General features: G+C 45.3%; 9 protein-coding genes and 7 long non-coding RNA genes across 35 annotated transcripts in view; 7 read left to right on the top strand and 9 right to left on the bottom strand.

Moving 5' to 3' along the window:
- The first annotated feature begins 2,123 nt into the window (after window positions 1–2,123).
- LOC147219648 (uncharacterized) lies at window positions 2,124–3,353 on the top strand. The gene is made up of 3 exons (XR_015108016.1): window positions 2,124–2,236; window positions 2,394–2,521; window positions 3,178–3,353. It is a non-coding gene; the product is annotated as an uncharacterized LOC147219648 (long non-coding RNA).
- Window positions 3,354–38,715: 35,362 nt separating this feature from the next.
- On the top strand, window positions 38,716–40,163 carry LOC147219647 (uncharacterized). Its single transcript, XR_015108047.1, has 3 exons — window positions 38,716–39,094; window positions 39,240–39,367; window positions 39,976–40,163. It is a non-coding gene; the product is annotated as an uncharacterized LOC147219647 (long non-coding RNA).
- Window positions 40,164–44,942: 4,779 nt separating this feature from the next.
- LOC147219646 (uncharacterized) lies at window positions 44,943–46,390 on the top strand. The gene is made up of 3 exons (XR_015108046.1): window positions 44,943–45,321; window positions 45,467–45,594; window positions 46,203–46,390. It is a non-coding gene; the product is annotated as an uncharacterized LOC147219646 (long non-coding RNA).
- Window positions 46,391–69,689: 23,299 nt separating this feature from the next.
- On the top strand, window positions 69,690–71,137 carry LOC147219645 (uncharacterized). Its single transcript, XR_015108048.1, has 3 exons — window positions 69,690–70,068; window positions 70,214–70,341; window positions 70,950–71,137. It is a non-coding gene; the product is annotated as an uncharacterized LOC147219645 (long non-coding RNA).
- A 10,978-nt stretch (window positions 71,138–82,115) lies between these two features.
- Window positions 82,116–83,546, top strand: LOC147219644 (uncharacterized). 2 transcript variants are annotated; one of them, XR_015108052.1, is made up of 3 exons: window positions 82,116–82,463; window positions 82,607–82,734; window positions 83,343–83,546. It is a non-coding gene; the product is annotated as an uncharacterized LOC147219644 (long non-coding RNA). The 2 variants fall into 2 exon arrangements; XR_015108053.1 differs by having other exon boundaries at window positions 82,604–82,734.
- A 5,908-nt stretch (window positions 83,547–89,454) lies between these two features.
- Window positions 89,455–127,978, bottom strand: col11a2 (collagen, type XI, alpha 2). Of its 5 annotated transcripts, XM_086171676.1 has the most exons (65): window positions 127,480–127,978; window positions 116,904–117,065; window positions 116,272–116,482; window positions 115,946–116,108; window positions 115,705–115,827; window positions 111,351–112,550; window positions 110,023–110,142; window positions 107,851–108,066; window positions 106,895–106,948; window positions 106,511–106,552; window positions 106,216–106,278; window positions 106,058–106,132; window positions 105,510–105,596; window positions 105,256–105,312; window positions 105,103–105,156; window positions 104,933–104,986; window positions 104,777–104,830; window positions 104,493–104,546; window positions 104,323–104,376; window positions 104,195–104,239; window positions 104,041–104,094; window positions 103,552–103,596; window positions 103,260–103,313; window positions 103,130–103,174; window positions 102,887–102,940; window positions 102,759–102,803; window positions 102,588–102,641; window positions 102,081–102,125; window positions 101,948–102,001; window positions 101,742–101,849; window positions 101,448–101,501; window positions 101,292–101,345; window positions 101,171–101,215; window positions 100,900–100,953; window positions 100,667–100,711; window positions 100,531–100,584; window positions 100,337–100,390; window positions 99,701–99,754; window positions 99,433–99,630; window positions 99,240–99,293; window positions 98,972–99,079; window positions 98,778–98,885; window positions 98,645–98,698; window positions 98,503–98,556; window positions 98,317–98,424; window positions 98,185–98,238; window positions 97,425–97,478; window positions 97,280–97,333; window positions 97,139–97,192; window positions 96,949–97,056; window positions 96,812–96,865; window positions 96,651–96,704; window positions 96,502–96,555; window positions 96,362–96,415; window positions 95,190–95,297; window positions 95,057–95,110; window positions 94,798–94,959; window positions 94,652–94,705; window positions 94,533–94,568; window positions 94,392–94,445; window positions 93,922–94,207; window positions 92,801–92,913; window positions 92,593–92,661; window positions 92,284–92,520; window positions 89,455–91,421 (listed from the first exon to the last, which is right to left on the bottom strand). In XM_086171676.1, exons 1-65 carry the CDS (start codon window positions 127,595–127,597, stop codon window positions 91,275–91,277), a joined length of 6,522 nt encoding a protein of 2,173 aa, XP_086027802.1. In that variant the 5' UTR covers window positions 127,598–127,978; the 3' UTR covers window positions 89,455–91,274. The 5 variants fall into 5 exon arrangements, with proteins under 5 accessions (XP_086027802.1, XP_086027804.1, XP_086027803.1 ...); XM_086171678.1 differs by lacking the exon at window positions 111,351–112,550; XM_086171677.1 differs by lacking the exons at window positions 107,851–108,066; window positions 110,023–110,142.
- Window positions 127,979–140,027: 12,049 nt separating this feature from the next.
- rxrba (retinoid x receptor, beta a) lies at window positions 140,028–164,679 on the bottom strand. 5 transcript variants are annotated; one of them, XM_086171686.1, is made up of 13 exons: window positions 164,586–164,679; window positions 163,647–163,795; window positions 161,050–161,285; window positions 160,584–160,737; window positions 160,290–160,469; window positions 156,804–156,824; window positions 154,494–154,654; window positions 154,018–154,147; window positions 153,583–153,715; window positions 149,123–149,158; window positions 147,198–147,289; window positions 146,999–147,104; window positions 140,028–146,704 (listed from the first exon to the last, which is right to left on the bottom strand). In XM_086171686.1, the coding sequence occupies exons 2-13, from the start codon at window positions 163,660–163,662 to the stop codon at window positions 146,557–146,559; spliced, it is 1,413 nt and encodes a 470-aa protein (XP_086027812.1). In that variant the 5' UTR covers window positions 163,663–163,795; window positions 164,586–164,679; the 3' UTR covers window positions 140,028–146,556. The 5 variants fall into 5 exon arrangements, with proteins under 5 accessions (XP_086027812.1, XP_086027813.1, XP_086027815.1 ...); XM_086171687.1 differs by lacking the exon at window positions 164,586–164,679 and adding an exon at window positions 164,247–164,548; XM_086171689.1 differs by lacking the exon at window positions 149,123–149,158.
- Window positions 164,680–176,614: 11,935 nt separating this feature from the next.
- Window positions 176,615–181,145, bottom strand: LOC147219641 (H-2 class I histocompatibility antigen, K-K alpha chain-like). 5 transcript variants are annotated; one of them, XM_086171691.1, is made up of 7 exons: window positions 180,951–181,107; window positions 179,962–180,228; window positions 179,489–179,767; window positions 178,767–179,057; window positions 178,393–178,494; window positions 177,967–178,049; window positions 176,615–177,868 (listed from the first exon to the last, which is right to left on the bottom strand). In XM_086171691.1, the coding sequence occupies exons 1-6, from the start codon at window positions 181,003–181,005 to the stop codon at window positions 177,991–177,993; spliced, it is 1,053 nt and encodes a 350-aa protein (XP_086027817.1). In that variant the 5' UTR covers window positions 181,006–181,107; the 3' UTR covers window positions 176,615–177,868; window positions 177,967–177,990. The 5 variants fall into 5 exon arrangements, 4 of the variants coding, with proteins under 4 accessions (XP_086027817.1, XP_086027819.1, XP_086027818.1 ...); XM_086171693.1 differs by lacking the exon at window positions 178,393–178,494; XR_015108055.1 differs by lacking the exon at window positions 176,615–177,868 and having other exon boundaries at window positions 178,027–178,049; window positions 178,230–178,494.
- Window positions 181,146–181,924: 779 nt separating this feature from the next.
- Window positions 181,925–245,769, bottom strand: LOC147219636 (major histocompatibility complex class I-related protein 1-like). 4 transcript variants are annotated; one of them, XM_086171681.1, is made up of 9 exons: window positions 245,639–245,769; window positions 244,855–245,115; window positions 244,380–244,676; window positions 243,665–243,955; window positions 243,293–243,394; window positions 243,129–243,146; window positions 184,100–184,187; window positions 183,829–184,001; window positions 181,925–182,898 (listed from the first exon to the last, which is right to left on the bottom strand). In XM_086171681.1, exons 1-9 carry the CDS (start codon window positions 245,706–245,708, stop codon window positions 182,780–182,782), a joined length of 1,419 nt encoding a protein of 472 aa, XP_086027807.1. In that variant the 5' UTR covers window positions 245,709–245,769; the 3' UTR covers window positions 181,925–182,779. The 4 variants fall into 4 exon arrangements, with proteins under 4 accessions (XP_086027807.1, XP_086027810.1, XP_086027809.1 ...); XM_086171684.1 differs by having other exon boundaries at window positions 244,380–244,658; XM_086171683.1 differs by lacking the exons at window positions 243,129–243,146; window positions 243,293–243,394; window positions 243,665–243,955; ... (1 more) ...; window positions 244,855–245,115; window positions 245,639–245,769 and adding exons at window positions 184,368–184,385; window positions 184,532–184,633; window positions 185,040–185,330; ... (1 more) ...; window positions 186,198–186,464; window positions 187,210–187,360.
- On the bottom strand, window positions 188,605–191,704 carry LOC147219640 (uncharacterized). The gene is made up of 5 exons (XM_086171652.1): window positions 191,690–191,704; window positions 191,085–191,547; window positions 190,691–190,792; window positions 190,266–190,347; window positions 188,605–190,167 (listed from the first exon to the last, which is right to left on the bottom strand). Exons 1-5 carry the CDS (start codon window positions 191,702–191,704, stop codon window positions 190,068–190,070), a joined length of 762 nt encoding a protein of 253 aa, XP_086027778.1. The 3' UTR covers window positions 188,605–190,067.
- Window positions 191,786–193,292, bottom strand: LOC147219639 (H-2 class I histocompatibility antigen, K-K alpha chain-like). Its single transcript, XM_086171695.1, has 3 exons — window positions 193,162–193,292; window positions 192,260–192,526; window positions 191,786–192,093 (listed from the first exon to the last, which is right to left on the bottom strand). Exons 1-3 carry the CDS (start codon window positions 193,229–193,231, stop codon window positions 191,801–191,803), a joined length of 630 nt encoding a protein of 209 aa, XP_086027821.1. The 5' UTR covers window positions 193,232–193,292; the 3' UTR covers window positions 191,786–191,800.
- Window positions 197,572–200,288, top strand: LOC147219638 (uncharacterized). 2 transcript variants are annotated; one of them, XR_015108033.1, is made up of 3 exons: window positions 197,572–198,276; window positions 198,352–199,432; window positions 200,070–200,288. It is a non-coding gene; the product is annotated as an uncharacterized LOC147219638 (long non-coding RNA). The 2 variants fall into 2 exon arrangements; XR_015108032.1 differs by lacking the exon at window positions 197,572–198,276 and having other exon boundaries at window positions 198,296–198,565; window positions 198,675–199,432.
- Window positions 232,903–237,722, bottom strand: LOC147219637 (uncharacterized). Of its 3 annotated transcripts, XR_015108057.1 has the most exons (4): window positions 237,658–237,722; window positions 233,400–236,684; window positions 233,228–233,304; window positions 232,903–233,068 (listed from the first exon to the last, which is right to left on the bottom strand). It is a non-coding gene; the product is annotated as an uncharacterized LOC147219637 (long non-coding RNA). The 3 variants fall into 3 exon arrangements; XR_015108056.1 differs by having other exon boundaries at window positions 233,228–236,684; XR_015108058.1 differs by having other exon boundaries at window positions 232,903–236,204; window positions 236,443–236,684.
- A 4,042-nt stretch (window positions 245,770–249,811) lies between the features above and the next one.
- slc39a7 (solute carrier family 39 member 7) lies at window positions 249,812–255,317 on the top strand. Its single transcript, XM_086171346.1, has 8 exons — window positions 249,812–249,965; window positions 251,486–251,916; window positions 252,360–252,528; window positions 252,800–252,880; window positions 252,955–253,089; window positions 253,401–253,511; window positions 253,711–253,907; window positions 254,230–255,317. The coding sequence occupies exons 2-8, from the start codon at window positions 251,494–251,496 to the stop codon at window positions 254,482–254,484; spliced, it is 1,371 nt and encodes a 456-aa protein (XP_086027472.1). The 5' UTR covers window positions 249,812–249,965; window positions 251,486–251,493; the 3' UTR covers window positions 254,485–255,317.
- A 4,970-nt stretch (window positions 255,318–260,287) lies between these two features.
- On the bottom strand, window positions 260,288–278,055 carry dbpa (D site albumin promoter binding protein a). The gene is made up of 5 exons (XM_086171675.1): window positions 277,191–278,055; window positions 272,033–272,286; window positions 271,225–271,420; window positions 263,018–263,271; window positions 260,288–262,167 (listed from the first exon to the last, which is right to left on the bottom strand). The coding sequence occupies exons 1-5, from the start codon at window positions 277,384–277,386 to the stop codon at window positions 261,952–261,954; spliced, it is 1,116 nt and encodes a 371-aa protein (XP_086027801.1). The 5' UTR covers window positions 277,387–278,055; the 3' UTR covers window positions 260,288–261,951.
- A 4,275-nt stretch (window positions 278,056–282,330) lies between these two features.
- LOC147219633 (uncharacterized) overlaps window positions 282,331–284,678 on the bottom strand; it is a 10,233-nt gene continuing 7,885 nt past the window's right edge. The window contains exon 3 of the mRNA XM_086171674.1: window positions 282,331–284,678. This exon is cut by the window's right edge and continues 3,296 nt beyond it. Within this exon, the coding sequence (XP_086027800.1) occupies window positions 283,468–284,678 (1,211 nt within the window). The 3' untranslated portion in view covers window positions 282,331–283,467.

The following is a 284,678-nucleotide window of genomic DNA, read 5'->3' as shown; positions in this document are numbered from 1 at the left end:
ACATCTACATTTTAAATTTAGTTTCCCTGAACTAGCACACAAAGCTTCCACTGCTAACTTCCGGTTCAGCCCTCAGCCGGTGGTTTCAGGTAAGCGTGTTCTGAGGAGTAACTCTATTATGCCGACGGGTCAGATAATCGAGCAAAAATGGCTTTTTCTCAGGAAAAAAAATGGCGCTTCAGCTGAAATCCAGAGAAATAATTCAGCTTTGCCAGAATAGTTTGCAGACAATGTGTCACGACATGGCCAGGCTGAGAGCCTCACTGGGACAAAGATCGTTGCAGTGATGAAACAGCAGGTCAAAGTCAAACATCTGTGGAGGTCACTCGCCAGACTCCTCCATAGAGGACGTATCCGACGGCAACCAGAGCAACAGCCATCATGGCTTCCAATTCGTCCATATTTTCCACCGGAAAAGTCGCTTCCTACTTTGCTTCATGTTCCGCAGAGCAGACGTTCAAGAACTGCATTGCTTTTACTTTGAGGGGACGCCATGATGAGGCGTTAGCATGTTGCAAATTAACTCTGCCACACTTTTACTGTTCTATAGCGTGTACGGGCAGAGCAAGTACTGTCAATGCTGTGATTCGATCCGTAATTGCATCGTATGATTGGCTGGACGCCGGGCAGAGTTTCACAGAAAAATGATACAGGAAAAAGGCTACATATCTAATTCATTTGCGGTGCACTGAGTGCGCAGCTTAAAAACATGCAGACACATCATGGTCATTTCTGACCAGTGAATGATTGAATTATTCCTTAGTTTGAATTAATCATAAACAGTCCAAAATGCAGACAAAAATACTGCAAGTCAATCTCAAAGTGAAGGATTTCCAAGTGCAATATTTAGAAGAAACACTGAAGATTATCTTTGCACTAAAGAGTCGCTGCGTCAGACTGAGCCAAACGTAGAAAAATGTTTAACAGGAAAAGGATAAACTAAAAAAGATTTAAAAAAATAAAGTGACACTGATATCAGGGTGTACAAGTACACTTTATTTTCACAGCAGGAAAACTACAAGCATGTAAAATTACAACAGCAACAGGTAAAGACATTGCTAACTTTACACAAACGTAAACATATCACACACACACACTACCTTGCTTGTGTCGGACAGGCTTCTTCTGGGGCTCAGGATCCTTGTCAGGACGCCTACAAGACCAAACACAACATTTATGGACGTCATCTGAAAGAACACTTTAGAAATAAATGCATTGATTTAACCACGGCCGTAACCTGACATGTAACTCCTGCAGCTCTGAGGCAGAGCCACTAACACTGAGCATCACATCTGCAGTTTCTACTTTCACCTCCAGAACATTACCTTAAGTCCTCCTTCAGGGGAACCCCAGTTCTCTTCACATGAAGAACCGGTCCCAAACAGTATTCAGGACTGCAAACAGATGAGCACAGGTACAAAGATCACTGGGGAGGAGAATCTGAAACTTATTGAAGCACTGAAGTCTGCAGCAACACTTGCATTGAAGACAAACAAGGACAATAACTCACCAGAGCTCTCAGGACACAAGCACTCCAAACAAATGCATCGGATCTGAAAGACAAAACAAAAAGTAGTTTTTCGTCACCAAAAATAATAAATAAATAAATTAAAAAAAAAATAAAAAAAAAAGGAGGAGGAGGAGGAGGAGGAGGAGGGGGAGGGGGAGGGGGAGGGGGAGGGGGGGGGGGGGGGGGGGGGGGGGGGGGGGGGGGGGGGGGGGGGGGGGGGGGGGGGCAATTTCCCAGTGAACCTCAACCTCTCAGCTGGCTCTCCACAGAGATCTGGCGTCGCCTGTAAATGACGCCAGTATAAAAAGCCCAGCGTCCTGGCAGGGACCAATAGGAGGCCGCATTTACTAAACGCTTTCACCTGCTGCACATGACCTGCAACATGGAGTAAGATCTGATCCACTGTATTCATCTCTAGAGGGGAAATTCCTTTTTTCACACCAGTGTAAAAGTTATAAAGGAATAAAGGAATAAAGTTGATCCGATCTTATGTGTTGTAGGAAATTCGCAGCAGGTGAAAGCGTTTAGTAAATGCTAATTGGTCGCGGCCTCCTATTGGTCCGTGCCAGGATGGCAGCCTTCTTATACCGGCTGCGACGTCATTCCCAGAAGATGCCGAGGCTCTGAGGAGAACCTGCTGAGTGCTGGATGGTCGCTTTTCGCTGTGGAATTGCAAGAGGTGTCTTGCACGCATTGAGTTGCTGCGCTTCATCTTACAGTCGAAAGGTAAGAAGGAACCAGAGATTGTGCTTGACTTTTATTTACTGCTTGGTTTTTGCTGCCTTTTTCCTCCCCTTTTTTGGATATTTGGAGGAACAAAGACTGTTTTGCTCTGCTGTTTTTTTTATTTTTTATTTTTTTTTACTTATTTCTGTCCAAGTAGGTGTTGCTGATTCGTCTCCTCTGATGGGCGATCGTGACCCCGTGCCTTCACAAGAGACTCCTCAGGCTCGTCCGTCCAGAACTCAATGCTTGGCTTTCGTTTGGATCACCACCTCTGGATGTCAGTCGGTATGTTTGCATGATTCTCCTTTCAATGTACGTGAGGTGGAGAAACAGTTTATTTTGAGAGGTTAGAGCGACACGAGTGGCCTTTAGACATTTGGACATTGCTATTGCAAACTGTCCTGAGTGACAAGATGCAGTCTTAGTGTTCTGCATGAACTGCAACAGGGCTCAGAATCAGGCTGTGGGAAAACAGGCAATACTGCCTAGGAGTTGGTACCAGAGGTGTAGACATATTCTGATGTGTTTGTAAAAGTGACAGGATAACATTTGTAGTGTTTGCAAGAGAATGCATTTGAGAGTTGGTGCACTTAGAACCTGCTAACACAAGAGCTGATGTTGCTTGAAGAACTTTAAAAAAACAAACAAAATGGTGTTTGACCTTTTTATTGGTCATTTCTTGCCCCATGTCTGGCAATAAATGGGAGCAGCTCCCAAAAAGCTCTGGTTTTGTTTGATCTGCTCAGCTTTTCTGGTAGCTACTGTGGAACGGCTGTATTAGCATGAGATTTGAAATACAACTTCCTTTGCACAGCGCTTGTCTGCTTGTTAAAGTGGTGTCTGTTAATCTATGGAAGTGCTTTAGTGTTGTAACTCTTTGCAGTGTATGTCGGTTTCACTGTCTGTTCATCTGTGGCTCTGTTTCCCTCTGTATGTTGCAGGTAGTTCTGAGCAGCTGAGAGCATTTAGTAAATGGTAACCAGTTGCCGTCCCCTATTGGTCCTGAGCGACGCCAGATACCCTCTGGGAGCTGCACCGTCTCTGAACTGGGAATTGCTTTTGGAGGAGGCAGCGGTTGTCAAGCCACAAACTGCTTAGGAGCCGAGGACTTTCTGCTTTTTACCATTGTTTTTGCAAATTTTGAATAAATACTCTTTCCTATAACTTGTGTCTGGATACTTCCGTTCCTCTTGTTTGGTCTCCCTGGCCTAGACGGACCTGATAAATGCCATTAATGAATGCACAAGTTGCATCAGACATAACTTGTGCCATGAAAGGAAAGTCTGATGCAGAGAAGGAAGGTGGATGAGCAGGTGCAAAGCTAAAGACTTGGCAGAGTCAGTTGTACTGACAGGAAGTGACTTGGCGTTGCCTTGAGGAATGTTTTGGAGGTGAAAGTCAGGATTAATTCTGTAATGGAAGATGTGGTGGGTAGGTTTGGTGTCCAGCATAAGCTGTAGTGAATAAATTTTATAAGGTGACTTAAGAGCGGAGGTAGACATCTTGTCTAAGAGTTCATCTGAGGTTCAGTGAGTAACTGTTTTGCAGATTGAAATGTTCTGACATGCATGTGGTTTCTTGGAATGTCGTCTACTAGCTGGTCTTTGTGAATCTAGTCACTATATAGCTGTTGGACACAGGATGTAAAATCTGTCTCAAAGCAGGTTCTGTTCCTGCATAGATCTATATATATATATATATATATATATACTTCAAATCAGCTTGGTGTGAAGGATCCCAGTCCATTTGCTTCATATTGCAAATACTTATGTAGATTTATGTTTACCAGATCAGGCATCAGCAGGCTAATCTTCTGAAACAGAAGGACACTGGTTCAAGTCCATGTATATAGTATATATCTTTGTAGTCTCTGTAAATAGAGAAGTAATTGTGTCTTATCTGTAAAACAGCTCAATGGATTGCATGTATTCCTCAGGACGCTCCTGTTTGACTGAAGGGCAAACTAAAAATTGGCCTAATATACCAAAAGTAGACTCAATGTGGACATTCACAAATAGTCAAATATGTAAATTGTCACTAAAGATGTCTGGCCACTGAGGTGACTGTTGGGTTTCAATGCAGACTGTGAATTAGCATCCATAAACAAGGTTGAAGGTAAAAGAAGGCTTGATGGAACGTCATTGTATTGTTTGCTTTGCAAAGTGTGACGAGAATGTGTGTTTTTCAGATTGTCCTGAGAGTGGAGAAATGTACATCCCAAGTGTTTGTAAATATAATGGTAAGTGATGTCTTGAATTGTTGTTGTTAATTTTGTATAATGTTATTTAGTGTTAAGCACAATGTTAATTGGTTACTGATATTTAAGATGGATTGTTGTGTAGTTGAGGAGGTTTTCTTTGTATGCGTTGAAATGAAAGTATTGTTTGAGAGTGCATCTCTAATTGTTGTTTGTGCTTGTTGCAGGTGTGGTGAGGCCAGAAGTTGTGCATGTAAGAGTGTGCACCCTGGCTAGCTTTGCAAAAATGAATAAAGTATGTATCCCCTCCAAATGTGTGTGGGGCCCCTATTTTCCAAAAAGTAAAATTTAGAAATTTCTCTAGCAGGGCTGTTTCTACGGTGCTCGTCTGCCTGCCCCCCTCTTTCTACCCCCAAAGTCCCCCCGGGGGGCCCTGGTTAGTGGGGCCCCCCCTCCTCCCTATCTCGGCCTGTCTGCCTCCTGCCCTCCTCCTTGCTTCGCCTGACTCCCCCACGTCGGCCTTGTATCGGGGTTGGGACCCGACCTGGCTGTTGTCGGCCTTCCACCGGGCGGGTACCCGATGTGGCTGTGTGACTGGTACTGGACTTGAACCAGCGGTATCACATACAGCGTCAGTGGCTTATGGCACTGCGCTAACCAGTCACAGAGGGAAATCCGGGTTTCTCCTATATAACGTCACACTTAGAGGAAAAAAGCACTTAGGGGAAAAAAAAAAAAAAATTGTACTTAGATACATTTGGCAAAGGGAGACTTGATGTAGGCAATATTGACCAGTGCTGGACTCGAACCAGCAGTTTCCAAATGCAGCGTCGGCAGCTTATGGCACTGAGCTAACCGGTTGGTTTCCCAATTTTGGGTTTCACGTATACAACCCTACTCTTAGAGAAAAGCACTTAGAGGGAAAAAAAAATCTTAGGCAAGATGCAGAGCATGCTGTGTCAGGTAGAAAGTAAATAGGCAAAAGGACTTAGGATTTGATTCAGAAAACACTTGGAAAGAAAAAATGACCAAATGTCGATGAGACACTGAGCTTTCCGGTCAGGTGCAGAAATCCAGTTTGCATGTGTCTAACTTTACACTTAGAGAAAAATACTTAGGAAAAAAAATGGATGGAGCACTTAGGTTTTGAACCACATATTTGCCCTGATTTTGCACATGGATACTTTATTTTACTTTAGCATAAAAAAAACATTTTGCTAACTTTACACAAAACACTTAGGAGGGGGAAAAAAAGAATCACCAAATGTCATTTCTCCACACACACGTGTGCACGTATAAAAACATACCTGCAACCGTATTTTGTCGATCTGGGAACGGAACCTTCTCCACAATGTGGATACTGACTTGTATATCCAGAAATCTCTGAATTCATTAAAAGATCAACTTGACAGAACCAGTCCTGAAGAGTTGTGTGTCAATAAATTGTCCGACTGGTGATTGATGCTCATGCGTGTTCTGGGTTTATTTGACCAAATCGGACATTTTACAAATGATGGCACTTACATCTATGTGGACCTTCAGCCTGTGATACAGTAAAGTTTATTTACATTTTGGTCCAAAAAATTGGGGTGTGTTTCCCCTTCACACCCAGGTAGGGTCAAGTTGTCTTCCCGCTCCTGCAGATATAATATCATACAACAGCACCGCGACCCAGTCAGAGATCAGCATCTGCAGGTCTCGCCCTCATGTGGCGGTCGAGGTCTTCCTTCGGACGTGAGCGCCGACCACTGAGTTTCTCTCCCTGCAGCTTCCTTGCGAATCCATAAAGTTTCATGACGAAGGCGCCGCGCTTGTGAGCCCAGAACTTACCTGTAGGTAATAAACTATACAGACTCATGGAGTTCTTTAGCATCCATACACACATTTTAAATTTGGTTTTCTTGAACTAATTTCGGCTAAGTTTAGCCCTCAGCTGGCGGTTTCAGAAGTTCAGGTGAGCGTGTTCCCGAGGAGCAACTCCATTCAAAATAGGCTCTTTCACGACGGAGGAGCTTCAGCTGAAAGAAACAATTCAGCTTTGCCAGAATAGTCTGCAGACAATGAGTCCACGACACGGCGAGGCTGAGAGCCTCACTGGGACAAAGATATTTGCAGTGAAGAAACAGTCAAAGTCAAACATCGCGATGGAGGTCACCCTGACTCCTCCATAGAGGACGTATCCGACGGCAACCAGAACAGCCATCATGGCTTCCATTTCGTCCATATTTTCCACTGGAAAAGTCACTTCCTACTTTGGCTTCGCTGCATGTTTTGCAGAGCAGACGTTCAAGAACCACATTGCTTTTACTTTGGTGAGGAGATGCCATGATAAGGCGTCAGCATGTTAGCATCAAATTAACACTACCACAGTTTTACTGTTAGAGCGTGTACGGGCAGAGCATGATGCAGAAAAAAGGTTAAATATCTAATTTGCGGTGTGCAGCTTAAAAACATGCAGACACATCCTGGTCATTTCTGACCAGTCAATGAACAATTGAACTTTGAATCAAACAGGCCAAAATGCAGACGGAAATCTTTCACTGAGATTGACTTGCAGTATTTCTAAGTGCAATATTTAGAAGAAACACTGTAGATTATCTTTGCACTAAAGAGTCACTGCGTCAGACTCTGAGTCAAACGTAGAAAAATGTTTAACAGGAAAAGGATAAACTAAAAAGGATTTTAAAAAATAAAGTGACACTGATATCAGGGTGTACAAGTACACTTTATTTTCACAGCAGGAAAACTACAATCATGTAAAATTACAAACAGCAACAGGTAAAGACATTGCTAACTTTACACAAAAGTAAACATGTCACACACACACACACACTACCTTGCTTGTGTCGGACAGGCTTCTTCTGGGGCTCAGGATCCTTGTCAGGAGGCCTACAAGACAAAACATTTATGGACGGCGTCTGAAAGAACACTTTAGAATTAAATGCATTGATTTAACCACGGCCGTAACCTGACATGTAACTCCTGCAGCTCTGAGGCAGAGCCACTAACACTGAGCATCACATCTGCAGTTTCTACTTTCACCTCCAGAACATTACCTTAAGTCCTCCTTCAGGGGAACTCCAGTTCTCCTCACATGAAGAACCGGTCGCAAACAGTCTTCAGGACTGCAAACAGATGAGCACAGGTACAAAGATCACTGGGGAGGAGAATCTGAAACTTATTGAAGCACTGAAGTCTGCAGCACACTTGCATTGAAGACAAACAAGGACAATAACTCACCAGAGCTCTCAGGACACAAACACTCCAAACAAATGCATCAGATCTGAAAGACAAAACAAAAAGTAGTTTTTCATCACCAAAAAAAATAAACAAATTAAAAAAAAAAAAAGGCAGTAATTTCCCAGTGAACCTCAACCTCTCAGCTGGCTCTCCACAGAGATCAGGCGTCGCCCAGAAATGACGCCAGTATAAAAAGCCCAGCGTCCTGGCAGGGACCAATAGGAGGACGCATTTACTAAACGCTTTCACCTGCTGCACATGACCTGCAACATGGAGTAAGATCTGATCCACTGTATTCATCTCCAGAGGGGAAATTCCTTTTTTCACACCAGTGTAAAAGTTATAAAGGAATAAAGGAATAAAGTTGATCCGATCTTATGTGTTGTAGGAAATTCGCAGCAGGTGAAAGCGTTTAGTAAATGCTAATTGGTCGCGGCCTCCTATTGGTCCGTGCCAGGATGGCGGCCTTTTTATACCGGCCGTGATGTCATTTCCTGGCGATGCCGAGGCTCTGAGGAGAACCTGCTGAGTGCTGGATGGTCGCGTTTGGCTGTGGAATTGCAAGAGGTGTCTTGCACACATTGAGTTGCTGCGCTTCATCTTAGTGTAGGAAGGTAAGAAGGAACCAGAGGTTGTGCTTCAATTTAACTTCTATTTACTGCATGGGTTTTGCTGCCTTTTTCCTCCCCACTTTTTGGATCTTTGGAGGAACAAAGACTGTTTTGCTCTGCTGTTTTTTTTTTCCCTTATTTCTGTCCAAGTAGGTGTTGCTGATTCGTCTCCTCTGATGGGCGATCGTGACCCCGTGCCTTCACAAGAGACTCCTCAGGCTCGTCCGTCCAGAACTCAATGCTTGGCTTTCGTTTGGATCACCACCTCTGGATGTCAGTCGGTATGTTTGCATGATTCTCCTTTCAATGTATGTGAGGTGGAGAAACAGTTTATTTTGAGAGGTTAGAGCGACACGAGTGGCCTTTAGACATTTGGACATTGCTATTGCAAACTGTCCTGAGTGACAAGATGCAGTCTTAGTGTTCTGCATGAACTGCAACAGGGCTCAGAATCAGGCAATACTGCCTGGGAGGTGGTACCAGAGGTGTAGACAAAGTCTGATTTGTTTGTAAAAGTGACAGGATAACATTTGTAGCGTTTAAGAGTTGGTGCATTTAGAACCTGCCGATGTTGCTAGAAAAGCTTAGAAAACCAAAATCATGTTTGGCTGTTTCTTGCCCCATGTCTGGCAATAAATGGGAGCAGCTCCCAAAAAGCTCTGGTTTTGTGCAATCTGCTCAGCTTCATTTTCAGCTTGTCTGGTAGCTACTGTGGAACGGCTGTATTAGCATGAGATTTGAAATACAACTTCCTTTGCACAGCGCTTGTCTGCTTGTTAAAGTGGTGTCTGTTAATCTATGGAAGTGCTTTAGTGTTGTAACTCTTTGCAGTGTATGTCGGTTTCACTGTCTGTTCATCTGTGGCTCTGTTTCCCTCTGTATGTTGCAGGTAGTTCTGAGCAGCTGAGAGCATTTAGTAAATGGTAACCAGTTGCCGTCCCCTATTGGTCCTGGGCGACGCCAGATACCCTCTGGGAGCTGCACGGTCTCTGAACTGGGAATTGCTTTTGGAGGAGGCAGCGGTTGTCAAGCCACAAACTGCATAGGAGCCGAGGACTTTCTGCTTTTACCATTGTTTTTGCAAATTTTGAATAAATACCCTTTCCTATAACTTGTGTCTGGATACTTCCGTTCCTCTTGTTTGGTCTCCCTGGCCTAGACGGACCTGATAAATGCACAAGTTGCATCAGTATTAACCTTGGACCAGTTAGTGCCGATAGCATACAGGGTGCCAAAGGAAATTGGACTGCTGTGGGTTCAAGGAGTGTGGAAGGAAAGGAAAGTCGCTGTCAGGAAGGGAGTCGGAGTTACCTTTACGGAGGACTTTGAGGAATGTTCTGGAGGTGACCTAGCAGACTTGAGTCTGAAATTGAAGATGTAATGGAGTTAGCTGAAGCGGTGGGTAGGTTTGGTATCCAGCATAGACTTTAGTAAATCCATTTTATTAAGAAGACTCATGAGCAGAGGTAGACGACCTCTTGTATATGTGAATGAAATGTTGTCGACATGCTTGCAGTTTCTTGGAACGTCGTCTACTAGCCGGTCTTTATGTGAATCTAGTCACTATATAGCTGTTGGACACAGGATGTAAAATCTGTCTCAAAGCAGGTTCTGTTCCTGCATAGATCTATATATATATATATACTTCAAATCAGCTTGGCAGGAAGGATCCCAGTGCATTTGCTTCATATTGCAAATGCTTATGTAGATTTATGTTTACCAGATCAGGCATCAGCAGGCTGATCTTCTGAAACAGAAGGGCACTGGTTCAAGTCCATGTATATAGTATATATCTTTGTAGTCTCTGTAAATAGAGAAGTAATTGTGTCTTATCTGTAAAACAGCTCAATGGATTGCATGTATTCCTCAGGATGCTCCTGTTTGAAGGGCAAACTAAAAATTGTCTTGATATACCAAAAGTAGACTCAATGTGGACATTCACAAATAGTCAAATATGTAAATTGTCACTAAAGATGTCTGGCCACTGAGGTGACTGTTGGGTTTCAATGCAGACTGTGAATTAGCATCCATAAACAAAGTTGAAGGTAAAAGAAGGCTTGATGGAACGTCATTGTATTGTTTGCTTTGCAAAGTGTGACGAGAATGTGTGTTTTTCAGATTGTCCTGAGAGTGGAGAAATGTACATCCCGAGTGTTTGTAAATATAATGGTAAGTGATGTCTTGAATTGTTGTTGTTAATTTTGTATAATGTTATTTAGTGTTAAGCACAATGTTAATTGCTGATATTTAAGATGGATTGTTGTGTAGTTGAGGAGGTTTTCTTTGTATGTGTTGAAATGAAAGTATTGTTTGACAGTGCATCTCTAATTGTTGTTTGTGCTTGTTGCAGGTGTGGTGAGGCCAGAAGTTGTGCATGTAAGAGTGATGTGCACTGTGGCTAGCTTTGCAAAAATGAATAAAGTATGTATCCCCTCCAAATATGTGTGTGGGGCCCCTATGTGTAATATTCCAAAAAGTAAAATTTAGAAATTTCTCTAGCAGGGCTGTTTCTACGGTGCTCGTCTGCCTGCCCCCCTCTCTCTACCCCCAAAGTCCCCCCGGGGGGCCCTGGTTAGTGGGGCCCCCCCTCCTCCCTATCTCGGCCTGTCTGCCTCCCGCCCTCCTCCTTGCTTCGCCTGACTCCCCCACGTCGGCCTTGTATCGGGGTTGGGACCCGACCTGGCTGTTGTCGGCCTTCCACCGGGCGGGTACCCGATGTGGCTGTGTGACTGGTACTGGACTTGAACCAGCGGTATCACATACAGCGTCAGTGGCTTATGGCACTGCGCTAACCAGTCACAGAGGGAAATCCGGGTTTCTCCTATATAACGTCACACTTAGAGGAAAAAAAAAAAAAAATTGTACTTAGATACATTTGGCAAAGGGAGACTTGATGTAGGCAATATTGACCAGTGCTGGACTCGAACCAGCAGTTTCCAAATGCAGTGTCGGCAGCTTATGGCACTGAGCTAACCGGTTGGTTTCCCAATTTTGGGTTTCACGTATACAACCCTACTCTTAGAGAAAAGCACTTAGAGGGAAAAAAAAATCTTAGGCAAGATGCAGAGCATGCTGTGTCAGGTAGAAAGTAAATAGGCAAAAGGACTTAGAAAAAAAAAATCACCAAATGTCGATGAGAAACTGAGCTTTCCGGTCAGGTGCAGAAATTCAGGTTGAATGTGTCTAACTTTACACTTAGAGAAAAATAGTTAGGAAAAAAAATGGATGAAGCACTTAGGTTTTGAACCACATAGGACCCCCGGGGCACTGATTTTGCACATGTATACTTTATTTTACTTTAGCATAAAAAAACATTTTTCTAACTTTACACAAAACACTTAAGGGGGGGGGATCACCAAATGTCATTTCTCCACACACAAATGTGTGCACGTATAAAAACACACCTGCAACCGTATTTTGTCGGTCTGGGAACGGAACCTTCTCCACAATGTGGATACTGACTTGTATATCCAGAAATCTCTGAATTCATGGAAAGGAAAAGATCAACTTGACAGAACCAGTCCTGAAGAGTTGTGTGTCAATAAATTGTCCGACTGGTGATTGATGCTCATGTGTGTTCTGGGTTTATTTGACCAAATCAGACGTTTTACAAATGATGGCACTTACATCTATGTGGACCTTCAGGCTGTGATACAGTAAAGTTTATTTACATTTTGGTCCAAAAAATTGGAGTCGTGTTTCCCCTTCACACCCAGGTAGGGTCAAGTTCTGTCTTCCCACTCCTGCAGACTCTGGAGGGCCTGTGGATACAATTCCATACAACGGGACAGCGACCCAGTCAGCGATCAGGAGCAGCAGGTCTCGCCCTCATGTGGCGGTCGAGGTCTTCCTTCGGACGAGAGCGCCGACCACTGTGTTTCTCTCCCAGCAGCTTCCTTGCGAATCCAAGAAGGTTCACGACGAAGGCACTGCACTTGCAAGCCGTCTCCTTGCCCAGTACTTACCTCTAGGTTATAAACGCCTTTAAGTTTCTTTTCATGTCATTAAACACTGAAAGGATGAACTATATTGACTCATTGTGTTCTTTGGCATCACATCTACACATTTTGAATTTAGTTTCCTTGAACTAGCACTCGACGCTTCCACCGCTAACTTCCTGTTCAGCCCTCGGCTGGTGGTTTCAGGTGAGCGTGTTCTGAGGAGCAACTCTATTCTGCCAACGACTCATAATTGAGCTAAAATGTTTTTTCTTACAAGAAAAAAAAAAAAAAAAAGTGGAGCTTCAGCTGAAATCCAGGGAAACAATTCAGCTTTGCCAGAATAGTTTGCAGACAATGTGTCACGACATGGCGAGGCAACAGCAACCAGAGCAACAGCCATCACGGCTTCCATTTCATCCATATTTTCCACTGAAAAGTCACTTCCTACTTCGGCTTTGCTGCATGTTTTGCAGAGCAGACGTTCAAGAACCGCATTGCTTTTACTTTGCGGGGACGCCATGATAAGGCGTTGCATCCAATTAACTCTGCCACACTTTTACTGTTCTATAGCGTGTACGGGCAGAGCAAGTACTGTCAATGCTGTGATTCGATCCGTAATTGCATCGTATGATTGGCTGGACGCCGGGCAGAGTTTCACAGAAAAAAGGCTCCATAACTTATTCATTTGCGGTGCACTGAGTGTGCAGCTTAAAAACATGCAATAGACACATCCTGGTCATTTCTGACCAGTCAATGAATGTCTGAACTAAACAGTCCAAAATGCAGACAGAAATACTGCAAGTCAATCTCAAAGTGAAGGATTTCCAAGTGCAATATTTAGAAGAAATACTAAAGATTATCTTTGCACTAAAGAGTCGCTGCATCAGACTCGGAGTCAAACGTAGAAAAATGTTTAACAGGAAAAGGATAAACTAAAAAGGATTTTAAAAAATAAAGTGACACTGATATTAGGGTGTACAAGTACACTTTATTTTCACAGCAGGAAAACTACAAGCATTTAAAATTGCAACAGGTAAAGACACCGCAAACATTTTGCTAACTTTACACTAAAGTAATCACACACACACACACACACACACTACCTTGCTTGTGTTGGACAGGCTTCTTCTGGGGCTCAGGATCCTTGTCAGGACGCCTACAAGACCAAACAAAACATTTACGGACGGCGTCTGAAAGAACCTTGGAATTAAATACATTGATTTAACCACGGCCGTAACCTGACATGTAACTCCTGCAGCTCTGAGGCAGAGCCACTAACACTGAGCATCACATCTGCAGTTTCTACTTTCACCTCCAGAACATTTCCTTAAGTCCTCCTTCAGGGGAACCCCAGTTCTCTCCTCATGAAGAAAGAATCAGTCCCAAACAGTCTTCAGGACTGCAAACAGATGAGCACAGGTACAAAGATCACTGGGGAGGAGAATCTGAAACTTATTGAAGCACTGAAGTCTGCAGCACACTTGCATTGAAGACAAACAAGGACAATAACTCACCAGAGCTCTCAGGACACAAACACTCCAAACAAATGCATCAGATCTGAAAGACAAAACAAAAAGTAGTTTTTCATCACCAAAAAAAAAAAAAAAAAATTAAAAAAAAAAAAAAAAAAAAAAAAAAAAAAAAAGGCAGTAATTTCCCAGTGAACCTCAACCTCTCAGCTGGCTCTCCACAGAGATCAGGCGTCGCCCAGAAATGACGCCAGTATAAAAAGCCCAGCGTCCTGGCAGGGACCAATAGGAGGACGCATTTACTAAACGCTTTCACCTGCTGCACATGACCTGCAACATGGAGTAAGATCTGATCCACTGTATTCATCTCTAGAGGGGAAATTCCTTTTTTCACACCAGTGTAAAAGTTATAAAGGAATAAAGGGATAAAGTTGATCCGATCTTATGCGTTGTAGGAAATTCGCAGCAGGTGAAAGCGTTTAGTAAATGCTAATTGGTCGCGGCCTCCTATTGGTCCGTGCCAGGATGGCAGCCTTTTTATACCGGCTGCGACGTCATTCCCGGGAGATGCCGAGGCTCCGAGGAGAACCTGCTGAGTGCTGGATGGTCGCTTTCGGCTGTGGAATCGCAAGAGGTGTCTTGCACACATTGAGTTACTGCGCTTCATCTTAGTCGGAAGGTAAGAAGGAACCAGAGGTTGTGCTTGACTTTTATTTACTGCATGGTTTTTGCTGCCTTTTTCCTCCCTGTTTTTTGGATCTTTGGAGGAACAAAGACTGTTTTGCTCTGCTGTTTTTTTTTTCTTCTTATTTCTGTCCAAGTAGGTGTTGCTGATTCGTCTCCTCTGATGGGCGATCGTGACCCCGTGCCTTCACAAGAGACTCCTCAGGCTCGTCCGTCCAGAACTCAATGCTTGGCTTTCGTTTGGATCACCACCTCTGGATGTCAGTCGGTATGTTTGCATGATTCTCCTTTCAATGTATGTGAGGTGGAGAAACAGTTTATTTTGAGAGGTTAGAGCGACACGAGTGGCCTTTAGACATTTGGACATTGCTATTGCAAACTGTCCTGAGTGACAAGATGCAGTCTTAGTATTCTGCATGAACTGCAACAGGGCTCAGAATCAGGCTGTGGGAAAACAGGCAATACTGCCTAGGAGTTGGTACCAGAGGTGTAGACATATTCTGATGTGTTTGTAAAAGTGACAGGATAACATTTGTAGTGTTTGCAAGAGAATGCATTTGAGAGTTAGTGCACTTAGAACCTGCTAACACAAGAGCTGATGTTGCTTGAAGAACTTTAAAAAAAACAAACAAAATGGTGTTTGACTTTTTATTGGTCATTTCTTGCCCCATGTCTGGCAATAAATGGGAGCAGCTCCCAAAAAGCTCTGGTTTTGTGCAATCTGCTCAGCTTTTCTGGTAGCTACTGTGGAACGGCTGTATTAGCATGAGATTTGAGATACAACTTCCTTTGCACAGCGCTTGTCTGCTTGTTAAAGTGGCGTCTGTTAATCTATGGAAGTGCTTTAGTGTTGTAACTCTTTGCAGTGTATGTCGGTTTCACTGTCTGTTCATCTGTGGCTCTGTTTCCCTCTGTATGTTGCAGGTAGTTCTGAGCAGCTGAGAGCATTTAGTAAATGGTAACCAGTTGCCGTCCCCTATTGGTCCTGGGCGACGCCAGATACCCTCTGGGAGCTGCACCGTCTCTGAACTGGGAATTGCTTTTGGAGGAGGCAGCGGTTGTCAAGCCACAAACTGCTTAGGAGCCGAGGACTTTCTGCTTTTTACCATTGTTTTTGCAAATTTTGAATAAATACTCTTTCCTATAACTTGTGTCTGGATACTTCCGTTCCTCTTGTTTGGTCTCCCTGGCCTAGACGGACCTGATAAATGCCATTAATGAATGCACAAGTTGCATCAGACATAACTTGTGCCATGAAAGGAAAGTCTGCTGCAGAGAAGGAAGGTGGATGAGCAGGTGCAAAGCTAAAGACTTGGCAGAGTCAGTTGTACTGACAGGAAGTGACTTGGCGTTGCCTTGAGGAATGTTTTGGAGGTGAAAGTCAGGATTAATTCTGTAATGGAAGATGTGGTGGGTAGGTTTGGTGTCCAGCATAAGCTGTAGTGAATAAATTTTATAAGGTGACTTAAGAGCGGAGGTAGACATCTTGTCTAAGAGTTCATCTGAGGTTCAGTGAGTAACTGTTTTGCAGATTGAAATGTTCTGACATGCATGTGGTTTCTTGGAATGTCGTCTACTAGCTGGTCTTTGTGAATCTAGTCACTATATAGCTGTTGGACACAGGATGTAAAATCTGTCTCAAAGCAGGTTCTGTTCCTGCATAGATCTATATATATATATATATATATATATACTTCAAATCAGCTTGGTGTGAAGGATCCCAGTCCATTTGCTTCATATTGCAAATACTTATGTAGATTTATGTTTACCAGATCAGGCATCAGCAGGCTAATCTTCTGAAACAGAAGGACACTGGTTCAAGTCCATGTATATAGTATATATCTTTGTAGTCTCTGTAAATAGAGAAGTAATTGTGTCTTATCTGTAAAACAGCTCAATGGATTGCATGTATTCCTCAGGACGCTCCTGTTTGACTGAAGGGCAAACTAAAAATTGGCCTAATATACCAAAAGTAGACTCAATGTGGACATTCACAAATAGTCAAATATGTAAATTGTCACTAAAGATGTCTGGCCACTGAGGTGACTGTTGGGTTTCAATGCAGACTGTGAATTAGCATCCATAAACAAGGTTGAAGGTAAAAGAAGGCTTGATGGAACGTCATTGTATTGTTTGCTTTGCAAAGTGTGACGAGAATGTGTGTTTTTCAGATTGTCCTGAGAGTGGAGAAATGTACATCCCAAGTGTTTGTAAATATAATGGTAAGTGATGTCTTGAATTGTTGTTGTTAATTTTGTATAATGTTATTTAGTGTTAAGCACAATGTTAATTGGTTACTGATATTTAAGATGGATTGTTGTGTAGTTGAGGAGGTTTTCTTTGTATGCGTTGAAATGAAAGTATTGTTTGAGAGTGCATCTCTAATTGTTGTTTGTGCTTGTTGCAGGTGTGGTGAGGCCAGAAGTTGTGCATGTAAGAGTGTGCACCCTGGCTAGCTTTGCAAAAATGAATAAAGTATGTATCCCCTCCAAATGTGTGTGGGGCCCCTATTTTCCAAAAAGTAAAATTTAGAAATTTCTCTAGCAGGGCTGTTTCTACGGTGCTCGTCTGCCTGCCCCCCTCTTTCTACCCCCAAAGTCCCCCCGGGGGGCCCTGGTTAGTGGGGCCCCCCCTCCTCCCTATCTCGGCCTGTCTGCCTCCTGCCCTCCTCCTTGCTTCGCCTGACTCCCCCACGTCGGCCTTGTATCGGGGTTGGGACCCGACCTGGCTGTTGTCGGCCTTCCACCGGGCGGGTACCCGATGTGGCTGTGTGACTGGTACTGGACTTGAACCAGCGGTATCACATACAGCGTCAGTGGCTTATGGCACTGCGCTAACCAGTCACAGAGGGAAATCCGGGTTTCTCCTATATAACGTCACACTTAGAGGAAAAAAGCACTTAGGGGAAAAAAAAAAAAAAATTGTACTTAGATACATTTGGCAAAGGGAGACTTGATGTAGGCAATATTGACCAGTGCTGGACTCGAACCAGCAGTTTCCAAATGCAGCGTCGGCAGCTTATGGCACTGAGCTAACCGGTTGGTTTCCCAATTTTGGGTTTCACGTATACAACCCTACTCTTAGAGAAAAGCACTTAGAGGGAAAAAAAAATCTTAGGCAAGATGCAGAGCATGCTGTGTCAGGTAGAAAGTAAATAGGCAAAAGGACTTAGGATTTGATTCAGAAAACACTTGGAAAGAAAAAATGACCAAATGTCGATGAGACACTGAGCTTTCCGGTCAGGTGCAGAAATCCAGTTTGCATGTGTCTAACTTTACACTTAGAGAAAAATACTTAGGAAAAAAAATGGATGGAGCACTTAGGTTTTGAACCACATATTTGCCCTGATTTTGCACATGGATACTTTATTTTACTTTAGCATAAAAAAAACATTTTGCTAACTTTACACAAAACACTTAGGAGGGGGAAAAAAAGAATCACCAAATGTCATTTCTCCACACACACGTGTGCACGTATAAAAACATACCTGCAACCGTATTTTGTCGATCTGGGAACGGAACCTTCTCCACAATGTGGATACTGACTTGTATATCCAGAAATCTCTGAATTCATTAAAAGATCAACTTGACAGAACCAGTCCTGAAGAGTTGTGTGTCAATAAATTGTCCGACTGGTGATTGATGCTCATGCGTGTTCTGGGTTTATTTGACCAAATCGGACATTTTACAAATGATGGCACTTACATCTATGTGGACCTTCAGCCTGTGATACAGTAAAGTTTATTTACATTTTGGTCCAAAAAATTGGGGTGTGTTTCCCCTTCACACCCAGGTAGGGTCAAGTTGTCTTCCCGCTCCTGCAGATATAATATCATACAACAGCACCGCGACCCAGTCAGAGATCAGCATCTGCAGGTCTCGCCCTCATGTGGCGGTCGAGGTCTTCCTTCGGACGTGAGCGCCGACCACTGAGTTTCTCTCCCGGCAGCTTCCTTGCGAATCCAAGAAGGTTCACGACGAAGGCACCGCGCTTGCAAGCCGTCTCCTTGTCCCGTACTTACCTGTAGGTTCTGAACACCTTTAAGGATGAGCTATACCGACTCACATGTTCTTTGGCATCACATCTACACGTTTCCTTGAACTAGCACACAAACCTTCCACTGCTAACTTCTGGTTCAGCCCTTGGTTGGTGGTTTCAGGTGAGTGTGTTCTGAGGAGCAAGCTCAGAATTGAACTAAAATGGTTTTTTTCTTACAAGAAAAAAAAGTGGAGCTTCAGCTGAAATTCAGAGAAACAACTCAGCTTTGCCAGAATAGTTTGCAGACAATGTGTCACGACATGGCCAGGCTGAGAGCCTCACTGGGACAAAGATCGTTGCAGTGATGAAACAGCGGGTCAAACATCTGTGGAGGTCACTCACCAGACTCCTCCATAGAGGACGTATCTGACGGCAACCAGAGCAACAGCCATCATGGCTTCCATTTCATCCATATTTTCCTCTGGAAAAGTCACTTCCTACTTTGGCTTCGCTGCATGTTTTGCAGAGCAGACGTTCAAGAACCGCATTGCTTTTACTTTGCGGGGACGCCATGATAAGGCGTTGCATCCAATTAACTCTGCCACACTTTTACTGTTCTATAGCGTGTACGGGCAGAGCAAGTACTGTCAATGCCGTGATTCGATGCGTAGCGTAATTGCATCGTATGATTGGCTGGACGCCGGGCAGAGTTTCACAGAAAAATGATACATAACTTACTCATTTGCGGTGCACTGAGTGTGCAGCGTAAAAACATGCAACACATCCTGGTCATCTCTGACCAGTGAATGATTGAACTATTCTTTAGTTTGAATTAATCATAAACAGTCCAAAATGCCAACAGAAATACTGCAAGTCAATCTCAAAGTGAAGGATTTCCAAGTGCAATATTTAGAAGAAATACTGAAGATTATCTTTGCACTAAAGAGTCACTGCATCAGACTGAGTCAAACGTAGAAAAACGTTTAACAGGAAAAGGATAAACTAAAAAGGATTTTAAAAAATAAAGTGACACTGATATCAGGGTGTATAAGTACACTTTATTGTCACAGCAGGAAAACTACAAGCATTTAAAATTGCAACAGGTAAAGACACCTCAAACATTTTGCTAACTTTACACAAAAGTAAACTTATTGCGCGCACACACACACTACCTTGCTTGTGTTGGACAGGCTTCTTCTGGGGCTCAGGATCCTTGTCAGGACGCCTACAAGACCAAACACAACATTTATGGACGTCATCTGAAAGAACACTTTAGAAATGAATGCATTGATTTAACCACGGCCGTAACCTGACATGTAACTCCTGCAGCTCTGAGGCAGAGCCACTAACACTGAGCATCACATCTGCAGTTTCTACTTTCACCTCCAGAACATTACCTTAAGTCCTCCTTCAGGGGAACCCCAGTTCTCTCCTCATGAAGAAAGAATCAGTCCCAAACAGTCTTCAGGACTGCAAACAGATGAGCACAGGTACAAAGATCACTGGGGAGGAGAATCTGAAACTTATTGAAGCACTGAAGTCTGCAGCACACTTGCATTGAAGACAAACAAGGACAATAACTCACCAGAGCTCTCAGGACACAAACACTCCAAACAAATGCATCAGATCTGAAAGACAAAACAAAAAGTAGTTTTTCATCACCAAAAAAAAAAAAAAAAAATTAAAAAAAAAAAAAAAAAAAAAAAAAAAAAAGGCAGTAATTTCCCAGTGAACCTCAACCTCTCAGCTGGCTCTCCACAGAGATCAGGCGTCGCCCAGAAATGACGCCAGTATAAAAAGCCCAGCGTCCTGGCAGGGACCAATAGGAGGACGCATTTACTAAACGCTTTCACCTGCTGCACATGACCTGCAACATGGAGTAAGATCTGATCCACTGTATTCATCTCTAGAGGGGAAATTCCTTTTTTCACACCAGTGTAAAAGTTATAAAGGAATAAAGGGATAAAGTTGATCCGATCTTATGCGTTGTAGGAAATTCGCAGCAGGTGAAAGCGTTTAGTAAATGCTAATTGGTCGCGGCCTCCTATTGGTCCGTGCCAGGATGGCAGCCTTTTTATACCGGCTGCGACGTCATTCCCGGGAGATGCCGAGGCTCCGAGGAGAACCTGCTGAGTGCTGGATGGTCGCTTTCGGCTGTGGAATCGCAAGAGGTGTCTTGCACACATTGAGTTGCTGCGCTTCATCTTAGTGTAGGAAGGTAAGAAGGAACCAGAGGTTGTGCTTCAATTTAACTTCTATTTACTGCATGGGTTTTGCTGCCTTTTTCCTCCCCACTTTTTGGATCTTTGGAGGAACAAAGACTGTTTTGCTCTGCTGTTTTTTTTTTCCCTTATTTCTGTCCAAGTAGGTGTTGCTGATTCGTCTCCTCTGATGGGCGATCGTGACCCCGTGCCTTCACAAGAGACTCCTCAGGCTCGTCCGTCCAGAACTCAATGCTTGGCTTTCGTTTGGATCACCACCTCTGGATGTCAGTCGGTATGTTTGCATGATTCTCCTTTCAATGTATGTGAGGTGGAGAAACAGTTTATTTTGAGAGGTTAGAGCGACACGAGTGGCCTTTAGACATTTGGACATTGCTATTGCAAACTGTCCTGAGTGACAAGATGCAGTCTTAGTGTTCTGCATGAACTGCAACAGGGCTCACAGTATCTGGCAATACTGCCTAGGAGTTGGTACCAGAGGTGTAGACAAAGTCTGATTTGTTTGTAAAAGTGACAGGATAACATTTGTAGCGTTTAAGAGTTGGTGCATTTAGAACCTGCCGATGTTGCTAGAAAAGCTTAGAAAACCAAAATCATGTTTGGCTGTTTCTTGCCCCATGTCTGGCAATAAATGGGAGCAGCTCCCAAAAAGCTCTGGTTTTGTGCAATCTGCTCAGCTTCATTTTCAGCTTGTCTGGTAGCTACTGTGGAACGGCTGTATTAGCATGAGATTTGAAATACAACTTCCTTTGCACAGCGCTTGTCTGCTTGTTAAAGTGGTGTCTGTTAATCTATGGAAGTGCTTTAGTGTTGTAACTCTTTGCAGTGTATGTCGGTTTCACTGTCTGTTCATCTGTGGCTCTGTTTCCCTCTGTATGTTGCAGGTAGTTCTGAGCAGCTGAGAGCATTTAGTAAATGGTAACCAGTTGCCGTCCCCTATTGGTCCTGGGCGACGCCAGATACCCTCTGGGAGCTGCACGGTCTCTGAACTGGGAATTGCTTTTGGAGGAGGCAGCGGTTGTCAAGCCACAAACTGCATAGGAGCCGAGGACTTTCTGCTTTTACCATTGTTTTTGCAAATTTTGAATAAATACCCTTTCCTATAACTTGTGTCTGGATACTTTGGTTCCTCTTGTTTGGTCTCCCTGGCCTAGACGGACCTGATAAATGCACAAGTTGCATCAGTATTAACCTTGGACCAGTTAGTGCCGATAGCATACAGGGTGCCAAAGGAAATTGGACTGCTGTGGGTTCAAGGAGTGTGGAAGGAAAGGAAAGTCGCTGTCAGGAAGGGAGTCGGAGTTACCTTTACGGAGGACTTTGAGGAATGTTCTGGAGGTGACCTAGCAGACTTGAGTATGAAATTGAAGATGTAATGGAGTTAGCTGAAGCGGTGGGTAGGTTTGGTATCCAGCATAGACTTTAGTAAATCCATTTTATTAAGAAGACTCATGAGCAGAGGTAGACGACCTCTTGTATATGTGAATGAAATGTTGTCGACATGCTTGCAGTTTCTTGGAACGTCTTCTACTAGCCGGTCTTTATGTGAATCTAGTCACTATATAGCTGTTGGACACAGGATGTAAAATCTGTCTCAAAGCAGGTTCTGTTCCTGCATAGATCTATATATATATATATATATATATATATACTTCAAATCAGCTTGGCAGGAAGGATCCCAGTGCATTTGCTTCATATTGCAAATGCTTATGTAGATTTATGTTTACCAGATCAGGCATCAGCAGGCTGATCTTCTGAAACAGAAGGGCACTGGTTCAAGTCCATGTATATAGTATATATCTTTGTAGTCTGTAAATAGAGAAGTAGTTCTGTCTTTAAAACAGCTTGCTGGATTGCACGTATTCCTCGGGATGCTCCTGTTTGAAGGGCAAACTAAAAATTGGCCTAATATACCAAAAGTAGACTCAATGTGGACATTCAGAAATATTAAATAGTCAAATGTGCAAATTGTCACTAAAGATGTCTGGCCACTGAGGTGACCGTTGGGTTTCAATGCAGACTGTGAATTAGCATCCATAAACAAGGTTGAAGGTAAAAGAAGGCTTGATGGAACGTCATTGTATTGTTTGCTTTGCAAAGTGTGACGAGAATGTGTGTTTTTCAGATTGTCCTGAGAGTGGAGAAATGTACATCCCAAGTGTTTGTAAATATAATGGTAAGTGATGTCTTGAATTGTTGTTAATTTTGTATAATGTTATTTAGTGTTAAGCACAATGTTAATTGGTTACTGATATTTAAGATGGATTGTTGTGTAGTTGAGGAGGTTTTCTTTGTATGCGTTGAAATGAAAGTATTGTTTGAGAGTGCATCTCTAATTGTTGTTTGTGCTTGTTGCAGGTGTGGTGAGGCCAGAAGTTGTGCATGTAAGAGTGTGCACCCTGGCTAGCTTTGCAAAAATGAATAAAGTATGTATCCCCTCCAAATGTGTGTGGGGCCCCTATTTTCCAAAAAGTAAAATTTAGAAATTTCTCTAGCAGGGCTGTTTCTACGGTGCTCGTCTGCCTGCCCCCCTCTTTCTACCCCCAAAGTCCCCCCGGGGGGCCCTGGTTAGTGGGGCCCCCCCTCCTCCCTATCTCGGCCTGTCTGCCTCCCGCCCTCCTCCTTGCTTCGCCTGACTCCCCCACGTCGGCCTTGTATCGGGGTTGGGACCCGACCTGGCTGTTGTCGGCCTTCCACCGGGCGGGTACCCGATGTGGCTGTGTGACTGGTACTGGACTTGAACCAGCGGTATCACATACAGCGTCAGTGGCTTATGGCACTGCGCTAACCAGTCACAGAGGGAAATCCGGGTTTCTCCTATATAACGTCACACTTAGAGGAAAAAAAAAAAAAAATTGTACTTAGATACATTTGGCAAAGGGAGACTTGATGTAGGCAATATTGACCAGTGCTGGACTCGAACCAGCAGTTTCCAAATGCAGTGTCGGCAGCTTATGGCACTGAGCTAACCGGTTGGTTTCCCAATTTTGGGTTTCACGTATACAACCCTACTCTTAGAGAAAAGCACTTAGAGGGAAAAAAAAATCTTAGGCAAGATGCAGAGCATGCTGTGTCAGGTAGAAAGTAAATAGGCAAAAGGACTTAGAAAAAAAAAATCACCAAATGTCGATGAGAAACTGAGCTTTCCGGTCAGGTGCAGAAATTCAGGTTGAATGTGTCTAACTTTACACTTAGAGAAAAATAGTTAGGAAAAAAAATGGATGAAGCACTTAGGTTTTGAACCACATAGGACCCCCGGGGCACTGATTTTGCACATGTATACTTTATTTTACTTTAGCATAAAAAAACATTTTTCTAACTTTACACAAAACACTTAAGGGGGGGGGATCACCAAATGTCATTTCTCCACACACAAATGTGTGCACGTATAAAAACACACCTGCAACCGTATTTTGTCGGTCTGGGAACGGAACCTTCTCCACAATGTGGATACTGACTTGTATATCCAGAAATCTCTGAATTCATGGAAAGGAAAAGATCAACTTGACAGAACCAGTCCTGAAGAGTTGTGTGTCAATAAATTGTCCGACTGGTGATTGATGCTCATGTGTGTTCTGGGTTTATTTGACCAAATCAGACGTTTTACAAATGATGGCACTTACATCTATGTGGACCTTCAGGCTGTGATACAGTAAAGTTTATTTACATTTTGGTCCAAAAAATTGGAGTCGTGTTTCCCCTTCACACCCAGGTAGGGTCAAGTTCTGTCTTCCCACTCCTGCAGACTCTGGAGGGCCTGTGGATACAATTCCATACAACGGGACAGCGACCCAGTCAGCGATCAGGAGCAGCAGGTCTCGCCCTCATGTGGCGGTCGAGGTCTTCCTTCGGACGAGAGCGCCGACCACTGTGTTTCTCTCCCAGCAGCTTCCTTGCGAATCCAAGAAGGTTCACGACGAAGGCACTGCACTTGCAAGCCGTCTCCTTGCCCAGTACTTACCTCTAGGTTATAAACGCCTTTAAGTTTCTTTTCATGTCATTAAACACTGAAAGGATGAACTATATTGACTCATTGTGTTCTTTGGCATCACATCTACACATTTTGAATTTAGTTTCCTTGAACTAGCACTCGACGCTTCCACCGCTAACTTCCTGTTCAGCCCTCGGCTGGTGGTTTCAGGTGAGCGTGTTCTGAGGAGCAACTCTATTCTGCCAACGACTCATAATTGAGCTAAAATGTTTTTTCTTACAAGAAAAAAAAAAAAAAAAAGTGGAGCTTCAGCTGAAATCCAGGGAAACAATTCAGCTTTGCCAGAATAGTTTGCAGACAATGTGTCACGACATGGCGAGGCAACAGCAACCAGAGCAACAGCCATCACGGCTTCCATTTCATCCATATTTTCCACTGAAAAGTCACTTCCTACTTCGGCTTTGCTGCATGTTTTGCAGAGCAGACGTTCAAGAACCGCATTGCTTTTACTTTGCGGGGACGCCATGATAAGGCGTTGCATCCAATTAACTCTGCCACACTTTTACTGTTCTATAGCGTGTACGGGCAGAGCAAGTACTGTCAATGCTGTGATTCGATCCGTAATTGCATCGTATGATTGGCTGGACGCCGGGCAGAGTTTCACAGAAAAAAGGCTCCATAACTTATTCATTTGCGGTGCACTGAGTGTGCAGCTTAAAAACATGCAATAGACACATCCTGGTCATTTCTGACCAGTCAATGAATGTCTGAACTAAACAGTCCAAAATGCAGACAGAAATACTGCAAGTCAATCTCAAAGTGAAGGATTTCCAAGTGCAATATTTAGAAGAAATACTAAAGATTATCTTTGCACTAAAGAGTCGCTGCATCAGACTCGGAGTCAAACGTAGAAAAATGTTTAACAGGAAAAGGATAAACTAAAAAGGATTTTAAAAAATAAAGTGACACTGATATTAGGGTGTACAAGTACACTTTATTTTCACAGCAGGAAAACTACAAGCATTTAAAATTGCAACAGGTAAAGACACCGCAAACATTTTGCTAACTTTACACTAAAGTAATCACACACACACACACACACACACTACCTTGCTTGTGTTGGACAGGCTTCTTCTGGGGCTCAGGATCCTTGTCAGGACGCCTACAAGACCAAACAAAACATTTACGGACGGCGTCTGAAAGAACCTTGGAATTAAATACATTGATTTAACCACGGCCGTAACCTGACATGTAACTCCTGCAGCTCTGAGGCAGAGCCACTAACACTGAGCATCACATCTGCAGTTTCTACTTTCACCTCCAGAACATTTCCTTAAGTCCTCCTTCAGGGGAACCCCAGTTCTCTCCTCATGAAGAAAGAATCAGTCCCAAACAGTCTTCAGGACTGCAAACAGATGAGCACAGGTACAAAGATCACTGGGGAGGAGAATCTGAAACTTATTGAAGCACTGAAGTCTGCAGCACACTTGCATTGAAGACAAACAAGGACAATAACTCACCAGAGCTCTCAGGACACAAACACTCCAAACAAATGCATCAGATCTGAAAGACAAAACAAAAAGTAGTTTTTCATCACCAAAAAAAAAAAAAAAAAATTAAAAAAAAAAAAAAAAAAAAAAAAAAAAAAAAAGGCAGTAATTTCCCAGTGAACCTCAACCTCTCAGCTGGCTCTCCACAGAGATCAGGCGTCGCCCAGAAATGACGCCAGTATAAAAAGCCCAGCGTCCTGGCAGGGACCAATAGGAGGACGCATTTACTAAACGCTTTCACCTGCTGCACATGACCTGCAACATGGAGTAAGATCTGATCCACTGTATTCATCTCTAGAGGGGAAATTCCTTTTTTCACACCAGTGTAAAAGTTATAAAGGAATAAAGGGATAAAGTTGATCCGATCTTATGCGTTGTAGGAAATTCGCAGCAGGTGAAAGCGTTTAGTAAATGCTAATTGGTCGCGGCCTCCTATTGGTCCGTGCCAGGATGGCAGCCTTTTTATACCGGCTGCGACGTCATTCCCGGGAGATGCCGAGGCTCCGAGGAGAACCTGCTGAGTGCTGGATGGTCGCTTTCGGCTGTGGAATCGCAAGAGGTGTCTTGCACACATTGAGTTACTGCGCTTCATCTTAGTCGGAAGGTAAGAAGGAACCAGAGGTTGTGCTTGACTTTTATTTACTGCATGGTTTTTGCTGCCTTTTTCCTCCCTGTTTTTTGGATCTTTGGAGGAACAAAGACTGTTTTGCTCTGCTGTTTTTTTTTTCTTCTTATTTCTGTCCAAGTAGGTGTTGCTGATTCGTCTCCTCTGATGGGCGATCGTGACCCCGTGCCTTCACAAGAGACTCCTCAGGCTCGTCCGTCCAGAACTCAATGCTTGGCTTTCGTTTGGATCACCACCTCTGGATGTCAGTCGGTATGTTTGCATGATTCTCCTTTCAATGTATGTGAGGTGGAGAAACAGTTTATTTTGAGAGGTTAGAGCGACACGAGTGGCCTTTAGACATTTGGACATTGCTATTGCAAACTGTCCTGAGTGACAAGATGCAGTCTTAGTATTCTGCATGAACTGCAACAGGGCTCAGAATCAGGCTGTGGGAAAACAGGCAATACTGCCTAGGAGTTGGTACCAGAGGTGTAGACATATTCTGATGTGTTTGTAAAAGTGACAGGATAACATTTGTAGTGTTTGCAAGAGAATGCATTTGAGAGTTAGTGCACTTAGAACCTGCTAACACAAGAGCTGATGTTGCTTGAAGAACTTTAAAAAAAACAAACAAAATGGTGTTTGACTTTTTATTGGTCATTTCTTGCCCCATGTCTGGCAATAAATGGGAGCAGCTCCCAAAAAGCTCTGGTTTTGTGCAATCTGCTCAGCTTTTCTGGTAGCTACTGTGGAACGGCTGTATTAGCATGAGATTTGAGATACAACTTCCTTTGCACAGCGCTTGTCTGCTTGTTAAAGTGGCGTCTGTTAATCTATGGAAGTGCTTTAGTGTTGTAACTCTTTGCAGTGTATGTCGGTTTCACTGTCTGTTCATCTGTGGCTCTGTTTCCCTCTGTATGTTGCAGGTAGTTCTGAGCAGCTGAGAGCATTTAGTAAATGGTAACCAGTTGCCGTCCCCTATTGGTCCTGGGCGACGCCAGATACCCTCTGGGAGCTGCACCGTCTCTGAACTGGGAATTGCTTTTGGAGGAGGCAGCGGTTGTCAAGCCACAAACTGCTTAGGAGCCGAGGACTTTCTGCTTTTTACCATTGTTTTTGCAAATTTTGAATAAATACTCTTTCCTATAACTTGTGTCTGGATACTTCCGTTCCTCTTGTTTGGTCTCCCTGGCCTAGACGGACCTGATAAATGCCATTAATGAATGCACAAGTTGCATCAGACATAACTTGTGCCATGAAAGGAAAGTCTGCTGCAGAGAAGGAAGGTGGATGAGCAGGTGCAAAGCTAAAGACTTGGCAGAGTCAGTTGTACTGACAGGAAGTGACTTGGCGTTGCCTTGAGGAATGTTTTGGAGGTGAAAGTCAGGATTAATTCTGTAATGGAAGATGTGGTGGGTAGGTTTGGTGTCCAGCATAAGCTGTAGTGAATAAATTTTATAAGGTGACTTAAGAGCGGAGGTAGACATCTTGTCTAAGAGTTCATCTGAGGTTCAGTGAGTAACTGTTTTGCAGATTGAAATGTTCTGACATGCATGTGGTTTCTTGGAATGTCGTCTACTAGCTGGTCTTTGTGAATCTAGTCACTATATAGCTGTTGGACACAGGATGTAAAATCTGTCTCAAAGCAGGTTCTGTTCCTGCATAGATCTATATATATATATATATATATATATACTTCAAATCAGCTTGGTGTGAAGGATCCCAGTCCATTTGCTTCATATTGCAAATACTTATGTAGATTTATGTTTACCAGATCAGGCATCAGCAGGCTAATCTTCTGAAACAGAAGGACACTGGTTCAAGTCCATGTATATAGTATATATCTTTGTAGTCTCTGTAAATAGAGAAGTAATTGTGTCTTATCTGTAAAACAGCTCAATGGATTGCATGTATTCCTCAGGACGCTCCTGTTTGACTGAAGGGCAAACTAAAAATTGGCCTAATATACCAAAAGTAGACTCAATGTGGACATTCACAAATAGTCAAATATGTAAATTGTCACTAAAGATGTCTGGCCACTGAGGTGACTGTTGGGTTTCAATGCAGACTGTGAATTAGCATCCATAAACAAGGTTGAAGGTAAAAGAAGGCTTGATGGAACGTCATTGTATTGTTTGCTTTGCAAAGTGTGACGAGAATGTGTGTTTTTCAGATTGTCCTGAGAGTGGAGAAATGTACATCCCAAGTGTTTGTAAATATAATGGTAAGTGATGTCTTGAATTGTTGTTGTTAATTTTGTATAATGTTATTTAGTGTTAAGCACAATGTTAATTGGTTACTGATATTTAAGATGGATTGTTGTGTAGTTGAGGAGGTTTTCTTTGTATGCGTTGAAATGAAAGTATTGTTTGAGAGTGCATCTCTAATTGTTGTTTGTGCTTGTTGCAGGTGTGGTGAGGCCAGAAGTTGTGCATGTAAGAGTGTGCACCCTGGCTAGCTTTGCAAAAATGAATAAAGTATGTATCCCCTCCAAATGTGTGTGGGGCCCCTATTTTCCAAAAAGTAAAATTTAGAAATTTCTCTAGCAGGGCTGTTTCTACGGTGCTCGTCTGCCTGCCCCCCTCTTTCTACCCCCAAAGTCCCCCCGGGGGGCCCTGGTTAGTGGGGCCCCCCCTCCTCCCTATCTCGGCCTGTCTGCCTCCTGCCCTCCTCCTTGCTTCGCCTGACTCCCCCACGTCGGCCTTGTATCGGGGTTGGGACCCGACCTGGCTGTTGTCGGCCTTCCACCGGGCGGGTACCCGATGTGGCTGTGTGACTGGTACTGGACTTGAACCAGCGGTATCACATACAGCGTCAGTGGCTTATGGCACTGCGCTAACCAGTCACAGAGGGAAATCCGGGTTTCTCCTATATAACGTCACACTTAGAGGAAAAAAGCACTTAGGGGAAAAAAAAAAAAAAATTGTACTTAGATACATTTGGCAAAGGGAGACTTGATGTAGGCAATATTGACCAGTGCTGGACTCGAACCAGCAGTTTCCAAATGCAGCGTCGGCAGCTTATGGCACTGAGCTAACCGGTTGGTTTCCCAATTTTGGGTTTCACGTATACAACCCTACTCTTAGAGAAAAGCACTTAGAGGGAAAAAAAAATCTTAGGCAAGATGCAGAGCATGCTGTGTCAGGTAGAAAGTAAATAGGCAAAAGGACTTAGGATTTGATTCAGAAAACACTTGGAAAGAAAAAATGACCAAATGTCGATGAGACACTGAGCTTTCCGGTCAGGTGCAGAAATCCAGTTTGCATGTGTCTAACTTTACACTTAGAGAAAAATACTTAGGAAAAAAAATGGATGGAGCACTTAGGTTTTGAACCACATATTTGCCCTGATTTTGCACATGGATACTTTATTTTACTTTAGCATAAAAAAAACATTTTGCTAACTTTACACAAAACACTTAGGAGGGGGAAAAAAAGAATCACCAAATGTCATTTCTCCACACACACGTGTGCACGTATAAAAACATACCTGCAACCGTATTTTGTCGATCTGGGAACGGAACCTTCTCCACAATGTGGATACTGACTTGTATATCCAGAAATCTCTGAATTCATTAAAAGATCAACTTGACAGAACCAGTCCTGAAGAGTTGTGTGTCAATAAATTGTCCGACTGGTGATTGATGCTCATGCGTGTTCTGGGTTTATTTGACCAAATCGGACATTTTACAAATGATGGCACTTACATCTATGTGGACCTTCAGCCTGTGATACAGTAAAGTTTATTTACATTTTGGTCCAAAAAATTGGGGTGTGTTTCCCCTTCACACCCAGGTAGGGTCAAGTTGTCTTCCCGCTCCTGCAGATATAATATCATACAACAGCACCGCGACCCAGTCAGAGATCAGCATCTGCAGGTCTCGCCCTCATGTGGCGGTCGAGGTCTTCCTTCGGACGTGAGCGCCGACCACTGAGTTTCTCTCCCGGCAGCTTCCTTGCGAATCCAAGAAGGTTCACGACGAAGGCACCGCGCTTGCAAGCCGTCTCCTTGTCCCGTACTTACCTGTAGGTTCTGAACACCTTTAAGGATGAGCTATACCGACTCACATGTTCTTTGGCATCACATCTACACGTTTCCTTGAACTAGCACACAAACCTTCCACTGCTAACTTCTGGTTCAGCCCTTGGTTGGTGGTTTCAGGTGAGTGTGTTCTGAGGAGCAAGCTCAGAATTGAACTAAAATGGTTTTTTTCTTACAAGAAAAAAAAGTGGAGCTTCAGCTGAAATTCAGAGAAACAACTCAGCTTTGCCAGAATAGTTTGCAGACAATGTGTCACGACATGGCCAGGCTGAGAGCCTCACTGGGACAAAGATCGTTGCAGTGATGAAACAGCGGGTCAAACATCTGTGGAGGTCACTCACCAGACTCCTCCATAGAGGACGTATCTGACGGCAACCAGAGCAACAGCCATCATGGCTTCCATTTCATCCATATTTTCCTCTGGAAAAGTCACTTCCTACTTTGGCTTCGCTGCATGTTTTGCAGAGCAGACGTTCAAGAACCGCATTGCTTTTACTTTGCGGGGACGCCATGATAAGGCGTTGCATCCAATTAACTCTGCCACACTTTTACTGTTCTATAGCGTGTACGGGCAGAGCAAGTACTGTCAATGCCGTGATTCGATGCGTAGCGTAATTGCATCGTATGATTGGCTGGACGCCGGGCAGAGTTTCACAGAAAAATGATACATAACTTACTCATTTGCGGTGCACTGAGTGTGCAGCGTAAAAACATGCAACACATCCTGGTCATCTCTGACCAGTGAATGATTGAACTATTCTTTAGTTTGAATTAATCATAAACAGTCCAAAATGCCAACAGAAATACTGCAAGTCAATCTCAAAGTGAAGGATTTCCAAGTGCAATATTTAGAAGAAATACTGAAGATTATCTTTGCACTAAAGAGTCACTGCATCAGACTGAGTCAAACGTAGAAAAACGTTTAACAGGAAAAGGATAAACTAAAAAGGATTTTAAAAAATAAAGTGACACTGATATCAGGGTGTATAAGTACACTTTATTGTCACAGCAGGAAAACTACAAGCATTTAAAATTGCAACAGGTAAAGACACCTCAAACATTTTGCTAACTTTACACAAAAGTAAACTTATTGCGCGCACACACACACTACCTTGCTTGTGTTGGACAGGCTTCTTCTGGGGCTCAGGATCCTTGTCAGGACGCCTACAAGACCAAACACAACATTTATGGACGTCATCTGAAAGAACACTTTAGAAATGAATGCATTGATTTAACCACGGCCGTAACCTGACATGTAACTCCTGCAGCTCTGAGGCAGAGCCACTAACACTGAGCATCACATCTGCAGTTTCTACTTTCACCTCCAGAACATTACCTTAAGTCCTCCTTCAGGGGAACCCCAGTTCTCTCCTCATGAAGAAAGAATCAGTCCCAAACAGTCTTCAGGACTGCAAACAGATGAGCACAGGTACAAAGATCACTGGGGAGGAGAATCTGAAACTTATTGAAGCACTGAAGTCTGCAGCACACTTGCATTGAAGACAAACAAGGACAATAACTCACCAGAGCTCTCAGGACACAAACACTCCAAACAAATGCATCAGATCTGAAAGACAAAACAAAAAGTAGTTTTTCATCACCAAAAAAAAAAAAAAAAAATTAAAAAAAAAAAAAAAAAAAAAAAAAAAAAAAAAAAGGCAGTAATTTCCCAGTGAACCTCAACCTCTCAGCTGGCTCTCCACAGAGATCAGGCGTCGCCCAGAAATGACGCCAGTATAAAAAGCCCAGCGTCCTGGCAGGGACCAATAGGAGGACGCATTTACTAAACGCTTTCACCTGCTGCACATGACCTGCAACATGGAGTAAGATCTGATCCACTGTATTCATCTCTAGAGGGGAAATTCCTTTTTTCACACCAGTGTAAAAGTTATAAAGGAATAAAGGGATAAAGTTGATCCGATCTTATGCGTTGTAGGAAATTCGCAGCAGGTGAAAGCGTTTAGTAAATGCTAATTGGTCGCGGCCTCCTATTGGTCCGTGCCAGGATGGCAGCCTTTTTATACCGGCTGCGACGTCATTCCCGGGAGATGCCGAGGCTCCGAGGAGAACCTGCTGAGTGCTGGATGGTCGCTTTCGGCTGTGGAATCGCAAGAGGTGTCTTGCACACATTGAGTTGCTGCGCTTCATCTTAGTGTAGGAAGGTAAGAAGGAACCAGAGGTTGTGCTTCAATTTAACTTCTATTTACTGCATGGGTTTTGCTGCCTTTTTCCTCCCCACTTTTTGGATCTTTGGAGGAACAAAGACTGTTTTGCTCTGCTGTTTTTTTTTTCCCTTATTTCTGTCCAAGTAGGTGTTGCTGATTCGTCTCCTCTGATGGGCGATCGTGACCCCGTGCCTTCACAAGAGACTCCTCAGGCTCGTCCGTCCAGAACTCAATGCTTGGCTTTCGTTTGGATCACCACCTCTGGATGTCAGTCGGTATGTTTGCATGATTCTCCTTTCAATGTATGTGAGGTGGAGAAACAGTTTATTTTGAGAGGTTAGAGCGACACGAGTGGCCTTTAGACATTTGGACATTGCTATTGCAAACTGTCCTGAGTGACAAGATGCAGTCTTAGTGTTCTGCATGAACTGCAACAGGGCTCACAGTATCTGGCAATACTGCCTAGGAGTTGGTACCAGAGGTGTAGACAAAGTCTGATTTGTTTGTAAAAGTGACAGGATAACATTTGTAGCGTTTAAGAGTTGGTGCATTTAGAACCTGCCGATGTTGCTAGAAAAGCTTAGAAAACCAAAATCATGTTTGGCTGTTTCTTGCCCCATGTCTGGCAATAAATGGGAGCAGCTCCCAAAAAGCTCTGGTTTTGTGCAATCTGCTCAGCTTCATTTTCAGCTTGTCTGGTAGCTACTGTGGAACGGCTGTATTAGCATGAGATTTGAAATACAACTTCCTTTGCACAGCGCTTGTCTGCTTGTTAAAGTGGTGTCTGTTAATCTATGGAAGTGCTTTAGTGTTGTAACTCTTTGCAGTGTATGTCGGTTTCACTGTCTGTTCATCTGTGGCTCTGTTTCCCTCTGTATGTTGCAGGTAGTTCTGAGCAGCTGAGAGCATTTAGTAAATGGTAACCAGTTGCCGTCCCCTATTGGTCCTGGGCGACGCCAGATACCCTCTGGGAGCTGCACGGTCTCTGAACTGGGAATTGCTTTTGGAGGAGGCAGCGGTTGTCAAGCCACAAACTGCATAGGAGCCGAGGACTTTCTGCTTTTACCATTGTTTTTGCAAATTTTGAATAAATACCCTTTCCTATAACTTGTGTCTGGATACTTTGGTTCCTCTTGTTTGGTCTCCCTGGCCTAGACGGACCTGATAAATGCACAAGTTGCATCAGTATTAACCTTGGACCAGTTAGTGCCGATAGCATACAGGGTGCCAAAGGAAATTGGACTGCTGTGGGTTCAAGGAGTGTGGAAGGAAAGGAAAGTCGCTGTCAGGAAGGGAGTCGGAGTTACCTTTACGGAGGACTTTGAGGAATGTTCTGGAGGTGACCTAGCAGACTTGAGTATGAAATTGAAGATGTAATGGAGTTAGCTGAAGCGGTGGGTAGGTTTGGTATCCAGCATAGACTTTAGTAAATCCATTTTATTAAGAAGACTCATGAGCAGAGGTAGACGACCTCTTGTATATGTGAATGAAATGTTGTCGACATGCTTGCAGTTTCTTGGAACGTCTTCTACTAGCCGGTCTTTATGTGAATCTAGTCACTATATAGCTGTTGGACACAGGATGTAAAATCTGTCTCAAAGCAGGTTCTGTTCCTGCATAGATCTATATATATATATATATATATATATATACTTCAAATCAGCTTGGCAGGAAGGATCCCAGTGCATTTGCTTCATATTGCAAATGCTTATGTAGATTTATGTTTACCAGATCAGGCATCAGCAGGCTGATCTTCTGAAACAGAAGGGCACTGGTTCAAGTCCATGTATATAGTATATATCTTTGTAGTCTGTAAATAGAGAAGTAGTTCTGTCTTTAAAACAGCTTGCTGGATTGCACGTATTCCTCGGGACGCTCCTGTTTGAAGGGCAAACTAAAAATTGGCCTAATATACCAAAAGTAGACTCAATGTGGACATTCAGAAATATTAAATAGTCAAATGTGCAAATTGTCACTAAAGATGTCTGGCCACTGAGGTGACCGTTGGGTTTCAATGCAGACTGTGAATTAGCATCCATAAACAAGGTTGAAGGTAAAAGAAGGCTTGATGGAACGTCATTGTATTGTTTGCTTTGCAAAGTGTGACGAGAATGTGTGTTTTTCAGATTGTCCTGAGAGTGGAGAAATGTACATCCCAAGTGTTTGTAAATATAATGGTAAGTGATGTCTTGAATTGTTGTTAATTTTGTATAATGTTATTTAGTGTTAAGCACAATGTTAATTGGTTACTGATATTTAAGATGGATTGTTGTGTAGTTGAGGAGGTTTTCTTTGTATGCGTTGAAATGAAAGTATTGTTTGAGAGTGCATCTCTAATTGTTGTTTGTGCTTGTTGCAGGTGTGGTGAGGCCAGAAGTTGTGCATGTAAGAGTGTGCACCCTGGCTAGCTTTGCAAAAATGAATAAAGTATGTATCCCCTCCAAATGTGTGTGGGGCCCCTATTTTCCAAAAAGTAAAATTTAGAAATTTCTCTAGCAGGGCTGTTTCTACGGTGCTCGTCTGCCTGCCCCCCTCTTTCTACCCCCAAAGTCCCCCCGGGGGGCCCTGGTTAGTGGGGCCCCCCCTCCTCCCTATCTCGGCCTGTCTGCCTCCCGCCCTCCTCCTTGCTTCGCCTGACTCCCCCACGTCGGCCTTGTATCGGGGTTGGGACCCGACCTGGCTGTTGTCGGCCTTCCACCGGGCGGGTACCCGATGTGGCTGTGTGACTGGTACTGGACTTGAACCAGCGGTATCACATACAGCGTCAGTGGCTTATGGCACTGCGCTAACCAGTCACAGAGGGAAATCCGGGTTTCTCCTATATAACGTCACACTTAGAGGAAAAAAAAAAAAAAATTGTACTTAGATACATTTGGCAAAGGGAGACTTGATGTAGGCAATATTGACCAGTGCTGGACTCGAACCAGCAGTTTCCAAATGCAGTGTCGGCAGCTTATGGCACTGAGCTAACCGGTTGGTTTCCCAATTTTGGGTTTCACGTATACAACCCTACTCTTAGAGAAAAGCACTTAGAGGGAAAAAAAAATCTTAGGCAAGATGCAGAGCATGCTGTGTCAGGTAGAAAGTAAATAGGCAAAAGGACTTAGAAAAAAAAAATCACCAAATGTCGATGAGAAACTGAGCTTTCCGGTCAGGTGCAGAAATTCAGGTTGAATGTGTCTAACTTTACACTTAGAGAAAAATAGTTAGGAAAAAAAATGGATGAAGCACTTAGGTTTTGAACCACATAGGACCCCCGGGGCACTGATTTTGCACATGTATACTTTATTTTACTTTAGCATAAAAAAACATTTTTCTAACTTTACACAAAACACTTAAGGGGGGGGGATCACCAAATGTCATTTCTCCACACACAAATGTGTGCACGTATAAAAACACACCTGCAACCGTATTTTGTCGGTCTGGGAACGGAACCTTCTCCACAATGTGGATACTGACTTGTATATCCAGAAATCTCTGAATTCATGGAAAGGAAAAGATCAACTTGACAGAACCAGTCCTGAAGAGTTGTGTGTCAATAAATTGTCCGACTGGTGATTGATGCTCATGTGTGTTCTGGGTTTATTTGACCAAATCAGACGTTTTACAAATGATGGCACTTACATCTATGTGGACCTTCAGGCTGTGATACAGTAAAGTTTATTTACATTTTGGTCCAAAAAATTGGAGTCGTGTTTCCCCTTCACACCCAGGTAGGGTCAAGTTCTGTCTTCCCACTCCTGCAGACTCTGGAGGGCCTGTGGATACAATTCCATACAACGGGACAGCGACCCAGTCAGCGATCAGGAGCAGCAGGTCTCGCCCTCATGTGGCGGTCGAGGTCTTCCTTCGGACGAGAGCGCCGACCACTGTGTTTCTCTCCCAGCAGCTTCCTTGCGAATCCAAGAAGGTTCACGACGAAGGCACTGCACTTGCAAGCCGTCTCCTTGCCCAGTACTTACCTCTAGGTTATAAACGCCTTTAAGTTTCTTTTCATGTCATTAAACACTGAAAGGATGAACTATATTGACTCATTGTGTTCTTTGGCATCACATCTACACATTTTGAATTTAGTTTCCTTGAACTAGCACTCGACGCTTCCACCGCTAACTTCCTGTTCAGCCCTCGGCTGGTGGTTTCAGGTGAGCGTGTTCTGAGGAGCAACTCTATTCTGCCAACGACTCATAATTGAGCTAAAATGTTTTTTCTTACAAGAAAAAAAAAAAAAAAAAGTGGAGCTTCAGCTGAAATCCAGGGAAACAATTCAGCTTTGCCAGAATAGTTTGCAGACAATGTGTCACGACATGGCGAGGCAACAGCAACCAGAGCAACAGCCATCACGGCTTCCATTTCATCCATATTTTCCACTGAAAAGTCACTTCCTACTTCGGCTTTGCTGCATGTTTTGCAGAGCAGACGTTCAAGAACCGCATTGCTTTTACTTTGCGGGGACGCCATGATAAGGCGTTGCATCCAATTAACTCTGCCACACTTTTACTGTTCTATAGCGTGTACGGGCAGAGCAAGTACTGTCAATGCTGTGATTCGATCCGTAATTGCATCGTATGATTGGCTGGACGCCGGGCAGAGTTTCACAGAAAAAAGGCTCCATAACTTATTCATTTGCGGTGCACTGAGTGTGCAGCTTAAAAACATGCAATAGACACATCCTGGTCATTTCTGACCAGTCAATGAATGTCTGAACTAAACAGTCCAAAATGCAGACAGAAATACTGCAAGTCAATCTCAAAGTGAAGGATTTCCAAGTGCAATATTTAGAAGAAATACTAAAGATTATCTTTGCACTAAAGAGTCGCTGCATCAGACTCGGAGTCAAACGTAGAAAAATGTTTAACAGGAAAAGGATAAACTAAAAAGGATTTTAAAAAATAAAGTGACACTGATATTAGGGTGTACAAGTACACTTTATTTTCACAGCAGGAAAACTACAAGCATTTAAAATTGCAACAGGTAAAGACACCGCAAACATTTTGCTAACTTTACACTAAAGTAATCACACACACACACACACACACACTACCTTGCTTGTGTTGGACAGGCTTCTTCTGGGGCTCAGGATCCTTGTCAGGACGCCTACAAGACCAAACAAAACATTTACGGACGGCGTCTGAAAGAACCTTGGAATTAAATACATTGATTTAACCACGGCCGTAACCTGACATGTAACTCCTGCAGCTCTGAGGCAGAGCCACTAACACTGAGCATCACATCTGCAGTTTCTACTTTCACCTCCAGAACATTTCCTTAAGTCCTCCTTCAGGGGAACTCCAGTTCTCTTCCAGTGAAGAGAAAAGAATCAGTCACTTAAACAGTCTTCATGAGCCTAAACAGATGAGCACAGGTGCAAAGATCACCAGAGGTCAGAAACATATACAAGCACATTTTCATTTAACAAAAAAAAAAAAAAAAAGTGTAAGTGCCAACTTACCCAAGGAGGAAGCAAACACAGCAACCACACACTCTGGTCTCTTCTTACCTTCGGACACAAAAATAAACCACAAATATGTTCTGAATCTTCTCCCTGGCTTTGCTTCAATCAGCCCAATTCCAAATAAAAAATAAGGAACAAACACTCACCAGAGACCACAGGACACAAAACCACTCCAAACAAATGCATCAGATCTAAAAGACAAGACAAACATCTGCATATTTCTTTTTTTTTTTTCTTTTTTTTTTTTTTTTTTTTTTCAACACAAATCCCCAGCAATTTCCTGATGAACCTCAACCTCTCAGCTGGCTCTCCACAGAGATCAGGCGTCGCCCAAAATGACGCCAGTATAAAAAGCCCAGCGTCCTGGCAGGGACCAATAGGAGGCCGCATTTACTAAACGCTTTCACCTGCTGCACATCACCTGCAACATGGAGTAAGATCTGATCCACTGTATTCATCTCTAGAGGGGAAATTCCTTTTTTCACACCAGTGTAAAAGTTATAAAGGAATAAAGGGATAAAGTTGATCCGATCTTATGTGTTGTAGGAAATTCGCAGCAGGTGAAAGCGTTTAGTAAATGCTAATTGGTCGCGGCCTCCTATTGGTCCGTGCCAGGATGGCAGCCTTTTTATACCGGCTGCGACGTCATTCCCGGGAGATGCCGAGGCTCCGAGGAGAACCTGCTGAGTGCTGGATGGTCGCTTTCGGCTGTGGAATCGCAAGAGGTGTCTTGCACACATTGAGTTGCTGCGCTTCATCTTAGTCGGAAGGTAAGAAGGAACCAGAGGTTGTGCTTGACTTTTATTTACTGCATGGTTTTTGCTGCCTTTTTCCTCCCTGTTTTTTGGATCTTTGGAGGAACAAAGACTGTTTTGCTCTGCTGTTTTTTTTTTCTTCTTATTTCTGTCCAAGTAGGTGTTGCTGATTCGTCTCCTCTGATGGGCGATCGTGACCCCGTGCCTTCACAAGAGGCTCTTCAGGCTCGTCCGTCCGGAACGCAACGCTTGGCTTTCGTTTGGATCACCACCTCTGGATGTCAGTCGGTATGTTTGCATGATTCTCCTTTCAATGTACGTGAGGTGGAGAAACCGTTCATTTTGGGAGGGTAGAGTGATACGAGTGGCCCTGAGACATTTGGACATTGCTATTGCAAACTGTCCTGAGTGACAAGATGCAGTCTTAGTATTCCGCATGAACTGCAACAGGGCTCAGAATCAGGCAATACTGCCTAGGAGGTGGTACCAGAGGTGTAGACAAAGTCTGATGTGTTTGTAAAAGTGACAGGATAACATTTGTAGCGTTTAAGAGTTGGTGCATTTAGAACCTGCCGATGTTGCTAGAAAAGCTTAGAAAACCAAAATCATGTTTGGCTGTTTCTTGCCCCATGTCTGGCAATAAATGGGAGCAGCTCCCAAAAAGCTCTGGTTTTGTGCAATCTGCTCAGCTTCATTTTCAGCTTGTCTGGTAGCTACTGTGGAACGGCTGTATTAGCATGAGATTTGAGATACAACTTCCTTTGCACAGCGCTTGTCTGCTTGTTAAAGTGGTGTCTGTTAATCTATGGAAGTGCTTTAGTGTTGTAACTCTTTGCAGTGTATGTTGGTTTCACTGTCTGTTCATCTGTGGCTCTGTTTCCCTCTGTATGTTGCAGGTAGTTCTGAGCAGCTGAGAGCATTTAGTAAATGGTAACCAGTTGCCGTCCCCTATTGGTCCTGGGCGACGCCAGATACCCTCTGGGAGCTGCACCGTCTCTGAACTGGGAATTGCTTTTGGAGGAGGCAGCGGTTGTCAAGCCACAAACTGCTTAGGAGCCGAGGACTTTCTGCTTTTTACCATTGTTTTTGCAAATTTTGAATAAATACTCTTTCCTATAACTTGTGTCTGGATACTTCCGTTCCTCTTGTTTGGTCTCCCTGGCCTAGACGGACCTGATAAATGCCATTAATGAATGCACAAGTTGCATCAGACATAACTTGTGCCATGAAAGGAAAGTCTGATGCAGAGAAGGAAGGTGGATGAGCAGGTGCAAAGCTAAAGACTTGGCAGAGTCAGTTGTACTGACAGGAAGTGACTTGGCGTTGCCTTGAGGAATGTTTTGGAGGTGAAAGTCAGGATTAATTCTGTAATGGAAGATGTGGTGGGTAGGTTTGGTGTCCAGCATAAGCTGTAGTGAATAAATTTTATAAGGTGACTTAAGAGCGGAGGTAGACATCTTGTCTAAGAGTTCATCTGAGGTTCAGTGAGTAACTGTTTTGCAGATTGAAATGTTCTGACATGCATGTGGTTTCTTGGAATGTCGTCTACTAGCTGGTCTTTGTGAATCTAGTCACTATATAGCTGTTGGACACAGGATGTAAAATCTGTCTCAAAGCAGGTTCTGTTCCTGCATAGATCTATATATATATATATATATATATATACTTCAAATCAGCTTGGTGTGAAGGATCCCAGTCCATTTGCTTCATATTGCAAATACTTATGTAGATTTATGTTTACCAGATCAGGCATCAGCAGGCTAATCTTCTGAAACAGAAGGACACTGGTTCAAGTCCATGTATATAGTATATATCTTTGTAGTCTCTGTAAATAGAGAAGTAATTGTGTCTTATCTGTAAAACAGCTCAATGGATTGCATGTATTCCTCAGGACGCTCCTGTTTGACTGAAGGGCAAACTAAAAATTGGCCTAATATACCAAAAGTAGACTCAATGTGGACATTCACAAATAGTCAAATATGTAAATTGTCACTAAAGATGTCTGGCCACTGAGGTGACTGTTGGGTTTCAATGCAGACTGTGAATTAGCATCCATAAACAAGGTTGAAGGTAAAAGAAGGCTTGATGGAACGTCATTGTATTGTTTGCTTTGCAAAGTGTGACGAGAATGTGTGTTTTTCAGATTGTCCTGAGAGTGGAGAAATGTACATCCCAAGTGTTTGTAAATATAATGGTAAGTGATGTCTTGAATTGTTGTTGTTAATTTTGTATAATGTTATTTAGTGTTAAGCACAATGTTAATTGGTTACTGATATTTAAGATGGATTGTTGTGTAGTTGAGGAGGTTTTCTTTGTATGCGTTGAAATGAAAGTATTGTTTGAGAGTGCATCTCTAATTGTTGTTTGTGCTTGTTGCAGGTGTGGTGAGGCCAGAAGTTGTGCATGTAAGAGTGTGCACCCTGGCTAGCTTTGCAAAAATGAATAAAGTATGTATCCCCTCCAAATGTGTGTGGGGCCCCTATTTTCCAAAAAGTAAAATTTAGAAATTTCTCTAGCAGGGCTGTTTCTACGGTGCTCGTCTGCCTGCCCCCCTCTTTCTACCCCCAAAGTCCCCCCGGGGGGCCCTGGTTAGTGGGGCCCCCCCTCCTCCCTATCTCGGCCTGTCTGCCTCCTGCCCTCCTCCTTGCTTCGCCTGACTCCCCCACGTCGGCCTTGTATCGGGGTTGGGACCCGACCTGGCTGTTGTCGGCCTTCCACCGGGCGGGTACCCGATGTGGCTGTGTGACTGGTACTGGACTTGAACCAGCGGTATCACATACAGCGTCAGTGGCTTATGGCACTGCGCTAACCAGTCACAGAGGGAAATCCGGGTTTCTCCTATATAACGTCACACTTAGAGGAAAAAAAAAAAAAAATTGTACTTAGATACATTTGGCAAAGGGAGACTTGATGTAGGCAATATTGACCAGTGCTGGACTCGAACCAGCAGTTTCCAAATGCAGTGTCGGCAGCTTATGGCACTGAGCTAACCGGTTGGTTTCCCAATTTTGGGTTTCACGTATACAACCCTACTCTTAGAGAAAAGCACTTAGAGGGAAAAAAAAATCTTAGGCAAGATGCAGAGCATGCTGTGTCAGGTAGAAAGTAAATAGGCAAAAGGACTTAGAAAAAAAAAATCACCAAATGTCGATGAGAAACTGAGCTTTCCGGTCAGGTGCAGAAATTCAGGTTGAATGTGTCTAACTTTACACTTAGAGAAAAATAGTTAGGAAAAAAAATGGATGAAGCACTTAGGTTTTGAACCACATAGGACCCCCGGGGCACTGATTTTGCACATGTATACTTTATTTTACTTTAGCATAAAAAAACATTTTTCTAACTTTACACAAAACACTTAAGGGGGGGGGATCACCAAATGTCATTTCTCCACACACAAATGTGTGCACGTATAAAAACACACCTGCAACCGTATTTTGTCGGTCTGGGAACGGAACCTTCTCCACAATGTGGATACTGACTTGTATATCCAGAAATCTCTGAATTCATGGAAAGGAAAAGATCAACTTGACAGAACCAGTCCTGAAGAGTTGTGTGTCAATAAATTGTCCGACTGGTGATTGATGCTCATGTGTGTTCTGGGTTTATTTGACCAAATCAGACGTTTTACAAATGATGGCACTTACATCTATGTGGACCTTCAGGCTGTGATACAGTAAAGTTTATTTACATTTTGGTCCAAAAAATTGGAGTCGTGTTTCCCCTTCACACCCAGGTAGGGTCAAGTTCTGTCTTCCCACTCCTGCAGACTCTGGAGGGCCTGTGGATACAATTCCATACAACGGGACAGCGACCCAGTCAGCGATCAGGAGCAGCAGGTCTCGCCCTCATGTGGCGGTCGAGGTCTTCCTTCGGACGAGAGCGCCGACCACTGTGTTTCTCTCCCAGCAGCTTCCTTGCGAATCCAAGAAGGTTCACGACGAAGGCACTGCACTTGCAAGCCGTCTCCTTGCCCAGTACTTACCTCTAGGTTATAAACGCCTTTAAGTTTCTTTTCATGTCATTAAACACTGAAAGGATGAACTATATTGACTCATTGTGTTCTTTGGCATCACATCTACACATTTTGAATTTAGTTTCCTTGAACTAGCACTCGACGCTTCCACCGCTAACTTCCTGTTCAGCCCTCGGCTGGTGGTTTCAGGTGAGCGTGTTCTGAGGAGCAACTCTATTCTGCCAACGACTCATAATTGAGCTAAAATGTTTTTTCTTACAAGAAAAAAAAAAAAAAAAAGTGGAGCTTCAGCTGAAATCCAGGGAAACAATTCAGCTTTGCCAGAATAGTTTGCAGACAATGTGTCACGACATGGCGAGGCAACAGCAACCAGAGCAACAGCCATCACGGCTTCCATTTCATCCATATTTTCCACTGAAAAGTCACTTCCTACTTCGGCTTTGCTGCATGTTTTGCAGAGCAGACGTTCAAGAACCGCATTGCTTTTACTTTGCGGGGACGCCATGATAAGGCGTTGCATCCAATTAACTCTGCCACACTTTTACTGTTCTATAGCGTGTACGGGCAGAGCAAGTACTGTCAATGCTGTGATTCGATCCGTAATTGCATCGTATGATTGGCTGGACGCCGGGCAGAGTTTCACAGAAAAAAGGCTCCATAACTTATTCATTTGCGGTGCACTGAGTGTGCAGCTTAAAAACATGCAATAGACACATCCTGGTCATTTCTGACCAGTCAATGAATGTCTGAACTAAACAGTCCAAAATGCAGACAGAAATACTGCAAGTCAATCTCAAAGTGAAGGATTTCCAAGTGCAATATTTAGAAGAAATACTAAAGATTATCTTTGCACTAAAGAGTCGCTGCATCAGACTCGGAGTCAAACGTAGAAAAATGTTTAACAGGAAAAGGATAAACTAAAAAGGATTTTAAAAAATAAAGTGACACTGATATTAGGGTGTACAAGTACACTTTATTTTCACAGCAGGAAAACTACAAGCATTTAAAATTGCAACAGGTAAAGACACCGCAAACATTTTGCTAACTTTACACTAAAGTAATCACACACACACACACACACACACTACCTTGCTTGTGTTGGACAGGCTTCTTCTGGGGCTCAGGATCCTTGTCAGGACGCCTACAAGACCAAACAAAACATTTACGGACGGCGTCTGAAAGAACCTTGGAATTAAATACATTGATTTAACCACGGCCGTAACCTGACATGTAACTCCTGCAGCTCTGAGGCAGAGCCACTAACACTGAGCATCACATCTGCAGTTTCTACTTTCACCTCCAGAACATTTCCTTAAGTCCTCCTTCAGGGGAACTCCAGTTCTCTTCCAGTGAAGAGAAAAGAATCAGTCACTTAAACAGTCTTCATGAGCCTAAACAGATGAGCACAGGTGCAAAGATCACCAGAGGTCAGAAACATATACAAGCACATTTTCATTTAACAAAAAAAAAAAAAAAAAGTGTAAGTGCCAACTTACCCAAGGAGGAAGCAAACACAGCAACCACACACTCTGGTCTCTTCTTACCTTCGGACACAAAAATAAACCACAAATATGTTCTGAATCTTCTCCCTGGCTTTGCTTCAATCAGCCCAATTCCAAATAAAAAATAAGGAACAAACACTCACCAGAGACCACAGGACACAAAACCACTCCAAACAAATGCATCAGATCTAAAAGACAAGACAAACATCTGCATATTTCTTTTTTTTTTTTCTTTTTTTTTTTTTTTTTTTTTTCAACACAAATCCCCAGCAATTTCCTGATGAACCTCAACCTCTCAGCTGGCTCTCCACAGAGATCAGGCGTCGCCCAAAATGACGCCAGTATAAAAAGCCCAGCGTCCTGGCAGGGACCAATAGGAGGCCGCATTTACTAAACGCTTTCACCTGCTGCACATCACCTGCAACATGGAGTAAGATCTGATCCACTGTATTCATCTCTAGAGGGGAAATTCCTTTTTTCACACCAGTGTAAAAGTTATAAAGGAATAAAGGGATAAAGTTGATCCGATCTTATGTGTTGTAGGAAATTCGCAGCAGGTGAAAGCGTTTAGTAAATGCTAATTGGTCGCGGCCTCCTATTGGTCCGTGCCAGGATGGCAGCCTTTTTATACCGGCTGCGACGTCATTCCCGGGAGATGCCGAGGCTCCGAGGAGAACCTGCTGAGTGCTGGATGGTCGCTTTCGGCTGTGGAATCGCAAGAGGTGTCTTGCACACATTGAGTTGCTGCGCTTCATCTTAGTCGGAAGGTAAGAAGGAACCAGAGGTTGTGCTTGACTTTTATTTACTGCATGGTTTTTGCTGCCTTTTTCCTCCCTGTTTTTTGGATCTTTGGAGGAACAAAGACTGTTTTGCTCTGCTGTTTTTTTTTTCTTCTTATTTCTGTCCAAGTAGGTGTTGCTGATTCGTCTCCTCTGATGGGCGATCGTGACCCCGTGCCTTCACAAGAGGCTCTTCAGGCTCGTCCGTCCGGAACGCAACGCTTGGCTTTCGTTTGGATCACCACCTCTGGATGTCAGTCGGTATGTTTGCATGATTCTCCTTTCAATGTACGTGAGGTGGAGAAACCGTTCATTTTGGGAGGGTAGAGTGATACGAGTGGCCCTGAGACATTTGGACATTGCTATTGCAAACTGTCCTGAGTGACAAGATGCAGTCTTAGTATTCCGCATGAACTGCAACAGGGCTCAGAATCAGGCAATACTGCCTAGGAGGTGGTACCAGAGGTGTAGACAAAGTCTGATGTGTTTGTAAAAGTGACAGGATAACATTTGTAGCGTTTAAGAGTTGGTGCATTTAGAACCTGCCGATGTTGCTAGAAAAGCTTAGAAAACCAAAATCATGTTTGGCTGTTTCTTGCCCCATGTCTGGCAATAAATGGGAGCAGCTCCCAAAAAGCTCTGGTTTTGTGCAATCTGCTCAGCTTCATTTTCAGCTTGTCTGGTAGCTACTGTGGAACGGCTGTATTAGCATGAGATTTGAGATACAACTTCCTTTGCACAGCGCTTGTCTGCTTGTTAAAGTGGTGTCTGTTAATCTATGGAAGTGCTTTAGTGTTGTAACTCTTTGCAGTGTATGTTGGTTTCACTGTCTGTTCATCTGTGGCTCTGTTTCCCTCTGTATGTTGCAGGTAGTTCTGAGCAGCTGAGAGCATTTAGTAAATGGTAACCAGTTGCCGTCCCCTATTGGTCCTGGGCGACGCCAGATACCCTCTGGGAGCTGCACCGTCTCTGAACTGGGAATTGCTTTTGGAGGAGGCAGCGGTTGTCAAGCCACAAACTGCTTAGGAGCCGAGGACTTTCTGCTTTTTACCATTGTTTTTGCAAATTTTGAATAAATACTCTTTCCTATAACTTGTGTCTGGATACTTCCGTTCCTCTTGTTTGGTCTCCCTGGCCTAGACGGACCTGATAAATGCCATTAATGAATGCACAAGTTGCATCAGACATAACTTGTGCCATGAAAGGAAAGTCTGATGCAGAGAAGGAAGGTGGATGAGCAGGTGCAAAGCTAAAGACTTGGCAGAGTCAGTTGTACTGACAGGAAGTGACTTGGCGTTGCCTTGAGGAATGTTTTGGAGGTGAAAGTCAGGATTAATTCTGTAATGGAAGATGTGGTGGGTAGGTTTGGTGTCCAGCATAAGCTGTAGTGAATAAATTTTATAAGGTGACTTAAGAGCGGAGGTAGACATCTTGTCTAAGAGTTCATCTGAGGTTCAGTGAGTAACTGTTTTGCAGATTGAAATGTTCTGACATGCATGTGGTTTCTTGGAATGTCGTCTACTAGCTGGTCTTTGTGAATCTAGTCACTATATAGCTGTTGGACACAGGATGTAAAATCTGTCTCAAAGCAGGTTCTGTTCCTGCATAGATCTATATATATATATATATATATATATACTTCAAATCAGCTTGGTGTGAAGGATCCCAGTCCATTTGCTTCATATTGCAAATACTTATGTAGATTTATGTTTACCAGATCAGGCATCAGCAGGCTAATCTTCTGAAACAGAAGGACACTGGTTCAAGTCCATGTATATAGTATATATCTTTGTAGTCTCTGTAAATAGAGAAGTAATTGTGTCTTATCTGTAAAACAGCTCAATGGATTGCATGTATTCCTCAGGACGCTCCTGTTTGACTGAAGGGCAAACTAAAAATTGGCCTAATATACCAAAAGTAGACTCAATGTGGACATTCACAAATAGTCAAATATGTAAATTGTCACTAAAGATGTCTGGCCACTGAGGTGACTGTTGGGTTTCAATGCAGACTGTGAATTAGCATCCATAAACAAGGTTGAAGGTAAAAGAAGGCTTGATGGAACGTCATTGTATTGTTTGCTTTGCAAAGTGTGACGAGAATGTGTGTTTTTCAGATTGTCCTGAGAGTGGAGAAATGTACATCCCAAGTGTTTGTAAATATAATGGTAAGTGATGTCTTGAATTGTTGTTGTTAATTTTGTATAATGTTATTTAGTGTTAAGCACAATGTTAATTGGTTACTGATATTTAAGATGGATTGTTGTGTAGTTGAGGAGGTTTTCTTTGTATGCGTTGAAATGAAAGTATTGTTTGAGAGTGCATCTCTAATTGTTGTTTGTGCTTGTTGCAGGTGTGGTGAGGCCAGAAGTTGTGCATGTAAGAGTGTGCACCCTGGCTAGCTTTGCAAAAATGAATAAAGTATGTATCCCCTCCAAATGTGTGTGGGGCCCCTATTTTCCAAAAAGTAAAATTTAGAAATTTCTCTAGCAGGGCTGTTTCTACGGTGCTCGTCTGCCTGCCCCCCTCTTTCTACCCCCAAAGTCCCCCCGGGGGGCCCTGGTTAGTGGGGCCCCCCCTCCTCCCTATCTCGGCCTGTCTGCCTCCTGCCCTCCTCCTTGCTTCGCCTGACTCCCCCACGTCGGCCTTGTATCGGGGTTGGGACCCGACCTGGCTGTTGTCGGCCTTCCACCGGGCGGGTACCCGATGTGGCTGTGTGACTGGTACTGGACTTGAACCAGCGGTATCACATACAGCGTCAGTGGCTTATGGCACTGCGCTAACCAGTCACAGAGGGAAATCCGGGTTTCTCCTATATAACGTCACACTTAGAGGAAAAAAGCACTTAGGGGAAAAAAAAAAAAAAATTGTACTTAGATACATTTGGCAAAGGGAGACTTGATGTAGGCAATATTGACCAGTGCTGGACTCGAACCAGCAGTTTCCAAATGCAGCGTCGGCAGCTTATGGCACTGAGCTAACCGGTTGGTTTCCCAATTTTGGGTTTCACGTATACAACCCTACTCTTAGAGAAAAGCACTTAGAGGGAAAAAAAAATCTTAGGCAAGATGCAGAGCATGCTGTGTCAGGTAGAAAGTAAATAGGCAAAAGGACTTAGGATTTGATTCAGAAAACACTTGGAAAGAAAAAATGACCAAATGTCGATGAGACACTGAGCTTTCCGGTCAGGTGCAGAAATCCAGTTTGCATGTGTCTAACTTTACACTTAGAGAAAAATACTTAGGAAAAAAAATGGATGGAGCACTTAGGTTTTGAACCACATATTTGCCCTGATTTTGCACATGGATACTTTATTTTACTTTAGCATAAAAAAAACATTTTGCTAACTTTACACAAAACACTTAGGAGGGGGAAAAAAAGAATCACCAAATGTCATTTCTCCACACACACGTGTGCACGTATAAAAACATACCTGCAACCGTATTTTGTCGATCTGGGAACGGAACCTTCTCCACAATGTGGATACTGACTTGTATATCCAGAAATCTCTGAATTCATTAAAAGATCAACTTGACAGAACCAGTCCTGAAGAGTTGTGTGTCAATAAATTGTCCGACTGGTGATTGATGCTCATGCGTGTTCTGGGTTTATTTGACCAAATCGGACATTTTACAAATGATGGCACTTACATCTATGTGGACCTTCAGCCTGTGATACAGTAAAGTTTATTTACATTTTGGTCCAAAAAATTGGGGTGTGTTTCCCCTTCACACCCAGGTAGGGTCAAGTTGTCTTCCCGCTCCTGCAGATATAATATCATACAACAGCACCGCGACCCAGTCAGAGATCAGCATCTGCAGGTCTCGCCCTCATGTGGCGGTCGAGGTCTTCCTTCGGACGTGAGCGCCGACCACTGAGTTTCTCTCCCGGCAGCTTCCTTGCGAATCCAAGAAGGTTCACGACGAAGGCACCGCGCTTGCAAGCCGTCTCCTTGTCCCGTACTTACCTGTAGGTTCTGAACACCTTTAAGGATGAGCTATACCGACTCACATGTTCTTTGGCATCACATCTACACGTTTCCTTGAACTAGCACACAAACCTTCCACTGCTAACTTCTGGTTCAGCCCTTGGTTGGTGGTTTCAGGTGAGTGTGTTCTGAGGAGCAAGCTCAGAATTGAACTAAAATGGTTTTTTTCTTACAAGAAAAAAAAGTGGAGCTTCAGCTGAAATTCAGAGAAACAACTCAGCTTTGCCAGAATAGTTTGCAGACAATGTGTCACGACATGGCCAGGCTGAGAGCCTCACTGGGACAAAGATCGTTGCAGTGATGAAACAGCGGGTCAAACATCTGTGGAGGTCACTCACCAGACTCCTCCATAGAGGACGTATCTGACGGCAACCAGAGCAACAGCCATCATGGCTTCCATTTCATCCATATTTTCCTCTGGAAAAGTCACTTCCTACTTTGGCTTCGCTGCATGTTTTGCAGAGCAGACGTTCAAGAACCGCATTGCTTTTACTTTGCGGGGACGCCATGATAAGGCGTTGCATCCAATTAACTCTGCCACACTTTTACTGTTCTATAGCGTGTACGGGCAGAGCAAGTACTGTCAATGCCGTGATTCGATGCGTAGCGTAATTGCATCGTATGATTGGCTGGACGCCGGGCAGAGTTTCACAGAAAAATGATACATAACTTACTCATTTGCGGTGCACTGAGTGTGCAGCGTAAAAACATGCAACACATCCTGGTCATCTCTGACCAGTGAATGATTGAACTATTCTTTAGTTTGAATTAATCATAAACAGTCCAAAATGCCAACAGAAATACTGCAAGTCAATCTCAAAGTGAAGGATTTCCAAGTGCAATATTTAGAAGAAATACTGAAGATTATCTTTGCACTAAAGAGTCACTGCATCAGACTGAGTCAAACGTAGAAAAACGTTTAACAGGAAAAGGATAAACTAAAAAGGATTTTAAAAAATAAAGTGACACTGATATCAGGGTGTATAAGTACACTTTATTGTCACAGCAGGAAAACTACAAGCATTTAAAATTGCAACAGGTAAAGACACCTCAAACATTTTGCTAACTTTACACAAAAGTAAACTTATTGCGCGCACACACACACTACCTTGCTTGTGTTGGACAGGCTTCTTCTGGGGCTCAGGATCCTTGTCAGGACGCCTACAAGACCAAACACAACATTTATGGACGTCATCTGAAAGAACACTTTAGAAATGAATGCATTGATTTAACCACGGCCGTAACCTGACATGTAACTCCTGCAGCTCTGAGGCAGAGCCACTAACACTGAGCATCACATCTGCAGTTTCTACTTTCACCTCCAGAACATTACCTTAAGTCCTCCTTCAGGGGAACCCCAGTTCTCTCCTCATGAAGAAAGAATCAGTCCCAAACAGTCTTCAGGACTGCAAACAGATGAGCACAGGTACAAAGATCACTGGGGAGGAGAATCTGAAACTTATTGAAGCACTGAAGTCTGCAGCACACTTGCATTGAAGACAAACAAGGACAATAACTCACCAGAGCTCTCAGGACACAAACACTCCAAACAAATGCATCAGATCTGAAAGACAAAACAAAAAGTAGTTTTTCATCACCAAAAAAAAAAAAAAAAAATTAAAAAAAAAAAAAAAAAAAAAAAAAAAAAAGGCAGTAATTTCCCAGTGAACCTCAACCTCTCAGCTGGCTCTCCACAGAGATCAGGCGTCGCCCAGAAATGACGCCAGTATAAAAAGCCCAGCGTCCTGGCAGGGACCAATAGGAGGACGCATTTACTAAACGCTTTCACCTGCTGCACATGACCTGCAACATGGAGTAAGATCTGATCCACTGTATTCATCTCTAGAGGGGAAATTCCTTTTTTCACACCAGTGTAAAAGTTATAAAGGAATAAAGGGATAAAGTTGATCCGATCTTATGCGTTGTAGGAAATTCGCAGCAGGTGAAAGCGTTTAGTAAATGCTAATTGGTCGCGGCCTCCTATTGGTCCGTGCCAGGATGGCAGCCTTTTTATACCGGCTGCGACGTCATTCCCGGGAGATGCCGAGGCTCCGAGGAGAACCTGCTGAGTGCTGGATGGTCGCTTTCGGCTGTGGAATCGCAAGAGGTGTCTTGCACACATTGAGTTGCTGCGCTTCATCTTAGTGTAGGAAGGTAAGAAGGAACCAGAGGTTGTGCTTCAATTTAACTTCTATTTACTGCATGGGTTTTGCTGCCTTTTTCCTCCCCACTTTTTGGATCTTTGGAGGAACAAAGACTGTTTTGCTCTGCTGTTTTTTTTTTCCCTTATTTCTGTCCAAGTAGGTGTTGCTGATTCGTCTCCTCTGATGGGCGATCGTGACCCCGTGCCTTCACAAGAGACTCCTCAGGCTCGTCCGTCCAGAACTCAATGCTTGGCTTTCGTTTGGATCACCACCTCTGGATGTCAGTCGGTATGTTTGCATGATTCTCCTTTCAATGTATGTGAGGTGGAGAAACAGTTTATTTTGAGAGGTTAGAGCGACACGAGTGGCCTTTAGACATTTGGACATTGCTATTGCAAACTGTCCTGAGTGACAAGATGCAGTCTTAGTGTTCTGCATGAACTGCAACAGGGCTCACAGTATCTGGCAATACTGCCTAGGAGTTGGTACCAGAGGTGTAGACAAAGTCTGATTTGTTTGTAAAAGTGACAGGATAACATTTGTAGCGTTTAAGAGTTGGTGCATTTAGAACCTGCCGATGTTGCTAGAAAAGCTTAGAAAACCAAAATCATGTTTGGCTGTTTCTTGCCCCATGTCTGGCAATAAATGGGAGCAGCTCCCAAAAAGCTCTGGTTTTGTGCAATCTGCTCAGCTTCATTTTCAGCTTGTCTGGTAGCTACTGTGGAACGGCTGTATTAGCATGAGATTTGAAATACAACTTCCTTTGCACAGCGCTTGTCTGCTTGTTAAAGTGGTGTCTGTTAATCTATGGAAGTGCTTTAGTGTTGTAACTCTTTGCAGTGTATGTCGGTTTCACTGTCTGTTCATCTGTGGCTCTGTTTCCCTCTGTATGTTGCAGGTAGTTCTGAGCAGCTGAGAGCATTTAGTAAATGGTAACCAGTTGCCGTCCCCTATTGGTCCTGGGCGACGCCAGATACCCTCTGGGAGCTGCACGGTCTCTGAACTGGGAATTGCTTTTGGAGGAGGCAGCGGTTGTCAAGCCACAAACTGCATAGGAGCCGAGGACTTTCTGCTTTTACCATTGTTTTTGCAAATTTTGAATAAATACCCTTTCCTATAACTTGTGTCTGGATACTTTGGTTCCTCTTGTTTGGTCTCCCTGGCCTAGACGGACCTGATAAATGCACAAGTTGCATCAGTATTAACCTTGGACCAGTTAGTGCCGATAGCATACAGGGTGCCAAAGGAAATTGGACTGCTGTGGGTTCAAGGAGTGTGGAAGGAAAGGAAAGTCGCTGTCAGGAAGGGAGTCGGAGTTACCTTTACGGAGGACTTTGAGGAATGTTCTGGAGGTGACCTAGCAGACTTGAGTATGAAATTGAAGATGTAATGGAGTTAGCTGAAGCGGTGGGTAGGTTTGGTATCCAGCATAGACTTTAGTAAATCCATTTTATTAAGAAGACTCATGAGCAGAGGTAGACGACCTCTTGTATATGTGAATGAAATGTTGTCGACATGCTTGCAGTTTCTTGGAACGTCTTCTACTAGCCGGTCTTTATGTGAATCTAGTCACTATATAGCTGTTGGACACAGGATGTAAAATCTGTCTCAAAGCAGGTTCTGTTCCTGCATAGATCTATATATATATATATATATATATATACTTCAAATCAGCTTGGCAGGAAGGATCCCAGTGCATTTGCTTCATATTGCAAATGCTTATGTAGATTTATGTTTACCAGATCAGGCATCAGCAGGCTGATCTTCTGAAACAGAAGGGCACTGGTTCAAGTCCATGTATATAGTATATATCTTTGTAGTCTGTAAATAGAGAAGTAGTTCTGTCTTTAAAACAGCTTGCTGGATTGCACGTATTCCTCGGGATGCTCCTGTTTGAAGGGCAAACTAAAAATTGGCCTAATATACCAAAAGTAGACTCAATGTGGACATTCAGAAATATTAAATAGTCAAATGTGCAAATTGTCACTAAAGATGTCTGGCCACTGAGGTGACCGTTGGGTTTCAATGCAGACTGTGAATTAGCATCCATAAACAAGGTTGAAGGTAAAAGAAGGCTTGATGGAACGTCATTGTATTGTTTGCTTTGCAAAGTGTGACGAGAATGTGTGTTTTTCAGATTGTCCTGAGAGTGGAGAAATGTACATCCCAAGTGTTTGTAAATATAATGGTAAGTGATGTCTTGAATTGTTGTTGTTAATTTTGTATAATGTTATTTAGTGTTAAGCACAATGTTAATTGGTTACTGATATTTAAGATGGATTGTTGTGTAGTTGAGGAGGTTTTCTTTGTATGCGTTGAAATGAAAGTATTGTTTGAGAGTGCATCTCTAATTGTTGTTTGTGCTTGTTGCAGGTGTGGTGAGGCCAGAAGTTGTGCATGTAAGAGTGTGCACCCTGGCTAGCTTTACAAAAATGAATAAAGTATGTATCCCCTCCAAGAGTGTGTGTGGGCCCCCTATGTGTAATTTTCCAAAAAAGTAAAATTTAGAAATTTCTCTAGCAGGGCTGTTTCTACGGTGCTCGTCTGCCTGCCCCCCTCTTTCTACCCCCAAAGTCCCCCCGGGGGGCCCTGGTTAGTGGGGCCCCCCCTCCTCCCTATCTCGGCCTGTCTGCCTCCTGCCCTCCTCCTTGCTTCGCCTGACTCCCCCACGTCGGCCTTGTATCGGGGTTGGGACCCGACCTGGCTGTTGTCGGCCTTCCACCGGGCGGGTACCCGATGTGGCTGTGTGACTGGTACTGGACTTGAACCAGCGGTATCACATACAGCGTCAGTGGCTTATGGCACTGCGCTAACCAGTCACAGAGGGAAATCCGGGTTTCTCCTATATAACGTCACACTTAGAGGAAAAAAAAAAAAAAAATTGTACTTAGATACATTTGGCAAAGGGAGACTTGATGTAGGCAATATTGACCAGTGCTGGACTCGAACCAGCAGTTTCCAAATGCAGCGTCGGCAGCTTATGGCACTGAGCTAACCGGTTGGTTTCCCAATTTTGGGTTTCACGTATACAACCCTACTCTTAGAGAAAAGCACTTAGAGGGAAAAAAAAATCTTAGGCAAGATGCAGAGCATGCTGTGTCAGGTAGAAAGTAAATAGGCAAAAGGACTTAGAAAAAAAAAATCACCAAATGTCGATGAGAAACTGAGCTTTCCGGTCAGGTGCAGAAATTCAGGTTGAATGTGTCTAACTTTACACTTAGAGAAAAATAGTTAGGAAAAAAAATGGATGAAGCACTTAGGTTTTGAACCACATAGGACCCCCGGGGCACTGATTTTGCACATGTATACTTTATTTTACTTTAGCATAAAAAAACATTTTTCTAACTTTACACAAAACACTTAAGGGGGGGGGATCACCAAATGTCATTTCTCCACACACAAATGTGTGCACGTATAAAAACACACCTGCAACCGTATTTTGTCGGTCTGGGAACGGAACCTTCTCCACAATGTGGATACTGACTTGTATATCCAGAAATCTCTGAATTCATGGAAAGGAAAAGATCAACTTGACAGAACCAGTCCTGAAGAGTTGTGTGTCAATAAATTGTCCGACTGGTGATTGATGCTCATGTGTGTTCTGGGTTTATTTGACCAAATCAGACGTTTTACAAATGATGGCACTTACATCTATGTGGACCTTCAGGCTGTGATACAGTAAAGTTTATTTACATTTTGGTCCAAAAAATTGGAGTCGTGTTTCCCCTTCACACCCAGGTAGGGTCAAGTTCTGTCTTCCCACTCCTGCAGACTCTGGAGGGCCTGTGGATACAATTCCATACAACGGGACAGCGACCCAGTCAGCGATCAGGAGCAGCAGGTCTCGCCCTCATGTGGCGGTCGAGGTCTTCCTTCGGACGAGAGCGCCGACCACTGTGTTTCTCTCCCAGCAGCTTCCTTGCGAATCCAAGAAGGTTCGCGACGAAGGCACTGCACTTGCAAGCCGTCTCCTTGCCCAGTACTTACCTCTAGGTTATAAACGCCTTTAAGTTTCTTTTCATGTCATTAAACACTGAAAGGATGAACTATATTGACTCATTGTGTTCTTTGGCATCACATCTACACATTTTGAATTTAGTTTCCTTGAACTAGCACTCGACGCTTCCACCGCTAACTTCCGGTTCAGCCCTCGGCTGGTGGTTTCAGGTGAGCGTGTTCTGAGGAGCAACTCTATTCTGCCAACGACTCATAATTGAGCTAAAATGTTTTTTTCTTACAAGAAAAAAAAAAGTGGAGCTTCAGCTGAAATCCAGGGAAACAATTCAGCTTTGCCAGAATAGTTTGCAGACAATGTGTCACGACATGGCGAGGCAACAGCAACCAGAGCAACAGCCATCACGGCTTCCATTTCATCCATATTTTCCACTGAAAAGTCACTTCCTACTTCGGCTTTGCTGCATGTTTTGCAGAGCAGACGTTCAAGAACCGCATTGCTTTTACGTTGAGGGGACGCCATGATAAGGCGTTAGCATCAAATTAACTCCGCCACACTTTTACTGTTCTATAGCGTGTACGGGCAGAGCAAGTACTGTCAATGCTGTGATTCGATCCGTAATTGCATCGTATGATTGGCTGGACGCCGGGCAGAGTTTCACAGAAAAATGATACATAACTTATTCATTTGCGGTGCACTGAGTGTGCAGCTTAAAAACATGCAATAGACACATCCTGGTCATTTCTGACCAGTCAATGAATGTCTGAACTAAACAGTCCAAAATGCAGACAGAAATACTGCAAGTCAATCTCAAAGTGAAGGATTTCCAAGTGCAATATTTAGAAGAAATACTAAAGATTATCTTTGCACTAAAGAGTCGCTGCATCAGACTCGGAGTCAAACGTAGAAAAATGTTTAACAGGAAAAGGATAAACTAAAAAGGATTTTAAAAAATAAAGTGACACTGATATCAGGGTGTACAAGTACACTTTATTTTCACAGCAGGAAAACTACAAGCATTTAAAATTGCAACAGGTAAAGACACCGCAAACATTTTGCTAACTTTACACTAAAGTAATCACACACACACACACACACACACTACCTTGCTTGTGTTGGACAGGCTTCTTCTGGGGCTCAGGATCCTTGTCAGGACGCCTACAAGACCAAACAAAACATTTACGGACGGCGTCTGAAAGAACCTTGGAATTAAATACATTGATTTAACCACGGCCGTAGCCTGACATGTAACTCCTGCAGCTCTGAGGCAGAGCCACTAACACTGAGCATCACATCTGCAGTTTCTACTTTCACCTCCAGAACATTACCTTAAGTCCTCCTTCAGGGGAACCCCAGTTCTCTTCCAGTGAAGAGAAAAGAATCAGTCACTTAAACAGTCTTCATGAGCCTAAACAGATGAGCACAGGTGCAAAGATCACCAGAGGTCAGAAACATATACAAGCACATTTTCATTTAACAAAAAAAAAAAAAAAAAAAAGTGTAAGTGCCAACTTACCCAAGGAGGAAGCAAACACAGCAACCACACACTCTGGTCTCTTCTTACCTTCGGACACAAAAATAAACCACAAATATGTTCTGAATCTTCTCCCTGGCTTTGCTTCAATCAGCCCAATTCCAAATAAAAAAATAAGGAACAAACACTCACCAGAGACCACAGGACACAAAACCACACCAAACAAATGCATCAGATCTAAAAGACAAGACAAACATCTGCATATTTATTTATTTTTTTTTTCAACACAAATCCCCAGCAATTTCCTGATGAACCTCAACCTCTCAGCTGGCTCTCCACAGAGATCAGGCGTCGCCCAGAAATGACGCCAGTATAAAAAGCCCAGCGTCCTGGCAGGGACCAATAGGAGGCCGCATTTACTAAACGCTTTCACCTGCTGCACATGACCTGCAACATGGAGTAAGAGCTGATCCACTGTATTCATCTCTAGAGGGGAAATTCCTTTTTTCACACCAGTGTAAAAGTTATAAAGGAATAAAGGGATAAAGTTGATCCGATCTTATGCGTTGTAGGAAATTCGCAGCAGGTGAAAGCGTTTAGTAAATGCTAATTGGTCGCGGCCTCCTATTGGTCCGTGCCAGGATGGCAGCCTTTTTATACCGGCTGCGACGTCATTCCCAGGAGATGCCGAGGCTCCGAGGAGAACCTGCTGAGTGCTGGATGGTCGCTTTCGGCTGTGGAATCGCAAGAGGTGTCTTGCACACATTGAGTTGCTGCGCTTCATCTTAGTCGGAAGGTAAGAAGGAACCAGAGGTTGTGCTTGACTTTTATTTACTGCATGGTTTTTGCTGCCTTTTTCCTCCCTGTTTTTTGGATCTTTGGAGGAACAAAGACTGTTTTGCTCTGCTGTTTTTTTTTTCTTCTTATTTCTGTCCAAGTAGGTGTTGCTGATTCGTCTCCTCTGATGGGCGATCGTGACCCCGTGCCTTCACAAGCGACTCCTCAGGCTCGTCCGTCCGGAACTCAACGCTTGGCTTTCGTTTGGATCACCACCTCTGGATGTCAGTCGGTATGTTTGCATGATTCTCCTTTCAATGTATGTGAGGTGGAGAAACCGTTCATTTTGGGAGGGTAGAGTGATACGAGTGGCCCTGAGACATTTGGACATTGCTATTGCAAACTGTCCTGAGTGACAAGATGCAGTCTTAGTATTCTGCATGAACTGCAACAGGGCTCAGAATCAGGCTGTGGGAAAACAGGCAATACTGCCTAGGAGTTGGTACCAGAGGTGTAGACATATTCTGATGTGTTTGTAAAAGTGACAGGATAACATTTGTAGTGTTTGCAAGAGAATGCATTTGAGAGTTAGTGCACTTAGAACCTGCTAACACAAGAGCTGATGTTGCTTGAAGAACTTTAAAAAAAACAAACAAAATGGTGTTTGACTTTTTATTGGTCATTTCTTGCCCCATGTCTGGCAATAAATGGGAGCAGCTCCCAAAAAGCTCTGGTTTTGTGCAATCTGCTCAGCTTTTCTGGTAGCTACTGTGGAACGGCTGTATTAGCATGAGATTTGAGATACAACTTCCTTTGCACAGCGCTTGTCTGCTTGTTAAAGTGGCGTCTGTTAATCTATGGAAGTGCTTTAGTGTTGTAACTCTTTGCAGTGTATGTCGGTTTCACTGTCTGTTCATCTGTGGCTCTGTTTCCCTCTGTATGTTGCAGGTAGTTCTGAGCAGCTGAGAGCATTTAGTAAATGGTAACCAGTTGCCGTCCCCTATTGGTCCTGAGCGACGCCAGATACCCTCTGGGAGCTGCACCGTCTCTGAACTGGGAATTGCTTTTGGAGGAGGCAGCGGTTGTCAAGCCACAAACTGCTTAGGAGCCGAGGACTTTCTGCTTTTTACCATTGTTTTTGCAAATTTTGAATAAATACTCTTTCCTATAACTTGTGTCTGGATACTTCCGTTCCTCTTGTTTGGTCTCCCTGGCCTAGACGGACCTGACAAGTGCCATTAATAAATGCACAAGTTGCATCAGTATTAACGTGTGCCTTGGACCAGTTAGTGCCGATAGCATACAGGGTGCCAAAGGAAATTGGACTGCTGTGGGTTCAAGGAGTGTGAAAGGAAAGTTGCTGTCAGGAAGGGAGTCGGAGTTACCTTCACGGAGGACTTTGAGGAATGTTCTGGAGGTGACCTAGCAGACTTGAGTCTGAAATTGAAGATGTAATGGAGTTAGCTGAAGCGGTGGGTAGGTTTGGTATCCAGCATAGACTTTAGTAAATCCATTTTATTAAGATGACTCATGAGCAGAGGTAGACGACCTCTTGTATATGTGAATGAAATGTTGTCGACATGCTTGCAGTTTCTTGGAACGTCGTCTACTAGCCGGTCTTTATGTGAATCTAGTCACTATATAGCTGTTGGACACAGGATGTAAAATCTGTCTCAAAGCAGGTTCTGTTCCTGCATAGATCTATATATATATATATATATATATATACTTCAAATCAGCTTGGTGTGAAGGATCCCAGTGCATTTGCTTCATATTGCAAATGCTTATGTAGATTTATGTTTACCAGATCAGGCATCAGCAGGCTGATCTTCTGAAATAGAAGAGCACTGGTTCAAGTCCATGTATATAGTATATATCTTTGTAGTCTCTGTAAATAGAGAAGTAATTGTGTCTTATCTGTAAAACAGCTCAATGGATTGCATGTATTCCTCAGGATGGTCCTGTTTGACTGAAGGGCAAACTAAAAATTGTCTTGATATACCAAAAGTAGACTCAATGTGGACATTCACAAATAGTCAAATATGTAAATTGTCACTAAAGATGTCTGGCCACTGAGGTGACTGTTGGGTTTCAATGCAGACTGTGAATTAGCATCCATAAACAAGGTTGAAGGTAAAAGAAGCCTTAATGGAACGTCATTGTATTGTTTGCTTTGCAAAGTGTGACGAGAATGTGTGTTTTTCAGATTGTCCTGAGTGGAGAAATGTACATCCCAAGTGTTTGTAAATATAATGGTAAGTGATGTCTTGAATTGTTGTTGTTAATTTTGTATAATGTTATTTAGTGTTAAGCACAATGTTAATTGCTGATATTTAAGATGGATTGTTGTGTAGTTGAGGAGGTTTTCTTTGTATGCGTTGAAATGAAAGTATTGTTTGAGAGTGCATCTCTAATTGTTGTTTGTGCTTGTTGCAGGTGTGGTGAGGCCAGAAGTTGTGCATGTAAGAGTGTGCACTGTGGCTAGCTTTGCAAAAATGAATAAAGTATGTATCCCCTCTGTGAGTGAGTGAGTCTGGCCCCTATGTGTAATTTTCCAAAAAGTAAAATTTAGAAATTTCTCTAGCAGGGCTGTTTCTACGGTGCTCGTCTGCCTGCCCCCCTCTCTCTCCCCCCAAAGTCCCCCCGGGGGGCCCTGGTTAGTGGGGCCCCCCCTCCTCCCTATCTCGGCCTGTCTGCCTCCCGCCCTCCTCCTTGCTTCGCCTGACTCCCCCACGTCGGCCTTGTATCGGGGTTGGGACCCGACCTGGCTGTTGTCGGCCTTCCACCGGGCGGGTACCCGATGTGGCTGTGTGACTGGTACTGGACTTGAACCAGCGGTATCACATACAGCGTCAGTGGCTTATGGCACTGCGCTAACCAGTCACAGAGGGAAATCCGGGTTTCTCCTATATAACGTCACACTTAGAGGAAAAAAACACTTAGGAAAAAAAAAATTGTACTTAGATACATTTGGCAAAGTGAGACTTGATGTAGGCAATATTGACCTGCGCTGGACTCGAACCAGCAGTTTCCACATGCAGCGTCAGCAGCTTATGGCACTGAGCTAACCAGTTAGTTTCAAATTTTTGGGTTTCACCTATACAGCCCTACTCTTAGAGAAAAGCACTTAGAAGGAAAAAAAATCTTAGGCAAGATGCAGAGCATGCTGTGTCAGGTAGAAAGTAAATAGGCAAAAATCAGCAAATGTCGATGAGAAACTGAGCTTTCCGGTCAGGTGCAGAAATTCAGGTTGAATGTGTCTAACTTTACACTTAGAGAAAAATAGTTAGGAAAAAAAATGGATGAAGCACTTAGGTTTTGAACCACATAGGACCCCCGGGGCACTGATTTTGCACATGTATACTTTATTTTACTTTAGCATAAAAAAAACATTTTTCTAACTTTACACAAAACACTTAAGGGGGGGGGATCACCAAATGTCATTTCTCCACACACAAATGTGTGCACGTATAAAAACATACCTGCAACCGTATTTTGTCGGTCTGGGAACGGAACCTTCTCCACCATGTGGACACTGACTTGTATATCCAGAAATCTCTGAATTCATTAAAAGATCAACTTGACAGAATCAGTCCTGAAGAGTTGTGTGTCAATAAATTGTCCGACTGGTGATTGATGCTCATGTGTGTTCTGGGTTTATTTGACCAAATTGGACATTTTACAAATGATGGCACTTACATCTATGTGGACCTTCAGGCTGTGATACAGTAAAGCTTATTTACATTTTGGTCCAAAAAATTGGAGTCGTGTTTCCCCTTCACACGCAGGTAGGGTCAAGTCAGTCTTCCTGCAGACTCTGGAGGGCCTGTGGATGTAATTTCATACAACAGCACCGCGACCCAGTCAGGGATCAGCATCTGCAGGTCTCGCCCTCATGTGGCGGTCGAGGTCTTCCGTCGGACGTGAGCGCCGACCACTGAGTTTCTCTCCCTGCAGCTTCCTTGCGAATCCAAAAAGTTTCACGACTTGCAAGCCGTCTCCTTGTCCCGTACTTACCTGTAGGTTCTGAACACCTTTAGGGATGAGCTATACCGACTCACATGTTCTTTGGCATCACATCTACACGTTTCCTTGAACTAGCACACAAACCTTCCACTGCTAACTTCCGGTTCAGCCCTTGGTTGGTGGTTTCAGGTGAGTGTGTTCTGAGGAGCAAGCTCAGAATTGAACTAAAATGGTTTTTTTCTTACAAGAAAAAAAAGTGGAGCTTCAGCTGAAATTCAGAGAAACAACTCAGCTTTGCCAGAATAGTTTGCAGACAATGTGTCACGACATGGCCAAGCTGAGAGCCTCACTGGGACAAAGATCGTTGCAGTGATGAAACAGCGGGTCAAACATCTGTGGAGATCACTCACCAGACTCCTCCATAGAGGACGTATCTGACGGCAACCAGAGCAACAGCCATCATGGCTTCCATTTCATCCATATTTTCCTCTGGAAAAGTCACTTCCTACTTTGGCTTCGCTGCATGTTTTGCAGAGCAGACGTTCAAGAACCGCATTGCTTTTACTTTGAGGGGACGCCATGATAAGGCGTTAGCATCCAATTAACTCTGCCACACTTTTACTGTTCTATAGCGTGTACGGGCAGAGCAAGTACTGTCAATGCAGTGATTCGATGCGTAGCGTAATTGCATCGTATGATTGGCTGGACGCCGGGCAGAGTTTCACAGAAAAATGATACATAACTTATTCATTTGCGGTGCACTGAGTGTGCAGTGTAAAAACATGCAACACATCCTGGTCATCTCTGACCAGTGAATGATTGAACTATTCTTTAGTTTGAATTAATCATAAACAGTCCAAAATGCCGACAGAAATACTGCAAGTCAATCTCAAAGTGAAGGATTTCCAAGTGCAATATTTAGAAGAAATACTGAAGATTATCTTTGCACTAAAGAGTCACTGCATCAGACTCGGAGTCAAACGTAGAAAAATGTTTAACAGGAAAAGGATAAACTAAAAAGGATTTTAAAAAATAAAGTGACACTGATATCAGGGTGTATAAGTACACTTTATTGTCACAGCAGGAAAACTACAAGCATTTAAAATTGCAACAGGTAAAGACACCTCAAACATTTTGCTAACTTTACACAAAAGTAAACTTATTGCGCGCGCACACACACACACACACACACTACCTTGCTTGTGTTGGACAGGCTTCTTCTGGGGCTCAGGATCCTTGTCAGGACACCTACAAGACCAAACACAACATTTATGGACGTCATCTGAAAGAACACTTTAGAAATGAATGCATTGATTTAACCACGGCCGTAACCTGACATGTAACTCCTGCAGCTCTGAGGCAGAGCCACTAACACTGAGCATCACATCTGCAGTTTCTACTTTCACCTCCAGAACATTACCTTAAGTCCTCCTTCAGGGGAACCCCAGTTCTCTTCTCATGAAGAACTGGTCCCAAACAGTCTTCAGGACTGCAAACAGATGAGCACAGGTACAAAGATCACTGGAGAGGAGAATCTGAAACTTATTGAAGCACTGAAGTCTGCAGCACACTTGCATTGAAGACAAACAAGGACAATAACTCACCAGAGCTCTCAGGACACAAACACTCCAAACAAATGCATCAGATCTGAAAGACAAAACAAAAAGTAGTTTTTCATCACCAAAAAAAATAAACAAATTAAAAAAAAAAAAAGGCAGTAATTTCCCAGTGAACCTCAACCTCTCAGCTGGCTCTCCACAGAGATCAGGCGTCGCCCAGAAATGACGCCAGTATAAAAAGCCCAGCGTCCTGGCAGGGACCAATAGGAGGACGCATTTACTAAACGCTTTCACCTGCTGCACATGACCTGCAACATGGAGTAAGATCTGATCCACTGTATTCATCTCCAGAGGGGAAATTCCTTTTTTCACACCAGTGTAAAAGTTATAAAGGAATAAAGGAATAAAGTTGATCCGATCTTATGTGTTGTAGGAAATTCGCAGCAGGTGAAAGCGTTTAGTAAATGCTAATTGGTCGCGGCCTCCTATTGGTCCGTGCCAGGATGGCGGCCTTTTTATACCGGCCGTGATGTCATTTCCTGGCGATGCCGAGGCTCTGAGGAGAACCTGCTGAGTGCTGGATGGTCGCGTTTGGCTGTGGAATTGCAAGAGGTGTCTTGCACACATTGAGTTGCTGCGCTTCATCTTAGTGTAGGAAGGTAAGAAGGAACCAGAGGTTGTGCTTCAATTTAACTTCTATTTACTGCATGGGTTTTGCTGCCTTTTTCCTCCCCACTTTTTGGATCTTTGGAGGAACAAAGACTGTTTTGCTCTGCTGTTTTTTTTTTCCCTTATTTCTGTCCAAGTAGGTGTTGCTGATTCGTCTCCTCTGATGGGCGATCGTGACCCCGTGCCTTCACAAGAGACTCCTCAGGCTCGTCCGTCCAGAACTCAATGCTTGGCTTTCGTTTGGATCACCACCTCTGGATGTCAGTCGGTATGTTTGCATGATTCTCCTTTCAATGTATGTGAGGTGGAGAAACAGTTTATTTTGAGAGGTTAGAGCGACACGAGTGGCCTTTAGACATTTGGACATTGCTATTGCAAACTGTCCTGAGTGACAAGATGCAGTCTTAGTGTTCTGCATGAACTGCAACAGGGCTCAGAATCAGGCAATACTGCCTGGGAGGTGGTACCAGAGGTGTAGACAAAGTCTGATTTGTTTGTAAAAGTGACAGGATAACATTTGTAGCGTTTAAGAGTTGGTGCATTTAGAACCTGCCGATGTTGCTAGAAAAGCTTAGAAAACCAAAATCATGTTTGGCTGTTTCTTGCCCCATGTCTGGCAATAAATGGGAGCAGCTCCCAAAAAGCTCTGGTTTTGTGCAATCTGCTCAGCTTCATTTTCAGCTTGTCTGGTAGCTACTGTGGAACGGCTGTATTAGCATGAGATTTGAAATACAACTTCCTTTGCACAGCGCTTGTCTGCTTGTTAAAGTGGTGTCTGTTAATCTATGGAAGTGCTTTAGTGTTGTAACTCTTTGCAGTGTATGTCGGTTTCACTGTCTGTTCATCTGTGGCTCTGTTTCCCTCTGTATGTTGCAGGTAGTTCTGAGCAGCTGAGAGCATTTAGTAAATGGTAACCAGTTGCCGTCCCCTATTGGTCCTGGGCGACGCCAGATACCCTCTGGGAGCTGCACGGTCTCTGAACTGGGAATTGCTTTTGGAGGAGGCAGCGGTTGTCAAGCCACAAACTGCATAGGAGCCGAGGACTTTCTGCTTTTACCATTGTTTTTGCAAATTTTGAATAAATACCCTTTCCTATAACTTGTGTCTGGATACTTCCGTTCCTCTTGTTTGGTCTCCCTGGCCTAGACGGACCTGATAAATGCACAAGTTGCATCAGTATTAACCTTGGACCAGTTAGTGCCGATAGCATACAGGGTGCCAAAGGAAATTGGACTGCTGTGGGTTCAAGGAGTGTGGAAGGAAAGGAAAGTCGCTGTCAGGAAGGGAGTCGGAGTTACCTTTACGGAGGACTTTGAGGAATGTTCTGGAGGTGACCTAGCAGACTTGAGTCTGAAATTGAAGATGTAATGGAGTTAGCTGAAGCGGTGGGTAGGTTTGGTATCCAGCATAGACTTTAGTAAATCCATTTTATTAAGAAGACTCATGAGCAGAGGTAGACGACCTCTTGTATATGTGAATGAAATGTTGTCGACATGCTTGCAGTTTCTTGGAACGTCGTCTACTAGCCGGTCTTTATGTGAATCTAGTCACTATATAGCTGTTGGACACAGGATGTAAAATCTGTCTCAAAGCAGGTTCTGTTCCTGCATAGATCTATATATATATATATACTTCAAATCAGCTTGGCAGGAAGGATCCCAGTGCATTTGCTTCATATTGCAAATGCTTATGTAGATTTATGTTTACCAGATCAGGCATCAGCAGGCTGATCTTCTGAAACAGAAGGGCACTGGTTCAAGTCCATGTATATAGTATATATCTTTGTAGTCTCTGTAAATAGAGAAGTAATTGTGTCTTATCTGTAAAACAGCTCAATGGATTGCATGTATTCCTCAGGATGCTCCTGTTTGAAGGGCAAACTAAAAATTGTCTTGATATACCAAAAGTAGACTCAATGTGGACATTCACAAATAGTCAAATATGTAAATTGTCACTAAAGATGTCTGGCCACTGAGGTGACTGTTGGGTTTCAATGCAGACTGTGAATTAGCATCCATAAACAAAGTTGAAGGTAAAAGAAGGCTTGATGGAACGTCATTGTATTGTTTGCTTTGCAAAGTGTGACGAGAATGTGTGTTTTTCAGATTGTCCTGAGAGTGGAGAAATGTACATCCCAAGTGTTTGTAAATATAATGGTAAGTGATGTCTTGAATTGTTGTTGTTAATTTTGTATAATGTTATTTAGTGTTAAGCACAATGTTAATTGGTTACTGATATTTAAGATGGATTGTTGTGTAGTTGAGGAGGTTTTCTTTGTATGCGTTGAAATGAAAGTATTGTTTGAGAGTGCATCTCTAATTGTTGTTTGTGCTTGTTGCAGGTGTGGTGAGGCCAGAAGTTGTGCATGTAAGAGTGTGCACCCTGGCTAGCTTTGCAAAAATGAATAAAGTATGTATCCCCTCCAAATGTGTGTGGGGCCCCTATTTTCCAAAAAGTAAAATTTAGAAATTTCTCTAGCAGGGCTGTTTCTACGGTGCTCGTCTGCCTGCCCCCCTCTTTCTACCCCCAAAGTCCCCCCGGGGGGCCCTGGTTAGTGGGGCCCCCCCTCCTCCCTATCTCGGCCTGTCTGCCTCCTGCCCTCCTCCTTGCTTCGCCTGACTCCCCCACGTCGGCCTTGTATCGGGGTTGGGACCCGACCTGGCTGTTGTCGGCCTTCCACCGGGCGGGTACCCGATGTGGCTGTGTGACTGGTACTGGACTTGAACCAGCGGTATCACATACAGCGTCAGTGGCTTATGGCACTGCGCTAACCAGTCACAGAGGGAAATCCGGGTTTCTCCTATATAACGTCACACTTAGAGGAAAAAAAAAAAAAAATTGTACTTAGATACATTTGGCAAAGGGAGACTTGATGTAGGCAATATTGACCAGTGCTGGACTCGAACCAGCAGTTTCCAAATGCAGTGTCGGCAGCTTATGGCACTGAGCTAACCGGTTGGTTTCCCAATTTTGGGTTTCACGTATACAACCCTACTCTTAGAGAAAAGCACTTAGAGGGAAAAAAAAATCTTAGGCAAGATGCAGAGCATGCTGTGTCAGGTAGAAAGTAAATAGGCAAAAGGACTTAGAAAAAAAAAATCACCAAATGTCGATGAGAAACTGAGCTTTCCGGTCAGGTGCAGAAATTCAGGTTGAATGTGTCTAACTTTACACTTAGAGAAAAATAGTTAGGAAAAAAAATGGATGAAGCACTTAGGTTTTGAACCACATAGGACCCCCGGGGCACTGATTTTGCACATGTATACTTTATTTTACTTTAGCATAAAAAAACATTTTTCTAACTTTACACAAAACACTTAAGGGGGGGGGATCACCAAATGTCATTTCTCCACACACAAATGTGTGCACGTATAAAAACACACCTGCAACCGTATTTTGTCGGTCTGGGAACGGAACCTTCTCCACAATGTGGATACTGACTTGTATATCCAGAAATCTCTGAATTCATGGAAAGGAAAAGATCAACTTGACAGAACCAGTCCTGAAGAGTTGTGTGTCAATAAATTGTCCGACTGGTGATTGATGCTCATGTGTGTTCTGGGTTTATTTGACCAAATCAGACGTTTTACAAATGATGGCACTTACATCTATGTGGACCTTCAGGCTGTGATACAGTAAAGTTTATTTACATTTTGGTCCAAAAAATTGGAGTCGTGTTTCCCCTTCACACCCAGGTAGGGTCAAGTTCTGTCTTCCCACTCCTGCAGACTCTGGAGGGCCTGTGGATACAATTCCATACAACGGGACAGCGACCCAGTCAGCGATCAGGAGCAGCAGGTCTCGCCCTCATGTGGCGGTCGAGGTCTTCCTTCGGACGAGAGCGCCGACCACTGTGTTTCTCTCCCAGCAGCTTCCTTGCGAATCCAAGAAGGTTCACGACGAAGGCACTGCACTTGCAAGCCGTCTCCTTGCCCAGTACTTACCTCTAGGTTATAAACGCCTTTAAGTTTCTTTTCATGTCATTAAACACTGAAAGGATGAACTATATTGACTCATTGTGTTCTTTGGCATCACATCTACACATTTTGAATTTAGTTTCCTTGAACTAGCACTCGACGCTTCCACCGCTAACTTCCTGTTCAGCCCTCGGCTGGTGGTTTCAGGTGAGCGTGTTCTGAGGAGCAACTCTATTCTGCCAACGACTCATAATTGAGCTAAAATGTTTTTTCTTACAAGAAAAAAAAAAAAAAAAAGTGGAGCTTCAGCTGAAATCCAGGGAAACAATTCAGCTTTGCCAGAATAGTTTGCAGACAATGTGTCACGACATGGCGAGGCAACAGCAACCAGAGCAACAGCCATCACGGCTTCCATTTCATCCATATTTTCCACTGAAAAGTCACTTCCTACTTCGGCTTTGCTGCATGTTTTGCAGAGCAGACGTTCAAGAACCGCATTGCTTTTACTTTGCGGGGACGCCATGATAAGGCGTTGCATCCAATTAACTCTGCCACACTTTTACTGTTCTATAGCGTGTACGGGCAGAGCAAGTACTGTCAATGCTGTGATTCGATCCGTAATTGCATCGTATGATTGGCTGGACGCCGGGCAGAGTTTCACAGAAAAAAGGCTCCATAACTTATTCATTTGCGGTGCACTGAGTGTGCAGCTTAAAAACATGCAATAGACACATCCTGGTCATTTCTGACCAGTCAATGAATGTCTGAACTAAACAGTCCAAAATGCAGACAGAAATACTGCAAGTCAATCTCAAAGTGAAGGATTTCCAAGTGCAATATTTAGAAGAAATACTAAAGATTATCTTTGCACTAAAGAGTCGCTGCATCAGACTCGGAGTCAAACGTAGAAAAATGTTTAACAGGAAAAGGATAAACTAAAAAGGATTTTAAAAAATAAAGTGACACTGATATTAGGGTGTACAAGTACACTTTATTTTCACAGCAGGAAAACTACAAGCATTTAAAATTGCAACAGGTAAAGACACCGCAAACATTTTGCTAACTTTACACTAAAGTAATCACACACACACACACACACACACTACCTTGCTTGTGTTGGACAGGCTTCTTCTGGGGCTCAGGATCCTTGTCAGGACGCCTACAAGACCAAACAAAACATTTACGGACGGCGTCTGAAAGAACCTTGGAATTAAATACATTGATTTAACCACGGCCGTAACCTGACATGTAACTCCTGCAGCTCTGAGGCAGAGCCACTAACACTGAGCATCACATCTGCAGTTTCTACTTTCACCTCCAGAACATTTCCTTAAGTCCTCCTTCAGGGGAACTCCAGTTCTCTTCCAGTGAAGAGAAAAGAATCAGTCACTTAAACAGTCTTCATGAGCCTAAACAGATGAGCACAGGTGCAAAGATCACCAGAGGTCAGAAACATATACAAGCACATTTTCATTTAACAAAAAAAAAAAAAAAAAGTGTAAGTGCCAACTTACCCAAGGAGGAAGCAAACACAGCAACCACACACTCTGGTCTCTTCTTACCTTCGGACACAAAAATAAACCACAAATATGTTCTGAATCTTCTCCCTGGCTTTGCTTCAATCAGCCCAATTCCAAATAAAAAATAAGGAACAAACACTCACCAGAGACCACAGGACACAAAACCACTCCAAACAAATGCATCAGATCTAAAAGACAAGACAAACATCTGCATATTTCTTTTTTTTTTTTCTTTTTTTTTTTTTTTTTTTTTTCAACACAAATCCCCAGCAATTTCCTGATGAACCTCAACCTCTCAGCTGGCTCTCCACAGAGATCAGGCGTCGCCCAAAATGACGCCAGTATAAAAAGCCCAGCGTCCTGGCAGGGACCAATAGGAGGCCGCATTTACTAAACGCTTTCACCTGCTGCACATCACCTGCAACATGGAGTAAGATCTGATCCACTGTATTCATCTCTAGAGGGGAAATTCCTTTTTTCACACCAGTGTAAAAGTTATAAAGGAATAAAGGGATAAAGTTGATCCGATCTTATGTGTTGTAGGAAATTCGCAGCAGGTGAAAGCGTTTAGTAAATGCTAATTGGTCGCGGCCTCCTATTGGTCCGTGCCAGGATGGCAGCCTTTTTATACCGGCTGCGACGTCATTCCCGGGAGATGCCGAGGCTCCGAGGAGAACCTGCTGAGTGCTGGATGGTCGCTTTCGGCTGTGGAATCGCAAGAGGTGTCTTGCACACATTGAGTTGCTGCGCTTCATCTTAGTCGGAAGGTAAGAAGGAACCAGAGGTTGTGCTTGACTTTTATTTACTGCATGGTTTTTGCTGCCTTTTTCCTCCCTGTTTTTTGGATCTTTGGAGGAACAAAGACTGTTTTGCTCTGCTGTTTTTTTTTTCTTCTTATTTCTGTCCAAGTAGGTGTTGCTGATTCGTCTCCTCTGATGGGCGATCGTGACCCCGTGCCTTCACAAGAGGCTCTTCAGGCTCGTCCGTCCGGAACGCAACGCTTGGCTTTCGTTTGGATCACCACCTCTGGATGTCAGTCGGTATGTTTGCATGATTCTCCTTTCAATGTACGTGAGGTGGAGAAACCGTTCATTTTGGGAGGGTAGAGTGATACGAGTGGCCCTGAGACATTTGGACATTGCTATTGCAAACTGTCCTGAGTGACAAGATGCAGTCTTAGTATTCCGCATGAACTGCAACAGGGCTCAGAATCAGGCAATACTGCCTAGGAGGTGGTACCAGAGGTGTAGACAAAGTCTGATGTGTTTGTAAAAGTGACAGGATAACATTTGTAGCGTTTAAGAGTTGGTGCATTTAGAACCTGCCGATGTTGCTAGAAAAGCTTAGAAAACCAAAATCATGTTTGGCTGTTTCTTGCCCCATGTCTGGCAATAAATGGGAGCAGCTCCCAAAAAGCTCTGGTTTTGTGCAATCTGCTCAGCTTCATTTTCAGCTTGTCTGGTAGCTACTGTGGAACGGCTGTATTAGCATGAGATTTGAGATACAACTTCCTTTGCACAGCGCTTGTCTGCTTGTTAAAGTGGTGTCTGTTAATCTATGGAAGTGCTTTAGTGTTGTAACTCTTTGCAGTGTATGTTGGTTTCACTGTCTGTTCATCTGTGGCTCTGTTTCCCTCTGTATGTTGCAGGTAGTTCTGAGCAGCTGAGAGCATTTAGTAAATGGTAACCAGTTGCCGTCCCCTATTGGTCCTGGGCGACGCCAGATACCCTCTGGGAGCTGCACCGTCTCTGAACTGGGAATTGCTTTTGGAGGAGGCAGCGGTTGTCAAGCCACAAACTGCTTAGGAGCCGAGGACTTTCTGCTTTTTACCATTGTTTTTGCAAATTTTGAATAAATACTCTTTCCTATAACTTGTGTCTGGATACTTCCGTTCCTCTTGTTTGGTCTCCCTGGCCTAGACGGACCTGATAAATGCCATTAATGAATGCACAAGTTGCATCAGACATAACTTGTGCCATGAAAGGAAAGTCTGATGCAGAGAAGGAAGGTGGATGAGCAGGTGCAAAGCTAAAGACTTGGCAGAGTCAGTTGTACTGACAGGAAGTGACTTGGCGTTGCCTTGAGGAATGTTTTGGAGGTGAAAGTCAGGATTAATTCTGTAATGGAAGATGTGGTGGGTAGGTTTGGTGTCCAGCATAAGCTGTAGTGAATAAATTTTATAAGGTGACTTAAGAGCGGAGGTAGACATCTTGTCTAAGAGTTCATCTGAGGTTCAGTGAGTAACTGTTTTGCAGATTGAAATGTTCTGACATGCATGTGGTTTCTTGGAATGTCGTCTACTAGCTGGTCTTTGTGAATCTAGTCACTATATAGCTGTTGGACACAGGATGTAAAATCTGTCTCAAAGCAGGTTCTGTTCCTGCATAGATCTATATATATATATATATATATATATACTTCAAATCAGCTTGGTGTGAAGGATCCCAGTCCATTTGCTTCATATTGCAAATACTTATGTAGATTTATGTTTACCAGATCAGGCATCAGCAGGCTAATCTTCTGAAACAGAAGGACACTGGTTCAAGTCCATGTATATAGTATATATCTTTGTAGTCTCTGTAAATAGAGAAGTAATTGTGTCTTATCTGTAAAACAGCTCAATGGATTGCATGTATTCCTCAGGACGCTCCTGTTTGACTGAAGGGCAAACTAAAAATTGGCCTAATATACCAAAAGTAGACTCAATGTGGACATTCACAAATAGTCAAATATGTAAATTGTCACTAAAGATGTCTGGCCACTGAGGTGACTGTTGGGTTTCAATGCAGACTGTGAATTAGCATCCATAAACAAGGTTGAAGGTAAAAGAAGGCTTGATGGAACGTCATTGTATTGTTTGCTTTGCAAAGTGTGACGAGAATGTGTGTTTTTCAGATTGTCCTGAGAGTGGAGAAATGTACATCCCAAGTGTTTGTAAATATAATGGTAAGTGATGTCTTGAATTGTTGTTGTTAATTTTGTATAATGTTATTTAGTGTTAAGCACAATGTTAATTGGTTACTGATATTTAAGATGGATTGTTGTGTAGTTGAGGAGGTTTTCTTTGTATGCGTTGAAATGAAAGTATTGTTTGAGAGTGCATCTCTAATTGTTGTTTGTGCTTGTTGCAGGTGTGGTGAGGCCAGAAGTTGTGCATGTAAGAGTGTGCACCCTGGCTAGCTTTGCAAAAATGAATAAAGTATGTATCCCCTCCAAATGTGTGTGGGGCCCCTATTTTCCAAAAAGTAAAATTTAGAAATTTCTCTAGCAGGGCTGTTTCTACGGTGCTCGTCTGCCTGCCCCCCTCTTTCTACCCCCAAAGTCCCCCCGGGGGGCCCTGGTTAGTGGGGCCCCCCCTCCTCCCTATCTCGGCCTGTCTGCCTCCTGCCCTCCTCCTTGCTTCGCCTGACTCCCCCACGTCGGCCTTGTATCGGGGTTGGGACCCGACCTGGCTGTTGTCGGCCTTCCACCGGGCGGGTACCCGATGTGGCTGTGTGACTGGTACTGGACTTGAACCAGCGGTATCACATACAGCGTCAGTGGCTTATGGCACTGCGCTAACCAGTCACAGAGGGAAATCCGGGTTTCTCCTATATAACGTCACACTTAGAGGAAAAAAGCACTTAGGGGAAAAAAAAAAAAAAATTGTACTTAGATACATTTGGCAAAGGGAGACTTGATGTAGGCAATATTGACCAGTGCTGGACTCGAACCAGCAGTTTCCAAATGCAGCGTCGGCAGCTTATGGCACTGAGCTAACCGGTTGGTTTCCCAATTTTGGGTTTCACGTATACAACCCTACTCTTAGAGAAAAGCACTTAGAGGGAAAAAAAAATCTTAGGCAAGATGCAGAGCATGCTGTGTCAGGTAGAAAGTAAATAGGCAAAAGGACTTAGGATTTGATTCAGAAAACACTTGGAAAGAAAAAATGACCAAATGTCGATGAGACACTGAGCTTTCCGGTCAGGTGCAGAAATCCAGTTTGCATGTGTCTAACTTTACACTTAGAGAAAAATACTTAGGAAAAAAAATGGATGGAGCACTTAGGTTTTGAACCACATATTTGCCCTGATTTTGCACATGGATACTTTATTTTACTTTAGCATAAAAAAAACATTTTGCTAACTTTACACAAAACACTTAGGAGGGGGAAAAAAAGAATCACCAAATGTCATTTCTCCACACACACGTGTGCACGTATAAAAACATACCTGCAACCGTATTTTGTCGATCTGGGAACGGAACCTTCTCCACAATGTGGATACTGACTTGTATATCCAGAAATCTCTGAATTCATTAAAAGATCAACTTGACAGAACCAGTCCTGAAGAGTTGTGTGTCAATAAATTGTCCGACTGGTGATTGATGCTCATGCGTGTTCTGGGTTTATTTGACCAAATCGGACATTTTACAAATGATGGCACTTACATCTATGTGGACCTTCAGCCTGTGATACAGTAAAGTTTATTTACATTTTGGTCCAAAAAATTGGGGTGTGTTTCCCCTTCACACCCAGGTAGGGTCAAGTTGTCTTCCCGCTCCTGCAGATATAATATCATACAACAGCACCGCGACCCAGTCAGAGATCAGCATCTGCAGGTCTCGCCCTCATGTGGCGGTCGAGGTCTTCCTTCGGACGTGAGCGCCGACCACTGAGTTTCTCTCCCGGCAGCTTCCTTGCGAATCCAAGAAGGTTCACGACGAAGGCACCGCGCTTGCAAGCCGTCTCCTTGTCCCGTACTTACCTGTAGGTTCTGAACACCTTTAAGGATGAGCTATACCGACTCACATGTTCTTTGGCATCACATCTACACGTTTCCTTGAACTAGCACACAAACCTTCCACTGCTAACTTCTGGTTCAGCCCTTGGTTGGTGGTTTCAGGTGAGTGTGTTCTGAGGAGCAAGCTCAGAATTGAACTAAAATGGTTTTTTTCTTACAAGAAAAAAAAGTGGAGCTTCAGCTGAAATTCAGAGAAACAACTCAGCTTTGCCAGAATAGTTTGCAGACAATGTGTCACGACATGGCCAGGCTGAGAGCCTCACTGGGACAAAGATCGTTGCAGTGATGAAACAGCGGGTCAAACATCTGTGGAGGTCACTCACCAGACTCCTCCATAGAGGACGTATCTGACGGCAACCAGAGCAACAGCCATCATGGCTTCCATTTCATCCATATTTTCCTCTGGAAAAGTCACTTCCTACTTTGGCTTCGCTGCATGTTTTGCAGAGCAGACGTTCAAGAACCGCATTGCTTTTACTTTGCGGGGACGCCATGATAAGGCGTTGCATCCAATTAACTCTGCCACACTTTTACTGTTCTATAGCGTGTACGGGCAGAGCAAGTACTGTCAATGCCGTGATTCGATGCGTAGCGTAATTGCATCGTATGATTGGCTGGACGCCGGGCAGAGTTTCACAGAAAAATGATACATAACTTACTCATTTGCGGTGCACTGAGTGTGCAGCGTAAAAACATGCAACACATCCTGGTCATCTCTGACCAGTGAATGATTGAACTATTCTTTAGTTTGAATTAATCATAAACAGTCCAAAATGCCAACAGAAATACTGCAAGTCAATCTCAAAGTGAAGGATTTCCAAGTGCAATATTTAGAAGAAATACTGAAGATTATCTTTGCACTAAAGAGTCACTGCATCAGACTGAGTCAAACGTAGAAAAACGTTTAACAGGAAAAGGATAAACTAAAAAGGATTTTAAAAAATAAAGTGACACTGATATCAGGGTGTATAAGTACACTTTATTGTCACAGCAGGAAAACTACAAGCATTTAAAATTGCAACAGGTAAAGACACCTCAAACATTTTGCTAACTTTACACAAAAGTAAACTTATTGCGCGCACACACACACTACCTTGCTTGTGTTGGACAGGCTTCTTCTGGGGCTCAGGATCCTTGTCAGGACGCCTACAAGACCAAACACAACATTTATGGACGTCATCTGAAAGAACACTTTAGAAATGAATGCATTGATTTAACCACGGCCGTAACCTGACATGTAACTCCTGCAGCTCTGAGGCAGAGCCACTAACACTGAGCATCACATCTGCAGTTTCTACTTTCACCTCCAGAACATTACCTTAAGTCCTCCTTCAGGGGAACCCCAGTTCTCTTCTCATGAAGAACTGGTCCCAAACAGTCTTCAGGACTGCAAACAGATGAGCACAGGTACAAAGATCACTGGAGAGGAGAATCTGAAACTTATTGAAGCACTGAAGTCTGCAGCACACTTGCATTGAAGACAAACAAGGACAATAACTCACCAGAGCTCTCAGGACACAAACACTCCAAACAAATGCATCAGATCTGAAAGACAAAACAAAAAGTAGTTTTTCATCACCAAAAAAAAAATAAATAAATTAAAAAAAAAAAAAAAAAAAAAAAAAAAAAAAAAAAAAAAAAAAAAAAAAAAAAAAGGCAGTAATTTCCCAGTGAACCTCAACCTCTCAGCTGGCTCTCCACAGAGATCAGGCGTCGCCCAAAATGACGCCAGTATAAAAAGCCCAGCGTCCTGGCAGGGACCAATAGGAGGCCGCATTTACTAAACGCTTTCACCTGCTGCACATCACCTGCAACATGGAGTAAGATCTGATCCACTGTATTCATCTCCAGAGAAGAAATTCCTTTTTTCACACCAGTGTAAAAGTTATAAAGGAATAAAGGGATAAAGTTGATCCGATCTTATGCGTTGTAGGAAATTCGCAGCAGGTGAAAGCGTTTAGTAAATGCTAATTGGTCGCGGCCTCCTATTGGTCCGTGCCAGGATGGCAGCCTTTTTATACCGGCCGTGATGTCATTTCCAGGAGATGCCGAGGCTCTGAGGAGAACCTGCTGAGTGCTGGATGGTCGCTTTCGGCTGTGGAATCGCAAGAGGTGTCTTGCACACATTGAGTTGCTGCGCTTCATCTTAGTGTTGGAAGGTAAGAAGGAACCAGAGGTTGTGCTTGACTTTTATTTACTGCTTGGTTTTTGCTGCCTTTTTTTTCTCCCTGTTTTTGGATCTTTGGCGGAACAAAGACTGTTTTGCTTTTTTCTTATTTCTGTCCAAGTAGATGTTGCCGATTCGTCTCCTCTGATGGGCGATCGTGACCCCGTGCCTTCACAAGAGACTCCTCAGGCTCGTCTGTCCGGAACGCAATGCTTGGCTTTCGTTTGGATCACCACCTCTGGATGTCAGTCGGTATGTTTGCATGATTCTCCTTTCAATGTATGTGAGGTGGAGAAACAGTTTATTTTGGGAGGGTAGAGTGACACGAGTGGCCCTGAGACATTTGGACATTGCTATTGCAAACTGTCCTGAGTGACAAGATGCAGTCTTAGTATTCTGCATGAACTGCAACAGGGCTCAGAATCAGGCTGTGGGAAAACAGGTAATACTGCCTAGGAGTTGGTACCAGAGGTGTAGACAAAGTCTGATGTGTTTGCAAAAGTGACAGGATAACATTTGAGAGTTGGTGCACCTAGAACTTGCCAACATGAGAGCCGATGTTGCTAGAAGAACTTTGAAAACCAAAATGGTGTTTGGCTGTTCTTGGACTTTTTATTGGTCATTACTGTGGAACGGCTGTATTAGCAGGAGATTTGAGATACAACTTCCTTTGCACAGTGCTTGTGTCTGCTTGTTAAAGTGGTGTCTGTTAACCTATGGAAGTGCTTTAGTGTTGTAACTCTTTGCAGTGTATGTCGGTTTCACTGTCTGTTCATCTGTGGCTCTGTTTCCCTCTGTATGTTGCAGGTAGTTCTGAGCAGCTGAGAGCATTTAGTAAATGGTAACCAGTTGCCGTCCCCTATTGGTCCTGAGCGACGCCAGATACCCTCTGGGAGCTGCACCGTCTCTGAACTGGGGAATTGCTTTTGGAGGAGGCAGCGGTTGTCAAGCCACAAACTGCTTAGGAGCCGAGGACTTTCCACTTTGTACCATTTTTTGCAATTTTGAATAAATACCCTTTCCTATAACTTGTGTCTGGATACTTCCGTTACTCTTGTTTGGTCTCCCTGGCCTAGACGGACCTGATAAATGCCATTAATGAATGCACAAGTTGCATCAGACATAACTTGTGCCATGAAAGGAAAGTCTGATGCAGAGAAGGAAGGTGGATGAGCAGGTGCAAAGCTAGAGACTTGGCAGAGTCAGTTGTACTGACAGGAAGTGACTTGGCGATGCCTTGAGGAATGTTTTGGAGGTGAAAGTCAGGATTAATTCTGTAATGGAAGATGTGGTGGGTAGGTTTGGTGTCCAGCATAGGCTTTAGTGAATAAATTTTATCAGGTGACTTAAGAGCGGAGGTAGACATCTTGTCTAAGAGTTCATCTGAGGTTCAGTGAGCAACTATTTTGCAGATTGAAATGTTCTTGCTGACATGCATGTGGTTTCTTGGAATGTCGTCTACTAGCTGGTCTTTGTGAATCTAGTCACTATATAGCTGTTGGACACAGGATGTAAAATCTGTCTCAAAGCAGGTTCTGTTCCTGCATAGATCTATATATATATATATATATATATACTTCAAATCAGCTTGGTGTGAAGGATCCCAGTGCATTTGCTTCATATTTTGCACATGTGTATGTGGATTTATGTTTACCAGATCAGGCATCAGCAGGCTGATTTTCTGAAACAGAAGGGCACTGGTTCAAGTCCATGTATATAGTATATATCTTTGTAGTCTCTGTAAATAGAGAAGTCATTGTGTCTTATCTGTAAAACAGCTTGCTGGATTGCATGTATTCCTCAGGATGCTCCTGTTTGAAGGGCAAACTAAAAATTGGCCTAATATACCAAAAGTAGACTCAATGTGGACATTCACAAATATTAAATAGTGAATAATACAAATTGTCACTAAAGATGTCTGGCCACTGAAGTGACTGTTGGGTTTCAATGCAGACTGTGAATTAGCATCCATAAACAAGGTTGAAGGTAAAAGAAGGCTTGATGGAACGTCATTGTATTGTTTGTTTTGCAAAGTGTGATGAGAATCTGTGTTTTTCAGATTGTCCTGAGAGTGGAGAAATGTACATCCCAAGTGTTTGTAAATATAATGGTAAGTGATGTCTTGAATTGTTGTTGTTAATTTTGTATAATGTTTGTGTTAAGCACAATGTTAATTGATTACTGATATTTAAGATGGATTGTTGTGTAGTTGAGGAGGTTTTCTTTGTATGCGTTGAAATGAAAGTATTGTTTGAGAGTGCATCTCTAATTGTTGTTTGTGCTTGTTGCAGGTGTGGTGAGGCCAGAAGTTGTGCATGTAAGAGTGATGTGCACTCTGGCTAGCTTTGCAAAAATGAATAAAGTATGTATCCCCTCCAAGAGTGTGTGTGGGGCCCCTATGTGTAATTTTCCAAAAAGTAAAATTTAGAAATTTCTCTAGCAGGGCTGTTTCTACGGTGCTCGTCTGCCTGCCCCCCTCTCTCTCCCCCCAAAGTCCCCCCGGGGGGCCCTGGTTAGTGGGGCCCCCCCTCCTCCCTATCTCGGCCTGTCTGCCTCCCGCCCTCCTCCTTGCTTCGCCTGACTCCCCCACGTCGGCCTTGTATCGGGGTTGGGACCCGACCTGGCTGTTGTCGGCCTTCCACCGGGCGGGTACCCGATGTGGCTGTGTGACTGGTACTGGACTTGAACCAGCGGTATCACATACAGCGTCAGTGGCTTATGGCACTGCGCTAACCAGTCACAGAGGGAAATCCGGGTTTCTCCTATATAACGTCACACTTAGAGGAAAAAAGCACTTAGGAAAAAAAAAAAAAATTGTACTTAGATACATTTGGCAAAGGGAGACTTGATGTAGGCAATATTGACCAGTGCTGGACTCGAACCAGCAGTTTCCAAATGCAGTGTCGGCAGCTTATGGCACTGAGCTAACCGGTTGGTGTCCCATTTTTGGGTTTCACCTATACAACCCTACTCTTAGAGAAAAGCACTTAGAGGGAAAAAAAAATCTTAGGCAAGATGCAGAGCATGCTGTGTCAGGTAGAAAGTAAATAGGCAAAAGGACTTAGGATTTGATTCAGAAAACACTTGGAAACAAAAAAATCAGCAAATGTCGATGAGAAACTGAGCTTTCCGGTCAGGTGCAGAAATTCAGGTTGAATGTGTCTAACTTTACACTTAGAGAAAAATAGTTAGGAAAAAAAATGGATGAAGCACTTAGGTTTTGAACCACATAGGACCCCCGGGGCACTGATTTTGCACATGTATACTTTATTTTACTTTAGCATAAAAAAAACATTTTTCTAACTTTACACAAAACACTTAAGGGGGGGGGATCACCAAATGTCATTTCTCCACACACAAATGTGTGCACGTATAAAAACATACCTGCAACCGTATTTTGTCGGTCTGGGAACGGAACCTTCTCCACCATGTGGACACTGACTTGTATATCCAGAAATCTCTGAATTCATGGAAAGGAAAAGATCAACTTGACAGAACCAGTCCTGAAGAGTTGTGTGTCAATAAATTGTCCGACTGGTGATTGATGCTCATGTGTGTTCTGGGTTTATTTGACCAAATCAGACGTTTTACAAATGATGGCACTTACATCTATGTGGACCTTCAGGCTGTGATACAGTAAAGCTTATTTACATTTTGGTCCAAAAAATTGGAGTCGTGTTTCCCCTTCACACCCAGGTAGGGTCAAGTTCTGTCTTCCCACTCCTGCAGACTCTGGAGGGCCTGTGGATACAATTCCATACAACGGGACAGCGACCCAGTCAGCGATCAGGAGCAGCAGGTCTCGCCCTCATGTGGCGGTCGAGGTCTTCCTTCGGACGAGAGCGCCGACCACTGTGTTTCTCTCCCTGCAGCTTCCTTGCGAATCCAAGAAGGTTCGCGACGAAGGCACTGCACTTGCAAGCCGTCTCCTTGCCCAGTACTTACCTCTAGGTTATAAACGCCTTTAAGTTTCTTTTCATGTCATTAAACACTGAAAGGATGAACTATATTGACTCATTGTGTTCTTTGGCATCACATCTACACATTTTGAATTTAGTTTCCTTGAACTAGCACTCGACGCTTCCACCGCTAACTTCCGGTTCAGCCCTCGGCTGGTGGTTTCAGGTGAGCGTGTTCTGAGGAGCAACTCTATTCTGCCAACGACTCATAATTGAGCTAAAATGTTTTTTTCTTACAAGAAAAAAAAAAGTGGAGCTTCAGCTGAAATCCAGGGAAACAATTCAGCTTTGCCAGAATAGTTTGCAGACAATGTGTCACGACATGGCGAGGCAACAGCAACCAGAGCAACAGCCATCACGGCTTCCATTTCATCCATATTTTCCACTGAAAAGTCACTTCCTACTTCGGCTTTGCTGCATGTTTTGCAGAGCAGACGTTCAAGAACCGCATTGCTTTTACGTTGAGGGGACGCCATGATAAGGCGTTAGCATCAAATTAACTCCGCCACACTTTTACTGTTCTATAGCGTGTACGGGCAGAGCAAGTACTGTCAATGCTGTGATTCGATCCGTAATTGCATCGTATGATTGGCTGGACGCCGGGCAGAGTTTCACAGAAAAATGATACATAACTTATTCATTTGCGGTGCACTGAGTGTGCAGCTTAAAAACATGCAATAGACACATCCTGGTCATTTCTGACCAGTCAATGAATGTCTGAACTAAACAGTCCAAAATGCAGACAGAAATACTGCAAGTCAATCTCAAAGTGAAGGATTTCCAAGTGCAATATTTAGAAGAAATACTAAAGATTATCTTTGCACTAAAGAGTCGCTGCATCAGACTCGGAGTCAAACGTAGAAAAATGTTTAACAGGAAAAGGATAAACTAAAAAGGATTTTAAAAAATAAAGTGACACTGATATCAGGGTGTACAAGTACACTTTATTTTCACAGCAGGAAAACTACAAGCATTTAAAATTGCAACAGGTAAAGACACCGCAAACATTTTGCTAACTTTACACTAAAGTAATCACACACACACACACACACACACACACACACACTACCTTGCTTGTGTTGGACAGGCTTCTTCTGGGGCTCAGGATCCTTGTCAGGACGCCTACAAGACCAAACAAAACATTTACGGACGGCGTCTGAAAGAACCTTGGAATTAAATACATTGATTTAACCACGGCCGTAGCCTGACATGTAACTCCTGCAGCTCTGAGGCAGAGCCACTAACACTGAGCATCACATCTGCAGTTTCTACTTTCACCTCCAGAACATTACCTTAAGTCCTCCTTCAGGGGAACTCCAGTTCTCTTCCAGTGAAGAGAAAAGAATCAGTCACTTAAACAGTCTTCATGAGCCTAAACAGATGAGCACAGGTGCAAAGATCACCAGAGGTCAGAAACATATACAAGCACATTTTCATTTAACAAAAAAAAAAAAAAAAAAAGTGTAAGTGCCAACTTACCCAAGGAGGAAGCAAACACAGCAACCACACACTCTGGTCTCTTCTTACCTTCGGACACAAAAATAAACCACAAATATGTTCTGAATCTTCTCCCTGGCTTTGCTTCAATCAGCCCAATTCCAAATAAAAAAATAAGGAACAAACACTCACCAGAGACCACAGGACACAAAACCACACCAAACAAATGCATCAGATCTGAAAGACAAGACAAACATCTGCATATTTATTTATTTTTTTTCTTTTTTTTTTTTCTTTTTTTTTTCAACACAAATCCCCAGCAATTTCCTGATGAAACTCAACCTCTCAGCTGGCTCTCCACAGAGATCAGGCGTCGCCCAGAAATGACGCCAGTATAAAAAGCCCAGCGTCCTGGCAGGGACCAATAGGAGGCCGCATTTACTAAACGCTTTCACCTGCTGCACATCACCTGCAACATGGAGTAAGATCTGATCCACTGTATTCATCTCTAGAGGGGAAATTCCTTTTTTCACACCAGTGTAAAAGTTATAAAGGAATAAAGGGATAAAGTTGATCCGATCTTATGCGTTGTAGGAAATTCGCAGCAGGTGAAAGCGTTTAGTAAATGCTAATTGGTCGCGGCCTCCTATTGGTCCGTGCCAGGATGGCAGCCTTTTTATACCGGCTGCGACGTCATTCCCGGGAGATGCCGAGGCTCCGAGGAGAACCTGCTGAGTGCTGGATGGTCACGTTTGGCTGTGGAATTGCAAGAGGTGTCTTGCACACATTGAGTTGCTGCGCTTCATCTTAGTCGGAAGGTAAGAAGGAACCAGAGGTTGTGCTTGACTTTTATTTACTGCATGGTTTTTGTTGCCTTTTTCCTCCCTGTTTTTTGGATCTTTGGAGGAACAAAGACTGTTTTGCTCTGCTGTTTTTTTTTCCCTTATTTCTGTCCAAGTAGGTGTTGCTGATTCGTCTCCTCTGATGGGCGATCGTGACCCCGTGCCTTCACAAGAGACTCCTCAGGCTCGTCCGTCCGGAACGCAACGCTTGGCTTTCGTTTGGATCACCACCTCTGGATGTCAGTCGGTATGTTTGCATGATTCTCCTTTCAATGTATGTGAGGTGGAGAAACAGTTCATTTTGGGAGGGTAGAGCGATACGAGTGGCCCTGAGACATTTGGACATTGCTATTGCAAACTGTCCTGAGTGACAAGATGCAGTCTTAGTGTTCTGCATGAACTGCAACAGGGCTCAGAATCAGGCAATACTGCCTGGGAGGTGGTACCAGAGGTGTAGACAAAGTCTGATGTGTTTGTAAAAGTGACAGGATAACATTTGTAGCGTTTAAGAGTTGGTGCATTTAGAACCTGCCGATGTTGCTAGAAAAGCTTAGAAAACTATAATCATGTTTGGCTGTTTCTTGCCCCATGTCTGGCAATAAATGGGAGCAGCTCCCAAAAAGCTCTGGTTTTGTGCAATCTGCTCAGCTTCATTTTCAGCTTGTCTGGTAGCTACTGTGGAACGGCTGTATTAGCATGAGATTTGAAATACAACTTCCTTTGCACAGCGCTTGTCTGCTTGTTAAAGTGGCGTCTGTTAACCTATAGAAGTGCTTTAGTGTTGTAACTCTTTGCAGTGTATGTCGGTTTCACTGTCTGTTCATCTGTGGCTCTGTTTCCCTCTGTATGTTGCAGGTAGTTCTGAGCAGCTGAGAGCATTTAGTAAATGGTAACCAGTTGCCGTCCCCTATTGGTCCTGGGCGACGCCAGATACCCTCTGGGAGCTGCACCGTCTCTGAACTGGGGAATTGCTTTTGGAGGAGGCAGCGGTTGTCAAGCCACAAACTGCTTAGGAGCCGAGGACTTTCTGCTTTTTACCATTGTTTTTGCAAATTTTGAATAAATACCCTTTCCTGTAACTTGTGTCTGGATACTTCCGTTACTCTTGTTTGGTCTCCCTGGCCTAGACGGACCTGATAAATGCCATTAATGAATGCACAAGTTGCATCAGACATAACTTGTGCCATGAAAGGAAAGTCTGATGCAGAGAAGGAAGGTGGATGAGCAGGTGCAAAGCTAAAGACTTGGCAGAGTCAGTTGTACTGACAGGAAGTGACTTGGCGATGCCTTGAGGAATGTTTTTGAGGTGAAAGTCAGGCTTAATTCTGAAACGGTGGGTAGGTTTGGTGTCCAGCATAGGCTTTAGTGAATAAATTTTATCAGGTGACTTAAGAGCGGAGGTAGACATCTTGTCTAAGAGTTCATCTGAGGTTCAGTGAGTAACTATTTTGCAGATTGAAATGTTCTTGCTGACATGCATGTGGTTTCTTGGAATGTCGTCTACTAGCTGGTCTTTGTGAATCTAGTCACTATATAGCTGTTGGACACAGGATGTAAAATCTGTCTCAAAGCAGGTTCTGTTCCTGCATAGATCTATATATATATATATATATATATATATATATATATATACTTCAAATCAGCTTGGTGTGAAGGATCCCAGTCCATTTGCTTCATATTGCAAATACTTATGTAGATTTATGTTTACCAGATCAGGCATCAGCAGGCTAATCTTCTGAAACAGAAGGACACTGGTTCAAGTCCATGTATATAGTATATATCTTTGTAGTCTGTAAATAGAGAAGTAGTTCTGTCTTTAAAACAGCTTGCTGGATTGCACGTATTCCTCGGGATGCTCCTGTTTGAAGGGCAAACTAAAAATTGGCCTAATATACCAAAAGTAGACTCAATGTGGACATTCAGAAATATTAAATAGTCAAATATGCAAATTGTCACTAAAGATGTCTGGCCACTGAGGTGACTGTTGGGTTTCAATGCAGACTGTGAATTAGCATCCATAAACAAGGTTGAAGGTAAAAGAAGGCTTGATGGAACGTCATTGTATTGTTTGCTTTGCAAAGTGTGACGAGAATGTGTGTTTTTCAGATTGTCCTGAGAGTGGAGAAATGTACATCCCAAGTGTTTGTAAATATAATGGTAAGTGATGTCTTGAATTGTTGTTGTTAATTTTGTATAATGTTATTTAGTGTTAAGCACAATGTTAATTGGTTACTGATATTTAAGATGGATTGTTGTGTAGTTGAGGAGGTTTTCTTTGTATGCGTTGAAATGAAAGTATTGTTTGACTGTGCATCTCTAATTGTTGTTTGTGCTTGTTGCAGGTGTGGTGAGGCCAGAAGTTGTGCATGTAAGAGTGTGCACCCTGGCTAGCTTTGCAAAATCAATAAAGTATGTATCCCCCTCCAAATGTGTGTGGGGCCCCTATTTTCCAAAAAGTAAAATTTAGAAATTTCTCTAGCAGGGCTGTTTCTACGGTGCTCGTCTGCCTGCCCCCCTCTCTCTCCCCCCAAAGTCCCCCCGGGGGGCCCTGGTTAGTGGGGCCCCCCCTCCTCCCTATCTCGGCCTGTCTGCCTCCTGCCCTCCTCCTTGCTTCGCCTGACTCCCCCACGTCGGCCTTGTATCGGGGTTGGGACCCGACCTGGCTGTTGTCGGCCTTCCACCGGGCGGGTACCCGATGTGGCTGTGTGACTGGTACTGGACTTGAACCAGCGGTATCACATACAGCGTCAGTGGCTTATGGCACTGCGCTAACCAGTCACAGAGGGAAATCCGGGTTTCTCCTATATAACGTCACACTTAGAGGAAAAAAACACTTAGGAAAAAAAAAATTGTACTTAGATACATTTGGCAAAGTGAGACTTGATGTAGGCAATATTGACCTGCGCTGGACTCGAACCAGCAGTTTCCAAATGCAGTGTCGGCAGCTTATGGCACTGAGCTAACCAGTTAGTTTCAAATTTTTGGGTTTCACCTATACAGGCCTACTCTTAGAGAAAAGCACTGAGAAGGAAAAAAAATCTTAGGCAAGATGCAGAGCATGCTGTGTCAGGTAGAAAGTAAATAGGCAAAAGGACTTAGGATTTGATTCAGAAAACACTTGGAAACAAAAAAATCACCAAATGTCGATGAGACACTGAGCTTTCCGGTCAGGTGCAGAAATTCAGGTTGAATGTGTCTAACTTTACACTTAGAGAAAAATACTTTGGAAAAAAAATGGATGGAGCACTTAGGTTTTGAACCACATATTTGCCCTGATTTTGCACATGGATACTTTATTTTACTTTAGCATAAAAAAAACATTTTGCTAACTTTACACAAACACTTAGGAGGGGGAAAAAAAGAATCACCAAATGTCATTTCTCCACACACACGTGTGCACGTATAAAAACATACCTGCAACCGTATTTTGTCGATCTGGGAATGGAACCTTCTCCACAATGTGGATACTGACTTGTATATCCAGAAATCTCTGAATACATCAAAAGATCAACTTGACAGAACCAGTCCTGAAGAGTTGAGTGTCAATAAATTGTCCGACTGGTGATTGATGCTTATGTGTGTTCTGGGTTTATTTGACCAAATCGGACATTTTACAAATGGTGGCACTTATATCTATGTGGACCTTCAGGCTGTGATACAGTAAAGCTTATTTACATTTTGGTCCAAAAAAAATTGGGGTGTGTTTCCCCTTCACACGCAGGTAGGGTCAAGTTGTCTTCCCGCTCCTGCAGATACAATTTCATACAACAGAACAGCGACCCAGTCAGCGATCAGCATCTGCAGGTCTTGGTCTCCCGCTGTATGTATCCCTTGTGGCGGTCGAGGTCTTCCTTCGGACGTGAGCGCCGACCACTGAGTTTCACGGCGAAGGCACTGCGCTTGCAAGCCGTCTCCTTGCCCAGCACTTACCTGTCAGTTCTGAACACCTTTAAGGATGAACTATACCGACTCACATGTTCTTTGGCATCACATCTACACATTTCACATTTAGTTTCCTTGAACTAGCACTCGAAGCTTCCACCGCTGACTTCCGGTTTAGCCCTTGGCTGCTTCATCCGAAATACATCGAGCGATTCTACGTTATTTAAACTGTAGAAATGTCACAGATCCAAATCAATCAAGGCGGAATCGTTCAACAAGTCATTCTCAGGCTTTCCAAATCAATATCACGATCCCCTGTGTTGATGTCGCGTCTTTCTCAACACACTTCGAGGCAAGTTTTGGGCAAACTCCGTCACGCTGGCGCCGCCATATTTGCCATCTTCTGACCCGAAGAATCTCACAACAGCGTGGTTGAAGTTATAGCGCCCCCTTGTGGTCCGGCGGGGTAATGGCTGCTAATTCGCATTTTCAGTCCTGTTTACCGTCGGGCAAACATGCCACTGGTAGACGAAGAATGAAGACGAGGGTTTCCACTTCTCAGCCACATGCTTGCCGTCCAGTTGTCCAGTCAAAATATATTCTGTCGATTCGAAAACAATGAAATAATTAACAGTGTTTGGATCAGTTTCATTCTCTCTCTCTCACTCACACACACATGTAACACACGTAAAGTCTTCCCATTTAAACTGCACTCTTCCTTGCACCTGCACTTTGAGTTGCACACCAAGCTGCATTCAAATGTCTTGTTTCACTGCCAATACTGCTCATATCTATAATAATGTTTACTATCATTACTTCCTATCAATACAAATCCAAATGCCCTGGGGACAACAAAGAGGGAATTTTACTGGACAGGCAAAACACATTGCTACACTGTGCATGTGACAATACTTGCTTTGAATCTTTAAAAAAAGAAATTCGTCCGCTATCCATTACTCACCTGTATGTTATGAACTCAATCAAGTTCCCTTTTAAGGGTCATTCATCACGAAAAAGGGAAAATTTGATGAACTGTACCGACTCCCGCCGCCAGGGGCGGTCGAGACATTTTTGGCATCATATTTACATATTTAGATTCCCTGAACCGAATACTTTTTAAAAAAAAATCTTTAGATCGGCCAAGCTCTTTATTTTTTTACGTTTAAACACGTTAAAAGGTGTTTCAATAATGCAGAAAGCTTCTTAATTTGTGCAGCAATTTAGCAACGAATTCCCTGCAGTTCAACAAAACATCACGAGGTATCCTCTCATCCTCGCAGCTCATCTGAGAAACTGTTCTTTTTCTTTTAAACAAATCATTTGTTAAAAAACATTTGTTAAAATTTTTGTTAATTTTTGTTTCATTTGTTAAACATTTGTTAAAAAACCTGAACATTAAAAAGACAAAAACCTGGATCTAATACGGGAAGCTACTGCTGCTGACTTCCGGTTTAGCCCTTGGCTGCTTCATCCGAAATACATCGAGTGGTTCTACGTTATTTAAACTGTAGAAATGTCACAGATCCAAATCAATCAAGACGGAATCGTTCAACAAGTCATTCTCAGGCTTTCCAAATCAATATCACGATCCCCTGTGTTGATGTCGCGTCTTTCCCAACACACTTCGAGGGCAAGTTTTGGGCAAACTCCGTCACGTTGGCGCCGCCATATTTGGCATCATCTGACCTGTGGAACGTCACAACAGCGTGGTTGAAATTATAGCGCCCTCTTGTGGCCCGGCGGGGCAATGGCAGCTTATTGGCATTTTCAGTCCTGCTGACCTTCGGGTTCTAATGACCACTTTTGGGGGAATTTCTTGGTCGTTTTTACCAAAATTGTAGCAGATATTTTGTGATTTAATGCATTTTTAATGAAATGTATTTTTGGAGATTTAATGCAATTGTCTCGAATGTCTTTTCAATTTTAAAGCACTGAAAGGTTGGCCAGAGAGTTTATCTCTGGCTAATTTGAACAAAGTGGAAGCATAGAGTATTTACAAATGTCGTTTCCGTCACCAATCAAGGGGAAAAAAGCAAAATTGCTCTGTAGTTGTTCATGAGATGAATGAAATGATTTAAAAGAAAAAAGAAAAGAGAAAATTTGATAAAGCACGACATAACCCGCAGGACCGCGGAAATGTAGAAATTCAGTAGTAGTTGGTTGAAACAGCCACAGAATGTTGCTGTTCTGCATTGTAAAACCAATTTTTCGCCAAAATTAATTTTTGGCGATTATGAATGTTTACAAAGGTCGTTTCTTCTTCTTCTTCTTCTTCTTCTTTCGTCTTTTCCCCTCAGGGGTCGCCACAGCGAGTAAACTTTCTCATATCTAGATATTTTCTTTCAAAGCACTTAAAATCTAGGTCTATCTTCAGGAGTCAACACAACACAGTGTTCATAGTAATATTTAAAGCCCAATGAGAATGCCCTATCTCGGAATTGGACCAAATCCGCAATAAAAATCAATTATTATTCACATGTGAAATTCACATTAAAATCTTAGAACTGAGAACACACAACAGCGCCATCTTGTGGCCTTTCTGAAGAAGGCATGTCAGCCCAGTGACGTTTGGAAGAAAAACAAGAGTCGAGCAGCTCTTTTTAACAAGATTATATATTACAGAAACAAGGATTTTTTTTTCTTTAAAAAAGTATTTTTACTTACAGACATTATAAAATAATACTTCTCTTTTTCAGCACCATATTTCACCGTCGAAATGTTTGTCCCCACCACATTGAAAACAAACAAGGAATTGAGGTCATTATTCGGAGAATCTCAAGTTTTCATTTTTTTTTTTTCGTTTAAATTTTGTCCGTCGCGCCCCGTTTCCCTCGTCTGTTATTTTAAAAATGAACGAACACATCAAACCGTAAACCTCGCACAAAACTCGCCGTGAAATGCTTTTGAATCTTACGCCGGGTCTTCCCTCGCGCGCTCCCCTCCGGCCTGCCGTCCCAAAAACAAAGCTCAAAGATCACGTCTCACTGTTTTATTTCTTTCTTTGCAAACCTTAATCCTGATAAACGCAGGGCTGGGCCGACTCGGACCTGCTTGCGGAGCATTTAAAATAACCTGAGAGCACACGTCGAGGAGATGTGACAGAACTGGAGAGTCACCATTTAATCATTACAGTGGAAGCAAAATTTAACAGCACAGTACAGTCGATGAAAACACTAAAAAAAGGGATATTACAATGAAAATATGGCCACAGATTCTTTGGTTGTACACAAGGAGTTTGGACAGGGCTTGAACAGGCCGGCAGCTACAGGAAATAAATACAAATGAAATATACCACATTCGACCGAAGTATTTGGTGGTCCGTTTTTATCCTCTTTTTTTTTTTTTTTTCCCTCTCAAATCTCAAAGCACCCTGTTTGTTTTTTTTTTTTTTTTTTAAATAAATACATTAGAATATCACTATTTCTGTACAAATGGAATGTAATGCACATTTTCCCCGGTCGAAGAGCTCCACGAAATGTTAAAAGAGGCTGAGAAGAATGGACTGAACACAAACTCGGGTAGAATTAGCGCCTCGCCACACAGTCGGGTGTTTTTCGGTAAAGCGTGCCTTTTATTCGCCGCCGCAGGAAAAAGGAAGGAAGGGAACTCTTTTTACGCACGGAAACCCTGAAGTTCTGCGCCCGGGCGGCAGCTCGGCGAGGCCCGGCGGACGGCGTCGACCTCCGGAGGGGAAACCGGTAACGCGAGGGCGAGCGCGGCTAACAGAGGTCGTGGCTCGGGATTCACTTTTCGGAGTACGGACGCGTTTTCCGTCACGCGGCGACAAGCTGAGGCCGGGGTCGGAAAGAAGGGGACGGGTCTTCTCCCCACAGTACAGTCGCCGAGTTGGAAAAATTTCACGCGGAAAAAGACAAAAATAGATCAATCTAACGAGGTCAACCGGCGCCGGGCCGATCCGAAGGCCCCGGCGGCGCTCATTCTTTGGTTCATTTCAAAGTAACAAGAAAAAAAAAAAAAAAAAAACGAGAGGGACGAGAACGGGTTGGAAAAGCGAGCGGCTCCTTCGCAAAAAGACTCCGGCACGCTCGCCGCAGACACGGAGGCCCCTCGCACAAAGTCAAAGAAAGAAGAAAGAAGATTTTTTTAAAAAAACGTGGCATTTTACTGTTTCCAAGTCGCGAACGGGGATCGTTTATTCGTCACCTTCTCGGAATTCGTCTCCGCTTTAATTGAAATACCTGCTCGCCGGTGAACGACGGGGGTTTTATTAGGACATCAGCTGGTTACACTTTGGGAAACATGTGAGACGGACGTCACCGGAGGCGCTCCCGGACTCTCGGGACCACGCGGAGAAATTAAGAATAAAATACAATTCGAATCTTTTTTTTTTAAAACATTAAATAAATGCATTTTAATTCGTTTGACCTTTTTAAACAATAATTTAATGACATTTTGTCCCGTGAGAGCGGGAACCCCGCGGGTGGGCGACGGAGCCGGGCGGTGCGAGGAACGATGTCGGAGTGTGTGACAGAGTGTGTGTCGGCGTGTGTGTCGGAGTGTGTGACAGAGTGTGTGTCGGAGCGTGCGCGGGGCGGGGAGGTAGAGCGGGTGGGACGAGTGCCGGCCTCCCCTCCGCCGGCTGTGACGACTCCTTCACTCTTTGTCTGACGTCCATTAATAGTCGGGAGGATGTCGTTGGCCCCGGGCACGGACTCGAGTGTGTCTCACAACAGCATCTGCATGTGTGTGTGTGTGTGTGTGTGTGTTTGCATGTGTGTGTTTTTCTATTTAATATCATTTACAAGTTAATATACAAATTACTGGGCGTGTGTGTTTTTCTTGTGGTGTTTCTCTAAGTGCGTATGTGGTTTCTCGTTGTGTTGGCACATTTATCTGTGTGTGTACGTGTGTGTGTGTGTGTGCGTGTGTGTGTGTGTGTGTGTTTTAGCCTTGGAAACAGACAGGTCCCACTTCAAAACCAAACTGCTGGTCGCTCTCCCCAAAGTCCGACACTTTGACGTCCAGCAGTGGCAGGTGCTCCACCTGAGGCGTGTCCACCTCCAGCACCGTCCGGTCCAGGCCCTTTCGATACTGTGGAGACACCAAGAACTTACTATCCGGAGACGTTCCTGCACAGATATTCTCCCGTTCTTTGGTTTCCTCAATTATTCTGCGTGGTCTCCTTCTATCGAGGGAGTTTGAGGACAACGGTTTTGGAACTGGAACGCGACCTCGGCGGTCGTTTCCCGTCAAACCCGACGAGTCGCTCGGATCATTTTCAATGGGATTGAGGAATAATGTTATTTTTGGACTATAAGCCGCTACTTTTTAGGTTAGATTAGATTTAACTTTATTGTTATTACACATGTAAGGATATAGAGTAACGGAATGCAGTTAGCATCTAATTAGAAGTGCAAAAAGTGTATGTGTGCAGATTGTGCAATATTTATTTTTACAGCTCGTGCAAGTCGAGGTGAATAATTGTTTTGTGCAGATGATGGACAACGATTATTTTCACACGCTTTGAGAACTGCGGCTTTTACAACGTTGCGGCTAATTTATGGATTTTTCTAGCGTAATCACGGTAGCTTGCTTCCGCCGACACCGTCACAATGGACCAATGAAACAGTTTGGATCGGTCTGGCAGTCGAAGAAGGAAATAGAACTGTTGCGTATCATAGTTGTAGGTGTTACCACCATTTATGCCATTAAGAGTGTTCAAAAATATCTTTCCTGTAACATCTTCCTGCGTTAATATCTCACGTTTCACCGGGGACACCTGCAGCTTATTTATATACTATTTCTTTTGTCTTTAAAAAAATCAGTAGGCGCGGCTTATATGAAGGTGCGCCCTATAGTCCGGAATTTATGGGTTGTCCGGTACATGCGGAGGAATCTACAATGAAGCCGTTTGACGGGATTTGAGCGAAAGGCGAGCGCGGGGTGAACTCACAGAGCAGCCGTCCAGCAGGGCTTTGATATAAGGGCTGGTCTCGTAGCTCAGCTCCTCCTCGTTGGCGCCCTGGAGGTGCAGCGCCCTCTCGTAGCCGTTCTTGGCGCTCCGGTCGGCCCAGGCCACCGAGCGCCGGCAGTGGTAGGTGAGGGTCTGGCGGGCCCGGACGCTCAGCAGACGCAGGAAGCCCAGCTGGACGACGCCCACGGGCTCGCCGTCGGAGTCCACGTAGGAGAACTAGATGACAGAAGGGGGTTGACGTGAGGACGAGGAAGAGCCAGGAAGAGGAGAAGATGATCCGAAGCTCACCTTGCTGCCGGCGGAGAACCCGCTGTACCAGGATCCCGGTTTCTCCTGTTCCCACGAGCTCATCTTCACCTGCCGGCACAAAATTCCACATCATCGCCATCGTCATCGCCGTGTTGTGAGAACGCGTTCGAATCCACAGAGTAAATTTCAGAGGCGCCGGTTTCAGACGGGTGAAGGCCGTCCGTTGACCTCAGGCGTCCGCACTGACCGTGGAGATGCTCGTGCTCGGGTACAGGCACGTCTCCGCCGCTTTGGTGAAGTTGCAGAAGACCTTGAAGGAGTCCCTGGAGCAGCCCTGGTTGGGGTCAATCCAGTATTCTCCTGCAGGGGCGACACAGAGGCAACACAAGGTGGATTCAGCCTTCTGGATTTTTCCAACGCGCCTTTAAAATTCTTACATTTTCTCAAAAATCCAGTGCGCCTTATTTATGAACTCTTAATGTGCTTACTGCCTCCGACCAATGCTATTTTGCACACTGCGTTCAAACGTCTGTCAAAATGTTTTAGTGCGACGTTGAGAAGCGACGAAGCTGCTCCGCTTGATTGATTGTTGACCGCCGACACGGGACGTCGTATTAAACCCTGACCTCGGCTGAATACGGGTTGGAACGTCTGACAATGTTAGATAACTAATTATGTAGTGCTGGAATACGACGTTGTTCCAACCTCACACTGGCAACCATAAACCAATCAGAGAACAGCACGTAGCACGCTTCCCTCCGCCACTTTTTGTGATAGCACTACACACTGCGCTTCAATAGAACATTACCCAGGACCACAATATATGGCAACTGTTAAGCTGTTAACCGAAGTGGAATTCAAACTCAAGGCTGACGGTCTTGCAGTGGATGATGGGAAAAGAGCAGCTGTGAAAGAATTCAACACGAATGAATCCATGGAGGAAGCAAGCGGACGAATCGCTCAAGTAAAGACGAGATTCCGAGGGAAAAAAGCGAGATGATTGAGATGAATAAAGTTCGTTTGGCTTTATATACCATATGTTACGGTGCGCCTTATGGTCTGCAAAATACGTTCATTGGAAAAACACAAAGATGAGATGGGTGAAGAAGAAACAACAGGAGAAATTAAAATACAAACATGTTGATCCTAATTTTAAAATAAGGGTGCAATCCCTCTTTTATCCACTAGAGGGCGCCATTGTCCACATTCAAACAGGCGACTGGAGGATTTTGGAGGTGTGTGAAGGTGTGGACTCAGGGTGGAGGTGATGCTCTCGATGCGACAGAACCTCGCAGAAGAAGAAGAAGAAGAAGAAGAAGAAGAATTGGAGGAGCCGTGGTCTGCAGGTGCAGCGCGGCAGCACCGTACCATCCTTGAGGTCTGGCTGGCTGAGGTGCAGATCCTGGCAGGTGCGGGCCGGGCTGTCCTGGGTGCCCAGAGGGAAACGCATGGTCTCGATCTCCTGCCTCAGGGAGTTGAGGGATCCGAAGATCTCCTCCATGCCTTCGCTGCCCATCAGGAACTCGGCGCCGGCGGCGTCGGACGCAGGCATGTCGGGGTCGGACTCCGGGAGCAGTTGGCTGGCGTCGATGGAGCGCTTGGACTTGGGACTCCTCTGGATGGGCAGGGGCTGGATGACCTCGCCAGGCGGGCCCTGGACAACAACAGCACATTTCGGATCTAGGAGCCGAGGGTCGGCGTGAAGAGCGTCGACCGAACGGACCGGGCTTTGGGAAAAAAGAAAATCTACGCCATGGCCAATCATGTGGTCATCAAGTGAAAGCGCTCCAACTTTCTGACAACTCTGCAAACGTCTTCCTATTTATTTGAGTACTTACAGGAGGTCCGGGAGGTCCTGGAACACCCTTCTCTCCCTTTGGACCCGAACCTCCCTGAGAGAAGACAAAAAGGCGAGAAGGTCAAGAAATGACCGATCGCGGCTCGTGGCGCCGGAAGACTTAAAGTCAGGGCGAACTTACAGCAGCACCTTTAGCTCCCTTGATTCCTTGAGGACCCTGGAGGAGAACGGAGACATGCGTTCATCATCGCCGTACTTTTAAAGTCATACCTCATGGCGGCGAGTCAAAGCGACACTCACGGGGAGACCGGGAGGACCGGCGGGGCCGAGGGGTCCGGTGCTTCCGGGCATTCCCTGTGGTGACAGCGAACCGGTCAGAAGGTCCTTCATCACTTCACTGAAACACAGGAGACCGGCAGAAGGTCTCAAACCCACGGCCGACCTACCGACTCGCCCTTGGAGCCGCTGGTGCCCTGAGGACCCGGCAGGCCGCGGTCTCCCTTCTCGCCCTGCTCTCCTGGAGGTCCGATGAGGCCGATGAGACCCGGGTGGCCCTTCTCTCCCTTGGCGCCGGGGTCTCCTCGCAGGCCGGGCAAGCCGGGGGGCCCCTAGACGGAGGGGGGCGAGTTTTCAACCAATCACGTCGAACCGCAGATAAGGAGGCGAAGGTCCATAACACAGATTGTTGTTTAATCCTGGTCCTACCAGAGGTCCGGGCGGTCCCTTCTGTCCGGCGGGGCCCGGAGATCCTTGTTCGCCCTGGAACACACAGAGCAGCGTCACCTCACATGTTCACACCTTCGCCCAGGAAGTCGGCGTTTGCAAGACGTCCACTGACCACGGCGCCCGGGAGGCCGCGCAGACCCTCCGTTCCTGGTTTTCCCGCCGTGCCCTGGGGGCCCACGGGGCCGGTCTTTCCTGGAGGGCCGACGGCACCTGGGTCTCCCTGGGAAAAGAAACCAGTGTAGAATATCATCTTCTGGTGGAAATAGACGTCCTTCCTTGTCCTTCACTGATCTGATCCCTGAGACGCTCCGCTTTGGGTTTAATTTGGGGCTGGAAACATGAAACCCGACAACGAGAAATCTCAATATCCTTTCAGGTAATGGTCGACAAAGTCCAAAAGGAGGGAGAGAAAAATAAATCGGACGTGGATTTTGAAGGAACGCGTCTCTTTGGCTTCGGCTGCTCGACTCCCACGCTTTCATACGAGAGAAAAAAGATCTGCAGACAATCAGTAGTTTGAAGGATGTGGGGGAACATCTAACAGAATGAGGTGGAACGCATAATGATAATAATGATAAATCGTTTTAAAGTAATCCTACATGAAAATTTAAAAAAAGGTTGTGACTTTTCTTTTCAGAAATGCATTTCTGTTTTTCTCAGATTCTCCAGATTCAAGATCTTTATTGCCGTACGAAATTTAGAGAAAGCAGCTCTCAGGTTCAGAGGAATCAAAAACATACACAAACTAACCTTAAAAAAGCAGGACGCAACACAACAATACAACAATAGCAGCATCTCTGGATTAGATATAAAATAGGAATAAATAAATATATTAAATATATATCTTCTTCTTTCGGCTTTTCCCGTCAGGTGTCGCCACAGCGAGTCAACTTTCTCCATCTGACCCTATTCTCTGTATCTTCCTATATATATATATATATATATATATATATGTGTGTATGTTTAAGATGAAAAATATACAATAACATCTAGAATAAATAAATAGAAAAATATGTAGAAAGGAAAAAAGTAAAACAGGGAAAAGTGGAAAAATGGTTCAAGTGTTCAGGTTTGTGCTGAATCTGAGCTGAAAGAACGTGACCTTTGCACTTGTACTTGTTATGTTTTATCTGCGAACGCTTCATTCGGAGTTAAATACACGAGAAGGCGCTAGAAATACGTTTAGCGTATTTCTAAATTTGCACCAAAAGGCTTTTTATTTGGATTTAAAATGTAAGAACAGCTGATGGCGGGAAATAAAGGAGTTTTTGAAAGAAGTCTCACCTTGGTTCCCTTTTCTCCCTGACGTCCTTCTGGTCCTCTGGTCCCGGCGGGTCCCTGAGAAACCCATGTGCTTTTAGCATCTGAACTCATGACTGGACGCCGCTTTTTCGAGGTCGGTGTTTTCGGCGAACGGGCCTTACCCTCTTTCCCGGGGGTCCGGGGGGTCCGTTCTCACCGGGGGGTCCCGGGGAGCCCTGCGGAGGAGACACAGAACACGAGATCTCAGAGGAGAAGACGCCTCGGGGGGGGAATCGCTTCAAGAATCTGCGTCGAAGAACGTCGGACGCACAGATTCGCCGGCTTCCCCGTCCTCTCCACGCTCGCCTTTGGCACCATCTTGTCCCTGAGAGGAAAAACACAACGGTTAGCTTTTTGTTCCCGTCCACAACACACTCCCTGATGTAGAATATTCTGTTCATCGTTCCTCTGAATGAAGGAAACGCTACTCACTCTGGGTCCGACCTCGCCGGGGGGACCGGGATCGCCGGGGAATCCGACCGGACCCTAGCGACACAAACACACGTCACACACGGCAACGCATAGCAATATTAGCTTAGCGCTCTGAACGCCGGCGGGGGAATCCGTACGGGGTTTCCTTTGGGGCCGTCGTCTCCGGGTCGTCCTCGTCCTCCGGGGGGTCCGCCGGTCCCGGGCTGACCCGCCTCTCCCTTCTCTCCACGCTCTCCTCGAGGACCCTGTCGACGGGAACGCGGATTCTGAGTTTCTCGCCACGGAGGCGCCGGGCGTCCGCGGCGCAGCCGGGCCTCGGGGTCTCACCCTCTTTCCGGGTTCCCCTCCGATTCCGGGCGGTCCGGCCTCGCCGGGCTCTCCCTGCCGAGCACAAACACACCCATCTTTTAGTTTTCTGAGCGGCGCCGCTGAGGAGCAACATTTAATGGAGCGTCTTTATCTCCTGACCTTCTCGCCAATCGGTCCAGGGTTACCTAAACCTCCGGGAGGACCTTGAGTACCCTAGAAAATAATACATGAACACGTTCCAGATGATATTCACACACACACGTGCATGAAGGTGTTTGGTAAATAAATGGCGGCAAACACTCACATCAGCGCCGTTGGGTCCAGCAGGGCCGCGCGGTCCTGGAGGGCCTGGAGGACCCTGGAAACAGTTATTCTTCTAAGTTATTTATTCAATATTTTTTTATTTTGCAAGGATTTATCAGAGAAATAATCTATAACAGAGGTGGGAAAATTATTTTGGCTGGCGGGCCAAATTTCTTATTTCATTTTTATGCGCGGGCCAAGTGGGTATCATGTAAATTAAACAAAATGAAAATTGCAATTTAAATATTAGCATTTTTTATTTCAACTTTAAAATAATAATGATCAAGAAATGTACTGACATTATTTTGTATAGAATCATCCATACAAAATTAAACAAAAGGAAAAAATGAGGAGTTTCTAAATTCAATATTGATTGAAAATACTCATTAAAATATTCAAAGAAAATAGTTTGGCGGGCCGGATAAAAAAGCAAAACAAGTCAGATGTGACCTGCGGATCGCAAAATGGACAGGTCTCATCAAGAACTAGATAAATAAAGAGTACAAAATGAATTAAAATATGAGAATTATCTGCATGTGATGTGAAACTGAACTGGATAAATTATTAAAAAAATTATTTAAAAATTCTTAAAAAAATATTGAAAAAATATTTAAAAAATGAATGAATATGAATGATTAAATGAATAAATTAATAATATTTCCTTCTGATAAAGAATCCCCGGGGCCGCTGAGTTCTCATGATGGAAAACTCCAAACACTTTGACAGCGGCGAAACAAAACCCCTCAGAGGCTGAAACTCACCAGGGGTCCAACATCTCCGGTCTCTCCCTTCTCACCCGGGGGCCCCGGGAGTCCCTGAGGGGCCACAAACAATTAATTTCACGCCGCCGGAAGGGGATCCTCTTTCGCGTTAGAACATCGTCCGGCTCGTACCTGCAGTCCGATGGGCCCCGGAGCTCCGGGGAATCCTCGCGATCCTTCGTCACCTTTGGCTCCGAACGGCCCCTGCTGGCCCCTGGGGCCCAGCTCTCCATCGGCTCCCTGCGGCACAGAAGCGGACGCGTTGAACGGCGCGGTCGGTTTGAAATGAGCCGGCGTGGAGATCGGGCCGGTACTTACGGCAGGACCGGGCTGTCCGACGGGACCCATGGGGCCGGGGGGGCCGGGAGGACCCTGCGGAGGAGGCGGCGAGACGATGCGTAAACCAACGGGCGCGCGAGACGGCGGCGCCGTCGACGGAACGCGAGACGGCGTCACTCACATGCTCTCCTTTGGCTCCCTTGGCGCCCTTCTGGCCGTGTTCTCCGACCTCGCCCTGCAGCCGCAAACAGAAATGAGTTTTTGACCAATCACGACTCAAGAGCTCGACGTCCCATCGTCTACACGACACACACCTTATCTCCGTCCTCCCCCGGTACTCCCGGTGGTCCCGCAGGGCCCGGAAGACCGACGGGGCCCTGGACTCCGTCCCGACCTGCAGGTCCCATCGGACCTTTCTCACCCTGAGATGGAGAGAGAGGACAAGCTTGAGGGTGATAAGAGAATACGTGATGACACGTCTCATTGAGAAGAACTTGGAGAGACTCACGGGAACTCCTTTCTCTCCGGCGGGTCCTGGAGGTCCCTGTGGGCCGGGTCTGCCGGGGGGTCCCACGGGTCCGGCGGTACCAGCTTGTCCCCTCTCACCGGGAGAGCCCTAGAGAGAGTGTGAAGATGTGAGTTTTCTTTTTTCAAAAAAGTCCAATTTCATTTTTGGTTTATCATTATTATAGAGTTTTTTCAGGGCTTTGAGAAAAACGAAATCCATCGTGGACAAACTGAAGCAGAAGGTGAGATATCACGTCGTGTGAACGTACAGCAGGTCCAGGAGGTCCGGCAGGTCCTTCGCTCCCCTTCAGTCCTCCGCCTCCCTGCAGGAGAACCGAGCTCATCTCAGACACACTCATCCAAAGATCCATCCCATGTGTTGACTTTTAATAATCAGTTTGCAGATTTGAATTATATTATTAAAGAAGGATCTAGAATCTTGGAGATGGGAGTCCTGCTCACAGGGGTTCCAGGAAGTCCTCTCTCTCCTGGGAAGCCTCTCAATCCTGGGGGTCCGTCTTTACCAGGACCTCCTGGTGGTCCAGGGTCTCCCTTGGTGCCCTCCTTTCCTGAGGGGCCGGGGAGGCCCTGCTCTCCGGGGGGGCCCGGGGGCCCGGGGTGGCCGCGCTCGCCCATGGGGCCGGTGTCTCCGGACGGGCCCTGGGACGGATCGGACCAAGTGAGAACGCGTCGGGAAACGTAACGACAATCTGGGTGAGAAGATCCCAACCTGAGGGCCGACGACTCCTGGGGGTCCGGGGGGCCCCATCTTTCCTTGGAAACCCTGGGGAGGAAAACAGGCACGAGCTCCTATTTAAATGCCCTTTAACGGATCCATAAACATTGATAATTGGGGATTTGTGGAACTGGTTGGACTATCTTCATCCAGACATGGATTACATAGAAATATTTGCTTTTTTGATTCAACACCTCTTTGCTAATTTATCTGTTAGCAATTGTTTACCATTTTACCATTTATTTATCATTTTACCTTTGCAGATACTTTTTTTGTTATCAATCTTCAAAAAGGGGCTAAAGAACAGAAGACACTACTACAACTACTACTACTATTTATATTTTCATATACATACATATGTGTATTTTTCTTAATTGTTCTTTTAAATCTGTATTTGTATATATGTGTGCATAAATACGTATACATGTTGAATGAATTGTTATTACTGCTACCACTGCATACTATTTTACGCTCCTGCTGTCATGCAGCACAGCTTTCATCGTCGCTTCCACGACTGGGTTAAAAATAAAAAAGCAGATGCAACAACATGATTCACCCTCTGAAGGTGGTCGACAAATATTTTCAAGGTGCAGACGCTTGTTATTTGAAGAAAGGGAGAAGAATACTCACGACTTCTCCTCTCTGTCCGGGGTGTCCGGGCAGCCCGTCCTTTCCTGGGGGTCCCTGTGAAGAAACCGTGAAACATCATCCAAACGTCCCAGGAAGGAGAAGCCAAACACGAGCGCGGCTGTGCATCTTATCAGCGGCGAAGCCATTCCACCCTGATCTTATCTGAGAAGCCGGTGGTGGAACATTGTCCTTACAGGGGGGCCCTTTGGTCCTGGGAACCCGTTGGCCCCCTGAGGTCCGGGCAGGCCCTGGTGAACGACACAAGACGGTCAGATACGAACCACCGGTCGGTCGAAGCCGGCGTCGCCGCGGCGAAGAGCGAGAACTCACCCTCTCTCCGGGAGGTCCGGGGGGGCCGTCGCTTCCCGAGGTTCCCTGGAGAGCAACGGAAAAAACACGGCAATGAGGAAAGTCACATTGACAAGCATGTCGGAGAAAATCCAAGGCAGAGCCAGTGAACGCGTGAATCCACTCCGAGGGCTTTTATTCAAGCGCTAGATTGCAGGAAGAGGGAAGCAGGAATGGAATACTTCACGAGGAAAGTGATAAATCCGCTGACCGACCTTAGCTCCTGGTTTTCCGGTGGCCCCTCGTGGTCCTCTCTGGCCCCTGGGACCCTGGAGGACACAAATTCACGATGAGACCCGTCCTCGACGCGATGATCCCGTCAGACGTTGTTTGACCGACACCGGTCTTAAACGTTTAACAGATTTAGGCCCTTTTAATCATAGATTGTTGTAAAATTTGGCTTCTCTGGAGCCAAAAGAAAGTTGAATATGGATCAATATTCAAATGCTGTCAATGTTGAAATGGATGCCCGAAGATGAACCGTACCGTCGGTCCTCTTTGTCCTCTCGGTCCAGCTTTTCCTCCCAGGCCCTGAAGTAAAAGAAAAAGTTGTTTTGGACATCATGCCTGCTGCGAAGGTGAGAGGAGATAAATCCTGACTCCTCACCCTCGTTCCCTTCTCGCCGTTCGAGCCTGGGAATCCCGGGAACCCAAGAGATCCCTGAAAACGATAGAGAACATCGTCACCCGATTCTCTGCCGCCTGAGCCGAAAGACAAAAGTGAGGAGAGTTCATTCGAGGCGTCGTCGACTGCTGAGTTCACCTTGGGTCCTTGTCTGCCAGGATATCCAGGAAGTCCGGGGACGCCGAGTTTTCCCTGAAATCATAGATTGACACCATCAGCCGTGAGAAGCTCATGCAGGGTTTCTGGACTCACAGATGTTTCACTGCTCAGGCCTCATTGGTGACCGTTCTACCGGTTGGTGCGTTGATTTATTGCCTAAAAAGATGTTACGAGCGCCCTACTTTAACGCGAGGGTGGCCCCGAATCGGAAATTTAAAAAAAAATGTGACAGTTATTTTTCAACATTCTACGCGGCGGCTCAGCGGGTCGTACCTTCTCGCCCACCAATCCGAGAGGTCCGAGCTCACCGGGGGGTCCCACGCGACCCTTTGGCCCCTCCGGACCGTCCTCTCCTCTGGGACCCGGCACTCCGATCTCACCCTGAAAACAGACCACACCGACGGCGTCAGCTGATTTCTGGCGCGCCGATCGACGTATTGATCGTCTTTGATTTTCCTTCACGGTCATATCCGTCGTACCCTCTCTCCCTTGACCCCAAAGTCTCCCTTCACGCCAGGGAAACCATCTTCGCCCTGTTGATGGGAGAAAACAGATTTGAGCCCGAACCCGAACGCATCACCTGAAACCTCCTGGAGGACCTGAAGTTCTCACCTTCTCTCCTTTGTGGCCCTTCAGCCCGCGGATTCCTTGAGCTCCCTGTCAAAAAAAATAAAGAAAAAAAAATAATACACTCCATTATCTTGTGTGTCAAATATCAAATATGACTTTTAAATGCAGGGAAAATATTGTAGAATAATAGTGGGTTTGCTCGAGGATGAAAACAAAATTAAAAAAAAAAAAAAAATTATTAGAAAAATAAACTTATTTAAAATAGACAAATGGAATTGAATTAAAAAAAACAACATTGCTGGATAAAGACGCACACTGACAAAAGCAAGGAAAATGGCAGAGAAGTAATTCAGGAATAATTTAAATTATTATTATTATTATTACTATTATATTATAATTTTTTTTTTTTTTAATCAATAAATAATTGACGATTGTCAGAGCCTCTCTGTTTTTTTTTTTTTTTTACTCGTACATTTCGGACATCACGGTGCGGCTTAGCGCCTTCGTTTAACTCGATGTGTTGACGATGTAAAGTGTGAGCGAGCTGACCTTGATGCCGCGAGGGCCGGGATAGCCGATGGCTCCCTGGGGGCCGGAGGGGCCCTGGAGAAGGTCAAAGCAGCGAGGTCAAACCACGGGATGAAAATACGGTACGATGGCGGCGACTTTTGCACCAATAATCAAACGATTATTATTTAATTCGACCGCGCCGACACCCACCTGGTTCCCCTTGGTGCCGGGAGGCCCCTCTTTTCCTGGGTGACCCTGAGAGAAGGGAGAGGAGGTTAAAGCTTCACCGCTGGTAGATTCCTCAATGTTGAAAATTAAAAATAAAAGAAAAAACTTACAGGAGGGCCGTCGGCGCCGGGCATTCCTGGCAGGCCTGGTTTTCCTGTGGGACCCTGGAGGAAGTAGGTGGAAGGATCTGCTTACATGTTCAGGTGGAGGGATTCGGTGCTTTTCGCGCAAAATCGGTCCCGTCTAATTCCGAACCGAACTTTTAAATATTCGGTAACATGAAACGTTCTCTCCATTCATGAAATGTCCTGATTGTTTTTTGTCCGGCCGAGCGCTCGTTCAAAGCGTCATACCTTCTCTCCCGGGGGTCCGATGGCGCCCTGAGGTCCTGGCATCCCCTGTGGCAAAAGCAGACGAGCACGTGAGATCCCTGAAAGTACCTGTTTAGCTTAAATAAGAATAAATAAGAAAAAGTGTGCCCACCTGAGTTCCTGGGGTTCCCTGCTGACCGGGAGGTCCGGGTTCTCCTTGCGGCCCCTGAGTTGCAGACAAAAGACAGTTAGAGGATAATAAAAGCACGCGACCTTGTTTTTGCACAATTTGCAAAGATGCTGGTTGGATTCAGTGGAGATGGAGGGGATGATGCTGTGAATGAGACCCGGACGTGATTTTCTGGCGGGAACGGCGCTGATTTAAGCGGGCAGGAAACTGTTCTCCGTCCGGAAATCTTTTCTGGTTGGTTTACTTCCAACAAATGCGATGAAGCGGTACTGACCTGGTTTCCTTTGGGGCCGTGAGGGCCGTCATTTCCTCGAACGCCCTGCGAAGACGAGAGGTTACATATATAAATCGACAACGAAACCCAGCGGCACATTTCAAACCGGAGTCGACACAAACCGCCTTTTTGGAAAGGAAAATTACACTCTTTGCAGACGATGCCATTGTGTGTGTGGATGCCTGTGTGAGCAGTCGAGCGCCGCCGCCGCCGCTCCGGCCAAACCACGCAGATGTTTTGTGATTGTCAAAACGGATGCTCTGGACCGACTGCCAAGATTCTGGTCTCGATTTTGTGTCTCGCCATTGTTCCGAGGTGTTCGGAGAACATAAAATGTTAAGATTTGGCCGACCCCGGCTAAAATCGGGGGTTGATGGACGTGGTAATTTGGACGCTGAACGGACGGGACGTCCAAAATAAAAGCAGAACAATGCATTTTTGTGTTTATGTACTTTTTTTTTTTTTTTTTAAAAAACTGCTGTTACTCACAGGAGGTCCGGAGATTCCGGGAGGACCCTTCGGTCCGAGCAAACCGCGAGGTCCCTGGAAGCAAACACACACAGAGACGCGCAGGTAGAGACACATGCGTCTAAAGTTGCTAAAAAATTCAGAATATTAGCCGTATTGGCTTGGAAACACTCACCGGTTCACCCGGGAGACCCCTGGGTCCGACCTCTCCGTCGTCTCCCTGGAGACACACACAGTAAGAAAGGACGTCTCAAAGACCAAAACCCGCAAGTAAAACTCCAAACCGGGTCTCCACTTTCATACCCTCTCTCCGTCCTCTCCTTGAGATCCTTGGGGTCCCATCGATCCGGTGTCTCCCTGTGGACACGTAGCATTAGCGCGAAAAAAGAGTGAACGCTAACTCGCGTTAAAACCTTGGTTTATCTCCAAGTGGATTTATCGGTGATATTGCTTTGCAAATAACGTCCACTCACCCTCTGTCCCTTCTCACCAGGCAGACCAGGGAGACCATCAAAACCACGGTCACCCTGTGAGACACACACACACACACACACACATATTTTAGCTGCCATTTCACCAGTGTTGTGTTTCTGCCAAAGCAGAGGTGCATGAGTCCAGAAGAAGGTGGATTCTTGCATTATTTTCATGTCTTTGTTTGTCTCGGGTTTAAAACACAGCTGGATTATTATCTTCCGCCAGAATCAGGGTCACATTTTTCAGAAATTTGGAAATTTGAATCTTGATAGAGTCCCGTCACCTTTACGCCGGTCTCTCCGGGCATTCCTCTGGCACCGTCGGCTCCGGCGCGGCCCTGCGGGACAGCGGCGGATTGTCAAATTGCGGCGATATTGCGAATAAAAAAACAACACAAAACTGCTCCGACAAGTTTGCACGAAGCCTTTTTAAAACTCACCCTTCTTCCCGCTTTGCCTGGAGGTCCCAACAGTCCCTGGGGTCCCCTGGGGCCCTGAAAAATGGGAAATCCACGATGAGACCCTGAACTCGGCTCACGTGATTTATAGCATCGACTCGTAAAAACTTTGACCAAATGATGTGGAAACTCTTGAAGGCCGGGGTTTTCACCTGAGGGCCGGGGTCCCCGGATTCGCCCTTCAGACCGGAACTTCCTGGGCTTCCCTAAAACAGACACGGTTGTCATTATTAGACAAAAAACAAAGGTCTTGCCACAAAACCATCAGATCTAATAGAAGCGAGAAGCGTCACGTGAGGACGTACTTGGGGTCCGGGGCGTCCGGTGAAGCCCATCGGGCCTGGAGGTCCTTTCAGCGCCATCTGGAGACAGGAATTCCAGGAGATTAATAAGAAGACGTCCCATCAGCCGAATATCTCAGGCAGAAATGAAGATGCACGATGAGACATTTCCGTAATGTGAGATTATAGGGACGGTAAAGACCTGCACATCGAGTTAAAATACATGAATGTCTCGTATTGGCACAAATTTTTTAAGCAAAATTGAGAAGGTGGCGCACCCTGGCCTGGGACAAGATGGCGGCCGCCTGGGCTTCCTGTGCAGACACGGCAGGACCCTTGTCTCCGCCGCTCTGACCGAAGCGGAACTGTGAAAAGACGGACAGAAAGTGTGATGACTTTGTGTGACAAAATCTGCCTGCAGACCTTCTGACCGGACGTGACATCTTGAGGACTCGGGTTTTTGGGCAACCGGTAATTAACGCCGCGTTCGTTTGTAATTCAGGCGGGGAATTCCGAACCTCCTTCTGGGAAAAGGTTGGATAAATTGCCGCGTCCAAGATGGCGGCGAGGGCGCCGTTTCTCGCCACTTTACGGCGGTTGGCAACTTCACGTGCCAATCGGACCAGTGAGCAAACCGACGTCGTTGCCGGGTACATTTCTATAATTACCTGCTTTGCATAGCATTTCTATTTATCTCTGTCCGTCAGACAGAAAAAGTAGGTGATTAATCCAGAGTTCATTTGCTTGGAGATTTATTTGTATATCATTTCACACTTCCTGTTAAACCGAACACCGGAATGTGATTTTTCTGGTGACTTGGACTCACGGGAAGCATGACGGAGGTTCCAGGAGGTCCGGGGACTCCGTCGGCTCCGGGGAGACCGGGTTTACCGGGAGTTCCCTGCGGGGGCGGAGAAGCTCGAGGTTAAAGGCACGTCAAAGTTAAAAAAAAAACGTCGATTGAAGGCGAAAAGACGAACTCACCCTCTCGCCAGGGTCGCCGACAGACCCGGGAGGACCAGAGCTGCCGGGAGGCCCAGCGGGACCCTGGAGGAGGCGTGGAAATACTCTGATTACACTCGCTGTCGCCTCAACTCGAAACAGCGTTTGACGGCGGCGATGCGTCGCAAAACCCGACGGCGAAGTGCAAAAACATGACTTCGCGTCACCGAGGCAACGACCTCGGGACGGAGGCTCGCGGATGAGACGCGGTAAAGCGCGGCACGATATTTAAGGTGATTAAAGAAGGCTTAAGGAGGGAGAACCTCGGTGTACTCACAGCAGGTCCTTCAGGTCCAGGAGGTCCTTCGATCAGCATGCCCTGCAAAAGGCCAGGGATTAGACTCGGCTTACCTAAATATGTGGCGGCATTTCAATTCTGGACTTTACATTAATTTAAGCAAGTTGAGCTTTTCGGAGAAAAGGTAATGTTTGTCTTTCGCTCATTGGAGAAGATTTAAAAAAAAAAAAAAAAAAAGCATTTTGAATTTGCATGACGAGCCACAGGTTCTCGCGTCGATTCCAAAAACAGCGTGGAGGTCCCTCAACCCGCACGATGCTTAAATATCTGATATAGCTGGCGTGAAAACGGACTGAACTCTGGACGGTCCAAGTTGAAAACGAGGTGGTAGCTGAGATATCTTCAAGAACCCGAGCAACTCACCGGCTCCAGGACGGCAGGTTCTCCCTTCTCCCCTTTCTGGCCTCTGATGGCAGCCTGGGGAAAACACACATGTAGCCAACAACACCGTGCAGTCAGTATAAAGGTTGTCACAAACACACACACACACACACACTTCCATCGGACAGCCACATACGTCTGCCGTGTGTCGTACGCAAATGTGCCAAGGAATGAGGAAATGAGATTCATTCACTTTTATCCGAATGCAGATGATTCAGTGGCTTCGCCGCCGGTACCTTTGTTTTATTTTCTTTTTTCTGCATTAATACAGAGAATCATCTGGGCCTGGCAGCGCTAAAAGAAGCCATAGATCGGGTATAATGGCGTTTCAAAACAAACGCGGCCGGCGCTCCCTCGCCGCTGTTTGAAAGGCCTCTTTATGCCGGTTTATGTTTGTTCTCATTTCAACCAGACGCCGGCGGCAGGTCTTGGAAATGCATTCGGGATCATGTCTCTCTGTGACCGGTGAGGTCGCCGGCTCGCCGGGCGGTTCAGGACCGGAACCTGCGAGCCCGGATTAGAACAACCCTCTCGCGTCTGCTCAAATCTGGTGGCGTTTACTCGGTCTAGATAAAGAAAAACCCAAGTGTGGACTATTCATAGTCATTTTTGCACATAACGGTTCAGAGCGATCTTTGCTAAATTCATGTTAGCCTTCTATGTTTCCCAGCAAGTAGCTTCGGAAATCTGAACACCGCTTTAATCTCTTCACCTGGATGACGCCGATTGCCGTTTAATTTTTAAAAAGCGTCAAAAAAAAAAGCGAATTAGCCGGCGGGAACAGGGACACGGCTGCGTTCTTTGGCGGCCGGTGATCTCACACAGCACTGGAGAAGACATGGAATACAGTTTGACGAAGACGCAGATTCAAATCTGGTTGAAATGAGGTGATTTTGCTGTTATTTTTTCTTTTTTGCCTCAGAAGCAAAATGACTTACGCCTCCCTCGTCTGTCACAGCGGACAGGGCGGGGCCTAGGTCTGCATCGCGCTCTCCAGTCACCACTAAAGGCTCATTGTAGTCCCGATAGGAATAGTCGTATTCCTTCAGGGTCATGTCTCCAGTCACATACTCCTCAGTGAAGGCCTCCTCGCCACCACCGCCCGCCTTGGAGGCATCTACCTCCTCTCCACCCAGCGTGGTCTCCACCTGGGGCTGGTTTGGGTTTATCAGAGCCGCACAGACAGTCGGAGGGAAAGCCAAGGAAAGGCGAGATGAATCGGTGACAGCCAGAGGTTGGGGATGACAGAGTGAGGAGCGAAAGAGGAGGGCATACGTAGAAAGAAGTGAGTCTTACCTCTCGCAAATAAAGTGACAGAAAAACAAAAGGCATCTGACAGACTGCGGGGCCTCTATCGGCCCCTTTGGTTTTATCGCGGGATCTCATAAGGATTATCCCGCTACCGTACGTCTCCAAATCGCTGGCGTTTCCAGCAAAGCGTACCTGCATCGGCGCGTGTGTGTCGGGTCCTGCGGGTGGTAAAAGACCGCGAGGCTTTTAAACACACACGACTGATGCTACACTATAGCTAAACACACACACATTTATATATATGTATATATCTGTATATACAAATATATATATTCTAAAGGTTTACTTACCATGTTTTACAAATGCAAGTCCAGAAGGACTATGTTAGACGGGAGCCTCGCATGGAAAACAACAATTGCGATAAAAAAATGAAAAAAATGCAATTTGATGCATTTGATCCTAAAAACAAACCGTAACATGTTCCCAATGGGCCAAAGTAGCATACGTGTTCATGTCATCAGCGCTGAAACGTTCAAACAAACAAAAAAAAAAAAGGGGGGCCATTTTCAGGATAAAATGACTGAGATGACAAAATACGCTTTTTGCCAAAATGAGGATAAATGAGGAACAAGCCAGAATTTTGTTCCCGTTGAGTTAAAAAGCGTCGCCGCTAAAGAAGCCACGGGATTGTTAGCATCCCGTGCTTCCCTCGGGACTCCCAAACACCGATGCCATATTTTCATCCTCTTCTGTTGCTCCGGTTAAAAGGCCAAATCAAACATTTCTCCGCAGACCTCCTTTTCACACCATTTTGGTTGTTATCCCGAGACCGGACGGGCGCCGGATCTCGAGACGAAAACAAACAAAAAGCTCATCGAGCTGCTGAGGAAAAAGGAGACGCCGCAAGAAAAATGTTGATTGAGGATGAAGCGGATGAACGCGGAGCATCGGTCTTCGGGAGAGGGTTTTCTTTTCTTGGATGTTGTGTCGTCTCTTGACGTCGGCGCCGACGAAACAGCGACGTGTTGTTAGAAAAGTGCGGAGAGGGACGACTACAAGAGCTACATGGTTAAACTACGCAGGACTGGGCTCACCACCACGCAGGGATTCTTCTTCTTCTACGTTTGATTTTGTCACAAATGCTCAATTCGGATAAATCCATCAGGAGAGCCGCTATCTTTGAATGTTTTTCCATTTTGTTATTAAACTTTAGGGGCCTTCTAGCATGTCTTTGGGAAATAGCTAGCATGAACCCACGTGAAGAGCAACATGAAAATCTGTAGGAAAACGTAACTGTATTTGATATTTAATCTTGTGAAAATATACTACGACTATTTCCCTGTAAAGGGAGTATCCAGAAAGTTTAGTTTTTAGTGAGCTAAGTTTGTTTGTTTAGAAGTTTATTAGGACAGTGTACATATACATTAAGCACAGAGGCAGAGATGTTTGTAGCAGATTATAGCTCATAGCTAATTTCCATCTGTAGTCCTGGACAATACAAATATAAAACTGTATAAAATCTAGCTTAAAATCAGCTAGCCCGACAGCTTCACATTGCAAGCCCACGTATCCCGGGCTAGCACTTACTTAGGCTAATGCTAACACAGCATTTTTATCAACACGCAACGTAATCGCCATAAGTAGAACGTCAAGTTTAAAGGGCACGTTGGGTTTTAGCTGTTTGTTGTGCTTCTCACGGAAACGTGCGAGCGGTCAAACACCCTCCGAAGCTGTGGTGAAGGTCGAGACGAGGGTCCGAACCCCCGGGTTAAGGGAGGGACCGATGGGTTTCAAGCTAATTTTCACGCGTTGCTTTCCTACGGCGCCCGGATGTCGCTAATCGGTGTGTTTGATTTTACCTGTGCGGGGATCTCTTCGTGTCCGATCACCTCACCCTCCGGCTCTGCAACCGTCTCCTCATAGAAATAATCGGTGTCGGTAGCGGTGTGGCCAGCCTCGGAATATTCAGTGTCTACATCCTGATCGGTCAAGTTGACAGAAAACGGGGAGCAGGGAGGAAGCAAGCAGATTTGATCGGGAGAGCGCCGGTTAGTTCAAAGTCTGCTTGTGAGAGGCGACGAGTTAAAAGAAAAGAACGGAACACATGTCATAAAATTGTGGTTGCCGGAGATGGGAAATTATCACCGGCAACACACATCGATTTTTAAAGGGAAAGAAGTTTCAGGTAGTTTCGGAATCTCAACGACTATAAATGTTGCAATCCTGCAAGATTTAGGAAGCGGTTGAGACCGTTCTGCTGAAATTTCTTTCTTTGTATTTTTTTTTACTGTAATGTTGAACAACGTTTGCTTTTCAGCGGGTTGAGTCCGCTCTCGCCGGGCCGAGAGACTTTATCCATCCCTCCAGACGAAAACATCGAACCTCGATGCTTCGGGATGTCTAGCGTCGCTCGAGACCAGAAAACAGAGAGACCACGCCGTCCAGCAGCCTCACAGAACGCAACCGGGAGTCACATTTTGCAGAAGATCTCAGCGAATCTCTGCCCCTCGCGGGTCGGCGCCAGAGTCCGACCTTGAATTCGACGCGTTTGAAAACGCCGGGACGCGTTTCGTTCCTCCCGGGTTTCTGTGAGGCTGCTTTCTTCATATTTAATACAAAATATGATCAGAGACAGATATCAGGGAGAAAACACAGGTACTTCAAAAAAAAGAACTTGATGACAGAGTGACAGGGAAGGTTGGTCGTGTCGAGTGTGTGTCGGGTGTGATAGTATTTGTGTTTTCTCGGGTTAAGTTTCTGCGCCATAGAAGTCCATGCTCATTCATTTGACGATAGTTTTCCCTAAAAAGAGAGACTACCGGAGTGCGTTCGAGGTTCTGAGATCCAGGTTCAGCGGCTTTAAGGTGGAAGTTGAAGTGAGGTAAAGAACATGCTTCAGTGTGCACGTTGTATCATATCGTATGGAGAAGGTGGCATGATCGTGACGATCATATGATACATAAACAGACGAGAGGGCGCCCGGTCGGCCATGAACCACCTTCCATTCTGAGATCCGGGTCGCCCGCCATCGAGGATTTGCCTCCCGTTGCTCGGCCGACGGAGGAGACGCCGCGACGCCGTCGGCGTCCCGTCAAAAGCCGCAAACCCCGAATGGCGAAGCGACCCGAAGACCCGATGGGACGGATGGGACATACGACTCTGGACCCTTGGGCCTTCGGGGTTGTACCTGTTGATAACCGTTGGTAACTTTCTTCGCCGGGACCGCGGTTCCGCTCAGCGCAGTCTTGCCAAAGGGTGGGAAAGGTTTGTGCTGGGATTTGACATTAATGTCCAACAGCACCTTGGACTTGGTGGGTCTGGGCGGCGTCGGCTGGACGGCCGCAGAGGTGGGAACTACTTTCTTGGGGAAGGGAACCTTCTCCACCACCGTCTTCACCACTTTGGTCTCCGTCGATTTCACCAGGGGCACCTTGGTGACGACAGTTTTGACTTTGGTGACCTCTTTGACTTCGGCTTTCACTTCGGTTTTGCCCGCCGAAGCTTTGGTAACCACAGCTTTTGCGGCTTTTGTGGGTTCGGGTTTTGCCGCTTTAGCGGGTTTGGGTACTTTAGTAGCCTCCGCTTTGCCGGCCGATTTAGCGGCACCGACCGCGGTCTTCTCCGTCTTCTCTACTTTGACGACCTTCTCGGTCTGGGTTTTCGTAGTGGTTTCAACTTTGACCTGATGCGCGGCACCGCTATTGGCCTTCTTCTCTACCACAGTGATTTTTTCTACTTTGACGTTGGCGTTGGCCTTCGCCTCGCCGTTGACCTTGTTCTCCGCTTTTCCGTTTACTTTGACTTTGACTTCTTTCACCTCGACGGTCACTTTTCCGTTTCCGTTGGCTTTCTTCTCCGCCGTAGCTTTGCCGTTTCCGTTCGTCTTGGACGCGGCGGTGACTTTTCCGTTTCCGTTGGCCTTCTTGTCCGCCGAGGTCTTCCCATTGCCGTTGGCTTTCTTCTCGGCCGTGACCTTGCCACCGCCGTTTCCGCTCGCTTTCACCTGAGCCGTGGGCTTGACCTCGACCGTCACCTTGCTGCTGACGACAGTTTTCACCACGGCGGTTTTCCCGTTGCCGTTGGCTTTAGCCGCACCGTTTGCTTTCTTCTCGGCGGCGGTGGCGGCGGCGGCGGGTTTACCGTTGCCGTTCTTAGCCGGCGCGGCTGCGGGCTTAGATTTAGCGGCCGCTGTCGGTTTGATCTTAGACAAGAAAACGTCTATCGCGGTGGACTTGGGTTTGGATGGCTTGGCAGAGGAAGACTTAGGAGCTTTGGTGGGCAAAGGAGGCTTGACCACCAGGGTCTTAGTCTTGGCTACCTTAGCTGGAGTGGGTTTGGGTTTGACGGGGACGGAGCTAGCGGGGGCTGCCTTTCCGTTTCCATTCTTCTAAAATCCGTGTTAATTGTTCGGTCGAGATGTTTAATGTGTAAAAAGTGCATTTTTGACAAAGACACACGGAGAGAGTACAGAAAGACAAAGATACATGGGGGGTTCGGGAGGGGGGTGAAAAGCACAAACAAGGGATGGACAGAAGGAGAGAGAAAGACAAGAATGGATGTTTTGAGAAACAATGACATAAAGATGGCTAAGGCTTGGATGATTTACTGAGACTGCACAGGCATTACTGGATACAGCAGACCAAGTCGGGAATTGGAGAAAAAAAAAGAACAACAACGTTGAACAAACGCTCGACAAAAGCAAAATGGTGCTGAAACGGCCCAATTTAAAGGCTTTTCGACCCCAGTCGTGTTTTTGCTGATCTCTCCAGTAATGCCATTCTCAATGTTTTATAACAAAGCAGCGTCATTGTGCTAATGAGAACCGGAGCCTGTGGTTCGGCAGAGGCACTGAAGGTGTGGCCGGTAAGGTCAAGCTGTTGCTGGACACACACAAACTGCACAGTCACACGAACGGATCCTCGACTCATCGACACAAACACACAGTTTACGATCGCACCAAGAGCGTCCGCTAGAGGGAGAGCCGCTGATCGTCAGCCATGCCAAAGCGAGAGGGCGGGTGCAAAGACCGGCATGCAAAGTCCGGTTAGTCGAACAAAACTACGGGTTAAACCCGTCGACGGGCATGCTGCCGTTACGACGGATGTACGTGCAAATCAAAGACCATCTAAAAAAAAACAAGAAAAGATAAAACCTCACCCAAATAATGGCGAACGATGGGAAAGGCACGCCGTCAGAGTGAGTGTAATTTCTTCACAATGCAATACAAATACAGACAGAGCACACACACACACACACACACTCGGGCAAACGCGTGATGGCGTAGAACCATCGATGCAAGGCACAAAAGAAGAAAAAAAAAAAAAAAAAAAAACAATGGCGCCGATCAACCCCGCGTCGCAAACCGATGACGTACGGCCGGTTCATGCGTCGACATCCTCCAAGACAGCTAAGAAGTCATGCAGATCACAAGACAATACAGATGCATGCCCGAGCGGTTGGACCGCGAACGCGCGCGGTCGGGGTTTGTCCGAAAACGCCACGCGGCCGGCGTGACGAACCCCTCCCGCCGCCGAACCACGGTCGGTACTAGAAACTGTTCCTCAGAGGTCAGACCCGTGTTTCTCCTCATCGCGTCAAAGAAATATTGATACGACGAAGGCGGCGGAATCTGGACGAATCACCGGGAGATTGTTTACGTTTGGCGGTTTTACCAGACACGATCATCTCCAGGTAGTTTGAACATCATCATTGGCACGTTGCTTGTTTAAATGACCAAACTTTGCCTTTTTTTTTTTAGTTTAAAAACAAGAAATCTTTGACCGGCCCATTTCGATTTCTCCAAACCAACTCTGTCCTCAACTTAATATTACTATTACGACTGTTATTATCCGCTCGGCGTGACCCGAGGACCCGATGCTCGTGTGAACACCAACACAGCAACACCCACGCCACCCCAGTGCCCCCGCCGTGAGACACACACACGTCCCCGACATCACGTAAATGACATGAAGACACACACACACACACCAAAACAAAAAAAAAAAAGCAAAGGACCGATGTTAATTCAGTGTGACGGAGGCGGTTGACTCCGGTTGTGATATCCGGAGCTATGAGGACCGAGGGATGAGAGGCAAACGTGCAAAATATCATCAATGCATTTAGAACAATACGGCAAAAAGTAAACGTCGGCCTTTTTACGACACTTTGAATTTGTCAGCTTTTGCCTTCACACCTCTCTCTCTCATTCTCCTTCCTTTTTTTTTTTCCTCAAACCCGCTCCCTCGCTTGTTGCTCCCTCTTTACCTGCTGATTTTGGGCGCCGGGTTGGGGAGAAGGGGGCGGCGAAGAGGAGGAGAAGGGGGGTACGCCTGTTGTGTCCTCATAATAATAGGGGTATTCATGGTCATCCTGCTCCTCATCAAAGTACTGAGAGAGACGGGGAGGAGCGACAGATGTGGGAGGATGGAGGGAAAGGGAGGAAGGTGCACGGAAGCGGGAGGGAAGGGTTGCGGGGGGCCGGCGAGGACGAAAGCGGGGTACGAAAAGTGGGATAAACAATGGGGTGAAGCAGAAAGAAGGGGTGAAAATAAAACAGCAGGTTATTCCTCATTCTGCAGGCGGAATCCGTGCGTCCGAGCACGGAGCCGCCCGGCCAATGAGGAAACGGCGACAAATCGGAAAAAAGCCGATGAATAAAACCTCTGTGATTTATATTCATTCGGAAACTCGAGGTCCGGCGCGCGGCTTCGCCAAGCGCAGGCTAGCGTACTTTGGATGGATGCGGATGAAAAAACACCTGCCGCTGCAGCCGCCATATTTTAGGGGCGGGGGGTCAGGAGGACGGGGGGGTCAGGAGGTCGTGCAAGCGAAGCCTGTAATTCCTGCGATGCGCACAGACAGTCTCAGTGAGCAAAAGACGCTCCGCCTTACGCCACCTTCATGCCGAACACGGGTGAGCCTCAATTTACCCTGTTAGCGTTTACACTGTCTTTCTTTCAGTCCATGTGGAAGCAGAGAAGGACGTTGTATCATCCTCTTTCCCCCTGCCTTCCTGCGCTCGGCGGTGAAAAAAAAATGTTTAAATCGCCGGAGGTGGAGATAATGAGCGACGGCAGGGCGATGGCGCTTTGAGCGTTCACCTCGGAGAAGGCGGGAGGAAAGGGAATGGATACAAACAGCTGCTGAGAGGGATGCATGGGGGGGGGGGGGGGGGGAGCACTTTGATGACATCATCAGATGACCCGCATCGGGACTTTTATTTCGAATTTATTTGACCAAACCAGACATGAGCCGCCTTCACGGATTTGTGCTTTTTAAAGTACAGGGTGGGAGAAAGAAAAAAAACCCTACTTATTTTTTATGAAGGAAAACTGCATTAGAGAGCTTTATAATCTTAAATCCCCCTCTTTCAGATAAATGTCGCGCCGCCCTGAACCGAATTTTTCCACTGCGCCGTTCACGTCGCCGGCTTCTGCTCAGCGACGCTCGCATTTGTGCAACCGGAACCCCCGGCAGGAGCGCCGGCGAAAGATCAGAAACCGCCAAGTGTGGGATTGGTGACGGGGGCTGCTGGTACTCACGTATGTGTTGGGGTCCTGAGCTTGGGTTTTGGGCAGCGGGGAGTCACAGTCGGGGCTGTAGTGTTCACAGAAGTCATACGCAGCCTGCGGGTTGGAGGCGATCAGCAGCTGCTGAATGTCACCCTGCGGAGGAAACAGGAAGTCAGCGGACGTCCGGTATTGTTTGTCCACAGACGAGTTTCGGGAGCCTCGGAACGAAACGCAAACCGCGGGGGAATGGCGGGAACCCTCGTGGCCTCACCTGGAAGACCTCCTCGTCCAGCAGACGGGCGCCGAAGACGGTGATGCCGTTGGTGTCGATCTCGGCGTTGTTGCCGCGGGGCAGCGCGCGGGTCATCTTCTTCTTGCAGTCCAGCAGCAGCGTCACGTTCTTCTTGGAGACGGAGATGGCGACGCGGTGCCACCTGGAGCCGCGGAGACGGAGCCGCCGGGCGAATTAATGGGTAACGAAGCAGCGGGGCTGACCGAATGATGTCAGAGCGGCTTTTACACAACACACACACACACACACACACACACAACAAATCATCTCAACTAGTCGCGGGCTGGTGGTCGCTGGTTACTGACTTGCCATCGGCCAGGTTCACGCCCCTGAACAGAGGGTAGTCCTCGGGGGCCGGCTTGCCGTTCTGGTCTTCGTACAGAAAGACGGGCGAGCGTCCGAGCTCCACGCCCAGCTGCTGCACGCCCTGCTCGCTGTAGATGGACAGGAGGAAGGCCTGCAGACCGGAGTGGGCTTTCACCAGAGCCATGATGGAGAAGTTCTCAGGGAAACGACCTGCGGGACAAGACAGGAGGAACTTTCTCATCTGAGGATCGGGGAGTCGGCGGGATCTTCATCGAGTCCGACGACGCGCTCCGCCTCCCGTCTGCGCCTCTAAAACCACATAAACGCCGGCCTCTGTCTCTGGGTGTCGGAGTCGATCCCCCGGTGAATTTGTTTTGGTTTCTCTCCCGCCGCCACACACATCTGTAATTAAACCCCGCGGCGCCCGACTTCACGCCGCAGAGCTCGGTTTCAAACCGGCACAAATAGCAACCTGTGAGGATAATTGCATCTTCCCCGCACCCTGGAATTCACGGCGGTCACGAGCCGTCGACCCCGGCCTGCAAACTGAGCTCTCCTCCCTCAGCCAATTCCTCAAAACAGGTTCGTCGTTTTCGGTTTCATATTTGGATTATCGTCACGATCTTCCTACCTGAGAAGAGCTGCTTGGTGGGCGCGGAGATCTGGGCCTTCTTAGTGATGCGGTAGGCGTGGTCCGGGCTGCTGGAGCGGCGGGACGTGCAGAAACCGGGAACCTTCTTCACGCCTTCGGGGAGAGACGGGACCTGCAGGGCCTTCAGCACGTCCACCGGGTCTGAGGGCGAGACGGCGAGCTTTAGAGGGATTCACGGAAATCCTCACGGAAAACTAGATTCTCCGACGATTTTTGGTGACGAAACAAAAAAACAGCTTCACTCAGTTTTGCATGAAAATCCAGAATTGAAGGGGACGGACAGAGAAATGTGGGATTTTCAAACAGAAAATAAACCGCGGAATCTAAAGAACGTCGCTCCGGTTTCGATTTCAAACCCGATTTTGTCCATTTTCAAAATAAAAGCCGCGAAAGTGACTCGCCGCCTTTCCGAAGGGTGCGGCGTCGAGGCCCACAGAGGCAACATTCACGTGTGATATAAGAAGGGGAGCTCTGTGTCGGCGGCGAGCCGGCCGCATTCCAGGCCGCGTATAGGAAACCGTGCGCGCACAGGAAGCCGCGCACGTACAGGAGCGCTCAGTCCGATCGGACACTGGCCTCCATTCTGCTCACATCTATCGGGCAAATGAAACCGCCGGCTGTTGGCGTGATAGTGGCGAGTCAAATGAGCGTTTGTCGGCCGACGCACAAGCATTTCACAGTCTCACCTGACATGCACAAACACTCCCAAATGCTGGTATGCACGCACACACACACACACACTCTCACGCACGGTAGAACCCGTCTCACATCCTGCCTTCAATTTCACACGGCGAGGTCAGCCGCCGTGTCCCTCCAACCTCCGGGCTCATCAAAAAAATCATTCACAAAAATAAATAAAAACAGAAGTCGTCGATTGTGTGGATGCGAGGTGAATCATGACTCAGCACTTTGTTGCGAGGACGGGTTTTCTCTCCGGGCGTCAGCATGACTCAGATCTAAATGTTTAGACGCGGCGCGTTTACGTGCGTTTCGTAAAACCAGAGAGCGAATCAACCTAATTGCGCGGCCCCGCCTTCGAAAATTGCATCTGGATGGAGCTTCTGTCACGAGTCAAAGCTCACAGACGCTTTTCTTTATTTCCCTCCGTGTCGCTCTTTATAAACATTAATGACCACGTCATGGTCCACTCCTGAAGGCTAGCCAGATTAGCATTTAGCATCTTTATCTTCTTACGCTCTTCCTCCCACTTTAGTTCGCTATTTCCTGTCTTGCATTATTTTCAGGTTCGTTTCTCGCCGTTCCTTTCGAGGGGGAGTTTTCTCCATTTCATGTACGCTCATATTCAGGCAAATGTTTGCTCATCTGGGGTTATTTATGTTCTTTTCCATGTTCTTTTTTTTTTTCACTCGTAGCAATCTCGAGTGGGTTTTATTTTAAAAAAAAAAGGGAGAGATTAAAACCACGGCCAGCTGGTCACGGGCTTTTAAAAGCCTCTGGGTGACGAAGGCTCTGGCGCTGCCGCTGGTGTTTAGGTGACACCCAGTGGCGCTGGATCGGCCCACGGATGGCGGTATTTACTCACACGCCACAAATGGTGCGTTAACCTCAGCCTGCAGCGGCTGGGAAGCGAGGAGGGACGAATGCGAGGATGGAAAGAGAGAGAGAGAGAGAGAGAAAGAGATGTAATAAAAACATGTGAGGAGGAAGAGGAGGGCCTGCATGGCTTAGATTGGACGATACCAGCTAAACACAAAAACACTAACTTCCTTCCAAATCTCAGCTGGGGCCAATGACAGGGAGGATGGAGATGCAGTGTGTATGTGTGTGTGTGTGTGTGTGTGTGAGGTTTTCGGGGGCCCGTGCGGTGACAGAAGACAGTGCGGTCCTGTGATGGCAGGATGCTGGATCAGATTGCAGCTCCCGCTCCCCCAGTACAACCAGTACAATGTGGCGCTCTGTTTCCCCCTCGGCCGCCCGGCTCACATCTGCAGCCGGGGCCCTTTCCTGCCCGCAGGACCTCAGGCCCGACAAACACACACCCACAGAAATAACACACAAGGGTGGCGCGCGTGTGTGTGTGTGTGTGTGTGTGTGTGTTACACCGACCGACCGATACACCGCACGAGTTGCAAATATGAAACTGGCCAGGCAGCGCCGGCGGACCCTCTTTGCTTTCTTTCTCCTCCCCCTGTAAGCGCTCACAGATGGCCGCCGCGCTTGATGTGCACGTGGGCCGGCAGTGCACGTGACGGCGGCGCCAGGTAGGGCTCCTGACAGTTGCAGGTCGACCACGTGCACGGGGAGCGCGGACGGCCCGTGGGGTCGGTGAAGTTACCCAGGTCGGCCTCTAGGGGGCGCTAGACCTCGACAACATGAACTGCAGGTTAATTCCACTTTTAGAAATAAGAAAAATAAGAACACTATTGCCTTGGCCTTTAGTTACCAATCTAGAATTTTCTATTATTTTGATGTAGCGTGAACTTCCTTCTGATAAGAAACATTTCAATGAGCTAATTTGCTGTGGAAAAATAAGCTGATTTTAAATCATCCTCCTTAATAATATTGCATTTTAATGTCAAGTAGCCTCTCACATCATGAGTCTTTGGGACACAGAAACCCAACCGGGGTTTATAATCCTCCCTAAAAAAAATGCTAAAAAGTTTGAAATAAGTAACATATCGAAGTGATGACACACCGGCCTCCAAATTCTCATTTGTCAAGAGATTTTAAACTGAATGAGAACAAGAAAATCAAAGTATTCCTGTTCTATGTGGGGTGTTTGTGTATTTTCCACACAAGGGTTTTTAACACATCTATAACACTCGAGGGTAGGGGCGCACACACACACACACACACACACACACACACACACACACACACACACACACACACACACAGGTAATTGTCACAGTGCTGTCATAAAGGCCTCAGCCCGGTGATCACTGTTGTAGTTCCCTTCAATCGCCGCTAGATGGCGCTCGACAAGATTTAATTAACTTAAACTGAGGAGTTCTGTTGAAAAGGTCACATGTTTACGCGAACACACACTGTGTAAACAGACACACACACACATATACACTGGAGTGAGAGATAAACAATTCTAATGCCTTCAGATCAGCAAACTGGCAGCCGGTGCTAATGTTCCAACACTGAGGTTCTGTTCAAAAACATGGACAGAAAACACACACTCACACACACACACACAGATTAGACCCCATATGTACACATGCAACTCAGTGTGAATGTAAAGTTTGCACGTTTCACTTTAACTTGCAGTCGAGCCCTGCAGACTCGTCACCTCTTTGATAATTCTACAAACTTTAAACTTCACCGTTCTGTAACTTCTGTCGCTTAAACGGAGATAAACAGAAGGAACTGATCCCTCCGATGTTTACCGAAATAAATTACAGTCTCTCTGAAACTCTAACCAATACCACTGGATAAAGTAAATAGAATCTCATAATATTAAGTCTGGAAATACAAGCATTTACTGAAATTTATATTTGTATTACATTTTGTGAATGAATTCCACCCGTTAATTCTGTCTTAACTGTAAGTCAATAACTTGTCAAGGAAATAAAATGTATAGGACATTAAGGTATTAACTGATTAATCAATGAATTATTATTCTAACTTAATGATTATTTAATGATTAAAATTGTTTTATATTAAAACAGGTGCAACCCCAATATCTCCCTCAGACACACACGCACAATCCAAGTTTTGTTTAGATCCTCTCCTTGCCGTATCTGCATGAGTACCTGTGTGTATGTGTGTGTGTGTGTGTGTGTGTGTGTGCGTGGTCCTTTCCTCAAGTGTTATAGATGTGTCAAATACCAGACACACACTCCAGCTGACATGCTGACCTCTCACCTCTCACCTTTACACAACCAGCACATTGTTGGACCTGCGGCCCCAGAAGGCGCGGTGCAGATCGCCGCTCTGCAGCCACAGCCTCGCCATGAGAAGCATCTCCAGCGGACGCCACCTCCAGGTGAACCCTCTCCGACGAGCCCCCGCCGCGGCCATTCGTCAAATAAAAACCTCCGACCGCTGAAGAAACGTCACCCATACAAGAGACGGTTTCCAGGGAAACCGAACGGGACGAAAATATCGACAGAGGGGACACGACGATATTCCGAAAGGCCCCTGCGATGAGATCATATCGCGCTATTATTCCACGGCGTGCCGTTGTCGCTAGGGGCAACGGAGACGATGCTAAAGATGCTAACAGCTGGGGCGACGCCTCCATGTTGATTCCTGTGGAAAACAGGAAACAGGTAAAAATGTTTCTCTTTCAGGACTTTTTACTGCGCTGATGCCCCAGATCAGGTTGGCAGCAAGTTAGGCTATGCAGTGTGTGTGTGTGTGTGTGTGTGTGTGTCTCTGTCCAAAAAAAAAAAAAAAAAAGAAAAACCCTCACTAACCCAAGCTTACTGTTCTGTATATTTCCTGTGCATCGTGTATTTGCAAGTGTATTTGCAGTCCCTATGTCCTCTATTGTAAGTCGCTTTGGATAAAAGCGTCTGCCAAATGTAATGTAATGTAATGCAATAAAAACATCAAACTATGAAAATGATCTTATTCTGATCATAAATTCCCTTCTGCTTCTTTTTTTTTCCCCTCCCTTCTCGTGAACCGCGAGCAGCGTATACTTGAGACCGCGGCCGCGACGATCCCGCGACTTCAAATTACACTGTAAATTTCAAGCGAAAATCACATCGTGACTCATAACCAAAAGTTAAACGGGAAACTCATTCCGGAATTCCAGTTCCTCCTCGATCGGCGGGCGTCTGCCGTCCCTGCCTGCTCGCTCGGCGACCAGAACTGCAGGTTATAATTTACGGATCTTGCTCTGTAGTTACATTTTATTTATAATACCATGCGTACGCAGACAGAAAACCCATTATGTTTACCGTGGCTGTAAAAGGAATCGCCATTATTCCTAAGGAGTGGCGTGCAGCCCGCTGGCGTACGTGAACCCCGAAGTCCGGCCCTCGCCAGCGTTCTATGATCATACGGATCATAGAACGACACCTTTGCGGCGAGTTTAGATCCCGCTCAGGAAGTAGTTGAATCCTCGACAGCAGCGGCGGATGTCCGATGTCATGACGCCGATTTAAAAATAGAATTTAAGGTCAGAAACTCACAAATAAAACACGAGGGAGGGTTTGAACCCGAGTTCCTGCGAACCGCTTTGATCGGCGTGGAAAAGGATTCAAAGACGGAGGAGTTCTGGAAAATAGTTGCTTCTGATAAACTGAGGAGTCGCTCTTTCTGCAAGTCTGAACCTTCAAATCAGCAACGGAGAAATTCGTTGACAAATAAGCTGATTTGGGACGTCCCTGTTTCACTGCAGACAGCCAGCCAGTTCATTAGCTGGAATTAGTTTCATGTATCTTTTTTTAAAACGGGGTTTGGGTCGTCTGTCGCGGCAGGGCCGAAGCGAAGGCGCTTGGAATTGGACTCACTTCAGATTTCAAACATGTCTCTTGAGGAGCAAAGTGAAAAAGCGGTGATTCGTCAGAAGCGAAGAGTCTGCAGCTGCAGCCGCCATCATCTGATTTAGCCCCTAAAACAAACTCAGTAACTTCATCTCGCTGCTCTTCTAGACCTGCAAACTGTTATCAGAGCGGGCGGATCGGATTCGGGGAGTTGAACAAGTCCTTTTGCAGATCAGCTGATCTGAGAAGAAGGCGTCCAGGAATCATCATCACCATCATCATCATCATCATCATCATCATCATACCGAGCGGCACGTGACTGAGCTGAGGCTAAACTTCATCCATCCATCCATCCGTAATCCCAGCGTTTAACCGCTCTGCACCACTGCCCGGTGCCCGGAGTCCAACACACACACACACACACACAAACACACACACACGACACAATTTGATGCTAACAAATGAAATGCTGCAAAGCACAACTACAAAGTGCTAAACAGGCGCTAATCTAATCTGTAAACCCAAACTATGTGGATTAAATCAGCGTCCTCAGCTGTTTTCCGGAGAGACGACCCGTTTGATGGGAGATCCAAACTGATGCCGTCAGACGCTTCATTCCTGCAAGTAAACTAAGGGCTGCGTGGAAACAACACACAGCTTGATATTCACACACACACATGCGACAAGCAAGAAAAAAGTTAAATCCTGCTGCTGTTTCTGGTGATGATGGACCACCTGGCCAAGTCTGTTGTGGGAGAAGTGGCGGAGGTTTGATTATTAGCTTTTAAGGCATTTTAAGAAGTTTAGCTGATGAAACCACCCGCCTGCTTTTATGAGAAGACAAAACCCCCAGTCGGGTTTAAGCCTCGGGTTGCTGCGGCCCCTCGGGGGCCGGCGTTCTTGGAATTCGACTTTTTTTGCCTCGGTTTCTCCAGAAAAACAGTGGGATCCAGAGCAGCAGGTGGAGCCGTGCCGTTTGCTAACAAGTGTTTATTGCATCGGGACCCTTTAAAGGGGGCTAACATGCTCACTTCCTGTTGTATATTTTCAGTCTGGACTCCACCGGAGAAGCTTTGGGTGAGTCACGGCCCATCTACGAGAAAGATCCCCGCGCTTCTGAGAGCTTTGCTCGGACCAGACGGCCGTGAAGCGCTGGCACGACATGAAAGTGTGAGGGGAAAAATGCCGGGAAAGAAGCCTCTGGAGGCGTTTGAAGCCGGAGCTCTTTGCTCCCGGCGATTCGTGTAACGTACATTTAAGTCATTATCCACTCGGGTTTGCTGCAACTGTCTGACTTTATGAGGGAAAATAAGCGGTGGCGACGTTAAAGCGGTGCATCGCAGCTTCGCACCTTGTAGGAGAAGCGACTGTCTTTGCGGAAAGAACGCGATGTTCGTGAACGTGGAAACGAGACGGCCTCCTCCCTCCTTCACGGCCTGCGGACTCAGAATAGCGTTGGATACAGGCGGGCCTGTCATTATTCAGCTGGCTCGCTCTCCCTGCACATCTACGCCTAACAATCCACACAAACCGCCAAATCATGACCTTCCAGGCCGAGGGAGGACCTGCTCGCTTTTGTCCGCAGCTCTCATGTGGTTTCCACCCAGAGGGGGTTTTCGGTCCGTCTCCAAGACGCACTCTTGGAGACACCAAGAACAATTTTTTGCTTTTTTTTTTCCAGTTGTGCATCATTTTTTTAAGGGATAAACTGTTGATTTTTAGAGATTTTCACCAAAAAAATTAGTCTTTTTTTTTTCAAATCTCCCCATTTATTTTATTTTAATTTTACTACATTTCAATTTTAATTTCAATAAATTAATTTATTTTAATTTTTTTAAGATCTATTGTTATAAGTCTTGTCACCTTTATTTCTAATTCATCTCAAAATATTCAATTCAAAATATTCCATGTTTTTCTGCTACAGCATGAGTCTGTCTTTGGGTAACTTTATTTTTCTCCTAATTTTCAAAATATGTCGAGGGACGAATAACGAGGAATTGAAAAATAATCACCATAATTAACATTAAAAAGAGTTTTTTCCTCCATTTATTTTTATGTCACTTCACAGTTTCCTGAGAAAGGGCGCCGAAAAAGGCTGTCATCCAGCGAACACGATTTCTTTAGAATAATAAAATACTCTCACCCCCCCGTCTTCACCCCACGACCCCCCCAGGGTCCCGACCTCCGTGGTCTGAGGGACCACATCAGTCCACGCAAACAAAGTGACTTTGAGTCTGCGCTGTTTGACAAATCCAGGGCTTCAACCCGGCAACTTTGTGGGAAACAAATCTGTGCAGGAAGTCCCGAGCGATGAGAGCAAAGTCTCGTCTGAAGGAGTTTTCCTCACTTCCCGTTGCTTTGTGCACTCCTTACCTCACTTGTTACTAAGACACTTATTGTTTTATCACTGTTTACTAAGACACTTTATAGTTTCACTGAGACACTTTATAGTTTATAGTTTATTTTTATTTCTAATTCTGCCTTTCCTTTTTATTATTTATTACTGTTATATTTTCTAAAACTGGCACAACAATTTCCTTCGGGATTATTAAAGTTGTTCTTATTCTTATTCTTATTCTTTGTGAGCTGCGAAATCACGTTTGGACGGACTGTGCCCCGAGCTCTGCCTGACAGGCTCTTCTGAAGTCTCTCACAGCAAACAATTTTTTTTTTGTTGGCAAAACCGGGGATAAACAGGGCTCGGAACACCGACTCTAGGCTGCGACGTGACAAAGCAGAAACTTTGAAGTCATTTTTCCGAAAATCAGATTTCGGCGCGATGACGTATTGTTGTGACAGGAGGGTGAGGACGGCGAAAGGATGACGAGAGTAAAAGACGCAAAACAATTAGGCAGGAGCCGTGGAGCCGGCGGGCTGGGTCACGTGACCAGCGGCGGGCCGGGGGATTGGAGAAGGCGGCAGGCGTGAGCCGTCAGAGCGCTGCGGCCTCCACACACATAGAAGCCCCATTCAGCAGCGGGAGTTTTGTTTTGTTTAGCCGGAGACAGACAGAACGGCCTTTGAGGAGAAACTCCGCTTTGAAACCAGGTTAAGGAACATCCATGTCAAGAAAATATTGCCCCTCTGATTTTTCTCCTCCTTTGAACAAACTAAGCTTTCATGCCCGCCTACCCCCCCCTCCCTCTGCAGGCCCTCGGCCACCGACACCCCTCCCCTCGGTCTGCTGGAGGACAAAAAAAAAATGCAAAAAATGTGAGGACTTCCATCCCTAAGTCACATCTTTCACAGATCTTTCACGAGGTAAGAAACCTCCGCAAACACAGGAAGCACCGACATCGTCTGCTGTCTTCTCAACCCCTGATTGGTCCGTCATCTGCATAAAGACGCCACACTGGACCCGCTAACCTAAAACTTAACTAGCGTTTTTGCAGCAGATTCACATTTTCCTTCAACAACCACAGGGGTCGTTGACGAAGAGCATGAAATAAACCCAAAGGCTGCGTCCGATAATCTCGCATACGTGTGCGAAAGACGCACAGCAGCTAAATATATTTGAGATGGGCTGACGGAGACCGCCGCCTGGCGTGTCTGCGGATCTGGAGGTGTTCTGGGGACCCCTAGCGGTGGCGGTGGGAGGGACGAGCCCCCCCCCCGGGGGTCCCACGCCGCCATTGCTCCTGCGCAGAGGGGAAGCGAGGTGATGCACAGAGGGGCGCATTCATGTAAACGCACCATATACGTTTCCACACCGCGGATTCAGCAAACACACACACAGATGGACACACTGTACGCTTTCAGTCCCGAACCCCTGCAAAGGTGGGCGCGCCAATAATAACTCATTCATGAAAAGCAAAAAACGGCCCCGGGGCCAAAGAATACAGTCTGAGGTGGAACCTGCAGCAGCGGCCCCTGTTGGCGACCCCCCTTCCAACCCCAGGCCAGCGCGGACCACCTCTGCTCAGGAACTTTTTTAACATTTAAAAGTTTGTAAACGCCTGTACTGCTCGTTTTTTTTTCTCAGACAACCTCCGGTTCAATGTTTCCCCGCAAAAAGACGATTTATTTCTCTGTCGCGCATCGAATTCATGTCATAAGGATGCGGTAATTGAACCCGCAGCGACTAGTGGCCGGTGGTGGAACTGCAGGCGGGCGCACCGTTGCGCACAGCAAAGGGGCTTGAAGAATACGGATATTCATTTAAATTCATGAAAAATAATTATTATTGATACCCAATAATAGTAACAATTAATATTATCGCGATAAGGACTGAATACATCCGGGTTCTCCGGGATCTGGATGGATGCGCGGGTTGAGCTGGTGATCCCGCATCTTCTGGGTCGGGCCAAAGAGTGACATCTCACACAGGAGAGGAGGAGTGGGATGTTCTCACGCAACATCTCAGGAAGAGACCGAAGCACCGTGATACCCCGTGGCGCCACGCACGCTTTCCTTCACGCACACAGAGCGCGAGGAAACCACGCAAAGAGCTACTATTCGGGAGCGGTGACACCTGTCAGCATGCGGGAAACTGAGTCCGCACGCACGCACACACACGCGCGCGCGCACACGCACGCACACACATACATACACACACACACACACACACACACACACACACACACACACACACACGAACACACACACACACTCGTTCCTTACAATTCAATTATGCATCCAAGTCTTGTCAGGCGCGCAATGTCCATTATCGGACAATAACCGAGACTTCTGCATGCCCACGAATGAGAAAAGTTAAGATGGATTCCGACGTTGTAGCATTTCCACTCGCGGAAGAGCCCACGCATGAGAAGCCCGTCGGAGACACGATTTCATGCACTGTCTTATTATTTTTTCATATTTCCGGCCACCAAAGTTGCGTCGGGATGGGCCGCACATCCGACCGCCAACGCGACAGATGGACGAGAACACGCGTGGACGTGGATGCGACACGTTGTGATTAGCACAGAACAATAAAGAATATATAGATATATAGATCTATATATATAGATCTATATATATATATATAAATAGATAGAGTTATTACAAGGCAGAGGCGCTCCGCTGAAGCGCGGATCCGCTGCGCACTTTACGCACGGTGCGCCCGGGTGTCCACGACTGGAAAAAAAACACGCGGCGTGGATCAGAGTCACCGCAGGACGGGAGAAAGAGGAGATGGAGGAAATCTGTCTCACCTGCCCGGGCCACGGTCGTCTGGCACACGGCGAGCACCGCGACCAGCAGGGCGAGGGACGCGGGGTCAGCGCGCCACGGTCGCCGCCTCCTCCGGAACGGACAAGCTCCAATATCCATTGTGTCGCCGCGGCTCACCGGGTTGCGTGGGGAGCTGTGGACGTGGGACGTGTGGGGGGTGGGGGGGTTATCCTCTCACAGAGAGCCGACCGACACACACACACACACACACACACACACACTCCAAAAAGAAGAAGAAAAAAAAAATCACGCCTCTGGAGAGTCTCGACGGCTCTCCCGCTTCCAGAGGCCACGCGTCCCCGTGTCCGCGGCGCGACAGAAACACGCAGAGGGGAACAAACCCCGCGGCTCCGCGGAGGAAAAGGTGACCGGAGCGACGGAGCAGCGGAGGGAGAGACCTGGAGGCGCTCTCTCTCTCTCTCTCTCTCTCTCTCTCTCTCTCCCTCTTACTCCCTCTCTTTCTCTCTCTCTTCCACTTCTCCCCGGCTTTACTTTCTCCCACGGGCGGCGCGTGTACGCGCGTGTGTGTGTGTGTGTGCGTGTGTGTGTGAGAGAGAGAGTGAATGAGGAGGAGAGAGAGGAGGAGGGAAGAAGGATAGAGGGAGGGGAGGGAGGAGGGCGAGTGGGCGTGCGTAATTGCGCAAACAAACGTGCGTCTTGTTTTAGCTTAGCATTTAGCAAAGACAAAAGCGCCCCCCCCGCTCCTGCACGCGCCTCCCCCTCCCGTCCAGGTGGGGACCGCGAGCGCCGCCCCGGCCAATCGGGAGCCGGTCCGCGCCGATGGCCACGCCCACTCGTCTCTCGGCGCCTGATTGGCTGGAGTCTCGTCCCACGCGGCTGTGTTTTGCAACTTCAGCGCAGGTGTCATGCTGCCCTCCTGAGATCGATCCAGAGGCACCACAACAACCGATCGACTGGTGATCGACTATTGATCTCCATCTGAATGGATCCCAATTGGACTGTGAGATAAATTAAAACGTTTTTTAAAGGCACTTTTACAAAGTAAAAGTATTATAAGATTCAACGTGTTCACTGTACATTCGACAATAAACATTTGAATCTTAGTTCACTGACTGATTTCTTTGTGCAAACTGTAATTACACGTTGACTATTGATCATTTTAAATAAAGTCAGTTTTTTAAAATTAATTTCTAGTAAAAAAAAACAAAAAACAAACACTTGTGATTTCCTTCTAACATTGGTCAGGCAGCTTTTTTAAAAGCTCACAGTTGAATAAACGACTCTGTGACGGTGGAAGAGAAGGTTCACGGTGGAAGCAGGAGGTTCCTGGTGGAGCTCCGAGCCTCCACCCCTGGTCCCTCTCATCGCCACGGTTACTCAAAAGTCTCCTCATCCACCCCAATGGGTTTTTGAGTAATTTCTTTACTACCTCGTGACCCGTAGCTTTCCTAGGGGCCCCCGGGGCCCCACTCCCTTCCACATTTCTGACGGGACAAGTTTGTATATTCTCACGACTGACCTCCTCCGAATGCTCCCGGAAGACACCGCTGGAAGACGTTACCGTCGGCGACGGTGGGGGAGCCGTCGGGGAGAAGATGCCGGATCACAACCTGACAAAACAGGAATCACAGCTGAAAGCCTCGGCTGAAAATATATTTAACTTTCAGAAAAGAATCAAATGTGTGATTAAAGAAACCCCAGGGTGAACAGCTGTTTAAAGACAGGATGTATTGATTTGGAATCGGTCACACACACCGAATGCTTCCATGATGTAAATATCTTCACACTTTGAACACCTAAGTCAACCCTCAGAGTGTGTTTGGGTCATTTTGAGTTTCCTGACCATAATACCTGCAAGGCGTGCACGTGTTGGTTGGTGGCAGGTGCTGGACTTGGGGGTTCCCCTTGAACCCCGGCAGCTAGCGGCCCTTCTTCTCCATCACATCTCCATTAATGCACATTTATGGGATTAGCCAAGCATTGAACTTTTGTTGAGGGCTTTGTTTATCATGAAGATGGAAAGTCGGCCATTTTTCGGACCTGATTGGCAGCGTCGACGTGAAGAACCCATGAGGAGAACCTCAAATCGATAGTTCTAAAGTGGGAAGCGGGACAATATGGCGGCGTGGGGACTCGGGACGCTCAGCACGGCGCCCTGGAAGGCGGCCGAAGCCCAGCAGGCCTCTGGGCTTCACGACGATACTATTTTCTTTCTTTTTTTTTACATTTCGGGAGGGAGCTGCTTCGTTGGACGCCCGACTCCGATGTCTATTTTTTCCTCTTCTTCCCCGCAGAATACATTTATAGGATTCGGCTGAATTCCATAGGTGGAGAAAAGGGACAGGCTGTGGTCCCACACGGCGCTGCCGGGTCGCTTCGGCGGCGACCTATCGGCGCTGAGAGGCCCAACTTTCAAGGAGCAGCTGGCGTGTGATCATTTCGGCCGCCGCCGCCAGTAATCACATGGAGAAAAGGTTCCTCCGCCTATAAATTAGGACGTGCAGACCAGAGAGGGAACATGGAGTCTAATATACTCAGACCGACTTAAAGGAAAACGTGAAGGTTTCGGCTGAGGTTCCAACCGCGCCGGACAGTAAAACATACATTTGCCCCAAATTCACATTATCTATTTGTAAATCCAAATTTTAAGAAATTTCCCATTTCAGCCTTTTAGTTGTTTTTTTTCTCACTAGTTTCTTATTCTTTTTTTCGTTATTTCTTGTGAGGTCTGACATTTCGTGCTGGCTTAAGTTCATTTCTTCTAGATTGCTACTATTATTAGAAAATATATATACATATATTTTTTCAACCAGTTTCTGGTTAAATTCTTGCAGAATTAAAGCCAATTCATGAATGAGTTCATTTTTAGAAATTTCACAAGGACTTTTTGCACTTTCACACAAATCATCTGAAAAGGAAGGAGTTATTAAAAACAAAGTCTTTGCAGTTAATTGTGCTTCCATTTGTTCTAATTCCATGTTCTATTTTGTTATTCCTTGTTATTGTCACTCCATGCTCACCCTGATTTTCCAACTTTGCCCTTTTTTTCTTTTTCTTTAATTGTTTTTTTTTCTATCCTTGCTGCTGCTGTCACTTTTTTGTCTCCTCTACTGTATATTAATATCCATATTCACGCCTCTTCTATGTTATATTTCTATTCGTATTATTGATATGGTTACTGTCGCAGTGACAATGAATTTCCCCCCCTGGCTATAAATAAAGTACTATCTTATCTTATCTTATTTTCCTATTCATTTATTCTCCATGGCACTTATTCTGCAGTCAGGTTCACCCTCTCGTTTGCACATCTGGACGACGTAACGTCTCCCACGAAGCTCCAGCACGCGTTTGGACGGTGGGAGGAACCCTGAGGAAGCCCACGCAGACACAGGAGATCACGGAGACCCCACGCAGAAAGATCCCCTTCTTGCTGCGCGTCGAACAAAATCCCTGCGATGGTTTTGAGCCGGCGAGGGCTTTCCAGGTGAGCTGCTCGCTGAGCACCGGGGGGGAGCAGAAAGTGCGGAGTGTAAAAGAGGATGTGTGTGTGTGTGTGTGTGTGTGTGTGTGCGGAATCAGAAAAAATACACTAGTATGAGTGTTCATCTATTTTTTTTTGCGCACCCCAGTGCTCGGTGGACAAATTACGACCAAAGTCCACACCTGGTGTCCAGGTCAGCGGCCCCTCACACACACCTCCTCCGTGCAAAGTGTGTATTTACAGCAGCGCGGCTCGGTTTAACTTGGCGACCAAAAGCCGCATCCCATCACGATTCTGCTCCACTGGCATATAAAATGCGAGCAGTCGCCTATAAAAAGCCTCCTGCCCATTGTGCCACTCTGCCCACACCGTCCACGGAGGAGATGCACATTCCACACACACACACACACACACACACACATATGTGTGTTAGCGTGTCCACACCAGCGGGTGCTTCCAGCCACGTTTGAATTAATAAAGCATCTATTACCGCCAGGCAGTAATTGCAGAGCCAGGAGGAGAAGGTGAAGCCTCCTCAGATAGGGCCACCCACCGAACACACTCGCAGGAATCCCCCCCCCCCTCCTCCCCTCCACGCGCCCGACGGCTCTCCAGCTGACGCGTCCGGCCGCCGCCGTGGAAACATCTGGGTCACGGCGCGGGAGGAGAGAACCGGGCCGTCCCGACACGGACTCGGCAAGTGCATGTGGGAAGCTCTCCCAGCGAGCTATTTCCAAAAGCAGAAGCTTGTAATTACAATAAAGCGAGGCCATATTATGCTGCCGACTTCCTTCGGAGGTCTGTATTTTACTGGGCAGGGCCGCAAACACACACACACACCCTGCTGGCCGCAAACGCACCGAAATAGATCAGAGCGGGTGGGGAGGAGGAGGGGGGGGGGACGGAGAAAGGCGAACGTGCTCGACGCTCACGGTGGGGTCAGGGAGTGTGTACGCACACACACACACACACATGCATGTGCATGCAAGCGCGTGAAAGAGGCAGCAGGTAGAGGAAGGGAACGCAGACGGAGAACGGGTCGGTCATTTTGCATCTGGACACTGAACACACCCTGCAAACCACATACCTCGAAATAGGCGGGGTGTGTGTGTGTGGGGGGGGGGGCATACCAGCTAAGGTACACATAAGTGTGTATTCTGTGTGGAGTGAGTGTTCACTGGGGAGGAGAGGGAATGTGAGTGTGTGTGTGTTGAGACAGCGATTTTTTCTTTTTTTTTTTACAAACCAGTCATTTGATATGTCTTATTTTAAAGGCAGTATGTATGTGTGTGAAGGTGTGTGTGTGTGTGTGTGTCATTGTCAGCACATCTTCTGTCTCCTTGCCTTTCAACGCTCGGCAATTTTTTTTTTTTTTCCAGCGCGGCCTCTTTAGTGTGTGACATTAAAAATAGCCAAAGTCCACCGATTTGCTCAATTTGGCACAATTGCCGACTGTTATCCGTCATTCGAGCAGCCGGGGAAAATAACAGGCTAATAAAAGCCCTTCCACGCGCAGCTGCAGGAGGAACCTGATTAAAAAATAAATAAAAATTAAAAAAAAAACTTTTGTGTTTTTTAGCAATGCGCTCAAAGAATAATTCAAAAAATAAAATGGCGGGAAAATAACCATCAGGAGTGTGTATCCGGGCGGACTCTTCCTCCCCGGCGTTCACTCAGTAACTGCTGTGTAAACACGGCGGGCCTCACACACCTGGGTGTGTAAAAGCAGCCCAGAAGATCCAAACCCAACCAGCGACCAAACACCTCGAATCTCAACAAGCGTCTCATTCCCTTTTTCGCACAACGGGCCAGAGATGGAGGAGGGCGATATTCACGCCGGTACGAGGCCCGGCGGCGGCGGCGGCGGCGGCGGCCCGTGGAAAGGTACAGGCAGGAAAAATCACAGGAATGAATAGAGAGGGTGTCGGGGTGAGGGGGTGGAGGAGGGCGGGGGGGCACAGGCATGCAGGGGGAATGAATGGGCGCCATTGATGAGGAGGGAGGGAGCGAATGGAGGTAAAGGGGAGGGAGAAAGAAGAGAGAGTGGATCAAAAGGTATTTACACATGGAGGAAAAAAATGAGCTGGGATGGATGGAGGGACAAGACTTTAACTGACCTACTGACTAAAACACTGGGTGGGACCCTGGAGACTTTGACACGGCAGTCTGTCTCCTCCAAAGCGCGAGTTTATTGGTTTTTTTTTCCCCGCCGGTGATGTCACCAGGAGCGCCGTGGAAACGTGGCCTCAGACGGAAGGCCGGGACTCCCGGCCAATCGGAGCGCGGCTCCTGCGAGTCCAGAGGAAGTGAAATATTTGGAGACAAAGGAAACAGGGTTTTAGTTCTTCGCTTCAAATATCTGAAAAACAAACCTGATGACTTCCTTGACGGCGTGACGACACACCTTAGCAACGGCATGCGGGACGCCGCGCGGCCTCCGTGCGTCTGCGGCGACCAGCGCCACCTGGTGGTCAGCAGGGGAACTGCAGCTTCACACTGACGGCCTCCTCTTTACGCGATCGTTCGGAAATGAATCCAATCGTTATAGGACATTTTGTACTGTCTCACACACACACACACACACACACACACGGCCTCCTGATCGTCGCCTCCTCTGGACGCTGCTGGAAATGCAGGGCGGTTTTCGGGCGACGTCGGACAGAAAACGCCAGCAGGACTTCTTGACGTCCACCACGGCGGAGGGCCTTCAGGACGGCGGCCTGAGGGTTCTTCAAGCCGCCGCATCTGGGAGCAAAACACAACCACATGGAGAGGCTTCTGTTTCACAGCACCCTGTTTTTAAACTTCTACCTCAGCTTCACCCATGACATCAATAATTGTGTCCCACTTGATCCTCCAAACCTTCTGCCAACATCTGACAGAGCTCTTTCACAAAGAACCCACAGCAGCTTGAAGGTCTGCAGAAGCTCCTGACTTTGTCAGGATTAGCAGCGATAGATGCATCGCAGGGCCTTCTGCGCTGATCGAGCAGCTTCTGGGTCGAAGCGTTCAAGAAGAACAACTGGTCAGAAGAACCAGCAGGTCCCAGGAGACCTTCTTCACACTCGACGGCGGGCGTCCGTGAAAGGAGCCGAGCGAGTGAAGGAGGAGGACGCCGGCGTTTACGTCCACCTGGTAGGAACATCTGAGGTCCTGCACCTTGAGGTGCACGGAAGGATGTTTGTGTTTCGTTCTGGACACGCGACCGCCATCGGGTCACATGATCACTGTCGGGTCTGAACCAGGACGAGGACCGTCCTCCGGGAAAGGAAGCCACGCCGCTTTTGCCGCCATTGGCGGGATGATAGTTAGAATATTCAACCGTGATTGGACCTCTTTGCTTATTTGAATCCATGAGCACAAATTTCCGGTCGTCATCTGTGATTTCTCTTTCTCTTTCAAACCTCCGCTAACAGTCGGCGAATGAAAAACCCCCCAGATGATGTGAGCGTGACGTCCCTCTGAGGTGAAGCCGCTCCGGATCGGACCCGCGGACCAGCCCGGCGAGGGAAAGCTGCCCGCTGACAGAGGGACTCCTCAGCCGGCCGTAAGGAATGCACCGGGTGGGGGGGAATGTACCACCGGGGTGTTGAGGAAGGGGGTGGGGAGGCGGCGGAGGAAACACGGGGGGGCGGGAACAGAAGGGCCTTTTGTGAGACAGGAAGCCGCCGGGGCCCGGGCCCTCGCTCGGGGTCCGGCCGGGCGGCGAGGGGAAAACCTGGGCGAGAAAACCCGACGGGGCGGAGCGAGACCACGGAAGGAAACACCCGGGAGGAGGAGGAGGAGCTGAGAGCTGGACAGGACACGACCTCTGACCCCAAACCACCATCGGCGGTGTCACAATTGGCTCCAAATGAGACAAATAAAATTGTTATATTTATTTATTTTGTCTGGATAAAATCCATCCATCACCCGCTAATCCCGCGGGGACGCCGCAGCCAATCCGACGAGAGGCGGGTTCACCCTGGACCGCTCAGCAGCCAATCACAGGGTCACTTACAGACGTAAACAACCATTCGCTATCATTCACACATCTGGGCAATTCTTTCAAGTTTTTCCAACCGACCTCCGTGGGAGGAACCCGGAGAACCTGAGGAGCCCCTCGCAGACGTGGTGGGGTTCCTCTGGGAACATGGAGACTCCACACGGAAAGGCCACCCAAATCAGAACAGGGTCTGTCTGGGATTAAAAAAAATATAATATCAACTAAATAAATGAATAAGGGATTGAACTGTGGGGTTGATTATTGAAACCGTTTTTATTGCCTTTTGGACTCTGGTGATGAGTGTTATGACTGCGCCGTTCCCTCTCGCTGGACACGGCGTTCGCCAGAGGAGATTTGGAGGACGTCCGCTCGTCGCCGCCAAGGCCGTGTTTGTTTGGAGGCTCCTGATTGGACGGAGGTTGGACTCCAACGCTTTGAAGACAAAGACATCAGGACGCAGGCGAGCAGCGGAGGAAGTCCAGCTGATTAGACTTGGAGGAGAGCGAGCGGAGCAGACGGATGGAGGCGAGGAGGAGAAACATGGCGTGTGGGTGTGTGTGTGTGTGTGTGGGTGTGTGTGTGAGAGAGAGAGCGAGCGTGAGACGCTAATGACAAAAAAAAGGAAAAGCAAAACAAGAGAGGATCATTTTCAAAACAAGAGGACAAATGTAAAGACCTGCCTGAACACAAACACACACACACAAACACACACACACACTGACACACACACAGAGGTGGGTTAATGAGGTCGGGAAACTGGGAAATGAAAACAACCGGCGCCATGGCGGTCGCCCCCGTTAGCCAAAGGCCAGCTAAGTGCAACTTAGCAGCAAAGTCCGCAGCTCGCAGCGCGGCAACAGACGAGCGACAAAGGAAAAAACAAACAAACAAGAAGAAGAAAAGCTCTCCCTCCTCCATCTCCTCCTCCATCTCCTCCTCCATCTCCTCCTCCGCCCCGGCCTTTTCCGGCCCACTGACACATTTCACCCTCGCTCTGGATCTCCTTGATCCTCCCACAAACAAGCCTCACGTCTCCATGAGCAGCTTTAGAAACCCTCAAGAACGACAGGAAGAAGAAGGTGAGTGTTTGGAGGGGCTTCGGGTCGGCTCAGGTGTTCAGACCTTCTCAGGCACTCCGAAGGTCCCGGACGTGGACTCGGTCCACGCCAGCTGTCAGCTTAACTTGGACCGATCATCTGTCAATCAACAAACGTTCTCCCTCACACCCAGAGTCCTCCATGGACCTGCACCCTCTGTGGAGAACCCACACACAACCCTATCCACCTCCATAAGATGGGACGTCAGTTCTCCACAAAATAAAGTGGAACCCATTTCATGCACACACTCACACACACACACACATACACATACACACACACTCCTGCCAGCAAGTGCAGGTTGACATGTAATCAGATCAATATCTGCACCAAAGGTCTGATCAGACCTTCATATTTAGTCCAAATGGAGGTGGAGGATGTATAAGGCTGAATTTTTGTTTTCGATTTACCAACTAACTAACTAAGTCAACGTTTCAACATTTCAGGTTTTGTTTTTAGGATTTTTAACATTAAAGTAATTTTACTTTTAATTAAAATTAAATAACATTGTTTTTTTTTTTTTCTGTTAAAGCTGGCTGGTGTTTGAGCAAAGAAAACGAAACTGGTGGTTGAGGGTTCTGAACAGGGTGTCTCTCACACACACACACACACACACACACACATATATACACACACACTGCTGCGTCCAGGTCTCGGGAATATGAAATGTCCCTTGTTTTTTTTTCGTCTGAAAGTATGATGGTATTTTTATCTGCTGATTGGAAGAAAAGGGCACAGAATGTCCACAGATGTTGAATTATATCCTTTTTTTTCCCTGTGGGATGGATTCTCAGTGTCAGACGCTTTTAGCCGTCCAAAGCAGCCGCTCCACATTTGTCCCGCCAGCATGTCATTACACTAAAAGAACACGAGGCAAACTTGCTGACCGGTAATTTGCCCTTTTTTTTTTTTCCCTTCTGAATGCCGTCCAGTCCCGTCGGCCTGCCGAATGCTAGCGGCGAGCTACGCTAACGGGGACGGGGGTTTGCCTGACGTCGACACACTCGGTGGAAATGAGACGTCCGCATTTGTTCGAAAACTCTAAAAACTGGCCTTCGGATGAGAGATGATTAAGTTTCCCACGAGTCTTTTCTGAAATTTTTTCTTGACACTCTGCAGACGGTGGACTCAAAAGTAAAACAGTCACTTTGAATGCACAGTTGCTTTTTTATGTCTTTTTTTTTTAACAGGACCAAATTGTGTATGTTTGCCTCTGCAGGCGGAGCAGCTGCTGCTGTTCCCTTATCACTTGGGATGTTTTAACTTTAGTCTGTTGCACAACTGTGAAACGTCATCATTTCTTGCTCCTAAAACCGTGTTAAAATACCAAAAAGCAAAAGTCACTTGCAGGTTAAATCGGAGAAACTCTTCCTTTCAGTTATCAAGCGTGAAAAAATATTTGAAATATCAAGAAAATAACAGGAAAAGCAAAGCGTTCATTTTCACCGCCTGCAAGGCGACATTCATGATCGAGGATAAAGGTGTCTTTCTGCACGGAGGAGCGGAGAAAGGAGACGGGAGGAGTTAAAGCCAGGCCAGAGAGGAGGTCTGAGGAGGATGGAGGGAGGGAGATGGTGAGATGCTGAGGGTCCAGAGGGAGGTCACAAACACCAACCGTTCTCCAGACAACAGGAGAACCACAAGCCGAGCGGCGGGTCGAGGAGCATAAACGTCTCCAGATGGCCCCGGACCACATGAGGGCATCTTCACCGAGGTCGCGTTGCGTCAGTTTGCCTGAATTACGCGATTTACAATTTGAATCACTGCAGAGCCCTGGCCTCCAAATAAAGCACTTGCCCTCAAATATATCCTGACACACGGTCCCCTTTTTTTTTACTTTTTGCGCTCACGGGAAGCAAACGCAGTGAATGATACCGATCATAAGGTGAAATGGACACTAAATCCAAACAAATTGCATTCGGAGACACTCGGCAACGACTTTGCACGACGATGACGACGAGGATTTGGCGGCCTCTAGAGGTCGCAGACATCGAGACAATGACCCAACTCGCCGGGCGGTGAACCCATTCTTGTGGGGAACTTACTGTCTGACACCCAGAGCTGAGAGGTGACGAGGTCTTTTTACACACACACACACACACACACACACACAGCTGCTCACACTGCCTCATCCCCGCGGAACAGAGCTCTCATTGTGTGAGCGCCCTCTGGTGGCGGCGACTGGAACTGCAGAAACAAATTCCACGGAGGCGGTTGAAGGCGAAAAGGTTTATGGCTATTTTTCCTTTTTTCCACCTCTTTCAAGTGTAATCACCGCCATCTAATCCACATTTTTAAAAGCCTGTTCCGTCTTAAATCAGCCTTTTCCACTTTAAAATAATTATTTCAGTCAAGTGAGTCTTATAGCTGCAACTAGATGAATAAGATGACCATTTTTAAAATACATACTTCTAAAGTTATTCTAAAAGCGGCTGACCAAAGGCACATTTTACCATAAAAGTTGTACAAAAAAAGGACAGCGATAACATTGCCATGCACAACGTGAAACCCTGAACCCACCCAGGTGTCCCTTTGACGCAGACAAAACGCCAAGTTTGGAAATCTGTTAAATGACAAACGAGGAAAACAATATCTAACTAATAAAAAAAAAGGACGCAGTGATTTGTGCGTTGACTTTCTCCCGTCTCGGTCAGCAAGTTTTGCTGGATTGAGGTAAAGATATAAACGAGAATTAAAGCAACCCCAGAAGTTCGAGCGTTGAACCGCGGCAGGACGTGACGATGAAGTACAACAGCGCCAACACTCTCGGGTTCGAACGCGAAGAACGCCGGAGTTTACAGAGCCGAGGTCCAGCTCGGGTCTGCGTCCGGGGAGGAGACATGGATCACGCCCAGCTTCCAAATGTACCTAGAACTTACAGACATTCTCCAACTGGATGAGGTGCTGGAACTGGGAGGAGGAGGGAGGGGGAAGCGGTAACGCAGGAGACCACGCTCGCTGAGACGTCGGGAGGGCAAGAGACAGGCGCCCTCTAGTGGACGGAGGAGGTAGTGCGGCCTCAGCGGCGACCCGGGGCCCTGGGATCCTGCTGGACTGAGGGGCCGAGGGGCCGAGGGGCCGGAACGCTCCATTCCACCGACTGCGCGGGGAGGGGTTTTTCATTTTCATCAAGTTTGTTTTTGTTTTTTTTTTCCCCCCCCTCATGTTGCGCTGATTTACAGCAAAAATATACTGCTCAAAAAAAATAAAGGGAACACTTGAACAACACAGTGTAACTCCAAGTCCATCACACTTGTGTGAAATCATAGTGTCCACTCAGGAAGCAACACAGATTCATTTTGACTTGTTTTAAGGACATTACATCAAAGTTGGATCAGCCTGGGGTTTGTTTTTACACTTTAATTTTGAGTGTGATTCCTAATCCAGACCTCCATGGGTTGATACAATTGATTTCCATCGATCATTTTTGTGTGATTTTGTTGTCAGCACATTCAACTGTGTAAAGAGCAAAGTATTTCATAAGAATATTTCATTCATTTAGATCTAGGATGTGTTTTTTAAGTGTTCCCTTTATTTTTTTGAGCAGTGTATTTTAAAAGGTATAGAATATAGATATAGATATAGTCCACTTCCGGCGCTGTCTCGGGCGGCTGCCCGCCGGAGCTTCTCCGCACCTTAGTGTCTCTTTTTCCTAAATTCTCTACTTCTATTTTTCTATTTACTTATTTCACAACAATTTCCTTCGGGATAAATAAAGTTGTTCTCGTTCTCATCTCATCGAAAAATTCGAGAAAAGTAAGATGCGTTTTTTTGCGACCGTGTCAAAGAGATTTTTTTACTTTACAAATGAAGACGATGTTTTGATGAGATTTTTTGAAACATTTCGCGAAACCAAAAATAAAAATAGAGACTGTTATTTCAGTGGTTGGGGGTTGAAACTAGAGAAAGAGGAGAAAATAACTGCAAAAAGAAAACATTGCTCGTGTGATTTATAAGTGTTACAGTGAGGAGTGTGTTTAAATAAAGAGTGTGAAACAGTCGGGGTACAGTATTAAAACCTTTACTCGGACATGATACAACAAACAGAAACAAGATTCAGAATTAATGACTGAAAAAAATTATTCATATTTTTTTCTTTTTACTTCTTTCAATCCCCAAAGCACACAATCAGCTCCACGTGTACAATGGAGTAAAATACAAACAGGACAAAGAACAGACACCAGGAAAAGAGTGGGAACCAAAAATTAAAATAAAAGTGAACGATTCCATTCAGATTTTACAGGTTTTGTATTTGTTTGTTTAATACTTTGTAATAAACAAAAAATGAATAGCAATGTCGCAGAAGAAGAGGAAGAAGGAGACGGAAAACGAGACAAAGAAACAGTTAATTTTTGTTTAGGTGAAGAGTAAACTAAGGAAGATTCTAGATCTAATGGAAAAAAAATCTTCTTGACAAACACCTGGCCTACAAGTCCTGCCCCTCCTCCTCCTCGCTGACCTTCGCAACTCCTCTTTTCTCCATCAAACACTACAAATCATGGCACGGGTGTCCAGATCCTGCTCAGAAGCGCCGCCTGCCTTCCAGACCCGCCGATTCACTTCGCAACATCTCACCATCCACCGGCACGGAAAGGCCACAGATCAATATTTCCTGCCGGGTCGCAGATCTGAGCAGTTTGCGTCTCGGACGCCCAGATTCCTGCCGGGACGTCCTCGTGACGACTGCTCGGTCGCTAAAGATAGATGCCTTTCGTGTGTGTGCGTGTCTGACATCTGCAGTTTACGCCTTTTTATAAGCTGCGCCTACAATCTCAAGTCCGTCCACACGTTCAACCAGCCTCCGGTCCACGTCAAGCCGACCGGTAACCGGCGGGTAGTTACCGGCTGCTACAAACCACCAACTCTTAGCCTTAGCTTGAAATTCAAACAGGCAGTTTTATAGCATCTTGTCCGGAAGCCGGAGCAGGTCCAGGTGCCAGGCTCTTCTTACCTCTGTGTTAACCAGAAGGGCTGAAACACCCTTTTCAGGAAAAAAAAAAAAGCACCAATACGAAGCTGAAAGCACCGAGAGGGGCCCAAACCCTGGTCCTGCCCTCTCTCCACTAGAGCTGTCACTCCATTCCTGTCAGAGCCCCACTTCAGGATGAGGAGGGGGGGTTCGTGCACGCTCATACGTACGTGACAAGCACGCAGCGGGAACTGAGCGGCCCTGTGTTTAAAGACGCCACGTCCGCAAAAAGCGGCCCACGTGAAAGCAGTGAGGAAGGTGGTTTCACCTCACCGACAGGACGGGCCGGTGTGGGAAAAAAAAAGAGAAGTAAAAATGCAAACCCTGATGTCTAATCTATACACGAGTTGTTTTTTTTTTCCAGTCACAGCCTGCCATCCATTTCTAAAAATGCATACTTTTAATATTTTGTATGTGATTTTTTTTTTTTTTTATTTTCAAAAAAGCGAGTCATTTTCAAAGTGTAACAAAGATGGCGACGGCGATGCTGCTACGCAGTCGAGAGGTCGCAGCACACGTCCGCCTTGAGTGCACGATGTCGCAGCGACAAACATCGGTGGGCAAAGCACGGGGGGGGGGGGCTAACAGTTGCCCACGGCAACCTTAGATCGTCGCCGCTCTGCCGTCAAGTAAAGTAAGTCAAGACTCCCTCTCCCCCGTTCGGCTCCTCGGCAAAGCTTCACATCCTTTTCCAACAGTCTGAGTTACGAGTGGGTTCCACCGCAGAGGCCCAGGGTTGAACCAATCAAAAAAGAGACAGAGGGGAAGGAGGAAGTGAGGTCTTCGGGGGGTCCGGCGTGGGTGAAACGGCCCCTCGCGCTCCTGCACGTCCGTCCTCCACCCGCTGGGGTGAAAACGGGCGCCCCAAACGCCTGCAGAGGCTTCCTCTAACGTTGTGCATAAAAGCATCCCTGCGGCCGGACAAGCTTCGGCGGAGGAAACCCGACGCGGCTCGGGGGCTGGAAAACCCGCTCGGGTTTATTCCGCCTCCGAGGGGCCGAAGCTCGCAGCGAAAAAAAAAAACGCACACAGGGATTGGAAGCGGCTTCTACGAACCTCTGTAACAGGCAAAGCTAAAATTGTACAAAAGCCAGGAACATAGTGAGCATATTGCATGACAAACTGTTCAACCACGTCACCACGATATGAATATACAAGTTGCATATTTTGACTTTTTTGATGAATCATCCACAAAGATTGACATTTTCTCAGACAAACTTCTGCGCGTTAATAATAATATATATATATTTTTCTTTTTAACGTCAATCACTCAGCGCTCTGTTATTGTGTAATCATCATTTCTAGCCCCCCTCTTCTGTCCTTTTTTTCATTTTCGTTTTTAAATGCGATGCAGTAGCAGCAGGCTTTTAACATTCAAAAGGAAATCCTTCCCGGAGTGAAGGACGCCGATCCGTCGCTCTAAAGTATAGATGGGACTCTCAACTGAAGCGAACATTCTGGAAAAAAATAAGAAATAAAATCTGACTATGGATAGCACACACTAAAGAGGGTGGGGGTGCGCTAGCTAACATAATCCAGCGATGCTCTATCATGAAAAGCGGTGAAAATACAGACAACCAGATCCGAAGCGCCGCAAAATCCTTTTACACTAATTGGCACCACTGAAAGGGAGCGTCTCACTCTGAAAAGCTACTCCCTTCAAACATCTCCACGGCTTTGCTGAGGAGACGCAAACGTTCTGGTGCAAACTAGAGGGAGGCTCTGCGCTGAGAAATAGCTCCCCCGCCCAAAAACGAATGAAAACTGCAAATTGAAAAAGAAAATACTGAAAATAAAAACAAACGTCAGCACAGAAACTGCAGGCCGATTACTAAAGATACTACAGGCTTTACTGTCAGCAGCTATTGAAGGAACTACTTTCTTGCACATTAAGTTCCTGGAAGGAAACTGCTGATAACCAAGTCTGTGGATTTTCAGTTGTTCTGGGCGCCGCGGGTCCGACTCGAACCGAAGACCAACACACTGAGGTGTCGCAACTTCGATTTCACGTTTGACGATTCCATGCTGACTTTGTACGCTTTTGTAAAAATCTAAAAGGAACATTCATAAAAAGTGGCGAGGAGTCCCATTAAATATCACTGACAAAGTACCTTAAAATTTAGCAAGAAAAGCAAGAGCAGAAGCCCCCACCCTGCGGGAAAAAAGGAAATAACCTAAATCTGAAATTAGGCGAGAAATAAGAATGCAGCAATATTGGTGAAATACTTTTAACAAGGTTAAAATGAAAGTGATCTCAATTATGCACACACTTTTTTTGTGCAACATGTACGCAGTTCGGGAGGGATCGCGCCATATTTATCATGATATTGGGGGCGGGGGGGTTTTTTTTTTTTTTTTTTTTTTTTTAGTCCATAATTGCTCAGACCTGCTTCCACGGCATCCAAGAGAAGGCAAACATCTCTCCGACAATCAGCAGCTCACACCAAAAAGATCCGCTTGGTCGGAGCTCAACGCAGGAAAGCAAAGGAGATTTATTTTGTGGTAAGCTGTCCCTTTCAATGAAAAAAGGGCAGCACGTAGAAAATCAACCGGCAACCGTTTCACAATAACCAGCACCGGTCAGGATGCTGTGCTGCGGGTCGGGTTCGCGGACATCTGGAGATAAAGAAGCAAACTCAGCAACGTCATGGAGAAAGAACCGCCTGTCATACAGGTCGTCAGATTTCTGGCCTCAGAGTCCTCATCACATGGGGGAGGCCCCGGATCCTCTCGGAGAAGCCGCGCAGTAAACAAAAGCTGCTTTCCCCCCTCCACCGATAACACTTAATAATAAGAAAAAAGGAGAAAAAAAAACGCTCTGGCTATGTGTGTGTACATGTATGTGTGTGTGTGTGTGTGTGTGTGTGTCAGTGAACAAACACCCGTTGGCAGTTCATCTCCTGACCGCTGACGGCTGCCGTGAAGTTCGGGGTTATGACGTGAGAGAACGGCAGAAAAAAAAAATCTACATCTTGAGCAGGCCTCGTCCGAGAGGACGGAGAAACGGCCGTCTGATTTGTCCACGTACTTGCAAACCGTGCATTGCATTGGTGTAAAATGTGTATGTGTCCAAACTAAAAAGACCACGTTTTAGCACCTGGTAGAGAACAGCTGTGCCTCTTCCCTGCTGAATGATACTGCAAAATGTACATTTTTCATTCCTATTTAACTTGGAAACTATGAAGAGGGCTAAAACATACCTCTGAAATTCAACACTTTTTAAATACTTGACAAAAAGAAAAATATTGACGTGTACCCCAGTGTTGCTCGCTGTCGAGCGTTCATAGACTATATGCTTTGATCGTGTGGGAGCTGCTATGCTCGTATTCAGTTGCCCGTGAGTTTAAGAAAAAAAAAAAAAAATCACAGTTATGTCAAGTGCAATTGTCCAGGAAACCCAATGATTTGGAGAAAACGCCGGGAAAGGTTGGCAGAAGTTGGTGCAAAAAGCAGCAGTGAGGTGTGGTTTGGGCTCAGCCATCCTTTACCTGGCAGGAAGGCCGAATGTGTCCGAGAACAAGAGGAAAAAAAAATAGAGCTATAAAAGTGTTTGTTGGTTGAAACCACATATCCGACAGAAACACCGGCGCGAACAGGCATTTCTTCCTGCACCGCCGCCGTGTGATTCTTTTTTTTTTCCTGTCTGTCTATTATTTACATCTACTGTACAAAAGTCGCAAGCGCTGAGCCGAAACACACCGGATAGTTGTCCAAGCTGCAGGCGGTACGTGTAGGGCTTCCATTACATCATTGGATTACAGTAACAAGAAGCACTCGAGAGAAAAACAAACTTCAGATATTCAAACACGGGTGATTTTTTTTTGATTTCCTCTGAGTGACAGACTTACGAGCTCGCTGGAACGACAAACCGCATCATTGCCAGCAATTTCAAGTTTTTTTTTGTTTTTTTTTTTTGTCTTCTAACATTTGCGCGACGTGCCGATAGTTCTGTCCCAATGTGTCCAGTTTGTTAGGAACAGTAGGCTAAAGCTAATGCAGACCAGCACGACAGCCCCCCGGTCGTTCAAGATCTTTGCAGAGGACAAAACGCGAAGCCTTTGTTAAACTTATCGGCTTCATGGTGTCGAATCCAGCGGGAATCATTTCGAACCGCAGCGACCCTGAAGGGGCTATCCTCCTCCACTGCACCGCTTTAGCCGGATGCGCCTGATGAATTCAAGTTACTCCACGGTTTCCCTGATCGGACACGCAAATAAAACTGAGACGGGAGCCGACGGCGTCTCGGAGGGACGGCGCAGAGCGAGCAAAACAAAAAACGGGGAGCCGCACATCACACGGATATGCTGGCACACCTGTACTGAAGTGGATATTTCAGGTGGTCTGAAAGTGATGTGATGAGAACCCTACACGTAGAACCTTCAAGGTCATCTTGGATGTCTCAGAAAAGATGGTCATTTGGAGGAAAACGGGAACATTTACACAGTTACAACTCACAAAAGTGCATAAATGACCACCAGAAAAAGGAGGATTTTTTTTTTCTTTTCAGGGGAGGGGGGCATAAAAGAGAGAAAAATACTTTTTTTTCTTCTTCTTCTTCTTCTTCTTCTTACATGAAGCCGTTACTTCCTAAAGCCTCGAGCTGTTCGAAATGCCGACCGACTGCCAAAGTAGAGAAAAAGAGGATAAAAACAAAAACAAAAAAATTCAAGTCATTCTTCTTGTCTTACAAAGCCCACTGTGCGCATTAGGGCGGGGAGGACAACAAGGTGCTCCCGGCCCCCTTTTCCTGGATTTCAATGCCTTGGAAAAAGCTCTCATTTCATGAGTACAGTACTTCAAGATAGAAACTCCAACAAGTTTCAGAATGGATATTCAAAAAAAGCTTAAATGTTTTAGGTTAAGGGTTGGATGAAGTCACTGGGAGGTTGTGTCCGCCTGTCCATGTTTAAGACACTTCCTGACCTTTAAGAAAGACTTTTTTTTTTTTTTTTTTTTTTTTTGGATGGTGGACAGCTGATTGAAATGCTACGCACTCGGATTTATAAGCTAAAACCATACATGAGTCACCAACTAGCTAGTGATGGACATAATATACAGAGGTGCAGGTAGCAGTGTAACCCAGTTTAAAAACAGGAAGTATACCAGTTGTGCAGAAGCAAATAAAAAAAAAAAACCCACTCTGAGATGAAGATGTGGAAACTGAAGGGTAACTAAAACTTAAGACGTTTACTGTATATATGTGGTAAAAGAGATAAATCTCCTGGAGTCCCAACCTGGACGGCGGGAAACTGAGTGTGTGTTTTCCTAGCATACTGTTGGTTCAGAGCCACGTTACTCGTGTGTAAAGTTATATTGTGTGTCAGTTCACTGATGCGAGTTACGATCTGCATGTCATATTAGCCTGTGACAGGGAACGTGTGTGTAGTTGGTGAGAATTAAATGTGTGTGTGTGTGTGTGTGTGTGTGTGTGTGTGTGTATGTGAGAGCTGGCACGTTAGAGCCAGCAGGTGCTGCAGTTAAGTGAAGCCCAACAACAAGAGCCGGCGCCCCCACGCGGTTCGTCCTGGTGTGCATCGGATCCTGGCCGGACCAAACCTGGCTCGTCTAGGTGAGCTGGTGAGGCGCCTCCAGCATCTCCATCAGGAAGGTGTCGATGGGCGTGTCGCCGATCAGTTTAAAGAAAAACAGGTGCTCCAGGCACTTCAGGCCGATGGAGCGCAGCGCCGGGAGCCGTAGGAGGAGCTTCGCGAACCTGGACAAGAAGATGTGGTCGGGGGGTTAGAGCGACACAATTACTGTGTTAAACTTAAAGCAAAGATGTTGCTTCAAAGAATCCAATTTGATCTGGACAGAAAGTGGGTTTCCATACACACTGAGAGCGGACCAACCGCCTCCCTCGTAGATTCAGTCTTTATTTCCTGACAGACTCACGGGACGTCTTAGTGTGTTTTTCATTATTCCACTGTTTGACAACGTTTCGAATGATTGTCATCACATTCACAGTCAAAGTGAGCGTGTTGCGCTGGACTTCGAGCGGGACGCGTACCTGCCCTGCTGGTCGGGGTACTTCTGCTTGCAGTAAGTCTCAAGAGAGGCATAAACCCGTTCTCTCAGGAGCTCCACCTCGCTGGAGTTGGATAATCCCTTGGCATCTTCAGGTGGAGAATATCAACAGAGGACATTAGGACCGTTAGCCTCCATTGGTTTCCACCTTTGCGACGCACGTTCTGCCCCGGCAGGCGTACCTGGATTGAAGAGGATGATGGCTCGAAGGCAGCCCAGCTCCGTCTTGTCCATCTGCATGTCTCTCATCTTGCTAACCAGCTCTGTCAAAACTCTGCGAGGGCGAGGAGAAGGGGAGAAGGGAGGAAAGAACACCGGCAAATCAGAGGGGAGACGGGAAGATGAGGTATGGAAAGGAGGGGAGAAGAAGTAGAGCGCAGAAGCAGAGCGAGAGAAAACAAGAGGAAGGAGGAGAATCAGCACCACCGAGAAGGCCCGTCCGCCGTGATCACGACGTCACTGACGCTGCTCAACCCCGACTGAGCCGACGACGAGTGGACAGACGTGGGCCCGGGTCCAGAGGACGCTCAGGACCACACGTGGCCGCGTCCTGACCGTGACCCCGAAAGACCATCTGGTGCCCAATTAGCTCTGCTTTAGCAGAAGCGCTACGTTCCGCACCAGCTTCTCACCGGTGTGTCAGCTTATTGGACTCCATCTGGAGGACTAGTTCTGTTTATGTGGTGATTTCTGTTTTTGGAAGGCCATGAGTTAAAAAAAAAAAAGGGGGGGGTGTTTTTGGAGATGTATATCTGTGTGTTTTAGTAGAAATTATTCAGGATATATTTCAAATATGGATGTGAAAGCATCCACATGAAGCTGTCCATCTTTCATCGGCTCACTCAGTGTGAATGCAACAGTCAGGCCCGATCAGGCGCTGAATGCCCGCACAAACTGGGGCCCAAAGTGCCGGTTCTGCAGGAAAAAAAGGTTAAAAGCCAGTCGGGGTTGTAAGTTCTTGTCACCAAATGCCGCTGAGCTGTAGCTGCTTCTGTCCCTCAAACTTGTGTGTTTATATTGCGCTGTGATGGCGAGACAGTCCAGATGGCAGCGAAAACCAGACTGAAGCCGCTGCTGTCGTCAGCGGAAGCAAACGTTAATGACGCCGAGGTCATTTTATCACAGACCCCCTCAGCTGGAGCTGAAACGTTCCTGGTCCGAGCTCTAAGGGGGCCCGCAAGGACAAAAGACAAATGGCTGAAATGAACAGATTATTAAGGAAAATGAAATAAGAGATTTTAGGTCATGTTTTAAAGCTTGAGCTGTCGGGTTTAAAAAACAGGTTTATTCATGGATCCAATGTGGATTCCTGCCCTCTCACATTGACCTCGCATGTAAAGCTGGATGGTTCCTGATGACCTGCAGGCGGCGAGCTGAGGGCAGCGCATCAGCTGCGTCTGGACAAAGAAGGGCCTCATTGCTGGGAAATCACTCATCTGCGATTCATATGAATCTGCAGTGCGTTTTAGCGCTTGAAACTCGTTCCACTCAACATCCCTCAAGGACGCGTCACTCCTCTCTCTACCATCCTGGATATGGGGGGGGGGCTTTCGCAGCTGTTTTTGGCGAGTGCATTCGAACTGAACAGTTCTTTCTGTTTCCACTGAAACACGTTGCATTGGCCCTTCCACTGTCAGTCCAACGGTAGTGTTTCTCGGTTCCTTCGATCCCTGAACAACGACCGTTCCCTTTCCACGCCGCCGATTCGTTCCGGCGGTTGTCTAAGAGTTTAACAGAAGCCACCCATAGAAACAGCAGTGCAATCCTAAATTTACACGAGCTTGCCAGTATTTACACAATGTCTAGCGTAGGAGATAAACCACAGGGTCACATCTACCGGCCGGTGCTATGGAACAGCTGCCGTCGCCAAGGCGCTCCCAGATTGTGAGGTGCTCTATCAGGGCTTTGGAGAGGGCCGGCGATAAACCTGGCAACTGGAAGAGCTGTTGAGTTTGCCGAGTGGTCCCCGACTCTCCCGATTAGAGAACGACTAAACAGCGAGACATATTGCTTCCACGCCTGTGCCTTCCCATCTCACTTGTGTTTGTTTCAGTGTTGACTCAAGAGGAGGGCTTCAAGAGAAGTGTTTGTGTAGTGGCGTAATTACCTGTCAAATATGGCCCCAACCTCAGCATTGTGCGCCCTGTGTATTCAATCACAATGTGTTATTACATTTCAGTAAACATTACATTGCTATTACATTGTGTGCTTTTTAGCCCTTCACACGGTCAACCTCATGGTGGAAATGTTGCTGCTGTTTTCCCGATTCAGCTAAAACATGAGCTTGAGGTTTGCTGTATCTTGGTCCTGCATCTACAGTAGAATATTCAATTCAATTTCATAGCATCTGATGCTGTGACCCTATTGAAGGCTCTGTTATTCACATTTGTAATAGGAAATAATCATGTGATAAGAAACAGCCTCTGGGCTAAATGCATTAACAGCATGAGAACATTAGTAAACATAAAGCTGCTTATTAGTGACAAATATAAACCTCAAAGGGACATTAGATGTTACTTCCTGAATGTTAGTTCTGCATAAACTATAAGAGACAGAATCAAACAACAAGAAAAAGCTGTGGCCATTTTGTTTAAAAAAAAAAAAAAAAAAAAAATGGATTCAACACAAAAAAAGGACGACATTTTCACACAACAAATCAGAAAACACAAAATTAGAAAACAAAACAAGCAATAAAAAATGTGGGCCCTAGATTCTGGATGGATGGATAGATTCTACCCTTCAGTGCCTTTAGGTATTTGGAGCCTCCAGCTGGGAATCCAGTCTTTTAGGCGCTTGGGAGGGAGCAGGCAGGGCTTTTTCACCACGTGGACATTTTGAAACATGGAGATCGAACAGATTTCCCCCTCGTGCAGACTTTGTGTCGCTGAGCACCGCGCTGTGTTGTTACTCCCGTGTTATCAATCAGCAGTTGGAAGTAGGTCGCCGGTGATATTTAGAAAACTGTCAACGTGTCGCAGCTTTGGCGGGACGCCGGCATCCTCTGGGGCTCAGACGGCTGCGGGGGAAACCCCAACCGCTTCCCCAAGCACATATCCATTTAAAGAATTCATAAATACGAGTCCTGCTTGATAACAAGGTCGTAAATATCAAAAGTACGCGTGTAATGATGGAGGTTCTTCAAGGTTCTTACGTGAACAGATGAATTACATGAACAGATGATGCTCGGACAATATTTTTTTTCCCTCCTTTACTGGAAGCCCGGCTCGTCTCTACCAAATTGCTCCGTGTTTAGTTTTCCGTCGACTCATGGGTTTCGTTAAAAACACCGCTCATGTCATAAATGTCGGTGTGCCATCATGGAGGCCGGGGTGAAACTCTTGGAGACGGGCAGGGTTGCGGCAGCGGCAGTACACTGGTATCACGTCGCACCCTGGTATGAAAATTAACGGTTATCATAGTATCTGCCTTCCATTAATACCATTTTCCTTTTTCTGAGTAACTGATTGGGGAAGCAGTTGGGAAGAGGGGCAGACAGACGCGACGTCGGTGCCGCCAATTGTTGCTTCGCTAAAAAGCAGCTGAAATAAGAGGTGACACGAAGACGGGGTTGTCCTCACGGAAGGACGGCCATCTTGAAAAGTGCGCAAAACCAAATTAGGGAAAGGCATTAATGGAGAAAAAAATATCTGATATTCAAACATGTTGAGTGTTCAAACAGAAAATAGGTTTGTCTTTTGTGGGATTAAAAGTGACCGTAACTGTCTCAACCCTTCTGAAAAAGCCAATTTTTAAAACTGTGCACATTTATTCCTGCCTCTGCAGTAACACAGTCAGAGAATGACTTATTTTAAAAAAGGCCATAGGGGAGCAGTCACTTCAAGCACCCTTGAACTGAGAATCACACCTGCTGAAAAAAAACAGCACATGTTCCTTAAATACTTATCAAGCGGCGCCGCGGTCAATCTAATGCCTTTCTTAGATAGAGCAAGTGTTTGTAAAATCAGTCCAGTTTCTCCTGCGGTTACAGGTGGAAATGTCCACGGTGAAAAAGCCCTACGATTCAGGGCGTGTTTCCCCCAAACGCTCTTCTCTCCACTCTGAACGCGTTGTGTTTTCTGAAACTGCGTATGTTCTGGTTTGTTGGGTTGCTTCAGGGGGCGACGTGGCGCTCCGAAGGTTTAGGGGCGGCCCGGTGCGACATCTGCTTCGAGGGGGAGGTTTCATTATCAGCGTTCGTACGGATGCCAAGCTCAAACTGAGGCCTGCTGCTAGGAGACAGCACCGCCAGAAAGGGAAATATACAGTCCCCTGCCATTTTATGAGGTACACAACAGATAAAGCCGAGGAAGTGGAAATGCGTCCATCCCCTGCCGTAGGTGTTACTCAGCTTGGAAGTATCCGTGTGTACCCAATGAACTGGCACATGGATGTATAGATCAGTATATTAGGAGGAAAAGTATTGAGCGGTTGATTTATTTTTGTTGGCATTTCTGGGGTGTTGAAGTAAATGGACACGTGGTTCTTTGCCAAATTAGCGCAGAGCTTATTTTAGGCATCCGGTTCGAACGAGTGAATTCTCGAGGGGCAGGAAATGTCTCAACACCTCCTGAGAATATATGGAGCAGTATTTCTTTCAAGTAATGTGTCAATTTCATGATATATTGACACAGGGGAAATAACAATAATTTGAGGTTTTACAGTTTGATTTGAATGGTGTAATAAACTAAGAAGGCTTCTTTGGAGTAAAAACAGTGGGGCGTTTGCAATCAAACTGAACTAAACTGATCAATAGTAGCAAATGGGGTTATTACAGACCATATATTTAGGATAACTGATTTATGATTGAGAAGTTGTTTAGGATTAGTGTTGGGCAATATATCTATAAACATAGACGAGTGTTCCATAGCCCTGAAAATTCTACACATATACGTACAATTTGCCAATTCATTGCTAACTTGAAATCATAACTTGTAAATGTTTCAATTCTTTTTTTCTTTGGGAAGTGAAATGATCATTTTCTAAAATCATGGGATCATGGGAAATATGACATAATTTCACTGAAATGTAAACAAAAATAATGGCACAAAAAAGAAATAAAGAGCAGTTAAAAAAGATAATCAGAGGAGTATAATGTGTATACATTGTTCTTTCATAGTCGCAACTGGACAGAATTAACCAAATTTGTTTTCGACACATGAGTTTCCTTTATTAAGCATGAAAAAAAAAAAAATCAAAATTTTGTCTGCTTTTGTTGAGATTAAAAATAAAAATTAAGTGTTTTACAAAGTAAGCTGAACTCAATCTGAGTGACCACTGTAAGCTTCTGTACAATAGCGGGACGTCCTAATTTTGGGAACGCATTCTGTCTTGCTTTCTCAAGTTAGTAGGTGAGGCAGCAGTTACTACAAGATCAAACACTGCAGTAGAAGCTATGCGACTGAGTGTGCGCGCGTGTGTGTGTGTGTGTGTGTGTGCGCGCGTGCATGCTTGTCTATGGGTTTGGATTAATCACCAGCCATCCCAGCATGCGCTGTCACCCCTACAGGCGGCACTAGAGAAGCAACATGTCTCAGCCAATCACAGCCAACGCAGAACACAGCAGCTGCAGCCAAGCAGCAGTGACGACACGGTATCCTGATCCCTTACCCCCATCAACAATCTGGCTAAACATGAACAACATGTGACTTGGGGTTACAGAGAGCAGAGCGTGAAACCATCAGAGAGAAGGAAATGCATGTGGGTGGGTTACGTTTGGCTTTGCTTTGAGAACTGAAGCGCGTGAAGTCCAGATATTTAGAAAGCATCGTCATTCTTCAGGCTAAGAGTGGGCTGCCCAAGTCCTGTTTGCCGGCAGGGATCTGACCTCTGAGGAACAACCTAACATCTCATGGTGCTCAAAATATCCCCTGAATGTAGTATGTTGTCTGAGGTGGTGTCATGTCCTCCCGGGTGAGCGAGCCACTCCATCAGAAGGAGTTCATTGCCATGTTGTCCCCTTTTCCCGCCGCATGGTATCGACTCGCCGCAGCTCTTCAGGTTCTCTATTACAAGGCGGTTCCTGACCACAGCTATTAAATTCAAATAATCTTCCTCGGGGTTCCGCACACAAAAAGGAAAAACAGTCCACAGTCTGTACTGGTTTTTCAAAAAAAAAAAAAAAATTAAGGTTCCATGATGTTTCACTTAAATGGTGCTGGGAGGTCAGTCTTAACTACAGACCTCAAAATTTACTTTTTCTTTTTAAATGAAATTTATATGAAATATCACATTCAGAAATAATTACATAAAAATCAATATCCCTTTAATTCATATATTATCGTTGCTCTTTTATTTTTAGGGGGCTGTAGTTGAAAAACAAGGGAACTTTTAATTATTTCTATCGGACGACAAGATTTTATACTTAGCTTTTTCTCTTTTTTCAGGCATGAAGGAAATATGCCGATAAGTGACAAGAAAAACAAGACCGTGTGTCAAATATACCTTTTGTGACACAAACAAGGGGCAGAAAATGCAGCGAGAACAGGCATTACGGGAGCCGAGCTGATACCATGTGGTGGAAAACGGGGTTTAGTGTATCGACAGCAAGTGCTGGTGTTCGTGTCTTACCTGTCAAAGATGGCGCCCACACCTGCACTGTGCGCGCTGTTCCTGTGGACGTGGAGGCCGGTGGCCAGAAGGATCCCGTCCTTCACCGAGATGGAGCGATGGGAGAACGACGCAATCAGGAGCTCATTCCAACCTGTCCAAGAGTCGGGAGTTTCCATTGAATTGATAAATATTCTTCTTCTCTACGGCTTTTCACTTGTTCCTTGAGTGCCGTGGATGGAGAAAAGAAGTGTTTGGCATCATCTGCTATCATTAGTTTGTAACCAATAACGCAAATTAACTTCTACCAGAGTGTGGATGCACTGCCCGCGCAATCAATATTCTTGATTCGGGTGTTGGATTCACACAAACAAAAGCCTCAGGTATCAAAATGACCCACTTCACGGTGGACGTTGTGCAAAAAAAGGAAAAGGGGGGAAAAAAAAACTTGCTTACCCGCACGCAGCAGGATGACCTGGTCGTCCAGAGGCAGCTCGGAAAAGTGCGGGATCCTCTTTGCCCACTCCACCAGGGTGAAGAGCTGCTTGTCCGCTGCCTGGCAGATGTTGGTCACAGGATCGTTGGGCTGCGAAGGCAACGGTAATGTCGTCGGTCCGAGGACACACAGCGACCAGCTCCGGCCGGTGTTGCTGAATCGCCAACCGACCGGGGAGAAGACATCCGAACCGACCGCTTCACTTCGTCAGACCAAGGTGAGTATATCTGTTTCCCGGTGAGCTAAACACAACGGCCTCGGACCACACACGGGGATGGAAACAACTAGCTAAACCTAACTGACAGGAACCTCGCACACAACAAGTGACAGCAGCTGTTTTGGATGGAGCAGACGGTCCACCAACTGGAATAAAACCCAACTGAGTACATTATCCCACGGTCAGGGTTAACTTGAGATTTCCCCCTGGTGTACTCACAGAGCTGCCGCCTGAGCTCCCGTCCGCATGGAGCTCCGTCTTCTGCTCGACGGCCATCTCGGCCTCCAAGATCTTCTCCACCGGCATCTCCTCGTTCACGGCGCTGGTCGACTCCACCTCGCCGTCTCGCTCCTTGTTCCTCTGACGCTCCTCTTGAACGGCTGCCGAGACAGGGAGGCACGGCGGAGGATAAAGGTGAGGAAGGCCAGGGGAACGAGGAGAAGTGAGAGTCGGGGAGGTCAAGATGAAAAAACAAAGTGGCGAAAAATAGTGCGGGGAAACAAGGGGGCGTCGGCACGACAGAAAAAAAAGACGACCCAAAAAGCAGGAGGAGCAGGACGGGTGGGTCAACGAAGGGGGGGATGAGGGGAGATGGACGGCGGTGGAAGGACAGCGGCAGGAGTGAAGGAGGCAAACAAACACAGGAGGCAAAGAAGTGACGGGAGATTAAAAGCGACAAATGTGTGAGACAGAGGGGAAGAGGAGTCGTGTCTACAGTCCATGAAAGGGTCAAAAACTTTCACGCTGTCTTTCATACTACGGCCGGCCTCACAGTGAAACAAGACGACTAACTTCTAATTGTCAGGATTCCCTGTTTTGCATTGTTATTTTGTGTTTATCTTTTATTTTTAATCCGCTAGTAATTTTCATCACATATTCGTCAAGTAACCACTGGCAACCTTTTTACATGATCTGTTGCTCGTTACTTCGTAAAGTCATTCAAAACCAAATTTTCTGCTCCTTTTTAGGTCATTTCTTGCTTTTTGTTCCAGCAAACCTTGAGGTGTTTCATTGTCCAGTTGTCCGATCATTGTTCCATCATGATCAGCTGGTTTGTTCAGTTAGAAATATTGTCTTATGGACAAAACAAGATAAGCAAGGAAATGTTGCACGTCCTCAGGTGTTCTCTCACTAAATGTGACGCTGCTGATCAGAACACAAGAACTTCGCACAGGTTGAAGCGGTGAAACTTAATTTCACCTTCTGAAGTCTGGATTAGCTTTAGCGACTTACTGACATTAAAAAAAAAATACTAAAGAAAATCATAGTTTAAGGTCATCTGACCTTTAATGATGAAAAAAAATAAAACAATCAAAGCTGAAATCCCTAATATGAACAGGCAAAGCTGCATTAAACATCAGTGCCAATGAACTTACATCCAGGGGAACATTTTCCTTTCAGCAAGAGCAGCAGTTTTATCTTGCGGCGTCATTTAAGCTCCGGTCTAAACTTTCACGAGTGTTATGGTTGTATTCACTGTCACTTTAGTAGATTTCTGAATTTCCACCGTGACAAAAAGGCTCATTCCTCTTGTTTTCTCCGGATGTATTTCGGCTGCATTAATGCTTTTCATTGGGATTCGTTGAGTGGAGAGCCAGAGTGCTATCGTTTCACCACGGCGAGATAAAGACTTTCAGCACTCTATTAGCTCATAAAAAAAAAAAAAACATTGTTACTCTGGGATAATGACATGTCCGTGAAGCTGCACATCTACTCTGAGTGTGAGAGGGATGAATAAATTCAAGACAAACAAAATCCGTCCATCCGTCTGGACTGCAGTGATACAAGTACTTTGGAGTTTTAGGTTGAATGAAGATGAATTTTCCTGGTTTAAAAAGAAAATTAAGGATCCAGTACCTAAACTTTACAAATTAAATGTATCGTTGCAGGTGATGAAGGATCATTGAGATGATAAATAAATAAAGAAATCGGGAGGAAAAAACAAAACCTGTAATTAAGTTGATGTCACGGGAATGTTTATAGTGAGAAAATGTATTTTATACATTTTTAATGACTGGATTTTAGCGAGCCTGTCTCCCGACTATAACGACTGGGCTTGAAATTTTAACCCGTGTGGCTCCATTTCACATGGAAAAAAAGAAACGTGGAAAAAACAACCTTTCATCTACTTCATGCCACCATCGAGCCGCGCTGGTCGCTCTCCCTATTTAATTCATGAAGAGGACGTTCGGCCACGTCGTCTGCTCGTGACGGGAACCTGGTGCTTTGGCGGCCGGGGGGGAGATCAAAACGGTTTCCACCGTGCACTCAAGGAGGCTAAAGACAAAAGCTGAGACTGCGCTCGGCCAGGCACCTGCCTGGGAAGGAAGCGCCAGAGTGGGCGGGTGATTAAAAGCACTTTGGTCTGGCTAACAGCTCCCTGATCCTGATCGGTCTCTTGGGAACATTTTAGATCAGCTGCTCCTCAATGATGTGCAAAGAAATCTCTGCCTCTCACTCAGAGACACACACATACACACACACACACACACACACACACACACACCCCTCCCTCCCTCTTCTCCTTACATCTGTCGTTCATCTTGGCCACTACAGAAGGAGGGAGGGGGGTTTGGGGGGGGACAAAAAGAGGAAGAGAGGGGGAAAGGGGGTTAGTGTTTCCAAGGCTTGCCCACCCCCATCTCCCTCTCCACCACTTTGCACTTGTTCAGTCTCTTATCCCCCAAGTTGAAGTAGAAATATTAAAGCTCTGACGTCAGAATTTAAGGGAAATCCGAATGTTGGCTGTACGGTTCACGAATTTAAAGGGACGGTGCACTAAAAAAAAAGGGCAATGCCTGCAGATGTATTTATGCATCTCCATCAGTTTGTTGTGATGTTTAAAAGTGTAACACAGAAAGGTCTGGTTTCTGTAAAACAGACTTTGGAACAGTGTTGCACATTTCATGATTAGGGAGATTTAAAAAAAAAAAACGGGGGAAAAAATCCTTTTTTGAAATCATGGCCTTTCAAGTTGTTCCCACTTGGAGTCACTTATGGGAAGGTGCATTTAAACAGGAGCAGACTTTAACGATAATTGACAGTTTCACAATCAACTAAATTTCAGTGGAAAAAAAAAGCCTCTGAAGGAACTGAGGTCTGTTTGGCAACAAAATTCTAATTTCAAATCGATTTGTTGGTACTAATGCACAAACTCACCCTGGACATTTAGAAACTCCGCTTGGCGTCTTCCCGGCCGTAACATTTTTGAGCAATAAGGCAGTGAATCATCCTGTTAACAGATGACGACTTTGATTTTTGTAATTAAAAATGGCACTGTTGGTGAAAAAGGCAAATTTCATCTATTAAAAAAAACCTTTAACGGAGTAAGGAGCTTAATGGAGCTTTAAAGGAGCTTTCTTGCCATTTGGAGTAATGGCGAGAAAGCGAGAGAACCATGGCTTTGACTTTGGGAGGTAAAAGTCTCCCAAATTTCCAGTCTATAATTATTATTTATAAAATTGCTTTCGTAGGAGCACGCAACAAACACCATCCAGTTTCACTGTATTGCAAAAAGGAACCAAAGCGACGGCCAACTTCTCCAAAATCCTGTGACACGTGTCATTCAGAAATGGCACAATAAACAGAAATTTCCTTTCTTTAAATTATTATTTTGAGGGAAATTGAAAGGGTTTTAAAATGTGGCATAAAAGATGAGCCGGGGATTTGGAGGTTTTATCTGCCACAAGCAGATTTTGCCAAATGCGCTTACCATCAACTCCAATAGGAGGAACCCAGCAAGAGTGCAGTCATTTGTACAACAACAGCAGCAAACGCTTGAGTAACTATCCTCGCACAAAGTAACTAAGAGTCCAAGTGGGATTAAATAAAGCATCATAGTAATCTCCAGAACCCTTTGCAGTGATCTTCTGTAATCTCAGCTTGGGGTCCGGTCAGGTCTTACCTATTCTGCTCAACTCAAAGTAGCCTCAGTACCGGATAATCTCATCGGCTTAAAGTGGATCTGGCATGACTTTCAGTAAGAAGACACTGACATGAAACAGCAGAGGTGAACGTCAGTCCCACGTCAATGTCTCCTCCAGGCTGCGCTCCGCAGGCCTCTGTTTAACTCTTAGATAGCAGCTTCATCGATACGACAACGAAATCATGGTGTGTTTGTCAAACACACCGTGAACCCTGCCTTGAATCCCAGTGACTGACACTTTGATGAAGACGTCTCCTTGCAGGACTCTGACTTTAAACCCCTTTTAACTGGTAACTGATTCCCATTTCATTACCGTGTGATATATATATATTCTTTTTAATCTGAATCTGTCTGGTTGTTGTTTCCTTATTATGAAAAATCAAAATACTGAAAACCATTCTATGAATGGTCGGAGCTCAGTCGGTTCACTGACGACAAACAATTAATAATTAAGATGTGGCAGAGGTACCAGCCAGCCTCGACGGACCTTTAACAGGTCTCATTGGTTAGACCTTTGGTTGCACCATATTGTGTGGCAAATGTAATGCAGTTTGAAAGCACTTTATTTTCGTTTCTCCAAAAATAGTAAATGTTACCATTTCAGGAGTCAGACATCCGCCTCACCCAAATAATAAAACATGCAGCTTCAGAGTGATAAACTCTGGCTACATGATATTTATTGTGTTCAAGGGTTCATTTTAAAACTCTGCTGGACGAGCTGTGAGGGTGACGCCTGTCTGTCTCCTGCAGGTGGAGTGTTAACAGGAGCCTGGTGGCCCTTTTAATACACCCAGTGGATATTAACAGGCCTATGAATATTCTCTTTTTATGACCGGACAGAGATCACCAAGATTCAATTATTGCGTCAACCCTTAAAAAAGGGGGGGGACTTTCTCATGGTTGCATCAGTTTAGACGCGGCAGATGACGGGACATTAATTGCTTGGTAGGGAAAATGGGATGGATTTAGAGACCGTAATAATAAAGGAGTTGTGTAACAGTAATGGTGTAATTTCTCGTGCTAAAATGGAAGAACCTTCAGAAGGGGTTTGATGAAAGACAGTGGCGTATCCACCGTGAAATGAACATTTTGAAGAAGGCAAACAGAGCAACAAAAGCGTGTTTAATGATTCTCCAGGGCTTCCACAAAATTGTTGTTAAAATCTGTGAAAATTTCAGGATCTTCAAAAGGGAGCTCAAAATGGCTCAGATGCAATTAAATTTGAAAGGTGCCAGGCTAGCAAAAAAAAAAAAAAAAAATCAGTTTGACCCCGAATGAAATTCCGCAGTCTGACAGCTAAAAATGACCGAGGATAAAAATGATCATTTTCTGATGCTTTCACTGACATTTCTTTGACGCAGTGTTCAGCTGTGATGTGAAAATGGTTTCTAAACGCGCTGTACACATTAGCCGTCTCACTGCTTCAATTACATCCAATATCGGCAAATAGCCCTTTTTTTTTTTTTTGCTTACTTCCGCTGTTTCTGGTTATTTTTTCCATCAATATGTGGTTTGAGGGGCAGAGGGTGCCGGAGGCTGCACACATTGAAGAGCACCTGAAACCAATGTATGTTTGCTATCAAGTATCATAACTATTGTCTGTCTCCCACACACTCAATTCAAACTCCATCCAGACAAGACGGATGGCCTTTCTGTCTGTTTGCCGTTCCATCCAGGGGGGCTGCCTGCAGACTGTTTCTGAATGCTTCTCGGGAGCAATAGGCCGGCATTTTAACGCACATCCTGTTCCAAAGGTGAGACTCTAATGCAAATCCAGCGGCCCTGCATTCAGCTCAGCTGTGTAAAACACAAGCGGATCCTCAAAAGAAACTGTATTTCAGTGACGGCTGGGCAGACTCCATCCGCTGATCACGACCACACAGTTTTTTTTTTTCTCTTTTAAAAAGAACTTTCATCTACATGAAGAACATTTTGGTTCTTTACATATTAAAAAAGCAGAGCATGGTTTTAAAAGCTCTGTGGACGATGCCAAGTTTAGCATCTTCCTTCCTTTCCCGGGGTCATGAGAAAAAGGAGTTGAAAACCTGCGCTGCACAGACAGCGTTGGGTGTTCTCATGTGCGGACTCACCTTCCCTCTTCATGCCCATGGCCAGGCACTTCTGGTAGCGGCAGTACTGGCAGCGATTCCTCTGTCTCTTATCCACCATACAGTCTTTATTGTCCCGGCAGGTGTAGGTCAGGTCTTTGCGCACGGTACGCTTGAAGAAACCTTTGCAACCCTCGCAGCTGTAAACACCGTAGTGTTTACCTGGAATAGAGGCAATAGAAAAGGGAATGAGAAGGCTGATTTTTAAAGAGGAGCTGCGGACAATCGGGGTCAACTTTAAACAAGAGACGGAGGGAATATGTAAGGAGTAGTCACCGGAGGACCGGTCTCCGCAGATGGAACAGAGGCGTTTCTGGGAAAGCATCGGCCCCGGGCTGTGGGACGAGAGCTGCTTCAAGCCCAGCGGGGGTTTCACGTCATCGGAGCTGCTCACAGCATGGAGTCCCGACATGGACACGGTTGAGTTGATCTGGAGGAAACGAGGACCAAACCGGTAATTTCAGTGTTCTTTGGCGAAAAAATATATGAAAAATGCAGATGCAGTAAATCCTGAAGAGCAGCTGGATCTAATATTAACAGTCTTCAAACTGGTATCTTAAGACTAGAATTCAGGTCTTAAAAACAACGACATCCGAACTTTCAGATCTTAATGTCAAAACTATGTCATCTTACATTGCAACACGACACTTCAAACCTATTGTTTTCTTCTGCCTTTGTGTTCTGAGCTTTATCAGCCGTTACGCTTGCGAGCAAGAATTTTCCAAACGCCACTGCTCGGCACCTGTGGACTGCTGATGGGGCCGTAGCCCACCGACGGCGTGCCCGGGAGGCAGGGCGAGCCCAGGGAGGAGCTGATGACTGAGAAAGGGGAGCCGATGCTACTGATGGGGCTGTTGACCCCAGCCGTGGTGATGGGAGGCAGCGATGTCATGGAGGCCGCTGCCGACGGGACAAGCGGCGGGGAGCGCTGGCCCGACGGAGGGGAGGACACAGACGAGCTGTCCGGGCTCCGGGAATCTGGCAAAACAGAAACAGGGTTCTGAAGCCGAACTGGCAAAAACAGAGATGGGGTTCTGAAGCCCGGCCTCAAGGGCCGAATGTAAAAAAAACAAATCTACCTATTCAGAATGTAGGAGACGCTTTGTACTTGCAGAACCACGCAAAAAAAAAAACTTAGGGTTTTACAAAGAGCCACGACGCATGAACGTGGCAGCGTAACTCGCATCAGTGGGCCGCTTCAGTTCAGTCGGTCTCACACACACAGAAGGCGATTTGGCAATGGGACCACCCCTTACTGTCACCACACTGGCAGAACTATTTCGTCCTCTGCTCCACCGCCGTCCGATTTAAGACGGTCTGCGTCACAACTTGAAAAACACTGTGGAGAGGGGCAGGCAGATTCCTGAATCTTGTGAATTATTGCATCTCCCTTTATTCCATACAGGAAGTGGGATACTTCCACTGTTGAGGGGTTTTGTGTTTGACAATTGGGACCAGACCTCTCCAGCTGAACACTGTGCTTTTGTAATGGGTTCTGACAATTACATGAAACCTGGACAGCCATTTATGATGAGAGTTACATAACCTGAAGACACTTTCGCCTTGAGTCTTAGGTGTGTTACTGCCACGCAGAGCAGTCGCTGCAGATTTCTCCTGCCAGAAGGCAGCCGCTGTTTCAGATACTGCAACTCAGTTGGTTGTGCTGCTGCTGCTGCTGCTGCTACAGGCTACAGACAAACTTTATAGCAGGAAGCGGTTTGTTTGACGTCAGAGCTGGCAAACCCCGGACCACTTCAACACACAAGACTTAGATACCGGTCGCACGTCGGGGAAAATCCTCAATCTCTGAGGGAGTCGAGGTGGTGGTATTTACCTCTCACTAAGAAAGACAGAGAAGAGGCTTTAAATCTGATTAACAGTCAAGGGCTGCAGGGTTCCCTGTGTCTTCTTGTCATCATTTTCCAAGACTTTACAGGATATTTTCAACAATAATCCATGACATATTCTTCAGCTCCTAATTATTTCCATATTTAACTATTCTTTCAGTCCCCGTGTCAACAGAATAATATACACTTTATGGATAAAAATGAAGTCGGCTCTCTTAAAGTTAAGCCCAGCTGTTATCCAAACAGGTTACTATTACAAAATTCAATGCCAATGTAACGCTTTGTTTTTCAGAGAAACACAGAATTTTTCCAGAACATTTTGTTTCATTTTTTTTCCCATTTATTTGTCTCTCAAACTGATCAGACATTTTCTCAGTTACCTGGTTTTCCAGGACACATAGGAACCTTGACAAAGACATGAACAATAAAGGTGTAGTAACAGCGTGCAAATGAGGGCCAGGAATGATAAAGAAAATATTTACCAACACATGCTAAAAAGTTAAAAATTGGACCCAGATAAAAGGATGGACTAACAACTGACAATATGCTGCACTTGATTTAAAACTGTGAATTACTCGTTAACTTTAGTATTTTTTTTAATTCAGTGTTCACAGTAACTACAAGGCATTCAGTCTTCTGATATAATATATTCTGTCATCATTGTGTTTTTATTATCATCACTGGAAGACCATTGTCCCATCCAGTGAGGTGTACATGAAAATCTGCAGCTTGGTAATAACTGGCTCCTTCACATTTTGCAGAAAGTTTGTTTCTGACAGCATAAAACTCCAGGAAGAACAGAGAAAATGTGTCGGCGCTCGACTGAAAAAAAGTCCAAAAGGTCTGCTCTCTGGTGATAAAACTATTTGAACAGTTCCTTACAACATACACCAGGTGTCCTATGACTGAGATGAGGGGAGTTTCAGTATTTTCAGTGTTTGACAAGCCATCCGTATTAGAAAGTCAACTCAAACGTGTCACAGATTTGTTCACCAATGCACGTCATTACAGAGAAAAACAGGAGGAGTCGCAAGAGTCGAATCGTTGACTTTCACAATTAAGAATTAAAGCGTTTTTACTGCTGCTTTGACTTTTTCAATCTTAAATTCACGACAATTACAGAGTCATGTCATTTACCACGGTAACAATGACAGATTACTGAGTAATAAGCACGAAGCAATATTTGGGATCACTCACGGCTGCATTACAGACGATACTTTTGATGTGTGGTCTTGCGAAATAATCCAAATTATGACAAGACTTGCATCATGTCAGAGAAATTTGGAGACGACTCTGTAACACTGGTGTGACATTTGGATTTCCGTCTGTTTTTCTGTGTTCTGGATGGGACCGGTCTGTCAAAGGCCTGCTCTCTGAACATCAGCCACAAAATTAAAATTGTATCACAGCTGCAGCGAACGTCAACAACTGTAGTCCTGCATCAGTTTTGCCCGGAGAGTGTTAACAGCTGAAGATGTGTTATTCTGCTCACCTCTGCTGTCGCCCATGATGCTGGCCGGGGCGCAGGGGGCCGGCTGGCTGCTGCACGCCGGCGTGCCTGCACGTCTGCAGCCCGCTACCAAACTCCAGACCGCGGACTGAGGCCCGGGCCCGAGTCGTTTGAGGAAACCAAAAACGGCTCTGAAATTCCAGCACAGGGGGGGAAGGAAGAGAACTCCGCGTTAGTTCACGTCGCACAAAACACCCTTTAAATCGTGGAAAGCCATGAGCGGACGGCTCCGGAGGACCGCGGCGGCGTGTTCTCCTGACAGCCGCCGGGAGTGTGCATTAACGTGGATTTGATGCTTTTCGGGGCATTTAAGGGAGGAATTTGTAAAGCAGCCAGCTGTTCAGCTGATGTCAGCCTATCGTCTCCCCATTCTATCCAGGGCAGAGATACTTATGAAGTAAAAATCACGTGCTGACTCTATTACGCCTGGCTGCGTCATTTTCATTTATTTAAAGCAAATTTAGGGCAAATAAACAGAAATGGAGCGCAGACATATGGCAACACAACAACGCTCGTGCAAGCTAACGTTAGCAGCCACACATAGCTCGTAAACTAGCAAACAGCTAAAACGTCTGTACCCACCGTTCAGCTAACTGCTTTGCTCTAGCAGCCCTATTACGGCATTCAATAAACCACCAAAATACATGTTCACACGGTCCGCAAAGCGCGAAACGCGTCGCCTATCTTTCACTTCCCATTACTTGTCCCGTTTTTCATTAAGTCGGTAAAACAAGCGCACCGCTAACTCGGCTAGCTGGCTAGCTAGCCAGCTAGCTCACTAGCCGACTAGCTCGAATGCAAACGGTGAGAGAGCAAAAGAGCTAACTGAGTTGTTTCGCCTCCCCCGCTTTAGCCCCACACACAGGACGCGGATTCCCGTTTAATGTCTATTCAATCCAAAATAAATGGCGGATTACTGACGTTTTAACGGCGCAGCTTCTTCGAAAGAAAAAAAAAAGATGTGGCGACTAGGCCCCGTGTGTGTCCGTCTGTCCCCCCCCCCCCACTTTGCCTCGCAGTCAACCCTCCCTCCCCCTGCAAGGATGAAAACATGATGATGTTGGAGGATTTGGCTTAGCGCTCTCCTGCAGCTGCAACATCGGTTCCGAATCGCTGCAACGAAAACAACAACAACAACACGGTGCCGGAAGGCTGGGGCTCCTCCGTGCGGGAGCCGAGGTTGCGTGGGGCATGTTGCTTCACTAGTCTCTGAGCAAAGGGAGACACATCCAGTGGAGGGTCAAGAGGTCAAGACAAGTTCAGCTCAGTGTGTCAGTTGCAGGAGAGGTTACTTGCGGCCACCGGCGTGCAGAGCAGCCTCACTGCTTCCTGTCTTTATGTTTCACATGAATCCCTTTCTCCTTCTCCAGAGGAAGATACAGCCCGGGCAGGTTTGCTGCAGCTGGGATAACCATGCAAAGTTTGCACGACATGGATCGTCGTCAGTTAAAGAATTAAAATAAAAATGTATATTCTCCACCGCTCTTTTTTTTTTTGGCCGCTTGTTCCTGCTTTCTTGCACGTCTGTTTTCCATTGAAAATTCATTTGTTTGCAAGAAGATGAAGGAAAAATGACAACATGAGTAAAAAGAAAATTTGCTGCGTAGAAGCCTAAAAAATGATCTGAAAGTTCCTTGACAAACCTTGACAAAAATATGGGATTTGTTTCTTTGAATTCACTTGATGGCAACGAGTACACAAACAATTTGTCATACTGAATGCAATATTTTGAAATGACCCGAATCTCCATGGAGTAATCAGTAGTTGTCAAAAAAGGCATGAAGAAAAACAAAACCATCAATTTTCTATTTGCAAATTACCTTGTGCAGTGACTGGAAATTGACTCAACAGTTTTCAAAATCACAGGAAAATGTCGTAAGTTGACAGGAAAATTGTTACCTTCAAAATCTGCAGAGGCATTTCTCTAAATCAGTGTGAGTACACCCTGGAAAATCAGCAAGAAATGCCATGTCACTGACCGATAAATGGCCTGAAACCCATCCGACATCTGCCGAAAAAAAACAACAGAAAACTGTAAGCAGTCACAAGGAAAAGATCAGAAATCAGAAACAGTGTAATCTCCTTCTTCATACGTTGAAATGCAACTTTTTACCATCTTTAGAAATGGATATGTGGCGTCAATAACAGCCACGGCTCCAATCAGATGATCTGGGGTTGTTTGGAAAGGAGCCTTCCAGTGTTGAGAAAAGGAACAACAGCAACAAGGAGCCGTGTCTGGGTGAGCGGCCTCCACCCTCCACCCTCCAGCTGACTCTCACTCCCTGTCAGGGCTCCTCTTTTGTCCTTCACCACCATCCAGGGGGCTGGAATGGCATTACACATCATTCCCAGCACTTTATTTGTGGCTTTTACCGTAAACCCTCCGTGCAGAGCCATGCAGATGTTGATTGAAAGTCATTTATGTTATTGATTGTAAGGGATAGAAGCCACGGCGGGTGCAAGGACGGCTAACGGGCAAAAATGTAACACATATTCATTATTAGGTCATTTATTATTTACATACATGTTCAGTATTCACTTTTGATCCAAATGCATGTGAAAATATTACAATATGATTCTGTTTTAGTTGTCCAATTCCTTTTGCTTGTGAAGCAAATGGAAGCTCATTTATTCAGTATCTAAAGCGCTCAGGGTCGCAGGTGGGCAGCTGCGTATCCCAGCTGTCATCAGGCGAGAGGCGGCGCATGATTACATAATTAAATCATATTGTGAAATGACATGTATGTTAAGTATCTATGCATGATCAACATTCTTTTTTTTTCTTCTATTTTACTATGAATGTGATTTTTCATAATTTTGTGTTGATCTATCTCATAATTGTGTTTTATTCTTAGTGTAGTGTGTGTTTATCATTCACTTAAAGCGGTTAATAATTTTCCTGTTTTTTTTTTTTATATTTCATTTTCACGTTAAGTGGGTTTGACGTCCTGTTTCTATTCAGCTGGGAACTCCTCCACGTCTTAGATTCAAGATGCGGCAAACATCCACTTTATTATTACCATCTTTACCATAGTTTGTCTGATTTTGATCTGTAATGAATAGATGCGTTTAAAAAAAGAAACTCAATTGTTTTGTTTTTCTGGATGAATTGTTCAAGAAGAGCCACCACAATGAAAACCACACATGTTGTCAAACTTTATTTTCAATATGCAATTTTACACTAGCAGACATGTTGTTATTCATCATCACACACGCACACACATGTACACACACACACACACACACACAGAGGAAGACAGAAAACACATTAAAAACAGCAACGCAAAGATTAAATCTTAAGGATTACTTGTTGAGTTCACATCGCGTTGTTGTTCGATTCATTTGCAGTTTGCATTGTTTGTTTATTTCACTTATTTTGAATATAAACTTTCATGTAGTCTGTTGAACTCATTTTAGTAAACTAGGTAAAAAAAAAAAACAGTCGCGGATCCTTTCACCTCAGGTCCAAAAGTGGTGGAGTTGAACTACCGATAAAAAAAATGTCACTGATATTTGTGTGTGTGTGTGTCCGTACGTGTGTGCGAGCGCGGCGTGAGGGATTAGCCGCAGTGTGTGTCCACTAGTGATTAGCCTGGTCAGTGGGCCTGTTGTGCATTCACTCAGCCCATTAGCATATTAATGCTCCCTCGCTCTTGATCTCCCTCCCGCCCTCTGCCGCTCTCCCTCTCCTTCTCTTTCTCCTTCTCCCTCTCTCTCTGCTCCTCTTTCTTTGCTCCATACATATTTCCCAGACCGAGTTGTTGCATCCTGCAGCTTTCGATCTATAAATCTTACCAATTTACGCCACTCGTGCTGTGAGGCGTTGGACGATCCCGCCACACAGATCTCAACTTTCTTTTTTCCCTCCAAAAAGTGTCCTATGGTCCTCACTCTTTCTCTCTCTCTCTCTCTCTGCCTTTCTCTTTCCCTGCCGTCTCTTTCATCCTGCTAGGAAACATACAAATATAAGAAACAAATGCAATTATCAGGGGAAAACACAGAGAGGATGAATGGACACACACACACACACACACACACACACATATATGGATGCACGCCCCATTCATTCACCCTTTTTGGTTACCAACACTTGTCCCAGCGCAAATTTAGCACGGCCCTTTCTAAATGCCGTTGCTGAAATGCGAACCGGATGCATTCAACTGTACTTAGCGTGGTGGAGGCTATTCAGGTCTTTCTGTTCAACACACACACACACACACATCCTGTTCCAAAGTGGAACACCCCTGATCTGCAAGGCCCCGGATGAGCTGTTTAGCTTTGCAGCTGACCAGGGAGGGCAAAAGACAATTCAGGCTTTTGTCTGTTTTTGTTATTTTTTATAAAAGCTAAAATCACGACATCCGGCAAAGATCACCTGCAGGGAAAACAGACACAAACTTTCTTTTCTCTTCACCTCTCCAAGCATCTGTTCAGCTGCGACGTGCACAAGTTGCACGAGAAGTTTGACCGTCTCCTGACTCCGATAGCTTTTTCTTGAAAAGTGGATTCTGGCAGGCTCTTTCAGTCAAAAAAAAAAAAAAGACTCTTTTCACTTTTCTTCCAGATTTCAGCCTGTCACTCATTCGGAGAGGATGCGCGTGTCCGTCCCTCGGCGCCTGGCGGAGGTCAGGGGCGTGATGTCCATCCACAACTCCTGGTTTCACCAAGGCAGACGCAAGAATTGCGTTTGGACAATCAGCTCCGGACCCCCCCGTCTTTCACCCGGCCGGCCGTAGACTCACACTTGTGCGCGTAGATTCAACAAGCGCCTGGGAATGAATGGCGAGCTTCCCCCGCGATAATCGCTTCCTCCGCTGGTTTCATAATGGCGTTTGACCCCGGGGGGGGGGGGTCAGCGGGCGCTGGCGGACATCGGGGAGGCGAAGAAAGACGACGAGAGGGAACCCTAACTCACGCTCGTCCTCTGTGCGGGTGACACCACGATGAACGAAGGGGTCACCACCCGGGGGCAGGCCTGCCCGGAGGTGACCCCCCGCCACAAAAGAAGAAGTGGGTGCCTGAGATCAAAGAAGACAAAAGGCCGAGATGATAACTCGGCTCAGCGGTGGAGCACATTATCATCACACACACGGGCAGCGGCGGCGGTAAATTTAGTCGGAGGCAGGTGGGTGTGTGTCGGCAGAGGAGGGGAGGGGTGTGAGAGTGTATTTAAGAGAAAGAGAGAAGAAAAAAAAAAAGAAAAGTAAAGCCCTGACTTGCCCTAATCTGATTTGCCGTACGCAACATTTTCTCTTTATCTGATTCGCTCCGTGAGGCGTTCTCTCTTTCTGCGGGAGCCCGTCTTTATCCCGATGATGTGGTCTTTGGTGGGGCCCGGCTCTATTCATGGGACCCCATGTGCCGTGCCCACCATTGAGGTGCAGAGCAGCATGGCCACAAAGGATGGCAGCGTTTCAGGCTCCTTTTCCCCGCAGTGTTAAAGCCTCTCCCCAGAGCGGCCCAATCGTATTTGGGGAGAGAGACGGGACCGAACGGCGGATCCCGCATTCTCCTCGAACAATTCTCCATCTGATCCTTGAGGAAACGCGTGACGGGAGCGGCGGCCGAGAGGCGCCCTGCGTGACACGGCAGATCACCAGAAGCAAAAAGGCATCGGGGGAACGGTTGGAGTTGCCGGAGCGGAACTTTCCCTTAACTTTTTAAAAGAGGAGTTTGCTCTTTTTTGTTCCCCGAGAAACAAACAAAATCCCTCATCCCTTTCTCGGCGGGCCGGCCTCCGAGGCCCGGAGGCCCCGAACTCCAACGCCCCGCAACTTCTCCCCGGCTGGCGTTACAGGAAACACAATCGAGGATGGGATGAAGGTGAGGAGCCGACGCGGAAGCTCCCCGGACCAATCACAGCGCTCGCTGCCGGGACGCTCCTAAAATCTGGATTTTCAAAAACCGCAGCTGAGAAGGCCAGGCTTCCCCCCTCCGCTCTCGGCCTCACCCGGCGCAACGGAGACCCCTCACCTCTCCTCCATCCTTCCCCCCGCGGGTGGACTTTCTCCGTTGACGTCTGACCGCACTTGTTCCACTCCTCCATCTTTCACCCTCTCCGCCTCCTCTGGTCCTCGCGTCCGTCTCCCTCTCCTTCTTCAACCCTTCTTCTGGCCGACCCTCCCTCCTGCCGCCTTTACATTCACTTCTCTCTCTCTCTCTTCGTTTCCCCGCCCTCTCTCTCTCTCTCTCTCTCTCTCCCCCTTTCACTCCTTCCCTGTCTCTCCCTCTCCTCATTTCATGCAGCGCTGGGGTTACCTAAGAGACTGGCCCTCAATGGAGAAAATCTCCTTTGGTACAATGAACTGGGTGAGAGGCAGGGGGGAGGAGGAGGAGGAGGAGGAGGAGGAGGAGGAGGAGGGGTCAAACCAGAGGGGAGAAGATAGTGGGATGCAGATGTATGTGGGGATGGAAGTGGGGGACACGACTCCCCCCCCCAAAAAAAAAAAAAATTGAAAAGCGTCTTTGCCCGTGTGATTTTTCCTCGCCGGTCAGCGTTTTGGCGGTTTGCGGGCGTCCCACCTGCTCGCCGCCGCAGAAACGCACGCATGACATTTCTCACGAGGCCCAGATCCGGAAAGGGGGGGGGGGGGGGTTGGAAGAACCCGGACGGGAGCGGCGTCCCGGCGCCATCTTGTTTGTTTACTTGTTTGCCCGCGGCACGCAGCGAGCTGGAGCCTCCTCCACAAAGACAAACCTCTTCCTCTGAACCGTATGGACCCCTTTCAGTGCAAGTAATTACACTGTCCCCCTTTAATCTCCCCACGCCGCCCCTCCTCACGAAAAAAAAAAAAAAGATGGACACAAAACACACAACCTTGTTTCGAGGTTAGTTACTGATTAGCAGCAAAACTGTTGCAGTTCATTTTCCCGCTGCACCTTACAGAGCGCCGCAGCGACGCCATTCAGCTCGCCGTTTGTCTTTGGGTTAGCAAACAGATCCCCTGCTGCTCTGCTCTGTGTCTTTACAACTGAACCCCCCGTCCTCCTCCTCCTCCTCCTCCTCCTCCTCCTCCTCCTCCTCCCCCGGCCTCATTTTCTCATCGGAGGATGTGAGAAAACAATAAAAGGCAAAGAGAGATAATTACAGCCCGCCGATGAAGTTCACGCTCCTTCGCCCCGAGACCAGAAATACCAGCAGTGAGAGTCGGCCGGCTTCGGGGTCTCTCTTTTTTTTTTTCCTCCTAGGCGTGAACAGCGGCGTCTTATTCTTATTGCCGTGTTCTAGCCGTGTCCACGCCAGGACACATCCAGGATCTGTGTGTTAATGACTCTATCAGGCCCCGAAACCCGGAGGCCCCTGCTGAGGGAACGGGTCCAAGGGGATTGGGGTGTTTGAATGTGGCACAGGAGGTGTCAAAGTTGGGTTTGGGGGCGCCGTGTGTGTGTGTGTGTGTCCAAGTATGTGTAAGTGTGTGAAACAGCAAGAAGGAGGGGGGCGAAGGGCAGATTGTCCATGGTGCTCGCTCTCCGGGCGGGGCTGAATGAAGTTATTTCCAGGCCCCTGTCCATCTGTTACCGTGGCAGCAGCGGTGACCAAGGTGTTGCCATGGCGAGGTGGACACAAAAAGGCGTGGCGTGGGAACGGGTCCAGGGGTCAGGAGTGAGGGTCACGGGGTCAAGGGTCACAGCCAGCTGGACAGCACACAAGAGGAGGCCGGGGGTGAGAATAGAAGGAGGGAAAGAGGGAAAGGTTCGGTTTTTCTTTCTTTCTCTTTCGCCTCCTTTCTTCTGATTTTTTTTTTTTTCATGGCAGGGATGGAGACGCCCGCGGAGTGGACGCCGCCGGACGGTAACATTGAACTGGCGGCGAGATGAAAAATCCCAAAGTGGGGTCGGAGTGGGTGAAGGGGTACGATAAGGGCCACGGGGTCGGCGACGCCGGGGGCCCCCCGAGCCCCGTCCGGCGGGGCCCCCCCGCACCGGCCAGCACCGGCAGCGCTCTAATCGCACGCAGCATTTGACAGTCAATTGACTCCGGTCAATGTACACATAAATGGCGCCATTGAGGGCCGGCGGATCGTTGCGTGCACGCCGGTCTGTGTGGCCGCCAGCGGATAAGTGATACCCGGGGAAAACAAAGGGGCGCGGGACCGCGCTTTATTCCGGTCGCTTTGAGCTCAAAACGGCGCCGAGACAATAAGAGCAGCTGAACTTCAAGGGGGAGGGAAGGGAGTCCCAAAATTTGGGGAAAAGAAGCACACGAAATTTCAAACCAGGCATTTTTGATAGATAGATAAAGAGATTTGTCGGGCTGGCGGATTGCAGAAGGAGAAATCACGGAGGGGTTTCCAGACGCCTGGGTTTCCAGACGCCTGGGTTTCGACGCCGGTTTCTCCTTATTTTGTCGTCCCGGGCACAAAGGACGACGTCACCCTTTACGTTTTTATGGAAGTCTTCCGGTCATTGCGAAAGGATTCTCCTTTTCGCGGGCCGTTTCCCCAGTTAATTCGTCTCCTCGGGTGGCGTTATCGCGACTGCCCACCCCGTGCTCGCGGGACGTCAACCTCGATTTTAAAAACCCTGTTCTGATTGGACAAAAGCAGCAATTGTGGTCATGCGTGATTCTGCGGGGCCCCTCGGACTCTTGTCGGGCGGAGAGAACAAAATAACCCCATCGCAAAAATATCTCTTTCAAGAAATAATGACCTGGCAGACGATCAACGAGAAACCAAACGATCAGTCATATCATAATACTAATAATTACATTATCATTAAACAGATTACAGAGAAATTAAGGGCCGGTCTTCTTGGCCACAGGTTCTCCAATGAGGTCTAGTAGCAGAAAAGTACTGCAGTGCCTTATTAAGAAAAAGTATTTGGGACGTGCGACTTTTTATCGGCCGCAGCGAAGCGTCATCACACGGAGAATGAAAACTCTGCAGATTGAGACGTCCCCGCGTACCGCAGCCAACCGGGCCGACAGCGGGCCGCGTCCACGGATAACACGTTATGACAACCCGGACAAGGCCTCGATTGCAATTCAATTACGCACGCAGAGCCCGGCAACACATATATGCCGTGCGAAGACGGGGGACCCCCCTCGGGGAGCGCTGGGATGAAGCGGGTTCAGAATCCAAACTCCTCCACAGCCGCCGTAATAGGATTAGGACCCGGCTCAGGAGGACGTGGCGGGACGAGTCCGCCGCTCCGCTTGACACCTTTTGTCCGCCGGACAGAGAACACGGCAATAGGAAGACGCACAAAGGCCTTTGAAGATATGGTTGTAGCTACAAATACACCCTGATGGGAGAGCGCCGAGCGCCCGGTCACAGCGCTCTCCATAACAAACGGGATTTTTGACGACTCAATCAGCCTCCGGCCCGGATCTGCCGGAGGTTTGAGGCGCCGCCTCTGAGCAAAACTGTGCTTTCTGGTCCTTCCAGTTACAGCGACACAGAACACGCGCTCTTTTTCACATCATATATGAAAAAATCGACGATAAAATATTTAAATCTAATCTCTAATTTTCTCGTATTTATTCTACCACCATGAGGAGACCACTGAATTTTTTCATTTTCACAGAATAACAGCAAGTTTCCCACTTCTGGCCCGTCTCAGGCTGGAGTTAATTAGAATGAAAGTCCTCGCGTCGGGGTCAAGGGGTCGGGGTTCCCCGCCGGGCGACCCCAGATTGTTTTTACGCTGATTGCAGGGCGTTTGCTTGGCCGCCACCGGTCGGGCCAAAGAAAAGCCATCTCTACGAGGACATCAGGTCAGTGTCAACGAAAACGAAGTGGACGTTGTAGAGACTCTAATGTGGTCCGGTGAGGACCAGGGGTCAAGAGGTCACCGCCGCATCGCGAGCTGATTTTTGAAGCCGGTCGACGTGCGTTCGCTCGGCTCCGCTGAAGAAAAGATCTTTCTTGGTTTCCGCTTCGATCGGTGGCCGGCGGCGAACCCGGTCCTCCGTCCGAGCCATTATTGACATTCGCGGCGTCCTCCTCGCATCAGGTGCCACACAGAGGCGCTCTGTCCTCCCCTCCGCCCCGCGGCCAGCGCGATCTGGGAGAGCGACCAAAAGAGGTTTTACGAGCGAGAGCCGCCGACACTCACTTCCTGCCAAGAATCGGGAGAGGAGAGGTTCAAAGTGATGGGCGGCGCACGTGCGCCGGGTCAGACGCCATCGGGCCCGAGTCTTTCTGTCCGCAGAGCCTTGAAGGTGCAGATAAAGCCCGTCTTGCGTGGAGAAGAAGGTCTGCAGGCGCAAAAATGTCTTTTCCCTTTTAGAAGAGGTTCAGCCACGGCCTTCGGCAGGAGGAGGGCCTCCGGTTCCGAGCCGGCTGGCTGTGGCGGGCAGTCCTGTGCACGCTGTCAGCTCGCTGATGAACTTTATCCCTCAAAAATGGACCTTTCGCCAAATTAGACGCCCTTCGTCAACAGCTGACGGGAGCGCATCTCCTTTATCTGTCTTCACGGCCATTAATGAAGTTTTGTCAGGCAAAAAAAGGTGTTTTTTCTAAAGTAAACAGAGGTTTCAGCTGCGCCTGCGTGATGCTAATGTTTGGCGATGTTTACAAAACAGCACATGCCGTTAAGTATTCGCAGAATTTCGTATCTCCGAGAGGATCTGCTTTAGATTCCCCGACTTCCTGTTTTACCGTGACAGTTGACATCTTATAAAGAAGTCTGCGCTTCCGGTTTATGCTTCATTTCCCTCCTTTTTGTTTTTCTTGCCACCACTTGAGCAGTCGGTTTCCCTCTGCTTCCGGAGCCTCTCGTCCAATCACATTCCTTTGACGGATCATGTGACTGAACGCTCATCTCTTGTCGTCATCAGCGCCATTTTATCTTGAAATCTGACGTGTCCTCTGTCCTGTGGTTTCTGGTGTCTCAGTATTTCTCTCAGCATCTCAGTATTTGTTCAATATCTGAGTAGAGTTGTGGTTACAGCTGAGGGTTTTTCCAAGTTACTAAGTTGTTTTTATGTTGCAGTATTGTTCCGGGTCCACTATTGAAGCATGTAAACGGCTGGGTTTTTCTCCAAACTTATGAGTAAATTTAATTTGGTGAACGATTCAACCAGTGGATTTTTGTGGAGATCAAGCTGGTTGTCAGATTTTAGATGATCTTGATTCGGGGGTGATGTCATTGCTGGGGATTTGACACAAAAAAAAACACATAAATGATGCGCCAAAAAGTATCTGAATGAAGCCACCAGCAGAAAAGAGGCTCCGGCCCTCACGTCGTAACTTCAGCTGAGTGTGTGTGTGTGTGTGTGTTCCCAGCGCTGACTGATGAATCAATATGAGCGATCAAAAAAAAAAAAAAAAAAAAAGGAGGGGAAATGAGTGGAATGAATCACAATGGAGAACCTCGGGAGAAAGGAAAGCTTTTTTTTTAAGGCATCTTCTCAGAAGGGGGGTATAATTAAAGAAACCGTGTGTGTGTGAGAAAAATATAAAAAAAAAAGAGCGGTGCATGTGATTACGGGCCGAGGGCCGGACGGGGCAGGAAGGGCAGACGCACAGAAAGGGGACGTTTACCTTGAACTCCAATCTGGGGGCGGGGTCACGCATTGAAGCCGGACCTGACGGGGTCACGGGGCGGGGGCGCGGAGGGGGGCCGCCGGGCCCCCGAGGTCATGGGGCGCGACCCCCGTCGGGCGGCGGGGGGGGGTCGGAGAGTCCGGCGGGTCGGCGGGGCCGGATAGGTATTGGCAGATTTTCCCGGGGGGTGCAGATGCTCAATATGCAGATGTCTAATCGAATTGTGCCACAATGAATTGGTTCCCCCCTCCTGATTTGCATGGGGACAATCAGCAGGCGGCGGCCCCCGGGGGTCACCGCCGTCCCCCGGACAAAATGAGCAGCCGGCTGCAGACGCCCCCGAGGACGTGTGAACTTGAAGTAGACTTTACTCAATGACAAGGATATTGATTGATTGGGATTTCTGTCTGTGCGTCTGAGAGCGTGTCTGACATCTGTCTTTCCGGCCGCCCCGTCGTTCCTCGCGCCGCGGGAACGCTAACATAGCGGCTCACATTTCCGATCCGACTAAATCTGCATGTGGTCTGTATTACGGGGATCGCTAATTAATTTATTGATCAATTCATAATCGCATTTTCCCTTTTAAATGTGCTTTCTAAATCTGCTTCCTGCAGTATTTGTCTCGCCGGACGGCGCCGCCGTGACGTGACGGAAATAATTCCCCGGGTCAAAAAATGTAACAAAGTCCGGCCTCGGAAGCGGTATCGTAGATCTCCTTTTAAATACATCTTTTTCCTGTCAGACTGCGAAATGTTATCAGAAATAAAGGGACATCATATTTCTAAGGTACTGGATCAATTGCAGTGGGTTTTTAGTGTCAGCTTTTGATTGTTTTATGTTATTTTTTTGGTTTAATTGAAGAAAGAGGAGATTATTTTCTAAAATGCACCGCTTGTTCCAAAACAGTTCTAGTAATGTCATACGTTCTTTAAGGGTCGCATTTATAATGCAGGTTTAGCGTTTGCAAAACAATAACAATGGTAAAGCAGATAAAAATGAAAAAAAAAAACTAGAAGTGCAAAAAAGATTGATAAGAAATATAGTATTCAAAGTACATGTGAGTAAAAGGTAAAAGTGGGTACAATCTCTTGCTATTTCAGTAGATTTTTTTTTTTTTCATTATGTTAAGTCGTGTTTTCTGCAGTGAAAGCAGCACACTGTCCTCTGCTGGCCGTCCGCTGCAACAATAACAACCTTCACTTTACTGAAGAAAACCTGCAAAGCGAAATAATCCTAAAAATATACTATACTTCAAGATTCTATTCTACTTAACATGTAAAAAAAAATTGTAAATAGATTCTAATTTACCGATTTGAAATATTTCTTGACAGTCAACAACAGTTGTTTGGAAAGGGCGGTTTGAGGGAAATGAAAAGTGACAGTAAAAAAGGGAAAGGTCGAGGATTTAGCTGAAAAAAACAAGTCTACGAAAAGGAAAAACCAGTAAATACAAAATAACGATCAGTTTCAAAGGATTTATTCTCTCTTCTGATCATTTTCACGAACGTCTGTCATTCTGTTTAAAAAAAACGACGCTGAATGGTGTTTTAATCAAACAAAAACAAGAGTTTTAATAAGTTACCACACTGTGAAAACCCCCTCGTGATGGGTTACACTGCACCCGTTACCACGGCATCACTTTGGCAGTATCGATCCAATTTTTAAGCACTTAATCAGTAACACTATCAGTGTCAATATTTTTGGATATAAAATAGAAAGTTGGCATTTAACTGACAAAAAGAAGTAGGATTTCAAAATAAAATGCAGCAAAGCCGCAACAGAAGAACACAAATTAAAAAACGAGATTTACAGTTCCAGACAAAATATCAAAAGATCATGATCCAGGACCCCGAACCCCCTGGACCCTCTGATCCAGGACCTCGGACCCCCTGGACCCTCTGATCCAGGACCTCGGACCCCCTGGACCCTCTGATTGATTGATTTTTTAGCCGTGCTGTCATTCTGCCATCTATTTTTAGCCCCGTTGTCTTCGCCCTTTTAACTGTCTTGTTTTACTTATATTTACTGTTGACCTGCTGAAACAAATTTCCCCGACATGGATCAATAAAGTATTGTCTAACACTCCGGCGCAACACCGAGTCTGAGGTCTTCACACAGATACCAAGTCTTCACACTCGAGGCGAAGGTCGGAGGGGTCGGGAGAGGCTGTGGGCTAAAAGGTTAGTGGCTGGTGACGGTCCGGGCGTCCTGACCTGAGCGAAACCCTCCGACAGAAACACGTCCACCTTCATCATGTCCCCGTGCAGCACCGTAACATCTCCGGTTGATGTGCTGTCCAGCCTTCTATTTCTATCTTCATTGGATTTTTGGGATCTTAGCTGGATGTGGAGATATTCACCGACACGCTGCCGAGGACCGGCACGTTGGTACGCAACCCGAAATCGCGGAGACGTGGGAATGGAAGGAGATCTCTTGACGGCTGTTGCACAAGGGGTGATGGACGTTGGCCTCCTCTCTGAAACCTGCACAACAGACTCCAGCTCGACTCCCAGGACAGATCCTGCTCTCCTGATGAGCTTGTTGAGTCTGTTAGCGTCAGCTGTCTCGGGCACCACCGAGTGACGTAAAATCCTTTTTCAATACACTTTTACAGCTGGTCGTCTTCAGCAATCCTATTTAAACTCTGTTCTAGATGTTCAACTCCTGATTCAGAAGTCTCCTTTCTTCGGCCACTTCCACAATTCATCTGGAAGCCTGAGGAGACACAAAGAACAAAAAGACATCAACCAGCAGACAAAAGAAAACCCACGTCTCCAAGAAACCCTGGAAGGCGGCTTTCAGGAGGAACTCACTGTGTGCAGCACTGGGTTTGTCCCTCAGGACGAGGAGGAGGATTCGGAATTGCGTTTCTCCAAAACATCGGCGCTGCTGGAAGCTGGAAGGTCAGAAACACACAATTATCAGCGGTCCTGATCCAAACTACTACCAAGTGTCAGCAGGAAACACTTCTTTGGTGGTTTCACAGAGGTTCAGGTGAACGTGCTCCACCAGGGACGAAGACTGAGGAGCAACTCCATCCTGCTGATTCAGAGGATCGAAAACGGCTTTTACTTACGAGACGGAGGAGCTTTGATGAAATACAAAGAGAAGAGAAATAATTCAGCTTTGCCAGAATAGTTTGCAGACAATGTGTCTCAGAGCCTCACACTGGGACAGAGATGTTTGCAGTGAAGAAGCAGCGAGTCAAAGTCAAACATCTCTGTGTGGAGGTCTCTCACCAGACTTCTTCTTGTAGAAGACGTATCCGACGGCAACCAGGGCAGGCAGAGCGACAACAATCAGTGTCACAATGACAGCGGTGACGATGTTGCCGTTCTTTGCTGTCGAGCAAAACACAACACAAATAGTCACCATCTGCACACGCACACACACGCACACACACACACACATACACACACACACACACACACGATAGATCCATCTTTCACAGACTGCAGTTGTTAAAGTCTGACTGATCCCGACTTGAATTCTTCAGCAGGAAGAAAAAGCACGAGGTACGACAGAAACGGGAGCTTCATCTCTGAATGTCTGGACGCCGACGGGAAACCAAAGGTCCGTTTCCCACCTTCATCCCCTGTGAGTCCAGTCTTACCGTTGCTCCTGATGGCGTTTCTGTCCAGGACGGTGACCACGTCCTTCTCGACACCGGAGAGCTGAAACACACACTGGTACTTCCTCAGATCTTCGGTCTCGTCCGGGAGCTTCAGGTCGGCGCTCATCTGGAAGGTTCCGTCGGCGTTGGGGAGGATCTCTCCAGACTCCTGAGGGACCTTCTGTCCGTCCTTCCTCCAGAACAGCACGGCTTCCCTGGGGAAGAAACCCGTGGCGTGGCAGCTGACCGGAGAGGAGGGCGTCTTCTGGAGGAGAGACACTCTGGGAAGGTCTGGAGCGTCAAGAGAAACACAGGAGAGTTTCACAAAGGAAGGAAGAGAGAAAGACTCACGGACGGGACGGAGATGAAGAGAACGTGGAGGAAAAGAGGGAAGATACAAGATGGTGTGAAGGGATGGAGAGAAGCCAGACCTTCTTCTGCTGCGGACAAATAGGACTGGAATCTAAACTTGCAATATAGAAGAATGAAATCAGCTAGAAAGCAGAAAGAACCCAAGAATCTGCATCCACTGAACAAAGAAGGAAAGAACATTGATTGATTGATTGATTGATTGATTGATTCGGGTTCATTGACAAGAGCAACTATTTTCATGGAAGTCACAAATTCATTTCCTCAAATTCAGCAAGAAAACAAGCAAAGGTTTGAAATGAAACAGAAACACTGTTGTGTTTATGAAACAACGTCAGGTCATGTGATCCTACCTGTTCTCAGCAGGGAGCTCCTCCCGTAGTTTACATACTTCTTCAGCCACTCAGGACAAACCTGGGTGAAGTAATGCTTGCTGTTTTCATTACCGGCCGTGTCATTGTCCCACTTCCGTTTGGTGATGAGAGCCTGTGGTCTCGTAGTGATCCATGTCAGTGTCTTCAGGTCAAATGATATGAAATCTTCTCCATCATAAGAGAACTGATCAAATACATTCTTTTCATCAGTCTCATTGTTCCACTCACAGCCGTACATCCTCTGGAAGATGTGGACTCCTGAGAGAGAGACAGAAGCTGCAGTGAACCAGAGTGCGATCTCAGCACAGTCTGCTGCGTTTATTATGGGATGGACATCAACTCGGTGTCACTGGTGTGTGTGTGTGTGTGTGTGTGTGTGTGTGTGTGTGTGTGTGTGTGTGTGTGTGTGTGTGTGTGTGTGTGTGTGTGTGTGTGTGTGTGTGTGAACAAACCTCCAGTCTGGTTGAAACGCTTCTTTGCAGTTTCAATGTGGCCTTTGAAGACCTTCTGGTTCCCACGGGAGATCTGGGTCTCGTTCTCCCAGTACTCTGGATCATCTGCTGAGACTTTGTCCATCCAGTCCTGTTTGGGTTCTGCTCTCCTGGTGTTGCTGTCATAGTGAAACATCTGAACTTCGTCCACCAAACCCACAGCTACAAACTCTGGGAAGTTCGGGACTTCAGAGGATGCCGTGTAGAAATACTTCAGGGAGTGAATCACTGTAAGAAATATTTCATCCAAAGATTACATTTTAAGATAAGATAAGATAAGAACAACTTTATTAATCCCAAAGGAACTTGTTGTGCCAGAGTTTCAGGTAAGACATAACAATAATAGATAATAGATAATAATAGTAGGAAGGAGGGAGAATAAGAAATACAATAAAATAAAGAGTGTCAAAAAGTTAAGGCTCAAGTGTTTTAAAGTCATAAAAAGTGCAGAGATTAAAATGAATATTCACTTCCATTTTGTGATGAACATTTCTATAAACAGCTTTAAGAAGTTCCTCAAAGATGTCAAAAAGTGCGTCACAGACACGTCCTGATCATTTCTGCTGGAACTAATCTTAACAAAACTTTGAATTCATCAGAAAAGCAGTCCAACATTCAAACAGAAATACTGCAAGTCGATCTCAAACAGGCAAAACTGGAAATCTCTCCTTGTGTACCTTCTTCATCGTGTATGTCCTGGATCTCTTCATATCTAACTCTGCTTCCTCTTTAGCTTTGGAGTGATCTTGAAGCCCAAACAATGTAAATATTTGGTCTCATCTCCTCTGAACTCTCACTCAGAACTAATAACTACAGTTTCCATCAGATTATAAAAGTGCAGAGTTTAGAAGAAACACGGAAGATGATCTTTGGACCGAAATAACATGAGTCGCTGCGTCAGACTCGTCGAGTCAAACCTTAGAAAAAGCTCTTCTGGTAAAATCACTTACCAGCCGTCACGCTGGACGTTCCCATGACAACCGCAACAAGGAGAAAGACGTTCATTGTTCCTTGTCGCCGGTCGCATCTTCAGGTCTGCAGAACCTTCAGACGTTCACGGGTTGTTGGACCTTCAAGGTGGAAAATCAAGTCCTGAATGAAGGATCGGATGGGAGGAGGATGGAATAAACCACCGTCTGAGCCAATGAGAATTCAGATTTGGCGGCGACGTCACGAGTCACCAGGCAAACTCAAATGCTGCGGCTCAAGGCGAAAGAAGAAAAACGACGCAGTTGTTTTAATCCACTTTATGAGGCGATTTCAAGACAAATACGATTCATCTACAGTTTCCCGACTTCTTTTTGTTCCGAAGTCATATTGTAACTTACCGATCAAAGTTTAAAAGTATCTGTTCTTTAAGGTCGTAAAACTGTTTCCACAAATATTTTCTGCGAGTCTCTTTAATATTTGAAAGAAAACGAGTCTTTATTCTTCATTGAATTTGTGTCACAATTTGTGAATTTGCCTGATTACCTGGAAATCTTAAAATGCAGAGGCTGGAACAGAAACCACTGTCGGTTCCAGCGTCTGTAACCGAACTAATCGATCAAAGTTTCAATCATGTTCAGTCAGGAAACGGATTGATTTTCTGGGAGATTACAGTTCTTACAAGATCACAATAAGTTTGTGGCGCTGCAGTGAAACTCTTCGTGTTCTTCTGCTCTATGAAAATATCCAAATATCACCGTCAAACATGAAAACCGAGCGAGTTTCCAGAGACGGGGCCAAAGGCTGGAGCAGTGCTTCTCACTGGAACTGCGAAGCCCAAACATTGAGGAAGAAAATGGATTTGACCACGTTTGTCCACAACCACACTGTCTGCCTGGAAAACAAAGACGGTATCTCTGCTCTTTAAGGTTAAAAAGCGGTTTGCACAAATACTTTCGTGCGGATCTCATTGCTATTTGAAAGAAAACAAGTTTGCGTTGTTTGAATTGTCTTTTATTTTCTTCTTCACATCTCCGGGAATCAACATCGGTTAGCCATGGGACATTTACAATAAAGAGTGAGGGAAACCTCTCGCCAAAAGATTAATGTAAAAACTAACATCACGTTAGCTGAACACTCGCAAAAACTAAAACAAGTCTCAAACCTTGTCATAAAGTGTCATACATTTCCCGAGAGCAAATACAAATACAACATATGTATGTACATGTAAATAAAACTAATGAGATCACCTATCTCAACAGTGTGTTTTTGTAATACAGTATATGTTCACATACTGATATTGACATCTGATATTGACTAAATGGCAAAAGTGCATAAATATTCAAGGTTTTTTCTTATCAAATCATCAGATCCAATTGTTTTCAACTTTTTTTTCTTTTTTTGATATTTCAATATTCTAGTCAACTTTCATTTCATTTATTGGTTTATTAGGACAGTGTACAATTATATTAAGCACAGAGGCAGAGATGTTCGTACCAGATTGTAGCTCATAGCTAATTTCCATCTGTAGTCCTGGGAAGACAATACAAATGTAAAACTGTACAAATAGACCATATATACAAAATATACAAATACACAATAAAATAACTATACAATGTATAAACAGGCAATAAAATAAGTATTTTGCAAGTTAAAAGTGCAATGTATAATGTGATGTAATCGAATGTAATGTAATGTAGTGATGTGACATTATTAGCTTGGATGAGCAATTAATATTGTTGCGCTGTAGGTGATACTTTGCTGCTTCAAAACCAATCTATTGACACAAAAAAAAGGCCCACCCAGTCGTTTGTGCAGCGCCTTGCAAACTAACAGCTGCCTCTGCAGACACTCATCTTTCTGTGCGGCCGGTTTTCCCCCCAAAGCCCGGAAGCAGGTTTCCTTCAGCAAAGTAGTTACTGGAGATCACGTGGGTTGTGATGTATTTGCCAAATGTAACCAGACGCGGCGCTGTGACCAGAAAGAAGGCGTTATATTCCTGTGCACATTTGATATCATATACATGTACATACTTTTACATACCTATGACTTGATTTTTTCTTTACTTGGATTTTTCTATTTTATTTTCAGCTATTTCATTTATTTTAAAACAAAGTTCTACTTTGACTCTCCTCCACTTGAACACCATGAACACCATGGACCCTCTGATCCAGGACCTCGGACCCCCTGGACCCTCTGATCCAGGACCTCGGACCCCTTGGACCTTCTGATCCAGGACCTCAGACCCCCTGGACCTTCTGATCCAGGACCTCGGACCCCTTGGACCTTCTGATCCAGGACCTCAGACCCCTTGGACCTTCTGATCCAGGACCTCAGACCCCCTGGACCTTCTGATCCAGGACCCTGAACCCCCTGGACCTTCTGATCCAGGACCTCAGACCCCCTGGACCCTCTGATCCAGGACCCTGAACCCCTTGGACCCTCTGATCCAGGACCCTGAACCCACTGGACCTTCTGATCCAGGACCTCGGACCCTCTGGACCCTCTGATTGATTGATTTTTTAGCCGTGCTGTCATTCTGCCATCTATTTTTAGCCCCGTTGTCTTCGCCCTTTTAACTGTCTTGTTTTACTTATATTTACTGTTGACCTGCTGAAACAAATTTCCCCGACATGTATCAATAAAGTATTGTCTAACACTCCGGCGCAACACCGAGTCTGAGGTCTTCACACAGATACCAAGTCTTCACACTCGAGGCGAAGGTCGGAGGGGTCGGGAGAGGCTGTGGGCTAAAAGGTTAGTGGCTGGTGACGGTCCGGGCGTCCTGACCTGAGCGAAACCCTCCGACAGAAACACGTCCACCTTCATCATGTCTGTCCAGCCTTCTATTTCTATCTTCATTGGATTATTGGGATCTTAGCTGGATGTGGAGATATTCACCGAGTCTGTTAGTGTCAGCACACGGCAGCGTAGAATATGATGATGGGCACCAGCGAGTGACGTAAAAGCCTTTTTCAATACACTTTGACAGAAGGTCGTCTTCAGCAATCCTATTTAAACTCCTGATTCCGACGTCTCCTTTCTTCGGCCTCTTCCACAATTCACCTGGAAGCCTGAGGAGACACAAAGAACAAACAGACATCAAACAGCAGACAAAAGAAAACCCACGTCTCCAAGAAACCCTGGAAGGCGGCTTTCAGGAGGAACTCACAGTGTGCAGCGCTGGGTTTGTCCCTCAGGACGAGGATTCAGAGGAGGATTGGAATTGAGTTTCTCCAAAACGTCTGCGCTGCTGGAAGCTGGAAGGTCAGAAACACACAATTATCACCGGTCCTGATCCAAACTACTACCAAGTGTCAGCAGGAAACACTTCTTTGGTGGTTTCACAGAGGTTCAGGTGAACATGCTCCACCAGGGACGAAGACTGAGGAGCAACTCCATCCTGCTGATTCAGAGAATCGAAAACGGCTTTTACTTACAAGACGGAGGAGCTTCGGCTGAAATACAAAGAGAAGAGAAATAATTCAGCTTTGCCAGAATAGTTTGCAGACAATGTGTCTCAGAGCCTCACACTGGGACAGAGATGTTTGCAGTGAAGAAGCAGCGAGTCAAAGTCAAACATCTCTGTGTGGAGGTCTCTCACCAGACTTCTTCTTGTAGAAGACGTATCCGACGGCAACCAGGACGAGCAGAGCGACAACAATCAGTGTCACAATGACAGCGGTGACGATGTTGCCGTTCTTTGCTGTCGAGCAAAACGCAACACAAATAGTCACCATCTGCACACGCACACACACACACGCACACACACACGCGCACGCGCACACACACACACACACACACACACACACACACACACACACACACACACACACACACACACACACACACACACACACACACACACACACACACACACACACACACACACACACACACACACACACACACACACACACACACACACACGATAGATCCATCTTTCACAGACTGCAGTTGTTAAAGTCTGACTGATCCCGACTTGAATTCTTCAGCAGGAAGAAAAAGCACGAGGTACGACAGAAACGGGAGCTTCATCTCTGAATGTCTGGACGCCGACGGGAAACCAAAGGTCCGTTTCCCACCTTCATCCCCTGTGAGTCCAGTCTTACCGTTGCTCCTGATGGCGTTTCTGTCCAGGACGGTGACCACGTCCTGCTCGACACCGGAGAACTGAAACACACACTGGTACTTCCTCAGATCTTCGGTCTCGTCCGGGAGCTTCAGGTCGGCGCTCATCTGGAAGGTTCCGTCGGCGTTGGGGAGGATCTCTCCAGACTTCTGAGGGACCTTCTGTCCGTCCTTCCTCCAGAACAGCACGGCTTCCCTGGGGAAGAAACCCGTGGCGTGGCAGCTGACCGGAGAGGAGGGCGTCTTCTGGAGGAGAGACACTCCGGGAAGCTCTGGAGCGTCAAGAGAAACACAGGAGAGTTTCACAAAGGAAGGAAGAGAGAAAGACTCACGGACGGGACGGAGATGAAGAGAACGTGGAGGAAAAGAGGGAAGATACAAGATGGTGTGAAGGGATGGAGAGAAGCCAGACCTTCTTCTGCTGCGGACAAATAGGACTGGAATCTAAACTTGCAATATAGAAGAATGAAATCAGCTAGAAAGCAGAAAGAACCCAAGAATCTGCATCCACTGAACAAAGAAGAAGGAAAGAACATTGATTGATTGATTGATTGATTGATTGATTGATTCGGGTTCATTGACAAGAGCAACTATTTTCATGGAAGTCACAAATTCATTTCCTCAAATTCAGCAAGAAAACAAGCAAAGGTTTGAAATGAAACAGAAACACTGTTGTGTTTATGAAACGACGTCAGGTCATGTGATTCTACCTGTTCTCAGCAGGGAGCTCCTCCCGTAGTTTAGATACTTCTTCAGCCACTCAGGACAAATCTGGGTGAAGTACTGCTTCCTGTAGTCATTACCGGCCTCGTCATTGTCCAACTTCTGTTTGGTGATGAGAGCCTGTGGTCTCGTAGTGATCCATGTCAGTGTCTTCAGGTCAAATGATATGAAATCTTCTCCATCATAAGCATCCTGATCAAATCCATTCACTTCTCCAGTCTCATCGTTCCACTCACAGCCTAACATCCTCTGGAAGGTGTGGACTCCTGAGAGAGAGACAGAAGCTGCAGTGAACCAGAGTGAGATCTCAGCACAGTCTGCTGTGTTTATTATGGGATGGACATCAACTCGGTGTCACTGGTGTGTGTGTGTGTGTGTGTGTGTGTGTGTGTGTGTGTGTGTGTGTGTGAACAAACCTCCAGTCTGGTTGAAACGTGGCTTCAAGATTTCAATGCTCCTTTTGAAGTCCCGCTGTTTCCCCAGGGAGATCTGGGTCTCGCTCTTCCAGTACTCTGGATAATCTGCTGAGACTTTGTCCATCCAGTCCTGTTTGGGTTCTGCTCTCCTGGTGTTGCTGTCATAGTGAAACATCTGAACTTCATCCACCAAACCCACAGACACAAACTCTGGGAAGTTCGGGACTTGAGAGGATGCCGTGTAGAAATACTTCAGGGAGTGATTCACTGTAAGAGATATTTCATCCAAAGATTACATTTTAAGATAAGATAAGATAAGATAAGAACAACTTTATTAATCCCAAAGGAACTTGTTGTGCCAGAGTTTCAGGTAAGACATAACAATAATAGATAATAGATAATAATAGTAGGAAGGAGGGAGAATAAGAAATACAATAAAATAAAAAGTGCCAAAAAGTTAAGGCTCCAGTGTTTTAAAGTCTTAAAAAGTGCAGAGATTAAAATGAATATTCACTTCCATTTTGTGATGAACACTTCTATAAACAGCTTTAAGAAGTTCCTCAAAGATGTCAAAAAGTGCGTCACAGACACGTCCTGGTCATTTCTGCTGGAACTAATCTTAACAAAACTTTGAATTCATCAGAAAAGCAGTCCAACATTCAAACAGAAATACTGTAAGTCGATCTCAAACAGGCAAAACTGGAACTCTCTCCTTGTGTACTTCCTGGATCCATCCAGGAAGTACCATCGTGTATTTCCTGGATCTCTTCATATCTAATTCTGCTTCCTCTTTAGCTTTGGAGTGATCTTGAAGCCCAAACAATGTACATATTTGGTCTCATCTCCTCTGAACTCTCACTCAGAACTAATAACTACAGTTTCCATCAGATTATAAAAGAGCAGAGTTTAGAAGAAACACTGAAGATGATCTTTGGACCAAAATAACATGAGTCGCTGCGTCAGACTCGTCGAGTCAAACCTTAGAAAAAGCTCTTCTGGCAAAATGACTTACCAGCCGTCACGCTGGACGTTCCCATGACAACCACAACAAGTAGAAAGACGTTCATTGTCGCCGGTCGCATCTTCAGGTCCGCAGAACCTTCAGACGTTCACGGGTTGTTGGACCTTCAAGGTGGAAGATCAAGTCCAGAATGAAGGATCGGATGGGAGGAGGATGGAATAAATCACCGTCTGAGCCAATGAGAATTCAGATTTGGTGGCGACGTCACGAGTCACCAGGCAAACTCAAATGCTGCGGCTCAAGGCGAAAGAAGAAAAACGACGCGGTTGTTTTAATCCACTTTATGAGGCGATTTCAAGACAAATACGATTCATCTACAGTTTCCCGACTTCTTTTTGTTCCGAAGTCATATTGTAACTTACCGATCAAAGTTTAAAAGTATCTGTTCTTTAAGGTCGTAAAACTGTTTCCACAAATATTTTCTGCGAGTCTCATTAATATTTGAAAGAAAACGAGTCTTTATTCTTCATTGAATTTGTGTCACAATTTGTGAATTTGCCTGATTACCTGGAAATCTTAAAATGCAGAGGCTGGAACAGAAACCACTGTCGGTTCCAGCCTCTGTAACCGAACTAATCGATCAAAGTTTCAATCACGTTCAGTCAGGAAACGGATTGATTTTCTGGGAGATTACAGTTCTTAAAAGATTACAATAAGTTTGTGGCGCTGCAGTGAAACTCTTCGTGTTCTTCTGCTCTATGAAAATATCCAAATATCACCGTCAAACATGAAAACTGAGCGAGTTTCCAGAGACGGGGCCAAAGGCTGGAGCAGTGCTTCTCACTGGAACTGCGAAGCCCAAACATTGAGGAAGAAAATGGATTTGATCACGTTTGTCCACAACCACACTGTCTGTCTGGAAAACAAAGATGGTATCTCTGCTCTTTAAGGTTAAAAAGCGGTTTGCACAAATACTTTCGTGCGGATCTCATTGCTATTTGAAAGAAAACAAGTTTGCGTTGTTTGAATTGTCTTTTATTTTCTTCTTCACGGCTCCGGGAATCAACATCGGTTAGCCATGGGACATTTACAATAAAGAGTGAGGGAAAACTCCAGCAAAAGACTGATGTAAAAACTAACATCACGTTAGCTGAACACTCGCAAAAACTAAAACAAGTCTCAAACCTTGTCATAAAGTGTCATACATTTCCCGAGAGCAAATACAAATACAACATATGTATGTATATGTCAATAAAACTAATGAGATCACCTATCTCAACAATGTGTTTTTGTAATGCAGTATATGTTCACATACTGATATTGACATCTGATATTGACTAAATGGCAAAAGTGCATAAATATTCAAGGTTTTTTCTTATCGAAGCATCAGATCCAATTGTTTTCAACTTTTTTTTCTTTTTTTGATATTTCAATATTCTAGTCAACTTTCATTTCATTTATTGGTTTATTAGGACAGTGTACAATTATATTAAGCACAGAGGCAGAGATGTTCGGACCAGATTGTAGCTCATAGCTAATTTCCATCTGTAGTCCTGGGAAGACAATACAAATGTAAAACTGTACAAATAGACAATATATACAAAATATACAAATACACAATAAAATAACTATACAATGTATAAACAGGCAATAGAATAAGTATTTTGCAAGTTAAAAGTGCAATGTATAATGTGATGTAATCGAATGTAATGTAATGTAATGATGTGACATTATTAGCTTGGATGAGCAATTAATATTGTTGCGCTGTAGGTGATACTTTGCTGCTTCCAAACCAATCTATTGACACAAAAAAAGGCCCACCCAGTCGTTTGTGCAGCGCCTTGCAAACTAACAGCTGCCTCTGCAGACACTCATCTTTCTGTGCGGCCGGTTTTCCCCCCAAAGCCCGGAAGCAGGTTTCCTTCAGCAAAGTATTTACTGGAGATCACGTGGGTTGTGATGTAATTGCCAAATGTAACCAGACGCGGCGCTGTGACGCGGCGGGAACAGAAAGAAGGCGTTATATTCCTGTGCACATTTACATCATATACTTGTACATACTTTTACATACCTATGACTTGATTTTTTCTTTACTTGGATTTTTCTATTTTATTTTTAGCTATTTCATTTATTTTAAAACAAAGTTCTACTTTGACTCTCCTCCACTTGAACACCATGAACACCATGGACCCTCTGATCCAGGACCTTGGACCCCCTGGACCCTCTGATCCAGGACCTCAGACCCCTTGGACCTTCTGATCCAGGACCCTGAACCCCCTGGACCTTCTGATCCAGGACCTCAGACCCCCTGGACCTTCTGATCCAGGACCCTGAACCCCCTGGACCCTCTGATCCAGGACCCTGAACACCATGGACCCTCTGATCCAGGACCCTGAACCCCCTGGACCCTCTGATCCAGGACCCCGGACCCCCTGGACCCTCTGATTGATTGATTTTTTAGCCGTGCTGTCATTCTGCCATCTATTTTTAGCCCCGTTGTCTTCGCCCTTTTAACTGTCTTGTTTTACTTATATTTATTGTTGACCTGCTAAAACAAATTTCCCCGACATGGATCAATAAAGTATTGTCTAACACTCCGGCGCAACACCGAGTCTGAGGTCTTCACACAGATACCAAGTCTTCACACTCGAGGCGAAGGTCGGAGGGGTCGGGAGAGGCTGTGGGCTAAAAGGTTAGTGGCTGGTGACGGTCCGGGCGTCCTGACCTGAGCGAAACCCTCCGACAGACACACGTCCACCTTCATCATGTCTGTCCAGCCTTCTATTTCTATCTTCATTGGATTTTTGGGATCTTAGCTGGATGTGGAGATATTCACCGAGTCTGTTAGTGTCAGCACACAGCAGCGTAGAATATGATGCTGGGCACCAGCGAGTGACGTGAAAGCCTTTTTAAATACACTTTGACAGATGGTCGTCTTCAGCAATCCTATTTAAACTCCTGATTCCGACGTCTCCTTCCTTCGGACACTCCCACGATTCATCTGGAAACCTGAGGAGACACAAAGAACAAAAAGACATCAACCAGCAGACAAAAGAAAACCCACGTCTCCAAGAAACCCTGGAAGGCGGCTTTCAGGAGGAACTCACTGTGTGCAGCGCTGGGTTTGTCCCTCAGGATTCAGACAAGGATTGGAATTGCGTTTCTCCAAAACGTCTGCGCTGCTGGAAGCTGGAAGGTCAGAAACACACAATTATCACCGGTCCTGATCCAAACTACTACCAAGTGTCAGCAGGAAACACTTCTTTGGTGGTTTCACAGAGGTTCAGGTGAACATGCTCCACCAGGGACGAAGACTGAGGAGCAACTCCATCCTGCTGATTCAGAGAATCGAAAACGGCTTTTACTTACAAGACGGAGGAGCTTTGATGAAATACAAAGAGAAGAGAAATAATTCAGCTTTGCCAGAATAGTTTGCAGACAATGTGTCTCAGAGCCTCACACTGGGACAGAGATGTTTGCAGTGAAGAAGCAGCGAGTCAAAGTCAAACATCTCTGTGTGGAGGTCTCTCACCAGACTTCTTCTTGTAGAAGACGTATCCGACGGCAACCAGGACGAGCAGAGCGACAACAATCAGTGTCACAATGACAGCGGTGACGATGTTGCCGTTCTTTGCTGTCGAGCAAAACGCAACACAAATAGTCACCATCTGCACACGCACACACACACACACACACACAAACACACACACAAACACACACACACACACACACACACACACACACGATAGATCCATCTTTCACAGACTGCAGTTGTTAAAGTCTGACTGATCCCGACTTGAATTCTTCAGCAGGAAGAAAAAGCACGAGGTACGACAGAAACGGGAGCTTCATCTCTGAATGTCTGGACGCCGACGGGAAACCAAAGGTCCGTTTCCCACCTTCATCCCCTGTGAGTCCAGTCTTACCGTTGCTCCTGATGGCGTTTCTGTCCAGGACGGTGACCACGTCCTGCTCGACACCGGAGAACTGAAACACACACTGGTACTTCCTCAGATCTTCGGTCTCGTCCGGGAGCTTCAGGTCGGCGCTCATCTGGAAGGTTCCGTCGGCGTTGGGGAGGATCTCTCCAGACTTCTGAGGGACCTTCTGTCCGTCCTTCCTCCAGAACAGCACGGCTTCCCTGGGGAAGAAACCCGTGGCGTGGCAGCTGACCGGAGAGGAGGGCGTCTTCTGGAGGAGAGACACTCCGGGAAGGTCTGGAGCGTCAAGAGAAACACAGGAGAGTTTCACAAAGGAAGGAAGAGAGAAAGACTCACGGACGGGACGGAGATGAAGAGAACGTGGAGGAAAAGAGGGAAGATACAAGATGGTGTGAAGGGATGGAGAGAAGCCAGACCTTCTTCTGCTGCGGACAAATAGGACTGGAATCTAAACTGGCAATATAGAAGAATGAAATCAGCTAGAAAGCAGAAAGAACCCAAGAATCTGCATCCACTGAACAAAGAAGGAAAGAACATTGATTGATTGATTGATTGATTGATTGATTGATTGATTCGGGTTCATTGACAACAGCAACTATTTTCATGGAAGTCACAAATTCATTTCCTCAAATTCAGCAAGAAAACAAGCAAAGGTTTGAAATGAAACACAAACACTGTTGTGTTTATGAAACGACGTCAGGTCATGTGATTCTACCTGTTCTCAGCAGGGAGCTCCTCCCGTAGTTTAGATACTTCTTCAGCCACTCAGGACAAACCTGGGAGAGGTAATACTTCAAGTAGTCATTATTGGCCTTTTCATTGTCCAACTTCTGTTTGGAGATGAAAGCCTGTGTTCTCGTAGTGATCCATGTCAGTGTCTTCAGGTCAAATGATATGAAATCTTCTCCATCATAAGAGAACTGATCAAATCCATTCACTTCTCCAGTCTCATCGTTCCACTCACAGCCGAACATCCTCTGGAGAATGTGGACTCCTGAGAGAGAGACAGAAGCTGCAGTGAACCAGAGTGAGATCTCAGCACAGTCTGCTGCGTTTATTATGGGATGGACATCAACTCGGTGTCACTGGTGTGTGTGTGTGTGTGTGTGTGTGTGTGTGTGTGTGTGTGTGTGTGTGTGTGTGTGTGTGTGTGAACACACCTCCAGTCTGGTTGAAACGCTGCTTTGCAGTTTCAATGTTGACTTTGAAGACCTGCTGGTTCCCCAGGGAGTTCTGGGTGTTCCTCTCCAAGTACTCTGGATCACCTGCTGAGACTTTGTCCATCCAGTCCTGTTTGGGTTCTGCTCTCTTGGTGTTGCTGTCATAGTGAAACATCTGAACTTCATCCACCAAACCCACAGTCACAAACTCTGGGAAGTTCGGGACTTGAGAGGATGCCGTGTAGAAATACTTCAGGGAGTGAATCACTGTAAGAGATATTTCATGCAGTGATTACATTTTGTGATGAACACTTCTATAAACAGCTTTAAGCAGGTCCTCAAAGATGTCAAAAAGTGCATCACAGACACGTCCTGGTCATTTCTGCTGAGCAGTCAGTGAATGATGGAACTTTTCTTGACAAAACTTTGAATTCATCAGAAAAGCAGTCCAACATTCAGACAGAAATACTGCAAGTCAATCTCAAAGTGAAGGATTATTTCCAGGTGGAGGGAATATTAGCTTTTCAATACTGTCTCGGGTTCAACTTTAAAAAAGTCTTTATTCAAATTTGAACGAACGAAACTCCACGATTTATTGGATAAAACTGATTTTATTTCGCCATTTTCCCTAAAGTACATTCTTCATCGTGTATTTCCTGGATCTCTTCTTCTGCTTTCTCTTTAGCTTTGGAGTGATCTTGAAGCCCAAACAATGTAAATATTTGGTCTCATCTCCTCTGAACTCTCACTCAGAACTAATAACTACAGTTTCCATCAGATTATAAAAGAGCAGAGTTTAGAAGAAACACGGAAGATGATCTTTGGACCAAAATAACATGAGTCGCTGCGTCAGACTCGTAGAGTCAAACCTTAGAAAAAGCTCTTCTGGCAAAATGACTTACCAGCCGTCACGCTGGACGTTCCCATGACAACCGCAACAAGTAGAAAGACGTTCATCGTCGCCGGTCGCATCTTCAGGTCTGCAGACCCTTCAGACGTTCACGGGTTGTTGGACCTTCAAGGTGGAAGATCTAACCAGAATGAAGGATCGGATGGGAGGAGGATGGACTAAACCACCGTCTGAGCCAATGAGAATTCAGATTTGGCGGCGACGTCACGAGTCACCAGGCAAACTCAAATGCTGCGGCTCAAGGCGAAAGAAGAAAAACGACGCAGTTGTTTTAATCCACTTTATGAGGCGATTTCAAGACAAATACGATTCATCTACAGTTTCCCGACTTCTTTTTGTTCCGAAGTCATATTGTAACTTACCGATCAAAGTTTAAAAGTATCTGTTCTTTAAGGTCGTAAAACTGTTTCCACAAATATTTTCTGCGAGTCTCATTAATATTTGAAAGAAAACGAGTCTTTATTCTTCATTGAATTTGTGTCACAATTTGTGAATTTGCCTGATTACCTGGAAATCTCAAAATGCAGAGGCTGAAACAGAAACCACTGTCGGTTCCAGCCTCTGTAACCGAACTAATCGATCAAAGTTTCAATCACGTTCAGTCAGGAAACGGATTGATTTTCTGGGAGATTACAGTTCTTAAAAGATTACAAGAAGTTTGTGGCGCTGCAGTGAAACTATTGTTGTTCTTCTGCTCTATGAAAATATCCAAATATCACCGTCAAACATGAAAACCGAGCGAGTTTCCAGAGACGGGGCCAAAGGCTGGAGCAGTGCTTCTCACTGGAACTGCGAAGTGCAAACATTGAGGAAGAAAATGGATTTGATCACATTTGTCCACAATCACACTGTCTGCCTGGAAAACAAAGATGGTATCTCTGCTCTTTAAGGTTAAAAAGCGGTTTGCACAAATACTTTCGTGCGGATCTCATTGCTATTTGAAAGAAAACAAGTTTGCGTTGTTTGAATTGTCTTTTATTTTCTTCTTCACGGCTCCGGGAATCAACATCGGTTAGCCATGGGACATTTACAATAAAGAGTGAGGGAAAACTCCAGCCAAAAGACTGATGTAAAAACTAACATCACGTTAGCTGAACACTCGCAAAAACTAAAACAAGTCTCAAACCTTGTCATAATGTGTCATACATTTCCCGAGAGCAAATACAAATACAACATATGTATGTACATGTAAATAAAACTAATGAGATCACCTATCTCAACAGTGTGTTTTTGTAATACAGTATATGTTCACATACTGATATTGACATCTGATATTGACTAAATGGCAAAAGTGCATAAATATTCAAGGTTTTTTCTTATCGAATCATCAGATCCAATTGTTTTCAACTTTTTTTTCTTTTTTTGATATTTCAATATTCTAGTCAACTTTCATTTCATTTATTGGTTTATTAGGACAGTGTACAATTATATTAAGCACAGAAGCAGAGATGTTCGTACCAGATTGTAGCTCATAGCTAATTTCCATCTGTAGTCCTGGGAAGACAATACAAATGTAAAACTGTACAAATAGACAATATATACAAAATATACAAATACACAATAAAATAACTATACAATGTATAAACAGGCAATAAAATAAGTATTTTGCAAGTTAAAGGTGCAATGTATAATGTGAGGCAATCGAATGTAATGTAGTGATGTGACATTATTGGCTTGGATGAGCAATTAATATTGTTTCGCTTTAGGTGATACTTTGCTGCTTCAAAACCAATCTATTGATACAACAAAAAAAGCCCGCCCAGTCGTTTGTGCAGCGCCTTGCAAAGTGACAGCAGCCTCTGCAGACACTCATCTTTCTGTGCGGCCGGTTTTCCCCCTCAAAGCCCGGAAGCAGGTTTCCTTTAGCAAAGTATTTACTGGAGATCACGTGGTTTGTGATGTAATTGCCAAATGTAACCAGACGCGCTGTGACGCGGCGGGAACAGAAAGAAGGCGTTATATTCCTGTGCACATTTACATCATATACTTGTACATATTTTCACAGACCTTTAACTTGATTTTTTCTTTACTTGGATTTTTTTATTTTATTTTTTTGCTATTTCATTTATTTTTATACAGAGTTCTACTTTGACTCTCCTCCACTTTGTGAGCAAAAGCAATTTACCCCAATAAAGTATTCTGATTTTTTTTTTTTATTCTCCCCAGGGGAAGACAGGGAATTTCACAACACACCAGGGGTCAAGCTGGATAACAATATTAATAAGAATACATATATTTATAGGGCGCCTTCCTTAAGAGTGCTATAATCGCACTGTCCCCCCCCCCCAAAAAAAACTGAATGTATGTATGTATATGGATTTGAAATGGCTATTTGATAGAGTGGTGACTTCTTAATACCAACTCCTGGTACTTTGGATCTTCAGTGACTGAATTGCACTTTTTGTAAGTCGCTTTGGATAAAAGCGTCTGCCAAATGACTGGAATGTATGAGTGAGAGTGGATGATAAACATGGGCTCACTTTGGGAGCCCCTGATTGGCCAGAATCAAATCCAAAGATGGGTTTTATTTTTCGTATGATGTATTTTTATTTTGTGATTACACCACGGTTGCAATATCTCAGATCAAATATGGATGCACAAGTGCTTATCGGGCCGAACGTGGCAAACGTAAAACCAACAGACAAAGATTCCCCGCCGGGCCCGCCGAGGCGCCCGTGCTGCCTTCGATGTCCCCGTGTCAACGGGAAGGTGTGCCGGCTGCCATTTTAGGTTGATGCACCTAAAATGGCAGCGGTAGGTGCTTTTACTTTCATTTTGACCTCGATGTGTTTGGTTTCTGATAACAAGCCAGGGATGACTCATCGCATTGCAGCGCAAATGAAACCATATCCAAGACCATCAGGGGGGAGAGAGGGACCAGATCTTTATTTATTCCTTTTTTTTCACAAATGACACCTTATCTTAACAGTATCACACAGACGTAGAATTTTTTTTTTTGCAGGTGATTTGCACTCACGCAGGTTTGTTTATGCAAAACAAACAATCTAAAATCAACTTAACGTCACCTGTCGCTTAGGGAATTTGAAGGGATCGCATAAATGGAGTTACATTTAGGCTGTGCATTTTACACCGAGGCCTTCAGTCGTGCTCCGAATCAATCCACCCCCCAGTAATTAGTTTATGGCTATAAAAAACATCTTATGATGCAGAAATGCAATATAAAGAGAGGTGTATCGCAGATAGATAACCCATGTAATCGATCATGCACCCCGCGGCTTTGTCCTGGGCGCTGCCCCAGCACCTCAAGTACCCAAATTCCAAGAGTAACATGTCCTTATTAGGAAATAAACCCGCAAGTTGAGGCGATGGTATAGCCATGTCCTGCATATGACTTCGGAAGAACAGGAAGTCAGGAAACTGGAAATTAATCGTATTTTTCATGAAATCGCCTCATAAAGTGGATAAAAACAACTTCGTAGTTTTTCTACTTTCGCTTTGAGTCACTGCACTTGAGTTTGCCTGGTGACGCGTGACGTCAACACTCATTCTGAATTCTCATTGGCTCAGACGGGGTTTGACTCCATCCTCCTCCCATCCGAGCCTTCATTCAGGACTTGATCTTCCACCTAGAAGCTCCAACAATCCGGGAAACAATCGCGGTGGACGCCAAGCAGAACCGCAACCGTTTCTCACCGGAACTGCGAAGCCCAAACATTGAGGAAGAAAATGGATTTGATCACTTGTGATTGAATTTCCAGAGTGTGTGTTTGTGCATCAGCCTCTGACAGATGATATCATGATCAGTGTCAAATATCTCAACCAGTTCCAAATGAATTTGTGTCAGGTTGTCGGTCTCAGCAGGTTCATCAGCTGGAGTGAACGTGGAACCGAAGAAGTGAAGATGCAGTCGGTGCATTCATTCAAATCAAGCACGAATGAAAAAAGGATAAGATTAACTTCATTGATCTCCATCGGGGAAATTCTTTGTCACAGCAGCGTAATAGTTATAGTGTCACTGGATATGAATTTAAATTCAAATAGAGAGAATATTAGAAGACAATTAGAAAACAGCAAAGACATCCTTAGACGCTAAACCACCTCAATCTCCTCAGGAAAAAACATCGACCCTTGCTAGCCACGCAGGGAGATGAGCATTTAGCTTACGGACAAGAAGGATTCCTATAAAAACCAGATGGAGTAGATGTGGAGATCTGCGTTAGGAGTTATTACAGTTACAAATGCACTCAGTGTTCATGTTTTATCCACTTTGGTATATCCTATATCATTGTGTTTGTCTGATTCCAAGAAGCAAATGCTCTCGTTGCTGCTGCTGCATCATCGCGTGGCCGGCAGAGGAGCCTACTGAACTGCATCCGAGCATTAAAAGCGACAAGGAGAAGAAGAAGTACACTTATGACAACTTTTTACTTTTGACGTTTTATTTGACCACGTGTTGTTTGAAACGTGTTACGTTGATATGTGTCGGCCACTCCATCTACAAGGCTTCAACCTAGAGATTAAGTACAAGAGGGGTGGTGTTAATATCCTGGCTGACACTCTGTCACGAGCATTCACTGAATAATGCCTGTTTTTCCTTTTTTTCAACAGATGTTGATTTTTGTCAGTGGGGGTGTTACTTCCCTCGGGTCATCGCATGTGTTTTGGGGTGTTTTCATCTGTGGCACTGTTTCCCTCTCTCTCTATTGTCTTTTTTCAAGCTCTTTAATTCTATCTCTCTATTTTCTTGAGTAAATTGTCACTATTTATATTGTTTTCACTTTATTTATAATGCTGTTTAGTCCTGGTTGTGTATTTTTCACCCTTACTATTCCTTAATGTTGTCCATTACAATCCCTGTTGTTGTTTTATCTGTTGTCTGTTTATTTGTACTATATTTTATTTATTCATTGACATTATAAGTGTTACCTTGCTGTGAAAAATGACTTTCCCCCCTGTAGATGGATGAAGTTGATCTTATGTTATTCTATGTTGCAGATAATTCGGAGCAGCTGAAAGCGTTTAGTAAATGCTAATTGGTCGCGGCCTCCTATTGGTCCCTGCCAGGGCGCCGGCCATATTATACCGGCCTTGACGTCATTTCCGGGAGACGCCAGGGCTCTGGGGAGAGCTAGCTGAACGCTGCAAGGTCTCTTTTTACCGAGGAATCGTTTATTGTTTTTTTGTTTGGTGGTGAAAAGCTCAGTTTTGTCTTGTCTTTCAGATCCGACGCGTTCGTTTGGAGCCCTCTTGGGTCCTGCGGTCTCTGGTGGGTTTTTGTTCCGCTTGTTTTTTCAATTTGGGAATTGGGCTAATCGAAGCAAAGCCAGGGGGAGGTGTTTTGCACACATTCACAAGATATTTGAGATTTATCTTCGTGTCGGGAAGGTCAGTTGGGACCAGAGTTCGCGCGGTTGCGGCGTTTGCTTCATCTTTGGGTAAGTTGCACTTCAGTTTGTGGCGCACAATTTTTTTTTTAATATTCAGTGGAAGTGTGCTGCAGACTTCAGATCCCAGTGATCTTTGCACCTGTGCTCCTCTGTCTAGGCTCATGAAGACGGTTTCCACGTGACTGAGGATTCTCGTGGATGTTTAAGTTTTTTTTTTTTTTCGACTGCACTGTTTTTGCTACCTTTTTTCCTCCATTTTTGGCCAGGACCTTTCTGGAGTGGACGGCAAAGACTTTTTTTTCACCTTTGGTTTGTGTGCCAGTCATGAGTTGAATTTGATTGCAATGTTAATTTTTGTGTAATTGCAGTCAAGTCTCTGGTAGAATTTACTAGATGCTTGTGAAGTTGCTTTTGTCTCGCTGCACTAAGGACCAATTCATTGAATCTCAACTGAGCTTTAGATTTGTTTAAAGCTGGATTAGGACGAGTGAAGCTCCAGTTGTATTTCCAGTAAGACTTTTCAGATCTGGAATTCAAAATCAGGCAACACTTGTTAAAGGCGGCAAAGTGGCGACATGCTGAAAGAGTTTCTACAAAGTAGATCGAAAAAGATCTTTCACTGAAAAGGCTGCGTTACGAAAATTAAACTCTGAAGCTCCTGAGTGACTGCAAGGGAATTTTAGCAAGAATTTGAAGTAAAAATACCTGAGCTGAAATTCTGTTTAACTCCCATATGTGCACCATCTGTGCTTCCTTTCTTTTCTCTCCCAGTAGGTGATGCTGCTTGTGTTCCTCTGACGGGCGATCATGACACCGTGCCTCCAAATGCAAGCTCGTCCGTTCTGCTCCCAATTTTATCACTGCCACTGCAAATTCTTCAGTTTGGTTTGGGCCGCCAGCACTAGATGTCAGTCGGTATGTTTGCACGGTTCCCTTTCACTGAACGTCAGGAAGAGAGATACTTTGCACCTTTTGAGTAGCAAGGTGCAGTCTGTATATATTGCATGAACTGCAACAGTGCAATAATAACGCTGACCAGTTGGTCCAAGAGGCAGATAATTCTTATAAATGCCATGGTCTTCAAAAGTGACAGGATAATGTTTGTAGTTTGCGTTGCTAGGACTTTAAACTGCTGGATAAAGTAGTGACTAGAACGATCAGAAAGTTACCACTTGCCCACGCAGCTGTCTGTGCCCACCGGTCTCCACCGGTAGCGTTTAAGAGTTGGTGCACTTAGAACCTGCCGATGTTGCTAGAAAAGCTTAGAAAACCAAAATGATGTCTGGCTGTTTCTTGCCATATGTCTGGCAATAAATGGGAGCAGCTCCCAAAAAGCTCTGGTTTTGTTTGGTCTGCTCAGCTTTTCTGGTAGCTACTGTGGAACGGCTGTATTATGAGATTTGAGATGCAACTTCCTTTGCACAGCGCTTGTCTGCTTGTTAAAGTGGCATCTGTTAACCTATGGAAGTGCTTTAGTGTTGTAACTCTTTGCAGTGTATGTCGGTTTCACTGTCTGTTCATCTGTGGCTCTGTTTCCCTCTGTATGTTGCAGGTAGTTCTGAGCAGCTGAGAGCATTTAGTAAATGGTAACCAGTTGCCGTCCCCTATTGGTCCTGGGCGACGCCAGATACCCTCTGGGAGCTGCACCGTCTCTGAACTGGGAATTGCTTTTGGAGGCGGCAGCGGTTGTCAAACTGCTTAGGAGCCGAGGACTTTCCACTTTGTACCTTTTTTTGCAATTTTGAATAAATACCCTTTCCTGTAACTTGTGTCTGGATACTTCCGTTCCTCTTGTTTGGTCTCCCTGGCCTAGACGGACCTGATAAATGCCATTAATGAATGCACAAGTTGCATCAGTATTAACCTTGGACCAGTTAGTGGCGATAGCATACAGGGTGCCAAAGGAAATTGGACTGCTGTGGGTTCAAGGAGTGTGGAAGGAAAGGAAAGTCGCTGTCAGGAAGGGAGTTGGAGTTACCTTTAGGGAGGACTTTGAGGAATGTTCTGGAGGTGACTTATCAGACTTGAGTCTGAAATTGAAGCTGTGATGAGAGTTAGATGAAGTGGTGGGTAGGTTTGGTATCCAGCATAGACTTTAGTAAATACACTTTATTAAGATGACTCATGAGCAGAGGTAGACGACCTCTTGTATATGTGAATGAAATGTTGTCGACATGCTTGCAGTTTCTTGGAATGTCGTCTACTAGCTGGTCTTTGTGAATCTAGTCACTATATAGTTGTTGGACACAGGATGTAAAATCTGTCTCAAAGCAGGTTCTGCTCCTGCATAGATCAATATATATATATACTTCAAATCAGCTTGGTGTGAAGGATCCCAGTGCATTTGCTTCATATTGCAAATGCTTATGTAGATTTATGTTTACCAGATCAGGCATCAGTGGGCTGATTTTCTGAAACAGAAGGGCACTGGTTCAAGTCCATGTATATAGTATATATCTTTGTAGTCTCTGTAAATAGAGAAGTAATTCTGTCTTATCTCTAAAACAGCTCAATGGATTGCACGTATTCCTCGGGATGCTCCTGTTTGAAGGGCAAACTAAAAATTGTCTTGATATACCAAAAGTAGACTCAATCTGGACATTCACAAATATTAAATAGTCTGTTGGAGAGTAATTCTAATTCATGCTGGTCTAAGTTAAAACCTGTAAAGAGGAGACTGAGGTTATAAGAAATAACACAGACAAGCGACTATTCTTTTGTGCTCTGCAGAGGGGGAGACTCAACGCGCTCTTTGGAGCCAAGATCCAGAGAATCCCACCAAATTCCTCCTTGCTCAGCTTTTTATTGTGTGAAAGTGTTTATTTACATATCAACATTCATTGGATAGTATAGTTCATGCATATGTTAAGTTGTCCAGGATGATATACAGGTGTGGGCAGGTTTCTCTCCAGAAGTGTTTATCCTTGTTTAGATTTACGTTTACAGGGGGTAGGTTCTTATCTAAAGATGTTTACGACCATTGGAATCATGGAGGGCCCAATTCTTGTTAGAGGACAAAGGTCTTTTGTGCTCTCGCATGTCTGGTTACCTTCATGTGAGTAGTCGAAATAACATAGTTATAGAAATAGAGAGAAAACTCTAACATAGTCAAATATGCAATTTGTCACTAAAGATGTCTGGCCACTGAGGTGACTGTTGGGTTTCAATGCAGACTGTGAATTAGCATCCAGAAACAAGGTTGAAGGTAAAAGAAGGCTTGATGGAACGTCATTGTATTGTTTGTTTTGCAAAGTGTGACGAGAATCTGTGTTTTTCAGATTGTCCTGAGAGTGGAGAAATGTACATCCCAAGTGTTTGTAAATATAATGGTAAGTGATGTCTTGAATTGTTGTTGTTAATTTTGTATAATGTTTGTGTTAAGCACAATGTTAATTGATTACAGATATTTAAGATGAATTGTTGTGTAGTTGAGGAGGTTTTCTTTGTATGTGTTGAAATGAAAGTATTGTTTGACAGTGCATCACTAATTGTTGTTTGTGCTTGTTGCAGGTGTAGTGAGGCCAGAAGTTGTGTTTGTAAGAGTGTGCACTGTGGCTAGCTTTGCAAAAATGAATAAAGTATGTATCCCCTCCAAATGTGTGTGTGGGGCCCCTATGTGTAATTTTCCAAAAAAGTAAAATTTAGAAATTTCTCTAGCAGGGCTGTTTCTACGGTGCTCGTCTGCCTGCCCCCCTCTCTCTACCCCCAAAGTCCCCCCGGGGGGCCCTGGTTAGTGGGGCCCCCCCTCCTCCCTATCTCGGCCTGTCTGCCTCCCGCCCTCCTCCTTGCTTCGCCTGACTCCCCCACGTCGGCCTTGTATCGGGGTTGGGACCCGACCTGGCTGTTGTCGGCCTTCCACCGGGCGGGTACCCGATGTGGCTGTGTGACTGGTACTGGACTTGAACCAGCGGTATCACATACAGCGTCAGTGGCTTATGGCACTGCGCTAACCAGTCACAGAGGGAAATCCGGGTTTCTCCTATATAACGTCACACTTAGAGGAAAAAAGCACTTAGAAAAAAAAATTGTACATAGATACATTTGGCAAAGAGAGACTTGATGTAGGCAATATTGACCGGTGCTGGACTCGAACCAGCAGTTTCCACATGCAGTGTCGGCAGCTTATGGCACTGAGCTAACCAGTTAAGTTCACATTTACGGGTTTCACGTATACAACCCTACTCTTAGAGAAAAGCACTTAGAAGGGAAAAAAAAACTCTTAGGCAAGATGCAGAGCATGCTGTGTCAGGTAGAAAGTAAATAGGCAAAAGGACTTAGGTTTTGATTCAGAAAACACTTAGAAAAAAAAATCACCAAATGTCGATGAGACACTGAGCTTTCCGGTCAGGTGCAGAAATCCAGTTTGCACGTGTCTAACTTTACACTTAGAGAAAAATACTTAGGAAAAAAAATGGATGGAGCACTTAGGTTTTGAGCCACATATTTGCCCTGATTTTGCACATGGATACTTTTACTTTAGCATAAAAAAACATTTTGCTATCTTTACACAAAACACTTAATGGGGGGGGGAAATCACCAAATGTCATTTCGCCACACACGTGTGCACGTATAAAAACATACCTGCAACCGTATTTTGTCGGTCTGGGAACAGAACCTTCTCCACAATGTGGATACTGACTTGTATATCCAGAAATCTCTGAATTCATTAAAAGATCAACTTGACAGAATCAGTCCTGAAGAGTTGTGTGTCAATAAATTGTCCGACTGGTGATTGATGCTCATGCGTGTTCTGGGTTTATTTGACCAAATCGGACATTTTACAAATGATGGCACTTACATCTATGTGGACCTTCAGCCTGTGATACAGTAAAGTTTATTTACATTTTGGTCCAAAAAATTGGGGTGTGTTTCCCCTTCACACCCAGGTAGGGTCAAGTTGTCTTCCCGCTCCTGCAGATATAATATCATACAACAGCACCACGACCCAGTCGGGGATCAGCATCCGCAGGTCTCGCCCTCATGTGGCGGTCGAGGTCTTCCTTCGGACGTGAGCGCCGACCACTGAGTTTCTCTCCCTGCAGCTTCCTTGCGAATCCATAAAGTTTCATGACGAAGGCGCCGCGCTTGTGAGCCCAGAACTTACCTGTAGGTGATAAACTATACAGACTCATGGAGTTCTTTAGCATCCATACACACATTTTAAATTTGGTTTTCTTGAACTAATTTCAGCTAAGTTTAGCCCTCAGCTGGTGGTTTCAGAAGTTCAGGTGAGCGTGTTCCCGAGGAGCAACTCCATTCAAAATAGGCTCTTTCACGACAGAGGCGCTTCAGCTGAAAGAAACAATTCAGCTTTGCCAGAATAGTCTGCAGACAATGAGTCCACGACACGGCGAGGCTGAGAGCCTCACTGGGACAAAGATATTTGCAGTGAAGAAACAGTCAAAGTCAAACATCGCGATGGAGGTCACCCTGACTCCTCCATAGAGGACGTATCCGACGGCAACCAGAACAGCCATCATGGCTTCCATTTCGTCCATATTTTCCACTGGAAAAGTCACTTCCTACTTTGGCTTCGCTGCATGTTTTGCAGAGCAGACGTTCAAGAACCGCATTGCTTTTACTTTGGTGAGGAGATGCCATGATAAGGCGTTAGCATGTTAGCATCAAATTAACACGACCACAGTTTTACTGTTAGAGTGTGTACGGGCAGAGCATGATGCAGAAAAAAGGTTAAATATCTAATTTGCGGTGTGCAGCTTAAAAACATGCAGACACATCCTGGTCATTTCTGACCAGTCAATGAACGATTGAACTTTGAATCAAACAGGCCAAAATGCAGACGGAAATCTTTCACTTTGAGATTGACTTGCAGTATTTCTAAGTGCAATATTTAGAAGAAACACTGTAGATTATCTTTGCACTAAAGAGTCACTGCGTCAGACTCAGAGTCAAACGTAGAAAAATGTTTAACAGGAAAAGGATAAACTTAAAAGGATTTTAAAAAATAAAGGGACACTGATATCAGGGTGTACAAGGACACTTTATTTTCACAGCAGGAAAACAAGCATTTAAAATTGCAACAGGTAAAGACATTGCTAACTTTACACAAAAGTAAACCTATTGTACACACTACCTTGCTTGTGTCGGACAGGCTTCTTCTGGGGCTCAGGATCCTTGTCAGGAGGCCTACAAGACAAAACATTTATGGACGGCGTCTGAAAGAACACTTTAGAATTAAATGCATTGATTTAACCACGGCCGTAACCTGACATGTAACTCCTGCAGCTCTGAGGCAGAGCCACTAACACTGAGCATCACATCTGCAGTTTCTACTTTCACCTCCAGAACATTACCTCAAGTCCTCCTTCAGGGGAACTCCAGTTCTCCTCACATGAAGAACCGGTCGCAAACAGTCTTCAGGACTGCAAACAGATGAGCACAGGTACAAAGATCACTGGGGAGGAGAATCTGAAACTTATTGAAGCACTGAAGTCTGCAGCACACTTGCATTGAAGACAAACAAGGACAATAACTCACCAGAGCTCTCAGGACACAAACACTCCAAACAAATGCATCAGATCTGAAAGACAAAACAAAAAGTAGTTTTTCACCACCAAAAAAAAAAAAAAAAAAATTAAAAAAAAAAAAAAAAAAAAAAAAAAAAAAAAAGGGCAGTAATTTCCCAGTGAACCTCAACCTCTCAGCTGGCTCTCCACAGAGATCAGGCATCGCCCAAAATGACGCCAGTATAAAAAGCCCAGCGTCCTGGCAGGGACCAATAGGAGGCCGCATTTACTAAACGCTTTCACCTGCTGCACATCACCTGCAACATGGAGTAAGATCTGATCCACTGTATTCATCTCTAGAGGGGAAATTCCTTTTTTCACACCAGTGTAAAAGTTATAAAGGAATAAAGGAGTAAAGTTGATCCGATCTTATGTGTTGTAGGAAATTCGCAGCAGGTGAAAGCGTTTAGTAAATGCTAATTGGTCGCGGCCTCCTATTGGTCCGTGCCAGGATGGCAGCCTTTTTATACCGGCCGTGATGTCATTTCCATGAGATGCCGAGGCTCTGAGGAGAACCTGCTGAGTGCTGGATGGTCGCTTTCGGCTGTGGAATCGCAAGAGGTGTCTTGCACACATTGAGTTGCTGCGCTTCATCTTAGTGTTGGAAGGTAAGAAGGAACCAGAGGTTGTGCTTGACTTTTATTTACTGCTTGGTTTTTGCTGCCTTTTTTTTCTCCCTGTTTTTGGATCTTTGGCGGAACAAAGACTGTTTTGCTTTTTTCTTATTTCTGTCCAAGTAGATGTTGCCGATTCGTCTCCTCTGATGGGCGATCGTGACCCCGTGCCTTCACAAGAGACTCCTCAGGCTCGTCCGTCCGGAACGCAATGCTTTGCTTTCGTTTGGATCACCACCTCTGGATGTCAGTCGGTATGTTTGCATGATTCTCCTTTCAATGTACGTGAGGTGGAGAAACAGTTTATTTTGGGAGGGTAGAGCGACACGAGTGGCCCTGAGACATTTGGACATTGCTATTGCAAACTGTCCTGAGTGACAAGATGCAGTCTTAGTATTCTGCATGAACTGCAACAGGGCTCAGAATCAGGCTGTGGGAAAACAGGTAATACTGCCTAGGAGTTGGTACCAGAGGTGTAGACAAAGTCTGATGTGTTTGCAAAAGTGACAGGATAACATGTGAGAGTTGGTGCACCTAGAACTTGCCAACATGAGAGCCGATGTTGCTAGAAGAACTTTGAAAACCAAAATGGTGTTTGGCTGTTCTTGGACTTTTTATTGGTCATTACTGTGGAACGGCTGTATTAGCATGAGATTTGAGATACAACTTCCTTTGCACAGTGCTTGTGTCTGCTTGTTAAAGTGGTGTCTGTTAATCTATGGAAGTGCTTTAGTGTTGTAACTCTTTGCAGTGTATGTTGGTTTCACTGTCTGTTCATCTGTGGCTCTGTTTCCCTCTGTATGTTGCAGGTAGTTCTGAGCAGCTGAGAGCATTTAGTAAATGGTAACCAGTTGCCGTCCCCTATTGGTCCTGGGCGACGCCAGATACCCTCTGGGAGCTGCACCGTCTCTGAACTGGGAATTGCTTTTGGAGGAGGCAGCGGTTGTCAAGCCACAAACTGCTTAGGAGCCGAGGACTTTCCACTTTGTACCATTTTTTGCAATTTTGAATAAATACCCTTTCCTATAACTTGTGTCTGGATACTTCCGTTACTCTTGTTTGGTCTCCCTGGCCTAGACGGACCTGATAAATGCCATTAATGAATGCACAAGTTGCATCAGACATAACTTGTGCCATGAAAGGAAAGTCTGATGCAGAGAAGGAAGGTGGATGAGCAGGTGCAAAGCTAAAGACTTGGCAGAGTCAGTTGTACTGACAGGAAGTGACTTTGCGATGCCTTGAGGAATGTTTTGGAGGTGAAAGTCAGGATTAATTCTGTAATGGAAGATGTGGTGGGTAGGTTTGGTGTCCAGCATAGGCTTTAGTGAATAAATTTTATCAGGTGACTTAAGAGCGGAGGTAGACATCTTGTCTAAGAGTTCATCTGAGGTTCAGTGAGTAACTATTTTGCAGATTGAAATGTTCTTGCTGACATGCATGTGGTTTCTTGGAATGTCGTCTACTAGCTGGTCTTTGTGAATCTAGTCACTATATAGCTGTTGGACACAGGATGTAAAATCTGTCTCAAAGCAGGTTCTGTTCCTGCATAGATCTATATATATATATATATATATATATATATATATATATATATATATATATACTTCAAATCAGCTTGGTGTGAAGGATCCCAGTGCATTTGCTTCATATTTTGCACATGTGTATGTGGATTTATGTTTACCAGATCAGGCATCAGCGGGCTGATTTTCTGAAACAGAAGGGCACTGGTTCAAGTCCATGTATATAGTATATATCTTTGTAGTCTCTGTAAATAGAGAAGTCATTGTGTCTTATCTGTAAAACAGCTCAATGGATTGCATGTATTCCTCAGGATGGTCCTGTTTGAAGGGCAAACTAAAAATTGTCTTGATATACCAAAAGTAGACTCAATGTGGACATTCACAAATATTAAATAGTGAATAATACAATTTGTCACTAAAGATGTCTGGCCACTGAGGTGACTTTTGGGTTTCAATGCAGACTGTGAATTAGCATCCATAAACAAGGTTGAAGGTAAAAGAAGGCTTGATGGAACGTCATTGTATTGTTTGCTTTGCAAAGTGTGACGAGAATCTGTGTTTTTCAGATTGTCCTGAGAGTGGAGAAATGTACATCCCAAGTGTTTGTAAATATAATGGTAAGTGATGTCTTGAATTGTTGTTGTTAATTTTGTATAATGTTTAGTGTTAAGCACAATGTTAATTGCTGATATTTAAGATGGATTGTTGTGTAGTTGAGGAGGTTTTCTTTGTATGCGTTGAAATGAAAGTATTGTTTGAGAGTGCATCTCTAATTGTTGTTTGTGCTTGTTGCAGGTGTGGTGAGGCCAGAAGTTGTGCATGTAAGAGTGTGCACCCTGGCTAGCTTTGCAAAAATGAATAAAGTATGTATCCCCTCCAAATGTGTGTGGGGCCCCTATTTTCCAAAAAGTAAAATTTAGAAATTTCTCTAGCAGGGCTGTTTCTACGGTGCTCGTCTGCCTGCCCCCCTCTCTCTACCCCCAAAGTCCCCCCGGGGGGCCCTGGTTAGTGGGGCCCCCCCTCCTCCCTATCTCGGCCTGTCTGCCTCCTGCCCTCCTCGCTTCGCCTGACTCCCCCACGTCGGCCTTGTATCGGGGTTGGGACCCGACCTGGCTGTTGTCGGCCTTCCACCGGGCGGGTACCCGATGTGGCTGTGTGACTGGTACTGGACTTGAACCAGCGGTATCACATACAGCGTCAGTGGCTTATGGCACTGCGCTAACCAGTCACAGAGGGAAATCCGGGTTTCTCCTATATAACGTCACACTTAGAGGAAAAAACACTTAGGGAAAAAAAAAAATTGTACTTAGATACATTTGGCAAAGTGAGACTTGATGTAGGCAATATTGACCTGTGCTGGACTCGAACCAGCAGTTTCCACATGCAGCGTCGGCAGCTTATGGCACTGAGCTAACCAGTTAGTTTCAAATTTTTGGGTTTCACGTATACAGCCCTACTCTTAGAGAAAAGCACTTAGAAGGAAAAAAAATCTTAGGCAAGATGCAGAGCATGCTGTGTCAGGTAGAAAGTAAATAGGCAAAAGGACTTAGAAAAAAAAATCACCAAATGTCGATGAGAAACTGAGCTTTCCGGTCAGGTGCAGAAATTCAGGTTGAATGTGTCTAACTTTACACTTAGAGAAAAATAGTTAGGAAAAAAAATGGATGAAGCACTTAGGTTTTGAACCACATAGGACCCCCGGGGCACTGATTTTGCACATGTATACTTTATTTTACTTTAGCATAAAAAAAACATTTTGCTGACTTTACACAAAACACTGAGGGGAAAAAAATAATCGCTAAATATAATTTCTTCACACACAAACGTGTGCACGTATAAAAACATACCTGCAACCGTATTTTGTCGGTCTGGGAACGGAACCTTCCCCACAATGTGGATACTGACTTGTATATCCAGAAATCTCTGAATTCATCGAAAGGAAAAGATCAACTTGACAGAACCAGTCCTGAAGAGTTGAGTGTCAATAAATTGTCCGACTGGTGATTGATGCTTATGTGTGTTCTGGGTTTATTTGACCAAATCGGACATTTTACAAATGATGGCACTTATATCTATGTGGACCTTCAGGCTGTGATACAGTAAAGTTTATTTACATTTTGGTCCAAAAAATTGGAGTCCTGTTTCCCCTTCACACGCAGGTAGGGTCAAGTCAGTCTTCCTGCAGACTCTGGAGGGCCTGTGGATACAATTCCATACAACAGAACAGCAACCCAGTCAGAGATCAGCATCTGCAGGTCTTGGTCTCCCAGTGTATGTATCCCTTGTGGCGGTCGAGGTCTTCCTTCAGACCAGATCGCCGACCACTGTGTTTCTCTCCCTGCAAATCCAAAGAGGTTCACGAAGGCACTGCACTTGCAAGCCGTCTCCTTGCCCAGTACTTACCTGTAGGTTAAACACCCTTAAGTTTCTTTTCATGTCATTAAACACTGAGAGGATAAACTATATTGACTCATTGTGTTCTTTGGCATCACATCTACACATTTTGAATTTAGTTTCCTTGAACTAGCACGCGACGCTTCCACCGCTAACTTCCGGTTCAGCCCTCGGCTGGTGGTTTCAGGTGAGCGTGTTCTGAGGCGCAACACCATTCTGCCATCGACTCAGAATTTAGCTAAAATGGCTTTTTCTTACAAGAAAAAAAAGTGGCGCTTCAGCTGAAATCCAGAGAAACAATTCAGCTTTGCCAGAATAGTTTGCAGACAATGTGTCACGACATGGCGAGGCAACAGCAACCAGAGCAACAGCCATCATGGCTTCCATTTCGTCCATTTTTCCACTGAAAAGTCACTTCCTACTTCGGCTTCGCTGCATGTTTTGCAGAGCAGACGTTCAAGAACCGCATTGCTTTTACTTTGCGGGGACGCCATGATAAGGCGTTAGCATCAAATTAACTCCGCCACACTTTTACTGTTCTATAGCGTGTACGGGCAGAGCAAGTACTGTCAATGCTGTGACGCGATCCGTAATTGCATTGTATGATTGGCTGGACGCCGGGCAGAGTTTCACAGAAAAAAGGCTCCATAACTTATTAATTTGCGGTGCACTGAGTGTGCAGCTTAAAAAATGCAATAGACACATCCTGGTCATTTCTGACCAGTCAATGAATGTCTGAACTAAACAGTCCAAAAAGCAGACAGAAATACTGCAAGTCAATCTCAAAGTGAAGGATTTCCAAGTGCAATATTTAGAAGAAATACTGAAGATTATCTTTGCACTAAAGAGTCGCTGCATCAGACTGAGTCAAACGTAGAAAAATGTTTAACAGGAAAAGGATAAACTAAAACAAGGATTTAAAAGAATAAAATGACACTGATATCAGGGTGTACAAGTACACTTTATTGTCACTGCAGGAAAACTACAAGCATGTAAAATTACAACAGCAACAGGTAAAGACATTGCTAACTTTACACAAGTAAACATATCACACACTACCTTGCTTGTGTTGGACAGGCTTCTTCTGGGGCTCAGGATCCTTGTCAGGACGCCTACAAGACCAAACACAACATTTATGGACGGCGTCTGAAAGAATCTTGGAATTAAATACATTGATTTAACCACGGCCGTAACCTGACATGTAACTCCTGCAGCTCTGAGGCAGAGCCACTAACACTGAGCATCACATCTGCAGTTTCTACTTTCACCTCCAGAACATTTCCTTAAGTCTTCCTTCAAGGAACTCCAGTTCTCTTCCCATGAAGAACAAAGAACCAGTCACAAACAGTCTTCATGAGCCTAAACAGATGAGCACAGGTGCAAAGATCACCAGAGGTCAGAAACGTATACAAGCACATTTTCATTCAAAAAAAAAAAGTGTAAGTGCCAACTTACCCAATGAGGAAGCAAACACAGCAACCACAAACTCTGGTCTCTTCTTACCTTCGGACACAAAAATAAACCACAAATATGTTCTGACTCTCCTCCCTGGCTTTGCTTCAAGCAGCCCAATTCCAAATAAGAAATAAGGAACAAACACTCACCAGAGACCACAGGACATGAAAACACTCCAAACAAATGCATCAGATCTGAAAGACAAGACAAACATCTGCATTTTTTTTTTTTTCAACACAAAACCCCAGCAATTTCCCAGTGAACCTCAACCTCTCAGCTGGCTCTCCACAGAGATCAGGCGTCGCCCAGAAATGACGCCAGTATAAAAAGCCCAGCGTCCTGGCAGGGACCAATAGGAGGACGCGACCAATTAGCATTTACTAAACGCTTTCACCTGCTGCACATTACCTGCAACATAGAATTAGATCAGATCAACTTTATCCATCTCCAGAGAGGAAATTCATTTTTCACAGCAGTGTAATAGTTATGTCCTAAAATAAAAAAAGTATATATTTTACAAATATGAATAGAGAGACAGAGGATAGCAAGACATCCACAAATAAATAGACAACAGTTATGACAATAACATAGTATAGTGAAAAATACACAACCAGAACTTAATGACGATATAAATACAGTGAAAACAATATAAATAAAGCAAGACAATTTACTAAAGAAAATAAAGAGATATAATTTAAGATCTTGAAAAAAAACAATAAAAAAAACAATGCTCATATCACAAGCAAAGCACCTTAAGCCTATGAGCTACACACACACTTCCTGTTCAACAGTATAGCACATAGACTTACCCATACACATACAGATATGTGTGTATGTATAAATATATGTACATATATACAGTGGGGAAGAAAAGTATTTTGTTGCACCAACTTGCACCAATCGTGCAAGTTCTCTCACTTAAAAAGATGAGAGAGGCTTGTAATTTTCATCATAGGAACACTTCAACTATGAGAGACAGAATGTGAAAAAAAAATCCAGAAAATCACATTATCTGATTTTTAAAGAATTTATTTGCAAATTATGGTTGAAAATAAGTATTTGGTCACCTACAAACAAGCAAGATTTCTGGCTCTCACAGACCTGTAACTTCTTTTTGTAAGGCTACACTCTCACCTACAACTAATGTGTCGGATCTGAAAGACACTCGGCTACAACTACTTTGCAGTCACCGATCTCTTTCAGGTTACCTCGTCTATACAAGATGTAGTCTACCTGCGTGCTCCTACCTCCGCTCTTATAAGTTACCCTATGTTCCTGTTTTTTCTGGAAAAAGATGTTCACTGCAGCCATTTCCATCCTTTTTGCGAAATCTACCACCATCTGTCCCTCTGCATTCCTATCCTGTACACCAAATCTGCCCGTCACTTTTTCATCCCCTCTATTGCCTTGAACATGGCCAATGAAGTCTGCAACAATGTCCACTTTGCATCACTTCATCTAACTCATTCCAGAACCTCTCTTCAAATTCACATCCCACCTGCAGGTCATAGCCACTAACAACATTGAGCATCACACCTTCAATTTCCAGTTTCAGACTCATAAGTCTGACATTTTCACCTCCAGAATGTTCCCAACAAACTGCCTCTTCAAGAGAGCTCCTACTCCATTTCTCTTATCAGTACCATAATATTACAACTTAAAACATGCTTCTAAGCTTCTAGCCTTACTAACTTTCCACCCGGTCTCCCGGACACACCGTATATCCAACTTCCTTCACTGCGTCATGTCAACCGACTCTACCTTTTCCCGTCATAGTCCCGATATTCAAAGCCCCTACTCTCAGTCCCGGGCTCTTTCCTCACCTCCTCTCTCTGCACGTATCCAGTTAAAAATGCGTAGCCATTTTACACCGTCAAAAATGTTGGAGAGGCAGTCAAAAAGGATGTTACAAAGTACCGTTCTGTACGACAAACAACGCAACACGGCGGTCAGTCAGCAAACTCAAACGCACACTTTTATTGATCGAGAATCAAAATATACAAGGCCGGATAGGATTACTGCAAAATAACTTCCATTCCTGCACAGCGTCCGACTAGAGTCCAGGGAACAGGCAGCGGTGTCGGGCGCCAGGATCCGAGTCGTCCTTCTCCTGCACCAGCCGGTTGTTTCTCCTGCAGCTCTGGCATCCGCTTCCGGGTGTCACGATGCTCCTCCAGCTTAGGCAGGGAAAAAAAAAAAAAAAAAAGGTCACGAGCACTCGTTAAACTTTCGGAATACAGCTGGGGCGGCGGCGCACCTGCGGCTCATCAGGCCTCGTCAAGAAGAAGACAAGAGGAGTCTGCCGGCGGCCTCTCGAGCCAGATCGTCTGTCGTCCCTCGCGACTTCATGAACCCACCCTGGACTCTTTGCATCATGCTTCCTCCTAATTGTCAATGCCTCTCCTTGCCGGCTCCAGGTTCCCGCAGTGCCTCTCCGCAGTCGTCGATCCTTTTTACCCCTCCTGTCGTCAGCTTTTGAACCCGCTTTACCGCTGCGACGCCTGCCACCTTGTTTGGGGCTGCCAGGGAGTCGAATGTAAGGCCGCCTTAAGATCCCCGTTGGTCACTTGTCATGGCCCTTGCAATGTTCCAGCTATGTTTCCAGCCCTGACTAACCATGAACATTTGTTTTTATCTGGACAGGCTCTTGGACCCCTGACGGCACGCTGTTGCAGAACCACCTCGACGTCGGTCTCACACTTCCCTTTTGTGTGCCGCCCTATTTCGGATGGCAGTTGTTAATCCGGGCCTCCGCAGGTTCGCTACGGCTGATGCAGCCCTGTGCATTTATCTGCGCTCAGGAAGACACTAGCCCATGACCCACAGAGGCTGCATTGGTTACGTCCCCGTCTGGAACAGCGAGAGCAAACGAGGAACAAAAGTATGCAGACAAGAGTTACGGGAAAGCGTATTTATTAAAACTGTTCAAAAACAATGTTAAGTGGAAAGTTTGTGGCTCCCAAGCAGTTTGTGGCTTGGCAACCACTGCTGCCTCAAAAAGCAATTCCCAGTTCAGAGACCACGCAGCACTCAGCTGGCGCCACCCAGGACCAATAGGGGACGGCAACTGGTTACCATTTACTAAATGCTCTCAGCTGCTCAACTGCCTGCAACATACAGAGGGAAACTGAGCCACAGATGAACAAACAGGTGCTGCAGGGAGACCAACTTGCACCTCACAGGTTACAAAGCCAAGAGGACCAGGGGTTCCTGCTCAACGGGTCTAGTTTCAAAAACTTTGGAAAACAGAAAGTGTATTCCAACAGGGAACAGACGCCACTCTGACACCAAATTTCTCCAGACATGAACTGAGTGCAAAGGAAGTTTCTCATCTCAAATCTTTGGACTCATCCAGCCGTTCCACAGTAGCTATCGGGAAACAAAACTGAGCTGGTGTCATGTACCTGATGAAACTAGAGTTGGAACTAAAAGTGTCACTAGCCAATATATCATGGACTGTCTTAATAAAACAGCTTTAAACAAATCTAAATTCATCAGTTGAGATTAATTGAATCATGCTTGCTTGCAACTCATGGGTCTTGAGTGCACCTGGACAAAAGCAACTTTGCAAGAATCTTACAGTCTACCATGGACATCACTGTCTGTTAGAGACAAATGAATGTTGCATTCAGATTCAACTAGCACACAATCAAAAGGTTAAAACTGCTGGAGGAATCTTTTTGGGAGTAGAGGAGCAAAAACAGTCTTCCATAAGGCTAAACCAAGAAAAGGAATTGCCGGGGGTCGGGCAGAAAACAGTGCAAGGCAAAAACTAACGTGTTAAGTTATCCAACAAGGAAGCAAACCCCGCAACCACATGAACTCTGGTTCTTCTTCCCTTCCCCGACACTAAGTAAACCTCAAATATCTTCAAAGCACACCAACTCAATGTGTGCAAGACACCTCTCACTGGCTTCGCCTCAATAAACCCATTTGTAAGTTAAAATAAAATCAGAACAAGAACTCACCAAAGACACCAGTCCACAAGCACACTCTAAACAAACACATCAGAACTGAAAGACAAAACAAAAATGTCCTTGCTCAGGCAAGAAAGACCATGCAGCACTGTCCTGGCGTCTCTCAGACACCACGTCATGGCCGGTATTTAAAAGCCCGGCGTCCTGGCAGGGACCAATAGGAGGCCGCGACCAATTAGCGTTTACTACACGCTCTCACCAATTACCTGCAACATAGAATTAGATCAGATCAACTTTATCCATCTCCAGAGGGGAAATTCATTTTTCACGGCAGTGAAATAGTTATAATGTAAAAAAATAAAAAACCATATGTAGTATAAATATAAATAGAGAGACAAAAGATAGCAAGACATCCACAAATACAACAGACAACAGATACAACAACAACATCAGGGATAAGAATGGGCAACATAAAGGAATAGTAAGGGTGAAAAATACACAACCAGAACCAAACAGCGATACGAAAGGAGTGAAAATAATAAATCGATGTAAATCGATATAAATCGTGACAATTTATGAAGAAAATAAAGAGACAGACAGAATTAAAGATCTTGAGAAAAAATCCAAAATCCAAAACCAAAAAAAAAAAAAAACAGAAAAAAACTGAATGCTGCTGACAGAGTGTGTCAGCCAGGATTGTATTGGATTGGATTGATCTCTCATTAGAGCACTTGCTCACTTTCAAAATTTCTTATGTGCGTTTGTGTCAAAGTAGAGCTATTTTTTGCCGAAGTTGGTTTTCATTTACATCACATTCATTTAGCAGACGCTTTTATCCAAAGCGACTTACAAAAAGTGCAATTCAGTCATCGAAGATCCAAAGTACCAGTAGTCGGTATTCGGAAGTCACCGCTCTACCAAATAGCCGTCTCAAATCCATATTCATACATACATTCAAATTTTTTATTTTTTATTTTTTTGTTTTGTGGGGGGCAAAGTGCGATGAGCGGGGTAGTGCTTGGTGAAGAGGTATGTTTTCGGGCGCCCTCGTCACAGGCGACCGAGACCCGGTCGGTTTCAAAGACATCCGGGATTCTTTTCGATGACCCCAGGGGACGAACGCCCCGCCACCAAAATCACGTACGCACGTATCCCAGTTCAAAATATGCAGCCATTTTATGCCGTCACAAGTGTTGGAAAGGCAGTCTAAAAGGATGTCACAAAGTACCGTTTTGTACGACAACAAGGTGGTCAGTCAGCAAAACTCACACGTACACTATTACATATTTTTTATTCGAGAATTGAGATATACACAGCCAGACAAAATTACAGCTAAATAACTTCCATTCTTGCACGGCGTCCGACTCGAGCTCCGGGGAGCAGGCAGCAGCATCGGCCACCAGGGGGCCGAACCGGGTCCGGCAGGGAGGTCGCGGGCGGAAGAGTCGTCCTTCTCCTGCACCAGCCGGTTGTTTCTTCTGCAGCGCTGGCATCCGCTTCCGGGTGTCACGATGCTCCTCCGGCTTAGGAAGGGAAAAAAAAAAAAGGTCACGAGCACTCGTTAAACTTTCGGAATACAGCTGGGGGCGGCGGCGCACCTGCGGCTCATCAGGCCTCGTCAAGACGGGGACAAGAGGAGTCTGCCTGCGACCGCTCAAGCCAGATCATCGGTTGTTCCTCGCTAGTTCATGATTGACCATGTGGTGATCCTATTGAGAAGAAGTGTCCTTTACTGCTCCTGTTGTCAGCTTTTGAACCAACTAGAGGCGCAACTGTCTCCCCACGCTTGACTTTTGCGACGCCCACCAGGGAGACGCATGTAAGACCCCGTCGATCACAGTGTGCCGTTATGTGTTTGTGAAAGGTCGTGTCTGAGGCGCCTCCCCTGTTCAGAGCTGTTTTTTTTTTTCTGTTTTGACAGCCGGCTTCTTTGACTCCCGTCTCACACCATCGGTATCCTCTGGCCAGGATACGGAAATCTATAGAGTTTCTCTGAACACTGGTGACCTACGGTATGACTGTTCTTTCCTTTGTCGTCTTCCTTCCGTTCGAACTAAACAAATACCTGAGATTGACTTCTGTTAACTCACCAAATATGCACTTTTTTTTTTTTTCCCCCTGTCCAAGGTGGTGATGCCGATTTGGGTTTCCTCTGACGGGCGATCGTGACACCGTCCCTTCACATGCAGACCCCTTAGTCTCGTCTGCCGAAGAAGAACTTTACACTGCTTGACAAAGTAGTGACTGAACGAACAGAAAGTTCCCACTTGTCCACCAGTATCCTCTGCTCAGCCTTCAAACTGGCAAGCTCAAAAGTTTGGCCGTCCTTGAAATGACTTGTGTGGTTTTTATTGCCGTAAAGTGGCGTCATCCAGCAACCTTAATCTAACCATGGTGTTTTCAATATGACAATGTTATTCGGGGAGGTTTGGAGCGGTCTACTTTTTCTGTGAAATCACTGCATGTCGCCGCGGCGCCAGTGAGGGCAATGATTTTAAAGCGGTGCTGGGCTGCGTTGCCGTTGTATGAACTTGTGTGCACAGCCACCCAGGAGACTGCAGGGGCAGAACATGAGGACTGACTGACTGACTTGACCCTACCTGTGTGTCAAGGGGAAACATAACCCCAATTTTTTTTTTTTTTTTTTGGAAGGTGCGAGGTCTGGCAGGTCTAGATATATGTGCGCCTTATTTCTAAAAATATCATATTCTGTCAATTAAAGCCAGAACACACATAAGCATCAATCACCAGTCTGAACAGCTGGAAGTCTGATTTTAATGGACAATTTATTTACAAGCAAACACTCACCTCTTCTAAAACCAAGACCTTCTTATGAGGGGTGGACTGGTGTCCTATCAAGTTGCGCATCTTTTCTTTCTGATGAATTCATATAGAGATGAAAGTCAATATCACACACATTTGTGTGTGGAGGATAACTGAGCGGATAACTCAGTAAACTAACTTCCAAATGATATTTGGTGATTCTGATTTCTACGTGCTTTGTGTAAAGTTGGCCGAGTGTTTGAAAATAAAGTGAAATCCTGAAGCAAAACCAAAGTCCTGTTGCCTATTTTCTTTCTAGCTGACGCAGCATGCTTGCTGCAGCTCTGCATCCTGTCTGAGTGTTGCCTAAGTGCTTTTCTCTTCATGTAAGGTTATATACGTGCTGAACCTGACTGGTTACCTCAATCCCATAAGCTGCCAATGCCAAGTGTGGATACTGCTGGTTCGAGTCCAGCGCTGGTCAACAGCAACATTGGGTCCCGAACCTCAGTGAGAGCCGTCCCAGGATCCCCTGTGGTCGAAGCTCACAGATGGTGTAGTGGGATCAGCGACCTACCTTGCAACCGGTGGTCCAGGGTTCAAGTCTCCCTTTGCCAAATGAATCTAAGTGCAACTGTCTTTAATTTTTTTTCTTTCCCTCAGTGCTTTTTTCCTCTAAGTGTGACGTCATATAGGAAAAACCCGGATTTCCCTCTGTGACTGGTTAGCGCAGTGCCATAAGCCACTGACGCTGTATGTGATACCGCTGGTTCAAGTCCAGTACCAGTCACACAGCCACATCGGGTACCCGCCCGGTGGAAGGCCGACAACAGCCAGGTCGGGTCCCAACCCCGATACAAGGCCGACGTGGGGGAGTCAGGCGAAGCAAGGAGGAGGGCAGGAGGCAGACAGGCCGAGACAGGGAGGAGGGGGGGCCCCACTAACCAGGGCCCCCCGGGGGGACTTTGGGAGGAGCAAGAGGGGGGCATGTAAAGATGCACGGTAAAAACAAGCCTGCTATCAAATTTTTTTTTGGGGGGGGGGGGGGGGGGGGGGGTTTTCCATCAACATAGGGACCCCAGACACACAGTTGGAGGGAGATGGATACTTTATTGATTTTCAGGAAAGATAAACATCAAACAAGATACAGGAAAAAGTATTTAAATTAAAATCAAGTTGGCTGCTAACTAAAGTTAGGAGAAACACATGATTAAAATACAAAAAAGCTTCAACACTTTGCTAACTTTACACAAAACTAGCCCCATGGCACTCTTAGGCGCTCACTGCACCTACAAGCACAAACACAACATTTAGCATTGCACTGTCAAACACCTTACAATTAAACACAAAGAAATCACAGAAAAATGTCACAACCCAACATCTTACTGACTTCAGTAAAGTCACTGCTGTTATTTTTTTAAGCACAAAATAACATGACACAAAATTATCAAGAAAAATCAAAGACGTCGCTTACCATTCATTTGCCAAGCACTTGTATGTACATTTGTGGACTCAGAGGACAATCTGAAAAACACACATTCTCATCACACCTTGCAAAACAAACATGACAATGACATTCCATCAAGGCTTCTCTTACTGTCAAGTTTCTTTCTGGATGCAAATTCACAGTCTGCATTGAAATACAACAAACACTTCAGTAGCCAGTCATCTTTAGCAATAAACAATTTGTATTATTGAGTCTATTATTGGTATATTAAGCCAAATTTTAGTTTGCCATTCAAATGGGAGCACCCAAAGGAACACATGCAATCCCAAGAGTTGTTTGACAAGACAGGATTACTTATTTCCTTCCAGAGACTACAAAGATATCGGATTTGAACCAGTACCCTTCTGTTTCAGTCAGGATCAGCCCACTGACACCAGATCTCACAACATGCACCAAATATTACACAAATGCACTGTGATCCTTCCCACCAAGCTGATTTGAAGTCTATATATGCAGTAACAGAACCTGAGTCCAACAGCTATATATTTGAATAAATGGGAATATATCTTGCGGCCTTCAAAATCAAAGACCAGCTAGTAGAAGACAGTCCAAGAAACCACATGAATGTCAGAACATTTCAACCTACAAAAGTTGACCTCACGTGTACAAGATGTAGTCTACCTCCGCTCTTAAGTCACCTAGAAAATGTGTTCGGTTAAGCCATTTCCATCCTTTTTGCAAAGTCTACCACCATCTTTCTCTCCACAAACCTATGCCCAATATCAAATCACCACTTCATCTAACTCCCATCCTACCTACAGGTCATAGCCGCTAACATTGAGCATCACAGCTTTAAGTCGGACTTTTTCACCTTCAGAACATTCCTCAAAGTCCTCCATCAACACAACTCCAATTCTCTGCCTGTCAGCACAACAAAATCTGCCAAGTATCTCGCTTTGCACCTGTTCTCCTGTACATCCACTTTCCTTTCCTCTCCTTGCACCCACAGCAGCCCAATTTCCAACGGTACCCTGTGGGCCATCAGCACCGATGGCAGTAGTTAACCTGGGCCTTCTGTGTCACTTGTTTAACATGTCAAGTCGCATGTTTGGTTATGGCGCAAGTATCTGATGCAACCCTATGCACTCAGGGAGCCAAAACAATAGGAACAAATGCAGACAGGAGTTGCAAGAAAGCATATTTATTAACACTGTGCAAAAACAATGGTACAAAGTGGAACGTCCTTGGCTCCAAAGCAGTTTGTGGCTTGACAACCGCTGCTGCCTCCAAAAGCAATTCCCAGTTCAGAGACCACGCAGCACTCGCCGGCACCATCCAGGACCAATAGGGGACGGCAACTGGTTACATTTACTAAACGCTCTCCGCGGCTCAGAACTACCTGCAACAGAGGGAAACAGTGCCAATTGAACAGATTAACAAACAGGTGCTGCAGTGAAACAGACGTACACCTCAGTGTTACAAAGCTGAGGGCTAGAGCTTCCTTCTCAATGAATCTAGTTTGAGACTCCGGAATTCAGAAAATTGTTTTCCTACAAGGAATGAACAGCCACTTTAACAATCTGACATGAACGGTGTGCAAAGTTACAACTCAAATCTTTGGACTAGTACAGCCGTTCCACAGTAGCTATCAGAAAAGAGCAAAACAAAACCAAGCAGAGCCTGTGTCATGTACCTGAAACTAAAAGCAAATACAACTGGAGCGTCACTAACAAAGATTTAATTAACTGTCCCAATCAAAGCAAATCTAAGTTTCAGTAAAGACTAACTGAATCATGCTTACTGTCAATTAATTAGTCCTTAACACAGCAACAGAAAAACTTCAAGCATCTTATAAATTCTACCACAGACAAGACTGCAATTTAGAAACAATAAGTGTTGCAGTCAGATTCAACTAACTCATGCAACAAAAAGGTGAAAACTATTTGCGGAACCTTTTTGGGAGTAGAGGGGCAAAAACATTGCCGTAAAAAAAAAAAAAAAAAACCAAGAAACTTCAGTCATGTGAAAACAGTCTTCCATTAGCAGCGCAAGCCAAAAACTGATGGGTCAATTTAGCGAGCACCGCAACCACACAAACACTGGTTCCTTCTTATCTTCCCCAATACTACGACACTTCTCCCCGGCATTGTCTCAATACACCCAAATGCCCCAAAAACAATTAGAAGAATAACTCACCGAAGATCCCAGTCCAAGAGCACAGCCCAAACTAATGCATCAGAGCTGAAAGACAAAACAAAAGTGTGCTTCCCCGGTCAACCAAGACCACACTGCACTCACCTGTCTCTCCCCCAGAGTCCTGGTGTTTCCTGGAAATGATGTCACGGCCAGTATAAAAAGCCCAGCGTCCTGGCAGGGACCAATAGGAGGCCGCATTTACTAAACGCTTTCACCTGCTGCACATCACCTGCAACATGGAGTAAGATCTGATCCACTGTATTCATCTCTAGAGGGGAAATTCCTTTTTTTCACACCAGTGTAAAAGTTATAAAGGAATAAAGGAATAAAGTTGATCCGATCTTATGTGTTGTAGGAAATTCGCAGCAGGTGAAAGCGTTTAGTAAATGCTAATTGGTCGCGGCCTCCTATTGGTCCGTGCCAGGATGGCAGCCTTTTTATACCGGCTGCGACGTCATTTCCAGGAGATGCCGAGGCTCTGAGGAGAACCTGCTGAGTGCTGGATGGTCGCTTTCGGCTGTGGAATTGCAAGAGGTGTCTTGCACACATTGAGTTGCTGCGCTTCATCTTAGAGTCGAAAGGTAAGAAGGAACCAGAGGTTGCGCTTTAATTTTTTCCTTCAATTCAACTTATTTACTGCTTGGTTTTTGCTGCCTTTTTCCACCCCATTTTTGGATCTTTGGGGGAACAAAGACCGTTTTGCTCTGCTTTTTTTTTTTTTTTTTTTTTTTTTTTTTTTTCTTCCCTGTCCAAGTAGGTGTTGCTGATTCGTCTCCTCTGATGGGCGATCGTGACCCCGTGCCTTCACAAGCGACTCCTCAGGCTCGTCTGTACGGAACGCAATGCTTGGCTTTCGTTTGGATCACCACCTCTGGATGTCAGTCGGTATGTTTGCATGATTCTCCTTTCAATGTATGTGAGGTGGAGAAACAGTTCATTTTGGGAGGGTAGAGTGACACGAGTGGCCCTGAGACATTTGGACATTGTTATTGCAAACTGTCCTGAGTGACAAGATGCAGTCTTAGTATTCTGCATGAACTGCAACAGGGCTCAGAATCAGGCTGTGGGAAAACCAGCAATACTGCCTAGGAGGTGGTACCAGAGGTGTAGACAAAGTCTGATGTGTTTGTAAAAGTGACAGTATAACATTTGTTGCGTTTAAGAGTTGGTGCATTTAGAACCTGCCGATGTTGCTAGAAAAGCTTAGAAAACCAAAATGATGTTTGGCTGTTTCTTGCCATATGTCTGGCAATAAATGGGAGCAGCTCCCAAAAAGCTCTGGTTTTGTTCGATCTGCTCAGCTTTTCTGATAGCTACTGTGGAACGGCTGCATTAGCATGAGATTTGAGATACAACTTCCTTTGCACAGCGCTTGTCTGCTTGTTAAAGTGGTGTCTGTTAACCTATGGAAGTGCTTTAGTGTTGTAACTCTTTGCAGTGTATGTCGGTTTCACTGTCTGTTCATCTGTGGCTCTGTTTCCCTCTGTATGTTGCAGGTAGTTCTGAGCAGCTGAGAGCATTTAGTAAATGGTAACCAGTTGCCGTCCCCTATTGGTCCTGGGCGACGCCAGATACCCTCTGGGAGCTGCACCGTCTCTGAACTGGGAATTGCTTTTGGAGGAGGCAGCGGTTGTCAAGCCACAAACTGCTTAGGAGCCGAGGACTTTCTGCTTTTTACCATTGTTTTTGCAAATTTTGAATAAATACCCTTTCCTATAACTTGTGTCTGGATACTTTGGTTCCTCTTGTTTGGTCTCCCTGGCCTAGACAGACCTGATAAATGCACAAGTTGCATCAGTATTAACCTTGGACCAGTTAGTGGCGATAGCATACAGGGTGCCAAAGGAAATTGGACTGCTGTGGGTTCAAGGAGTGTGGAAGGAAAGGAAAGTCGCTGTCAGGAAGGGAGTTGGAGTTACCTTTAGGGAGGACTTTGAGGAATGTTCTGGAGGTGACGTATCAGACTTGAGTCTGAAATTGAAGAAGTGATGGGAGTTAGATGAAGCGGTGGGTAGGTTTGGTATCCAGCATAGACTTTAGTAAATACATTTTATTAAGATGACTCATGAGCAGAGGTAGACGACCTCTTGTATATGTGAATGAAATGTTGTCGACATGCATGTGGTTTCTTGGAACGTCGTCTACTAGCTGGTCTTTGTGAATCTAGTCACTATATAGCTGTTGGACACAGGATGTAAAATCTGTCTCAAAGCAGGTTCTGCTCCTGCATAGATCTATATATATATACTTCAAATCAGCTTGGCAGGAAGGATCCCAGTCCATTTGCTTCATATTGCAAATGCTTATGTAGATTTATGTTTACCAGATCAGGCATCAGCAGTCTAATCTTCTGAAACAGAAGGGCACTGGTTCAAGTCCATGTATATAGTATATATCTTTGTCGTCTGTAAATAGAGAAGTAGTTCTGTCTTATCTGTAAAACAGCTCAATGGATTGCATGTATTCCTCGGGATGCTCCTGTTTGAATGGCAAACTAAAAATTGTCTTGATATACCAAAAGTAGACTCAATGTGGACATTCACAAATATTAAATAGTCAAATATGCAAATTGTCACTAAAGATGTCTGGCCACTGAGGTGACTGTTGGGTTTTGATACAGACTGTGAATTAGCATCCATAAACAAGGTTGAAGGTAAAAGGCTTGATGGAACGTCATTGTATTGTTTGTTTTGCAAAGTGTGATGAGAATGTGTGTTTTTCAGATTGTCCTGAGAGTGGAGAAATGTACATCCCAAGTGTTTGTAAATATAATGGTAAGTGATGTCTTGAATTCTTGTTGTAAATTTTGTATAATGTTATTTAGTGTTAAGCACAATGTTAATTGCTGATATTTAAGATGAATTGTTGTGTAGTTGAGGAGGTTTTCTTTGTATGTGTTGAAATGAAAGTATTGTTTGAGAGTGCATCTCTAATTGTTGTTTGTGCTTGTTGCAGGTGTGGTGAGGCCAGAAGTTGTGCATGTAAGAGTGATGTGCACTCTGGCTAGCTTTGCAAAAATGAATAAAGTATGTATCCCCCTCCAAATGTGTGTGGGGCCCCTATGTGTAATATTCCAAAAAGTAAAATTTAGAAATTTCTCTAGCAGGGCTGTTTCTACAGTGCTCGTCTGCCTGCCCCCCTCTTTCTACCCCCAAAGTCCCCCCGGGGGGCCCTGGTTAGTGGGGCCCCCCCTCCTCCCTATCTCGGCCTGTCTGCCTCCCGCCCTCCTCCTTGCTTCGCCTGACTCCCCCACGTCGGCCTTGTATCGGGGTTGGGACCCGACCTGGCTGTTGTCGGCCTTCCACCGGGCGGGTACCCGATGTGGCTGTGTGACTGGTACTGGACTTGAACCAGCGGTATCACATACAGCGTCAGTGGCTTATGGCACTGCGCTAACCAGTCACAGAGGGAAATCCGGGTTTCTCCTATATAACGTCACACTTAGAGGAAAAAAGCACTTAGGGAAAAAAAAAAAAAAATTGTACTTAGATACATTTGGCAAAGGGAGACTTGATGTAGGCAATATTGACCAGTGCTGGACTCGAACCAGCAGTTTCCAAATGCAGTGTCGGCAGCTTATGGCACTGAGCTAACCGGTTGGTTTCCCAATTTTGGGTTTCACGTATACAACCCTACTCTTAGAGAAAAGCACTTAGAGGGAAAAAAAAATCTTCGGCAAGATGCAGAGCATGCTGTGTCAGGTAGAAAGTAAATAGGCAAAAGGACTTAGGATTTGATTCAGAAAACACTTGGAAAGAAAAAATGACCAAATGTCGATGAGACACTGAGCTTTCCGGTCAGGTGCAGAAATCCAGTTTGCATGTGTCTAACTTTACACTTAGAGAAAAATACTTAGGAAAAAAAATGGATGGAGCACTTAGGTTTTGAACCACATAGGACCCCCGGGGCACTGATTTTGCACATGTATACTTTATTTTACTTTAGCATAAAAAAACATTTTTCTAACTTTACACAAAACACTTAAGGGGGGGGGATCACCAAATGTCATTTCTCCACACACAAATGTGTGCACGTATAAAAACATACCTGCAACCGTATTTTGTCGGTCTGGGAACGGAACCTTCTCCACAATGTGGATACTGACTTGTATATCCAGAAATCTCTGAATTCATGGAAAGGAAAAGATCAACTTGACAGAACCAGTCCTGAAGAGTTGTGTGTCAATAAATTGTCCGACTGGTGATTGATGCTCATGCGTGTTCTGGGTTTATTTGACCAAATCAGACGTTTTACAAATGATGGCACTTACATCTATGTGGACCTTCAGCCTGTGATACAGTAAAGTTTATTTACATTTTGGTCCAAAAAATTGGGGTGTGTTTCCCCTTCACACCCAGGTAGGGTCAAGTTGTCTTCCCGCTCCTGCAGATATAATATCATACAACAGCACCACGACCCAGTCGGGGATCAGCATCCGCAGGTCTCGCCCTCATGTGGCGGTCGAGGTCTTCCTTCGGACGTGAGCGCCGACCACTGAGTTTCTCTCCCTGCAGCTTCCTTGCGAATCCATAAAGTTTCATGACGAAGGCGCCGCGCTTGTGAGCCCAGAACTTACCTGTAGGTAATAAACTATACAGACTCATGGAGTTCTTTAGCATCCATACACACATTTTAAATTTGGTTTTCTTGAACTAATTTCGGCTAAGTTTAGCCCTCAGCTGGTGGTTTCAGAAGTTCAGGTGAGCGTGTTCCCGAGGAGCAACTCCATTCAAAATAGGCTCTTTCACGACGGAGGAGCTTCAGCTGAAAGAAACAATTCAGCTTTGCCAGAATAGTCTGCAGACAATGAGTCCACGACACGGCGAGGCTGAGAGCCTCACTGGGACAAAGATATTTGCAGTGAAGAAACAGTCAAAGTCAAACATCGCGATGGAGGTCACCCTGACTCCTCCATAGAGGACGTATCCGACGGCAACCAGAACAGCCATCATGGCTTCCATTTCGTCCATATTTTCCACTGGAAAAGTCACTTCCTACTTTGGCTTCGCTGCATGTTTTGCAGAGCAGACGTTCAAGAACCACATTGCTTTTACTTTGGTGAGGAGATGCCATGATAAGGCGTTAGCATGTTAGCATCAAATTAACACTACCACAGTTTTACTGTTAGAGCGTGTACGGGCAGAGCATGATGCAGAAAAAAGGTTAAATATCTAATTTGCGGTGTGCAGCTTAAAAACATGCAGACACATCCTGGTCATTTCTGACCAGTCAATGAACGATTGAACTTTGAATCAAACAGGCCAAAATGCAGACGGAAATCTTTCACTTTGAGATTGACTTGCAGTATTTCTAAGTGCAATATTTAGAAGAAACACTGTAGATTATCTTTGCACTAAAGAGTCACTGCGTCAGACTGAGTCAAACGTAGAAAAATGTTTAACAGGAAAAGGATAAACTTAAAAGGATTTTAAAAAATAAAGTGACACTGATATCAGGGTGTACAACGACACTTTATTTTCACAGCAGGAAAACTACAAGCATTTAAAATTGCAACAGGTAAAGACATTGCTAACTTTACACAAAAGTAAACCTATTGTACACACTACCTTGCTTGTGTTGGACAGGCTTCTTCTGGGGCTCAGGATCCTTGTCAGGACGCCTACAAGACCAAACACAACATTTATGGACGTCATCTGAAAGAACACTTTAGAAATGAATGCATTGATTTAACCACGGCCGTAACCTGACATGTAACTCCTGCAGCTCTGAGGCAGAGCCACTAACACTGAGCATCACATCTGCAGTTTCTACTTTCACCTCCAGAACATCACCTTAAGTCCTCCTTCTCTTCACATGAAGAACTGGTCCCAAACAGTCTTCAGGACTGCAAACAGATGAGCACAGGTACAAAGATCACTGGGGAGGAGAATCTGAAACTTATTGAAGCACTGAAGTCTGCAGCAACACTTGCATTGAAGACAAACAAGGACAATAACTCACCAGAGCTCTCAGGACATAAACACTCCAAACAAATGCATCAGATCTGAAAGACAAAACAAAAAGTAGTTTTTCATCACCAAAAGAAAAAAAATAAATTTAAAAAAAAAAAAAAAAAAAAAAAAAAAAAAGGCAGTAATTTCCCAGTGAACCTCAACCTCTCAGCTGGCTCTCCACAGAGATCAGGCGTCGCCCAAAATGACGCCAGTATAAAAAGCCCAGCGTCCTGGCAGGGACCAATAGGAGGCCGCATTTACTAAACGCTTTCACCTGCTGCACATGACCTGCAACATGGAGTAAGATCTGATCCACTGTATTCATCTCCAGAGGGGAAATTCCTTTTTTCACACCAGTGTAAAAGTTATAAAGGAATAAAGGGATAAAGTTGATCCGATCTTATGTGTTGTAGGAAATTCGCAGCAGGTGAAAGCGTTTAGTAAATGCTAATTGGTCGCGGCCTCCTATTGGTCCGTGCCAGGATGGCGGCCTTTTTATACCGGCTGCGACGTCATTCCCAGGAGATGCCGAGGCTCTGAGGAGAACCTGCTGAGTGCTGGATGGTCGCGTTCGGCTGTGGAATTGCAAGAGGTGTCTTGCACACATTGAGTTGCTGCGCTTCGTCTTAGTGTAGGAAGGTAAGAAGGAACCAGAGGTTGTGCTTGACTTTTATTTACTGCATGGTTTTTGCTGCCTTTTTTTTCTCCCTGTTTTTGGATCTTTGGCGGAACAAAGACTGTTTTGCTTTTTTCTTTTTTCTGTCCAAGTATGTGTTGCCGATTCGTCTCCTCTGATGGGCGATCGTGACCCCGTGCCTTCACAAGAGACTCCTCAGGCTCGTCCGTCCAGAACGCAATGCTTGGCTTTCGTTTGGATCACCACCTCTGGATGTCAGTCGGTATGTTTGCATGATTCTCCTTTCAATGTATGTGAGGTGGAGAAACAGTTTATTTTGGGAGGGTAGAGCGACACGAGTGGCCTTTAGACATTTGGACATTGCTATTGCAAACTGTCCTGAGTGACAAGATGCAGTCTTAGTATTCTGCATGAACTGCAACAGGGCTCAGAATCAGGCTGTGGGAAAACAGGCAATACTGCCTAGGAGTTGGTACCAGAGGTGTAGACATATTCTGATGTGTTTGCAAAAGTGACAGGATAACATTTGAGAGTTGGTGCACCGAGAACTTGCCAACATGGGAGCTGATGTTGCTAGAAGAACTTTGAGAACCAAAATGGTGTTTGGCTGTTCTTGGACTTTTTATTGGTCATTACTGTGGAACGGCTGTATTAGCATGAGATTTGAGATACAACTTCCTTTGCACAGCGCTTGTCTGCTTGTTAAAGTGGCGTCTGTTAACCTATAGAAGTGCTTTAGTGTTGTAACTCTTTGCAGTGTATGTCGGTTTCACTGTCTGTTCATCTGTGGCTCTGTTTCCCTCTGTATGTTGCAGGTAGTTCTGAGCAGCTGAGAGCATTTAGTAAATGGTAACCAGTTGCCGTCCCCTATTGGTCCTGGGCGACGCCAGATACCCTCTGGGAGCTGCACCGTCTCTGAACTGGGGAATTGCTTTTGGAGGAGGCAGCGGTTGTCAAGCCACAAACTGCTTAGGAGCCGAGGACTTTCCGCTTTGTACCATTTTTTGCAATTTTGAATAAATACCCTTTCCTGTAACTTGTGTCTGGATACTTCCGTTCCTCTTGTTTGGTCTCCCTGGCCTACACGGACCTGATAAATGCCATGAATGAATGCACAAGTTGCATCAGACATAACTTGTGCCTTGAAAGGAAAGTCTGATGCAGAGAAGGAAGGTGGATGAGCAGGTGCAAAGCTAAAGACTTGGCAGAGTCAGTTGTACTGACAGGAAGTGACTTGGCGATGCCTTGAGGAATGTTTTTGAGGTGAAAGTCAGGCTTAATTCTGAAACGGTGGGTAGGTTTGGTGTCCAGCATAGGCTTTAGTGAATAAATTTTATCAGGTGACTTAAGAGCGGAGGTAGATATCTTGTCTAAGATCATCTGAGGTTCAGTGAGTAACTATTTTGCAGATTGAAATGTTCTTGCTGACATGCATGTGGTTTCTTGGAATGTCGTCTACTAGCTGGTCTTTGTGAATCTAGTCACTATATAGCTGTTGGACACAGGATGTAAAATCTGTCTCAAAGCAGGTTCTGTTCCTGCATAGATCTATATATATATATATATACTTCAAATCAGCTTGGTGTGAAGGATCCCAGTGCATTTGCTTCATATTTTGCACATGTGTATGTGGATTTATGTTTACCAGATCAGGCATCAGCGGGCTGATTTTCTGAAACAGAAGGGCACTGGTTCAAGTCCATGTATATAGTATATATCTTTGTAGTCTCTGTAAATAGAGAAGTAATTGTGTCTTATCTGTAAAACAGCTCAATGGATTGCATGTATTCCTCGGGATGCTCCTGTTTGAATGGCAAACTAAAAATTGTCTTGATATACCAAAAGTAGACTCAATGTGGACATTCACAAATAGTCAAATATGTAAATTGTCACTAAAGATGTCTGGCCACTGAGGTGACTGTTGGGTTTCAATGCAGACTGTGAATTAGCATCCATAAACAAGGTTGAAGGTAAAAGAAGGCTTGATGGAACGTCATTGTATTGTTTGCTTTGCAAAGTGTGACGAGAATCTGTGTTTTTCAGATTGTCCTGAGAGTGGAGAAATGTACATCCCAAGTGTTTGTAAATATAATGGTAAGTGATGTCTTGAATTGTTGTTGTTAATTTTGTATAATGTTATTTAGTGTTAAGCACAATGTTAATTGCTGATATTTAAGATGGATTGTTGTGTAGTTGAGGAGGTTTTCTTTGTATGTGTTGAAATGAAAGTATTGGTTGACAGTGCATCTCTAATTGTTGTTTGTGCTTGTTGCAGGTGTGGTGAGGCCAGAAGTTGTGCATGTAAGAGTGCCAAGGCAGTGTGTGCACTCTGGCTAGCTTTGCAAAAATCAATAAAGTATGTACCCCCTCCAAATGTGTGTGGGGCCCCTATTTTCCAAAAAGTAAAATTTAGAAATTTCTCTAGCAGGGCTGTTTCTACAGTGCTCGTCTGCCTGCCCCCCTCTCTCTACCCCCAAAGTCCCCCCGGGGGGCCCTGGTTAGTGGGGCCCCCCCTCCTCCCTATCTCGGCCTGTCTGCCTCCCGCCCTCCCCCTTGCTTCGCCTGACTCCCCCACGTCGGCCTTGTATCGGGGTTGGGACCCGACCTGGCTGTTGTCGGCCTTCCACCGGGCGGGTACCCAATGTGGCTGTGTGACTGGTACTGGACTTGAACCAGCGGTATCACATACAGCGTCAGTGGCTTATGGCACTGCGCTAACCAGTCACAGAGGGAAATCCGGGTTTCTCCTATATAACGTCACACTTAGAGGGGAAAAAACACTTAGGAAGAAAAAAAATTGTACTTAGATACATTTGGCAAAGAGAGACTTGATGTAGGCAATATTGGACAGTGCTGGACTCGAACCAGCAGTTTCTACATGCAGCGTCGGCAGCTTATGGCACTGAGCTAACCAGTTAGGGTGACTTTTCCGGGTTTCATGTATACAACCCTACTCTTAGAGAAAAGCACTGAGAAGGGAAAATAAAAACTCTTAGGCAAGATGCAGAGCATGCTGTGTCAGGTAGAAAGTAAATAGGCAAAAGGACTTAGGTTTTGATTCAGAAAACACTTAGAAAAGAAAATCACCAAATGTCGATGAGACACTGAGCTTTCCGGTCAGGTGCAGAAATCCAGTTTGCACGTGTCTAACTTTACACTTAGGAAAAAAAATGGATGGAGCACTTAGGTTTTGAACCACATAGGACCCCCGGGGCACTGACTTTGCACATGGATACTTTATTTTACTTTAGCATTAAAAAAAAAAAACATTTTGCTGACTTTACACAAAACACTTAGGAGGGGAAAAAAAAATAATCACTAAATGTAATTTCGTCATACACAAACGTGTGCACGTATAAAAACATACCTGCAACCGTATTGTGTCGGTCTGGGAATGGAACCTTCTCCACAATGTGGATACTGACTTGTTTATCCAGAAATCTCTGAATTCATCGAAAGGAAAAGATCAACTTGACAGAATCAGTCCTGAAGAGTTGAGTGTCAATAAATTGTCCGACTGGTGATTGATGCTTATGTGTGTTCTGGGTTTATTTGACAGAATTAGACGTTTTACTAATGATGGCACTTACATCTATGTGGGCCTTCAGGCTGTGATACAGTAAAGCTTATTTACATTTTGGTCCAAAAAATTGGAGTCGTGTTTCCCCTTCCCACGCAGGTAGGGTCAAGTCAGTCTTCCTGCAGACTCTGGAGGGCCAGTGGATGCAATTTCATACAACAGCACCGCGACCCAGTCAGGGATCAGCATCCGCAGGTCTCGCCCTCATGTGGCGGTCGAGGTCTTCCTTCGGACGTGAGCGCCGACCACTGAGTTTCTCTCCCGGCAGCTTCCTTGCGAATCCAAGACGGTTCACGACGAAGGCGCCGCACTTGCAAGCCGTCTCCTTGCCCAGCACTTACCTGCAGGTTCTGAACTCCTTTTCCTTTTAGTGTCATTCAACACTGAAAGGATGAACTATACAGACTCATTGCATTCTTTGGCATCACATGTACACATTTTAAATTTAGTTTCCCTGAACTAGCACTCAAAGCTTCCGTCGCTAACTTCCTGTTCAGCCCTCAGCTGGTGGTTCCAGGTGAGCGTGTTCTGAGGAGCAACTCTATTCTGCCGACGACTCAGAATTTAGCTAAACTGGCTTTTTCTTACAAGAAAAAAAAAGTGGAGCTTCAGCTGAAATCCAGAGAAACAATTCAGTTTTGCCAGAATAGTTTGCAGACAATGTGTCACGACATGGCGAGGCTGAGAGCCTCACCGGGACATTGATAGTCGCAGTGAAGAAACAGTCAAACATCTGTGGAGGTCACTCACCAGACTCCTCCATAGAGGACGTATCCAACGGCAACCAGAGCAACAGCCATCACGGCTTCCATTTCGTCCATATTTACCACTGAAAAGTCACTTCCTACTTTGGCTTCGCTGCATGTTTTGCAGAGCGGATGTTAAAGAAACGCATTGCTTTTACTTTGAGGGGACGCCATGATAAGGCGTTAGCATCAAATTAACTCCGCCACACTTTTACTGTTCTATAGCGTGTACGGGCAGAGCAAGTACTGTCAATGCTGTGACGCGATCCGTAATTGCATCGTATGATTGGCTGGACGCCGGGCAGAGTTTCACAGAAAAAAGGCTCCATAACTTATTAATTTGTGGTGCACTGAGTGTGCAGCTTAAAAAATGCAATAGACACATCCTGGTCATTTCTGACCAGTCAATGAATGTCTGAACTAAACAGTCCAAAATGCAGACAGAAATACTGCAAGTCAATCTCAAAGTGAAGGATTTCCAAGTGCAAGATTTTGAAGAAACACTGAAGATTATCTTTGCACTAAAGAGTCGCTGCGTCAGACTCGGAGTCAAACGTAGAAAAATGTTTAACAGGAAAAGGATGAACTAAAAAGGATTTTAAAAAATAAAGTGACACTGATATCAGGGTGTATAAGTACACTTTATTGTCACAGCAGGAAAACTACAAGCATTTAAAATTGCAACAGGTAAAGACACCTCAAACATTTTGCTAACTTTACACAAAAGTAAACCTGTTGTACACACTACCTTTCTTGTGTTGGACAGGCTTCTTCTGGGGCTCAGGATCCTCGTCAGGAGGCCTACAAGACAAAACAAAACATTTATGGACGGCGTCTGAAAGAACCTTGGAATTAAATACATTGGCCGTAACCTGACATTTAACTCCTGCAGCTCTGAGGCAGAGCCACTAACACTGAGCATCACATCTGCAGTTTCTACTTTCACCTCCAGAACATTACCTCAAGTCCTCCTTCAAGGAACTCCAGTTCTCTTCCCATGAAGAACAAAGAACCAGTCACAAACAATCTCCATGTGCCTAAACAGATGAGCACAGGTGCAAAGATCACCAGAGGTCAGAAACATATTTAAGCACATTTTCATTTAATAAAAAAAGTGCAAGTGCCAACTTACCCAATGAGGAAGCAAACACAGCAACCACACACTCTGGTCTCTTCTTACCTTAGGACACAAACATAAACCTCAAATATCTTGTGAATCTTCTCCCTGGCTTTGCTTCAAGCAGCCCAATTCCAAATTAAAAAAAAAAATAAAAGGAACAAAAACTCACCAGAGACCACAGGACACAAGCACTCTCCAAGCATCAGATCTGAAAGACAAAACACACCTCTGCTTCTCACCACAAAAAAAGCAGCAATTTCTCAGTGAACCTCAACCTCTCAGCTGGTTCTCCACGAAGATCTGGCGTCGCCCGGAAATGACGCCGGTATAAAAAGCCCAGCGTCCTGGCAGGGACCAATAGGAGGCCGCATTTACTAAACGCTTTCACCTGCTGCTCATTATCTGCAACATGGAGTAAGATCTGATCCACTGTATTCATCTCCAGAGGGGAAATTCCTTTTTTCACAGCAGTGTAATAGTTATAATGGAATAAAGGAATAAAGTTGATTTTATGTTATTCCATGTTGCAGGAAATTCACAACAGGTGAGAGTGTTTAGTAAATGCTAATTGGTCGCGGCTTCCTATTGGTCCCTGCCAGGACGCTGGGCTTTTTATACCAGCCGTGACGTCATTTCCTGCAGACGCCAGCCGAGCGCTGTCTGCTCTCTTTGGACTGAGGAATTGCAAGAAGTGTCTTGCACGCATCGAGTTGCTGCGCTTCATCTTAGTGTCAGAAGGTAAGAGGGGACTGCGATTGATTACACTTCAATTCAACTTTTATTTACTGCATGGTTTTTGCTGCTTTTCTTTTTTTGTCTCCCCATCTTTGGAGGAACAAAGACTTTTTTTTCTTTTTTTTTTTAAATCTCTACTTTTTTTTTTTTGGGAAACATGTGAACCAGGTTGTCAGGAACCACGGCCACGTTCCTGCGGATTTCCAGGGCGATCGATTTAACACCTTGTCCCACGTGCACCAAGAGCATCCACTTGGATTTGCTGTCGTTGCCTGAGGACGGGTGTCTGATGGAGCGGTTCTTGGCCGGCCACACCAGCAGGGTGGTCCAGACCTGAGTAGAGGACGGGTCTGTCTGAGAAGTCAGAAAGCAGGGGTTTCTAAACAGCTGGAGTGACTCTGAATGTTCTACAGATTCTGGGAAGGACAAACAAAGAAGTGCTGAAGGAAAAAAAAAAAGCTTTTTTCCAAATACTGTCAGCTCTTTTGTATTCTGATAACATATCAAAACCTTAATTTTGTTTTTTTGAGCACGACTGCTACTTTGCACTAAGAAAAGCATCGTGCTAAAGTTAACTTTGACTTCTTTAAAAAAGGGACAATTTACTGAGCTTTGCACTAAACTGTTCACCAAAAACCCTCTCGTCTCATCAAATATCAGCCTGTATCTGCGTGCATTTTTAGACTTCATACCTCATAGTTTCATGTGTCACTTTATTGCTAATTTGCACTCTATTTACTTCATTTCATGTCAACGTTGGCTGGTGAAAAATGTCTTCTCCATTCCTGTGTACGTCCAGGCACAGACATTTACGAAGCTGACTCTTGAGCAAAAAGTACTCGCCTTATTTTGGACCTTTTCTATAAGTGTGTCGGATCAGATAAGCGGACCACGCCTGCAGGAGCAGAGATGGTCGAAACTCCACGCATGCTTTCTGCCGTTCTTGTTTCTTTTTCTACCTTTGGGTGACTTGGAGGTCCTGGACAGGTTTGGCTGCTTCAGGCCCATCAGAGGCTCTGCCAGCTGGGCGCTCAGAGCAGACACACCTGAGGGACACCACACACACACAGCTCCTTCCAACCTGTCAGTTTAACTGAAAGTAAAGGGACATTAACTGATATTTGCTGGAGGAGAAAGTCAAGAGTCAGGTTTGCACAGGAGGACAGGGTTTATTCATGAAAAGGAGGTGAATACCAGTTTGTAGTCTTTGGCCAACAGCTTGGTGAACCACTGGTTGTATTCCAGGGACCTATTCAGGGGAACCAGGTCCGTGCAGGACACACACCTTGAAATCCATTGAACATTAAGCATGTACTTTCCCCAGAAACATGCAAGAGATTTGCAAAACACTGGGGAAAAATATATATATACCCAGTGGCCAATCACTACTTTCATCTACACATTTAGATTCCCTGAACCGAATAAGCGAAGCTTCCGCCGCTAACTTCCGGTTTAGCCCTTGGCTGCTTCTTCCGAAATACATCGAGTGATTCTACGTCTTTTAAATTGTAATGTTGACACAGATCCAAGTCAATCAAGTTGGAATCGTTCAACGAGTCATTCTCTGGCTTTTGAAATCAATAAAACGATCACCTGTGTTAATGTCGCGCCTTTCTCAACGCATTTCAAGGCAAGTTTTGGGAAAACTACGTCACGATAGCGCCGCCATACTTGCCATCTTCAAAACCAAGGAATCTCACAACAGCGCGGTTGGAATTATGGCGCCCTCTTGTGGACTGGCGGGGTAATTACAGCTAATTGGCATTATCAGTCCCGTTTACCGTCGGGTTCTAATGACCACTTTGGGGGGATTTCTTGCTCCTTTTTACCACAATTGTAGCAGATATTTTGTGATTTTGTGCATATTAAACATGATGCATTTTTGGACATTTCACGCATTGTCTTGAATGTCGATTTTTAAGCAGTGAAAGGTTGTCTTTTGAGAGTCCACGCCTGGCTAATTTGAACAGAGCGGAAGCATGGAGTATTTACAAATGTCTTTTCTGTCACCAAGCAAGGAGAAAAAAAGCAACATTAATCTGTCGTTATTCAAAGCCCCATTCAGCACCTCTTGTCGCTGTTCTGCAATGTAAAAAAAACACTAGAATTTCGAGAATAATTGTTGGTGATTATGAATGATTACAAAGGATGTTACATATAATCTTTATTCTAAAGCATTTAAAATCTAGGACTATCTTAAGGCAACACAACACCGTATTCAGCCCGATAAGAATGCCCTGTCTCAGAATAGGACAGAATCTGCACAGACTATCTGATAATAAGTATTATTGATTTCTGCAAATCACTGTCAAAATCTCACCTGAGAAGAAACAGCAACAGCGCCATCTTGTGGTCATTCTGAAGAAGACACTCATCCCAGCGAGGTTTGGAAGAAATACAAGAGTCGACCAGCTGTTTTTAACCTGAAAGAAAACCTTGAATCATCCTGCACTCGTTTGCAGAAGGCATGCTGCTGCGAAGATGGAAGGATGATGACGAGGGTTTCCACTTCTCAGCCACATGCTTGCCGTCCAGTTGTCCAGTCAGAATACATTCTGTCAACTCGATAAAAAGAAATAATAAACAGTGTTTGAATCAGTTTCATTCTCTTTCTTACTCGCACACACATGTAACTACTAGCACATGCAAAGTCTTCCCATTTCAACTGGACCCATCCTTTCACCTGCCCTGAGTCACAAACCAAGCTGCACTCAAATGTTTTATTTCACTGCTAACACTGCTCATATTCATAATGTTTACTATCATTATTTCCTATCAATACATATCCAAATGCACTGGGGACAGCAAAGTATGAATTTCACTGTACATGCGAAATACGTTGCCACACTGTGCATGTGACAAAAAATACTATGAATATTTAAAAAACAAATTAGTCCGCTATCCGTTACTCACCTGTATGTTCAGTTTCTTTTAAACTGTCATTCAACACAGAAGGGGAAAATTTGACACGCAATACCCACCCCGACCACCAGAGGGCGCTCAATATATTTTTCGCATCAGATCTACTTTTTGTTCTTTCTTTTATTGAACATAAATAGTATAAACAAATATACATATGTACAAATAAACATGGCAAGGTAGAATTTAATGTCAATGAAACAACCGGGGATGAGGAATGATAGGACATAAGAACATTTGTTCTGTATGTAATTACTGAACCGCTGGTTAACAGTGTTAAAGGTTTGTGAGAAATGTGCTAGAAGAAAAAGCAAATAAAAAAGTAGACTAAAAACAAAAACGGCAAAGAAGGATATATTATGTATTTAACTAGGTGGTTCATAAGGAATAGGCATCAGATCTACACATTTAGATTCCCTGAACCGAATAAGCGAAGATTCCGCCGCTAATTTCCGGTTTAGCCCTTGGCTGCTTCATCCGAAATACTTCGAGTGATTCTACGTCTTTAAAGCTTTAGAAATGTCACAGATCCAAGTCAATCAGGTTCTGAATCGTTCAACGAGTCATTCTCTGGCTTTCGAAATCAATAAAACGATCTCCTGTGATGTTATCGTACCTTTCTCAACGCATTGGGAGGCAAGTTTTGGGCAAACTCCGTCACGCTAGCGCCGCCATATTTGCTATCTCAAAAACCAAGGAATGTCACAACAGCGCGGGTGGAATCATAGCGCCCCCCTGTGGACTGGCGGGGTAATTGCAGCAAATCGGCATTTTCAGTCCTGTTCACCTTCGGGTTCTAATGACCACTTTGGGAGGAATTTCTTGCTCGTTTTTACCACAATTGTAGCAGATATTTTGTGATTTAATGCATTTTCAACATGGTGATTTTTTTTTGAGATTTCACGCATTGCTTTGAATGTCTTTTCGATTTTATAGCTGAAAGGTATAGGAACATGGAGGGAAAGATGGTGGACTTTGCAAAAAGGATGGCAATGTCTTTAGGGAATACACTTTATAAGGTGACTTCAGTGCACACAGATATCTTGTACAGATGAAGTTATTGGTGAGTGTAGCCAGATTGGATGGTTGTAGACAGATCTGGAAGCTGAAAGGCTCTGGATGAACAACTACAGCTAATGTGATCAGGGAGATGAGCACCTTGTCTGGATGAGTTCTGAATAAGAAAGTTCAAATGTTTCTGGTGATGGAAAGTGCCCCCGTGTCTTTGGGATATTGGCTCTGAGTCCAGACTGTATTCCAATCTGCACAATGGCTGGAACAGAATTTGCAGAGCCATAACTCTGACTTGTCATGCAGGAACTCAATAAGACAAACACTAAAGATGTTTGGTCACTGGTGTGACTGCAGACTGAATTAGCATTTATATCCAGAAATAACTTTGAAGGTAAGAGAAGCCTTTGTCTGACCTTGTAATCTTTATTTTGCAGACATGAGAATCTGTTTTTCCTCTAACAGTCCACAGATAGACAGAAAGCCTTTACCTTCTCCACTCTGACCAGGAAAAGACAACTGTGTGTGTGTGGACATCACACCTGCTGGCAATAATAATGGTTAGTGAAGTCCTTACATTTTCTTAAGTTTGTATAATGATATTAATTCATTGATGATATTTAACAGCACTGACTTTACTAAAGTCAGTAACATCTTTAAGATGTCAGGTTATGCCCATTTTTCCCTGAGGATTTCTTTGTATGTAATTGTAAGGTGTTCGACACTGCATGGCTAAATGTTGTGTTTGTGCTTGCAGGTGTGTTGAAGCCCAGAAGTAGCGTCTGTAAGAGAGCCAAGGTCTGGATAGTTTGGTGTAAAGTGAGCAAATCCTGTTGCTGTATGTTTTTTCTAATTGTAATTGTTTGTTTTTAAATTTGTATTTTTTTATCTATTGTTTCTCTTGTTGTTTTTTTTTTTACTTTTACTTTCCTTTAATTTTTTTCTAGTCTTTTTTAATTAGTTTTTTCTTTAAGTTTTTCAGTTCTTTTTTTTTTCCTTTTTTTCTTTTTTAATTTTTTTCTTTTTCTTTTTTTTTTCCTTTTTTCTTTTTAATTTTTTTCTTTTTCTTTTTTTCCTTTTAATTTTTTTCTTTTTTCTTTTGTATTTTTTAAATTTTTTTCCCAGTCTGTTTTTTTTTTTTTTTTTAAAAATCAATAAAGTATCTTCCTCCCTTCTAAATGTGTGTCTGGGGCCCCTATGTGGAAAAAAAACCTAAGCGCCACAGCCGTTTTTTTTTTTATTTCTGTAGCAGGGCGGGTTCTATGGTGCATCGGGGTTGGGACCCGACCTGGCATTCAGCCTTGCGTCCGGTGAGTACCCAACTGATACTGGACTTGAACCAGCAGCATACAAACACAGCACAGCGGTTTAAGGCACTGAGCCATCCAGTCAGATACAGATAATCCAGATTGCCTGTATACAACCTTACACTTGGCGAAAAACACTTAGATAAAAAATGGGGCGAGGCCCTTAGGTTTTGAACCACACAGGCCCAGGCACACTGGTTTTGCACATGGATGCTTTATTTCGTCGGTCTGGAAATGCAACTTTCTTCCCAATGTGGACAATGACTAGTATATCCAGATGTACACATACATCTCTCTCTATGAATTCATCAGAAGGAAAAGATCAACTCGACAGAACACCAGTCCACCCCTCATGATTAGAAAGTCTTGGTTGTAGAAGAGTCGAGTGTTTGCTTGTCAATAACTTGTCCAGACTGGTGATTGATGCTTATGTACGTTCTGGCTTTATTTGACAGAATCAGACATTTTACAAATGATGGCACACATCTATGTCTATCCAAATCTTGGACTTGAATTCTGGTCCTGCAGGCTGTGAAGCAGATTAAAAGCTTATTCACTTATTTACATTTTTGGTCCAAAAAACAAAATTTGGGATGTTTCCCCTTCACACCCAGGTAGGGTCAAGTCTGTAAGTCTTCCTGCTCTGCCCCCGCAGACCCCCGGGGGCCTGTACATACAATTTCATACAGCACCCAAGATCAATGGGGGCAATGCATCTGTAGGCATGCCCGCAGATGCGTTTGTGTTTTCTGACTGAATATAAGCAAATTCTATTTCCCCAAAAATCTGGTTTTATCTCTAATAAAATGACCTTACCAAACAACAGAGAAGCTCGATGGAAAGAGCGGTTCATTTGAGTTTCAAACCGCCTTCCAAAAGAAGGGACATGCATGCAGCCAGACCGAGTGGCGTCGAGGTCTCCGTAGGAGGGTCGCCGGCGAGAGCGGCCCTGTTTCACCACCAGGATGCCAGGTGTGGAGCTACAAGTGCAGGTCGATAGAGAGAGAAACCTGGGAGTCCTGAGCTTCAGCGCCGGAGCCATTTCAGTATCTGAAGAGGGTGTGGACGACCGGTTGGGTTCAAACCAAAACAGCCCAGTGTCAGGTTGACCTCTGACCGGAAGAGAGGTGACGTCAATGTCAGCAGGCAGGCCAACGAGATGGTGAAATAAGAAAGTGCAGGAATATGTACGGAAAGAGTTTAGCGAAGAATTAGTGAGAAAATAAGAGCAGTCACTAGTTTGACAGTAGAAAAAGTTACACATTTTATTTAAAGCCTTATTGAAAACAGGGAACTTTTTGCAATTCAAAAACAGTTTCTCACTGTCTTAATGTGTTTCATACTATGAAAATCTACTATAAATCACTATTTCATCAATTGAGCAGAGATAAAGCACTGACCTGCTGATGCACGGAAGTGAAAAAAAAAAATCTTTTAAATACAGACTAGAGGGGGAGTTCACTGTGACTAAAGATGCATGGAATGGAAAGAATAGGCCCATATTCCATCACCCAATAGTCAGTCATTCTACAGCTTTTAAACTGTAGAAATGCCACAGATCCAATGCAAACAAGTCTGAATCGTTCAACAAATCATTCTCAGGTTTTCCAAATCAATAAAACGATCCCCTGTGAGGATGTCGTGTCTCTCAACACATTTTGAGGGAAGTTTTGAGCAAATTCCGTCACTTTAGCGCCGCTATATTTGCCATCTTCAAACCCGAGGAATTCTCACAACACGTGGTTGGGGTTATAGCGCCCTCTTGTGGCTTAATGAGGGAATTGCAGCTAATTGGCATTTTCAGTCCTTTTTCCCGTCCGGTTCTAATGACCACTTTGGGGGGAAATTTCTTGCTCGTTTTTACAATTACAGCATATTTTGTGATTTAATGCATTTTTGGAGATGCCATGCATTGTTTAGAATGTCTTTGATTTTAAAGCGCTGAAAGGAAAGAGTAGTCATTTTGAAGACGACGTTTGGAAGAAATACAAGAGTTGACCAGCTGTTTTGAACAAGGAAACCTTCAATCGTCCAGCACTCGTTTGCAGGAGACGACATGCTGCTGCAAAGATGGAAGAATGATGAGGGTTTCCGCTTCTCAGTCACATGCTGGCCATCCAGTTGTCCAGTCAGAACACATTCTGTCAACTCAAAAAAAAAAGAAACAATTAAGGTTAACCAGGATCGAGATCGGACGTCCTGACATTGACGGGACGGCCTGGACCTGCGTTGGTCCAAGTATCCACACCCAGACGGGGACCGTCTTCATTTTTTGAGATAAACACGACATAATCGGATGCAAGTGTTAAGCTTCCTGAGATACAGAGTGACCTGTGTGATTGATTTGTGCACTTTTTTGATGGGTCTCCTCAGCTTTAAACAGGCCCAGCGGGCTCGCATGACACCGCATGTACTCGGCGTGCAAAGAGCCACAAACAAACCGACTCTTGGATTTGACATCTGTCCACAACCACACTGTTTGCTTGGAAAAGAGAGACAGGCTCAAATGACCATCAAGTCCAAGGAAATACACCTTGAACTGAAAAATGCTGAGAGAGTTTTGAGCAAAAAGGATACAAACTAAGAAATACGGACTTATAATCATACACAAAGTTAAATCATTGTCATTACACATCTAAATGAATGACATAATAAAAACCTATCTGCATTTGGACATAGGCATTAAATTTGTTTAAAGTGGCATTAAGATGCATTTCATTAGATTCGACCAAGTCAGCGAGCATGATGCTGATGGTATGATAGCATGATGCTAGTGGTAAAAAGACTAATGCTAGTGGACACATGAACTGAGAAACGTTGAGACCTCTGTTCTCACTTTCCAACACTGATATGAAGTCAACAAAATAAATATAGATTGCACTTTTGCAGTATAATGAACAATAAAAAAACAACAAACTATACAGTGTTTAGTGTGCACGCAGATACAATCTCCTGGTACTGAGGTGAAAGGTTGATATGTTACAGTATAAACAACAGCACTGTACGTTTGTGAAAAGTTGTGTCTGAGGCCCCATCCTCTGTTCAGAGATGTTTTTTCTGTTTTTGCTTCAGGGTGTTGTGGGGTTTGAAATGTACCGGTATGTGGTGTTTGTTGAACACCCTTCAAAGTTTCTCCGAAACACCAGCAACATACGGTATGACGATGCCCTTTGGTGTGTTGTCGTCTTCCTCCTGTTCTACATTCCTGTGTTGGTTTCCTGTAAATCTTGATGTCCGGGCTTCTGCCCTGTTGGCTGTGAACGCAACCGTCCAACAAGGGGAGTCGGTATGCAGTGACGTGTTAATGTTAAACTCTGTTCTGGATGTTCAGCTCCTAATTCAGAATTTCCAGAGGGACTGAAGACGACGTCTCCTTTCTTTTGCCACTTCCACAATTCACCTGGAAGCCTGAGGAGACACAAAGAACAAAAAGACATCAAACAGCAGACAAACGAAAACCCACGTCTCCAAGAAACCTTGGAAGGCGGCTTTCAGGAGGAACTCACTGTGTGCAGCGCTGGGTTTGTCCCTCAGGACGAGGAGGAGGATTCGGGATTGAGTGTCTCCAAAACTTCTGCGCTGCTGGAAGCTGGAAGGTCAGAAACACACAATTATCACCGGTCCTGATCCAAACTACTACCAAGTGTCAGCAGGAAACACTTCTTTGGTGGTTTCACAGAGGTTCAGGTGAACATGCTCCACCAGGGACGAAGACTGAGGAGCAACTCCATCCTGCTGATTCAGAGAATCGAAAACGGCTTTTACTTACGAGACGGAGGAGCTTTGGCTGAAATACAAAGAGAGGAGAAATAATTCAGCTTTGCCAGAATAGTTTGCAGACAATGTGTCTCAGAGCCTCACACTGGGACAGAGATGTTTGCAGTGAAGAAGCAGCGAGTCAAAGTCAAACATCTCTGTGTGGAGGTCTCTCACCAGACTTCTTCTTGTAGAAGACGTATCCGACGGCAACCAGGACGAGCAGAGCGACAACAATCAGTGTCACAATGACAGCGGTGACGATGTTGCCGTTCTTTGCTGTCGAGCAAAACGCAACACAAATAGTCACCATCTGCACATGCACACACACACACACACACACACACACACACACAGAATAGGTCCACTTTTCACAGACTGGAGTTGTTGTTAACCAGTTAAGTCTGACTGATCCCGACTTGAATTCTTCAGCAGGAAGAAAAAGCACGAGGTACGACAGAAACGCGAGCTTCATCTCTGAATGTCTGGACGCCGACGGGAAACCAAAGGTCCGTTTCCCACCTTCATCCCCTGTGAGTCCAGTCTTACCGTTGCTCCTGATGGCGTTTCTGTCCAGGACGGTGACCACGTCTTGCTCGACACCGGAGAACTGAAACACACACTGGTACTTCCTCAGATCTTCGGTCTCGTCCGGAAGCTTCAGGTCGGCGCTCATCTGGAAGGTTCCGTCGGCGTTGGGGAGGATCTCTCCAGACTCCTGAGGGACCTTCTGTCCGTCCTTCCTCCAGAACAGCGCGGCTTCCCTGGGGAAGAACCCCGTGGCGTGGCAGCTGACCGTAGAGGAGGGCGTCTTCTGGAGGAGAGACACTCCGGGAAGGTCTGGAGCGTCAAGAGAAACACAGGAGAGTTTCACAAAGGAAGGAAGAGAGAAAGACTCACGGACGGGACGGAGATGAAGAGAACGTGGAGGAAAAGAGGGAAGATACAAGATGGTGTGAAGGGATGGAGAGAAGCCAGACCTTCTTCTGCTGCGGACAAATAGGACTGGAATCTAAACTTGCAATATAGAAGAATGAAATCAGCTAGAAAGCAGAAAGAACCCAAGAATCTGCATCAACCGAACAAAGAAGGAAAGAACATTGACTTGAGTGATTGATTGATTCGGGTTCATTGACAAGAGCAACTATTTTCATGGAAGTCACAAATTCATTTCCTCAAATTCAGCAAGAAAACAAGCAACGGTTTGAAATGAAACAGAAACACTGTTGTGTTTATGAAACGACGTCAGGTCATGTGATCCTACCTGTTCTCAGCAGGGAGCTCCTCCCGTAGTTTAGATACTTCTTCAGCCTCTCAGGACAAACCTCGGTGAGGAAATGGTTCCATTCCTTATTTCTGGCCTCGTCATTGTCCCACTTCCTTTTGCCGATGAAAGCCTGTGGTCTCGGAGCGATCCATGTCAGTCTCTTCAGGTCAAATGATATGATATCTTCTCCATCAAAAGAGAACTGATCAAATGCATTCACATCTCCAGTCTCATCGTTCCACTCACAACCGAACATCCTCTGGATAATGTGGACTCCTGAGAGAGAGACAGAAGCTGTTGTGAACCAGAGTGAGATCTCAGCACAGTCTGCTGTGTTTATTATGGGATGGACATCAACTCGGTTACACTGGTGTGTGTGTGTGTGTGTGTGTGTGTGTGTGTGTGTGTGTGTGTGTGTGTGTGTGTGTGTGTGTGTGTGTGTGTGTGTGTGTGTGTGTGTGTGTGAACAAACCTGCAGTATGGTTGAAACGTGGCTTCAAGATTTTAATGCTTTCTTTTAATTTCTGGTGATCAGTCATGCAGATCCCGGTGTTCTCCTCCCAGTACTTTGGATCACCTACTTTGTCCATCCAGTCCTGTTTGGGTTCTTTTCTCTTGGTGTTGCTGTCATAGTGAGTTATTGGAACTTCATCCATCAAACCCACAGACACAAACTCTGGTAAGTTCGGGACTTGAGAGGATGCCGTGTGGAAATACTTCAGGGAGTGAATCACTGTAAGAAATATTTCATCCAAAGATTACATTTTGTGATGAACACTTCTATTAACAACTTAAAGCAGTTCCTCAAAGATGTCAAAAAGTGCATCACAGACACGTCCTGGTCATTTCTGCTGAGCAGTCAGTGAATGATGGAACTATTCTTAACAAAACTTTGAATTCATCAGAAAAGCAGTCCAACATTCAAACAGAAATACTGCAAGTCGATCTCAAACAGGAAAAAATGGAAATCTTTCCTTGTGTACCTTCTTAATTGTGTACTTCCTTGATCTCTTCATATCTAATTCTGCTTCCTCCTTAGCTTTGGAGTGATCTTGAAGCCCAAACAATGTAAATATTTGGTCTCATCTCCTCTGAACTCCCACTCAGAACTAATAACTACAGTTTCCATCAGATTATAAAAGTGCAGAGTTTAGAAGAAACACTGAAGATGATCTTTGGACCAAAATAACATGAGTCGCTGTGTCAGACTCGTCGAGTCAAACCTTAGAAAAAGCTCTTCTGGCAAAATGACTTACCAGCCGTCACGCTGGACGTTCCCATGACAACCGCAACAAGTAGAAAGACGTTCATTGTCGCCGGTCGCATCTTCGGGTCTGCAGACCCTTCAGACGTTCACGGGTTGTTGGACCTTCAAGGTGGTAGATCATGTCCAGAATGAAGGGTCGGATGGGAGGAGGATGGAATAAACCACCGTCTGAGCCAATGAGAATTCAAATTTGGCGGCGACGTTACGAGTCACCAGGCAAACCCAAATGCTGCGGTTCAAAGCGAAAGTAGAAAAACGACGCCGTTGTTTTTATCCACTTTATGAGGCGATTTCAAGACAAATACGATTCATGTCCAGTTTCCCGACTTCCTGTTGTTTTAAAGGCATATTGTAACTTACCGATCAAAGTTTAAAAGTATATTTATTCTTTAGGGTTGTAAAACTGTTTCTACAAATATTTTTCTGCGAGTCTTATTAATATTTGAATTATTGAAGTTGTGTCACAATTTGTGAATTCGCCATTACAGCTCACCCGGCTATTTCAAAATACAGACGCTTGAACCAAAACCACTTTCGGTTCCAGCCCTAAAACCAAATTGATCGTAACTTATTGATCAAAATCATGATTTGCCAGGAATCTGATTGATTTTCCGGGAGTGATTTGCGCTGCAGTGAAATCACGTCTTGTTCTCCTGCGCTTAATCAAAATATCCAAATATCACCGTCAAACATGAAAACCGAGTGAGTTTCCAAAGACGGGGCCAAAGGCAGGTGATGTGCGCCCCCTAGTGGACACCAATGGAACTGCCGTTGCTTCTCACTGGAACTGCGAAGTCCAAACATTGAGGAAGAAAATGGATTTGATCACATTTGTCCACAACCACACTGTCTGCCTGGAAAACAAAGACAGGCTCAAATGGCCACCAAGTCCAATTCTCTAAGGAGATGATACAAGGACAAACACCTTGAACTGAAAAATGCTGAGACAGAGTTTTGAGCGAAAAGGACACAAACTAAGAGATACAGACTTATAATCATCCACAAAGTTAAATTCATTGTCGGTCACAGACAGTCATGTGTACATATCTGCGATACACGTATTCCACTGACACAATAAAAACATATCTGCACTTGGACGTCAGCATTAAATTTGTTTAAAGTGGCATTAAAATGCATTAAAATAGATTCGACCAAGTCCGCTAGCATGATGCTAGTGGTGTGATAGCATGATACTAGTCGTAAATGGACGAATTCAAGTGGACACATGCCTTGAACTGAAAAATGTTGAAACAGAGTTGACAGTTTTGATCAAAAATCTAACAAACTCAGGAATACACTATAATAATAATGCACAAAGTTAAATCCATGTCATTTAGCTAAAGGAGATGATAGCACGATGCTAGTGGTAACTAGCCAAAACGCGCTCACTCACCGGGGTTTCCAGTGTTGAACGGCTCCACGGAGCCCCTTCGGTTGACACTCAGGTTGGATGTCTTGCTGGAAAACCAAGTAATTGGTATAATTATATTTAATCTATGCTAATATTTTGAGTGCTATTTCAAATGACCAACACAAGTTTCAAACAGGAAGCTTAAATTTAAAGAGTCGGAATGTCGTTATCGTCATAGAAGGACACGGACCTGTAAACAGGATTTTAAAATACAGTCAAGGTTAAGATGACTTCATTATTTTGGATTCTTTAAAACTCGCATCCCGTCAAAACGTGAAACTTGAACAGGACAAGTGATTTCCACAAAACCACATTGAAACAAACAAAAAAAAAATCCTTAAAATTGGACAAGAAATCACTGAAAATCAGAAATAAATGATTTGATACTGAAGATTAAATTGCTGAAACTTCTTTTTTTCCATCAATTGAAAAAAATAAAAGAAAAAAGCAAGACATTCTCAACAAGACCTCAACAGGAACCAACCAAAAACACTAAAGGAATTACAGAAAAAGCAACCAAGCATATCAGTGTAACACAAGAAAACATAAGGGCAAGGATAAAATCAAACAAGCTAGATCTCCTTCAACAGGAAACAGTGATATATAAAATCTGAAGGAGGTGGTGTCAACAGCCCTGGGTGTGTGTGCAGGTGTGTGTGTGTTTCTGGGAAGCCCAACAGGCTTGACGTTGCAGTGAGGAAGAATTTGAGGGAGAGTTTTTCTGGAGGACAAAGACATTTTTTTCCTTTTCATTTTATTTTCAATGTATTGATTTCTAATGGCTGTTTGCACAATTATAAGTTTCATAGGTTTATTAAATAATAACTTACAAAATAATATCCAATGAGATTTGAATTGCCTTAAAATTAAAAAAACACCCAGTTGATTCATAACCCCCACAAATAATTTTTTAAATGACAAAATAGAATTCTTCTCATATTTACATTAGCTTTTTTTTTTCTTATTCACATGTGAAGATGTATGTCACTACTGAACCAAAGGTCGTGTTGCATTTCTTTACGACGAATTAACACTCATAACATGGAATTAATTTCGAGTTCACGTCACAACTGTTCAGTCACAATTGTCTTCCGCCAAAGCTATTCTTATTTGTTTTTTTTAAAATTATTATTATTTTATTTCAAACCTAATTCCATGTAGAGTTTCGGTTATTTCTCACCGGGGTATTTCATCAAGAAAATGTCAAGTCCAAATGAGTTCCCTCGTTCTTTCAGAATGTAAGGGAATACAGGCTCCAGTGAAGGCGAAAGGGACGCAATGAGGACGCAAACCGTTTTTCCCCCACTGAAAAAAAACTTAAACAATGTCAAACAAAAGACCCAAATTCTGTTTGTTTGTTCGTAACTTCAGTTTGTTTGTTTATCTGCAGATGGAACTTCTCCTAGCAGGAGAAACAGGAGCATTAAACTACGCCTTCAATCCATAAACCACGCCTCCACTAGCTCTTCTTGCCAACCCCCTTATTTTTAATGCCCTTTATTTACACTTCTTGTCAAAATCTTCTTCTCGTAACAACCGCACTTGATTTTCTTCACTTGCAGATGTCTTACTTTTTCAGTTGAACTACTTCAACTGCTTCTAAAACAACTCCTGTTGCTACTAGAATAATTTTTTGACAAGAATGGACTATGACCTGGATGACTGAGTACCTCCACAGACATTTTCTTTGCAAGTCTAGAGGGTTTTCCCGTCAGGACTCACCACAATTACCAGCCTCCATCCAACCCTGTCCTCTGCATCCTCTTCTCTCACACCAAGGATTTAAGGATTTAAGGAACCTTTATTGTCATACCTGCACACCTTACAGTTTGTCGTACGAAATTAGCCCCCAGGTTCAGTTTCAAGCCATAAATAGAAGAGCAAAGAAAAAAACAAAGGGCAAAAATGTAAACATGTAAACCAATTGACTGTACACATATTTCAAAGTGGTCAACAAATTCTTGTACACTTATTCATCACATTCTGTACGTATCTCTTCCCCCATTCTGTAAGTTGATTGTCCATCTCATTCAGTATACATGTTGTGTCCATCACATTGTGTGTATGCATGTAGTAACCGTTAACAAAATCAATGAAACACAGAAAAAGCACAGCAAAGATTATTATTCGAATATTTTCGAATCGAATATAAGTATTGAGATCAAACTGAGTACGAAATACATCAGTAAATGTATTATAGTAGTATTTAAAATCAACTTTCTATCAGTATTTAATAGTATTCCCGTGCAATATTGGTGTCATTTATGCATGAAAAGTTGACAAGGAGTGTGAAAGTGCACGGAAATCGAGCATTATCACAATTACTGTTGGTAACTATGGCAACGATAATAGTAAGTGTCATGTATAATAAATCTGCGTTTAATATGAAAGAAAAAAGTTTTGCACTTCACATTTTGAAAAAGTTTAAATATGACGGAATATTTCTGATAAGTATTGTTGTTATTTGTTTTTAAAGTTGAATTATTTTGAACATACGTTTCAAATTAGGACAGCAATCTCGCGATATTAATCGGACGAAGTCGTTATCGCCTCGGCGCATCCTTAACGTGAGCCAAAGCCTACAGTTCGCTTAATTTATGAGCCACTCTACCTTTTAATTGTTCTAAATTTGTTTTAACCCCCCCAGGTTTGTGTGATATCACGAAATGAGTGTTTTTTATCCCCGCATCGGTGTTGAAGACAAGGAGACGAGAAGGAGATTGACTCGAAATGGGACGCAATCCCGCGAGATTTTGGATGAGGCGAGTTCGCGCAATGCCACGTCTTAATAAACACAGACGCAGGCATCGTCGCCACGGACAGAAGCGGGAACATTGAGGCAAATTTAGCAGGAGGGTGTGGGAAAGCAGCGGCGCTACAGGGAGTGTTAATAACTACCTCTCCGGTAAGAACTAACCGCCAAGCTTTTCCCGGTTCACCGCCGTTGGTGACGCTGATGCTGCTGCGGCGGCTACGCTTTAGCTTCGGCTAACGCTAGCAAGTGAGCTAGCAGGCTGTCTCCGGGGAAAGCCCACGGGCAGGTCGTCCTTTGGTGACCGGCTTTCACTGTTGACAGGGGGATTAAACTAGAATAACCCCGTTACTTTCGTGGATCTTCCTCTTCACTTGCCATAGACGACCCCGGCGTTACAAACGGATAAAGTTGCAAGATGTGAAATCGACGCCTTTTCAAGGGTCAATGTGGCTTTTGTGGCAACACTTCCAGTGATACACGCTGAATTCTTGCATCAGTGCCAGAAGAAAACCCATCTCCTGCTTGTAAACTTGGCTAAATTAGATTCAGGAAAACTATATCCGCCTTCGACTGCGGACCATCTGCCTCCGAGCTGAAGTAGCTGCAGTAAAAGTGCCTCATCACTCTGATAAAGACAAATTAAAATATACCTGGATGAAAGCCGTGATTGCATCGCAGCATTACTTGCTAACTACCCAAAGCAGCAAAGCAAAAGTACAATTGTTAAAGATAAAAACAAATTTCGTTAATCTTACCCTTTAAATATCACAATGAAAAAATACTCCATTAGGCATGTACAAGTAAGGTTCGGACTTTGAAACCCAGTCATAGTATAAAAGTCACATCTTTTACTTAACAGGGCACTTTGAATGCAGTGTTTGACGACTCCTATTTTTTCATTGTATCATCAGTGCGGGGTGTTCTTGGTCAGATCCTGCAGGCTAATGGGTCACCAAATACTGCTGTTACACTGGCAGCAAAGGCAGGTTTACTCTTGTTTTTGGTCGGGTTCACAGTACTTCACAAATTGCGAAAGTACATTTTAAATCAATTGCCGATAACAGCATCACAAGGGAATTATAACCCAGATGTAAAACTGCCACATAACTGGATTCTTCATGACGTGGTATGATTTGAATATAAAGAACCCCAGTTCCCCGCGATGTCCCGAGGTTTGTGAGGTGCACGTTCTGGACGGAGGAGATCATGTCGCAGGCTGCAAGACAGAACCCCACTGGAGGTCCTGTGACAGTCATCACTGCACCCCTTCAGCGGGGCGTATGTGGGTGGCACAGCGGTTGTTCTTAACCTATTGTCTCCAGCTTGGGGATGAATTTGGAATCCTCTCAGATGTCTGCAATGGAAGTGTTGTATGTGTCATGTTGCAGGATCGTGTTATCAGGGTGCAAGCAAACACACGGGTGAGAAACTCTGTTGTTGAATCATAGTCAGATCTGTGTGTTCTTGCCAACTGCCCAGTGCTGGCTCACACCTCTGCGCTGGCTCTATGTGGCGTCGTTTTTATGTCTGGGCCCACGGTTACACAGCCGAAAAGACCGCTGTGTTGCGGTTCCTCATCCACCTGAAAGGGGGGGGAGGTTGTTGAGGTTAATCTTTCGGGGATTCAGTCATCAGCACAGCCACTGAGTTCTTTCTTGTTTTTGCCACAGGGACCAACATGGGGTGTTTACGTTTGCTGGCACTGACACTGGTAACGTCTGCGGCGCTGCTGCTCGCCTCCAGCCCTGCTGCTGCTCACAGTCATTCCCATGGTGACCACCACCATGGTCACCACCATCACCATGGTCACCACCATCACCACGGCCACTCGCACGGGGAAGACGACCACCACGGTCACTCCCACGGCCAAGAGGTGAAGATGTTCCACGGAGCCAGCAAGTGGAGCGCCGAGGCCAACCTTCCTTCTCATGAAGAGCATCACCATGGACACGATCACGGCCACGCCCACGGTCATGGCCACGCTCACCAGGAGGACATTGTCCGTGTCCACAAGGATGAGAGTGGGCATGGACACGCCCACGGAGAGGAGAGGGTGAAGAGGGAGGCAGAGAAGAAGAACATGGTGGAGCTTTGGATGCAGGTCAGAACAGAAAGCTGTCTCTTTCTTAGATCTTTATATTATTGGCTCATTCTAGACCATCAAAACCTTTCCATATGTTTACAATCTTTATCAAAGCAGGGATATATATCCATAACATCAAATTATCCCATTGCTGCTATCTGTACATCTTCATCACTCTTTAGTGATTCTCTCGACTGGTTCTGGATTTGTTTTAAATACTGAGGTTTCTTTGCAGAGAACATATTTTCACCACCTGACCCGGATCCTCTTCGGGCCCAGATCTACAGTTTATCTGGTTTATATCCGGGTCCTGGCCTGTTTGCACAGGACTGGAGTCAGTCAAACATTCGGATTAACAGAAGTGTTACTAATGTTAACAGTAGAGGGTGTGTGTGTGTGAGAGAAAGTTAGGAGTGAGTGTGTTAGACCCCCAGCAGTGATGCTAACCTCTTCATCTCCAGGCCGTTGGAGCCACCCTGCTCATCAGTGCGGCACCGTTCCTGATCCTGTTCCTGATCCCGGTCCAGTCCAACAGTGACCAGCACCAGAACCTCCTGAAGGTGCTGCTCAGCTTTGCGTCTGGGGGCCTGCTGGGCGACGCCTTCCTCCACCTCATCCCTCACGCTCTGGGTAGGAGGTCCCTCGCTCTCCCACCCAGGGACATTTGAATTGCCACCTGGTAAAAACAAGTTATCACAGAATTTGGAGTTATTCCACTCCTCAGCAACAAATAAAAAGGGTTTCACTTATATCTTTTAAAATCATTTTAAAATTTTTGTCATTGAAAGGAAACAACTAAAACCAACTCTGGCGTCCATGTCTTGAATTTAGACTTTTGGACCAATTTTCTAGTGTTCAATGGGAGCTGTGGTGAAAATGTGACTTGTTTTTCCCGGTGCAGAGCCTCACTCTCACCATGGAGACGCAGCTCATGAGCACTCGCACGACCAGGAGGAGTCACATGACCACGGCCACTCTCACGGTGAGCAGTTGGATATGAGGTGTGTGTGTGTGTTAAAGAATTTAAGGAACAACTCACACCCGTTTTGTCTGCAGGGGCCGCCCATGGTCACATGATGTCGGTGGGACTGTGGGTTCTCGGCGGCATCATCGCCTTCCTGGTGGTGGAGAAATTTGTGCGGCTGCTGAAGGGAGGCCACGGGCACGGACATTCCCACGCTCATGCCCATGGTAGGCCTGCCGGCAGACATGATCGCAGTTCAGTCACCAGTCATTTCAGCGAGGGATTTCTTTTGGCAAAACTGGGTGTGGTTTTAGCAGCTTCAGTTGCTACGGTTACTCTATCACTGACAGTTGCCCCACCCCTCGAAGTTCTAATTTTGAAATAATGACTCCTTGTCTTTTCTTACTATTTCACTCTGTTTGGGGGGGCTCAATCACTACATTCAGTTTTAGGAGTGTGTTCATTTTCCGATCTTCCTTCCGAAACACTCCCCGCTTGCATATTGCCAGCAGTAAATATTTCTGCTGATGGTTTTCAGCTGTCCAGAAGGAAAAGGAGAGTGACGGCGAAGAGGAGGAGGAGGAGGGGAAGGAGAAGAAAGCAAGCAAAGAAGGGATGCCACCGAAGGAGGTGGAGGAGAAAAGCACAGGTGAGGAAGAACACAAAAAAATGATTAAGTTTGTGTCTTTGCATACAGGTGAGTGCTATTGGTGTTTGGAACCCGCGTTGATTTGCAAGGCTCCATAAATCTGCTTGAACAGAATCGGAATCTGGTTTGATGTTCTGCCTCCAGCTGAGAGCCGTGCAGGCCGTTCTGACAGACCCCCTGTTTGTTTCTCTCGCCGTAGATATCAAGGTGTCGGGTTACCTCAACCTGGCGGCCGACTTCACGCACAATTTCACAGATGGCCTGGCGATCGGGGCGTCATTCTTGGTGAGCCCGGCGGTGGGCGCCATCACCACCCTCACCATCCTGCTGCACGAGGTCCCGCACGAGATCGGAGATTTTGCCATCCTGGTCCAGTCGGGCTGCACCAAGAGGAAGGTCTGTCCAGCATCTTTCCCAGAAAAACGACATTGTCCGAACCTGTGCGCATGAAAGGAACTGCACCCAAACACACATTCACTTCAACATTAATCTATTTAGAAAGCTATTTCCATCAAACAAGGGAAAAGATATTCAATTAATATATTCCTGCATGTACTTGAACCACACGCAGACAAGAGGAGAACATGGAGACTCCACACAGAGTGTGTGCTGCCTACAAAAAAAGGAATACATTTACACCAAACAAGAACCAGAAATTAAAGGAAGTCTGCAAGAAGTTGTCAGAAATGACAGGAATTAACCAGTTGTCTCCTTGCAGGCCATGTGTCTGCAGCTGCTGACGGCGCTGGGAGCCCTGGCCGGCACCGCCTGCTCGCTGCTGGCTGAGGGCGTGGGCGCCGCCGCCACCGCCTGGATCCTGCCCTTCACGGCCGGCGGCTTCGTTTACATCGCCACGGTGACTGTGCTCCCCGAGCTGCTGGCGGGACGCTCCAGCTTTGGACAGTCTCTGATGGAGATCCTTGCCCTGCTGTTCGGGGTGGGCATGATGGTGCTGATCGCTGAGTACGAGTGAGAGGCAAACACGTCCAACTCCTGATGGTGGACAGAGACAGAAAGGCCCAGGAGCTGCTCTGAAAGATTTTTAGTTTGTTATTTTTTTATTTTTTTTGTCTGGAAGCGTTGAAGTTGTTTGTTGAATCTGCGGGCCTCTGTTTACGTTTCATCTCGGAGTTTTGCAAAGGGGAAGCTAGGCTGAGGAGACGGAGAACCAGGAGGAGCGTGTTACAGCAACCGCCGCCGCTTTGCTTTTTCTTTATTTCACCAAACACCTCCGTCAGGCCTCACAATAAAAAAGATCCACGACAAATTACTTGGAAATCAAGAGAGACAGTTATTTTTGGAATAACTTGTATAAATAGTCAAAATGTCAAGAGTAAAAAAAAATTGGATACAACTTCAACATAAATGGAGATTAAAAAGTATTGGAACAGCAAAATAAAATTAGTTTTCTGCGTTGGGAAAGTAGTTTGCAGGTCTGCAGAAAACTAAGAAACATGAAAGCGTAAAGAAAAACGGTTTTGTGACTTGATCTTCCAATTTATGGCCAATCAGCGAGGCTCCAGGCTGTGACGGAAAACAAAGCAAACCTCCAAACCCTCTCGACCTCAGCAACTGATCAAGGTCCTTTGAGAATTATGGACCGGAGAGAATCAAAAATTCCCAGCCGTGACCACCCAAAGGGTGCCCTACCTAACCCCGTCCGAAGCGGTGCCAAAGCAAGAGGCGAAGATGAATAATTGACCTTAACTCTTCAATGCTTTGGTGTGAAGGAGAAGTTGCAAAAAGCGTCTTATTCCCTGTTTCATCAGTTTAACCAGGACAAATAAATGATTTTTTTCTTTGTAATTTCTTTGTGATTTCTTCCTTTACCAGAGACAATTAAGTGTAATGTGTTTAATTCACATAGCTGAAAATAGTTCTGTAATAAAAAGTTACAATGTGAAATTAGTATTTATAAAGCCATTTTCAAAGTGATGAAAGCCTACAGCTTTGCTTTCAAGAGCTAGAGCCTGGCTTCAAAACAGAAGTTTTCTGATCAAATCCAAGGGGAAACTGAACATTTCTTTACAGTGTCCCATGATGCAACTCATTCAAATACCTGCCGAAAAAAACTAACAATAAATACTACTAATACAATTACTAACAATGGCAACCTTCTATTACTAATTTCTGATTTCTCTCTCAGTTAATAAAATAAAAAAAATATGTTTCTTTTAATGTTTTTAAAAATATTTAAAAAAAAAAATCGTAGAAAGAATAATAGGGTTCAAAGGGTGTCAAGCATCCAGCATGTAACTCACAGCATACTTGCATTTTCTCTGGATGTTATTCTGAACACAATCAGGCCATCGAGGAATTATTGGCTGGTGTGAATTGGTTTAACCAAGTTTATTAGACATTTGGCCTATGTCACCTAAAGACGATAATGATAACGTGACCTACATAAAATCAATATTTATCTTTATAAGCATTATGACCAATACTGACTCCGGCCACAAGGGGGCGATCATGAGCGCCGACGCTCGATTCAAAGTGCTAATTTGTCCGTCGAACAAGAAACTTCCGCTACTAACTTCCGGTTTAGCCGCCAGCTACCTTGGTATATTTTACGGCTCAGGACTTTAAACAAATAAATGAATATTAATTGACGGATTTCTAAAATTGGTTCCTTCACCCGGGTCAAATATACATATATTTTTAACAAATGAATAAAAATAAAATAAAAATAAACGCTTGGTCTATACGGTCAATCAAACGAAACGCCATATTTGTAGTTTTTCATGATTATTGTATGCTCGCTTCAAAATCAACACATTAACGAAGCAGGGTCATTATTTGAAGGCGTCAATGGCATTTTCCTTTTGAAAATCTCAAATAGCTTACTAACTGATAAAGTTTTAATGATATGAAAATTCCTTTTAGCAGGACGAGACGTACTTCCAGCATTAAAGCTGTTGACTTCTCAGTCATATACATTATTTTATAGCCTCATATGACTTGTTAAGAACATTGTCTTTTAAAGCATTTCCTGAATACCCTTTCTTCATTTTTTTTGAAAGTGTCATTCAACACGGAGTGACTGAGTTGTTTGACAAATACCAACTCCCGCCACTAGAGGGCAGTCAATACATTTAGGCGTACAGATTCCTTGACTCGAATACTCGACTTCCGCCGCTAACTTCCGGTTTAGCCCTTGGCTGCTTCAACTGAAACAAATCGGGTGATTTTACGTCTATTAAACTGGACACATGACATAAATCCCAATTAATCAAGACGGAATCGTTTTGTGAGCCATATTCAGTTTTTTTGAATTCATAAAATGAGCCATTGTTTTTAAGTCCTGTCCTCCCAAACACATTTTGAGAGATCTTTTGGGCAATTTCCGTCAGCTAGCGACGCCATGTTTGAAGTTTTTAAACTCGAGGAATCTCACAACAGCGTCATCTAACTTAGAGCGCCGCCTTGTGGCCTGGCGGGCAACTGCAGCTCAGTACGTAAACAGCGCTCGGTAGTCTGGGATTTAATGTTGTCTCGGTGAAGAATTTTTGGAGATTCATGTTTTGTTGTGAATGACTTGCTGATTGAAAACACAGAGGCTTGTTTCTTTGAGAGACAAATAAAGAAATGCAACCTTTTCTTGTCTCTACCACCTTGTTCGAGGAACAAGCAAACACACACGCAGGATGAATTAATATGCATGAAGAAAATACCAACAGGAAATAACAAAAATAGAAAAATTGACTATTTTCTGAACCTATTTGAAATTATTGTTTTAGTTGATTGACTCAAGATATATTTGCGCTCTTTAAGGCACATTTCAACACTGCTATCATTTTTGTGCACATTTGGATGATTTTTAAAACAGCCTGTTTGATTATCTCTTACTTTCTTAGATGAATTTTCAATGAAGTATCTCTGCTCTTGGTACCGGTTGAAATTTCGGACACTTACCTTCAGGCGGGTTAAAACTGGAAGAATCAGAATTAAAGCATGTTAGTCCAACTTCTAGATAAAAACCGAAATAAAATCTGGATTACTCCACACATTGCCGCATTGAAAGTTTAGAAACAATTAAATGTTCAACAAACAGCCGCGGTTGGCAATAGTTACAAAGAGATGGTGCACTTTCCAACTACGGCAACACCCCGAGGACGAAAAGAGTTACCGCCAAACGACGCTTTATGTTTATTTTTAGAAATGTAAAATTAGTTTTCAATATTTTGTTCTCTTTTATTCAATATGTAGAGGTTTACTGGCTTTTTGCAAATGTTTTGCTCAAACGTTAGTGCCCTTTTTTTTTTTGGAAACTGAGCATTGTAGGATTATTTCTTTGCTTTTTTTCTGTCCTGATGATTGTTAATTTTTTTCTTATTTATTTTAAGCGTATGTTAACAATTCTGTTGTGAGTTTCGATGGGAGTTTTCTTTTAAACACAATTCTGCCGTGTTCTTGCATTTGATTAATTACATTTTGTTTTGTTTTGTATTATTTTAAATCGAACTTTTACATTGATGGTTTTTTTTGGGGTGTAACTTCAAAATTGTCGTTTAAATAGTATTTTATCATTTGACAGCTTCATTGTGCTTATTATATTTATTTTTTTTCTTTATTTAAAGTAATTATTAGTGTTCAGATTTGGATTATTCTTGCAAATATTTGGTGAATTGTTTTTTGTTTTGTTTTTAATCTGAATTCCAGAAAGAGATTCTTATGAAAAATTAATTTAATCATTTATTCATTCATTCTTAGTCATTTCTACGTTTCATTCCTTGTTGCCATGGATTCCGTGGTGACACAGTCAGACTCCAGAAAACCTTCCTCAGTGAGAAAGGAGAAGCCTTTATTGGAGTTTGAGGGGAGGGAGAGAATTTTTAAAAAAAGAGCCAGACCATATTCGCCATCGTCCCTGTGAACACAACACTGGTGAGTCGCCGAGGGGTCGGGGGTCGTCACGCTCATGGGATTTGTAGTATTATAACAGTCACAACGAGGAAAGGTTAGCTGAAAATCCACAAACTTATAGGAGAAATAACAAGGCTGTTTACATTAGTAGTAGAATTTGTATTTGTATTAGTATCATCACTTTTATTGTCGAGGCCTTCCCCGTCCTGACAGCTGCCGGGCGCCGCCGCCACCGCCGCAGGAACAGACGTCCAGAAGAATAACCCCCGCCGGGAAGCAGGTTGTGACATGCTGAACACAGTTACATAGAAAAATAGCGCTGTGGAAAAGAAAGTTTCCGGAAACGCCGGTGAAGAAGTCGTCGCAAATCCCAAATATCTAGAAAAAGAAAAAAGACATGGCTTCCTTCCTCCGCTGGAGACGCTCCGGGGGCGCCGCCCCACCTCCTCATCCAGGCTCCAAGATTCAAAAGTTAGTGTCTTCTCACGGGGAAACAAAGAAAAAAAAAACAAAGTAACACTGGAACTGCAGTTCCCATAACACACCTGGGCTCTGCAAAGTCTCTGGTGGGTGCAAACAGCGAACAGGCTCACGGAAAGGGGAGTCGGAGGGCCGTGTTTTTCTGTTTTGGCATCAAATCACAGCTTCTTCAAGAAGTAAAAGCAAACAAGTCGCTGCATCCAAAGGAATTGGAGGTTTATAACAGTGTAATAACCACAAGAGTTGTAAAAGAGCAGGAATCCACCGGATGCAGTCGAGGAGAAGAAGGTGACGATCATTTTTAGCTTTTTGGTTTATTTCCATTTCTATCGTCGTTTGGTTCGCGTTTTCTCAGTGAGGACGCATGCCGCTAAGCCCCGCCTCCAGCACCAAGCCCCGCCCCCTGACTGCAAACACCGTCGGAAAGATTGTCAGCGTTTTTTTTTTTTTTCTCAAGGCTTCGATTCCGTTGATAAAAAAAAAACAAAACAAAAAATCATTTCTTTTAAAACAACAACCGAGGTCAGAACAGAGGGAGGAGCGTGACGTACAGACATCAGCACGCCACAAACGAGCTAGCTACATTGCATGAGCGCCACAGCGAAACAGCAAGGCTAGCAACGTTAGCGTAGAAATGTTGTTTAGCTATTACGGCCTCAGTCACTGGGAGGCCCCCAGGAGTCTTGGGGGGCCCGCTGGCCTCAAACAGCCATATCGTGGATAGTTAGCGGGAAAAAAAAAAAAGGTCAAGATGGTTACCATGACAACCAACTAACAGATCGTTAATGTAACAGCAACTTAACAAAGATGGCTAATATGCGATTATAAATTTGACAAACCTTCAAGAAACAACAACAACAACAGCTTTACAAAATCGGTCCGGTCGTTACGGCGGCAACAACCTTTGACGCCTTGTCGCTAAGTTAGCATCGAGGCTAGAGAGGCGAAAGCTCCGCACACGCCGTTAGCACAACAACAACTTAGCAAAAGATCCGTGGAGCAAGGGCTGCTAACGGTTATGGTTATTATAGATCACCATAGCAACAAATACGGTTCCGTAGACTTTCGCTTCGATGGAGGAAATGATGTTTACGTTGTATTCGCCGTCGGAGAAGGGGCAAGGGGGCGGGGCTTAGCGAGGGGCTCGGCAGCGCTAAGAGTTGGGCTAAAAATCCCCGGGTGTAAATAACCCCACACACCCTGGCTGAACCCAAAACAAGAAGAAACAACAAACCAAACCACCAATTCCATCATTCCAATCATAGACATATGTATTTTTTGCGTTTATATATATATATATATACACATATATATATGTAAATGTATATATATATACATATATGTATGTATAATTTTTTTTATGTGTTATTTTATTATTACCTCAGACAGAAAAAAACACCTGAGAAAAAACTGACAAAATGATTTCAATATTCTTCTTCTGTTATATATTCAATTATGTATATTACAACTATAGTCACATGATTCGAGCATATATCATATACACATATATATCTAGTGAGAGGAGAGTTTCATACAGTCGTATGGTACAGTCGCAGGAGGGTGCATTGTTGTCGTTCCTGGAAAAGTTTGGAAGGAGAGGTATAGACAAGTGTTTGCGTGTAAATCTATATATATATATTTATATATATATATACTTTTTTTTTTCTTCAAAATCAATACAATATTCAAGGAAACAAAGAAAAAGAGAAATTCAACTAAACTGAAGGAATAAAAAGACAAAGGAGAGGAGGAGTATAGGCAGTTCAATACTGTGTTCCAGGGGGTGGAAGTGTGCGTGTGTGTACATGTGTGTGTGTGTGTGTGTGTGTGTCAGGTGAAGGATCATATCAGATCAGCACCATAAAAAAGTCCATAACAACATCAACAACAACGATAAGGGTTAAAAACCTGGGTGAGGACTGTTTGTGCGTGTGTGTGTGTCTGTGTGTGTGTGTGTGTGTGTGTGTGTGTGTGTGTGTGACATGTAAAAGAAAACAAAGATCAAATCGAGCGCCCCCCACGCCATCCCCCCCATCTCGCCGACGACCCGATTCGTCTCCCATCGGGATGAAAAGCCCTGCGATCGAAAGGAAAAGAGGAATCGAATCGAAGTTAACGGATCAAGTGATTCTGAACAAACCGCCCTCCTCCTCTTCCTCCTCCTCCTTCTCACACCACCACCGCCATTTTTACTAAGACACCTCGCCGAGATACATTCTGCGCTCCACGCCATCTGTCGTTGGGAGACGACCAGCGGAGGGAGGGGGAGGGAGAAATAAAAGCGCCTGGTTTGGCCCCGCGACCGTCCAGCCGGCGGCCCCGCCCCCTGCCCCCGGCCCCGCCCCTGCCTGGTATTATATAAAATATACAAAAAATTATCTCCAAAATCCTCGGTTTCGCCGCCTCTATTAGAAAAATATACAATAATCCTATTTCAAAATCTCTTTGCGTCGTGGACGAAACAAAAAACCACCCCCAGCCCCGCCGCCGCTGTCATCCGCCCACCGCCGCCGCCGCCGCTGCCGCGCTGCTGAACTAGCCCCGCCTCCCGGCCCCGCTCAAAAAATATCATTTTTTTTTAATTTTCTGTGTTTTTAAGAAATGCTTCTCTTGGCAGAAACACATCGGCGTGTTTTTTTTTTTTTTTTTTCCTGAATCGGTTTCTACCCGACACCCTGCCGGACCCCGGGGGAGAGGGGGCGGGGCCTAGGGAGGGAGGGGGGGGGCGCACTATTTGCGGAAAACGCGGCGCGGCGCCGGGCGTAAACGGCGTGACGAGTGTGGGGACGGGGGGAGGGGAGGGGAGGGAGCTGCCCAGGTGACACGGTCACATCATGTGGATTCAGAGATAAACAAAGATGGCGGTTACTTCCTGTTTGGTCGTCAGGGACGGGGGGAGGGTTACGCCCGGCCTCGCGCAGCGCTTTGCCGCAGATCTACGCCGGCCTTCCTCCTCGCCACTTCACCTAAAGTGCTGCTGTTGCCGGGTTGCCTTGTACCCCTTTTTTTTTTGTTTGTTTGTTTATGTGAAACTCCTCCTCCTCCTCCGCCGTCCTTCCTCTTCCGCCATCTTCTTCTCTCCGTCGCCGCCGGCGCCTCACAAGTCTCCGTGGCGGCTCTCGTACTTGTTGATGATGTTCCTGCAGCGGCCCAGCTCCTTCCGCATGTCGGCGACCTCCTGGCGCAGCGCGGCGTTCTCGCGCTCCAGGAAGGCGGCGCGCACCGAGATCTGGTTCTCCTTCAGCCGCCGGGCGTCCCGCGAGCGTTTGGCCGCCTCGTTGTTCTTCACGCGGCGGCTCCAGTACTTCTCGTCCTGCCGACGGCAGCGCGGTATGTTGGGGTGTGTGGGGAGGAAGGAGGGAGGGAGGAGAGAGAGAGAGAGGGGGATGAGAAGGGTCAGTCACGTGATGAGAGGAGGAGGAGGAAGAGGAAGAGAGCGCAGGTTTGGACCGGATCGTGGAAACATGCTAACAGCGAGATGCTATGCTAGCTGATAAACAGGTAGGCGAAAAGGCCGGAGGTCGAACAAAAAAGCGTCTTCCTGGTGAGTCGTCCTAGCACAGAGGTCAATTCTTGCAAGGCAGCAAGTGAGCGTGTGTATGTGTGTGTGTGTGTGTGTGTGTGTGTGTGGAGTTGCTGATGGTGCGTCATGCTAAGATAAAATATTGGTAGCTAACAGCGATGCTAACATGATAAACAAACAGAGGAGCTTGTTCGCTATAAGCTAACAGCCACAGCGCCACAGTGCTACACTAACAGACTTTTGCAGCCAATAGGGATTCATTCTCCGGCCATCAAGAAAATGATACATTCACATGCTTGGAACCAGTGTGTTTGTGTGTGTGTGTGTGTGTGTAAGGGTGTGTATTCATGGATAAACTGTATGAATGTACTTGGCTCTGTGATTGACAGGTGACCGCTCGCACTGGGGAAACACGGTTTAGCTAAATGTTCTTCTTCCAGGTGCGCTAACCTCTCTTTTGCTCGGCTACACTCCGGTTGAACCCTGAAGCTTTTTCAATCGACAGGACAACATTTTTACCAAAAACCCTGAAATGCATCCCGTCTTCTGAAGCCGTCATGCTCTTCTGTTCGCTAGCTGCAGGGGGTTGTGTGTCAGAGGCTGTTTTGAGGGGGGCAAAGGTTTGTGGGAGATGTAGTACCTTCTGCTCCTCGGGCACGAGCATCTTGCGGGCTTTCTTGATCATGGGCTGGGGTTTGAGCTCCTCCTCGCTGAAGCGGTGCCGCCGCGGGTCGAAGGCCTCCTGCCCCGGCACGCTGGAGAGCGCCAGGTCCGCCGGGTCCGGGTCAAACTTCACCTGGATGTCGCCGCCGCCGTTGGCCGCGGCCGGGGGGCCCGGGGGCCCCGGCGGGCAGCTGGATGTCGGGGATGGATCCTGAGGGACCGACTGGCCTCCTGTTGTGGGTGGAAGCAAACGGGAGTCGTTCTGAGGGGGCCGGAGCCACGACACAACCAAACCGTTCGAGTTAGAACCTGCAGAACGGTACTGGATTCATATTAGATACAATACAATATGATGTAATGATAAATAATTCAGACAAAATTACATAAATTTGAAAATGTAACGAATTACTTTGAAAAATAGTAATTTCAATCCATCCTGTTTATTGTTGTTTGTTTGAGGATGGTTAATATTTATGGTTGTTTGTTGTTGTTTTTGTTTATGACGTATGTTTTTTAATGTCATGGGTTGTTATAGTTTTATTTTAGTGTTATTATTTGTTTATTTATGTTTTACATTGTATTACATGGAGTGTCAATATAGATTATTATATATATAATATATAAAAAAGAATATATATATATATATATATTTTTTTTAAATTTAGCAAAAAGTACGTCTCCCGAGCAGTTCCAGATTTTGCCACTAGAGGGCGCCACTGGACGCATCTGCGATTATTTATAAGGCCAAATTCATAAAGATGAAGAAGAAAAGAAGTGGAAAAGACAAACTCCTACAAAGGAGTTTAAAACGAAACTCAATATAAAATCTGGACTGGAAACCATCATCTGCACTCCACTCTTGGAGTTCTTCCTTCTTTCCTTCCTTCCCTTCTTTCTCGGCTCAAAGCAGTGCCTCCCAGGAGGGGCTGCAATGACGCCGCTCCGCCACCAGGGGGCGCTATCGCACCGCGTTCGGCCCGCTCACCCTCAGCGCGCCGAGACCGGAAACTATCTTACCATAGTAAAAGCACGGAGGAGGAAATATTGACAAATATTACCCGCAAGGAGGAAATACAAAGAAATATTCTACCGCAAAGTGGAAAAATAGAGGAATATTCAACCGCAAATTGGACATATAGAGAAATATTCAACTACAAAAGAATTATAGAGACATATTCTACCACAAAGAGGAATTATAGAGACATATTCAACCACAAGTTGGAATTATAGAGAAATATTCAACTGCAAGGAGGAATTACAGAGAAATTTTCAGGCACAAAGAGCAATTATAGAGAACTATTCAACTCCAAGGAGGGATTATAGAGGAATATTCAAGCGCAAGGAGGAATTACAGACTGATATTCAACTGCAAGGAATAAACAGGCAGAATAAAGAAGAAATATAGGAAAGGAAATATCATATTCATCTGTGAGGAGAATATATTGAGAAAAATCCACCCCCAAGGAGGAAATATATAGACATTTTCGATCGTATTGCGGAATGAAAAGGAAAGAGGAAGATATTCAAAAGAAAGGATTGAGGAAATGTGGGAATGTCAAGACATCACGTAGATGAGCGTCATGTGGTGGAGCAGAAGCTTATTTCACATCCCGTTGCCGTCGGCAACTGTCAGTCTTTTTTTTTTTCCCCCCAAGCAACATTCTGATCGCTCTGCGGCTGAAACCATTGGAGAATCACCAGGTGAAAATATGGCTCCCATCAGACACCAAATGACAGCTTTGAATAAATATTGCAGATTGTTTCCCGTCAAGAAGACACGACAGAGCGGAACGTCAAAGTGACCTTCTGAGGAACCGCGGTTTCCAAAATCCGGCTCTGAATTTACTCCGGGGGCCAAAAGTCAGTCACTCTTGAAAATGTCCCCCTCCGGACGGTTGGTACAATCCGGGGGATAAACGAGGACGGACGCCTCTCATTGGTATCCAACATCACCGGGTGGTACTCTGGATTTGGAGGTAAGCGTTACCATAGTAACCGCCTCATCAACAGCGTGGACGGGCCACTGGAATGAACGCGGCAAAATCGCGGTCGACACAAAGACGACCAACGGCCGCGCGACGAATATCTATCGAGAAGTTGTACATTCAAGAGCCCGGCCCGGTGGAACATCGCTCGTTTTTTGAACGTCCACACAAAGCAACGTTCACGCCACATCGTCAGCCTTCCACCCACACCCTCGGGGCCATCTGTCCGCCGGGGAGGCGTCGGCACGTGACGGCCCGGCAGCTGGGCCGCGGATGATCCGCCCAAACCCCCTCCCTCATCACGATCCACCATTTTGGGTAAAAAGTTAACAATCCGCTTTTGTTTCCTGCATTTGGGCTTTACCTCGCCATCGCCGTGGGTTCGATGACCAGACGGCGACCTTGATACGACCTCCAGGCTAACAACCACACCGTCGAAGCCCCAGCTAGGCGCTCCCGCTGCCTCAACCTCTCCAAGGGACCAGCATTTGCGCCCAGATGAGCATTTTAGCTTCAACTCCCGTCTGTTACCTAGAATTACCGACTTGTTTGTCCTGCGGTCGGCGATTCGGTACGGTTTGGCAGGAACGTCAAACGACAAGCGTTGAAAATGTAAATAAGACAAAGTGAAACTGAAAGTGAAAGTGTCGAGATGGCTCCGATGTCGTGGAAACGCGAGGGCCAGTCCTGGAAAAAACAGTGAATTCAATTAAAAAAAAAAGAATTGCAGTGCCTGCCGGCAGAGTGAGGGAGAGACGGAGGGAAAGAAGGAAGGAGGGAGGGAAAAGAGGCTCTTCCGTGGGCGGCGAGAAGAATCGCTCCGACACCCACGACCGCAGAAAATAGACGGGTTCGCGGTCGGAGAGTCAGGTGATCGAACCGCGGGGCCGCTTCGCTCGCCCACGAGCAGCGGGGAGGAGAAAAGAGAAAACATCACCGTCTTCCTCCAGGGTGGATGGAGGGGCTGATAAAACATTCAAAAATAAAGGAATACATGAAAAGGAGTTCATTCAGGTTGAGTTCTGTGGAAGCTGGAAGCTCCCGATAAGGAGCGAGTACGGACGCAAACCTCCGGGGAACAAGTCAGTTCAGGGAACGAGTCAGTTCGCTGTAGACTTGAAGGAACGTTGGAGTTCCCCTCTGACCCGGAGGGGTCGAGTTAGAAGGAGGGAACCGGGCTGGTTTCCTTGAGATCATCGCAAACTAACTTGTTATCAAGAGAAAACAGGGGGACTAACTCGCCATCCAGGTGGTTTCACCCATTATCGTGAGAAAATGAACTCGTCACCACAAGGGAAATAGCTTGTTGCTGTTTGTTTTCCCGAAAACTAAGAAAAACTGCAGTTTCTAGAAGTACTTCTGCTTCGGGGAAACACACGTCCAGCCACCAGGAGACACAGTCAATGCAGGCATTGGGATCTATTCGATTGATCCGCAAAATGTGAACCAAATTTATTGATTGATTGATGAAAATGAAGGAAAACGACAATTGACCGAGTCGCTAAACGTCCTGGAAACTGTTTTCATCATAATAAATACTAAGTAATATTTCCAAAATGAAAAAATTATAATTCATATTAAAATAGTATTAAAATAACGGAATGTTCAATTAAGTAATAAAAAGTGAGAAATTAGTGACAAGACAACAATAAGATGGTGATACCATAAATTTACAAAAATAACTTCAATAAAATCATATTTGCGCTTCATGTTGTGCCACCCCGAGTCTAAATGTATCCCAAAAAAGATTTTACAACGAAAGCATCTGTTATGTGGGTTTAATTTTAGTGAAAGTTGTACACATGTGAAACATACACACACACACACACACACTCACGCACACACGTGCATGGACGCACACACAAACACACACACACAGATACACACCACTGAGCAGCCTTGGCCTGCCTCCGCACTCACACTTGCTCTGCCAGCACATGGACATTCACATGAGTCCATGAAAAACTACACCCTACCCGTGCACTCTTTCAACACACACACACACACACATATACACACACACGCACAAACATGTTCACACGTGCACACGCCGACAACAATGCAGCCCAGGTGACACACCCGGGCAGCCATGTTCCTAATGTCAACACGCTGCCGGAGTGTTATGTCACCACAGCAGGGAGATAGTAGTGACCCCCACGTCCACACACATGGGCACACACACACACACACACACACACACACACACGCATACGCAGGCACGCAGGCACGCAGGCACGCATGCACACATGCACACACACACTTTCAGAACTGCGGCTTACTCTGTCAGACGTCCAAATTAGGAGCGTGCTCAGTTGTTATTAAACACCACTCCACGTCACCAGTGCTTTCGCACCTCCTGCTCCGTTGCCATGGTAACGGTCAGCTGACCAGCCCCCTCCCCAGCCGGTCCGGTTTCGCACCGGCAACAATTTTGGCATCAAGAAAAAGAGAGCACAAAAACAAGCCGGCCTAGAATATGCATATCACAGCGGGATTGTATTTTCCTGTTGCATGCTAGCGCTTCGCTTGGTAGCGTCTGGGTCGCGCTGGATTTCTTTACGAAAAACGCAAATGGCGGCGATCGGGAATCTACGATCAATTGCCATAACGCCGCCTGCCTCGGCCCTTGAGCCGGGCAGCACCAGCTGGGCGGTATTATGATACTGTCACCATCACATGTTCGCCATTTCCTAGTTCACGGCGGTTCAACGATAAGGAGGCGATAAATCAATTACTGGATTGATTCGGAGGTGACGCCGCGACAATTTTGCTCTTCTCTCGACATCATCTGAACAATCCCTGCAGATCGGTCGTTCCTCGATGCATCGGTCACATTAAAAAGACACAAATTTTAGTGTTTGGTTTCAATTTCGCCCCGTTATTAAATTTGAAATTGAAGAATAATAAATCTGTTTTTCTATCCATGTGAGGACAGGCCGCTTCATATCCCTCCAGTTCTCCCCTGCTAGTCTGCCTCTCCCTTCCCCTTCCAATCCCTCCCCCTCTTCCTCCTCCTCGGCTCCGACGCGCTCTGCAGCGGCACGTGACGTGGCGGCGGCACATGGCCCGAGCGTGTGAGACGGAGAGCGAGAGATTTCAAAACATGCAAAGCTAACTCTCTTGGCTCGCTCTCCCCCTCCCTCCCTCCATCCCTCTATCCCCTTTCTCTCAGTGTTACAGAGTGCAGAGTCAGTGTCTCTTTAACCCTTTCCTTGCCTCCGTTAAAGAGGCCCTGGAGCTTGAAAAATAACTCTCTCTCTTTATATATATGTATATGTGTGTGTGTGTGTGTGTGTGTGAGCGTTTAAATATATGTACAGGGTGTGTATTCGTCACGTGGGGGGGTTCCCCGGGGGGTAATCGGGAATCGGTCCAATCCAGACGCTGGTATTTAGCGGCGGTGTGGTGTTAGCGATCCCGTTAGCGTCTTGTTTGTTTTTCCCCTCCCGGACGCCACCTGATGTGCTCGTGCACGTTGAAAAGAGGCGAGTACTACACAGCACTGGTCGGTACTCGGAGCTGAACCGCCAGAAGCGCGTCGAGGTGATTTGTAGCGCCGTCGCCAGGGAGACGAACCACGTTCCCGCCATCCTGAGGAGCGACACCGATGCCGCTAACATCGGCTAGCATCCCAGAACCGGACGAACTCTGCGACCCTCGGTGTTACCGCGGTGTAAAGCGCGTCTCGCGAGGTATTATGGGATGGATCCTGTGACGGCGCTCGGCCGCCGTCGAATAACGTCCCGCCCCTTTGGAAGATTCGGAACCTCAGATCCTGCAACCATGACAACCAGCGAGCATGTTTTGTTCGAGGGCAGAAACGGGAACATCCCGGCTATGCTAAGCTAGGCTAGGCTAACTCAAAATACCCGAGAAATCAGGCATTGATTCCTGCCGAATCATCAGAAAACTACCCGAAAAGCTAATCTTTGATCACAGATACACCTATACGCGATGACAGGTCTTCTTTGCACGATATTTGACTGCTTATCTTGAGAAGTCCTTTCTTTCTGGTGCGGCGGGTTTTATTTTTCTAAAAAGCGACAGCTGGGGCCTCTTCCCCCTCCTCCTCCTCCTCCTCCTCTCCTTCCTCGGGTCCGCGGAGCCCAGAGGACGAGCCTGGATTCAGACCAAACGTGTGGATCACATTATTATTTCCAGCCTACTTTCCATCCCTTCCTCGCCGTAGTAACACTCGGCCTCCACCGCCACCACCACCTCGGGGATTTCTGGCTGAATGCGTCGTGCTCGGTCCGATCACGTGTTCATAATTCAGAATAAAGAGGCGAGTGTGCGTGTGCATGCATGCAAACACGCACACACATGCACGGTAAAAGCGAGTTTGCATTGAAGCCCAGAGAGTTGCATGCAAATGGCGAAAAACAAAGAGCACACTCATATGCATGTTGGAAGCACAACGTATGGCACACACACACACACACACACACACACCGTGACTGTGTGTGTGCACACTGGCACTCAGGCTAGATACACACACACACACACACACACACACACACACTCCGAGCCTTGCAGCAGTGAGTGTATTCTCTCTCCTGCGTGGCTGCCTTCTTTCATGCATCTTTTTTGACTGCATTTGTTTTGTGTGTGTGTGTGTGTGTCTGTGTGTGTTTTCTTCAAGCAACTGCGGAGGTTTGTTTTATTCTTGTCTTACAATGTTAGCCCCCCCGCCCCCTCACCCCCCGCCTCTTGTTTATGACTCAGAATAAACAGGTTCCACTCAGGATGGGATCCTGCTGCGCTGCTCTTCTTCCTCTTCCTCTTCCTCTTCGTCTCCGAGCGTCGTCGTGAGCGAGCCGATCGGGGAAAACGGCCGGCGAACGGATCGATCTTTTGACACGGCGACCGAATTCGTCCCCATTCTTTCACGAATGTCCCCGCTGTGGGGCCCGTAAAGATCTGTCCATGCTAATCTAATCTGATCCAATCTCATCTGATCTGATCTAATCTAATTTATTCTGATCCAAATTAATCGGATTCAATCTAATCTAACATAACATAATTTATTCTGATCTAATCAAATCTGATCTAATCTGAATTACTCTAATCTGATTTGATTTAATCCCTTTTAATCTAAAATATCTGATCAATTCCGATTTAATCGATTCTGATTGAACGCAATGTAATCGAACCTAATCTGATCCGATCTAATCTAATCTGAATATCTCAATCAGCAAAGCATTGCTTGAAAGATAATCAACAAATTATCTGAATTCAATGTTTTCCAAAAAAAAAAAAAAAATTAGCACCAGGATTATCTTAAAGATGCTATCAAGGTTAGCTCTATCAAGGAAGAAGTTGCACTTTTTAATTTATTTATTTCTCTTAAAAAAAGGCGGGGTCATGTGACGCGGCGGCGGCAGCTCCGCCTCACAGCGGCAGGAAGCTGAATTATGAATAGACGTGAGAGGAGGGGAGGCTGCGGGACGGGACGGGGCCTCCAGACGGTAAAAATAGCGAGTGTTTGGCCGGAACAGGACAGGAATGTGATGAAATATTGAAGCTCACACGTGACGGCGGCGTGCAGCCTCTCTCCCTCCCCGGCTGCGCGGACTAAATCTGGATTCTTTAATCCGGCGAGAGGTTCAAAATTATGGGGATTTAAAGAACCGGCCTCCCGGACGGCAACAAGCTCAGATTTCACCCTTCAAGTGATTGGGCCCATTAGCGGCTAGCAGGCTAAATGGATAGCTTGCATGTATTGCTTTTCGTGTGCACCCTGCATCATTACCAAACCTCCGTTGATGCTAACGCCAATTCGCGTTGCATTGCCAATTTTTGCATTTTAAAAAAAAAGGAAACTTAGCTTGTGAGCATTTAGCTGTTAGCCTGGTTTTGCTTAATATTAGCTTTGAGCTTGCGGTGAAGTTCTGCGATGGCAATCAAAGGGGTGTAAAGTACTCGGTGTGTAATTTGTGCACTATTTCCAGGCTGGCGTGACTCAGCGCAACAGCTCTTGGGTGCAAAGTTGTAGCACCTCGGCATGGCGAGACACGTTGCCCTGGCAACTGGCATCCAAAAGGCAATCAGCTGAGCGGGGCTACTCACAAGTGAGGAAAGTGCGCATTTAACACCCTCGCGCCGTTTTTAGTGTTTTTGTAAATGTCAGATGTTGGGATGCGCCGCGGCGTCCGCGGGGCGAGGAAACCGATAAGCGATCGATAGCTCGCACACTCACCGTGTAGACACTCGGGACCTCCCATCATGCCTTGCTGCGGCTGCTGGGGAGGAGGAGGCGGCGGCTGGACGGTCTCCAGGCCCAGGAGGGAGGAAGAGGATGACGAGGAGGACATGGAGGAGGAAGAGGAGGAGCACGGCGGCGGGGAGGTGGGGGGGCACTGGGAGCTCTGGTTGGGCACAGCAGACTGGGAGCTCTGGGGACGAGACGTCACGATTAATGAATTGCATGAAGCGCGTCTCCATGGAGACCACGACGTTTACAATGTCAAACTTCAAACAAATTTAATTAGTGGATTCTTTCAGGGAATATCCTTTACGACCTTTTGCAAATTTTGTCGGATGCAGCTAAGTGCACGTAGGTGCTAACGGGTGCTTTAAAGAGAAGCTAAGATGCTAACAAGCAAATGCAAATATATGCTAAAAGACACTGACAGGTGTGGACAAACAGATTAACACCAATTTAAAGAGAAGCTAAGATGCTAACAGGAACAGATGTGAACACCTGCAAACAGGCACCAAAAAACAAAATCTAAGGTGGTAACAGAAACATTTGCAAATACATGCTAAAGGATGCAAGCAGGCGGCCATAAACACATCAATATGGGTTTTGATAAAGGACTATGATGCTTACAGGAACAGATGCGAACAGCAGTTTATTAGCGCTTGCAAGCGCTAATAAACAGACCACTGTATTTTTAGAATCAAGATGCTAACTGTTTTGAAACTACTATCTATAGTGTGCTTTATTATTTCACTGTAATTAGCAGTAGCCTGAGCTAACGAGTGAGCCGGTGGAAGCCCCTCACCTGTGAGGGGATCTGGGCGCTGGCGGAGCTGGGCCCGTTGCTGTGCATGCCCATCCCGTTCTCCGTCAGGAACTCCTCCAGGTCCATGTACTGCAGTTGGAAGAGGCCGCCGTCGCAGGGCAACGTCCGCTCCCACAGCAGCGGCCCCAGGAAGGCCGATTGGGAGTTGGGCCGCAGGGCGCCGCCCAGCCCGCCGGGGCCCCCGGCGCCGATGCCCATGGAGTCCTCGTCCGAGTCCAGGGGTTTGTCCTTGTCTGCGGAGGAAGAGGAGGTCAGACGGGCGCTGAGGAGGCTGGATGGAGCCGACGGGAAGCGAGGCTTCCAAATTAAAATCTGACCAGAGGCGCCGCAGCGGGATCTTATTTTGAAAGGATAAAAAACATCGTAAAACAGGCCGGAGGGGGGTGGCTGGTGCTGCCTCAATGCAATGAATATAAAGTAAAAAAATAAAGCAAATCACAGCTTGTTCTATGAATGAGAGGGTGAATGATTGGGTGTTTCTATAGGATGGACTTGAGATTGACAGCTGACTCTGATTGACAGCTGACCCGTCGAGCCGTAATTTGTCTCGGAACGAGGACAGAGGTAAAGCAGCATTTTGTTTTTGTAAATTTTCTTTCCAATAAGACGCCATGTTTGCAACCCGAAAACGGAAGCCTTGAGGAGGGGGCCGTCGAGTGCAAGGCGTGCAAACGACACAAATAACAGTAAAAGAAAAACAAGTAAAGGGCGTATTTCCTCCGGAGCGGCGGGTGGAGGAGGAGGAGGAGGAAGAACATCAGGAAATTTAAATTTAAAGGGATTAGAGGACATAAAGCCACAGGAGATTAGAGCATGAAAACAGCGGCGAGGGAAGAGGGTTCACCGGACCGCTGCCCTTCTATAATCCCACTCCTCCTCCTCCTCTTTTTATCGCCATTCCTGCCCCCCCACCCACGGACCTGATTGGACGGACGGCGAGGAGGCAGCTGCGGCTTAAAACAGACGCAAGTCCATTTCCTGTCTACAAGGCCAAGCAGTGGTTATTACACAGATATTGACGCTTTGAAACTTGGACGTCGCTTACACACACATACGAGCGTGCACGCACCACGCCGAAATGTGTGATACCAAAATAAAACCCTGTCAGAGCCGGGGATTAACCTGCCTTAACAAATTAAAACGTGTTTTTCTATTTATGGGACGGCGCATATTCGTCATGCACGATTTGCATTTATGTAAATCAACGCCGACCCGCGCCGCTCTTCCTCACTTCCTGTTAGCTGAGACGTTAGCGCTGTCACTTAGACTGGGGCTGGGGTTGTAATAAAATTGTTATTAACGTCAATATTTATGTCTCCACAACTTCCTGGAACAGGAGCTGCAAAGAGGCTGGAGGCTACGCTAGTTGTCTCACCGCAAACGGACTACTGTTTAGCTAGCAGAACTACAACAAAGATTTTTTTCTTTTCTTTAATGGGCGCTTCATACGGCGAGCCACAGGCTCCTCTCCTCCCGGGAGATGTTAGCTTACATCGCTTACCCAAGGCTGGTTAGCAAACATCACGATGCTTGCTGATTTTTATCGTCATAACAACAGTAGCTTACGCCGTTGGCTTACAGATGATAGCATCGGTGTGGTGTACGATTCACGTTAATAGTTTTTCATATACCATGTAGGACTTTCTTTGCCCGCCTAGCCTAGCGTAACAACTGGCTGCGTCACAGTTGGAACTGAAGTTTAGATGACAACATATAGTTAAGGTGCCAAGGAAATATAATAAGTACTGCAAAGTTGACTGCAGACATTTGTACTGCAATACTTTTGCTTCAGTACTTTAAAAATGACTAAACAGCCTGTTCTCTTCCTATAACACAAGACTGAAACAGAAATGAAAATGTTTCTGTACGGTGTGGCAAAGCCCTCTGCACTAACAGCTAGCAGTTGTAGCTAAGCAAGCCCAAAAATTGATGTTTCTGTTCCGGGGGTAAAGGAACCCCTTTTAGAAATGACTCAAAGTCTAAAAGCTTTCCTGACATGTGTAAAATGTAGCTATGCTAGCTCTTCTGCTAGCTAAGACTGTGCCAAGCTGGATTAGCGCTCCATTAGCAACACGACTGATATCATTCCAGGATTATACTGCAGAAAAGAGCACTTTCAGCCCCGACGAACGAAAGACGGCACTTATTTGAATTATTCCTTCAGACTGAAGAGAACATTAGCATCTGCATCCTCATTGGAGGCTGACATTTATTATTCAATGTGGAGTTGATGCTTTGAAAACAAAGTTAAAAGCAGAATAAAACATCAGCATGTCTTCTGTGGTTTACTTTTGTACAAATACACGACTGCGGATTCAAAGATGGACGGATTCGAAAGTTGCTAATTGCTAAGCTCGTTAGCACCGCCTTTGTTAGCGCCGCTTCTGTTTCTGAAACATTAAAAAGGAACGGACGCCAACTTTGAACGCGCCCGGAAACCTTTTCTCTCATTTCATCCATTAACCTTTTTCAATAACAACCATTACACACACTATGCTAAGCTAACACAGCGCTTTGCTTTTTTTTCTTGGGCGGGGGTGTGAAATGAACAGAGGGTGAAATGGACATTTTATTCGCTCGGGAATAAAGACGGCACGGCGCTGTTATTAACGGAGGTCAGGGGATCAGCAGCGGAGCGGCGAGGAAGAGGGAGAGGAGGCGGGAGAGAGTGAGGGAGGTGAAGACGAGAGAGAACACAAGGGTTCAGAAGAAGAAAAAAACCCAGGAGGGAATCACAAACTCCACTTCCTGTCTGGGATGAATCGGGTGGGATCGGATTAATCTGGGCTTAATCTCAGAGCAGGCGCATCCTCGAACTACTGCCACTATTACTGTCACCACTACCGCAACTATTACAGCAAACGATACCGTAATGTCAACATGACTACTACTGCAACTGCATAAACTACTGCACATATTATTACAACTACATTTACTGCTGCAACCACCACCTGCATAACAACTGCAGTCAAGGTAGTTTTAGTCCATGCAGTCGCACACACAGTACTGGTGTACTTCATACAGCGAAGGAACGGGCCGGTTTTGAGGATTCATTCGTATTTTCCCGGGTTCGAGTCGGTTCTGCTAGGAAGATGAGGAGAGAGGAGTTGGAGAGGATGAATAAAAATGGGAAACGTGAGAGGATGCGCGAGGGGGCGAGAGATGGATGTGCGAGATGGAAGAGTGGGTGTTTTTGCGAGGGCGTCAAACAAAGCCGGCCGCGGGAGGATGAGGAGGAGGAGGAGAAACATGGTGGATGTGTAAAAAGCTGGGGGCCGGTTTGAAAACACATCAAACGCCGTTAGCCGGGCCGTGAACGCATCATTCGGAGAGGAGGAGAAGCGTCACGGTCGCGAAAGCTGGTGCAGCGACGAGCCACCGGGGGGCGCCGCCCCGAACATCTCCCGCCTTCTGCTGCAGACGCTTCAGACGCTCCTGTCTCTTCCGGACTTTTGACCGTTTGTTTTTGTTTCTCGGAGCCCTGAGGCGCTACACCGCTCACGTGGCCGCCGCGCTCAGCTGACACCATCATGACTCCTCCAACCACGTGTGTGTGTGTCTGTGTGTGGGTGGGGAGGGGGGGGGTCATGGGGGGGCGCGGTTTCGTCCAGGGGTTCGACTTTTTTGCAATCTAACCTGCGTAATTTCTGTGCAAACAAACGCCCGCCCGAGCCACGGGCCTGCAGAGGATTACGGCGGCCTCACAAGACACACAGCCAAAGATTGTGTGTGTGTGCATGCGTGCATGTGTGTGTCAGAGCAGTTGACTGGGAGTTATGACATCTTGGTGCAGGGGCTGGTTAATATTTGTCTCGGTCGTTTCCATGCATGGACGGCGTCCATCCCATCGGTGGGGCTTTTAATGTGAAAATCCACGTCAACAGGAAGAGGGAGGCTGAGTTGACAGCGTGTGTGTGTGTGTGTGTGTGTGTGTGTGTGTGTGTGTGTGTGGTTGGACACGTGTGTGTTGGGGAAGCAACGTCTGTTTTACAATCACGGCAATTAAGTCACATGACCCTGCACACAACAGCTTTATCACGGTGTAATAACATCTCATGACATGCAGGGGATCTGGTCTCAAAGGCCCTCAGGTGATTTTAGTTTTCTAACTAGAATGAAGTTGATGAATATTTTTTCTGAATATCTGACTGAAGATCTTAGATGGATACGATTTCTCTGAAGAATTAATTGATTATTGATATTATGGGGAATTTAACTGCCTATTCCCATTTAATTTGTGCAGATTTAGTTTACAATCCATTCTTGGCGTCATTCTCTGGATTTTATTTATTTATTTATTTGTCATTATTGTATTCAAACTACTAATTTCCTGCTTTTAAAAAGGGCAGGTTCAGTGTTGAGTCTCGATCGTGATACCGAGGGGCCACGATCAGCAAATGAAAAGAAAAGGAAGAATGAAAAAAGGAGTAATTAGGACGTCAAACGACACGGAGCCTGTGTTTACATCTGCAGAAGAATCCAGGGTCACGTGACCGGCGGGATTGTTTATGTTTGGGGGGGCAGATGGTGCCCAGGGGCCCCCGCCTTTTTAATGAGGCCCTGTCCAGCTGCTGCTGTGCAGATTGCAATATCAAATTAGATTAAATTAAACTGACACTGGATTCAATTGGAATGCCATGAAATAAAATAAAATTGAATACAATCAATATGAAATAAAATTGCTGAAAATAACAGAACATAGAATTAAAATTAATAAAATAAATTAAATCATCACGTGAAAAAGTTAAATCAACATGATATGAAATTACTTGACTTGGAATTAAAATGAAGCGGCAACGTGTCAGTGGAGGTTGTCAGTCATTCCAAGTCATGAATTTTACTTTTTTTTTTTTTTTTTCACTAAATTCAAATCCGGTTGCCGTGACAAGAAGATTTTGACAAGAATTGAAATAAAAGTTGGAAGAAAAAAAAACACTGTGTTTCCTATTGGAAAATCAAATATAATCAAATCAAATGACTCGAAATCACTATAAATGACACCAAACGCGATGAAAGTAATTTTCCTTAAACTAATATTATGAAATACCGTCCCTTTAACGGCTTCAGCTTCGCCGAACCTGTCGCTCCGGCACGTGCGGGCGCATGCGCACGCACACGCCTCCGCGCACACGCTCACCTTTCATCTCGCAGCAGTCCTTCGCGCCCCGCTGGTCGCTCTTGATTGGCAGCTGCAGCAGCGACTTCAGATTGGTCATGGAGGTCAGGTGACCTCCTTGGGGGCCACTTCCGGCCGGGTTGGCGGCCCCGAACTGCGGGCTGGTGGCCCCAGCAGGGAGATCCGGCGGAAGCAGCTGCGTGAGCGGCCTGGACATCCCGGGGCCCGCTTCCGGTTTGGGGGGGGGGGTGCGAGACCCTCGGGCTCGCGTGCGCGAGATCAAGATAATCCAATTAGCGACGCGGGTTGGAACGGGCGCGCGCTTACAGGTGTGCGCGCGTGCGCGGGGGGCGCCCCTCCTCCTCCTCCTCCTCTTCCCCCCGTGCGCGTTCACGTGCGCTCAAGACCTCCACCTGACCGGACGCTTTTCCATCATCCGTGGCTCGCGCGCGAAGAGGGGGGGGGAGAAGAAGAAGAAGAGGAAGAAAAAGAAGAAGAAGAAGAAGAAGAAGAAGATGGAAAAGTGGAAAAGGATTAAGAATTAAAAAGAAAAAAAAAGAAAAAAAAAAAAAAAAAGGGGGTTTATCTCCAAAATGGCAGCATTGTTGATCTCGCGAGGTTTAAATCCTCCGCGCCATCGCGGCGGCGACGCTTCTCCTCCGGATTCACACGCGCGGGAGGAAGAGGAGGATGATGAAGAGGAGGAAAAGGAAGGAGGGAGGAAGAGGAGGAGGAGGAGGTGCAACCGGATCCTAGAGGCGCACCGGACAAGTTGGCGGAGACGCCGCCGCCGCTCCGCTCGGTTCCGGTCCGGACGACGGAGAGCAGACAAGAGGAGGAGGAGGAGAAGGAGGAGGAGGAGGAGGAGGAGGAGGGGAGGAGAAAGGGGATTAGCGGGAGGGAGACGGAGCCAGGAATCAGGAGGGATAAATAAATAATCAAAAAAAAAAAGGATGGATGCAGAAATAAAAAAAGAGGAATTTAAAATGAAAAAGGAGAAAGAAACGCAAGGGAAGCGGGTCGAAGATGAACGGAAATGAAAAGATGGAGGAAATAAAAGAGCGACCGGCGGGAAAAAAATAATATCCAATAGTATGAGAGGAACATGGATGTTACTGAAAGCTCTTATTTTCCTCCCTCTCTCTCTCTCTCTCTCTCTCTTTCTCTCTCTTTTTCTCTCTCTCTCTCTCTCAGTCAGCTGGAACCAACACGGGCCACTCGCGCTACGTCATCGCTCACGGGGGAGAGGCGCCGAGGGGGCGTGGCTCGTTTGCATACCGGAGGCCACGCCCCCTCGTCCGTCGGGCGTGCGGCGTTCCCGTACACTGGGACATACCACTTTCACCATCCTTTTTGACGCTTTTAAAGGCAGACTCCTGTATTAGGGTCTCTGTCTGTGTTTACCACTTTTTCAGCCTTCATTCCAACATTGCTTTTAAGCATATCAAAAAGGTGTACTTATTCTCAGAATGACACAAACGCTTTAAAAACCCCGAAGCACAAAGGAAAAAAAATCTGAATCCTTTGACAGAATTATCAAAATGAATACAAAGTTGATGGCTATCCCCGGCGTCACGTAAACGCAACATATGTTTTGTCTTCATTGATGTGACGCCTCCGGCGACTTCAGCCAATCAGGAGCGCCGGGCCACGCCCACCCGTGTGGGAACCCCTTCCTGGAGTGACCCTGAACGCACCACGCCCCGTCCTCTCCCCGCCGCTGTCAATAAGATTAAAACTCAAACGCTTTCTGAGGCGTCAGTCCTCTCTCTCTCTCTCTCTCTCTCTCTTTCTCCCTCCGCCCCCGTCAGACGGTGGCTCAGACGCGGTGACAAAGGTGACATTTACCCGCAACGTGACCGCAAAAAAAATAAATAAATAAAAATAATCAGCTCAAGCTAGCCATGGGATTAGCTTCGGGAAGCGGGCTGTCAATGCGCCTGCGCGGCAGCCCTGGGTTCGAACCAATCACGGCCCGCAGAGCAGCTCAAACGTCCGCCGGTGTAAACAGCAGGTAAAGATGGCGGGGACACCTGAGCTCCGGCTGCTTCCGCCGCGCCGAGGGAGCACGTGGCGCGAGCACGTGGCCTCCGCTGCCTGCCGGCGAGCCAGCCGCTCCGCGATTGGCTGAATCTAGGTCACTCGCTGGCGCTCCCGGCTTCCCATTGGTCGAAAATAGGTCACAGTCTCCGCCCAGAGGTGTCCTCCTCCCCCCCTCCCCCATGCTACGGCCACGTGACGGGGACGGCTGTTTGTGTGAGAGCAGCGGAAAGTACACGAGTGGAAGTAGAAGCGGAGTAGCAGGCGAGAAATAACACAAATAAAAACACCCGAGGGGTCCTGAGAATGTCTGTTTGGCATGCAAAGGAATGTAAAGGTTGCGTTTTATTAGTAGAAATATGAAATGAATTTTTATCCATCGTGATTATTTTGCACTGGTACATCATGTATTTGTGTTTAAGACATTATTTCTGCACATAAAATATTGTTAGCCGGATAAAAGTGGACGTGTTTTGAATAGGAAGCGAAAACAGACACCTCAGCCGCACCGACTTATCACATTTGGAAAACAATAAAGCGTAGTTTTTAAATAAAAGTTTCAATCTTTTAAAGGTTTTCATATTGTGGACTATTGTTTATTTTTTGGTGCGTTTCTGCTTGTGGCCACGAGAGGGCGCCACTGAGTCGCTATTACCCGACCCTTGTGCTTGTTTTATATCTGAGGCTGTGTCTCACAGAAAGTGATTTTCTTGCGTTAAAAACCATCCTTTTTTCCCAAGACGGACATCATTTGATTTATTTTTGTAAAAAGCAAACTCCTCTTAAGAAATCGAAATGGTTTAACAGAATGATTTTTTATGGAGACACAAACATATTTAGAAATCTAGATTTTGTGATTTGACATCACACTTGATGAATACTGCAATATCTGCAAGGATGTTGAAAAAAAGGGGGAAGAGTAGTTCCTACGGAAACCCTGAGGGTCCAGACAAACACTAATGTTTGCTTTTAATTTGTCATTGTGAGTTCACTGTGGAGGAAACATACGGTTATAAATAGATAAAGCTACTCAGAGGTGCGAATAATCATGTGTTCATCTTGTGTGCTTCATATTGCCCTGTAAAAATTAAAGGATATTTTGTCTTTATTCAAATTATAAGAATGAGCTTTTTCCTGATTGGTTGTAAAACTGAAAATCTTTCCGTCTCGTTTAATAAGCTGCTGGTTAGATGTGAATGATTGCATGAAGAATTTATTTTACCAACTATTCTGGTCAAATGTACAAGCTTATATTGAATCCTGCAGCTGCAGAATGAGGACATTTTCTTTACTTTGAAGATTCCTCAATGAAAAAAGTTTCTTTTATACTACTTGTAATGCTTTTGGGAAAATTTCTCATTCAGAAAAGGAAATGGACTGTCAGCAAAACGAACGTCACAGTCTTTCTGTGACCACTATAAATGGACTTCAGAGCGTGAGAGTAATAAGAATAAATTTTCTTTTGGAAACATTTGTTTGTATGTTTGTACTTGCATAGAAAGCAAGTACTTTAGTTATACTCTTTATATGGCTTTTTAATTTTTGTATATATGTATATATTTTGTTTTATCTGGCTAAACAGATTTGTTGTTTGTTTGTATACAAATAAACAAAAAATGCGGTCGATTAATTTGTGGTATATGTGAACTTCCGGTCATTCAACACGTGACCGCGTCTTCCTCCGGTCTGGTTTGTTTCCGGAGCTGCGGGAGCGCGCAGGTGTGAAGCGGCCGACTGTTGATCCCTGACGCGCACACGCACGGGTCGGGAACGCGCAGACCAGATTGTTTTCCTGTCAAGCCAGATCGTGCTATCTTGTCGCCCCCTTGTGGACATTTGTGGTACTGCAAGTGGAAGGGTGAACGGCGTTATTTGCCAATTAACGAATCAAAATATATATGTGTTTTAATACTTGTTCTTTTCTCGACTGTAAAACTACGGAAATCTAGAAATGAATTAGTAATCCAGTTATTTATACTATTGCCCTCATTATTAGGAAGACCCATTGCCTGAGAAAAAATGTCATGTTTATTTTTGTCATTGTCATTCTGTTTTTGTTCTTGTCCTTGTTGTCATTTTAGGGATCTACTCTCAACCTTGCCGATTTTTTCCACATTCTGTTGTCTATTTTTATCCTTGTCGTTGTTCACTCTGCTGTCTTTTTATTTGTGGATGTCTTTTGCTATCTTAGAATTGTCTTTTATTTATATTCATACATTTTTTTATTGATACTGTCATTGTTGCGCAACTGTGGCCAAAGATTTTTCGCTATGGGGATCATTAAAGTTTTTTTTAGGTATATTTAAGATATTTTAGAAATTATAATTGGTAATATAATAGCAAATAATTTAAAGAAGACAGTCTTTTAAAAGGAAAAGTATGAGTTAAGAGGCTGAGAAAATGCTGAAAACTTAGTAAATTACATTTTAAGGAATAAATGAGAAGTAACAGTGATTACTTAATTTTATGACTGTGAATAGGACTCAATGTCGCCATCTGCTGGACATTTACAGGTACTGCATGGGTGTCTAAATTCAAGGGTCATTTTTAAAACCGAAATAAAAAGCCTTTTAGGTGTTTAAAAACCAGACTGAGGAACAAAACTCTCGACAGGGAACAATTTCCTTCTTTTTGAGGTTTTTCGCCTGTGTGTGACCCTGCAAACCCATGTAAAAAGAACAAAACGAGTCAAAAAAAAAAACACCAGCTCCCCAAGTGTGAAGACGCAAGGACTGTCCCTTCCACAGTACGCCTGCTCACCTGCAGCTGGAACTCAATGGAGCTGCTAGAAGTCTGTCCCGGGACGTCACACTGTGTTTAAAGATTTCTTGGATTTATTTCTACTCAAATGTTCCATTGCGGTCAGTTCCTCCTGTTCTGATGGACCGATGACAGCGGTGTCCCTTGGTTCCCCGTCTGGTCGGATTCCTGAAGGTCCCAGCCGACGTTCAGGCTTTGAAAAATAACCCTTTTTTTGCAGGGTTTTGAACCACACGTGCACACGCAAATACACACACACACACACACACACACACACACACACACACACACACACACACACACACACACACACACACGCTGGACATTTCAAGAATCAAACATCGACTGACGTTACATTTCATTTTTTTGTGTGGTTTTTTTTTTCTTTTTTAATTTGATTTGAGGGATTTTTTTTCCAACAACTCACTTTTAGGCAAAGAAAAAAAAGGATAGTAATTTAGTAATAATATTACATGTTTTAGTTTTACAAGAGGAGGATAAAGTAAAGAAAAGACACATCTGGACAGGACCTAAGTAATGAACTATGTGAACACGCATTTTTCCTTACAAAAAAATAGGAATAAAAAAATATTGGGCGTAACGGTGTGATGAGCAGGTAAAGAGGCTTCACAGGAGGAGGGGGTTAATAATAATAATAATAATAATAATCAGATCACATCGATACATAGACTCGTCCCGCTGCTTTACAAAGGTCGTCGCCCCCGACTGGTTCCCTCCCGCCCTCACAGTCCCCACAAGGATAGAAGAAAATCATACTTGGAGTAGAAAACAGCAAATAATCAATATATAATAAAATATAATACCAATTGTACAGTACACGCCACCTGGCTAGCTTCTCCTCCCCCCTCCCCCCCCGCGTCAAGAGATGCGCCGCCTTCAAACCCAAAGTAGTGTGTGAAAGGAATCAAACAAAAGGCGAGCGTCTGACCTGTCCGTCACCCGCACGCCGCCACAGCGACGGACAGGCCGGCCTCTTCGTCGGGTCATCGGACGACGACGTACTGTCTTCAGATAAATATTTCTTAAGGGCGGGGTGTCTTTCATATAAAAGAAAAAAAAAAAAAATTTCCGGGCGGTAACAAACAGTCAAATCGACACCGACTATTTACTGGAGAGAGGGAAAAAATAAAAATAAAAATAAACGTGAAATAGTGTGAACATAATCTGGTGCTGATATATTTGTTTCTTCGAAATAAAAAAATAATTAAAAAAAAAAAGTACCACACTTCTAAAGATCCGAGCCATGGTTACGCACGACGCCAACCGCCAACGCCGCAGAGGGAGGGGGGCGGCGGCGGAGGGGCTCCGCGGGGGAAGCGGTGCGGTGCGGAGGGCCGGGCGCCCCCAAGGTACTTGGTTAAAAACTGGCTAGCCGTCGCTCGCTGCTCCGATTGTTAAAAAAAATAAACATCAAAATCAATCTAGTCTAGAAAAAGAGTTTTTTTGTTTGTTTTTTGTTTTTTTTCTTGAGCCCGTCTCACTGGCTGTACTCCGTCAGGACCGTCGACCTCTCGGGCGGCGCCAGGGTCAGCTGGACGGGCGAGCGCTCGCCGTCCGACGGCGGGGACTTGCTGGCCACGAGACCCCAGTGGCCGCCGCCGTTGGCCGAGCCGCGGCAGCAGAACTTGTGTCGCGCCAGCAGCTGCGGGTTCCAGAAGCGGCGGCGGCAGCGGTGGCACCGGAAGGCGGCCTGCCTCAGGTGCTGGCCGCGGTGCCTCAGGGCGCGCGGCAGCGAGCCGGAGCGCCGCCCGCACACCTGGCACTGCAGGCGGGCTTGGCGGCCCGAGTTCCTCGGCGGGTGCTTGACGGCGCGATGCACCAGCAGGAGGCCCTGCTTGGCGTAGGCGGTGCTGGGGCAGACGGGGCAGGGGAAGCGCTTGATGGGCACGTCCATGGAGGTGAGGCCGGCCACCTGGACGGCGCCGCCGCTCCACGACCTCACCCTCATGGCGCCGCCCTTGTGCCTGAGCTGGGCCAGGAGCTTCTTCTGGTTGATCTGCGCCTGCAGCTTCCCCCGCTTCCTCCTCAGGATCATCAGCTTCCGCCGCGTGTCCTTACTCAGCGGGACCCCCACCAGCTTGCCGTCCCTCATGATGCTGTGAATCACCACCCGCCTTTTTTTCTTCCGGTGCTTTCTCGTCTGTCCATGTCTCTTTTGGAAGTTTTTTGGGCGGTAGTGAAAAGGGTGCTGCAGCTGCTGTTGCGGGTCCGGGGGCTGCTGTTGCGGCGGTGGCGGCGGCGGTGGTGGCGGGGGCTGCGGCGGCGGCGGCTGCTGCTGCTGCTGTTGTTGTTGTTGCTGTTGTTGTTGCTGTTGCTGCTGCTGCTGCTGCCCGGCGGCGCCCTGTTGCATGTGGGACGACCCCACGTAGCCGGAGCCTGAGCCGGTGTCGTAGTAAAGCGGCGAGTACCCTGAGGGCTGCGAGTGGTTGACCCTCTGGCCGTTGCGGTCGATGCCGTGCTGCGACAGCTTGTGGCGCACCAGGCTGTTGGAGTAAGCGAAGGCTTTGCCGCACACCTCGCAGCGGAAGGACTTCTCCAGGCCCACGCCGCCGCCGTGGACCGTCTGCTGGTGCGCCGTCAGGTGGAAGTAGTGGCGGAAGGACTTCCAGCACACGGTGCAGGTGTAGAGCCTCTGGGACGGCGTGCCGGAGGTGGGGGACTTCTCACCCTGCGAGCAGGACGAGAAGA

This window comes from Fistularia commersonii, chromosome 24 (assembly GCF_037954325.1).
Source record: "Fistularia commersonii isolate RoL2024-O1a breed Wild chromosome 24, RoL_Fcom_v1.0, whole genome shotgun sequence".
Taxonomy (NCBI): domain Eukaryota; kingdom Metazoa; phylum Chordata; class Actinopteri; order Syngnathiformes; family Fistulariidae; genus Fistularia; species Fistularia commersonii.
This window is presented reverse-complemented; position numbering and strand designations above follow the sequence as displayed.

What these genes read in the sequence shown, in the direction of transcription:
- dbpa (XM_086171675.1), bottom strand. Translation starts at nt 277,386, where the DNA reads ATGTCCAGGCCGCTCACGCAGCTGCTTCCGCCGGATCTCCCTGCTGGG. An exon ending in GGACTGCTGCGAGATGAAAG is followed by an intron (nt 272,287 to 277,190) that starts GTGAGCGTGTGC and finishes CTTCCTCCGCAG; the next exon opens with ACAAGGACAAACCCCTGGAC. An exon ending in GCGCCCAGATCCCCTCACAG is followed by an intron (nt 271,421 to 272,032) that starts GTGAGGGGCTTC and finishes TCTCGTCCCCAG; the next exon opens with AGCTCCCAGTCTGCTGTGCC.
- LOC147219639 (XM_086171695.1), bottom strand. Translation starts at nt 193,231, where the DNA reads ATGCGACCGGCGACGATGAACGTCTTTCTACTTGTTGCGGTTGTCATG. An exon ending in AACGTCCAGCGTGACGGCTG is followed by an intron (nt 192,527 to 193,161) that starts GTAAGTCATTTT and finishes TATCTCTTACAG; the next exon opens with TGATTCACTCCCTGAAGTAT. An exon ending in GCGTTTCAACCAGACTGGAG is followed by an intron (nt 192,094 to 192,259) that starts GTGTGTTCACAC and finishes TCTCTCTCTCAG; the next exon opens with GAGTCCACATTCTCCAGAGG.
- slc39a7 (XM_086171346.1), top strand. Translation starts at nt 251,494, where the DNA reads ATGGGGTGTTTACGTTTGCTGGCACTGACACTGGTAACGTCTGCGGCG. An exon ending in TTCCCACGCTCATGCCCATG is followed by an intron (nt 253,090 to 253,400) that starts GTAGGCCTGCCG and finishes GATGGTTTTCAG; the next exon opens with CTGTCCAGAAGGAAAAGGAG. An exon ending in CGGGCTGCACCAAGAGGAAG is followed by an intron (nt 253,908 to 254,229) that starts GTCTGTCCAGCA and finishes GTCTCCTTGCAG; the next exon opens with GCCATGTGTCTGCAGCTGCT.
- LOC147219641 (XM_086171691.1), bottom strand. Translation starts at nt 181,005, where the DNA reads ATGAACGTCTTTCTCCTTGTTGCGGTTGTCATGGGAACGTCCAGCGTG. An exon ending in AACGTCCAGCGTGACGGCTG is followed by an intron (nt 180,229 to 180,950) that starts GTAAGTGATTTT and finishes TATTTCTTACAG; the next exon opens with TGATTCACTCCCTGAAGTAT. An exon ending in GCGTTTCAACCAGACTGGAG is followed by an intron (nt 179,768 to 179,961) that starts GTTTGTTCACAC and finishes TCTCTCTCTCAG; the next exon opens with GAGTCCACATCTTCCAGAGG.
- LOC147219640 (XM_086171652.1), bottom strand. An exon ending in AAACGCCATCAGGAGCAACG is followed by an intron (nt 190,793 to 191,084) that starts GTAAGACTGGAC and finishes TTTGCTCGACAG; the next exon opens with CAAAGAACGGCAACATCGTC. An exon ending in CTTCTACAAGAAGAAGTCTG is followed by an intron (nt 190,348 to 190,690) that starts GTGAGAGACCTC and finishes CTGACCTTCCAG; the next exon opens with CTTCCAGCAGCGCAGACGTT.
- LOC147219636 (XM_086171681.1), bottom strand. Translation starts at nt 245,708, where the DNA reads ATGCGACCGGCGACAATGAACGTCTTTCTACTTGTTGCGGTTGTCATG. An exon ending in AAACGCCATCAGGAGCAACG is followed by an intron (nt 243,395 to 243,664) that starts GTAAGACTGGAC and finishes TTTGCTCGACAG; the next exon opens with CAAAGAACGGCAACATCGTC. An exon ending in CAAACCCAGCGCTGCACACT is followed by an intron (nt 184,002 to 184,099) that starts GTGAGTTCCTCC and finishes GTGTCTCCTCAG; the next exon opens with GCTTCCAGGTGAATTGTGGA.
- col11a2 (XM_086171676.1), bottom strand. Translation starts at nt 127,597, where the DNA reads ATGGATATTGGAGCTTGTCCGTTCCGGAGGAGGCGGCGACCGTGGCGC. An exon ending in CAGGAGTCGTCGGCCCTCAG is followed by an intron (nt 99,631 to 99,700) that starts GTTGGGATCTTC and finishes GATCCGTCCCAG; the next exon opens with GGCCCGTCCGGAGACACCGG. An exon ending in AGGGAGCTAAAGGTGCTGCT is followed by an intron (nt 94,446 to 94,532) that starts GTAAGTTCGCCC and finishes GTCTTCTCTCAG; the next exon opens with GGAGGTTCGGGTCCAAAGGG.
- rxrba (XM_086171686.1), bottom strand. An exon ending in GGCCAAGATGAACGACAGAT is followed by an intron (nt 154,655 to 156,803) that starts GTAAGGAGAAGA and finishes CTGTCTCGGCAG; the next exon opens with CCGTTCAAGAGGAGCGTCAG. An exon ending in GTGGGCGCCATCTTTGACAG is followed by an intron (nt 149,159 to 153,582) that starts GTAAGACACGAA and finishes TTGAATACACAG; the next exon opens with GGCGCACAATGCTGAGGTTG.